The sequence below is a fragment of the Rhinolophus ferrumequinum genome, chromosome 12, assembly GCF_004115265.2.
Source record: "Rhinolophus ferrumequinum isolate MPI-CBG mRhiFer1 chromosome 12, mRhiFer1_v1.p, whole genome shotgun sequence".
Classification (NCBI taxonomy): domain Eukaryota; kingdom Metazoa; phylum Chordata; class Mammalia; order Chiroptera; family Rhinolophidae; genus Rhinolophus; species Rhinolophus ferrumequinum.
Window position 1 is genome coordinate 83,169,968 of NC_046295.1, and position 236,386 is coordinate 83,406,353.

General features: G+C 60.7%; 27 protein-coding genes and 2 long non-coding RNA genes across 52 annotated transcripts; 15 read left to right on the plus strand and 14 right to left on the minus strand.

The window, feature by feature from the left end:
• Positions 1-1,683: 1,683 nt before the first annotated feature.
• On the minus strand, positions 1,684-7,433 carry FUT7 (fucosyltransferase 7). Of its 4 annotated transcripts, none has more exons than XM_033123871.1 (3): positions 4,708-7,433; positions 3,438-3,523; positions 1,684-3,345 (listed from the first exon to the last, which is right to left on the minus strand). In XM_033123871.1, the coding sequence occupies exons 2-3, from the start codon at positions 3,448-3,450 to the stop codon at positions 2,330-2,332; spliced, it is 1,029 nt and encodes a 342-aa protein (XP_032979762.1). In that variant the 5' UTR covers positions 3,451-3,523; positions 4,708-7,433; the 3' UTR covers positions 1,684-2,329. The 4 variants fall into 4 exon arrangements, with proteins under 4 accessions (XP_032979762.1, XP_032979760.1, XP_032979761.1 ...); XM_033123869.1 differs by lacking the exon at positions 4,708-7,433 and adding an exon at positions 3,994-4,121; XM_033123870.1 differs by lacking the exon at positions 4,708-7,433 and adding an exon at positions 3,757-3,935.
• Positions 7,434-8,588: 1,155 nt separating this feature from the next.
• NPDC1 (neural proliferation, differentiation and control 1) lies at positions 8,589-14,253 on the minus strand. 5 transcript variants are annotated; one of them, XM_033123876.1, is made up of 9 exons: positions 13,929-14,252; positions 11,167-11,313; positions 9,905-10,039; positions 9,638-9,808; positions 9,502-9,568; positions 9,343-9,427; positions 9,179-9,261; positions 8,890-8,986; positions 8,589-8,760 (listed from the first exon to the last, which is right to left on the minus strand). In XM_033123876.1, exons 1-9 carry the CDS (start codon positions 14,038-14,040, stop codon positions 8,683-8,685), a joined length of 975 nt encoding a protein of 324 aa, XP_032979767.1. In that variant the 5' UTR covers positions 14,041-14,252; the 3' UTR covers positions 8,589-8,682. The 5 variants fall into 5 exon arrangements, with proteins under 5 accessions (XP_032979767.1, XP_032979768.1, XP_032979765.1 ...); XM_033123877.1 differs by having other exon boundaries at positions 9,179-9,258; positions 13,929-14,251; XM_033123874.1 differs by having other exon boundaries at positions 9,638-9,811; positions 13,929-14,250.
• Positions 14,254-15,409: 1,156 nt separating this feature from the next.
• ENTPD2 (ectonucleoside triphosphate diphosphohydrolase 2) lies at positions 15,410-21,750 on the minus strand. Its single transcript, XM_033121973.1, has 9 exons — positions 21,484-21,750; positions 19,970-20,087; positions 19,138-19,288; positions 18,781-18,940; positions 18,473-18,700; positions 17,784-18,038; positions 17,588-17,707; positions 16,516-16,650; positions 15,410-16,409 (listed from the first exon to the last, which is right to left on the minus strand). Exons 1-9 carry the CDS (start codon positions 21,598-21,600, stop codon positions 16,206-16,208), a joined length of 1,488 nt encoding a protein of 495 aa, XP_032977864.1. The 5' UTR covers positions 21,601-21,750; the 3' UTR covers positions 15,410-16,205.
• Positions 21,751-27,699: 5,949 nt separating this feature from the next.
• Positions 27,700-30,010, plus strand: LOC117032207 (uncharacterized). The gene is made up of 4 exons (XR_004424700.1): positions 27,700-27,744; positions 27,944-28,497; positions 29,261-29,307; positions 29,602-30,010. It is a non-coding gene; the product is annotated as an uncharacterized LOC117032207 (long non-coding RNA).
• Positions 30,011-33,779: 3,769 nt separating this feature from the next.
• Positions 33,780-39,175, minus strand: SAPCD2 (suppressor APC domain containing 2). 2 transcript variants are annotated; one of them, XM_033122189.1, is made up of 7 exons: positions 38,476-39,175; positions 36,089-36,201; positions 35,437-35,580; positions 35,184-35,189; positions 35,082-35,112; positions 34,849-34,953; positions 33,780-34,779 (listed from the first exon to the last, which is right to left on the minus strand). In XM_033122189.1, the coding sequence occupies exons 1-7, from the start codon at positions 39,062-39,064 to the stop codon at positions 34,760-34,762; spliced, it is 1,008 nt and encodes a 335-aa protein (XP_032978080.1). In that variant the 5' UTR covers positions 39,065-39,175; the 3' UTR covers positions 33,780-34,759. The 2 variants fall into 2 exon arrangements, with proteins under 2 accessions (XP_032978080.1, XP_032978079.1); XM_033122188.1 differs by having other exon boundaries at positions 35,082-35,189.
• A 4,387-nt stretch (positions 39,176-43,562) lies between these two features.
• Positions 43,563-50,857, plus strand: UAP1L1 (UDP-N-acetylglucosamine pyrophosphorylase 1 like 1). 2 transcript variants are annotated; one of them, XM_033124029.1, is made up of 10 exons: positions 43,563-43,875; positions 44,559-44,763; positions 44,979-45,154; positions 45,442-45,614; positions 45,709-45,902; positions 46,345-46,485; positions 46,933-47,118; positions 47,635-47,668; positions 48,424-48,490; positions 48,934-50,857. In XM_033124029.1, the coding sequence occupies exons 1-9, from the start codon at positions 43,587-43,589 to the stop codon at positions 48,457-48,459; spliced, it is 1,434 nt and encodes a 477-aa protein (XP_032979920.1). In that variant the 5' UTR covers positions 43,563-43,586; the 3' UTR covers positions 48,460-48,490; positions 48,934-50,857. The 2 variants fall into 2 exon arrangements, with proteins under 2 accessions (XP_032979920.1, XP_032979919.1); XM_033124028.1 differs by lacking the exon at positions 47,635-47,668.
• Positions 50,858-52,004: 1,147 nt separating this feature from the next.
• MAN1B1 (mannosidase alpha class 1B member 1) lies at positions 52,005-63,538 on the plus strand. 2 transcript variants are annotated; one of them, XR_004424682.1, is made up of 13 exons: positions 52,005-52,251; positions 52,860-52,968; positions 53,589-53,704; positions 55,183-55,337; positions 55,587-55,675; positions 56,956-57,141; positions 57,847-57,995; positions 58,313-58,501; positions 60,222-60,412; positions 61,093-61,213; positions 61,680-61,877; positions 61,956-62,083; positions 62,642-62,779. XR_004424682.1 is itself a non-coding variant. In XM_033123332.1 (13 exons), the coding sequence occupies exons 1-13, from the start codon at positions 52,141-52,143 to the stop codon at positions 62,843-62,845; spliced, it is 1,950 nt and encodes a 649-aa protein (XP_032979223.1). In that variant the 5' UTR covers positions 52,005-52,140; the 3' UTR covers positions 62,846-63,538. The 2 variants fall into 2 exon arrangements, 1 of the variants encoding a protein (XP_032979223.1); XM_033123332.1 differs by having other exon boundaries at positions 61,952-62,083; positions 62,642-63,538.
• Positions 63,539-64,608: 1,070 nt separating this feature from the next.
• On the minus strand, positions 64,609-68,343 carry DPP7 (dipeptidyl peptidase 7). 2 transcript variants are annotated; one of them, XM_033124175.1, is made up of 13 exons: positions 68,194-68,343; positions 68,011-68,124; positions 67,793-67,932; positions 67,527-67,690; positions 67,161-67,224; positions 67,001-67,082; positions 66,756-66,922; positions 66,551-66,611; positions 66,102-66,220; positions 65,773-65,929; positions 65,544-65,608; positions 65,135-65,205; positions 64,609-65,005 (listed from the first exon to the last, which is right to left on the minus strand). In XM_033124175.1, exons 1-13 carry the CDS (start codon positions 68,273-68,275, stop codon positions 64,879-64,881), a joined length of 1,413 nt encoding a protein of 470 aa, XP_032980066.1. In that variant the 5' UTR covers positions 68,276-68,343; the 3' UTR covers positions 64,609-64,878. The 2 variants fall into 2 exon arrangements, with proteins under 2 accessions (XP_032980066.1, XP_032980065.1); XM_033124174.1 differs by having other exon boundaries at positions 67,161-67,296.
• A 502-nt stretch (positions 68,344-68,845) lies between these two features.
• On the plus strand, positions 68,846-71,494 carry LOC117031601 (uncharacterized). The gene is made up of 5 exons (XM_033122074.1): positions 68,846-68,851; positions 68,955-69,052; positions 69,172-69,259; positions 69,798-70,151; positions 70,561-71,494. Exons 1-5 carry the CDS (start codon positions 68,846-68,848, stop codon positions 70,681-70,683), a joined length of 669 nt encoding a protein of 222 aa, XP_032977965.1. The 3' UTR covers positions 70,684-71,494.
• An 18,258-nt stretch (positions 71,495-89,752) lies between these two features.
• Positions 89,753-111,915, plus strand: GRIN1 (glutamate ionotropic receptor NMDA type subunit 1). 8 transcript variants are annotated; one of them, XM_033122835.1, is made up of 21 exons: positions 89,878-90,135; positions 92,448-92,582; positions 94,047-94,223; positions 96,140-96,202; positions 96,986-97,086; positions 101,174-101,295; positions 101,368-101,542; positions 102,579-102,723; positions 102,821-102,904; positions 104,713-104,854; positions 104,937-105,064; positions 105,293-105,457; positions 105,532-105,650; positions 105,763-105,875; positions 105,952-106,100; positions 106,201-106,358; positions 106,664-106,825; positions 107,114-107,223; positions 107,333-107,478; positions 108,740-108,850; positions 110,928-111,626. In XM_033122835.1, exons 1-21 carry the CDS (start codon positions 89,878-89,880, stop codon positions 111,042-111,044), a joined length of 2,880 nt encoding a protein of 959 aa, XP_032978726.1. In that variant the 3' UTR covers positions 111,045-111,626. The 8 variants fall into 8 exon arrangements, with proteins under 8 accessions (XP_032978728.1, XP_032978734.1, XP_032978726.1 ...); XM_033122836.1 differs by having other exon boundaries at positions 111,294-111,577; XM_033122837.1 differs by lacking the exon at positions 96,140-96,202 and having other exon boundaries at positions 89,753-90,135; positions 110,928-111,165.
• Positions 111,916-112,165: 250 nt separating this feature from the next.
• LRRC26 (leucine rich repeat containing 26) lies at positions 112,166-113,806 on the minus strand. The gene is made up of 2 exons (XM_033122844.1): positions 112,703-113,806; positions 112,166-112,620 (listed from the first exon to the last, which is right to left on the minus strand). The coding sequence occupies exons 1-2, from the start codon at positions 113,691-113,693 to the stop codon at positions 112,304-112,306; spliced, it is 1,308 nt and encodes a 435-aa protein (XP_032978735.1). The 5' UTR covers positions 113,694-113,806; the 3' UTR covers positions 112,166-112,303.
• A 514-nt stretch (positions 113,807-114,320) lies between these two features.
• TMEM210 (transmembrane protein 210) lies at positions 114,321-115,336 on the minus strand. Its single transcript, XM_033122075.1, has 4 exons — positions 115,249-115,336; positions 114,947-115,082; positions 114,680-114,709; positions 114,321-114,519 (listed from the first exon to the last, which is right to left on the minus strand). The coding sequence occupies exons 1-4, from the start codon at positions 115,334-115,336 to the stop codon at positions 114,321-114,323; spliced, it is 453 nt and encodes a 150-aa protein (XP_032977966.1).
• A 2,155-nt stretch (positions 115,337-117,491) lies between these two features.
• On the minus strand, positions 117,492-128,220 carry ANAPC2 (anaphase promoting complex subunit 2). The gene is made up of 13 exons (XM_033123268.1): positions 127,888-128,220; positions 127,062-127,684; positions 125,898-126,030; positions 124,770-124,944; positions 124,381-124,500; positions 123,895-124,012; positions 123,139-123,320; positions 122,740-122,881; positions 122,352-122,427; positions 122,062-122,265; positions 118,245-118,374; positions 117,892-118,127; positions 117,492-117,819 (listed from the first exon to the last, which is right to left on the minus strand). Exons 1-13 carry the CDS (start codon positions 128,173-128,175, stop codon positions 117,607-117,609), a joined length of 2,640 nt encoding a protein of 879 aa, XP_032979159.1. The 5' UTR covers positions 128,176-128,220; the 3' UTR covers positions 117,492-117,606.
• Positions 128,174-129,319, plus strand: SSNA1 (SS nuclear autoantigen 1). Its single transcript, XM_033122076.1, has 3 exons — positions 128,174-128,225; positions 128,661-128,860; positions 129,212-129,319. The coding sequence occupies exons 1-3, from the start codon at positions 128,174-128,176 to the stop codon at positions 129,317-129,319; spliced, it is 360 nt and encodes a 119-aa protein (XP_032977967.1).
• Positions 129,320-130,884: 1,565 nt separating this feature from the next.
• TPRN (taperin) lies at positions 130,885-138,882 on the minus strand. Its single transcript, XM_033123706.1, has 4 exons — positions 137,047-138,882; positions 131,581-131,830; positions 131,380-131,486; positions 130,885-131,297 (listed from the first exon to the last, which is right to left on the minus strand). Exons 1-4 carry the CDS (start codon positions 138,832-138,834, stop codon positions 131,235-131,237), a joined length of 2,208 nt encoding a protein of 735 aa, XP_032979597.1. The 5' UTR covers positions 138,835-138,882; the 3' UTR covers positions 130,885-131,234.
• Positions 138,883-141,125: 2,243 nt separating this feature from the next.
• Positions 141,126-142,612, minus strand: TMEM203 (transmembrane protein 203). The gene has a single exon (XM_033123000.1). The coding sequence runs from the start codon at positions 142,461-142,463 to the stop codon at positions 142,053-142,055; it is 411 nt and encodes a 136-aa protein (XP_032978891.1). The 5' UTR covers positions 142,464-142,612; the 3' UTR covers positions 141,126-142,052.
• Positions 142,613-142,721: 109 nt separating this feature from the next.
• Positions 142,722-151,665, plus strand: NDOR1 (NADPH dependent diflavin oxidoreductase 1). Of its 3 annotated transcripts, none has more exons than XM_033122997.1 (14): positions 142,722-142,983; positions 143,315-143,392; positions 146,909-147,006; positions 147,983-148,081; positions 148,161-148,262; positions 148,346-148,555; positions 148,813-148,934; positions 149,020-149,240; positions 149,330-149,437; positions 149,575-149,689; positions 149,819-149,968; positions 150,062-150,180; positions 150,245-150,339; positions 150,421-151,665. In XM_033122997.1, the coding sequence occupies exons 1-14, from the start codon at positions 142,849-142,851 to the stop codon at positions 150,563-150,565; spliced, it is 1,797 nt and encodes a 598-aa protein (XP_032978888.1). In that variant the 5' UTR covers positions 142,722-142,848; the 3' UTR covers positions 150,566-151,665. The 3 variants fall into 3 exon arrangements, with proteins under 3 accessions (XP_032978888.1, XP_032978889.1, XP_032978890.1); XM_033122998.1 differs by having other exon boundaries at positions 149,822-149,968; XM_033122999.1 differs by having other exon boundaries at positions 142,850-142,983; positions 143,364-143,392.
• Positions 151,176-153,279, plus strand: LOC117031604 (uncharacterized). The gene is made up of 2 exons (XM_033122077.1): positions 151,176-151,195; positions 151,665-153,279. The coding sequence occupies exons 1-2, from the start codon at positions 151,176-151,178 to the stop codon at positions 152,566-152,568; spliced, it is 924 nt and encodes a 307-aa protein (XP_032977968.1). The 3' UTR covers positions 152,569-153,279.
• A 588-nt stretch (positions 153,280-153,867) lies between these two features.
• Positions 153,868-155,709, minus strand: RNF208 (ring finger protein 208). The gene is made up of 2 exons (XM_033122158.1): positions 155,594-155,709; positions 153,868-155,383 (listed from the first exon to the last, which is right to left on the minus strand). The coding sequence occupies exon 2, from the start codon at positions 154,831-154,833 to the stop codon at positions 154,036-154,038; it is 798 nt and encodes a 265-aa protein (XP_032978049.1). The 5' UTR covers positions 154,834-155,383; positions 155,594-155,709; the 3' UTR covers positions 153,868-154,035.
• Positions 155,710-158,106: 2,397 nt separating this feature from the next.
• CYSRT1 (cysteine rich tail 1) lies at positions 158,107-159,629 on the plus strand. The gene is made up of 2 exons (XM_033123513.1): positions 158,107-158,617; positions 158,936-159,629. The coding sequence occupies exon 2, from the start codon at positions 158,944-158,946 to the stop codon at positions 159,367-159,369; it is 426 nt and encodes a 141-aa protein (XP_032979404.1). The 5' UTR covers positions 158,107-158,617; positions 158,936-158,943; the 3' UTR covers positions 159,370-159,629.
• Positions 159,630-159,757: 128 nt separating this feature from the next.
• On the plus strand, positions 159,758-163,767 carry RNF224 (ring finger protein 224). 2 transcript variants are annotated; one of them, XM_033123512.1, is made up of 2 exons: positions 159,758-161,483; positions 161,785-163,767. In XM_033123512.1, exon 2 carries the CDS (start codon positions 161,786-161,788, stop codon positions 162,254-162,256), a length of 471 nt encoding a protein of 156 aa, XP_032979403.1. In that variant the 5' UTR covers positions 159,758-161,483; position 161,785; the 3' UTR covers positions 162,257-163,767. The 2 variants fall into 2 exon arrangements, with proteins under 2 accessions (XP_032979403.1, XP_032979402.1); XM_033123511.1 differs by having other exon boundaries at positions 159,758-163,767.
• Positions 163,768-163,899: 132 nt separating this feature from the next.
• SLC34A3 (solute carrier family 34 member 3) lies at positions 163,900-169,171 on the plus strand. Of its 2 annotated transcripts, none has more exons than XM_033123505.1 (13): positions 163,900-163,992; positions 164,684-164,807; positions 165,073-165,162; positions 165,534-165,662; positions 165,746-165,889; positions 165,961-166,072; positions 166,169-166,364; positions 166,470-166,559; positions 166,643-166,730; positions 166,819-166,986; positions 167,070-167,186; positions 167,277-167,401; positions 168,597-169,171. In XM_033123505.1, exons 2-13 carry the CDS (start codon positions 164,723-164,725, stop codon positions 169,059-169,061), a joined length of 1,809 nt encoding a protein of 602 aa, XP_032979396.1. In that variant the 5' UTR covers positions 163,900-163,992; positions 164,684-164,722; the 3' UTR covers positions 169,062-169,171. The 2 variants fall into 2 exon arrangements, with proteins under 2 accessions (XP_032979396.1, XP_032979395.1); XM_033123504.1 differs by lacking the exon at positions 163,900-163,992 and adding an exon at positions 164,011-164,522.
• A 4,035-nt stretch (positions 169,172-173,206) lies between these two features.
• TUBB4B (tubulin beta 4B class IVb) lies at positions 173,207-175,684 on the plus strand. Its single transcript, XM_033123507.1, has 4 exons — positions 173,207-173,367; positions 173,650-173,758; positions 173,838-173,948; positions 174,476-175,684. The coding sequence occupies exons 1-4, from the start codon at positions 173,311-173,313 to the stop codon at positions 175,534-175,536; spliced, it is 1,338 nt and encodes a 445-aa protein (XP_032979398.1). The 5' UTR covers positions 173,207-173,310; the 3' UTR covers positions 175,537-175,684.
• Positions 175,653-180,889, minus strand: FAM166A (family with sequence similarity 166 member A). Of its 2 annotated transcripts, XM_033123509.1 has the most exons (7): positions 180,806-180,889; positions 178,499-178,630; positions 177,274-177,488; positions 176,937-177,196; positions 176,726-176,852; positions 176,369-176,463; positions 175,653-175,768 (listed from the first exon to the last, which is right to left on the minus strand). In XM_033123509.1, the coding sequence occupies exons 2-7, from the start codon at positions 178,552-178,554 to the stop codon at positions 175,763-175,765; spliced, it is 759 nt and encodes a 252-aa protein (XP_032979400.1). In that variant the 5' UTR covers positions 178,555-178,630; positions 180,806-180,889; the 3' UTR covers positions 175,653-175,762. The 2 variants fall into 2 exon arrangements, with proteins under 2 accessions (XP_032979400.1, XP_032979401.1); XM_033123510.1 differs by lacking the exons at positions 175,653-175,768; positions 178,499-178,630 and having other exon boundaries at positions 175,792-176,463; positions 180,806-180,881.
• On the plus strand, positions 180,298-184,272 carry STPG3 (sperm-tail PG-rich repeat containing 3). Its single transcript, XM_033123508.1, has 6 exons — positions 180,298-180,419; positions 180,528-180,679; positions 180,774-180,908; positions 181,009-181,097; positions 181,205-181,505; positions 181,608-184,272. The coding sequence occupies exons 1-6, from the start codon at positions 180,313-180,315 to the stop codon at positions 181,739-181,741; spliced, it is 918 nt and encodes a 305-aa protein (XP_032979399.1). The 5' UTR covers positions 180,298-180,312; the 3' UTR covers positions 181,742-184,272.
• A 128-nt stretch (positions 184,273-184,400) lies between these two features.
• NELFB (negative elongation factor complex member B) lies at positions 184,401-193,360 on the plus strand. Its single transcript, XM_033123506.1, has 13 exons — positions 184,401-184,668; positions 185,011-185,174; positions 185,396-185,495; positions 185,861-186,091; positions 188,147-188,332; positions 189,036-189,148; positions 189,630-189,732; positions 189,975-190,070; positions 190,197-190,339; positions 190,426-190,532; positions 192,760-192,901; positions 192,978-193,086; positions 193,214-193,360. Exons 1-13 carry the CDS (start codon positions 184,567-184,569, stop codon positions 193,358-193,360), a joined length of 1,743 nt encoding a protein of 580 aa, XP_032979397.1. The 5' UTR covers positions 184,401-184,566.
• A 3,415-nt stretch (positions 193,361-196,775) lies between these two features.
• TOR4A (torsin family 4 member A) lies at positions 196,776-199,138 on the plus strand. The gene is made up of 2 exons (XM_033121972.1): positions 196,776-197,004; positions 197,752-199,138. The coding sequence occupies exon 2, from the start codon at positions 197,789-197,791 to the stop codon at positions 199,016-199,018; it is 1,230 nt and encodes a 409-aa protein (XP_032977863.1). The 5' UTR covers positions 196,776-197,004; positions 197,752-197,788; the 3' UTR covers positions 199,019-199,138.
• Positions 199,139-217,609: 18,471 nt separating this feature from the next.
• On the minus strand, positions 217,610-218,200 carry NRARP (NOTCH regulated ankyrin repeat protein). Its single transcript, XM_033123319.1, has one exon. It carries the CDS (start codon positions 218,153-218,155, stop codon positions 217,811-217,813), a length of 345 nt encoding a protein of 114 aa, XP_032979210.1. The 5' UTR covers positions 218,156-218,200; the 3' UTR covers positions 217,610-217,810.
• A 6,654-nt stretch (positions 218,201-224,854) lies between these two features.
• LOC117032344 (uncharacterized) lies at positions 224,855-228,307 on the minus strand. The gene is made up of 3 exons (XR_004424718.1): positions 227,908-228,307; positions 226,611-226,704; positions 224,855-224,989 (listed from the first exon to the last, which is right to left on the minus strand). It is a non-coding gene; the product is annotated as an uncharacterized LOC117032344 (long non-coding RNA).
• Between the last annotated feature and the right edge of the window lie 8,079 nt (positions 228,308-236,386).

The window sequence follows — 236,386 nt, forward strand, 5'->3', positions numbered from 1 at the left end:
TCACCAGGCCTGAGCGCAGCCCTCACCCCATTGGAATCCTGCCGTAGAGGCGCCCCAAGGTGGTTACTGGCCCCGAGGGCTCCCTGAGGGAATGCTGCGGGAGGTTCGGCTCCTACCAGGTCACCACCTCCGCCCACCTCTCTCTCAGTAGTGGTGGCAGGAATTTCATCTGGACATAAGAGCCAGGTCCCAGACCCTGTGAGCTGGAAGGGCAGCCGCCACACTTGGCTCTTCTGGGAAGATCTTAGCCCTGGCTGGACATCCCACCTGTGCAGCGCGGCCACTGCCCTCAAGGCTCCGAGTCAACATTCCGCCCACCTGGAAGCTTCCTGCCCTGCGCCCCTTAACGGGGTGGGGCTGGTGAAAGGGGCTGCAGGTGGCCTGTATCACATCTGTAAGAGTTTCCTGTGCCCCTTGTGAATGAGCCGCTTGGTAAACCACATGGCAGGGTGGGACTGGCTGGGCTCTGCCGGGGCTGCGCTCTCTGTGCATCAGGAGGAGGGGAAGGGACCTGCTGGCCGCCCAGCTGCACCCTGGGCAGGCAGGGTGCTTGGGGAGACTGAGGCTGCCTCCTCTGTGTGTGGCTCATTTTTCTCCCCATATCCGAGGGCGAGTCTGGCCCGTGCACAGGGAGTTTGGAGTCGAGTGAATTCCGCAGAGGTGATTTGGTGCCTCCTAGAGCGAGGCTGCTGCTGGCCCCCCGGGAGGCGCGGCCTTAGTGGGATGGGGAGGTTGCAGAGTGGATTCCGAGGTGGCCAACAGAGGGCAGCAGAGGGCTGGCCGGCCCCTTGCACTAACAGGGTGGCTCTCATACCTCCTCCCAGCCTGTTTCCCCACTTGTGAATAGGAGCGGTTGGAAGTATGATGTCCAGTGTCTGGGGTGCACCCTTGAGGGCCGCAGCTCCCCTCCTTTCTTTGAAGTGGGAGGAGGGGTGGCCTGGGCAGGTAAGCAGGGCACAATTGCCCACCCACCCTACCATGCAGCAGCAGTTCATTTCCTTCTCGGTCAGCACCAGTATGTGGGGCTAGGTCAGGGCCGGAAGTCACTGGTAGGCCTTTCCCACAAGCCACTGCCAAGAGGGAAGGCAGCTTCCTGCCTCCACCTGCTGCCCACCCCCACATAGGGCAGGGACAAGTCCCAAGCTCCTGTCACATGTGCTCAGCATTTTGGGGCCCCTGTCAGCAACCCCCAGAGACTCACCACCAGCCTTTCTTCTTGCCCCACAGGCCGCCGACCACAAGGGGTTTCCTGGCAGCAGCACCCTCCTCAGTGCCCCCTCACTACCCACACTGCCACCCGCCACCCGTCAGAAGGAGCCCCACGTCACAAAGCGTTGACCTAGACTGAGAATGAAATCCCAGGGCCTTCAGGATGGGGCACGTTCGACCTCCCAGCCAGGTTTCTGACCTTGCAGCCTGCTGTCCACCCCCTCGGGGAAGGCTCAGGGAAGGCTCTCTGATGCAGTGCGATTTAGTGGAGGGGGGAGTGGGCCGAGCAGTGCGGGGGAGGGCATCTCAGGCAGATGAAGTACAAGGCCCTGAGGTGGAGCAGGCAGGTCCCATCAGAACAAGAAGGCCAGTGTTGCCAGGAAGGCAGGAGAATGAAATGGCAGTGGGCGGGGGAGAGGAAGGGGGCGCGGATATGTGAAGCCCTGTGCCTGGCAGACTTGACACATGCCACTCTTGTCCTTTGTTTTTTTTATTGATTAATGGCCCCTCCCCGAGTGGGCTGCAGGCTGCAAAAAGCCCAGAACCACCTGGCTCGCTCAGGCCAGTGCCCCACCCTACACAGGTCCACATACTGGGGATCCAGAATTGTGAGCGGGGCACACAACGTGCCTGCACATCCTGGGGACCTTGGGTACAGAGGAGGTTCAGGGGATCCAGGTTTCATCCCCACAAACCACAGGGTGACGTGTCTTCAGCCCCAGGGGCCCTGGCTCTAGCCTGTCTCAGCCCACATCATCACATGCCCACGTCAAGGGTTGAGCTTTGACCCACCCAAGATTTGATCTTGGTGGGGAGGGAGGGCCTCAGCAGCCTCTGGTCTTCAATGAGCCTCAGAAACATGCACCTCCACGAACTCCCTCCCTGCTCTCACTTCTGCCCCCGAATGCCTGCTCCAGTGCCCACCAGCCTCTTCCTCTAGGCAGCTTGCCCAGACCTGCCCACTCCTCCCGCATCCTTGCTCACTGGCCTCCCACCCCAGCCTCCACATTAGCATGATGGTTTCCTGGGGGGCCGGATGCCTGGTGGTTTGATTTCAACACCCAGCTGTCCACCCACACTGCCTGCTCCCAGTCGGCCTTGCCTCCTCTGCCCGCAGAGTTCAGGCCTGGAACCAGCCTTGGAGGTCCTGGTAGACCTGGTCCCGGGGGAGGTGGGGGTAGCGGGCACAGATGGCACAGAAGCGCTCCCGCCAGTCACCTAAGAGCCGCACGCGGAGCCGGTGTCGCCAGGCAAGGTAGCGCCGATACTGACTCTCGTTCATGCCAGTGAGGAAGGCAGCCAGCTCTCGCGCCGAGCCGAAGTCATCCACATGCACGAAGGCGTCAGGCGGTGCGAAGGCCTCGTAGGTGGCCCTGGGGGGCCCCAGCACCACGGGCACGGCGCCGGCTGCCAGTGCGTTGCGCCAGAACTTCTCAGTGATGTAGTCTGGGTGCTGAGAGTTCTCAAAGGCCAGGTAGAAGAGGTAGCGGGCCACGGTGGGCAGCAGGCAGTCGCTGCACAGTGGCCGCCTGTTGGCCCGGCCAAACACGTCCACCGGCAGGTGAGGCGCCAGCTGCTGGTACAGCTGCACACGCCGCTGCCGCGTCTGGAAGTTGCTGACCACCCAGGCAGCCACTCCGTTCTTGGCTGGTAGCGGTGGTGCAGGCCCTTCGCGGGGCTCCAGGCAGCCGTAGGGCACGAAGATGTCTGAGTCACGGCGGTAGCTGAGCACCCAGTTGAAGATACCCTGGAGACGGCCAAGGCCGCGAGTGTGGCTGGGCGACTCCATGGAGGCCCACACCCAGGGCTGCCCATGTGGCCGCTCCGCCAGGGGCAGGCGGGCCCCCCGGGCCTGCAGCTCGCGATGGTGGAAAACCACGGCATCCGCGCTGGCCAGCAGGCTGCGGTTGGTGCTCAGGTGGCAGTGGGTCACGCCGTAGCTGCTGCAGGTGTTGCTGGGCAGCTCTGGGGGCCGGTTGGCAAAGGGCCAGTGCCAGATGAGGATGGTGAGTGTGGGCTGGGGTGCCGGGATTGCTCCAGGGGCCCAGCGGAGTAGCCACAGCAGCCAGAGGACTGTGAGCAGGACCACCCCGGCCAGGCCCCCCAGGGCTCGAAGCTTCTGGATGGAGACACGCCCTATGCAGGACACAGTAAGAGAGGCTGTCTCCCCGGGGCTCACCCACAGCCCATCCTCCCAGCCTGAGCCACCCTGAATTCCAGATACTCACCGGCATTATTCATCTACAGCTCCCAGAATCAGTCACCCAAGAAGCCCCACGCTTTCAAATCACGGCAGCCACCAGGCAGAGGTGCCCTGAAATCACAGTTGCGCGTTGTACCCAGCCCCACCTGGAGGCACAGTCCTTTTATCTGCCCACAATGAGGGAAACAGGGGTACCTTCCCGCCCCCGCCCCGCCCCTGCCCCCGCCCTGGAGGCCTTTGGCATGTACCACCACCCTTGCTCCGCCTCCCTCTAGTCCTTTGGCTGCTGGGGGAGGGAGTTACAAGAGGGGCGCCAAGGCTGGGCCCACTTCCATGCCCCCTACCCCTGCTGGCCTCTGGGCAGGCATAGGAGACAGGAGGGCGAGAGGGCCTTCTGGACCTCAGGGAAAGGGACGCCATCCTGGCTGGAGGCAGCCCCTCCCCAGAGGGCTCCCCGACATTCAGGACCCAGACCTAGGGCCCTGGAAAGCAAACATGCTTCCCTTGGACGCCGTACCACACCGAGCTGCAGGCTGGTGCCTCCCCCTGCCCCTGTGGCGTCACCCACTTCCCCTGCTCACCGCCTGTCCGCTCGCCTGTCACCTCCTCCATCGGCTCCCAGCCCTTGGTGCTGCAGATGTGCTGTGCTCAGCTCTTTGCCAGGAGGCTGAGCTTTCTCCCATTGCTTCTAACTGGGCCACCCCACCCCACCCCACCCCTGCCCCTCTAGGACACCATGTCCCAGAACCCAGATTCCCGGGGTCCTAGGAGTGTCTGTCCAGACGAGGCTCCGGCACATGTCCCCAGCGAGCAGCTGCAGGGCCTTCTTTCCCTGTCTCAGGCCACATGTCCATACAAGTCCCAGGCTGGGCGTAGGCCCGGGGTCCTGGCCAGGCTGGGAAGAGCTGTTGATGAGCAGGACCGTGAGGTGGGAGGGCTGCCCTTGGGGGCTCCAGGTCTCTTCCTCCAGGCCCCACAGCCCAGGATGAGGGTGGCGGCAGGGAGGGGGCTTTCCAAGCTGGAAAGGGAAGGAGTCGCTGTGTCCCTGACGCGGGCGGGCAGGGGGCTGGCGCACGCTCCAGGAAAAGGAAGGCTAAAGTCCAGAGTCCCTCTCCTCCCCCACCCTCCGGCCAACCTGCAGGCCAGGGCCTAGAGGTCCAGTTCCTTCCCCTTTTGATCTGGTTTCGCTGAATTGGAGATGTGGCCAACTAGCACTTCCCTTATCTCCGGCCTGCACCCCACTCTCAGCCAAGGTGGTGCTTCCTTCGCTTCCTTCGCCCCAGCCGGACTCTTACTTGGTCCTGGATATGGCAGGGCAATTCCCAGCCTTCCTGCTCAGCGTCAGGGAGGTCTCAGGTCGGTCAGGTTCTTGGAGGCTATGGGCCGGATGTCGTAACAGGAACAGCAACCAGAAACCGTTAGCCAGGTCTGCCACCTGTGCCATCCTGTGGGTCTCCCTGTGGCCTGCCATCCCTACCCTGCTCCCCTCAGGGATGCTGGCCTTCTCCGGCTCCTGCCCCCCAGTGGGAACCAGATTGCCATCAGGGCAGGAACCGGGGAGCTGACAGCAGGCCCCTGGGGGACACAGAGGCAAGTCCAGGAGAGGGGGCAGTTTGGCCCCTCTGAGGCTCCCCACCCCCTGCAAAACCTCCGAGCTGCGGTGGGGCCTTGTGCAATACGGAAGGAGGGGAGGGAGGGCTGTGGGATCTGTTGGAAACCATCTGGCAGACCCAAGGTGTGGAAGCAACAGCCAGGCCTGGATCCCACTGGCCATCATCAGGGCCTGACAAGAGTGGGTGACTGTCACCAGCCCCCAACCCTTCCAGCCCCAATGTTTGGGGAGATGACCACAGTGGCACTGGGTCTTTGGTCCCACCCTGGCATCTCTTTCCTGGCAGGGGGGTCCCAGAGAAGCCACAGCCTGCTTCGGGCCTCACTTCAGCCCACCTCCTCCTCTCTGTCCCTATGGCGGACACCCAGCAGACGGTGGGGGTACGCAGGAAGGAGCTGATCCTGCTGCAGCCTGTTAGCGACCTGGCTTCTGGCTGCCAGCACCTCTGCTCTTCCTGTTTGCACTGCCAGGCTGGCCTGGGCCCCTGCCAGAGGCCTCACCCACACCCACCGCTTGCTCCCTTCCTGGGTGGATTCGAAGGAGTCTCCCCACCTCCGCCCTAGCTCGGTGGCTCCCCCAGCACAGCCCACCAGCTCGTGTTGGCAGCCACAGGGCCCCAGCTGTGAGAACCTGCTGGCTGGGAAATGGGGCTCTGAGGTTTGGCCCAGAAATGGGTCAGAATGAGAGGCTCTTGGAGGAAAGAAGGTGAGAGAACATGAGTCAAAGGAAAAGTCGGGGGCCTTATCCTGCCATCTCCTCCCAGGCCTTGTGACTCAGTGGGACGCAGGCGGGCACCCAAGTCCAGCTCCACAGCCCGTGAGCATCTCAGAATTAGGAACCCTCTGTCACTCCCGTAGCTGAGCCCTTGGGCCTGCTCCAGGCCAGCCTCCCAATGGGCACCAATTAAAACCAAAACCAGGGGCTGTGCAGGGCCAGAGGGCAGGTGGCTAGCCTCCCGACCACTGGCCCCTGCAGATGACAGCACCTTGGGCAGCAGGAGGGAGGCCACCGAGCCCCAGACCAAGGGGCGCCTCAGGGAGAGAGGGCCAGAACCTAGCTGCCCACCTGCCCACTCCAAGGGTTGGCCTAAGCAGGGCAGAGCCCAGACACGAGACCCAAAGGCCGCCTGGTGGTGGTGCTCCAGAGCCACCTGGCTGCCAGGGGGTGAAGGCAGCAGAGGGAGCCAGAGCGCAATTTATTCTCAACGAGAGGGTGGGGATAGCAGTTCAGGGTATTCCTTTGGGAAGATGGGTGCACAGAAGCTGGCAGGTGGCCAGGGGGCCCCCAGGTTGGGACGCAGTCAAGGGAGCAGTAGTAGGGTAGTGTTGGGAGCTAGCTGAAGCAGACAGTAGGAGGGGCGGTGAGTTGGACTGCCTCCAGGGCACAGGCACGCCTGCAGCCAGCGAGCCGCCCTCTCTCACTCCTTTCTCCTCCTGCCCAGGCTGGGGGCACACCCACATCTGGTCCAGGAGGGGCTCCAGAATCTGCTGGCAGCCCCTCCAGGGACCTACACACCATTCCCACATTTAACTCACCCCTTCTGTTCTGCACTGAGACCCAAGACCCACTCCTCTGTGCTGTACACCTGGGAGACTCAGGATCAGACTTGCCCAGGATTGGGGTCTCCAGAGACCCTATGAAGCCAGGGCCTCCCCTGGCCCTAAGCCCCACACTTAGAGAAAGAGGGTTGTAGGAATTCGGACAAAAGCAGGGGCTGGCTCTGTCTGAGCAAGCTTGGGGCCAACAGAAACCCTGAAAGCCAGGTGGGCAGCAGGGTGCTGAGCTGCTCAGGGCACTGTGCCAGGTAAGTGAGCTAAGGGAGGCCCCACTCCCCAGACAATCCCAGTCCCCTGCCCTCCCTTCCTTGACCCAGGCCTGCTGGCTCCCCTCTCACTGCAGCTGCCACTGGAAGGGGGGGCCCTTTTCACTGGGGCCCTGGGGAATAGAAACAGGGCGTCCAGGGACAGGCTAGGGACTCCCGAGAAGGTAGAAAAGAGGGTACACCGGTGATCACTTTCCGCCCCAGTCAGGCCAGCAGGAGGTTGGAAAGGCTATTGTCAGGATCCCAGGGACTGAGCCCAGAGCTCCAGGGGAACCTCCTGGCCCTGGGTCTGCAGGGTCCAGCGAGGTAGACTGGCCTGGACCAGACCCCGCTGGGTGCCAGGCCACCTTTGCCCACGAGCAAGGACTTCGTGTCTTTGCACCTGTTTTCTCCGTGGCTGTCTCCGGAGAATGGCTCGGATGAAATGACAGTGCATGTGTGACGCTCATCAGCCTGCCCTCATCTCACACAGGTTCCCAGCTGCCTGCACCCACCCCCTTCCACCTCATGCACCCGTGTACAAAGGGAGACAGGCTCCCAGCAGACGGCCAGCCCAAGGCCACAGAGCAGGAGTCCAGGCAGGCAGGAGGAGTGACTTTCCAGCCTGGGTAGGCTCTGGCCCCAGAAATGTGCTGCTTTAGGACAAGTCATTAGATGCAAGCAAGGGCCAACCCTGATGCCCAGGCCCGCCCAGCCCCGCCCCGTCTCTCCTCAGGTGACTGTCCCGTTCAGGGCTGCCCCATCATCTGCGAGCCAAAGATCCAGCATTCTCTGGAACCCCACCCTCAGGAACCACTGAGGGGCTTCTGAACCCAGTGCTTCCCCGTCTCCAGCCTTGGCAGGATACATGGGTCTGACCCCTCACCCCCAGAAACCCCTTTCCCAGGCTGTCTCAGCACCTTTGACAGCGAAGCATGACCCCCCCACACCTGGCTTTCAGCTGAATGTCACCTTCTCTAACCCTCTTGCTCCTCAGTGGAGAGGGGGTTGGGGTGGGCCAAGACCCTGCTCCTGACATTTGGGGTCCCCACCACCTCTCTTGCCCCAGCCCACCCTGGTGTACCTGCCTGTGTCCCTCAGGTCCTTCTGTGTGGCAGCCTGCCCCATGTATGTCTGGTCCCTGGAACAGCCACGCCCACGGCCTGCAACCTGTTTCTCCCTGCCTTCCGGCCCAAGTGGATAACAGGAAGGAATAGAGGCGTTGGGTGCCCAATGCCAGGTGTCTGTGGGCACCCCACCCTTTTATCACATATGGGATGGTCTTTCAGGGGGTGGCATTAACTCCAGACCAGCCTGGCCCTGCACTGCACCCCTCCTCTACCCCACTTGGGGCAGTGTGGGTAGGGGTGAGGCATGGAGGAGGAGGGTGGAGGGTGGTCGCTCGATCTGCAGGAGACTAAAGCCTCCCTTGTCCACAAGGCAGGGAGGGTTTTTCCAAACAGTGCAGAGGTGCCCCCTCTCTCTGGGGTTGTGGTTGGGAGCCTCAGGCCCCCACTCATGTTCAAAAACAGGGCTCGGGGGCCAGTCTCCAGCACACCAGGGCCCAGGTTTGAAATATACTTTAATTGGCTTTTCTCCAGCATCCCCCGTCATGCCTGGTCTCTAGGATTCTCCCCCATACCCTCCTTTGGGAGTCAAGACTCAAGAGCACAGGTTCAAGGAGAAACAGAAGGTCCCCTGTACACCACAAAGGGGTTCCCAGCTTCCTGGCTGGCGCCCAGGGCCCAGCCACAAGCACAGCACAGTGTCAGAACACGGTGTCTTTATTGGGAAAAGCCAGTACCTGCCCTCCCACCCGGGGCCGCAGGGTCCTCAAGAGGAGCCTCCGCCTTTGGGTCACTGCGGTGGGGGTGGCAGAGGAGCCGACAGCGAGGAATGGTCGAACAGCGGGTTCCGCACCTCCATCTCTCCGGTCTAAGAAGGCAGGCGTTAGGCAAGCCCAGGCAGAGGGACAGACAGCAGGGCAGCCAGGTGGGGGCAGGGCGCCCACCTGGGGAGAAATCCCCCAGGAGCTGGTAAGCCCCCGCCCCCCACGGCACTCACCGGGGCCAGGCCCGGGCACTCGTACACCGTGAAGTCGCCATCTTCATTCTCTTCATCCGAGGAGGCTGAGTCCACCTCCTTGGGCGGCTCTTTATGCCTGGGGGGAAGGACAGGATCGCTGGGTCCTCCTACACCTTCCAGGTGCCAGGAGTCCAGACTAGAAGTGGGCACTCAGCACACTTCCGCCCGAGCCAGGATGGGTTCGGCGGGGCCCAGGAGTGGGGGTGAAGGGGCCTGGGGTGGGGGCGAAGGAGCCCGAGTGGGTGGGCCGTCCGGTGGGGCAGCTCACCGCTCCAGGCACCGCATCTGCTGTCTCTGGTGCTGGTAGTGGTACATCTCGGCGCTGTGCGCCAGCCGCTGGTCCCCGGGCTGCTGGGGGAGGAGGAGGGAGGGTCAAGGCGTGGCGGGGGACAGCTACGGAGGATGCGCCTGGGCAGGGGCGGGGCCACGCACCGAGATCCCGGGAGTTGCTGGGGAGCCCGGCGCCTGCGGGGCTGCGTAGTCGGCCTTCTGGGTCAGGCGGATGTCTCGCTGCAGCCTGCAGGAGCAGAGCCTGAGACCCGTGGTGGCCACGGGCCTGACCGCCCGCCCTCCTGCCGGCCCCACGCTCACCTGTACCAGCAGAGAGCGGCCACAGCGAGGGCGGCCACGCCAGCCACGGAGCATGCCACGATGAACACTGCGGGGAGGGGCGCGGTGAGGGCGGGCTTCCAGGCAGGACCCTACCACCCCGCCAACTCAGACCTACCGAGGGTGAGGCCGTCACCACGCCCGCCCTGGGCCTTCAGGGGGGACATATGAACGGGGCCAGATGACACCAGGGAGCCCAAGGTGGTGCGGGGCGTGGGCGCAGGGACTCCCTGAGTGGAGTGGAGGCCCAAGTCCGGGCCCTGGCCTCGCTCTGAGAGCCCCAGGGTGGCTGCTGCAGAAAGAAAGCAAGTTATAAGAGCAGGACCAGGCAGGCGTCAGGGAGCTGGGGAGACAGGTCAGGCAGGGGAATGGGGCCAGGTCTCACCAGGCTCCAGGAGCCGATGGGGCGCCTCAGGCTGGGGCAGGGCCGTGACCCCCCAGCGCCCTGCCTCCTGCCCCGCTAGCTCCTGGGCCAGGAAGTCAATCTCATCTTCCAGTCTGGGCTGGGGGGGGCCGTGCCCTGTGGACGATGAGGGGCCATAAGGTGGAGTGGCCCCCCCCAGCCCCTCCCTGGCAACACCAGCTGCAGGTGGCCTCCAGAGACAGAGAGACCCATCCTGGAGCCAGTCCCTGGGCCTGGGCCTCACTCCTCCGTCCAGGCTCCTCCCAGGCACTGGTGGCGTGAGGACCAGGAACCAGCCTGCAGCCCCTGGCCATCCTGGGTTGCGATGGTGACAAATGAGAGACCTCAGTGTGAGCAGCAGCATTCCCAGGAAAAGTGGGGGTGACGCTAGGAGCACATTCAAAGGCCAGGAGAAGGGCAAGCATGCCCCATACCCCACTGTTACCAACAAAGGGATGGGCAGAGCATTGGGACAACACATCACCTCACCCCATCACCTTCTCTGTCAAGAGGGGCAGTGGGGAGAAGCCCCATTCTGTCCCCCCACCTCTACCAGATCATGAGAAGGGCGGGCAGTTGTCCGGGTAGGGCTAGTGGCTGGGTCCCCCCTTGTCCCTGCAGTGAGCTCCGCAGGCCAGCCAGGCTCCAGGAAGACACCTGCACACAGCACGGAAAGAGCTGAGTGCTGCCTCTGCAGCAGGCCTGCACTTCTCTGTGCCCATCCCACTCACTGCCAGGAACACGGTCCTCCAGGAAGCCCCGCCCCCTGGACCAGACTCACAGCAGCCCCACAGCCCTCCGAAATGCTCCACCCATCACACTAAAAGTCACTCAGCATCTGGGCTCTGGTCAGCGGGTGGGACACCCCAGGTGCACATGGAGTGGATGAGTGAGCAATGGAGAGAGGGCATGCTGGACAAAGAGCAAGGGCAGCCCAGGGGGTGGGGAAGTGGGTGCCTGAGGGGTTTGGGGCAGACTTTCTGGGGAACCAGGCCTGGGGAACTCTGACCCTGCCTCTTCCAGGATCACCCCAGCATTTCAGTCCCGACATCCTTTGCCCTGGGACTCAGCCCACCACCAGGCTCTGGGCCAGTGCCATCTGGAAAGGGTCACCAGGCCACCTGGAGAGTGACATAAACTTCCCTGGCATCCTGCAGAGCTCAGAGGACCTGGGAGCTGAGGCTGGGAGTCAAATGTATCAGGGCAGGGAAGAGAGGAAGGCTATCCTGCTCTCTCGTATGTACCCGGAGACTGGCGCATCCTGGGCACACAGAGCCCTTGGTGGTCCTCCTGGAAGGGCTGAAGGCAGGGCCCACAGACATGTGCACCTGGGGGGCACCGTGCCCGTCTCTTCAAGGCACAGTCCAGGCTCCCAGGACAGGCGGCCACATCTGGGAAGGAAGCAGAGGCAGAGCAAGGTCACAGCCCTGCACAGAAGCAGTACTGTCGCAGCCACCCGGCCCCTCCCCGCCAAAGCTGGCCAGGCCTGGCTCTGGCCATTGTTCTGGGCAGGCCCTTCCTCCCAACCGCCAGGAATCAGGACCAGGAAGACAAACAGTCCAAAGACTTATGGGAACGCCCCTGCCCCACCCACTCCCAGGAGTCCACTCTCCAGGCCTGGGCCAGCCCTCCGCACATAAACTGACTCTCCAGAGCTCTCTTGGGCAGGGCTGTGCAGCCCTCCAAGTGCAGCCCCTGGTAGCAGCATGCCCCAAAGAAGCCTCTGTCCAGACTGGGAGCCCCGGAGGGTGGGGCTCAGGTTTCTCTCTCTGGCTCAGGGGCAGCAAAGAATGCTGGCTACCCCCTCACACACACACACACATCATGGCTGTCCTTCCAAACCCCGACATGCCATCCTACCACCCTAGAGAGCAGAGCTGGAAGACATGACAGAGCCAGGGCCCAGCCTGGAAGTCTCTCTCCCTAGGTCTAACCTCTGGCTTGTCGCCCAGGACACAAAGGGGCTGCTGGGGCTGGGGAGACCTGGGATGGAACTGGCCTGTTTCACTTGCTTTGGATACAGAAACCCAGCTGGGGTCACTCCGGCAACCACCATGGCCAGGGCCTGGGGAGCACCTGGGACTCTGGGGAGGCCCAGTTCTTAATTTGGGGCCTATACATATAGGTGTCCTATACATATAGCCAATAGCTCCTATCCTGATGCTGGGGGTGGAGGGCAGTGGCCCTCCCTGCCTCAGTTTCCCCTCAGTTGCGTCTTCCCCCCTTAGCTCAAAGCTAAGGAATGTCTAGAGACCCAGTCAGTGGGCAGCAGATCCAGGGTGGTACCCAGCAGGCTGGTCAATTCTACTTGCGGAGGCTGTGTTAGGGGTGTCTCTGGAGGACCAGGACCCTTCCTGTCAGCCCAGCCCCCTACACACACTGCAGAAGGGCCACTGGGACCCAGCGTGACATGGAGGATCTGAGAATGCCCAGCTCTGTCCTTCTCCAGACCTTGACTGGCCTGGCTTGGTTTCCGTGGTAACCTGACACAGCATCCTTGCTGTAGGCATCCCCTACAGGAAGTACCAGCAGCCCCTGGCAGGTGGGCAGAGGCGCCCATCCTGGGTCAGCAGGTGCCAGTATCAGTGAGCTGGGCCTGGGTAAACATTAAGCCTGTGCCAGCATGTCTGTCTGGACCCCACCCACCAGCTGGGTGCCTGGGGAGCCAGGTACTCCCTGCCCCTGGTGCTGAGAACCCAGAATGCACCCAGGTCACGGGTGGGGGCCTGAGGTCCAAAGCTGGCTCCAGCGTCTGGGTGGCAGGGGCCTCCCTACACTCCCCCCTCGCCTGCGCCACCCCCGGACCAGGAGAATGTGGCTGCTGCCGGTTTAGTCCTGGGAAAGTCCCCACTCCAGCCTCAGGGTGCAGGAGTTTCCAGGAACAGTGGCAGCTGGAGAGTGGCTGGCACCCCAGCCCACATCTGGGTGATCATAAAGCCATTTTACACCTGACCTGGCACCTGCACGCCCCAGGGGCTGAGCACTGCGGCTACAGTCCATTTCCTCAGGAGGCCCCACCCGGCAGGCCCTGGAGCCAGGCTCTCAGGGGGCGGCCTCTGCTGTCCTTGGCAAGCCAGGCTCCGGCCCTCAGGGTTCCTGGGGCACCTCTCCTGGTCATGCCAGCCTCCCATCCAGGGGTGCTATGCCCAGGAGGAAGCCTGCTCTGCTCTGGCCGCACATCCAGAACCACACTGCCCAGGTCAGCATCCCAGTAGCACCACATACCAGTCATTTAACTTCTCTGTGCCACAATTTCCTTGTCTGTAAAAGAGGCTAAGAACAGTACCTCCCTGTGGAGCTGCCAGGAGAACTGAGTAAATGTATGGATACAGTGTCCCAGCTCAACCCCCTGGAAGCCCCGGGTCCCTGCAGACCTTCACTGCCTGGAACCTCGGTGCCCCTCAGCCCCTAGCACAGAAGACAGGAAGGCGGGATCCTCCGGGGAAGAGGGCATGGGAGGAAGCTTGAGACAGGAAGCACCTCCTGCCCCCATGGAAGCCAGAACAAGACCCTAAGCCTGGGACAAGCTGTCAAGTACCCCAGGAACCTTCAGACCTTGCCATGGCAACCAAGCAAGGCATGTGACCAACACCTCTGGGGATATGGGGATAGGCATATCAGCCCTGCGACCCCAACCAACCCCAGGACAGACACGGGTAGGTAGCCAGGCACCCAGGGCCAGGCCCCCACAATAGGAACGCGCACAGGACGGACTGCTGGCGCGGGTCCCCGCAGAGAGCCCTCCAGAGACACGGACACAGATGGGCTCACGGACTGAGACAAAGAGAAGCGCCTGAACTCGGGGTTCGCCGCCAGGAGCCCGGGAGAAACCCCATCTAGCGGAGGCCTTCGGCGGCCCGATGGATGTTTACCGCAGCCCGCGCAAGGCGAACCAGGCCTGCGGGGCCTGCGGGGCCTGCGGGCCCGGGAGAGAGTGACGGCGGCGCCGCGCGGCCCGAACCCCGCCCTGGGCGCCCCGCGGCCTGCGCCCAGCGCTCTCGCTCACCCGGGCGGCCGGCGGCGGCACCGCGCAGGGCCGCGCCGAGGATGAGGCCGGAGAGCAGCAGCCGCAGCAGCCGCAGGTGCCGCGGGGAGGGCGGAGGGACGGGCGTTGCCATCCTTCAGCGCCGCTGCCGAGGCAGCATGGCACCGTGTGGCCCGGGGCTCTGCGCGGGCTCCCGGCGCCGCGTCGGCGGAGGCGGAGGGAGCTAAGGAGGCGGAGGAGAAAGAGAACCTGGAGGAAGAGAGGCGTAGGCGCTGACGCTGCGGCAAAGGATCAGGGATGGAGGCGCCGAGGCGAAAGGGAACGCGCAGGGAGTGCGCCTGCGCGCTCCACCTGCGGGGGCGGGACGGCGCCTCCATTCTGCGCCCCTCCCCCCTGTCCAGTTCTGACCGACCCCCCCAACCCCCTTCTGTGGGCCTCATGCTGCCGCAACCTCTGCAGCCGAGAACCTTCTCTGTTCTCCACAAATCCGGCTAGGGACTGGCAGAGGGTGGGTTTCCCCGGGAGGCCCTTCCCCCGGCCCCTCCCTGCGGGGCTGCCAATGTCCACCTCACCCCCACCCACCCTGCTGGAGCAGAGGATCTGCCCGGGTCTGGAGGAGCGAGCACCGAGGAACGTAGGAACACCAGGCGCACACGGACAGGTGCACAGAAGTGCACAGGTGTGCCCAGAGATGCACTGGGTACTCAGAGACACACGGGTAAAAGCAAACACACTCACAGAACTAAGCCGGTGTTGGTGAGCACTACAGTTGGAATCGGGCGGCCGCTCTCAAGTGATGCCAGCAGGGGGCAAGAGTAGCCTGGAGCTGTGGATGAGAGTCAGTTGGGAGCTGTCCACGGTCCCCGGGTGACAGCCTTTTAGCTCCCTGGGGCCCCACGACAACAAAGCAGCTATGCTGCATCCCCTTACACTCCACCTGTTGCCTCCTGAGAGTACACCCACCCCATCCCACCTGGAAACCTCCCTCCAGCTCAGGTCATTAAAAGAACAAGGATGAGCACCCAGGCAGGTGCTGCCTCTCAGAACTTGGTGTTTTGAACTCAGAAGATAGGCTGGCTACCCTCAGGTTTGTGAAGTGACTCGCAAACCTGCAGAGGTGGTGGGGTACACGGTGGTGGTGAGCTGAACAAGGATCGCCATCCTCCCCAACAGGCCACTGACCAGGCGGAAATAGTGGCTGAGCTCACTTCCCAGAACGGCTGGGGCCAGCGGGAGAAGCAGCCAAGACCACGCCTTCCCATCTTCCCACGCTGCAGAAAACAGTGCATAGGGGAGGGGCTGCAGGAACAGCAGGTGAGGGCCGGCTGATGTTTTTGGGGGATGTAGAAAAGCACCCAGCCAAGAGACGAGCGCTGTCCCTGTGCGCTAGCTAGGCTTGGCTTAGAGCCAGGTTTTGCACAAGGTTCATCTGTCGGAGCAACGGGGCCCCGCATCCCTCCTGGCCCCTGATATCAACACTGCCCACACACCTCCTGTTGAGGGTTTGCCCCTCCACCAGTCTCTTCGAGCACCGACTGGACCCTAGCACCTCCAGAGCCCACGACCTCCGCTCTTCCCGGCCCCAGGCCAACTCCAGGCGAGCAACCAGCATCTAGGCTGGCCTAGGACACTGACGCAGATCTAGGGGTGCTGCAGGGGTTGTGCCAGCTCGAGAAGTCTCAAGCGACTCAGAGACTCTCAGGCCAGCCATCTGGCAGCGACTCCAGGCCACGAAGGTGGGTGGAGCAGGGAAGCGGGGTCCGCACCGCCCCAGGTCTGGACCCGGGCCTGCATGACCAACAGAGTTGTGGGGAGGGAGGACAGGCAACAGTAAAGGTGCCCCACCCCATGAACATTGTCTCCACCGCTCTAGGAAAAACTTTTTATTACAAAATTTTACAAGTAGGCACTGGGCTGGCTCCCAGCCTGTGGGCTCTGGCCCGCTCCCCAACACAGACCCGGATGGTGGTGGGCGTCTCTGAGGGCCCCAATTATCAGAATAAAGGCTTCACTTCCTGGAGACCCAGTCCTGCAGTCACAGGCTAAGGACTGCGGGGTGTCTAAATCGCCCACCCCCAATAGGAAGAGGAGGAGCACGAGGCCTTGAAACGGAGCCCAGGCTGGAGGGGGCTGAAGCGGCTGTTTTCTGTTCCCTTCGCCCACTTCGGGCCCCCTATGGGCATGGGCGCTAAAATCCGGTCTCGGTTTCGGGGCTGCATTCGGGACAGAGATGCTGAGGGTTTGGTGGGGTAAGGGATGGGAGTAGATGGGGCTGGGGCATCTGCCCCAAGCCAGTCCCTAGATGGCGCTCGGCGACTTGGCGGAGCGCGCCTGGCGCAGCAGCAGGACAACCGCGGCCAGGAGCAAGACGGCGAAGAGCACGAGGAGGACGACCCAGGAGCCGAAGTCCGTGCCCTTGCGCAGCTTCGGCGTCTCGGCGGGGATCAGGTTGGTCAGGTTCAGCATGTAGCCGAGCGCCCAGCCGACCGCGGTGTCCCCCGCCTGCAGGTGAGGGGCATGGCCTCAGCCTCCGCGAAACCCTGGAGGCCCCGCCCCATCGCACTGGGCCCCGGCCCTCTCCGCACCGGGCCCACCAACCAGCTCCCACCTTCTTCTGGAAGGTCACCCCGCCAAAGGCGCGCTCGTCGAAGCCGTAGCCCCGACTCAGCAGCTGCTGCACGAACATGGCCCCGGCGCAGTAGTCGGACAGGCGGGCTCCCTCATTCGGCGCCCGAGCCTGCAGCTGGGATGCAGGTGGGAGAAGGTTGGGCCTGCGGCTACCAGGAGGTCTTGGCCCCAGCCGGAGGTGTGGCCAGCGGTGTGCTCCTCCCCCCTCTCCCCGCCCCCCTCAACAAACACTCGGGCAATGTCGGGTAGAAAGACTGGGGCCGAGGGGGCCACCACCAGGCACGGCTGTTCCTCTAGGATGGCAACGAGCACCTGTGCCTGGGAGGTGGACTTGGAGGCCTCGGTCAGCAGGGATGGCCACCCAGGGAGCAGAGGGCTGCAGCAACCTTGGCCCCCGGTCAGGGAATAGGAGAAGCTCCAGGTCTGAGCTTCGGCCGCTGGGCTTGCTTCCTGCCCCCCACCTCCGGGTCTGCCTGCTACTAGACACAGACAGGACAGGGGCCTGCATCACCACCCGAGCCCACAGACACGCGTGTTTCTCCCACAGTCTCTGGTGGGCACCTCACTCTCTACAGGCCATAAGTCCTGCATCTGCCTTTATTTGGCACCAGTGCTTGCTAGTAGCAGAAGCCAGAATTCTGCAACTTCTCGTTAAGTCCTCACTCTCCCACCCCCCCCCCCGCCCTGCCAATTCTACCTGCTAAGTCCTGAGTCCTTCTACTTCTCCACCCTCCCCACCTGTCTGCTACCCGCTCCCCACAGTCACAGAGGTGTTGCACTGGCCGTTCCGCTGCTGTCTAGGTCTTGCTTCTAGGGTCAGGCCTCAGGGAGGCTTCTGCAGCCCTGTCTTGTCAGGCTCCCAGTCTCTGCTGCAGCCCGGCCACTTTTCAAGTCTTGACTCCTGGTGTCTATCCCACCCCCGAATCCGCGCTGCAGTGGGCGCTCTGAGAGGCCCAGGTTCTTTCTCCTTGTAGAATAGATGAGTGACTGGGAGGCGTGAGTGGCTGGCTAAGCCCTCCTGCGAAGCGCTGGAGGAGGGGAGCAGGCCTTACCTCACTCCATGTCTGGTTGCAGAGGGTGAGTGTGGCATCCTCCAGTTGCTTCATGGTTGCCACGGGCAACCCCATCACAGTCCTCAGGAAGTCCACGGTGTAGAAGAAAGCAGAGAAGCCCTGCAAGGGGGGTAGTCACACTGTGTCCAGACCCCCGGTGCTGCAGGGCAGCGGCCCCACCTCGCCCCTGACTCACAATAAAGTTCCCAGCGACAGGGGGCTGGAAGATGCTGTTGAAGGAGCATTGGGAGAAGCGGCAGGAGGAGAAATTGAAGAGCCCCAAGACGAGGCTGCGGCAGAGGGCAGGGTTGCTGCTCCCCGACAGGTGGACCCTGCTGCTGCTGTTGAAGGTCTGGGGCCTCTGGGCCATGGTGCATGGTGACTGATACACGTCTTGGAGCAGCACTTGGGTGGAATAGCCCGTTGGCCAGCAGGGGTGGAAGCTGTGGGCCTGGGGCAATAATGAGGGTATTGGTTGCACCACCCCATCCTAGGATCCTAGGAGGGCCTCCCCAGAGGACCAGTCTGATGAATCTCCCACAAGTCCCACTTGGTGACATCACTTCTGTGCTCAGGAGCAATCCATGGCTCCCCATTACCTGCTGGGCACTCCAGCCTCACTGAGATCTGCCCCTGGTCCCCCTTTCTCCCCAGCTTGGCACTCACCAGGCCCACCCCCAGCCACTGAGCCTTTGCCCATACTGGATCCCTCCCCATCTGTCCTTTCAGCTGATTAAAGCCGACTTTGGTTCCTACTGCCTGGAGAAGCCCTCCTCAGTCTGGTGCCTGCCATCCAGGCTCTGCTCTGTGCCCTTGGCCCCATCCCTTCTTGACCCCTCCCTCCAGGGGCACAGTGGTATGGGTGGGCTGGGGGTGCTGGGGCACCTGCAGTGCACTGGCCAGCAGCCTCTGGAGGACCTGGTCACGGCCATAGCAGAGGAAGCTGTGGGTGTAGACGCGGTACTGCTGACCGTAGAGCCGCAGCTGGACCTCATTGGCTGGATCCTCAGCTGGGCTGGCCGTCTCGAAGGTGATCTGTGTGGAGGCGCCCCCCAGGTCCATGGCCCCCAGCGTCCCCTTCCTTGGCCGGAACCACCGGCCCACCCAGTCGTACTGTGAGGAGTGGAGGTTAGAATGAGCCGGTGGGTGGGTGCCCACGCCCCCTGGTTCACAGGGCTGGCCAGCAGGCCCACCTTGATGAAGTTCTCCAGCAGGTAGTTGGCGGTCACCCAGCCAAATACTCCCTCGTCCTGGCCTGAGAGGATGCGGGCACCACGGAAGTCAAAGGGGTACTGGGTCAGCTTCTGCGTCACAGCTGCGAGCACGCTGGCTGAGGCCTTGGGACTGGTGAGGCTGCGATATAGGGTGGACTCTGAGAGGCTCTTCCCAGGTGGCCATGATCCTGCCGCTGAGGTACATGGTGACTGCCTGGCCAGCCAGGACCGTCCCAGCCCAGGGCTGCTTGCTGCTGAGGGCGTGTGGGCCCCGCCCTGTGCTGAGGCTGCTGTGGGGACCCAGGGCCAGCCAGGTCAGGGCACGGGCACACTCACTTGAGCAGGCGCATGCCCGCGGTGGCTCCCAGGTAGAGGGGCGTGCCCATGTGTCTATCCCTGGGCACGTCCCGGAGCGCCTGGTCCAGGCATTCAGCAAGACTCTGACCAGCCCCAGAAGGGTTGTTGGCATAGCTGGAGATGCCCCCACCTAGAGGGAGGCAGCGAAATGGACCCAATCCTATGGGCAGCACCTAGGCGGGCCATAGACCAGTAGGCCTGGAGCACTTGGGCTCCCAAACCAGGTGGCAGCTTAGACACACCTTCCCAGCTTAAGCCCTCAGAGACACCCAGTTCAGTGACAGACCAAGGGGCCCACCCACATGCCACCCAGAGTCTCTGAGGCTGCTGCCTGCATAGTGGGTGTGTACACAGGTACTAGAACAAAGCACTGGGCATTGTCAACCTGGCCTAGCCTCCCAGGGGGCCTACATGGGTGTGCCTACCAGCTCCTCCGAGTTCTGAGGCTCAGAGAAGGCGAGGGACAGCCAGTGACACAGCTTGGTTGGGGGAGAATGGGGACAGGGGTAGATGGCAGGAGCCTCCTGCCCTGTCTGGGGTGTAGAGGCCAGTCTTGGGCCAAGCAAGACCCAAACCTCCCAATCAATACCTGGGTCTTTCTTTCTAGAATGGAAGCCCCACCGAGGCCCAGGGGCCCAGCCTCTCTTTTGGGGGCTCCTGCAGCTCCTGCTTGGAGCAGGCCCCACCGGGCAGCAAGCAGAGGGGCCTGACTGCTTGGCCTGCAGAGACAAAGGCTGCAGAGGGCCCCTGAGGCCCTACAGTGAGTGTGTATCCAGATCAGGGAGGACCTAGTGCTTGGGGGAACACTCACCGCGCACGTCACAGGAGCTATGCTGGCCCACAATGCCAGTGTCATTCTCCTTGTCCGTCGGCCACTTGTAGATGAACATGGATGTGTGGGAAGAGCCAGCGTCCAGGACAATGCCATACTGGGGGTGGAGGCGGGGGGGGGGCATGAAGGCCATGCCCTTTGCCCCTTCCCCCTCCAGCCCCCATCCCACCTTATGGCAAGGTTGGAAGTTCTGAGGCTCAGAGAAGGCGAGGGACAGCCACAGTGACACACCTTGGTTAGGGGGAGAATGGGGACAGGGGTAGATGGCAGGAGCCTCTCCTCCTCTGAGGGCAGGAGCCTTCCTGGCAAGGACAACTGAGGGCTGTGTCAGGGTCAGAGGGTCCCAGGATCACCCTTGGAACCATGCTCCGGGAGTGGCGCCCAGCTGCAGGCATCCTCTGCGGCTAGCTCTTCCTTCCTACCCCATCCCAGTCTCTCTGACCTCAGCCCAACCTGAGGAAGTGGAGTCAGGACCTTGGGAGTAGGCTGGGAAAGGCTGAGTGTGGACCTCTCTCTGGTCCATGCTGGCCCTGCTCGAAGCCACCCCCTCCCTAGGCCTCAGGGCCAGGGCCAGAGTGAGCTCTGTCCTGCAGAGCTGGGGCGCTGGCCAGGCAGGCCTTCCTTGCAGGTTGGGTGAGATCAGCACCCAGTTTGCAAGTGCTGTTCTCTAGCACCCGCCACCCAGGGCCTGGATTCTAACAGGAAGAGCCATGCTGGAGAACAAGCCCTCCTGAGCCCCTGGAGGGGGGCCACTCCAGTCCTCCCCCTACCAGGGAACTCCAGCCTATCCACCTGCCGGACCCGTGCCAGGTGGTCACCCTTGGCTACAGAGCACCCACCCCTGCAAACTCCCATCCTGGGCTCTTGGGACTTAGAGCACCCAGGCACACACACCAAACCTCCCCCCAACCCCTCAAGTCCAATAAATGGTTAAGGGAGCCAACTGGACTCCTGGAGGCCGCGCCTGGCCTAGCCCACCCCAACCCCTTTAGGACCAGCGGGCTCTGCCCCCCAAGCCCCACCCCCTACCCACCCGGACAGTTCTCCCTCGAGGGCAGCGCCCGTACTGTCTGGACCACGGGGAGGTGGGAAGGGTTCCCTTGGACCCTGGATCCTGTCTGGTCCGAAGCCGAGCCAATGCTCCCCTGGGGACCGCGCGGCTCCAGCCAGAGCCGAGAGACAGCCTCTCGGCCGCACCCATGACAGGCTCCGCGAGCGGAGGAGTTCCCGGGACTTCTGCCTCCAGCTCAGCGTCGCCCCGGAAGCGCCGCCGCCGGGTAGACGGGACGGGAGAGGAACTCCTGTGGCCCGACTCCACCCTGCCGGCCGAGAGCTGAGCACGCGGGCCGGGATTCCACCTTGCCCGGTCCGGAGCGGAGCGCGGCTGCGGGTCTAGGGTAGTCACTCCAGCGCAGCCTGGCCCTGCGCGGGTTCCGAACCTTCCGGCCCGGGCCCGCTCCTCCCCAGACCGCGCTGGGTGCCGGAGCATGCACCTTGAGGGCGGGCGGCTCCCGGATGTCGCGGGTTGGGATACACAGCAGCAGGAGGCCGGTGAGACCCGCCGCAGCCAGCAGCAACGGCGGCAGCAGCGACAGCACCTTCCTGGCCATCGGTGGCGCGCGGACAGACGAGGCGCTGATGGAGGGGTGGCAGGGAGCCGGGCGGCCGAGGTCCCGGGCTGCGGGATAGGCTCCCGGGGCGGGGCACGAACCGGCACCGGCCACGCCCACTGGTGGCCGCCCCGCCCACAGCCCTCCAGGGCCGGCTTCTGGGAGCGCAGGTGAGAGAAGCAGGGGTGACTCACTCTGCCCTCCCAGCTCCCAGGTCGCGCGGCCTGGGCACCCTGAGACAATTGCCTATGTACTCTCCTTCCTGTTCACTCACCCCCAAGAACTCATCCTCTCTGACCTGTTCCTTTGACTCAAAGGGCTGGCCTACTAGCGTCTGGACACTGGGGGTTCCACTAGGGCAGGGCCTAGAGAACCCCCCCGCCCTCTCCAGGAGGGGTCGTGGTGTGGCTCTGGAGGAGGAGGCAGGAGGCCTGGCATGGGTGGGGGCTGAGCTGGGCTGGGTGGGCTCTGGGGCAGGCTTGCTCAGAGGGTCATGTGGCTGGAGAGCCCTTCTTCTCCTGCCCGCTCCTGAGGATAGAAGGCACTGCCAACTACACGAACAACGTGGTTTCTGGGCTGGGTCCCTGTCATACCCTCCCTGCCAGAAAGGGCTAGCCAGCCTGCCGGGCTGACCTGGCCCTGGGCTGCGTGGCAGAGTGCCTTACAGGTCAGTATCTTACAGGCCCCAGACACAGAGCTGGCCCAGGCTGGGCCTGCCATTGAGGTGCTGGGAGTTCAAAGCTGAGCAGCCAAGCAGTATTGAAGCCAGACCTATGTCACACAGCCCCAGTACCAAGGTGACAGGCAGAGAAGCGCAGCATGGCCACAGTCACACCAAGCCCAGAAACCTCCGGGCTCAGGGCCTGCGCCATCCCTGCTGCCTCCTTTGCTGCGGTGGGGGGTCAGAAGCTTCCCAAGGAGGGGAGCAGGAAGAGGGTCCTCTGTGCACAAGATAAGGCCTCATCCTGGAGATAAGGGAGAGGGTCCCCCAGGCCAGGCTTGTCAGCACACTGGTCCCTGAATGCTGGCTGTGGTGGGCAAGTGGTCAGCTGGCTCCAGACCCCAGCTCTGCCCCTCCATCCCACAAAATGTCTGGTTTCTATGCTTCGACTCCTCCCCCCATGTGCCCTGTGTGCCAACTTGGCCAAGCATCACCCCTTTCCCTGACCACTGGCCACGCCCACTTCATGACCTGGCAGAATGAGAATTCCAGCACCAAGAACCCAGCGGGACAGCAGCAGGGAGCCATGTGGCAAGACCACCCGGGAGTGCTAGCGATGGGTAGGGCAAAAAGAGCAGCATTTGATGGGGGGCAGGGTCTGGGCAACACCCTGGCCGGTTGGAACCGGCAGGGACAATGGGGCTGGGATCACTGCCCAGGCTGAGGGTCTGGTGTCACAGGCCCAGCAAAGGAGTCTTTCTTCCAGTTGAGGACCCCGACGGGAAGGGTGGGAACCCTGGGAGGTCACTCAGCCTCTTCAAGGCCCCGTTGGCTGGGCCCCAGCAGAGAGCCTCTGGGTGGGGCCCTGTACTGGGCTCCAGGCACCGGTTTCCCGCCACCACTCCTCCCTTCCCCCCCCCAGGTCCTTTCTTCCACCCCAGAAAGCCCAAAGGAGGGAGAGGCCTGCAGATTAGGCTGAAAAGGAGGAGACAAAGGCAGCCCAGAGGGAGCCCAGTGCATGAAAGGGCATGAAAAGTAGGCGTGCTGCAGGCCTGCCCCCTCATTGACCTGACCTCCCAGAACCCCCACTAGCCCCACTAGGCCCTAGCAGGGCTCCCCAATGTCCTGGACTGTTGTTGGATGGAGCCCCGCCAGGCATGAGGATGGGGCCTGGACCCTGTCCTCGGGAGAGCTGAGCTCCTGGCCGCAGGCCCAGATCAGCCTGGGAAAAGAAGAGGGGAAGGAGGCAGGGAGCAGGGAACAGCCAGGACAAGGCTGGGAGGGACTTCTGTGTGTCCCGAGAACCAGCGCAGGAACGCCCCTTCTTGGCGTGGAGATGTCCTTTGGGAGCTGGAGCCGGGGCTCTGGAAGGCGGCTGGGGGTGTGTGAGATGGGAGGCCAGCCCTGGCAGGAGCCTCCTGGGTGGGGCTGGCCCACTCCCCCACCCCTGCCCTCCCAGAAACTCAGTGGGGGTGGGGCTCCAGATGTGCTTGGCCCTGGCCCCAGGCAGCTGTAGGGGTGTGCGGGGAGAGGAGCTAGGGGAGAGAGGGCCTAGAGCCCCCCTGCCCCTACAGGATCCAGACCTCTCTCCCACCTTGGCTGTCTCTGCCTCAGTCTCCCCACTGGAAGCCACAGTGTCTTGTGTCTGAAACAATGACGGGTAAAAGCCTTTCTTCATGTGCTCATTCAGTCATTCAACAAATGCTTGCTGAGCACCCCTGTGGGCCAGAGGCACCGGCAGGCTCTGTGTGTGCACAGTGAGCAAGGGGTGTGTAAACCCCATATGTGGGCGTGGGGAGGCCCAGCCACCGCCTGTCCTGGGGGGAGCTGTCTTGTCAAAGGCTCCCAGGATGGGGGACCTGTGCTGCCTGTGAGAAGACACAGACCCACAGAAGGGCAGGTAGCGAGTGACAACGCAAGAGTAGGTCAGAGACCACGGTGGCCCTGACAGGTGTCCACACTCTTGGATTCTGTGTTTGTCACTGTCTCGCTTTGCTTTACAGTTTCCCACCAGCCGGGATATCTGTATTGTAGTGTGCTGTTTTCCTGGTTTTCGCACCATATTTTATTCCCTGGACCTGCTATTGTAACCGGCTTCTATCACTCAGAATTCATCTTTGAACTGCATCCTTTGAGTTCACCCTCCAAGCTGTGGCCCGTTCGCTCTGGTTGCGGGATGGTTTTCTGGCGTGAGCATTTGCATGTTTTCCGTGAAGCATCTGTTCAAATCTTCAGTCCGGTTTCTAGGGGGCATCCATCTGTGTCTTACCGACTTGCAGGCATTCTGTAAGTGGACAGCTGACCCTTGAAGAACACGGGCTTGAGCAGCTCGGGGCCACTTACACGTGGGTTTTTTTCCCAATAAATACTGTAAATGTACTTTCCTTATGATTCTTAAAATAACGTTTTCTTTTCTCTAGTGTCATCGAAAGAGCATCTAGTCTAGGAAAAAGCTTATAAGAGTTTATTTGAGCCAAACTGTTGACAATTGCTGGCAAACAAAAGCTCAACAGTTTGAGAAATTGCTTTGGAGAATAAAAGTTTGCAGCTTACTTTATACATTAGGATCGAAAGAGGAGGCATAAGGAGGGTTACATGAAATCCGTGGGTGGCAGGTTAAAGTACAGGAGGAGAAAGGAAAGGGCAGGAGAAAGTAAAGCTGGGAACTTTCTGGGATTGGATAAAAAGCAAAGAGGAAGACACACACTTCTTTTTTTTCATTGGTGGCTACAGGACCATGAATAATTAACATTTTACAGCACATAAAGGTGGTTTTCAGGGAACAAGATAACAGCGAGGGGTTCTGTAGTCTCCTGCTCTAATGGTGGGTGCCCTCAGGCATTCCAAGGGTTCCAAGGGTATATTATCTTAGGTGTAAAAAGACAACAGACAGGCTCACTTCAGGTAAAGACTTACTTTTATCAAGGAATGTACAGGCCAAGGATGTGACTTCCCACCATGGCGCACCTTTACCGTAGTTAGGAATGTTGATGTTCAGACCATCCTCTGTGGTTACTTTTGGTCTCTGAGTTTGTAAGGCCCATTGTGTTGGCCTTCCCTGAGCTTGTCAGGTTTAACACGTGGCCCCTTTTCGTCCACACTAGCTTACTTACTGTAAGAATACAGTACAAATTCACGTAACATACAAAATACGTGTTGACCGACTAAGGTTATCAGAAAGGCTTCTGGTCAATAGCCGGCTATAAGTCTTAAGTCTGGGGTGAGTCAAACATTATTCATGGATTTCCGACTGTGCTGGGGTGCAGGGCCTCAAGCCCGGTGCTGTTCAAGGGTCCACTATACCCTGGACATAGTCCTCTGGCACTGAAATCATGGAAGCTCTCAATGAGTCCAAATGTGTCGCTTCCCTGCCATTGTTTGCTCTTTTGACTCTTGGATGAGGAACCTACCATGAGGTCTTCAAATATTCCCCTGTGTCGTTTTCTAAAGGTTTTACTGCTGATTGCAAGCCTTCAGGCCACCTGGACGAAGGCTTTCTGGAGGATTTGAAGGAAGGATTGATTCTACGTTCCCTTATGGAGAAGGGGCTGGCCAGTGCCGTGTGTCACATGGGCCCCCCCTGCCCCGATGTCACAGCTGGCATCTCTGTTCACCCAGCCACAACATGCATCCAAGAGCGCTGGGGTCTGTCTTCAGCCCAGGGAAGAAAGTCCCCCTCTTCCTGCTTCTTTCCCTGGAGTTCTTTGGTTTTCCACGGAAATTTTGGAACAAGCTTCCCAAATTCCTTGAAAAACTGTTGGGAGTTTAATTATGGTTACATTGAATCTATACACCAATTGGAGAAAGTGAGCATCTTTCAAACATCGAGGCTTTTATTCAAAACCATGGTCTTTCATGGAGGTCTTTCAAAAACTTTTTAGATAATTTTCTCCTTAAAGGTCTTGTGTATTTTTTCTTAGATTTAGTACTTGGTGCATAATATTTGACGGTTTTAAATTACATTTTTTTAAGGAGTTTATTTTTTTTGCTGGCCTATAGAAATTCAATGGATTTTTTTCATATTCTTTTTGTAATCACCACCTTGTTAAACTCTTAATAATTCTAATACTTTGTCAGTAAAATTTTGAATAGCATTGCCCATAACAGGCATTATTGTTTTCGTCTCAATCATAAAAAAGAGTACTTTCAACATTTCATCATTAACCATGTTTGCTGAAGACTTCTTTGTGAATTTTTAGTTAACTAAAATTTCTTAAACATGAGTTAACATTGAGTATTATTGAATGCGTTTCTGCATCTCTTGCAGTCAGTTTCGTTCTTTAATCTGTTAATGTCACGAATTACGCCAAATTTTAAAAATATTAAAGTAATGTTGCCGTGGGATTCACCCAAGTTGGACAAATGTCTCACTTTACACGCTGCTAGAATGGGATTAAGCTGTGTTTTTCCATTCTTGTAAAAATCTCAGTTTGGTTTTGAATTCAAGGTGATAAAGTCAAGGTTATAACATTTTTCTCTGAAAATTTTGCAGAGTATTTGGATTAGTATTTGGATTTGTGTTCCTGGAATCACAGACAATTTGCGTGTGCGAGCAGCTGGGCCTGGCAGGCTTGCGGTAAGGTTCTAACCACTACTTCGATTTCTTTCGCACTTAGAGGGTTAGGTAGGAATTTCTTCTGCCTCTTGAGTTCATTCTGTATTTTTCTAAGAATTTTTCCCTTCCAATGGATGGGCATCATCATGTTTAAAATATCCTGTTAGCAGCTGCTTCACTCCTGCAGCATATGCCATCATTTCCCTTTTTTGTTCCTAAGGTCATTTATTTCGGCCTTTATCACTTTAATTCAATTTAATTAGTGAGGACTAATCCAGCCAGATGTTTATGAGCTTCGTTAGTTTCTCTCCAAGGTTTGGCCGTTATCGGTGATTTCAGTGACGCATGTTTGTTTCCTGGTTCACTGCTTACTCTCTAATCTTTATTGTTCTTTCTCGAACGTAACTCTATGCGAGCAGGACCTTTGTGTCTGTTTTGCTCAGCTGTTCCCTGTGTCAGGTATGTAGTATGTGCTCAGTAAATACATCCTAATGTCCTTTATTATAATTCCTTCCATGTTCTTTGTCTTTATTCTGCTATTTCTTGTCCCACTTCTGAAGTTCAATGCTGACTTAGGTCCTCCTTCAGGGCTTTCTTTGTTCCTCTTGTAAATGTTTGTGTCCCTCTCATCACTGCTGTCAGTGCTTGCTCTTTTTGTTCCCATTTAGGTAATGTTGTTCGTTTTCCTTGTGAATTCTTATTTGTCACATGAGTTGTTTCGATGCGTGGGTTTTAATATCCCAAAGTCTGGGCTTTCTCAGTTCTCTTTTTGACATTGTTTTCTAACTTGCATCGTGGTTGGATCGTTCTGTGAATGACAGTGATCTGCTGACGTTTGTGGTTTGTGGGAGTGGCTTCCTGGCCTAGCGGAGTCAGGAATAGTCACCAATGTGCCATTCGTGCTGGGGAAGGTTGTGTCCTCGAGTGGGTGAGTGCACTGGTCTAAATATGTCCGTTAGCTGATCTTTAGCGATAATGCTCAAATAAGCTTATCACTCATTAAGAGACATGTCAAAATTTCCACTGTGATGGCGGGTCTCTCAGTTTTTCTTTACATATGTATATGTATATAAACTTTGTTTTTTAAAGTATTTGTGCTTTACTTTTTTGCTTTGAAATAATTATAGATTCAAGAGAGGCTGCAAAGAAAGGTGCACAGATGTGCTTGTGTCGTTTTCCCAGTGCCCCCATGCTGAGATCTTCCTCACTGGTAGTGCAGTAGCCGAGGAAGACGCTGACACTGGTCAGCACGGAGAGCTTACTGACTCTTCAGCAGTTCTACACACACTTGTGCATGTGCGTATGCGTGTGCAGCTCTCCACGATTTCCACACGTGTAGCCTCACTCTACCACCATAATCAAGAAACTCGCCTGAACCATCCTGAGACTAGGCCCCCTTCTAGCCACGCCCACACCACTCTCCTCGCTTCCTTATGCTAGTGCACACGTGTTTTGTACATGAATCACGCACCCTTCTGAGACCAGCCTTCGCACTCGGCATAACTTCCTGGAGGTTCATCCATATGGTTGCTGAGTCATGCCCTATGATATGGGGTGGACCACAGTCTGCTCATACAATGACCCACAGAAGGATGCTGGCAGCTTTGAGTTCGGGACTATTTCCTATAAAGTCGCTATGGCATTCGTGTCCATGTTCCTGCGTGTGTGTTCATTTCTCCAGGTAAATGCTCTTGAATGTAACTGCTAGGTTGTGATATGTCAGGCAGGGGGCTCCAGAAAGAGAACTGATAGGAATATATAGAGACAGAGAGATGGGGAGGGGAGGACGAGATGTCTCTGAAGCAATTGACCCGTGCAACTGTGGGGGGGGGGCGAGGCTGAAATCTGCAGAGCAATCGGCAGGCAGGTGACTCAGCTTGTGTCGCAGCCTTGAGTCCAAAGGCAGTCTGCAGGCAGAACTCCTTCCCCTTTGGGAGACCTTAGTCTTGTCTCTTAAGGCCTTCAACTGATTGGACGAGGCCCACCCATGGAATGGCGGTTAATCTGCTTTACTCAAAGTCTACTGATGGAAATGTTAATCTCATCTAAAAAACACCTTCACAGCAACACGCACATCGGTGTTTAGTCAAATGACTGGGTACCATCCTGGCCAGGGGACACATAAAATTAACTATCACACATGGTAAATCAATTTCAGTCTTAAAAGGAACTATCGAACTGTTTTCCAGAGCGGCTGTATCATTTGACAGTCCTGCCAATAACGCATGAGTGATTGTTTCTCCACATCCTCACCAACATAGGGTGTTATCACTATTTTTTATTGTAACCAGTCTAATGGGGGGGTAGCCATATCTCACTGTAGTTTTAATTTGCATTTTTCCAATGGCTAATGCTATTGGACATCTTTCCACATGCTCATCTGCCATCTGTATACCCTCTTCGGTGAAATGTCTGTGTATCTTTTGTGATTTATATATTTTCAGGCTATGTTATTGGGTGATTACAAGTTGTGTGTTGTTCCAGTTTCCCGGTAAGTTAAGTTTTTTATTACTAGGTAGTTACTCTTTTCACCACTAATAGTATCTCTTCTCTCAAAATCTATTTTGTTTTATATGAATACAGCTACTGAAGCTTTTTGTTTGTTTTTTTGGTATCGTTATATTTTAGGTGTGTCTCCTAAAATGGCTTTGGATCAGAATTTCTAAAAATCCGGTCTGACAGCTTTGTCTTTAACTAGTTTAATCTACTCACATACTTGTGATTATTGGTGTATATCTACCATCTTATTATGTGTTTCCTGGGTTTTTTGTCTTTTCTTCTTCAGGTGGAACTTCTTCCTTTTCTCATCCCCACTCCCTGCCCTTCCTTTCTTTGGAACATATACAATGAACGCTCTTATATTGCCTGGTTCTCCTGGCTACTTTAATGTACATACTTGATAAAGTAACATCTTTCTCCTCCTTGTGAACGATAAAGACCCTAAGAATCCCTTATCTCCAACCCCCAGGCCTGCTTACATGGCGTTACTGCTGTTACTCCAGTTCTATCCCAGAGCCCCACACACAGATCAGCATTGTGATTATTATTATAAATATTTGCCTGCTATGTCCGCTTAGAATTCCCTGCACATTTAATGATCTATTTGGGCTGGTTTTAAAATATGTCTACAGATTGGGGCGGCCGGAGGGCTCAGTTGGTTACAGCATGAACTCTGAACAACAGGGTTGCTGGTTCAATTCCCACATGGGCCAGTGAGCTGCACCCTCCACAACTAGATTGAAGGCAATGAGCTGCTGCTGAGCTGCCTGAGGGGCAGCCAGATGGCTCAGTTGGTTAGAGCACGAGCTTTCAACAAGGTTGCCGTTTCGACTCCCACATGGGATGGTGGGCTGCGACCCCTGCAACTAAAGATTGAAAACGGCGACTGGACTTGGAGCTGAGCTGCGCCCTCCACAACTAGACAGAAGGACAACGACTTGACTTGGAGCTGATGGGCCCCGGAAAAACACACTGTTCCCCAATATTCCCCAATAAAAAATTTAAAATAAAAATAAAATGTCTACAGATTATTTGCTTCTCCTCCCTTGAAAAGATACAGCCTAATTCCCCCTACACCCCTAATTCCCCTACGCCCCTTGAGAAAGGACTGGCTCCTGATGCATAGAGTCAGGCAGCGGCAGCGACCCTGTGACTCACTCAGTGACTGGGTCCTAATAGGCAGATGGCTTCCTCCTGCCTGTTTCTTGGATCATTTGCTCCAGGGAGCCGCTGCCACGCCGTGAGGACACTGTGCGGACCGAGAGGCTGTGCAGACAGCCGTGTGAGTGTGCTATCGTGGAAGTGCAAGCAGCTTTGAGACACCTGCATGCAGCCTCCTGAGATGCCCAGTGGCTCCGAAATGCACGGAAACCACAAGAAAGTCATTGCTGCTTTAAGTCACTGAGCTTCAAGTTCATTCGTTTTGCCCCAAGAGAAACTGAACTCGTTCTTATTCTCCCCCCTTTTCCCGCCTCTTCCCTCCCCCTCACTCTGGTTCAAGCTGTTGTTTCTGTCTAGTCGTGTAGGACACAGCTCCCTGGCCCGTGCTGCTGTTATGAGCCTTGTGCTCCCCTCAGCTGAGGCTGTCGGTCACCAGGCGTCGGTCGGCCGTTCACAGCAGCTCATGGCGGCTCTCGCCAGCTGCCGGCCATTCACGTTGGCTACCGGCCACACACAGCAGCCCACAGTAGCCCACAACAGCACACAGCAGCTCACGATGGCTGCCGGCCACTCATGGCAGCACACGACAGCCCACGCTGGCTACTCACAGCGGCACACAGGAGCCCATGACAGCCCATGCCAACCTCCGGCTGTTCACGGCAGCCCAGCTCCAGGGAGAGCCATTGTTCACAATCTTAGCTGTAGAGGGTGCAGCTCACTGGCACATGTGGGAATCGAACCGGTGACCTTGGTGTTAGGAGCATCGCACTCCAACCACCTGAGCCACCGGGCCAGCCAGCCCCAAACTCATCTTTATTTATGGCTCTTTGAACTTTCCCTTCTTTCTGCAGTCCTTCCTCTGGAATTCCTTATAATGAAGTTGCATTGCTGGTAAACTCAGATTTTATTCGAAATGTTTTTATTTTGCCCTCATTGTTGAAAGGTTGTTTCTCTGGGAATGGCCTCTGGGTTGATGGCAGTTCCTCTGGGTGCCTTGGGGTGGAGCAGTCCCTTTGCCGGTAACGGTTTTCCGCCTCTGGACCCTTTTATGACCTTGTAAGAGAAAATGTGCATTTCTTTTTATCCATCCTGGCGGGATTTGTTGGGATTCCTGGATCCAAGAATTGATGTTTTCAGACAGTTCTGGGAAAACATAAGCCTTATATTCAGATATCGCCGTCCCCCCACCCATCTCCTTTGAAGAAATACCACCCGGTGGACGGTCCTCCCTGCCCAACTCACCCTGCTGTTTCCTGTCTTGCAGTTCCCTAAGTCTCTGCAGCTGTGCCGAATATTTCATCTTAAGTTTGGTCCACTTGAGGTTTTAATTTTAACTGTTATATATCTTTATTTCTAGAAGTCCCGTTTTTATACTTTATCGGTCACCTTTATAGAATAAAAGATTGTATTTTTTTATAGCATAAGAAACCACAAAGACTATTTCTTGTTCATGTTTTCAAGGACCTTTTATTTCCTTAGACATATAAAAGTTTATAGTCTCTGACAATTCCATATCTGAAATGTCTAGTCTGCTGGCTCTGGTGGATTCTTTCCTTGAGATTTGTGAAAATTTGTTCACCTGGAGATGTTCATTTTCCTTGAAATTTGATCTACACCAAACCCTGAGGCCTTAAATTGCATTCCTCAGGAGCAGTGGTTCCCAACGGGGGCAACCCCCCCCCCACACACACACAGTCTGGAGACATTTTGGGGCTGTGCGCTGCTGGCATCTAGTGCAGAGGCCAGGGTGCTGGTCAGTGCATTGGACTGAGCTGATTTACCCGGCCTCACAAACATCACAGTGCAAGGCTGAGCCCTGCTCCAGAGATGTTTGCTTCTGCCTTTCACCTGGCCTTGCCAAGCTGGGAACACTTGAAATCCTGCCCTTGAGGCCCCTAGGGCCATACAGGCAGCCAGCTGTCACCCTTCACGGAACACCAGGGCCAAGGGAGGCCATTTTCCCTGAGCCGCCTTTGCGTAGCTGCGCTGTCCTTGTACCTGAAGGGTGAGTTTCCTGTGGAAGGTCTCCTCACAAGTCTGGGAGCGTGGGACATCGCAGAGCCCACAGGTGTGGCTGCACGCCTGCCCAGAGGCTGTGCCCTGGCTGCTTCGGCCCCTGCAGGTCCTTCATTGGATCCGTTTGGAGGGCTGGGCAGGAGCAAGCCAGGTGAAGTTGGGGTGGGGGTTCCAGGCGGAATGGCGCTGCCAAGCCGAGGTGGGAGGCCGACTGCAGGCGCGGCCCCGCACCGTTTGGGATTTGGGTCTGCCCCGAGGGATGGGGTCATAGGAGGATTGGGAGCAGGAGACGATGCCCTTTTCAGTTCTGGACATGTCAAGGGCTGCATTTGGAGGACTTGGGAGCAGAGGGACACCTGGGAGGGTGGGCTCAGAGCCTGGGTTGGTTTGGGGAGTTGGGCATGGCATGGGGGGGAGGGGCAGATTGCCGATGGGGAGGTTCTGGTGGGCAGGCTTCAACCTGATGACCAGGATCCCTCCTTGCCTGGCACTGGTCTAATGACTGCAAGGCAAGTTCACCTGGTTGGGGCTGCATCTTGCCCTTCAGGACTTGCCCCCCTTCCAGGAGAACCCACCCCCATCATCCAAGCAGGGCAGCTTGCACGATGGGATGATTTGAGGCTGGCCTGGGACACTCGCTGCCACCCCCCACCCGCCAGCCCTGAACACGGTGAAGGGGGTGGCTCAGCCCAGGTTGATGCTGGGGGTTAGCACAGAGCTGGGGCTGGGAGGGAGCAGCCAATCTGCACCCAGGACCCCTCCTCTGTGGCTGGGGTGCTCTCCGGGGCCCCAGGAGGCTGTGCACTGAACCTCTCCAGGTGTGGGGGTCCCTGTGCTCCATACATACCCACACCCCACTTTTGGAGCCCTGAACTGCATACCCCACCTATGTCATTGCACTCTCAGCGTGGGAGTCTCCATGGAGTCGGCACCAGGCCCCTCTTGGGGTCAAGGTACCTGTTAGCAGATCTGGCCTGGCGGGGGTCGGGGGGTGACCCCTGATAGGGACCCCCTGCCTCTCACCCTTCTCTTCCTGATTCCTGCAGCTGCCCTTTTCAGAGCAGAAGTGTTCTCTCCCAGCCCAGACCTGGGGCCAAGCTGGGGTAGGGGATGGAGGGAGGGACAGGTCCCCATACCTGGGGACCCTACACAGTGGGCCCTGCTAGGCAAGCTCAGCCCACAAGGCACCGTGGGCACGTGTGGGAGGCCTAGGCCGACACCCACCTGAACCACACCAGTGACCACAGCCTGCCCTGGCCAGGTGGCCTGGTGGGCGCAAGGTCCTGAGCCTGGGTCACAGAGTGCTCTGTGGAGCTCAGTCTGGGTGTCTTGGCTGGGAAGGATGATGGCTAACCCCAGTTGGTCTAGGGTCTGAAGTCTATGCAGGGGGCAAGCAGGCCGTCGTTCCAACCCCACTCCAGGAACCTTCAGCGGCCCAGGTGTGCACCCTGACCACCATCCCCTGGGGCCCCCCTGGAACAAGGCACAGGTAGACACCCCCCTTAGAGCCATCCTCATCCCCTCCATTTTCTCCTGGTGGACAGCCCCCTCGCTCGGCGCCATGGGTTGAGGGAAAATGTCCTTGAGCCCCCAGGCCCAATCACCTACAGGACGCTCAGGTGTCCCAGCACACCCAGGGTCCCCTACTCCCAATTCCCAGGTGAGACACCACAGTGGGGGGGCTCCAGGACCCACGACCAGTGTGCACGCAACACCCTCTGCTGGCCACAACTGGAAGTGCAACCTCGTGTGACCAGCACAGTTTATTGGAGACTCCAGGTGGGAGGGGAGACAGGTCGGTCAGCTGTGCCACAAACCCAGGGATGCCTGAGATCTGGTAAACATGTGCCGTCCTCCACTGTCCACTGACTGTGGCAGTAGCAGCTTCAGGCTGTGCCTGCACAATGGAGCCCTACCCCAGGTTGGCCTCCCACTACCCCTGCCAGAAAGAAGGAACATCCTGGGGGAGCAGCCCACCTGCTGGTTCCACCTGGGGTTGGGGGAGTCTGGGGGAGCCCATATTGAGAGGAGGGAGGGCTATGTCCAGGCCAGCCAGGTGGCCTTCAGCCGGAGAGGTGGGGATCAGGGGGTGCCCAGCCAGGGCCAGCGCCAGGCCAGGCTGAGAGGCCCATGTCCACGCCTGAGGCCAGCTGGCCAGCTAGATGAAGGTGGAGTCCAGAGGCCCGGCATCCTGCTGGCTGAAGGCACGGGCCTCAAACAGCTGCTTGATGAGGGCAGATTTCTCCTGCTCCAGCTGCGTGATCCGTTCACTCTTGTCCGTCACCTCCTGGCAGGCGGGGGGCAGTCAGGGCCTGCCATGCTGCCAGCTACCCCCTACATCCCTCCTGCGCCTCACCTGGGTGAGAAGCCGGTTCTGCTCTTTCAGCATGAGGATGGTCTGCTGCTGCCAGCCAGGGTCCAGGGCAGGGCCTGGGGGCCCCAGGGAGGACGAGGGCAGAGCCTGCAGGAAGGCACCGTCAGGCAGGCCTGGCATTCCCCAGCTGAGCCTCCAGGACAAGCGTGAGGGGTGGGTGGCACCAAGCGGGGCCTGGACCCCAGTGTAGGTGTGGGGTGGCCTGGGGCACTCACCCTGCCGGCACAGGCCGCAGCCAGCAGCTCCCCCAGGCACCGGGCCACCTCCTGTACCTTGGGCAGCAGTCGCCCCAGTGGGGGGGAGCTCCCGTCAGCCCCAAAGTCCTATAAGGAAAGCAGGGGAGGGGTGGTTAGAGGGCAGGGCCAGCCCAGGCTCAGCCACTGTGCCTTGAGGGCGTCCCCACAGGTGGCTCTCCTGCCTCTGGAAGTTAGTGCTCAGTCAAGAGGCAGGGCTGTTGCTGGTGGGTGAGCATCACGGGGGGTGGGGTGGATGGTCCCCACATCCTGGGTGGAGGGACAGCCACTGCCCAGGAACAGAGCGCTGTGGGGGAGGGTCGGGCAGGTCACTCACGGTGCTGGCCCTGCTCTGGCCCAGCCGCTGGCGCTCCCGCACGCGCTGCAGCTGCTGCCGGCACCAATCGCGGCCCCTCGTCATCACCCGCAGGCCCTGTAGCAGCACCTCCTCCTCCTGCTCCAGCTGTGTCACCTGCTCCAGCTGCCACATGCAAGGACCGCGTGTACGTGCAGGTGAGCACGCCCACAGTGTGGGCCAGATGCACCCACCACACGCGCACAGCCATGCACGCAAGCCCTCACGTTCCCGTAGAGGGAGCACAGCCGTTCCCCCTGCGGGGGTCCCGGCCTCCCTCAGCTCCCCACCCCCGGGCTTCCCCAGGGACGCAGGCACTGGGACCTCAGCACCCCTCCTGAGGCCAACTTAGCAGAAGCAAGCCTTCGGAAGTGGGCTGTGGAGGGGCCAAGCACATCGCCAGGGTCCATCCAGGCCACCTTCCACCTGACCTGACCCTGGGCCACTCCTAAGGTAGAATCAAGCCCGGGTGGGGAGACAGGTTTAGAAGTGACCCATGTTCCTGCCGTAGGCCACTCCCAAAACCCAGGCCTGGCTGCTCCCTCCGGTGGTCCAGGAGGCCAAGCGTGAGGGCCGAGTCCAATCCTAGGCAAGATGGAGAGCCCCCTCATGGCCCCCCAGGACCCCCACTCACCAGGTCACAGTCCACGCCATTGGTGATGGTGTGCCTCCGCCGTTCCCCTCGGGCACGGGGGGCCCGCCGGGCATTTCCCATACCTAGTTCCCAGGCCCTGCAGGCCACTGCACCTGCAGCACAGGCGAGGGGCTGGCTCACCTCCAGGCCTGCCCAGTCAAGCTCAACCCCCACAGCCTGGCTTCCAGGCCTATCCCGGACCACCCTCCCACCACCCCTGGCAATGCAAAGCCTTAGTCCAGGCCTGCATGTGACTGTGGCCATCAGTGACTCAGCCTCTCTGGGCCCCTCCCCATGTCAGTCCAGCCCCGGAGTCGGGCAGCGGCCTAGGCTGGCCCACACCTTGCCTCTGTGCGTGGCTGAGATCTGGCTCCACTTGGGTCCCCACCTGCTCCCTCACATCTGCCTTGGGGGAGGGCCATGTGGCTGCATGTCTGCACACACCACACACATGTGCACACACTTGTGCTGGGCGTGAGGTGTGTGAGGCCACGAGCTTATTACCCAGCACGCCTCTGCACCTCCAGTGCCCACCTCGGGCTCAAAGGCTGTAGGGAGTGAGCGAGTAGGGGCCTCTGGTCTTCCCCGCTCTTCTTCTTGTAGCCCGGCCTTTAAGGGTGAGTTCACGCAGGCACAACGTGGGGGTGTGGGTGGTGGAGACCTAACTTTTCCCAGGCAGGTGATCGCAGTATGGTTAGTCCTAGACCTATGTGCAGATGTAGTGCACTCAGCAGGTGACCGAGGAGCTTCTGCAGCTCACACATCCACCTGCAGCGGGACGGCCAGGGCTTCTGTCTGACAGCCTCCTGGAGGGCCAGCCAGCTTCCTTGGGGGGTGGTGGACATTGTAGGACCCCGCCGGGAGGGGAGGAGTGGGGCGCAGGTGTGCAGGGCACCCTCCCCTGGCTTCCTAGCCTTACCCACCACACTAGACTCATCTTCAGAGGCCACGTTCCTGGCACCGGGCAATGGGAGTGGGCGGGTCCTGCAAGCAGGGGTACAGGTGTGCCTGGTAGGGACATGTTCAGAGGGATGGCACAAGGTGCTCTGTGGGCTGCAGAGTTCACATTCCAACCTGTCGTGTGGCCGGCAGAGAAGGTACAGGCAGAGGGAGGTGGCGGGGGAACACACACACCAGAACGGCTGCACAGTCTTCACTACCAAGCCTGCAGAGCAGCTCCCGGGTCCCCGGATGACCGTACACTGGACGTCCAGCTGCACGACCAGCAGGCAGACAGCACTGCCCCCATCAGGGCCTGAGTTAGCAGCCTGTACTTACTGGGCCTGGGCCAGGCTGGGGTACACACTGAGCCCCGACAGGGGACAAAGAAAGGGGGCCTGAATCTCTGGGGGTGAGGGGGACTCTGTGTGTGTGGCTTTCTCTTCCTGGGGAGCTGAGGGGGGTCTCAGAGCTCCAGATTTGACACCCCAAGAGCCTGTCATGCTCTGTGTCTGGGCCTCTGCCGTCATAGGTGATAGTGAGAACCCTGGCCTGAGGCTAACGCTGCCCCAAGATGGGTCACGGGGCTGGGGCATATGACAGAGGCTGGCAGAGTGGAGGCCAGCACAAAAAGGGTTGGAAGCTGCCATGGGTGGAAGCTGGACCCCAGCCATAGGCACCAGCCATAGGCAAGTCCTATTCTCAGGGCAGGAAAAGGGGCCATTCAGCCATCTTCTGTCCCTGCCAAGTGGACCAGAAGCCAGGTGGGCAGCCTGCTGGCCATCGCCAGGGGCTGTGGTCTAGGTTCCTCCCTAGTGTCAGTGGCAGCTTAGCCCCACAGGCCTCGAAGACCCACCCACTCCTCTGCTCTTCCTGGCAACCCACCTGGTTCCTCCTGCCTGCCCTGGCCTCAGTGGGGAACAGTGGGCCCAACCCTCCTAGCCTAGCTGTCAGACTAAGAAGGGCGCAAGAAGCCAGCGAGGGCCCCTCACCAGTCTGGGGGACTCTCTCTCATCTGCACTGAAGGGAAATGCCTCTGCCTAAGCAGTCATCAGCGATGAGACCGATGGGCCGGGTGTCCCCAGGTGTGACGCAAGTATTGGAGGTGGAGAGCCCTCTCACACCAGGCAGGTGTCCCCAGTGCCCAGCTCATGTTTGGTATAGAGTGGGTTCCTGGTGGGGTTTGCGGAGTCACCCTTTGGCTCTGGTGGCCTCACGCTATGGTATGGGAAGGGCTGGCCTGCCTCCTGCCCCCTGAGCACACTGGGACAGGTGTAAGAGGCCTTTTTCCTTCCAGGCCTGAAGGCGCGTCCCAGGCTCATGAGCCGACCAAGAGCTGCCCGCCCCCGGGTACGGTGGGAGATGCACAGGCGGCACTTCTCGGGCTCCGGCCGCAGGCGCAGGAGGATTCGGAATGCTACGAGGCTAGCCGCCCGCCCCGCACTCACCACAGTCCGCGCTCGGGCTCCGCTCCAGCGCCGCTCCCTGCGGCCGCTCGGGCTCTGCGAGGCCGGGCGCCGCCTCCGCGGGGCCGCACAGCTTGTCTAAGCTCCGGGCCGCGCCACTGGGGCCGGCCGCCGGGGGGCGCGCGGCCAGTGGCAGGGACTTTCTCTCCAGAACCGTCCGCAGCTCGTCTGCCGGCGCGAACACCAGGCGCTGTGGCGGCGGCGGCGGCGGCGGCTGGCTCCCTGTCCGCGCTGGAACGCCTACCCGGGTCGGGGCGCGCGCCGGGCCCCGCGGGCCGCCGTCCGCGTTCAGCAACGAGGTGCGCAGGCCGGCCACGAAGCGCTCGAAGGTCAGGTAGCCGCTGGCCGGGGCCACCTGGCGCAGGCCCTCGAGCACGCCGCAGGGCAGCTCGCGCGCGTCGGCGCCCTGCCAGCGGGACTCGATCTCGCGCAGGTGTACGTAGCCGCGCCGTCGGTCGTCCAGGATGTCGAAGAGGGTGCGCAGGCTCTGCAGGAAGGCGCGCGGCAGCCCCTCGGTGCTGGGCGCCGCAGGCAGCCCGCGGCTGGGCTCAGCCATCGCGGCTCCGGCCATGAGCCCACCGGCCGGGCTCCGTCCTGGGCTGGGTCCCCGCGTGCGCCCTGCCTCAGTCCCCTAGCGGCCCGACCGCGGGGCCCGGCCGAAACACGCAACCGATCTCGACAATAGCTGCTACTTTTTGAATGGGCCTCCTCGTGGCGTCAGCGCTCATTAGCATTCGCGGCGGCCATTGGCCAAGGCTGGCCCATCTCCTCTCCGATTGGCTGAGAGGCGGTTTGATTTTTCCGGCCGAGGGGCCAGCGCCCTGGACGCTCCTGCCGCGGTGCGGGGAGGGGCTGGGGGCGAGCGGAGACCCAGGGCTGGCAGGGGCGGGGTCTCTCCACTGAATCTTCCTCCTGGACTTGCAGGGTGGGGTAAGGAGCCCCAAGCGGACCCCCCTCCTGCTTCCCCAGGCCCACCACACCAACCCTCTCACTGCGGCTCAGCCCTTTTCTCGGATGAGCCTTCGGCACACCTCTCCGAGGGGCGGGGCCTGGCGCCCAACACAAAATCTGTCCCCAGGTGGCCTCGTGGGATGGGGAGCACACCCCCTCCGGGGACCCATCGTTCCCCTCTAGTTTCCCTGAACGCTCTTCGCTGAGGGTCCACGGGCACAGAAACCGCCAACCCTGGGCCCCTTTCTCTTGCGCCAGGCAAGCCCCAAGAGGATTGCGGGCTCCAGCCAGCTGGGCGCTTCCCTCATAGAGGCCTCTCTGTCCCTACTGCTGCTAGCTCCTCGCCTGGCCCCTAGAGACAGCCTGGCCTTTTCTGCCTGCTGCAGGACAAAGCTACTTTTTCCTGTGTCCCCAGATCCCCATCTGGTGACCAGTTCTCCTTGGCTCCCAAGGTCCTCTGCTGCAGCCTCTTCCTCTGGCTGGACATCTCCTCCAGCAGCTCTTCTGGCTCTCCCGGCCTCCTCAGGCCAGTCAGGCAGCACTGTTTCCCTCTGGGGTCCCTGCTCCCTTTCCAGCCCCCATCCAGTCACTCTTTCTGGTCAGTCTGGGAGGGCCCCAGCGTATAGCCTACTGTCTGGCTCTGGGAGCCCATCACAGGACTGACTGGTGGGACCCTCCTGAAGCCAAGGAGCTGCCCAGGATACTGTCTGCGTGGAATCCCTGCCTTCACCATTGCCTGTCCTCTAGGCCCTGCCCCGGGTGCCATCTCTCCCCCCACAGTATTCCCACCAGCACCTTGCCATTGAGCACTGACTATGCGTCGTCTGCTGCTTTCTGGGTAGACTGTCCATCTGCAGGGGTAAATGAGCAGAGTTGCCAGACACCTCCTTCAGACAGACCCCCAGTACAGGCTTCACCTTGGCCCTCTGGCTGGCCTCCCTCGAGCCCCTCTTGAGTGGTCTGCGGACCGGGCCTCTGTGTCCTTGGGCCCCAAGGCATTGGTGTCTGTATCTCAGGCAGTAAGGGCAGTTGCCCTGGCCAGAGTGTGTGCTGGGTCCACTTCTCCCCTGGGGTTACCCTTCAAAGTCAGGGCTCCCTTAGTGGTAAGGAATTTTGGGGGACCTAGAAAGCTGTGAGCTTGGAGTCACCATATGACGCCTGGTCTCCCCCTGGCTTCCCCATTTAGTGACAGGGCCAGCCAAAGTCCCAGGACAGCATTCAAGCTATTTGTCCTGTAATTCATCTCCCTCTTCGTCCCACACACTCTACTTCTGGCATCCCCTGCCTGGCCCCCATGCTTGGGCACTCCTGAACTTCGGCCTCTGCATGTGCTGGCCCTCCTGCCAGAAACGCCCTGCCCTGTCTGTTCCTAGCTGATCACTGTGCATCCTTCAAAACGCTGCTCAAGAACCTGATCCACCTCCGGAAGTCTGGGTAGCTGCCCCGTCCATCAAAGCATCAGGCTGCTTTCTCCTAGCTAAGGTGGTTGTCTCCCTACCATTCCCTGTGCTCTTTGGGAGCAGGGCCAGGCCACCCCAAGGCCTGGCATTGGCTTGGCCCACAGTGGGTGCTCAGTGGATGGCCAGCACACAGGATACCTCATCCTAGAGGTCACCACAGGAACACCATCCTTGGGTGGGACACCAAGCCATGGTGAGGCCTGTGGGATGGGGAGGGCTGGGGAGAGCTCTGTGGGGGTTAGTGTGGGTGTGGAGGCCAGTGGCCGGCAGCATGCGACACTACTGCCGCTCAGGACAGCACGGCCAGCAGTGCCCAGGCTGGGCCAGGGCCCCTGTGACCCTGAGCTCACCATGCAGAGGAAACAATGGCTTCTCAGAGTGTGAAGCTGTGGGGGAGGCCGCCCCCCCACCACTGCCCCTTGGTCTGTGGGCTTCCCCATGGCTCCCGGCTAGGTGCTAGAGAAACTGGAATTGGTGCCAGCTCTGGGCATGGGACTAAGGTGTGGCTTTCATGTCCTGAATTCTGATCACTTCCTCCTTCCAGCCTACTTCCCAGTCTGGCTCAACACTTTCCCAACGCTGTAGCTTTCAACTTTGCTGTCACCCCTGAGGGGGCTTCTCAGGGCCCCAGGCCAGGTGAGTCCCCTATGGACCCTGTACTTTTTGAAGCACTCATCACAATTGTAATTACATTCCTACTGTGCCAGCCTGGAGCTCCCTGGAGATGGGCAGGGGGATCGGGCCCTTCTGTCCCCTGCCTAGCACTGGGCATTGAGTGAAGGGTGGGCAACTGCCTCCCAGTCCCTGAGCCTGTCCCAGGGTACTCTGGTCTACACGTCTGCAGTGACAACCAGGAACCCGTGGTGGTCTCTGGGCCCTGCTCCTCTGAACACTTTGGATGAGGTCGTTGGCAAAGGGAAGATGACTCCTTGGCCACAAGCCTGCCCTTGGCAGATGATCCAGGAAGTTGTCACCCATTTCTGCCTCACTGGCACTCACCCGTCTGTACCCGTCTACCCAGGTGGGTCAGCTTCACTCTCTTGGCCCTGCAGTTGCCTCTGGCTATGCAGCCCCGATTGTTCAAACCTTTCTGATGTCAAACCCACCCCCACCTTGAGGCAGAATTCAGGGTTCACCCTGAGTTCATATTCTGACACCTGCCTTCAGGTGTACGTACAGGGGCGATAGGGTTTCCATGGACTTTGTCCTGGGGTGTGGAGCCCACTTTTTCTCCTGATTCCCTACCTCCCACACACATCTGCCCCAAACTGCCCTTCAACTGCCACAAACTATTGGAGCAGACCAACCATTCATTCATTCATTAGCAATACTCCCTGATCACTTGCAATGGCCCAATCACTGTGGCCCAGTTGGGCTTGGGATCCAACACTCATTTATTCAGTCAACAAGCACTAACTGACTGCCTCCTGCATGCTGGGCATTGATCCATGGTGATGGGCAGAGCGGTGAACCAATAACATCTCTCATGGAGTTTGCTTCTCATGGGGTGGGTGGATTCAGGCAGTACAGAATGTAGAAACGGAGCTGATATGACCTGGGAGGATCTCCCCAAGGAGTTGACACATAAGCAGAGGCCTAGCAAAGTGGGGCAGAGAGTGATGTAACTTTCTGGAAAAGAGCAGTTGTCCAGATAGTAGGAATAGCAAGTGCAAAGGCCCTGAGGCAGGTTTAAGACCATCCTTGGAAAGAGAACTATTTTCAGCTCCACAGAACTTACAGTGGGCCCCCAGGGGGCTGTGAAGCTCCCCATCCTAAGCCAGGAAAGGTGTGTGTGGGCGAGGGGGCTCTGTGCAGAGCCTGCCTACAGGGGAACACAATTTCCTTAACAAGAGTTAGCAGGCGCCCACCTACAGGACAGGTTATTTTTCATTTTGGGTTGTAAAGCACCATCTAAATTAGTTTTAGCCATGTGCATGCATTACTTTTAGACTTAATAAAACTGCTTTCTAAGAGAAAGTTTTGTACCAAAATGGCTGGAAGATACTTTCACATTCTTCACAAGGAAGTTCATGAACGGCAACATATTTTAAAACCTGATGGTTAAAACAAGGAAGGGCAAGGGGCCACTCCTGGGGGGTTCTGGTCACAGGGCAACAGGAGGGAGGAGGGTGTGAAGGAGGGAGCCCCCAAGGATGCAGGGTGGCCTTCTTGACCTTGGCGACATCCAGACGCCTGGGTCCACCCTCCCCAGCCCAGCCCAGCTCAGCTCAGCCCAGCCCTGAGTCTGGCCTCTTACGTGACTATGGTGCCTGCCACCAGGCGTCTTGGTAAGCGCAAGTATGACCACGTGCAACCGCAGACCCTAGCCTCCCCCTCGGGGACCCCTACCTCTCCGGGCTGTGGGTAGAAGGGGTGTATTAGAATTGGAGTCAGCCCTCATGCTCCCCGACTAGGGAGATCGCAGAACCTGCTGGGAAGGGCTACCTGTCCTAGGCGCCCCGGACCGTATGTCTCAGGCGCTCCTGACGTAGAGGTTGGGCTACTCCATCCAATGGGGCGGTAGCAACCCCCGAGGTCCGGCTGCGCTGGCCCGCGAGCTCGGGGGTGGGGCCGGGGCGGAGTCGAGGCGGAGCCGGGGCGGGGCCCGCCGGGTCCTGTGACCGGGGTCCGAGCGCGTAGGTCACGAGTGCCAAAGCGGCCGTGAGCGGCGTTGGCGGCGACATGGCTTCGGAGCAGGACGTGCGCGCCCGGCTGCAGCGTGCCGGCCAGGAGCACCTCCTGCGCTTCTGTGCGGAGCTGGCGCCCGGGCCACGCGCCGCGCTGCTGGCCCAGCTGGAGTCGCTGGAGCCCGAGGCGCTGCGCGAGCACTGCCAGCGCGCGGCCGCGGCCTGCGCGCGCCCCCCGGATCCGCCGCCCGACGTGGCCGCGCGCCTGAGGCCCCTGCCGCCGGAGCGCGTGGGCAGCTCGAGGCAAAGCGACCCCAAGACGCGGCGGCTCTGGGAAGAGGAAGGTAGGCGGGGCGGGAGGCCCGGGCGGGGCGAGGGTCCCAGTAGCGGGGCGCTCCTATCCGGCCGGAAGGGGCCCTGCCTATAGACTGCGGACAGAGAAGAGGTTGTCCTTGCAAAACTTTAGTTTGCCTTATTACTTTATGAAGTCTCCTGCCCTCTCACACGCACCATCTAGCGACTGGGGTGGGGATCCCCGCAAACGCTGTGGAGCTGGCAGCCGCCCCCAGGCAGCTCACATTTGGATGGCCAGTGCCCAGCCCACAGGAGTATTGACAGCGGGGGACCCCCTGTACACTTTTATCTGCTCCTTTTCACACCAGCGCTGGCGCAGGTACACGCCGGGCCTCTTGGCGGGAGGTTGGGCAGATGCTCCTGGAGGAGAGCCTGCCAGGCTCTCCCCCACCCCCACCCCCACACAGCTGGAAGGGCCGGGCTAGGGTGGGGGGGCACTCGCAAAGCGGACCAGTCAGACCCGGTGTCCCTCTGAAGGACCCAGGTTGGGAATGAACCCAGAAGGACGTCATCCTTTGAAGTGCCCTGGCCCAGATAAGATCAGAATGTTATCTAGAAATTTCCATTCCCTGGCTGTCAAATCTCAGACCCAACACAGTTTGGCTTGCTCTAAAACGAAGGGGTGGTTGTGTGGCAGTTCCAGGCGTCTCCTGATGGTACCCCATGCCCCCAGGTTTCCATCAGATTGCCCTGAACAAAGTGGCCGTGCTGCTGCTGGCTGGCGGGCAGGGCACTCGCCTGGGTGTGAGCTACCCCAAGGGCATGTATCAGGTGGGGCTGCCCAGCCAGAAGACCCTGTATCAGCTGCAGGCAGAGCGGATTCGGCGGGTGCAACAGCTGGCTGACGAGCGCCACGGGACCCGCTGCACGGTGCCCTGGTGTGCCTTCTCTGCATTATCTTGGCCTCAGAGTGATCCCTGCCCCTGTAGCCCCAGCCCTGCCCCACACCAGGACTTGAACCCCAACCCCAGCACAGCCCTGGACAGAGCCCAGCATCCACCAGACTGGACCCTGATGCCAGCACCTGACAGAGTCCCGTCTGTCAGAAGAGCCACGCCCCCCTGAAGGCTGACAGCCTTGCCGTCCCTCACAGGTACATCATGACAAGTGAGTTCACGCTGGGGCCCACGGCTGAGTTCTTCAAGGAGCATGACTTCTTTCACCTGGACCCGGACAATGTGGTCATGTTTGAGCAGCGCATGCTGCCTGCTGTGACCTTCGATGGCAGGGCCATCCTGGAGCGGAAAGATAAGGTTGCCATGGCCCCAGGTATGCCCCATCCCTGAGACTGCGTGGCCTAGATCCAGGAACCAGCTAGGGGTCAGGAGGCCTGGCACAGAGGCCGGAATGCGCTGCCGGAGGCAGTGTGGTTCCGGGAGAGTGGCCTCCCCATCTGGGCCTTGATTTCCATCTGTCATGTGAAACCACAGGGCTACTTGGATAGTGAGATGGCTGCCTCAGCCCGCAGGGGCCTCCTCTGCCTCCAGCTTGCCTGGACTAGCTGGCTGAGGCTAGCCTGGAGCCCTCACGAGGCCCACCCCTTTCTCCCTCTGCAGACGGCAACGGGGGCCTGTACTGCGCGCTGGCGGACCACCAGATTTTAGAGGACATGGAGCGCCGAGGAGTGGAGTTTGTGCATGTGTACTGTGTGGACAACATCTTGGTGCGGCTGGCAGACCCCGTCTTCATCGGCTTCTGTGTGCTGCGCGGTGCTGACTGTGGTGCCAAGGTGGGCCGTTTGCCTCAGGCCCCGCCCTAGGGGGCACTGTCCACTGCCCTCGACCCCCGCCCCGACCCGTACCACCCATCTGTCCTGGCTGCAGGTGGTGGAAAAGGCTTACCCCGAGGAGCCTGTGGGCCTGGTATGCCAGGTGGACGGGGTCCCGCAGGTGGTGGAGTACAGCGAGATCAGTCCTGAGACCACACGTCTTCGCACGCCCGACGGAGGCCTGCTGTACAACACAGGCAACATGTGCAACCACTTCTTCACTCGAGGCTTCCTCCAGGTAGTCACCAGGTGTGTGCAGCAGGCCGCCAGGTGGTGGCCACAGTGACTGGAGATGACCTGAGCCAGGTGGGGCTGTGGTCAGGAGCTTGCAGGGGGGTTGGGTAGAGAAAGGTTCATGTGTCTAAAGAAGCGAGAGGCACCAGAGAACCCGGCCGCTGGTATAAAGCTCTGTGGCCAGGTTGGCCCGCCCCTCTCGTAGCACCACCTCTGCCCAAGTTGCTATTTCACCTGGGCAGGGTTGTGGCCAATGGTGCTTGGCTCCCGGGCAGTGTGCAGGAGGATATCTATGCCCTCCCAGAGACCAGGCTCAGCTCCTACCACTCGGTGCCCTGCCAGGCCCATCTGCCACCTGCCCCACCTGGCCCCACCAGCCGAGAGGCGGGATGGGGCTCTCTCGGGTGTCCTGTCTGAACTGCGTCTTTCCTCCCCTTGCCCTTCTGTGCCCCTCTAGGGAGTATGAGTCCTTGCTGAAGCCACATGTGGCTGTGAAGAAGGTCCCGTATGTGGACGAGGAGGGAAACCCTGTAAAGCCGCTAAAACCGAACGGGATAAAGATGGAGAAGTTTGTGTTTGATGTGTTCCAGTTTGCTGAGTTAGTGGCACAAGTCATTTATTTTTTTCCTTCTTCTCTCCTGTTTTGGTGGTGGGTTCTGAGGCCCAGTTGGGCAGGGACGTGGAGGCTGAAGTGGGGGGACACAGTGGGAGCTGGGGGCTGCCGGCAGGTCTTGGGGAGGAGGCCAGAGGAAGCAGTCCCTCTGGGGGGAGCACCAGGGGCTGTGGACTTTGGGGGGACACCCAGGTCCCTCCTGAATCCTTTATCTGCTGTTTCCGGGCCATGTTGTGGGGGGGGCTCCCAGGGTGTTGGCCCTGGCTCTGGGGTCCTGGGCCTGGGGGTTTGGCAGGGGGGAATAGGAGGGAGGACTTGAAGCAGTGCCTGCGGGGTCCTTCCAGGCTCATGGAACAGAGGCTGCTCAGGCACTGCCCCTGGCCTGGCATTCCCCAGCCTGGGATGTCGAGCCACCAGTTCTTTCCCCACCAGGAACTTCGTGGCCTTTGAGGTGCAACGGGAGGACGAGTTCTCGCCGCTGAAAAATGCCGACTCGGCGGGCAAGGACAACCCCACCACGGCCCGGCGGGCCCTGCTCTCTCAGCACTACCGCTGGGCCCTGCAGGCAGGGGCCCACTTCCTGGACTCCCAGGGGGCCCGGCTCCCCGAGCTGCCCAGGTGAGTGTGGGCCCTGGAGCGCTGCCAACTCTGCCATGTCTGAGCTGGGCTGGGGGCTTCTGCCATGGCCATGCACTGAATGCAGGTGGCCGTGTCCCCAGCCCGGCCACACAATGACCGCTGCCGCAGCCTTTTGGCCTGACCCCTGGAGGTCTGCTCAGGGCCCTGGGGGAGGTAGGGGGCTGCAGCTTTCACTGGTCATTCACAAACTTTGAAACCAAGACCAGGTAGGATATTCAGAAAATGTCACGTCCAGCACAACACGGGCAGTGAGGGTGCGAGAAGGGGTGTCGTTGGGTTAGGTTTTAAGAAAGAAAGAAACAGAGACTTAATGCAGTTAAATTTCAGAAGGCCGGGGGTCTCGCAGTCACCAGAGACTGGAGCCCCGAATCGGGCCAACTGGTGGCTTTTATTGATTATCACACAAGGAAGTAGCATTATCTTTTCCACGGTCTGTGACTGTCATACATCGTGTCACAAAAGTGAATCGAACCAATTATCTTTGTCCACAAGCAGCCGGAGCAGAAAGTCTTGTGATGACTTAGGTGAGGTATGCACCTCCCTGGGGACAAGTCTCTCGTGTTTTAACAGTTCCGTTGAGATAAGTGGAGAGAGCTGATCTTTATTGCCCTCGTGACTTCTCTCACAATCAGGTGAGAGAGGAAAGCCAGAGTCAGCAATGGCTTTTCCCAGGCAGCGGGAAGGGGAGGCAAGGCTCCTTCCCAGATCTTCCAAGGCAGCTCATTAGGGGTCCCCACTCGGTTCCGCCTGGCTTAGGCTGTATCTCACGTGAGATATCTTACCCGGCTTTGGCTGCAAACCATCTTTTGGGGACCAAACAGAGACATAAGGTGTAAAACATTGAGATAAGCAAAGTCCCAAAAAGGCACAGTCTCCCAGACTTTTCTTTCCTCAAGGAGAGATGGAGGGACTGTCGGCTAGGCTGCTGTGTGACAAGAAAATAGCAAGGCAGGTCACTTTTCAGGGCCGGGAACGAAAGGGACATTAGGTTTTTATCTCTCCGATTGTCCGCAGCCACCACCTAAGTCTGGCAGCCCAGGCTCTGTGCAGGATGCCTGTGGGGGCAGGGGGGGCTTCCAGCCTAAATCAGGACCAGTCACTTGGGCAGGAGCAGTTTGCTCATGGCTCTGGGGTCCAGAGGAAGAGATTACTGAGAAAAGGGCTGTGGGAGCTGGGTGTGTGGTGATGAGCCTGCTGGGCCAGGGAGGGACTGGACCAGCTCCTGTGATGGGTGCTGTGAGGGGACACAGCCCTGAGCACATGCTAATACCTGGGCTTCCTCAGCCTGCCCGGCAGTGGAGAGCCTCCCGCCATCTGTGAGATCTCGCCAGTGGTGTCTTACTCTGGAGAGGTGAGAGCTGCCTGGTTGTCTGGCGCTTTTCTGGGGTTAGGCCTGTATGATCAGAGCAAGACAGTCTGGGGAGAGGTGGGTGGTTGGGTAGAAAGGCACAGCTCTGCCTCATTTTACCAATGGGGTATGTCCTAAGTTGCAGAGGACCTTTCAGGCTGTGGGGTGGGGTGAGGGCTGAGGCCCTTGCAGGTCCTGGGAGGGGCAGGGAGGACGAGCCCGCTCCGGTCTGGCTCAGGCCCGTAGTCTTTTGTGGGAGCCCTGCAGAAGGAGGAATGCTGGCTGGCTCCTGCCCTCTAGGTAAGTGTGAGCTTGCCAGGAGGGCTTATGCTGGCCTGTTGTCTTGAGGTGGTACCCAACCCTTTTTCCCAGAAGCCCCTCCCCAGCTCCAGGCAGAATTGGGATGCTGCCTGGGGCCAAGAGATGGACACTTGGCTTGTTTCCAGGGTCTGGAGGTGTACCTGCGAGGCCGGGAGTTCCGGTCCCCACTCATCCTGGATGAAAACCAGGTCAGGGCGCTGCGGCCCTGACTGGCTCCCAGACCTGCCACCCCTGGAGTCTGCGGGTGAGGACATGGCCCCCACCTGGGACTCCGGGGAGGAAAGCAGGCTGCTGTGTGTTTTCAGACCATGGAACACAGAAGGAAGAGAACTGGTTTACTACTCCACGGGGGTGGACCCTATCCTGTCACCACCAGTTCCCATGGATACAAGTGACCATAGGCCTTCTGTGGGCCAGTGAGGACTCTGTGGCTCCATTCTTGGCTGTGGGGGCCAGCGGGGGAGGTAGAGGGACTCAGGACTTTGGACAGTGGGGCTGAGGGAGGTGTGGCGTCAGCTCAGCCCTGCCTCTGAGCTGACGCAGGACTGGACGGCCGCTTTCCTGTCCCCCACGAAGATCCCAGTGTTGGGGAGGAGTACCAGCCACGCCCAGCTCTTCTGTAGATGTGCAGCTCGGGGCGGCCCCCTTCCCTCACAGGATGACTTGTTTAGAGTGGGCTGCCCCTCCCTCCCTGGCAGATGAACCAGTGACTGGGATCAGGCCGGGGGCTCGGAGCCCAGCCTGCCCAGCTGAGGCCCATACCAGAAAGGGTCCGACTCCCCACCATAAAGGGCTGGCTGGGCTGACGAGAGCTGGCTCTCCGAGGAGCTGGGCCTGCACACCTGAGACTGAATTCTCTGTCTCCCAGGCCTCAGCCCCTCGGTCACCTCGGCGACTGATTCAGGCGGCTGAGTTTTCCTTACGTACTTCCTACAAGGACTAGTGGGACCAGTGTAGATGGCTTCCTGTAATGGTGGTCGGTTAATCTGGAATTTAACCAGATAGGGAGCACCATCTCTCACCCAGCCTGCCAGCAACTTCTGATCTTGGTGCTCACATTCCCCCCCTGCTCCATGGAGGGAGAGGCACAGCCTCCATATTTGGGGTCATGGACTCCTCACTGCACCCCTGCAGCCTGGCCGAGGCTGGAGGAAGCCAGCTGGCCCTGGTCCCTTATCCTGGCTTTGCTGCTCTGGGCACCAGTGCCTCCTTTCCCCTGTGGTTACAACGCAGTAGCATCTACCTGTCCCCGCTGGTGTGATAGAGCAGCATAAAATGCAGCCTGCTGTTAAATTGGGTCACCTGTCCCCCACAGCCCACATCCTGCAGGGAACCCACTGGCTTCCCCAGAGGAAGCACATGATCTGTATGCTGCGTTCAGGTGCAGTGGAGTCCTCCAGCGGCTTGGGGTGGATGGTGGTTATATCCACACCTCCTGACCTGGGCATGAAGGCAGAGTCAGGGCTGTGCCTGCGTCTCCCAGTCCTGTGCAAACCTCAGAATCAAACCATGTGCCTCCGGATGCCCCGCTCGGCTGCTCCACAGGCCAGCAGTGGCCTAAGGCGAGGAGGGCCTGCCCAGAGCTGCTCCTCACTGCTGTGACCGGACCAGCTGTGCATGCTTTTCTGAGTTCACTTAAAAAGCAACAGCTTGCTTTTTTTTTTTAACAGCTTGCTTTTTAAAAAACTTTATTATTCAAATAATTGTCCTTTCACATAAAGTTTCAAACAGCACAGAAAGGCTCTGCGTCCCCTTCACTGTTTCCTGTGATATTTGCAGCTTATGTGATCCCAGGACACAGCACCCCACCAGCACGCTGGTGCTCAGTCACTGTCACAGGTGTGGGTCCCTGGGTCCTCGCTGCACTCAGGAGGCAGGCTGGGCCCATCACCACCAAAACCTCCTCCATGCAATCTTGGTAGCCACCCCCAATCTCCAACTCTGGACAACTGCCAATTAAGGAACAGTTTTGAAAGATTGCCAAAGTCGTTTTGTTCCCCATAAGGTGGGGCATTGCCAATAAACCCCATGTGCTGTGATTGACCCGAGCCTGACAGTGCAGTCTCTGAAGAGCATGGGCGGTGGGAACAGCAACAGGTGTTCACAGCTGTGTCTATCCAAGGGCTGGAGGCCCTTTGCGAAGGAGAGCCCACAAGCTGAGCCAACACCAGGAATCCCCGCACACTTGCTCTGCCAGCTCTACCGGGGCCTAACGAGAGCCTGCCACAACCTGGTGGGTCAGGCTCCCTGGGGCAGGCCCAGAACCTACCCCTTGAACCAGCCCTTCGGGGTGGGCTCCTGCACTCAGCTGTGACAGCTTGTTGATGTCCCTGCACTTGGGTTCTCCCTGCACTTGGGTTCTCGGGACTCCACCCGTTGCCTGGTAACCGGTTGTGCAGTGACGGATGCACGAGGGCGTCGCTGGAACTATCTGCAGAGCAGTGTGTGTGGAGTAAGACCTCAGAGATGGTCCCTAGAAGGGAAAGGGGACAGCAGGGCGGCAGGAGCTTTCTGGGTCTCGGACCAGCCAGGTGCCGAGCAGGAGGCGCGCATAACCGAGAGCCTCCAGACGCCCTGACGTGTTACCGCCGGCGCTGCAGGGAGCAGTGGCTCACCCGGCCTGGAAAGCACCCGGGAGGGTGCTGAGCTGAGCAGGTCCGCGGTAACCCTAGGCTGCTCTGCCGCTGAGAGAAGGCAGGCGCCGGGAAAAGCGCGGTGACCCTCAGTGCGCCCGAAGGCCATCGGGTGGGATGGACGCGAACTTCGCGCGCCGCCCTGCCGCCGACTCCGCCGTGCAGGCGGGGCGGGGTCGCCCTGACGGTGAGGGATCGAGCTGGCCGCCCCGGACCTGCGTCCACTCCCCGTCCACGCATCAGTGCAGAGGGGAGAGCGCGGGGCATCGGTGCCGACGGGGCACAGCGACCCGGCCGGTCCTCAGGAACCACAAGACCTCGGGGCAGCTGGGATCGAAGATAGCGGAACCCGGGGAGACCAGCCAAGGCCCCGCCTACACGCGGGCGAGATGTACGCAGGCGCGGGACGGGGCCAGCGCCGTGGGTGTGCGCTCACTGCGCAGGTGCAGGCGAGCGCAGACGCAGGCGCCGTAGGACGTACACACACGCTCGTAGGAGCGGCACGAGAGAGCGCACGCGCAATGGGGTTAGGAGCGCGCGGCACAGGCGCATTGGCGGCGACCGCGATGGGCGGGGTGTTGCCGGCGCTGCGATGGCTGCCCGCGGGTGCCCGAATAACCGAGCCTCTGGCCCAGCTCAGAGCCCGGCCACTTGACGCCGCCAGTGGGCGGTGTCCACCGGGCAGCTTCCGCCTCTGTCATGTATCCGCCAGCGCCGCCGGCGCCGCATCGGGACTTCATCTCAGTGACGCTGAACTTTGGCCAGAGCTACGATGGCAGCAAAAGCCGGCGGCGCCGCTCGTGTTGGAGGGTGAGGGTCGGGTCCCGTGGGTCCCGTCGTTTCCGTCCCCGCGCGCCGCTCCCAGGCCTGAGACGCAGACGCTCGTCCTGGCGCAGGAGTGGTGGTCCCGGCCTGCACTGCTCGTGGGGCCGGGCCCTGCGGGGTGGGGTCGGGGAGGCGGGGTGGCGGGACCCCAGTGGGTTTCCTGGCGGTCACCGCGCAAAGCGGAATGAGGTTTCCCGGCTGTGAGTTCTCCACGGCTGCCACGAGCTCAGCTCCGCCGGTTTAACCGCCGGTAGGTTCCTGCTGCTCTCGGGCCGCAGACGCCACACCCAGCCGGGGCCTGAGCCCCAACACACGAATGGCGGGCTCTCTCTCCGCCGCCCATGGACTGGACAGAAGTGGTGTCCCTGTCTGTATCCATTCTCCTCTCACGTGTACCGTTGCAATAGCTAGTCACGTGGGGCCTGGGCCCAGCCTGTCACCCCCAGGGACAGGGAACTTGCCCCAGTGCGAAGCAGCAGGCCTCCACACGGGACCTTCTGAATTACGCATCGTCCTCACTGAGTTTGTTACAGTGGAAGCGATTTCCAGGCCTGTTCTTTCCAGTAAACAGAGTCACTCCGTCCCTCCCTCAGAAATGGAAGCAGCTGTCGCGGTTACAGCGGAACGTGATTCTCCTGGTGCTGGCGTTTCTGGGGCTTGGCGGACTCCTGTCCTACATCAGCGTGGCGGACCAGTGGAAAGGTATCAGCTCCGTGAGCGCCTAGACGACTCTGGGCAGAACGGTCTTGCCGTGGACCTCACAGCTCCAGGGGACATGAAGGGCAACGATCTGGCCGGAAATCCAGGGCAGAAGAGGCGTTTTTAGCCACCTTGCTAGACCACGACGTCCGTGTGACGACGTGACGGCCTCCTGAGTGGTGGAGGGCTGGCCTCGCTGTCCTCCATCCCGAGGTGGCGCACTTCCTCTCCGTGCCTCCCGTGAACGTCAACACACGTGGCCGTGTGGGGCCTCGACCGGGCAGAGTCCCAGAGAGGACGCAGAGTCCTCCTGAATTCTTCTCAGGTCGCTCATTTTAGGAGGGAAGCTAACGAGCCGCTGCAGGTCGCCAAGTAATCTGCCTGTCGGCCACCATTTGTACTTCCTGGGTGGGAAATACTTGGGGTTGTGGGTTGGGGATAAGGACAGAAGCTGCCAAGCGCTTCGAGAAAGGGTCGATTCTCTTTGGCTGTTCTTGAACTCAGGTCAGTGGCTTTCCCGAGGTGTCCTGGTGTCCTTTGATGTCTGGCTGTGGTCTGTGAAGCGCTTGGAGTCTCCTGAAAGCCTTGTGGCACAAGTGAGGTGACACGTGTTCTCTGTTCAGCTCCGAACGGCAGGTCGGCGGACGAGCAGAGGATGAGGCCGGCAAACCCACCCGTCCTGCCAGCTCCCCAGAAGGCAGAGGCTAACCCAGAAAACGTCCCGGGAGTGCTACCTCAGGTACCCCCAGTGAGCTGTAGGTGCATTTGTATCCGGGGTCCGTTCCGGAAGCATCGGAACAGGACGTAGTACTCAAACAGGTTGGGGAGACTTCTTTTTCTTACCGGGTGCCTGGTGTGCTAACCTCGCTTGTTCTGGGCTGGGTGGACGGGGCGCAGGGAAGGAGGGAGGGATATTCTTCTCTTCGTTCTTCATTGCACACCTGCTGTTTAGGTGGTAAAGAACGAAACAGATCCGTCCCTTCTTTCGCAGAGCTGCAGGCTGGTGGGAGGGAGAGGCAGGTGAGATGCCAGGAACAAACAGGAGCAGGCAGGTGGCCGCGTGTGTGTCCTACAAGGAGAAGAGCCGACACCCCGAGAGAGACCCTGGGCCCGGCCCTTCGGTCAGGGCGGGACACTGAACTGCAGTCTGAAGGCTGAGGGTGGGGAGCTGGGGTCCCACAAGGGCCTGCACGGGGAAGGGGGCAGGGGGCAGCGCAGGCAGCCCTGGAGGCTCCGTCGGCACTGGCCTCACACCCTGCGGGGCCGCCCCGGGGAGAAGGAAGGCCGCCCCGCTGCCTCTCCAGGGTCTGTGTGCAAGAGAGCGAATTTCCCCTTCGTAAAGCCGACTTGCGTTCCCTTGGCTTCTTTCGGCCGCTCTGACACACGGACTCATAACCGTGGGAAAGCAGAATGCCGCATGTCCCCCGAGAAAGTCGCGGGCCCACGCTCGTGACGTCCACGGTCCCGTCTGGAGTCCAGGGAGGGCCTGCACCGTTAGGGGTGAACGTCCCCATCCCTTTGGTGCAAGAATTGGGGGTGAGGCCCTTCCACTTGTCCCCTGGACACGTCTCCCACTCGGCGCTGGTCCCCAAGATGTTTCTGCGACGGTGCTTTGTTTTGGCCGGACCCGAATTTCTTGACCCCCCCTTGAGTCGTTCAAATCTGTCCAAGGAGCATGTGTTCGCGGCTTAGGTGGATATTGAAAAGCAGAGACTGCACCTCGCGGGTCGGCCTCCTTCCTGTCCTCAGGGGTGGTGTCCCTGGGCACACCCACCGTAGAGGACTAGCTGAGAGGTCGAGGATGAGCGCTGTGTCCGTGTTGTCGCCGAGTGTGGCGCCTTTGCCATAAGTGCTGAGGATGAGCCGGGCGGCCCGGGCCAGACCTGCAGCTGTGTTCTCAGGGCTGTGTTCTCGGGACGTGGTTCTAATCCTTTCGTGCTCCCGTCGGGCCTGTGACAGTCTGAAGTATCCTGGGCCTGGCCTAACCTCCCCGGGCTTAGATGGGGTGGACTCTTTGTCTGCGTCCGGCAGGGCAGGAGGTCGCGTGGAAAGACGGAACTCCTCCAACCTGTGTATGATGTAAAACAAAAATAATCGGTCTGTGCATAGCCATCTCTGGGACTGGGTCTGATTGGAACGAGGGAGTGTTCCAGGTGGGAACGGAATAGGAGCTCGTATGCCGTTGAGTTCTCACAAGTGACTCTTACGTTTGTCTAGGCGACTCGAAGACATTTCCGTCGGGGACCTCCCAACCTGCAGATCAGAGCCCCAAATAAAGACTCGGAGGACAGGAGACTGGATGCCACCCAGAGGCAGGAAGGGACAGAGGACGCCACTCAGCGGGAAGAGCACCCCCAGAGAACCCTCGTCAGGTACTGGGAGCACCAGCGGGCTGGTGTGTGTGGCGTCTCTGAGAAGCAGCAGGGTCCTGTGTGTGTCTAACGTACATTCGCCTCCCGAAGCAGACTGTGCCCTGTCATGTGCGGGGCCGGGGGTGGGGGCGGGGGCTGCTGCCTCCTGGTCCAGCGTGGGGGGCGCGGCCTAGCTGCTGCTGGGCAGCCACATGGGCACCTGCGTTTCTGTCCTGCGCTGGCTGACTGCTCCCCCTTCCCTCCCGGTAGCTGGAGGGGGGCCATGATTGAGCCGGAACAGGGCACTGATGTCCCCGCGAGAAAGGCAGAGGCGCCCACCAGGACTCAGAACCAACCAGGTAAGGCCCCACCCGCGCCCTCCCCACCTGGACTCGCGGATGAGCCCTGCTGTCCTGTGATACTGGTCATCTTTGGACACCCAGGTGGGCCCCAGGTCCTTGGGGTCACATTCGTCAGAGCTCTGGTGACCACTTGCGGCTCCTTGTGGGCCATTGTCCCGAGTCCAGGCCACAGACACAGGAGGCATGTGTGTGCAGCAGGCTCCTTTTCCTGCCTGTGTCTGGTCCATGAAGGACCTGGGGACGTAGAGACAGAGCTGCCCTTCGGTGTCTACCCCGGGCTGGAGGGGCTCAGCGGCTGTGAGGGTCCCTGCGTTCGGCCACCAGTGGTTCGGGGCCTGCTGGGTGCTGGTGCTTTGTAGGCTCCGTGCAGCTTGTCTGCTTCGATCTCGCGGCTCCCTTTGAGGTCATCGGTCAGGCCTAGCTCTGTTCCCTAAACAGGAGAACGGACATTAGGTCAGGAGCCACCAAGGCCATGGGCTTCGTGTGTGGGGACTCGCACCAGGTCAGCTGAGTCCGGCGCCCCGGCTGTGATCCTCCCGTCCTGCTGCTAACACCTCGTGGAAGGAGGACGAGGGAGCCCAGAGCTGGGAACAGCAGCCCAGGCCTGTGTGGACAGAGCAGTGGTGTGGCCTGAAGGAGGGATGGCAGAGCCGTGGGGGTCACACGAGTAGGCCTCAGTCCACACGGAGGGGACACATGCTGTGAGGCTAGACACCTGCCTTCCTGTACACAGTGCCCTTGTGTATGTGCCCTGCCATGTGTGGAGAGAACACACTCCCACGTGCATAGGCTGCAGAGGGGCCTCGGCGTGTGTGTTCCAGGAGTTTCCTCTGTAGACACCCGAACATGGGTCCTGACAGACCCAGAGGTTTGTCCACGTCACCAGCAGCTGTCACAATAGACATTCCCAAACCCCAGTGGCCCAGCGCAGCACTCTGGCTGCTGCTGGTCTGCTGCCTCCAGGTTGTTTGCTGGCTGCGTGCTCCCTGCGGCCCCTGGGGGTGCCTGCCAGGTGCTGCTGGCCGTGGGTGTGATGAGCCAGGCGGGTGTGAGTCCAAGCTCTCACGTGAGGTCCTGGGGTCTTGCCACCTTGGCGGCCGTGTCCAGCTCCAAGGGTCTACCTCTGGCACTGAGCCCCGACCCTCACTGCTGTCCACTGCTGCCCTGTGGCCTGGACAGTGTCCCATGGGTCATCAGTGTCCCTATTTTGGGGCTGCAGCAGGGTCGGTCAGCTCCAACCAGGTCCAGGTCACCATGACCCGCGTCTCTCCTTCTAGCTCCCCCAAACGAGCGCCAAAAGGCCGTGATAGATGCCTTCCGCCATGCCTGGGCTGGGTACCGCAAGTTCGCCTGGGGCCACGACGAGCTGAAGCCGGTGTCCAGGTCCTACAGTGAGTGGTTCGGACTCGGCCTCACACTCATCGATTCCCTGGACACCATGTGGATTTTGGGTCTGAAGAAAGGTACTTGTCACTCTCCAGCACTGTGTGACATGCGGGCGAGTGGGCGAGCCCTGCCCGCCGGGGTCCCTGAGCTGCTCTGGCTGCGGACGTGTTCCCTTCTCCTGGGTGACAGGAGTAGACATGCAGGGTGTGGGCACTTCCTTTGTCACCTTACACCCAGGCTACCGGGGACACTCCAGACAGCTAAACGGGTCCCCTGCCGAGAGCCTAGTGTACATGCTGGCTGACGTCCCAGGGCATTTCCAGCCTGCGTTCCTGTCACAGTCCGGAGAGGGCCCTGTGACAGGAGGTGGCACGTGATCTGATGTAGCTGCCAGCACCCCGGGTCTGTCTCTCATGTCCTCGTGCCACACAGATTGGTGCAGACGGGGGTTACGCGTCGTCAGTTACTTCTAACTGATGGTTTAAACATCTGTTGTAAATTTCATGGGCAGGTTGAAGACGCTCTGCGGTCCTCACGTGGTCCTTTGTGCGGTGGCCTGCAATGGCCGACCCCTTTGCTGCGTGGGCTCTCCCTAGCCGCGCGCTGACGCATTTCATCTGCAGGCTTGAAGAGGCGGGGCTCATGCCCTTGCACTAGGAAATGACGTCGACCCCGTGGGGACAGAGCTGGACAGGACAGAATGCACATAGCCCCAGAGCAACAGGCCATGGGATGCTGGAACCGTGGGCATGTCCTGTACTCTGTCCCGTTTTGTGTCGTAGAGTTTGGGGAGGCCAGGCGGTGGGTGTCCAAGAAGTTACGGTTTGAGAAAGACGTGGACGTCAACCTGTTTGAGAGTACCATCCGGGTCCTGGGGGGCCTCCTGAGTGCTTACCACCTGTCTGGGGACGCGCTCTTCCTGCAGAGAGCCGTGAGTGTCCTGCGCCCCGGGATAGGAGAGTCAGGCACTCTGCGTCTCCCCTTTGCTACAGGGACGGGGTGGGATATCCACTTCTCTCCCCTACCGTTCGTTTGCCTGTTTCGGGGCCTGTGTTGAGCTGAGCACACGGCCTGGCGCCCCGCAGCCGGCAGGGGCCCTGTTCTCAGCTCACTGAACCCAGCTCACTACTGGGTCCGTGAGCGTCCGGCCATGTGAAGCCAGCCCGCTCACATCTGCCTTCGTACTTGGATGGGGGCGGGGGGCGTGCGTCTTTGGCAGCACATGGTGATCTCCCCACACTGTGTCAGGAGGACTTCGGCAATCGGCTGATGCCTGCGTTCCAGACGCCCTCCAAAATCCCGTACTCCGACGTCAACATTGGCACTGGCGTTGCCCACCCGCCCCGGTGGACGTCTGACAGCACAGTGGCCGAGGTGACGAGTATTCAGCTGGAGTTCCGAGAGCTCTCTCGTCTCACAGGAGTTAAGAAATTTCAGGTATGGGGCCGGGGTTTCTGGGGGCTTCTCGTGGGGTCTCTGGCTTATCACAGTAAGTGCCAGTGCGTGGACACTGACCCTGGTCTGGAGACCGCTGCCTTCTTTTTCCTTAGAGAACTCCATTTCCTCACTGATTATTGGCAGGGACTGGAGGCCGAGCCCTCTGCCCTGTGCAGTGACATGTCCTGAGGGCCCTGGCAGAGCTCTGTGCCCTGTGCCCACTGGGCTGTGTGTCGTGGGGCCTCCGGTCATGGCTGTGTGCTGTCGAGATGCTGGCGTTTTGTAGGCAGTTCTGTGCTGGCGACATCATGGTTGTCCTGACTGGTGCACGTGGCTTGGGCCCCGATGCCCGTGTGGGCATCTGTCTTGGGTGGACTGCTGGGGTGGCATCACGGGCATGTCGCCACCCTGCTGTGCGATGGGGTCAGTCCGTGGTACAGGGGACGACAAGGGTGTTCTCATTGTTCGTTCACTAACTTATTGCCCTAGTGTTCAAGTGTCTGTCACGTAGTCCCTGTCCCCTGTTGGCAGTGTCATTCTTCTCTTGGGTGAACTCCTAGGACATGGGGGTACTTCTGGGCTCAGGCTTCCATTCCATTGGGATTTCTGTCTTTTTGCTAAATTGAGAAAATTCACATATCGAGAAATTTTGCCTTTTCTCGTGCATGTTGCCGTGTCCTCACGTTTTTGTCCCCACAGTAAATAAGACAGCGCCGTTAGCGGTCCCCACCGTGTAACTGAAACCGCACAATGTGGGAGGGACACATGTGTCTGGTTTCTGTCACTGAGCACAACGCTTTCAAGGTGCATCCCGGGTGCCGAGTGGGTCAGCATCAGCCCTTTCGTGGCCAGGCCCCTGCTGCCTGTCGTCCGCCAGCGTGCGAACACGGGCTGGGTCCCGGCGTGGGACGCCAGGGCAGCGCCAGGCCAGTTTCCCCAGTCATCGTCCTTGGTTCTGAGCAGGCTCGTGGGTGTGCAGGGGCGTCTCGCTGTGGGTTTGGTGTCTGTGTGTGAAAGACGTGCAGCCTCTTCTCAGGGCTTACGGCCACTGTCTACCTGTGCAGAGGGGTGTCAGGCCCCTCGCCCGGTGGCTGATGAGAGGAGCGGTCTTGGCGTTGTCAAGGTGAAGTGAAAACCCAGCGTTTGGCCAGTTACTCAGGAGGCGCCTGCAGTGTCCCATGCTGCTGGGGCTTTGCAGTCGCTGGGGCTGAAGAGGGAGCAGTACCATGGCGCTCCGAGGGGTGATCAGTCGGTGTGGGGGTGTGTCTAGAGCCCAGAGAGCGCCCCCGTGCAGGGTCCTGAGCGCTCTGATGAAGTGTGCACAGCTGCGGGGCACAGCCGCGGGGCGCTGGCCGGCCAGGCCGGCGAGCCTGGCGCAGCCGAGGCTGCTGGGGTCTTGAAGGGCGATGAGGAGTTGGCAGGTGGCCGTTAGCAGCAACCTGGGCTCAGAGCACACGTGCCTGCCTTTCCTCAGGAAGAGGAGCAGACGGCCAGGTGGGGAGGGGGTCCTGAGGACACAGCCCCCGGAGTGGGGCTGAGAACTGCCAGGACGACAGGGCCGCTGCGTGGTCAGGGCCTGTGGCGTGGGCCGCCATTCTCCAGGGACCTGGAGGGACCAGTGGGCAGAGGAATGCTGCGGCCAGGACGCCCCTGGGCGTGGATCGGTGATGGGCGGTGCACGTGGAGCCCTCACGCAGCGCACTCTCCCCTGTCTGCTCAGGAAGCCGCGGAGGAGGTGACGAGGCGCGTCCACGCCCTGTCCGGGAAGAAGGACGGGCTGGTGCCCATGTTCATCAGCACCCACAGCGGCCTCTTCACCCACCTGGGCGTGTTCACCTTGGGCGCCCGGGCCGACAGCTACTATGAGTACCTGCTGAAGCAGTGGATCCAGGGCGGCAAGCAGGACACGCAGTGAGGCCCGCTTCTGCCGCCTGGGCACGTCCTGGGGGCTCCGCCACCCGGCTCTCGGTCAGGTCCCGCCACAGGGACCTGCTTCTCAGCACAGCCGAGGTGGGGCCTGGCCGGTCGCTGAGCTGCACGCTCCTCAGCACCAGGCGGGGCCCCAGCTCCCCGCCGAGGTGGCTTCTGGGCTCAGGGAGGCAGCTCTGCCCGCCCCCTCATGGGGGACGTGGAGGCGGCCGGATGTCTGGGCCTCGCCCTGCCTTCACTGGGCTGCTTCAGCACGTCCACGGTCCCGGGTGGACTGCAGTGGCCCACACCCTTGGAAGTGCACATAAACCCTTGTGAGGGACCTGGAATGGCCTGAAGTCTCCAGCCCAGGGCTGATTGTAACCCCGGTCCCTGGGTGGGGGGGCGGGTGCAGCTCCAGGCCGACCCCAGGGTGGAGACGAGGGCATCACCACCGGGGAGCCCGCCTTCCTGGGCCTCTGGGGGCTGGTTGAGGGAAATATCCCTGTTCTGGGAGCAGAAGGCAGTACCCTCAGCCCCGTGGGATGACCCACCGCAGCCTCCCCCCAGCGTGGTGTGGTGCCCCCCAGACAAGGCCAGGCCTGGTGCCCACCGTGCGTAAACGACCGCTCAGGGCCATGCGCCTGCCTGGCCGGAGCCTACAAGACTTGCTGGTCTCCTAGGTTACGGGACGACTACCTGGAAGCCGTGGAGGGAATCCGAAAGCACCTGCTGCGCAGATCGGAGCCCAGCAAACTCACTTTCGTTGGGGAGCTCGCCCACGGCCGCTTCAGCGCCAAGATGGTGAGCAGGCGCGTGGTGCAGGCGCGACCGGGCACTGCCTTGATGCCCAGGCTCTGAGTCAGGGCGAGGAGAGAAGGGAGTGCGGCCAAGGAGTGTGAGGTGTCGCGGGCAGACGCGGGCTGGGCTGTCCGCTCCCCTCCCCGCCCCTCCCCTCCCGCCAGGGCCCAGCTCGCCTCTCCACATGCTCCCCTCACCCCAAGAAGGACCCCCCTCCGTGCTCCAGGGTCTGCTCCCCTTCCCCACCTCCTTCCCCCTGCAGCTGGTGCTCCATTGGTGTTTGAGGGGTTGGGGGAGGCTCAGGTCAGTGTTGGCGTCCCCAGGATGTGGGCGACCTTCCACCAGCTTGTCTGCCCCTGTTGAGCCCCTGGTGCTTGGCCTGTAGTGCAGTGGCCGGTCCAGAGGCGGACACGGCTCAGGCCTGTGACTCCCGCGCTGGCTCAGTGGTGAGGAGACCCTCCAATTCCAGGACCACCTGGTGTGCTTCCTGCCAGGGACACTTGCTCTGGGCGCCCACCACGGCCTGCCGGCTGACCACATGGAGCTGGCACGGGCGCTCATGGACACCTGCTACCAGATGAACAGGCAGATGGAGACGGGGCTGAGCCCCGAGATCGTGCACTTCAACCTGCACCCACAGAAAGCCCAGAAGGACGTGCAGGTCAAGGTGAGCGGGCGGGCAGGGCGGGGCGGGGGCGGGGCAGGGGGTGCTGTGGGGCCTCACGGAGCCTGTGCCCCCAGCCAGCCGACAGGCACAACCTGCTGCGGCCTGAGACGGCGGAGAGCCTGTTCTATCTGTACCGCCTGACCGGGGACCCCAAGTACCAGGACTGGGGCTGGGCCCTCCTGCAAAGCTTCAACACCTACACACGGGTGAGGCCCGTCTCCTCGCTGCTCCTCTCCCGCAGTGGCTGCAGCGGCCCTTCCTCGGGGTTCAGGGCCCCTGTGACCCAGGGTCTTGGGCCAGGCATCTGTCTGTCGTGTCTTGAGGGACCATCCAGGTGCGGAGGAGCGGCGGGGGGGGGCGATGTCCACAGAGTGCGTCCCTCCTGAGTCCTAGTGGCCTGGGCAGCTCTGTCCCAGCCGGGACGACCTAGGACCACTGCTCTCCGGCCCGGCCGCTCGGCACAGCTGACAGTTGACCTTTGCCCTGTGGTATGTGAGGCACCGGGTTCTGGAACCGTCAGGCGACCTCAGGGCCTTTGCGAGGACTCTGCAGGCACAGCGCATGGTCACTTGAGGGCAGCTGGCATCGCCCGGGGCCTCTGGAGGAGCTGTGGCAGACCCCCGGGGCAGCCAGTCCCCTTGTGCCCTCCACCCCAGGCCTTGCCCTGGGGCCATGCTGCCCTGTGAGGGGGCGCCTCTGGCCAACAGCCAATCCTGGGTGTGGGGTGGGCTGTGCCTGCAGCCGTGACGCCTCGGCCTTTGCAGGTCCCCTCCGGTGGCTATTCTTCCATCAGCAACGTCCAGGATCCCCACAACCCCCAGCCCAGGGACAAGATGGAGAGCTTCTTCCTGGGGGAGACGCTCAAGTATCTGTACCTGCTCTTCTCCGACGACACGGACCTGCTCAGCCTGGACGCCTATGTGTTCAACACTGAAGCTCATCCACTGCCCATCTGGGCCCCCGCCTAGGAGTGGGCACTGCCCGGGGCCTGTTGGCCACATCTGTCAGCAGGACCCTCGCCCTGGCCAAGTCCGCCCTCCTTGACCTTAGCTGCGCAGTGTCCACCCAGCTGGCTGGACGTGCTCCAGGCCAGGCTGGGGACAGGCCAGCAGGCAGCTGGGCCAGGATGTCATAGGGCCCGTGAGCTGCTGGGGCGGTCGCTGTCCCCGGGCTCCTTGTCTGTGGTTCCCATGGGGACAGCGTTAGGGACGAGGAGGAGGACCCAGTGCTGTGGTTCAGGGAGTCCAGCCTCCCTTTTCCTCCTACCCCCCGAGAAAACTCAAATCGTGACCTACATTCCTGAAACTGGACATCCTCCTGTCAGCCGGTACCAGGGCTTCCTGGGGGCCCCGGGGCCATTGTGTTGTGTTCCGAGACAAGAGCCGAGGAGACATGGGGATGCCACTCGCCTCAGGGTTGTGGCCTGTGAACGTGTGCTGACCCGAGGCCTGGGGGGGCTGTCTGTGGACACCCCTGAGCCGAGGGCATGGGGATCCAGGCTCGTGGCTGGCTGTGGTGTTTACGTGTTGGACTCAGGGACCCTCCCCACCCTGCCAGGGCGGGGAGGGGTGAGGGGTGGGTGGCGAGTTCACCCCGCTCCCAGGCCACCCGGATGGAATGGACTTTTCAGTCGGGATAAAAGATTTGTTCTAATTGGTGTCTCCCGTGTGTGTAGGAGTCTTGTTTCCTGAAATGTCTGGGTTTCGGAATTGGGGGCAGTGGTCTGGGCCCCTCCCTCTGTCCACTGAGGTCTGCGTCCTGCCATCGCCTGCAGGTGGGAGAGTGAGAAGTGTCAGCACGGTGAGGTGGGAGCTGGGCCCTGCGGGGCCTGGCCTGGCGCCGGGGACAGCAGAGTGCCTAGGCGTGAGTGGCACAGTGGGCCTGGCCTGGCACCTGCTCTGCCCTCCTCCCGCATGTGGGGGAGTCCTGTCTCTCTCTCTACAGTGTAGCCTGCAGCGTCCATCCCGTAGGACTGACCTGGGGCAGTTTGTGGAGAGAAGACAAACCTGCGCCCTGGCAGGGGCGTCCCCTGCCTCCTAGGTCTGGTAGGACAGGCCCAGCTCTTCTCTCCTGTTAAGCTAGGATCCTACTACTCTCATCATCTCTAGAAGATTCGTGTCCGTCAGAAGCCAGGGCCTCTCCAAGTGCCGGACAGGCCTCTACAGAGGTCCAGCCTCCATGTCAGGCAGGGCCAGGGTTCTCGGAGGTGTTGCCTGCTGCTCCCCACATGCAGGTGCCCTGGTGGCAGCTCCTCGCTCTCCAACGACCGCCCCAGGCCCGGCTCCCAGCCCCACACATCCTGTGCTTGGACAGATATGCAGGTCCTGTCCCGGATGTGGCCCCTTGTCCCAGCCTCGTGGCTGCTGGCTGCCCGCCTGCAGAGCCCCCACAGCTGGAGAGCATGTCATGCTTCCCGCTGGCCCCTCCTCGCCAGGGGCTGTCGGCAGTTGTGCAGCAGGACTGACTCCACCTCATCTGCTGGGAGGCGGGGCCCAGGTAACCCGAAAGGCAGACTCCCTGCCCCCGGGCTCCCAGCAGGTGGACTGGGGGTGGCCGCGTGCTGAGGCACAGCCACTCTGTGCGGCTCCCCAGGGACACTCGCACGCTGGTGACCTTGCAAAGACGAGAGCAGGGAAGATCGGTGGGGAAGTCTTGGCAGCCTCTCATTTCTTGGTGTCAACAGCTTAGCTGGCCACGTGAAAGGCCACCCCCCCCAAACAGCAAACTTAGAGCTGAGGATTCTGTTTTATTAAACGTGGCTGATTTGGGGAGGTTGGGCAGTGTGTTCACCATGTCACACTCCCTCCTCCCCTGCAGGGACCACAGCTGAGACGAGGGGCTTGGCCGGGCCACCAGATGTTTATTCAGCCCCTAACCTCGGGCAAGGCCCTACTGAGCCTGGTGGCCGAGTGGGTTCAGGAAGATGGGACTGGACGCCTCACTCTGGAGTCCCTTGGAGATGCGCCCCTGTGAGTCCTGGTCCCAGCTGGGGGAGTGCCCCTCAGTCTCTGTGCCATGTGCCCTGCCGCCGCTGCTCATATCTGGCTGCCGCAACCCACTCGCGGATGATGCTGGCCTCCAGCTCACGTGCCTCCCGGACAGACGTGGGGTCTAATGGGTGGGACGCTCTGAGGAGCAGGCACAGGTTGGGTGAGTCACTCAGCACGGGAGGCAGACCTGAGGCTCACCCCCTCCAGCCCATGTCCAGCCATGGGCCCAGGCTGGGTGCAGTGCCCCCTCCCAGGGCAGGACCATACCTGAGGTCCAGGTGATGTGCTCCCCCGCGGATGGTGATGGCGAGGACCGATGCGCTCAGGTTACTCTGGATCTGTGTCAGTCAAGGGACATGCCGTGTGGAGTGCAAGCCCCAGGCCAGTCAGTCCCCCAGCCCTCCTGCGCGCCCCAGTTGTGGAGTGCAGCTAAAGCAGTAACATGGGGCAACTATGTAGCCTGGATTGGCCCCATCATAAGGGATAGGTGAGCCAGAGGCCAGGTCCCATTAAGTCAGGAAAAGAATCAGAAAGGGGAGAGTATGAAATAATGAAGGGGTGTGGACATCGGCAAAGTGGGTTCCTGGAGAAGATTCTGTGACCCCACAAGGACAACTCTGCACAGGACACTGCTACCATTTAACGAGGCTCCAGCGGGTCAGCCTGAGCGACTCACCCCACCCCCTGCCCAGGGGTCCAGGTCACCATTGGAGAAGATGATGTTGCTGGCGGCTCTGAGGTCTGAAAGAGACAGAGCAAGTGGTGTTGGGGGGACCGGGCACAGCCCTCAGATCTGGGAGCCGTGGGGCAGATCAGACCACAGTTTTGCCCTTGGGAGTGGGGAGAGCAGAGCTGGCTCAGTGGAGAGGGAAAGACACTACCCCTGACCCCACCCTGACCCTCACCGGCCCCCCCGAAGCTGGTCTGCAGCCAGTCCCGCCGGGGCCACACGCCCCACGTGTCCAGGCAGTACTGCTGGCGGAGCACCTCGGTGAATGGCAGGTCGGGAAAGATGTCCGTCACGTTGTTACTGGAGAACGTCAAGTTGATCTCAGTGCAGGCCTGCAGGACCCCCCACGCTGGATCAGGCCGGTGGGGTGGGGTACCTCACTCAGCACACAACCTGGGCAGCCCCAGGCCCCCACCCCATTTCAGGCAGTTCCAGGCCCTCCCCTCCATACCTGGTAGTCTCAGCCCCCACCCCATCCCTGGCAGTCCTGGCTCCCCCTTCTACCTGGTAGTCCCAGGCCTTGGCGTCGGGGCCCAAGCCACAGCCTGTGGGGTCCGCACAGGCCTGGTACAGCCGGTAGATGTCATAACAGGGCTCGGTGCCCGAGGAGTTGTACACGAGCCCTGCGGGGACACAGGTGCTAAGGCCAAGCGCCCGGACACCCCCCTGGCCCCCTCAAGGGGCCCTGCAGGCATCAGGGGCTCGGGGGTGTGCCCTGTCAGCTCCTGCCATCCTTGCCTGGACCTCCCAGAGCCCCTTGGAGCAGTGACCCCCAGGCTCGGCCAGGAGGGGGATGGCCATTTCCTACCTAAAAACAATGACAGGGGTGTCCTGGGCCCTGAGGTCCCCGTCGGATCCCCGCCCCCCACAGCCCTTGCCCGCTCCTCAGGTCATCTGCCCCCTGCCTCCTCAGGCCACTTGGCACCCGACCCAGGGCTGAGGGACAGACACACCTGCCAGCGCTCGGAGACCCTGGATCCTCTGGCTCTCGCTCAGCAGGCGGGCGCAGCCGACCTAGGGGAGCAGCACGGCTCCTCAGCACAAGACGCCCCCTCGTGGCCTGCAGCCCGCTCCCCGGCTCGCCCCTGGTCCCAGGCTGCAGAGTGGGAGGTGGCCCTGGGCCTGGCCCTTCCCTGGGCATGGGAAGAGGTGCCTCACCTGGACGGGGTTGGCAGGGAGGCTCCCCATGAAGTCAGTGGGGTATGGGTAGTCCATCATGGCCAACACGGTGAAGGCGTTCCGGGCAAACCCGAACAGCTGGGCCAGGTCCTTCCGGCCCGTGAGTGGTTGGCAGGTGCCAAGCTCCTGGCTGACCACCTTGTAGGCTGCCAGGAGTGGGCAGGATAAGGGCCTTTGGAGGCTGCTGGCACGTGGGGGATGGGGAAGGGGGGCAGCTTCCTCACCTCCCTGGAGGAACAAGTCCTTGATCTGCCGGAACGCATCCCGCACGGCCTGGGCACACTTGGGACTCTGGTCCTCAAAGTCCTGGAGAACAGACCAATTGTGGCGGCGGCCCCCATGCCTGGGTGGGCCACGCCCCACCCCACACCCTCCCTCACTCACCACAGAGACGGCTCGGAAGAACTGGTGGGGGTCGCCGACGCCTGCCACCGACACCACGGGGGCACTGGCCGCTAGCGCCCCCGCCACGAGGTAGGGGTACTTCATCCTCATGTAGGCGCTAAGCATCCCCCCATAGCTGGTCGGGATGCAGGGTCAAGGCTGTGGCCCTCCCGCCACGGCGCCCACCAGCCCCAGGGCCACAGCAACTCAGGCAGCAACCTGTCACCAGCCGTCCCACGCCACCAACCCCCCCTTTCCCCTTGGCTTCCTCAGCCCCCAGCGCCCCCAAGAAGGACCAGAACACCAGTGTTCTGGCCCTGAGGTCAGGTGCACATTTGTTACTCCGAAAGGAACTAGAGGACCCACCTCCCACCGAAGGCAATGACGGGGGAGTCCTGGGCCCCGAGGTCACGCCGCAGCGCTCCGATCAGCCTGGCGAAATCGGCCAGGGCCTGCTCCACGGTCAGCAGCTCTGTGTGCCCACGCCATGTGGACTGCTCCCCGAACGGCAGCGACTTTCCATAGTAGCGCTGTGGGCGGGTGATGGGCAGACACTGACCCCACGCCCCCCCCCCGCACCCACCGGCCGGCCCCTGGCCCACAGCACTGCCGGGTCCCCACGGGGTACCCACATGCTCTGCAAACACGACCAGGGCTGCCTGCTGCGCTGCCAGCTCCAGGAGGAACCCCGAGTTGTTGGCGAAGGACCACACGTCACCTTCATTGCCCGTGTAGAAGAACAGGGGCCCCTCGCCCCTTTTCCAGAACTTGTCTGTCCAGTGAAGAGGAGCGGGGTCAGTGAGATGTGGCACAGAACTCCCCGGGGCCAGGCATCCCTGGGCAACCGCACCTGACACCAGGAACCTCTGGCGGAAGGTCTTGTTGCCAAACCTCTCAAAGTTGAAATGGTCCAGAAACTGCTCAAAGTAGTCTTCCCGGAAGTCAGGGTCTGGGGCTCTGGGGGCTGGAGGGGCGATGCTCAGCGCACGTGGCCCCCGGGGCGGTAGGGGGAGGGCCCCGGGGCAGCACTTACCCCTGGCCTCCAGGCCCAGCAGCCCCAGCGCCAGCAGCAGGGCGAGGGCCCAGGGCAGTGCCAGCCGTGCGTGGGCGCTCATGTCTGCTTTGACCAGCGAGCAGGTCACATGACTACCGGGGATCGCAATCACGTGACAATTTGCGCAGGGCTGTCAGCAGGGCTGGCCCTTCCCTCTCACTGGCAGCTTCTGTTGTCTTTCTGTTCATTGCTCAAGCTTCCTGGCAGCCACTGTGTCACCACGGAGACAGTTGCCATGGGGACACATTACACAGGGCGAGAGCTCAAGGATCTGGCACTGGGGCAGGAAACATGTGCCCAGCCAACCTGTCTTCCAGTGGCCACTGCTGAGGGCCTGGCCTTCCCCACACCTCCCTGCTGGTTGCCCAGGCTAGTCCTCCTCGAGCCGGGTGCCAGGTGGACAAGTCACCAGCACACACCTGGGCGGGAAGTGACCTGCCCCACTGCCCAGGCCCTCCCAGGCTCTCTGCCACGGGGGAGGGGCAGCTCTGAGAGTCAGGTCTGGGAAAGCCTCCAGAGGAGAGAGGGATGGAAGGAGGGAGCCTTGGGAAGACGGGGGTGGTCCGAATGTCCCATGCATAGGGCAGTGGCCCTGAGAAAGGAGCTTGTCCAAGTGACAGCAAGGGTCTGCATGGGGGTAGGTGGGGGGCCTGGAGCCCAGTCAGGGGTTCAGGTGGCCAAGAGTGTCGGCCAAGGCCTCTGCTGGGAGCTTGGCCCCTGCCCCCTCCCCATCTGGCCAGTCCCTTCACTGGCTCCTCAGTGACGCAGGGGCCCCAGGACCTGCCAATGCCGAGTACAGAGGAGCCACCTTGCACCTGGCGTCCAGTCTAGAACCTGGGTGAGGGGACCAGACCTGCAGAGCCACCCCTGCCCCAGGCTGCAGAGGGAGGGGGCGTCACTGGTCCCCACTCCCAAGACTGTCCCTGGCCAGTGTGACCCCCCCCAGTCTCTGCCCAGGCCCAGCCTGTCTGAAGCTGGGACAGCCCTGAGCTGGGCTGGGATGCTGGGCTCTCGCTGCAGCTGGGGGACCAAGGCCCATGGCAAGGTTGGGGCTCAGTGGATGGGCCACTTGAGTCAGCCCTTTGGCTCTGCCTCACATAGTCCCAAGACCGTCACTGAGGCAACCAGTGGTGACAATGACTGTCCATCATGTCACACACCCCATGGGTGTGGTCACCCTATGGTCACTCAGTGCCGCCACAGGCCCTGTCCCCATCCTATGTGATGTTCCCCCATCCCTGTGACCCCATGTCCCGGTGTCCCTGTCCCTGTGTCACTATGTCCCCATGTTCCTCTGTCCCTGTCCCCATGGACCTGTGTCCCCGTCCCTGTGTCTCCTTCCCTGTGTCCCAGTGTCCCCCATGTCCCCGTGTCCCTGTCCCTTTGTACCTACCCTCGTATCCCCTTCCCTGTGTCTCCACGTCCCCATATCCACATCCCTGTGTCCCCATGTCCCTGTGTCCCCGTCCCCGTGTCCCCATCTCCATGTCCCCATTCCTGTGTCCCCGTCCTCATGTCCCCATGTTCCCATGTCCTTGTCCCTGTGTCCCCATGTCCCCATCCTCATGTCTCTGTGTCTCCAGGTTCCAGTGTCCCCGTGTCCCTTTGTCTCTGTTCCTGTGTCCCCGTACCACCCAGGGCTGCCTGTGTTAAGTAGAGAGCTGCCCTCTGAGGGCCCCCATGGCCTCTGCAGGGTGGGGGCCGGGACCAGAGACAGGACTTGCAGCCCCTTTTCCCCGGATGGCAGTCTGATCCCGTCCCTGTCCCCTCAGCTCAGGAGCCTGACCCCAAGCCTCTACCGCAGACCCACCGTGTTACCCCCTCCAGAGACCCTGCAGGCGGCTCCTCCATGCCTGGGTGGCATCAGAAAGGCCCAGAGGTGCATTTTCATCTCCTCTCGGACTGCCCTGCCACACCTGGTGGCCCTAAGTGTGCAGGTACGTTTGGGGGTCCAGAAGTACTCCTCCCAACTGCATGGGGCAAGTAACTTTGGGGACAAGGCTGGGGCCTGGTCCCCCTCCACAGTCCACAGATTTGGGGAGCCAGGCCTGGTCACCACCACCACCTGCTCTGCCCCTTTTGCACCTCAAAGCTGCCAGCAACGGGGGTGAGAATGGGGGCCAGGGAACCCTTAAATAGGCCCAGTGCTCTCAGCTCTGACCCACGCTGCACCTGGGTATGGCCACGCTCGTGTGTGTGTTAAATTATACCCTAGCAGCCAGTTTGAAAATCACTGGCTTTAAGTACATCCGCAGCATTGTGCAATATCATCATCATCCATTTCCCAAACTAGCTCATCATCCCAAAAAGCTTCACCCACTCACAACACCCACTCCCCTTCTGCAGCCGCTGCTAACCTGGTCCGCCCACTCTAGAGACCTCATGGATGTGCCTGTTTTGACAGGCTCGTTTCACTTCGCACAATGTCCTCAGGCCATCCACGTCATGGCAGGTATCTGGACGTCGTAACATCCCATTGCATATAGATACCATGTTTTCCTTATGCATTCACCCATCGGTGGACATTTGGGTAGTTTCTGCCTGTTGTCTGTGGTGAATCACTGCACGAGGACGTGAGTGGGCTGGCTTCACATGGCCCGACGCTCACGTTCGCAGCAGTGAACTGGGCTCAGTGATCTGGGAATGGGTCCCCTGCTGGCTGCGGGGGGCCAGGCCCAGAAACATGCAAACGAACTGCAGGGGAGAGGACTGGAACCCCCACCAAAACACTGCAGCAAAGGGAAAATGCTGGAGTGCCCCACACTCATGTTCAGGGGGCGAGGGTGCGTGTCACAGGCCCGACGGGAGCACGAAAGGGTTAGAACCACATCCCGAGAACACAGCCCTGAGAACACAGCTGCAGGCCTGTCCCCGGCCGCCCGGCTCATCCTCAGCACTTATGGCAAAGGCGCCACACTCGGCGACAACACGGACACAGCGCTCATCCTCGACCTCTCAGCTAGTCCTCTACGGTGGGTGTGCCCAGGGACACCACCCCCGAGGACAGGAAGGAGGGCGACCCGTGAGGTGCAGTCTCTGCTTTTCAACATCCACCTAAGCCGCGAACACATGCTCCTTGGACAGATTTGAACGACTCAAGGGGGTATCAAGAGATTCCAGTCCGGCCAAAACAAAGCACCGTCGCAGAAACATCTTGGGGACCAGCGCCGAGTGGGAGACGTGTCCAGGGGACAAGTGGAAGGGCCTCACCCCCAATTCTTGCACCAAAGGGATGGGGACGTTCACCCCTAACGGTGCAGGCCCTCCCTGGACTCCAGACGGGACCGTGGATGTCACGAGCATGGGCCCGCGACTTTCTCGGGGGACATGCGGCATTCTGCTTTCCCACGGTTATGAGTCCGTGTGTCAGAGCGGCCGAAAGAAGCCAAGGGAACGCAAGTCGGCTTTACGAAGGGGAAATTCACTCTCTTGCACACAGACCCTGGAGAGGCAGCGGGGCGGCCTTCCTTCTCCCCGGGGCGGCCCCGCAGGGTGTGAGGCCAGCACTGGCTCAGCATCCTCTCCAGCAGCGGCGCCCACCCCCACACCTGAGGAGCGACACCGGACGTCCCTAGGCGCAGAGCACCCCGGTCTCAGAGACCATCTCCCGGGAAGCTCTCTGCAGAGGGCATGCTTCCTGGTCCCCTGCGGGCCTCCTAACTGCCCTCTATTCTCCAGGGCCCCTCGCCTCCTTCCCACCCCAACTAGGACTAGGCCTGGCTCCTCCTCCTCCCTCTCCAGAAGACACCCGGTCCCTGGGGGCTCACACACCTGACTCTGACCTTGACACCACCACCCACGTCTCCTGAGGCCCCAGGCACCTCACATAGGTGGGGCAGGTCCAGAAAGGAGCGCCTGATGTTCCCAACCCGGCTCCTCTCAGCCTCCATTGGCCCCTCCCCCAGGGGCGCTCCCTCCCCTCACAGACCCAGTCCTGCCCAGACTTCTCCAAGTGCAGGCTCTCCCAGTCCAGACAGCTGGGCTCTGCCGCCTCCTGCCGTCCACTCCTGACTCTGCCGCCGTGTCCACCCGGCGCCCAGAGCGTCTTCACAGTGAAATTCGGACATCCTGCCCCCGCCGACGGAGCCTCCAGGGCTGCCTGCGCTGCCCCCTGCTCCCTTCCCCGTGCAGGCCCTTGTGGGACCCCAGCTCCCCACCCTCAGCCTTCAGACTGCAGTTCAGTGTCCCGCCCTGACCGAAGGGCCGGGCCCAGGGTCTCTCTCAGGGTGTCGGCTCTTCTCCTTGTAGGACACACACGCGGCCACCTGCCTGCTCCTGTTTGTTCCTGGCGTCTCACCTGCCTCTCCCTCCCGCCAGCCTGCAGCTCTGCGAAAGAAGGGACAGGTCTGTTTCGTTCTTTACCACCTAAACAGCAGGTGTGCAATGAAGAACGAAGAGAAGAATATCCCTCCCTCCTTCCCCACGCCCCGTCCACCCAGCCCAGAACAAGTGAGGTCGAGGTCAGCACACCAGGCACCCGGTAAGAAAAAGAAGTCTCCCCAACCTGTTTGAGTACTACGTCCTGTTCCGATGCTTCCGGAACGGACCCCGGATACAAATGCACCTACAGCTCACTGGGGGTACCTGAGGTAGCACTCCCGGGACGTTTTCTGGGTTAGCCTCTGCCTTCTGGGGAGCTGGCAGGACGGGTGGGTTTGCCGGCCTCATCCTCTGCTCGTCCGCCGACCTGCCGTTCGGAGCTGAACAGAGAACACGTGTCACCTCACTTGTGCCACAAGGCTTTCAGGAGACTCCAAGCGCTTCACAGACCACAGCCAGACATCAAAGGACACCAGGACACCTCGGGAAAGCCACTGACCTGAGTTCAAGAACGGCCAAAGAGAATCGACCCTTTCTCGAAGCGCTTGGCAGCTTCTGTCCTTATCCCCAACCCACAACCCCAAGTATTTCCCACCCAGGAAGTACAAATGGTGGCCGACAGGCAGATTACTTGGCGACCTGCAGCGGCTCGTTAGCTTCCCTCCTAAAATGAGCGACCTGAGAAGAATTCAGGAGGACTCTGCGTCCTCTCTGGGACTCTGCCCGGTCGCGGCCCCACACGGCCACGTGTGTTGACGTTCACGGGAGGCACGGAGAGGAAGTGCGCCACCTCGGGATGGAGGACAGCGAGGCCAGCCCTCCACCACTCAGGAGGCCGTCACGTCGTCACACGGACGTCGTGGTCTAGCAAGGTGGCTAAAAACGCCTCTTCTGCCCTGGATTTCCGGCCAGATCGTTGCCCTTCATGTCCCCTGGAGCTGTGAGGTCCACGGCAAGACCGTTCTGCCCAGTGTCATCTAGGCGCTCACGGAGCTGATACCTTTCCACTGGTCCGCCACGCTGATGTAGGACAGGAGTCCACCAAGCCCCAGAAACGCCAGCACCAGGAGAATCACGTTCCGCTGTAACCGCGACAGCTGCTTCCATTTCTGAGGGAGGGACGGAGTGACTCTGTTTACTGGAAAGAACAGGCCTGGAAATCGCTTCCACTGTAACAAACTCGGTGAGGACGATGCGTAATTCAGAAGGTCCTGTGTGGAGGCCTGCTGCTTCGCACTGGGGCAAGTTCCCTGTCCCTGGGGGTGACAGGCTGGGCCCAGGCCCCACGTGACTAGCTATTGCACCGGTACACGTGAGAGGAGAATGGATACAGACAGGGACACCACTTCTGTCCAGTCCATGGGCGGCGGAGAGAGAGCCCGCCATTCGTGTGTTGGGGCTCAGGCCCCGGCTGGGTGTGGCGTCTGCGGCCCGAGAGCAGCAGGAACCTACCGGCGGTTAAACCGGCGGAGCTGAGATCATGGCAGCCGTGGAGAACTCACAGCCGGGAACCTCTTGTGTCTTAATACAGGGTCTTAGGAAGCAACTTTCTCGCATTTTCTTTCTCAGTCCCCCTTGTGACCAAGGTCAGATGAAGTCAGGCCACAGGACTTGACCTCTTATCAAAATTTCGCCAGTGCTGGGATTTTGTGGGTTAAACTGAAGGTGTGTGCGGTTGAGTCAGGGTGCATCTTCCTTCTTCTTCCTCTGGAGGAGGAGCCAGTGACCTGCTTGTCCCAACAGTGGCCAGGCAGCACTGACAGGCAGGACATCGACTAACTGTAACACAGGCAACGCAGAGAGAAACTGATGGCTGCCCCCTGATGGCAATAGGTCTTGAAGCCCAGAACGTAGATCTGAGATCAGGCCGTGACATTCATTCCCAGGAGCTAGAATTAGGTAGCTTCGTCCTCACTGCACCCCTTTTTGAGCCTGGTCACAGATCGTTATTTTCTCTGTAGCGTTTGCACAGGTTTAACAAGAAATTTCTATGATGGCCAACATGTGTCCTTGGTCAGCGAAGAAGAAATCAAGGACTGTGGAGTTTTCCGTGACAGCTCTGGCTCATGGATTCAGACTGCTTTATCGGGCTTTTAGAGCAGTGGCGCCGTTGGTGACTGCTAGGGTCAGAGACAATTCGGAATCCCGTTCTCCAGTTGCGTTGTTCCCGCTGTGGAACCTGTAGCTCAAAGTGTGGGTGAAGAGGGAACCAGTTGTCCTAGCTGGAAGTTTTCTTAGTAACCTATACTTGTGTGATTTTGGAAATTTCTGACTATTCTTTTTAAGGAAGTGTGATTTCTTGGAGGGATAGGAATTTTAAAACTATGGAAATCTCTAGCAATTATTCTGAATACACGGCCGTCACTCTGCAGCAGGTCTCACCCTGCTGCCCGTGTAAGGAGTAGCCTAGTGGAACACAGAGTGCATTTGAAGAAGTATCACTTACTGTAATAGCAATGAGTACATTTGGTGCCCCTCGATATGTACAAGTTCCTTGAGTGAGATGAACCACTTACTGCAAAACAGTGTGAGAACAAACCGACTATGGTCACTGTCCCCAGGGCACTCCTGACCCACTAGGTCTTGTAACAGGACCACACTGACCTCAGTGGACACATTTTGTTGAAATGAGGTCAAGGTCCAATTTCTGTGTTTGAAATTTGGGACCATCAACAATGTGAAGAAAACTTAAGTAGCAGAAAGGGCCTGTGGGTCAGGGTCTTCAGAGTGGGGTCGGGGAGGGGCGCATCAGATAGTTGGGGTGGCCATCCCCCCCAGCAGGTTCCTGGGAGGCCCTCACTGTTACCAGTCACCCCACCGAGCAGAAATGCCGGAGCTCGTTCCTTGGGAAGGACAGCAGCCGGTGACATTTCCCACAGGACGTCACTCACAGAACCCAGCGTCGGACCAGGTTTCTCAGAGACCATGCTACAAGACAAGGCCATTCCGTGGTCTTGTCTCACACAGACAAGGTCACCCTGCCACCCGGAAGGGACCTCGGTCATGCAGTTACCCCTGTGTCCTGCCAGTGTCCAGTTTGGGGCAGAGTCTTCCCCCACGAAGCTCAAGTCCTATAACAGTTCTTCCTGACACCCCCGTCCTAAGACACCACAGGTCCCCAAGTGCCATGCAGAGTAAGAAACCCACTTGTTAAGGGCAGTTGTGTTTGGCTGAAGGGCTGTGACGGAGCTGGAAGTTCACTGCCTTGGAGTGGGCCCCTCATCTCAGTACTGGGGGGCACCTGAGACCCCTGCTGCCCTGCCCGCCACAGTACCACCTGCCTGTGAGTGGGAAGCAAGTTCACACTGCGTGGAGTTCTGGTGTTTCACTGACACCCTCAGCATTGTGTGTGTGTGTGTGTGTGTGTGTGTGTGTGTGTGTGTGTTCCCAGGAGTAAGATCTCTGGGGCTGTGGTTGCAGGATTAGAGCTGTATTTTAACTTGGTGAAACTATTTTCTGGCTTCGAACATCTGATTCTCTAATGCGTCGTCTGTTTTCTAACGTGTCGGATGTCGCTTGTCAGTCTGTCCTCAAGCTGACCTCCAGAGCTAAGACACTCGCCAGGTTTCTTCTCAGACCCATCCTTTGCCCCAGTCACCATCTCAAAACCTTCCTGGGACTTCTTACTCCATCTTGGGTGTGTGTTCCTGAGAGCTGTTTTCCTTTTAGCTTCTTCTGTGAGAATCAGGTTTTGTCTGACCACTGATAAGTGACCAAAAAACCCCAGAAAATGACCCACTACTATGGTCTACCATTCTGTTATTTCTGACTCCCATGCTCTGCTAACAAGGAAGGAAAAACAAGACTCTCTTCCTTTTCATAAAACCCTGTGGTTCTAACTTCCTGTCTCCCTGCCTTAAATACCCTCCATCTTCACACACAAGCCAGGATGTGCACGTGGCCGGCTGGGTCTGCTCAGGCTGGTGCTGGGTTGCAGCCCTTTTCCTTTCCCCAAATAAATCTTTTTTGGTGATGGAAACCTAGTCGATATTATTGCTCAGTTCACACATCCCACACTCACTGCTCTGCGGGTTGTTCCAAGACGCCCTCGTGCATCCCTCCCTGCATAACCGGTTACCAGGCATCGGGTGGAGTCCCAAGGACCCAAGTGCAGGGACGTCCCCAAGCTGTCACAGCACAGCTGAGTGCAGGAGCCCACCCCGAAGGGCTGGTTCAAGGGGCAGATTCTGGGCCTGCCCCAGGGAGCCTGACCCACCAGGTCGGTGCAGGCTCCTGTCACGCCCTGGTAGAAAGTTGGCCCTCACCTCCTCAGATCTTCCTTATAGACAAGCCATCTTCTGAAAATGCAGATTCTGACTTCCAGGGTCTGGGGGAAGGCCTGAGGTTCTCAAGTTCCTACATAGCCCTGGGGGGTGCTGCTGCTACTGCTGGTCCACAAGGCTGCACTTGGAACCCCAGGGTCAATTAGGAGATCTCAGGCCTTGAGAAAGAGAAAAGGGGTATGGAAGGGAGGAAACCGCCAGCCTAACAAAAGAAATTCTGTAGCAGAGAACCTTGCAGTTCCAAGTCAGGCAGGATGGATGAACAAAACCCACAGCTAGACATATCCTTGTGATGTTTCAGAGTTCCATGAGCCAGTGAAGGTCTCAAAAGAATCCCAAGGGGAAAACAGTTCAGCCAGAGGAGCAATGATCTGTCCGGTTAGCGTCAGGCTGCTCATTGGTCACCCTGATGTCAGAAAACAAAGAAGCACCTTCCAAACCCTGAGAAGGAATCATGGGACGCTCTGTCCCTGCTCACATTTTCAGCCTTTCAGTCGATCTCACTTGATAGGAGCCACTCCAGGTCTCTTATGGCTGCTGTTTGCATGGTATATAGTTTTCCAATATAGCAATTAAAACATATTTGTACCTGTCAACTGAAAAATAATATCGACCAGGTATTTCATTGATATTTCAAAAGGATTTATTTGGGCAAAAGAAAAGGTTGCACCCCAGCACATGCCAACATGGTGAGCCACGCTGGGCTGCATGCCAAGATGGAGAGGTATTTATTTAAGAGAAAAGGAATTTAATGGAAGGCGAACTTAGAATTATAGAGCTTTATGATAAACATACGGGTCTTCCTACGCAGTTATATGGAGCACGAGAACTTCCATAAGCCTAGCTTCTCCCACAGACCCTTCTGACTGGTTATGTTTCCTTAAAGTTTGAGTTCATCTTTATCACACATAACAACAGGGCCCAAAAACACATGAAGCAAAAAATTACAGAAGTGAAGACAGAGACAGACAATTCAAATTCGCAGTGTTGGTTAGACAAGTAGGCAGAATATCAGTAAGGGTTAAGGAAACGTGAACGACGCTAGCAGCCAACCTGACCTAACTGGCATCCACAGAACACTCGACCCAACAGCAGCAGGCTGTATGTTCTGCTCAAGGATATAGAGGGAGTCCTCCAGGATAGACCATATGCTGGGCCATAAAACAAATCCACATAAAGTTAAAATGTTCGAAGTCGGGCCGGCCCCGTGGCTCAGGTGGTTGGAGCTCCATGCTCCTAACTCCGAGAGCTGCCGGTTCGGTTCCCACGTGGGCCAGTGGGCTCTCAACAGCAGGGTTGCCAATTCAATTCCTTGAGTCCCGCAGGGGATGGTGGGCTCTGCCCCCTGCAACTAAGATTGAACACAGCACCTTGAGCTGAGCTGCCGCTGAGCTCCCAGATGGCTCAGTTGGTTGGAGTGCGTCCTCTCAACCACAAGGTTGCTGGTTCGACTCCTGCAGGGAATGGTGGGCTGCGCCCCATACAACTGGCGGCGGCGGCTGCACCTGGAGCTGGGCTGCGCCCTCCACAACTAAGACTGAAAGGACAACAACTTGAAGCTGAACGGCACCTTCCGTGGCTAGGATTGAGGGGACAACAACTTGACTTGGAGGGGAGTCCTGGAAGTGCACACTGTTCCTCAGTGAAGTCCTGTTCCCCTTCCCCAATAAAATCTTTAAAAAAAATTTTTTTTTGAAGTCATGCAACATATTTTAACTACATGGAAGTAATATAGAAATAAAGAGAAATACTTCGGAAATCCATAAATGTTTGAGAAACTAAAACAACACATTTCTAAATGAACCAGAGGTCAAAGAAGAAATCACAAAGGAAATTAGAAAATATCTTGAACTGAATGGGAAAAAATGTCAAAATTTACAGTACACAGCTAAAGCAGAACTTAGAGGAGAATATATAACTGTAGATGTTTATATTAGAAGAGATGAAAGATCTTGAAATTTGAAACCTAAGTTTCTAACTAAAGAAACAGGAAAAAGGTGCAAATGAAATCTAAAGCAAGCAGAAGAAAAGAATAAATGTTAGAGAAGTCAGTAAAGTAGAAAGCAGGAAAATGACAGATAATCAGTGAAATCAGTGAAAGGTGTTTCTTTGGAAGATCAACAAAAGTGACAAATGTTTAGCTAGACTGATCTAGAAAAATAAAGTCTGGAATACAAGAGGGGACATCACTTCTGACCTTACAGAAATCAAAAGGATTATAAGGGAATATTATGAACAACTTAATGTCAATAAATCAAAGTTTAGAGGAAATGCACAAATTATTAAAAAGATACAAATTACTATATACATATACATATATATATACATATATATATGGAAATTGGATTAATAATTTTTAAACTTTCCTTTTCCTCCACCCCCCCCCAAAGGCTTAGGCCCAGGTGGTTTTACTGGTGAATTATACCAGACATTTGAAGAAGGATTAATCCCAATCCTTCACAAACTCTTCAAGAAAACAAAAGAGGAGGAAACACTTCCCAGCTCATTCTGAGGCAAGTATCACCCTTATACCAAAACCATACAAGAGCGTCACAAGGAAACTACAGACCAATGTCCTCCATTAATATTCTCTACAAAATATTAGCAGACAAAATTCAGTAATATGTAAAAAGGATTATATATCAAGACCTAGTGGGATTTAATTCAGAAATAGAAGGTTGGTTTAACATCTAAATATTAATTAACGTTATACATCATATTGATAGTAAAGCACCAAAACTATATGACCATTTCAGTAGATGCAGGAAAAGCATTCAACAAAATCCAGTACTATTTAGGATAAATATTCTCAACAAGAATATTTATCTCAACAAGAATATTAGTGGTAGAGGAGAACTTGGCAAAGGCTCATAGGCACAAAACCCTACAGGTCACATCATACTTAATTGTGAAAGAACAAAGCTTTTCCTCTAAGACTGAGAACAAGTCTAAGACGTCTGTTCTTACCACTTATATCCATCATGGTACGGGCAGTTCTACCTAGTTCAGTAAGGCAAGAAAAGAAAGATAACAGGGTGGCCGGATGGCTCAGGTGGTTAGAGCACGAGCTCTGAACAACAGGGTTGCCAGTTCAATTCCCGCCTGGGATGGTGGGCTGCGCCCCCTGCAACTAAGATTGAAAATGGCAACTGGACTTGGAGCTGAGCTGCACCCGCCACAGCTAGACTGAAGGACAATGATTTGGAGCTGATGGGCCCTGGAGAACCACACTGTTCTCCAATTTTTCCCAATAAGAATTAAAAAAAAAAACAAACGATAAGGTATCCAGACTGGAAAGGAAGAAGGAAAACTGTTTACTTTCAGACAACATGATCAGACAACGTGACCTTCTACGAAATGCTCAGGAGTCAACACAACCACCAACAAAACCCTACTAGAATTAATAAATTCAGAAAGGTCACAGGTACAGGATTCATATTCAAAAGTCAATTTCATTTCTATATATTAGCAATGAACAGGCCGAAAATAAAATTAAGAAAAACAATTCCATTCATAATTGCATCAAATACTTAGGAATAAATATAACAAAACAAGTGTAACACTTGTACACTAAAACCTACAAAACATTGCTTAACATAAAGATTATTTAAATAAATGGATCAAAAACTCAGTATTGTTAACATCACAGTTTTCCACAAATTGATCTATAAATTCAGTGCACTCTCTATCAAATATTAGCATAAATTGACAAATTAATCCTAAAATTTATATGTAAATACAAAGGACCCTGAATAGCCAAAACAATCTTGAAAAACAATGAATTTGGGGGACTACGTATGGCTGATTTCAAAACTTACTACAAAGCTACAGTGATCAAGAGTGTGGTACTGGTATAAGAATGAACATGTACTCATAGATCAGTGGAACAGAACTGAGATTCTAGAAATAAACCCTTACATCTATGGTCCATTAATTCGCTACAAATGTAGCGAGGAAATTCCATCAAAAAGGACGGGTTTTTCAGCTAGTGATGCTGGGTCGATTGGATGTCGACGTACAAGTGGAAGAATTTAAACTTTGTCTCCACCCACCACACACCAAAAATCAACACCAAATGTAAGAAAACTACAAAATTCTTAGAAGACAACATAAAATAAAATCTTCATAACTTTGGGTCAGGCAAAGATGTCTTAGCTATACCAAAAGCACAATCAATAAAAGAAAAAATTTTGATGATTTGACTTCATTAAAATTTAAGACTCTTGCACTTTAAAGACAATATTAAGAAAATGAAAAGACAAATCATAGATTTGGATAAAATATTTGCAAAACATATATCTGATAAAAGATTTTTGTCCAGAATATATAAAGAACCTTTACAACGCAATAGTAAAAAGATAATTAACCCAATTAAAATGGGCAACCGATTTGAATAGACATATCTCAAAAAAAAACAAAAACAAAAACAGGCCAACAAGCACATGAAGAGTCTCAACCTAATTAGTCATCAGGGAAATGCTAATTAAAACCACAATGAGATTCGTCTGCATGTATTATAACGCTCTGCCTAACAACAGAAGAATACACAATTTTCTCTAGTGCATACAGAACGTTTACCAAGAAAAACCATATTGTGGACCATAAAATAAGTCCCAGTGTATTTAAAATCAACAACAGATTTTCTCTGACCATATTGAAATTAAAGTAAAAATCAATAGCAGAAATATATCTGAAAACTCTCCAAATATTTGGAAATTAAACAATTCTAAGTAATACATAAGTCAAAGAAGAAATCACAAGGGAACATAGAAAATATGTTTAACAGAATGAAAATAAAAACACGGCAGGTCAGAGTTTGTGGGATTGACAGCAGTAATGCTTAGTGGAAACTTTATAAGGAAATCAAAATCTTGACTCCTACTTCAAAACACCCATGGTCCCCACATCTCTATTCTCAGTAAATCTGATCACTGTCCTCTGTTGCTCAGGACAAAAACTTGGGAGTTATTCTTGACTCGTCACATTCCTCCTCCCTTGTCTTGTCATCTCTCCTGCCTGGCACATGGATTATCCATCCTGGTTGGTCACTCCCCCATCTCCCTTGGTTACACACATAGCCGCCAGGTGATTAGTCTTCTGGTCAAATCCCTCCAATGGTGTCCCGCCACACTTCAATAAAGCTGAAGCCCTCACCGTGGCCACCTGGCCCCACGGGATCTGGCCCATGACCTCTCTGCCCTCTTCCATCACTGTCTCCCCCACTCACTCTGATCCAGACCTCATCCCTCCACCCCAGGGCCTTTGCACGTGCCACTCACTCTCCAAGAAACACTGTTTCCACAGATATTTGTATAACTTGCTCTCATTTTATTCCATATCTTCTCAAATGTCATTTAGGTGAGGCATTCCCTGGAATGGCACCCTGTATTGACTAGTTAGTTGTCTACTGCTGCATAACAGATTACTCCAAAATGTAGTGCTTACAGCAATAGCATTTATTATCTCTCACGATTTCTGTGGTCAGGAATTCTGGAGCAGCTTAACAGGGTGGTTCAGGCTCAGGGTCTCTCATCAGGTGGCAATCAAGACATCAGCCAGGGCTGCAGTCATTTGAATGTTCAACCAGGGCTGGATGGCTGGAGTTTCCAAGGTGTGACTTGCTCCCATGGCTGGCAAGTTGGTGCCAGCCATTGGCAGGAGGTCACTCCATTGGCAGACATTCCCCTCCAAATGGCCTCTCCCAGGGCTGGTGAACATCCTTGCGACATGGCTCTGGTGGCTTCCCCCAGAGCGGGTGACCCAAGGGGAACAGTGCCAGGGAAGCTGCCATTTCTGGACCTTACCTCAGAAGTCACACACTGTCACTTCTGCCATATTCTGTCCATTAGAAGAGTCACCATGGTCAGGCCACATCCAAAGGCGAGGAACTGGGCCCCCCTTTGAAGGGACGCATGTCAAACTCCACACACAGTCCCATCACTTTCTAGCCTCCTAATCCGCTGTCCTTTTCTTCAGAGTATGTAGTGCTGCATGAAATGGTGTAAGGTACCTATTTGTTTGCCAGATACTTTGGTTCAGGGGTCTGACTTTTGCCCTGCTGCACCCCCAGCCCTTAAGGCAGTGCCTCGCACACAGTAGGTGTAGTAGGTGCTCAGAAATGTCTTTTGAGTGAATTACACATGAATGTTTAGTCTTGCCCATGCGGGCTGTGTGGGGACTTTGGGATATTGGGAATATGGTCCTCCAGGAAAAGCAGAATTTAGACAGTCAGAGAGGACAGGGACAGGGGTAGGAGGAACATGAGCGTCATTGGTGTCTGTGGCTATTTTCTGTGAGGGCCCTTGGGCTTCCCCAGATCAGGGGACAGAGACCCTGACTCAGGCCTGCTGACGGCCAGCCCCATCTCCCAGTCCTGATTTTGAGGTCCTCACAGCAGATGGGCACCAGAAGGAAGCCCAGCCTTCCTCTGCCCACTTGGCCCTCCATGGGCACGGTGGATGGACACAGTCCCTGCACACCGGCTCCTCTGCCTGTCAGCTTCCTCCTCTCAAACAGGCTTCCTCTGGAGAGATCCAAGATGGCAGAGCAGATAAACACTGCCTGCGTCCTTCCATGAACACGTTAAAATTTCAACTAAGTTATAGAACAATCAACCTGGAGAACCATCTGAAATTTAGACAAACAGAAACCCTATAACTAAGGATATAAAGAAACCACATCGAGACTGGTTGGAGGGGTGGGGACACAGAACTGGCTAACACCAAACCTCCCTGTGGTGGTTGAGAACCAGGAGGGATACCTCGGCCGTGGAGGTTCCCCCCAGAAGAGCAAGGGATCCCAGCTCCCCCAATATTAGGCTCCCCAGCCTGGAATACTGGTGCTGGGAAGAGGAGCCCCCACAACTGTCTGTGAAAAACAGTGGGGATTCCGACCATCTGGGTGGGACGGAGGCAGCAGGAAACCCAGGTGTCCTCTTAAAGGGCCCACACACCGACTCAATCACTCGCGGGCACTCACCTTGGGTTCCAGCGCAGGGACGGTGACTCAGGGGTTGTCGGAGGAAGCATACGGGAGGCAGACCGAGGTATGTGGCTTTGAGACAAAGGCTGGAGGACAGTCAGCATTTTCCCTGTGAGGAGTCCTCCTCCTGAGCAGCCAGCAGGCAGGCGCCATCTTTCCTGTGTTGAGCCCGCCCCCTACGCTTACGGCCAAATCTGAATCTGATTGGCCGGGTGAGCTCCGCAGCTCCACGCTGCTGACTTAGCTGGGACCCTGCCTCACCCAACTTGAGCACAGCTGGAGGCACTTTCTCCTTGAGCAGCCAGCCCCATTTTCATCATACTTTTTCTAGGAAAACTATCTGAGTCCACGGGCCCCAAGTGGGCAGAGACTGGCCTCAGTGTGCTCTGAGACTTTTGCTGAGTAGCTCCAGGCTCAGCACTGTTACCAAACCAGAATTTACATTAACTTTGTGACCACAACTCTTCCCCCTCTAGGGATTCCCTGAGACCCTGCCTCACTTAACTCGCATACTGCATGAGGCTTTATCAGTGGCTGAACCTTGAGGGAGCTGGCAGGTGGCAGCAGGTCTCCAGGTGTCCTGGATTTTTGCAGAGTTACCCCAGGCCTAGTATTGGTGGCAAACATCCTCAGTTCTCAGCGTGACCTCTCCCACATACCTCCAGGTCTAGTACAGGCAGCTAACAACTGTGGATCTCTTTGTAGCTCCTACCAGGTAGCCCCCAGCCAGTCACAAGCGGTGGGTGACCTGGGCCTGCACCAGAGCCCCTCCCAAGAGGCCCCAGAACCAACATATTTGGAAGTTGGCTTCAAACCACAGCATAGCACCACCCAATTAGCCCCACAAGTAGCACACCCAAAGGGCGGTCTCAATAGGCACCAGAGCCGACTAGGGTGAATCCCACTCAGTGGGGTAAGACCCCTGCACAGCAGCTTATAAGCTGTGGATGTGTCCAAACCCCGAGTCAGCCTGAGGGTCAATCCCACCCACTGATGTGCCAAGAGCAATCAGGCTCAACTAAAACAGGAGGGGACACACAACCCACACAAGGGACACTCCTGGAACACCTGGTACAGGTGACCAGGGAGACTGTGCCACTGGTCCCCACAGGGCACTAAGTACATAAGGCCACCCGGCCAAGACTGGGAAACAGCAGATCTACTTAATACATAGAAACAAACACAGTGAGGCAGCCAAAATGAGGAAACAAAGAAATATGCCCCAAATGAAAGAACAGGAGAAAATCCAGAAAAAGAACTAAATGAAATGGAGGCAAGCTACCTACCAGATACAGGGTTCAAAACAATGGTTATAAGGATACTCAAGGAACTTAGTGAGAACTTCAACAAAGAGATTGTAAGCATAAAAGGGACATAGAAACCATAAAAAACAACCAGTCACAGGTGAAGAAAACAATAACCAAAATTAAAGAATGCACTAGAAGGAATCACTCACAGACTAGATGAAGCAGAAGATTGATTCAGTGATTTGGAAGACAAGGTAGCAGAAAACACCCAATTAGAACAGCAGAAATAAAAAAGAATTTTTAAAAATGAAGATAATTTAAGAGACCTCTGTGACAACATCAAGTGTAATAATACTCTCATCCTACAGGTACCAGAAGGAGAAGAAAGAAAGCGAGGGATTGAGAACCTATTTGAAGAAATAATGACTAAATACTTTACTAACCTGGCAAAGGAAATAGACACACAAGCCCAGGAAGTGCAGAGAGTCCCAAACAGGATGAACCTTAACAGGTCCACACCTAGACACATTATAATTAGAATAGCAAAGATTAAAGACAAAGAGAGAATCCTTAAAGCAGCAAGAGAAAGGCAACTAGTAACTTATAAGGGAGCTCCCATAAGATTGTCAGCTGATTTCTCAACACAAACTTTGCAGGTCCGAAGGGACTGACACAAAAAATTCAACATGATGAAAAACAAGGACCTACAACCAAGATTACTCTACCCAGCAAGGCTATCATTTAGAATTGAAGGACAGATAAAGAGCTTCCCAGACAAGAAAAAGCTAAAGGAGTTCATCACCACCAAACCAGTATTACAACGAATGTTAGAGGGACTTCTTTAAGATGGAAAAATAATCAAAATTATGAAAAATAAAATGGCAATAGCTACATATCTATCAACAATTACTTTCAATGTAAACAAATTTAACGCTCCAATCAAAACACACATGAGGGCTGAATGGATAAGAAAACAAAACCCTTACGTATGCTGCCTAAAAGAAACTCACTTCAGATTGAAACACACACAGAAGGAGTGGAAAGGGATGGAAAAATATATTTAATGAAAATGGAAATAAAACAAACAAACAAAAATCTGGAGTATCCATACTTATACCATACAAAACAAACTTTAAAACAAAGGCTAAAACAAGAGACAATGAAGGACCCAGTAACCCCAATTCAGGGTATTTATCCGAAGAAACCTAAAACACTACTTCAAGGGGACATGTGCATCCATAAGTTCATTGCAGTATTTACAATGGCCAAGATATGGAGGCATCCCGGGTGTCCGTCGATGGAAGAATGGATAAAGAGGAGGTGGTACATATATACAATGAAATATTGCTCAGCCATGGAAGGGAATGGGTTCTTGCCGTCTGCAGCAGCATGGATGGACCTGGAGGGTATTATGCTGAGTGGACTGTCAGAAAAAGACAGATGCAATGTGATTTCACTTATCTGTGGCATATAAGGCAAAAATTAACAAACAAACTCATAGATACAGAAAACATTTTTTTAAAAAAGATTTTATTGGGAAGGGGAACAGGACTTTATTGGGGAACGGTGTGTTTTTTCCCAGGACCCGTCAGCGCCAAGGCAAGTTGCTGTCCTTTCGATCTTAGTTGTGGAAGGTGCAGTTCAGCTCCAGGTCCATTTGCCTTTTTCAATCTAGTTGCAAGGGGCGCAGCCCACCATCTCATGCGGAAGTCAAACCGGCAACCTTGGGGTTGAGAGCCCGCGCTCCAACCAACTGAGCCATCTGGTCACCCGGGAGCTGAGGGGCAGCTCACTGACTTCATTCTAGTTGCAGAGGGCTCAGTTTGCTGGCCCATGTGGGAATCAAACTGGCAGCCCCATCGCCCAGAGCTTGTGCTCTAACCAACTGAGTCACCTGTCCGCCCCAGTAATTGATAAATTTATAAAGGGGGGAAAGGTGAAGGGGAATAAGAGGTCCAAATTTCCAGGTGTAAAACAATCATGGGGGTGTAATGTGCAGCCTGGGGAACAGAGTCAGTAACACTGTGATGGTGTGGGACGGGGTCAGATGGCGGCTGGACTTATCACGGTGATCACTTCTTTAGGGAGATGAGTGTTGAATGACTATCTGTACACCTGACACTCACATAATGGTGCATGTTAGCTACATTTTAATAAGAATCTTTTTTAAAAAAATTGGTTTGCTCTTGGCAGAAATGTGTCCACAGGTGGCTCTTGAGCCCCAATTCTCCAAGATTCATCTGCAGAAAGGATGTAGAAATGGGTTCTTGTCCCAGGTTCTGATCTGGCCAAAATCCGAGGGAAGAACCTTGAGTAGTCAGCTTGGGTCATGTGACAGCCACTCCACCAATTGACTGAGGCCAAGGAGGGCCTGAATCCCAGGTTGGAGTGAAGGAGGAGCAGTTGCTGCTCCCTCTAGCTGTGGGCAGAATGAGAGAGCACTGAGCACCTTCCCATGGGGAGGTCTGGGACAGAACAAAACCTCCCTCCCCACCTGGGGCGAGAGACAGCTTCCTGGTCCTTTTGGCCCACCCCACAGAATCTGACTCACCAGGATTCAGAGACGTCCAAGTCTCAGGGGTTCATTTATCACAGCAGGGCAAAGCTTGGTCAAGGCCTTCTAGGGCTGCACCCGCCCCCAGGATGGGGGTATGGAAGAAGCCCACAGGTCAAATGGAGAGTGGAGCCCAGTAGAGACTCACTCATGGGGGGAACTGAGGCCTGAGGGCCAGGCACAGTCCCCCACCCCCTATGTCTGGACACTGGGGACATGTGGAAGGGCTCCAAACAAAAGTTTAAGCACCTGCAGTCTGGGGAAGGCAGTAGTATGCTGGTAAAATGGCATTCTGAAGGGAAAGAGGAGCCCTGTTAGCACAGTCTGGCAGTTTCCCTGGTCTAAATACTCCCGCCATGGCCAGTTTCAAGCTCCTAGGTGTGCAACAAGCAGCTCACAAATTTCTGAATATTTAGAAACTGCTCTCCAGGGCCAGTAGAAGCTGCTTCACACCCCATGGGGGAGCAGGAAGGGGGAGGGGCCAGGCCCTCTGGCTGCAGCCCTGTGAAGCTCTTCCTCCCCCAGTGTCCTGAGGCTGTGTGAGCCACAGCAGGGCTGGCTGACCCCGTGTCTACCCAGCCCCACGCACACACGCAGCCTCCAGGCTCTGACCTCCCGGACGCCACAGAAGTTTGAGATGGGGCCGGCTCTGGGCCCTTGAGCACACCCCACGCGCCCTCCTGTGAGCCCACAGGAGGTGTCAGCGTCCCCAGCGCTGGTGTTCCTTGCACTGTGAACCTCAGTTGGGGAACAGAGAGAGGCGGGGCTGCAGCAGGATGTGGCGATTAGCCCCCAACCAGCGATTCCCTTCCTTGACAGAGGAGTGGGGAGCATGCCCAGCGCCACAGGCCCTGCCTCCCCGTGCCAGGGGTCCTGCAGTGCCTGGGTTTGCCGATGTGGGGATCAGCCTCCTGGCGAGAACTAGGGGTGGGAAACAGCATGGCCCCCACTTCGCTGCTCAGAACATTACTTAGGTGTGGGGACAACCCAGCTTTGTCCCCATTGGGGGCTTTTGCTGTTGGGTCTGCAGAATCCTTAGTTGCTATTGGAAACGGTGATGTCACTGGCAGGGGGCGGAGTTTTAGCTCTCCTCTAATTAGGGAGGGGGAAGCACACTCCAGAGGTAGAGGGGACAAAGAATTAGGATCCTGAGGACCAGAGGGACTAGAGAAGCTCTGGAGAGCGGCAGGACGCGAGTGGCGGTGCTGAGAATGGATCAAGAAACGGGCATCAGAGGGGCGAGGAGTGGCAGCAGAGGGCATGGATGTCTATCTCGGCACCTCACTGAGCAATGCTTCCTGATGTCTGCCCTTGGCCGGGTCTGCTGCAGACACCCGACCTCGGCCCTGGTCTCTCCATAGCTGCTTTGGGTCCAGACCACCAGACTCCTGGAGGATCCAGCTCAACACGGGGGCGGCCACTGTAATCCCTTCTATTCTTTTCAACCCTTTGGGGGAAGTCCAAGTCACATGGCCAGGCAAATGGTGTCTTTTCCCCATTTTTAAGCCTCCTGAAGAGGGGGGAGCCCCACACTCCCTCCCCCAGAGGGACGTGGCTTAGGGCCACTCGACACCCCTGGGTCTCCAGCCTAGAGAGTGAGGCCCCAAAATGTCACTGACTATGGATGAGGACTCGTGCACGCTCGTGCACGCCAACACACACACACACTGGCACAAAACATTCGGTCATGTTAAAAGACACACAAGGCTGCACGCGGTGACGCGGACCCCTCTAACCTACCTAAACTCAGCTCCCTGCAGGTCCCAGACAGCACACACGCGCGCGCGTACACGCACACGCGCACATACACTCCCACACAGGCGCTCCCTCCCGCCACGTTCTGACAAATGCTCACAGGAACGCAGGCGCACACTCTGGTGCCCCCCCCTTCAGCTCCGTGTTAAGAAGCGGGGGTGGCGGGAGGGGTAGGAGACGTGGGTCCCGCTCGAGGCTCCGCAGCTGCCGCAGTCGCCGCAGCGTTGGGACCGGGACCAGCGAAGCCCGCGGAGGAGCCGCAGCCGTGGTGTCCTCTCGGCGCGGGGAGACAGGAGCCGCTCCGAGACCCGCTTCAGCACCGCGGACAGCGCCAACCGCTCGGGGCCAGGAACCCACGCGCACCCAGGACATCCCCCGCCGGCCGAAGGCTCGGGTGTCCCCTCCCCTCCTGCAGACGTCCTGAGCTTAAGGCTCCCGAGGACGTGGCGCTCCTCGCTCGCGGGATCGGGGGCGCCCCGCCGGGGATGCGCCGAGGGCCCCGCTTTCGCGCTGCCCGGAGCCCATGAGCACCATGCACCTGCTGACACTCGCCCTGCTTTTCTCCTGTTCCTTCGCCCGTGCCGCCTGCGACCCCAAGATCGTCAACATTGGCGCGGTGCTGAGCACGCGGAAGCACGAGCAGGTGTTCCGCGAGGCCGTGAACCAGGCCAACAAGCGACATGGCTCCTGGAAGATCCAACTCAACGCCACCTCCGTCACCCACAAGCCCAATGCCATCCAGATGGCCCTGTCGGTGTGCGAGGACCTCATCTCCAGCCAGGTGCCGGCCCCCACCCCCAGGCCTCTTGCGGCGCCAGCTCTTTCCCCTCCCCCACCGCCTCCCCACCATCGTCTCTCCCTCACCCTCCAACCCTCCCGCTGTCCCAGTTTCATCCATTTTTCATAGTCCTGTCCGTGCCTTGAAGAGAGGACACCCAAGTCAGCTGGCTCATTCTGGACAGGGCTGGTGTCACTCGTAGCCAATGCCCCATCTTGGGCCCCAGAGCCGTCCCCTGCCAGTGTAGCCAGTTCTCAGAAGGATTCCAGGGCTCGAGGCCCTGACCAGTGTCCGCAGACATGTGGCAGGCATTTGGCGGTGTGTGGGGGTGGGGGCACCCCAGCTTAAGGTCAGAGGTGCCTGTCCCGGTCACAAGCAGGCAGGGCTTTAAACAGAATGGGACGAGGGGCCACCTTTGTTTCCACTTCTAGAGCTCCCACCCTTCCTCTCCCCCTTCCCCCCAGCCACAGGTCTGCCTGAGATGGGACGTGGCCCAGGTGTGGAAGCAGGGTGTGCTGTGGGGTGGATGTGGGGACCGCACGTGTGGGAGGCGGCAGGGCACAGCAGGGGGCCGCTGGCAGCCAGTGTGCTGGCTGTGGGGGAGGACACCACTCCCGGATTTGCCTGTGGAGCTGCCTCTGGGCTGCGTTGCCTGCTGAATTCCAATGAAGACGCAGGATCACTGCACTGCAGCTCTTTATGTAAGAGGCAGGGCTGCGCTGGGAGTAGCTCCCCCTGCTCACCTGGCAGACAGACACGTGCTCCCATGTACATCCCTGGCTGTACACAGAGAGGCACAGGCTGACACTAGCACACACTCATGCACACCAGCAGCACATGATCAGTTGCACACCCTCACTCTCATACACACCTGTCCTCCATGCACATCCGTGGATACACACTCATGTGCTCACACATGCCAGGCTGTCACACATGCAAACACACATACAAATACAGACATGTCGGGGCACACAGTGTGCACATGTGTGTCCCAGCACATGCCACAGACCTCATGTCACATGCACACACATGCTCGTGCAAACACTGACTAGGCACCTTTGGGTGCAGGCTGGAGGGGAGTACAAATCAGTTCAAATGGCCCAAGTGCAAGAGCCAGGCCAGAGCTCTGCTCTGAAACCCCCTCGCCCCACGAGCCACTGCCAGGCCCCAGCCTGCAGTGGGTGATGTTCTGTGGCCAGTGGCTTCAGTCACTTGTTCCAGCTGGGGAGGGACGAACATGAAGTAGAGTCAGGAAGTCCAGGTAGGACTCTTTCTGGGGATCCCTCCTCCAACTCATTCATAGTTTTGCTGTCTGTGGGCACTGTCCCCCCAGAGAACAGCCAGTCCCAGGAGCAAAGATGACAGCAACAGCTGTCACTCACTGAGCACACCCTGTGGGCCAGACCTGTGTTAGCATGGCAGCCATCACCCTACGTGTGCAGCCAGTGCACAATGCCCCCTTGATTTGGAGAAGCAGGTGGGCCACGTGGCCCAGATGCAGGTCCTTCTCATGTAAGAAGGGTATGGAACTGCCCAGCTGTCTGACAGGTCCCGCCCGGCAAGGCAGTGCTGAGCCAATGGCTTCAGGCCTGCCTACAGGGGCTTGGTCCAGGCAGGAGGGCCAGGCTGCCCCAGCGCCTGCCTTCCTTTCCTTGAGGCTGTGGTCAGCACTCATCATCAACACTAGGTCTCGTTCAAACTGAGCCGTGCTCAGCCTGCTCCTGGAAGACTCAGCAAAGGGACCGAGGCCTCTGGGTGGCTCCTTGCCTGGCCTTTCCTGCCACAGCTCGGTCTGTGACATTTGCTGCTGACTTTCTGGAGACCAGTCTGCCCACCTCTGACCCAGGATGAGGGACAGTAGGCGGTCTGGTTATCAGCTTGACTCGGGAGCAACTTCCTCCACCCTCGGGGTGACTTGTATGGCCAGGGGACAGGCCTTGGCCTTCCCTGTCAGGGTTTGACCTCACACCTCCAGCAGCTCCTGCAGTGGGAGAAGGCCTGGGACTAGGGAAGCGGGGTGGGGGTGGGGGGTCCTGTCACCTTCCTGTGTGTCCTCAGCCCCCAGAGTCTTGCTGTGCCTCTGACTCACCCCTATGATTCTTTTATACTCAGAGTCTTATACTTAGAAGGTGGTTATAGGAGGTTGTCCCCCTGCCTTGTGGGTGTGTACCCTGTGACTGTGTGTGCATAAATGGTGCCCCCAAACATCCCCCACCCCCGTCTGCTGAGTTCAGCCTCTGCTGCTTCTGGACGGAGGCTCCTGCACAGTGCCCAGCCAGCCCCCACTCGAGCTGACCCTGTCCCCTTGTCCACAGGTCTACGCCATCCTAGTCAGCCACCCACCCACCCCCAATGACCACTTCACCCCCACCCCCGTCTCCTACACAGCCGGCTTCTACCGCATCCCCGTCCTGGGGCTGACCACCCGCATGTCCATCTACTCAGACAAGGTAAGCCTGAGTGCTCGGTAAGCTCCATCCGTGTTCAGACCGGCTGTCCTGCCGCCCAGGGCCCTGGGCAGCTGCACGGGGGTGGGGGCGCAGACAAGCACTCAGACCACGGGCTCGGCTCGAGGCTCACCGGCTGATGCACAGCACCGAGCTTATGCACGCTCACTCACACCACACACGCATGGTCTCATAGACACACACACTCACCCACACTCATGCACGTACACAATACACACACTCACAGATACAAACAAATCCATACACTCACACCTGCATACACCCACACACGTACACACATCCACACGAACACTCACGTGCTCTCACATGTACACACACGTGCACATTCGCACGCATACTCACACCATCACACACTCTTACATTCACACTCACAGAACACTAACGTGGTCACCTCCCACACACATTCACACACTAATACACATGCCCCCAGACACACACGCACTCGGGCAGATGGCCCACTGAGGTGACAGGTACAATAGCAAGCCCTGCCCTTGATGGTGGAGAAATGGGGGACCCCTTCCTGTGCCCCCCAGCCACTGCCTCCTTCATCGCTCTGGGCACCAGTCTCCTCAGATGCAAAGAGGAGCAAAATGCTTCTGCTGAGGAAAGCAGCCGGGGGAGCACATGCAAGGCTGGGGGGAGGGGCTGTCTCTCAGGGCAGGACCCCAGACCATCACATGTCCCCAGGCCACTTCCAGATGATTACCCAGCTCTCTGGTCCAGCATGAGGGCAAACCTAATGGCCAAACCTCACAGCTCCACCCTGCCCCCACTCATGGTGCCAACCCATTGCCAATTGGTGCCCGACACAGGGACCAGGAAGGCCTCGGTCAGAGACAATCCAAGACCCCAACTACAACCGCCTTGCAGCCATGTAGCCAGCTGGTGACGCACAGTGGCCAAGGGGCATTCTTCCACTCTAGTTCCAAGGCACTGCCCCCAGGCCACGAAGAGGGAGCTGGTGAAAAAATAATCTGGAGGTCTCAGAGGGCCCCAAGATCAGAATGGGTCAGCAGAGACATTGTGGGGAGCCACTGTGCTGCCTGGACACACACCGAGGACCTCAGCTGAGGAGGGAGGGGCCTGCTCCTTTCCCTCTCCCTGCCTGACAGTTAGTGTCAAGGCAGGACCAGCGGGCACAGCCCCTAGACTTGGTGCAGAGATGAGCTCTGCAGGTCCAAGCGTGAGGGTTTCCGGACAAATACTCATCTTTGGGAAGGACCCGTGTGAAGCCTGGCGGGGGGCTGTCTTTGAGGTGCTCCATGTCAGCGAGAACTTTCTCAGCCTAAGTGGTCAGGCAGGAAGTGGCTGCTGGGAGGTGGGAGCCCACCCAGGAAAATCCACAGACCTGCTGGCGGACACGGAGCCTCCATTCCCCAGAGGCGATGATGTGTGTGGGGGGGTCGTGCACCGGCCCCCCCTCACCGGACGCCCCCGCCTCTGCAGAGCATCCACCTCAGTTTCCTGCGCACTGTGCCGCCATACTCCCACCAGTCGAGCGTCTGGTTCGAGATGATGCGCGTCTACAGCTGGAACCACATCATCCTTCTGGTCAGCGACGACCACGAGGGCCGCGCGGCGCAGAAGCGCCTGGAGACGCTGCTGGAGGAGCGCGAGTCCAAGGTGAGACCCGGGCGGCAGAGGGGCGCCTCGCGCAGCAGGAGGCGCGCAGCGGCGGCCTGCGCTGTGTCTGTGGCCGTGTGTGAACACCTTCTCTTTCCATCATGCATGGTCAGCACCACCACGTCTGGCGAGCGCCCGCCCCAGCCTGTCCTCGGCTCATTTCACTTGCTTCTGCCATTAGTCGAAATCTCCTTCGTGTCAGTCAGTTTCTGCGGGGCGAGGGCAGGACCACCTGGAGCTCCGCAAACACCCCGCCCCGCCCACCCCACAGGACCCTGCCGGACCCTCCCCTTTGGCCCCTCGCCCATGCCCAGCGGCCTCCCCAAGAACATCCCTTTCAGGGATGGCGACCACTCACCAAGCCCCCTCCCAAAGCAGCCAGGCCCCTCCCTGCCGTGACCCATTCCATGTCCTCAAGCTGGCCTCACCTCCCCACAGCCCTCCACCTCACAGCAGCCCACCCCCTCCCCAAAGCCCCATCCAGGCCCAGCGGCCCCCAGCATGGGCCCTGCCCCCTCCTCACCTCCCAGCACAGGGATGGGCTCCGCCTGGGGACCAGTTAGATGCCTGACTCTAGGACACACTGACAACCCTGCCCCTGCCCCAGCCCCACCCCCACTTTGTAGGGTTGCTGAGAGACCACAGTGCTGATTTCTGGGGGTCCAGGTGACCCCCTTCCCCTTCCTTGCCTGCCCCCACTGCCAACTTGAGAAGGAGCTGGTGCTCAGCACAGGCCCAGGGTGAGCCTTCACCCAGCCTAGAGCCCGGGCGCTCAGCCCAGGTGGGGTGGAGACACAGCTGGGCAGAGAGGGAGGGAGGCCAGGCTGGGGGGGCGCCTGGGGAGGCCAGGCCAGGGGGGCGGGAAGCATGTTCTCTGTGAAGTCGGAGCCGGCTTCAACCAGCTCGTGCCAGCCCCATGCCCTCAAGGCACCACAGACCCCTGAAGGGAATAGCGGGTACTGCTTGGGGGTGAAGTCAGAGGGTCCTGGGGGCCCTGCTGTGGGGGACTGGCTGAGGCTGGGAGGGAGGGCTGGCTACCAGTGCCTCGGGGCCCCACGCCTCCCGAGATAGCACCCGGCAGGCATGTCGAACTTACACACTCCCTAGTCACACCCCTGCACACCCAACCACAAGCGCCCACTCTCACAGGCACATGCAGTCACTCCCAAGACCATCCCATCCCCACACTCCACACCTCCCACCACAGACTCAGACACACGCCTCCCACAGACCTGCCCGGGCTTTCACACGCAGGCCCGTGGCCCACCAGCTCACACACGTGCACATGCACACACACAAATGAATGCTCAGCCAATACTACCCCTCACTCCTGGCCCGTGGGCTTATGTAGACCACTGCTCCCATGTAGATGGCTGTCTCCTAGGCACATATATGTACACCCACTCGGGTCATACTCACTCCCCAGTGCACATATGGGCCAAGGGGTGTGCATACACCCGTTAGTGAGAACAGAACACACAGACCTCTTAGAAAGGCTGAAGGGAGAACTCAGGGAGGAGGAGGGACAGAGGGGACAAGGCATGGCGAGGGGCTTCTCACCCTCCATTGAAGACTGATGTAGGAGGACCACACAGCAGGTGCATGGCAAGGGTGGGGGCAGCAGGTGGGGCCCCAAAGGGATACATTTGGTGTGGACGCGGACAGGGTCTTCCAAGTGTGACTGTTTCCAAGAGCATAGTCTCATGGCCGGGAGCCTCAGTGGCCCTTTGCCCCCTGGTCCCCCAGCACTGCCCCGGCCCCAGCCCCACCCAGGCCTAGGTGTTTGCGAGCTCCAGGTACGTGCCCACCTGCAGATGTGCCGAGGAGGTGGTGTGATTGCTTTGGCGCCGTCATTTTCAACCGTTTATAATCTTCTTCTGTGTCTGCATATTTTCTCTGTGCACATTATTCATCAGAGTAAAAAAAGGAACTATGAAAACCTCGACCAACTGTCCTATGACAACAAGCGCGGACCCAAGGTATATATGCATGGACGTGCACGCCACCCACCGACTAGGGAGCCGTGGCCTCTGGCACCTCGGCCACCAGGGCTGTTTTCTGGCCCAGCCGAGCCACAGGCCTGAGCAGTGAGGAGAGAGAGATCATGAAGCAGGCAGTCACAGGCAGGACAGGGCAGGCAAGGGCTGCGTGGGTGCCCACTGCCTGCCCACCGCAGCCTCCGCCTTGGCCTGTGCCTGACAGGCAGGCACAGCCGCGGCCGCGGGGGAGCTGCTCTTCGGGAAGTGCATGCGAACCTCTGGGACCCCCAGGGTTTCCTCGTGGAACCCAGGAGGGAGCCCGCCCGTGCAGCCGCCCGCCTGCCTGCTGGGGTCCGGGCCGTTCCTGCAGGGGCCTGTGGAGTCGGGCCTGCGAGGTTCTCCCGTGGTTTTGGAAGAGTCAGCCCCATCTTTGCTCCCAGTTGCATTCCAAAACTCTTCTAGTTCCTGTCCGCTGCACGCTCTTTCTGAGTCTCAGCCCACTTCAGCTTGCATGCTCAGTGCAAAGAGGACAGGAGTGTCAGTGGAGAGAGATGCAGAGAGCAGAAAGCAGTGTAGGAGAGCGAGCAGGCTGAAGAAAGGACGAGCAAGGCCAGGCCAGGCCAGAAGCCAGGAAGGCAGGTGGACAGCACAGGTGGCAGGTGCAGGCCGGGCAGCCCTAGCTGAGCTGCCTCGGTGTTCCTAGCGGCTGCGGCCCAACTCTCGCCCCTGAGGCGCTATGTCCCCTGCCCCGGCCACCTGCTAATGCTCCTGCTCGCACCACAGGCGGAGAAGGTGCTGCAGTTCGATCCAGGGACCAAGAACGTGACGGCCCTGCTGATGGAAGCACGGGAGCTGGAGGCCCGGGTCATCATCCTCTCTGCCAGGTAAGGCCGCATTGGGCCCCTCCAACTCACCCAGGGCTGCTCCTGGCCAGGGCCAGGGGCACCGTTGGGCGAAGTTGAGCTTCAGCTTCCAAAATGCCCTTGCCTAGGAGAGCCCTCACCATGTACACCTGGCGACCTGGCAACCTGGAATATGGAATGCCTACCTGTCCATCCCTCCCTGGCTCCTTCCTCCTTTGCACAGTCACCTGCTGCCATTTGGCCTGAGCTGGGCTTTGGGGGTGGGGTTTGGATAAGCCCCTGCCCTTAGGAGAGCAAACACAGCCCTGGCCATTGATGGGGTGACACAATGCTCTGGAAGCGAGCATCAGGGGAAAGGGGCCCAGAGAAGTGACGTGAGGGTGTGCAAGTGAACCCTGGGTGGAAGGCCCACGGCAGGGAGAGGGCCAGAATCCCAGGACTGGAAGACTCGGGCGGTTGAAGTGGGAACCAATTAGGGACTCATGAAAACCAGGCTACCCTTGGACAGGGATCAGCCAACAGTAACAATCTCCCTATTTGCAAACAGCTAAGTTCTGAGAAGGGAAAGGCCAGGCCACCAGAATAGAATAAGGAAGAGCCCCACCCCCCTGAGACAGACAGAAGGACCTGGGTGGATCCACCCTACTGTCTTCCCTGTTCTAGAAAGTGTGCTGGGCTCGAATAGTGTGGAGAAAAACAGCAGGGGTCACTCCGCTCAGAGACACCCCCCCAAATGCTGCTGTCCTGCAGGCCAGAAAGAGCCAGCAATACTCTGAGTCCCAGAGCGGGTGTCCTCTTCCACATTCAGTCAACAAACCTCTAGCTGACCCAGGTGCACTCCCTCCTCTCAGGGCAGAGCACAGTGTAGGGCCAACGGGATTTCTCCGGTTAGAAGGCAGGAAGCAGCTCCACTCCCCTGCCCACACAGGTGCGACAAGAAGGAGCTAATCCCCCACTGGGGCTCAGAGTCACGAGTTACTTGCCCATGCTGACCATCCAACCGTGGGCAGTGTGGAGACGGCTTAAGCAGAATAGTTTAGGAGGTGCCCAAGCACGGTCAGGGTGCTGCACAACCTCTTCCGGAGCAAGCCGCGACCAGAGAAAAAACTCCACTTAGAGCAAGCCCCGCCCAGAGCTAGCCCCGCCCAGAGAAGGCCCCTCCCAGCGCAAGCCCCGCCCAGAACAAACCCCGCCTAGAGAAAATCTCCTCTTAGAGCAAGCCCAACCCAAATCTAGCCCCACCCAGGAAAAGCCCCGTTCAGAACAAGCCGCGCCCAAAGGAGCTCCACCCAGGGAAAGTCCCTCCAGACCCTCTCTTTTTTTTCCCCCCTTCTTCTCCCTCCCGCCCCCGCCACTCCGGTTGGAGCCTGTTGTTTCTCCGTCTAGTTGTGTAGGACACAGCTCCCTGGCCCATGCTGAGGAAGACTGAAAGGATGTGGTGGGATAAAAGGATGGCTAGGTGGGTGCACCATTGGGCAGACAGATGGGCAAATGCTGACTAGTGATCAGAAGACTCCTTTATCCAGGACAGAGAACTGAAGGAACCCACTACCCCAAAGCATAGGTGTTCAACTGTTGGGCACTTTTACAAAGGATCGGGTCACACCAAACTAGACCTGCCCAATACGTACACTGTAATTAGAGTGGCCCCCAGGACATGGGCCAGAAAGCCACATGTAAAACCCACCTTGGAACCTCGCCACTCCCAGCTCCAGCAGAGTGCTGGGCACTTCTCCACTGTGTTCCCTCGGGTCAGTGAGGCCATGCGCCATTTGCCACAGGCCTGGGGACGCCCCCAGACACGGGCCAAGAGGGTCTTGCCCTGTGTCATTAGCCCCAGGGACAAGGACAGCTTTGCAGATGTGGCTCCAAACAAGAGGTCAGCCCAAAGAAGGGGACATGGTTACAGCAGACAGTTGCACATGCACGACACACACAGAGACATGCTCCAGAACTATGTGCACACCACACGCACCTGAGCACACACCATATACACCACACGCACACACCATATGCACATGCATGCACAACCCTAAACACCCAGGCACCCAGGCACCCAGCATATTCACACCACTCACACATACACAGAACACACAGCGTGCACATGCTTATACATGTGCACACATCATATACACACATACACTCCCATAGACATGCATGCACCATATGTACACCACACACATGCACGAGACATTCTAACACACACAAAAACACACTTATACACAGACGTATCACACCTGCACACAAGTGCATGCACACCACATCCGCACAAGCTGCCTACCAACATCTACAGTGCACACGTGTGCTCATGCGCATGCTCACACCTCACATATGTACACACTACACACTACACACATGCAGACGCCCACACAGGCGCACACACTGCCCACGAGGCACCACACATCGCCAGCACCCCCCTTGACTCCAGGCAAGGCCCTGGCGCAGAGGGGCCTGGCTCCCGCGGCACAGGGCAGGCGAGCCCCACAGCACAGCCAGCTCCAGGGGCCCAGGATGGCAAGGCTATCCTTGCCTGTCCCCTGGGCAGCAGCGGACACTGGTGTTTTTGGCCCTGGCACTCCAACGGGACACATTTTGGCTCCCGCTTCATGTATTTTGCAGGGACCCTGTTAAGCCAATCTTAGTTTTTGACCAATTTCCTATCGACTGCAGAGAATTCATTTCCAAACGTTTCCTTTCTTTCTCCCTGAAATTGTCTTTCTGCGGTCAGCTATTTCCATAAAGCCGTCTGATCAGGCTTTCCTCTACAGCCGTGTTACTGATGACATCAATTTACACAGATACAAGCATAGGTGTGTGTCCTTCTACCGAGTCTAATGTCACACACCTGAACTGCGTCAGGCAGACGGGCTTCTCTGCCAAGTTTTGTGAGCACAGTTGGCAGTGGGCACACTGCGCCCGACACACGTGGTGTTGGTTTTGCTGGGTGATCATGGCTGGATGCCCTCATTTGGGTCACCAGTGTGGTGCTGCCTGGAGCACCTCTATTTGGTGTGGCTTACATCTGACAGTAGCATTGTCATTTAGAGCAAACACTAAAGGTGTTAATTTCTTTGTTGGCTAATCCTTGAGAAAATTAGGGGCAGCCTTAGGCAACCTAGGGCCACCTGGGTTTCCAGGGTCAGCCACTGTGCAAATAACCCAACCAATCTGTCCAACACTTTGCACCCGAGGCCCATGCAAAGTGCGTCTCATGGTCCAGGTCCACCTGGGGCCAGATCCAGCCTGGCAGGAAAGGGAGGGGGAAGTGGGAGGGGACCCCCCTAGTGGCCCCCACAGCCCCACCAGGCCAAGAGTCCTAGTCCTGACCAGGGAGACCCCTACCCTAGGGGACTGGGTCCACAGGGGCTCATCCATGTGGATGAGGACACTCTAAGATGTCAGGACCATGTGTGCCTGAAAGGCGAGGCCTGTGCTGGGTCCTGCTGGGCAGCAGCCCTGCTGTCTCCAGCAGCTTCTGCTGCCATGCTCAGGCCATTCCCAGGCTCTGGGTCCCAACAGCATCTGACAATCTGGAGAACCCCCAGCCCTTCATTTCATCTTTGGACATGGAGAACCAGAGGGAGTGTGGCTTGTCCAGGTTCTGGGGTGCACTGTCCAGGCACAGACCTGACTCTGCCATTTATCACCACTCAAGTGCCTGGGGAGTCTCACTTTCTCCTCCTGACACAGGGTTGGTAATAATGCCTGCCTCACAGGGATATTGTAAGAATTAAATAAGATAGTTCATGTAAAGCGCTTAGAATAGTGCCTGGTACCTGGTGACCAAGTGATCAATCAATAATGATCCATCACCATCCCGGGTCATCCTGACCCTGCCCACGAAGGGCAGGTGGCCATCAAGAGAGGCCTGGGAAGCTCTGGGGGAGTCTGGGCCCCACCCCATGTCACCTCTATGGGGTCTCCTGGCCCAGGTGCGGGCTAGGGGTGGGGCTAGCATGCCTCAGCTTGTGGTGTTCCCAGGCCTCATTCCAGGGGCTGGGGAAGAGGTGGGGTCAGGAGGAAGACCTGGGAACCGGAGCAACCTCCTGCCAGCCTTGGGTGGGGGAGGGCTAGAGTCCTGGGCCCGTCAACCCCCTCTGCCCCACAGCGAGGACGACGCTGCCACCGTGTACCGTGCAGCCGCGATGCTGAACATGACGGGCTCGGGGTACGTGTGGCTGGTGGGGGAGCGCGAGATCTCGGGGAACGCCCTGCGATACGCCCCAGATGGTGAGTGCTGGTCCTCTCCGGGTCCCGGCGGGCGGGGGTCCCCCACGGGCTCTAAGCAAACGCTCGCCCCAGGCATCATCGGGCTGCAGCTCATCAACGGCAAGAACGAGTCGGCCCACATCAGCGACGCGGTGGGCGTGGTGGCCCAGGCCGTGCACGAGCTCCTGGAGAAGGAGAATATCACCGACCCGCCGCGGGGCTGCGTGGGCAACACCAACATCTGGAAGACCGGGCCGCTCTTCAAGAGGTGGGAGGGGCCGCGTTCTAGGAGTGGGCGGGGCCGGTCTGCTGGAAGTGGGCGGGGCTCTTAGGAGGTGGAACTAGTCGCTCTTCAGCGGGTGGTCCAGCTACAGGTACAGTCACGTACCCCACTTCCCTCCTTTCCGCCCACTTCCACTCCACTGTGATAATCATCCGCCCTGCTTCCAACACTCACACCAACGCCTCGAATGTGGCTGCTTCCACTGCTCCTGCCCCAGCTTTTAACACTGCAGCCAACCCTGAAACTCCCCCCCCTTCCCAGGGCGACTGACTGCCCTCCGGACGAGGCTCCTGCTGTAGGTGGGGAATGGGCTCTTCCAGGGACCCAGGAGGTCAGACAAGGAGCTCAGGGATGGCACGCAAGCCTGTAGAGAGCCAGGGTTGGCCAGAGACCCAAGTGTATAGCCGCAGTGGAGCAGGAGTGAGCTGGAAGCGCCCTGGACACCATGCCCCAGGGTGGGCAGGCCCCACCCATCGCCAGATCCCACCCCGGACTGAGGAGCCTGTGCAGGGCCCCCGTCCACCAAGCCCATCACATGAGCACACACACCTGAAGATGCCGGCACAAGCACGTGCACACAGATTGAGAGGCACGAAACACACGCGCCACAGTATATGCATGGGGCTACACGCCACACCAGGATTGCGGGTGCACACAGATATGGCCCAAGGGGTGTGCCACATAAACACACGTGTGTGCACATGCAGTGAAACAGAACCTCAATTCTGTCTCCCCCACTCACTGGCAAACCGGCCACTGTGTCCTTCCTGGGCGTCTGTCTGCCTCCTTGGCTACCCAACCCACAGAAAGCCCTCAGAACAGGGTGTGGCGCCCAGCAGCTGCTCGGTTGTCATAGCTGTGCTGCCTGGTGCAGGCAGACAGGCGCGCCACCCGTCGGACTCACAGTTCAAGGGTCCGATGTCCACTGAAGCTGGGGCTGGGGCAGAAGACCGGGCTCAGGCTGCCGGAAGCCCGGAAGTGGGAGTGTCCCTGAGACGCCAACCAGCACTGCCCTCCCCAGAGTGCTGATGTCTTCTAAGTACGCGGATGGGGTCACCGGTCGTGTGGAGTTTAACGAGGACGGGGACCGGAAGTTCGCCAACTACAGCATCATGAACCTGCAGAACCGCAAGCTGGTGCAAGTGGGCATCTATAATGGCACCCATGTAGGTGGGGGTCATGAGGGGGTGGGGGCTGGGGCCTTAGGGTCCTGGGGCCAAGACCCCTGCGTGGCCACCCTCCATCTCATACTCCCACCCCCAGGTCATCCCCAATGACAGGAAGATCATCTGGCCAGGCGGAGAGACAGAGAAGCCCCGAGGGTACCAGATGTCCACCAGGCTGAAGGTGGGGGCCTGCTGCCCTGCCCCAGCAACCACACCCAGGACACTCCATACACTCCCTCAGACCCAGAGGAGGGCACAGGGAGGCCAGTGAAAGTGACTGAAGGAAGTGGGGACAGGACCAGCACCTGGCTGCCTCCACACGCACCTGGTACCTCAGAGGAAGCAGAGACAGCAGGTGGAGGGAGAAGAAGAAGCTGCCAGCCCCCATCCCACGGATCTCTCCAGTGCCCCTTTGGACCCAACCCCACTTAAATCTGGGAAGCTGAGTGGGACAGGACTCCCCTGGGGATGAGCTGATGGGGGACACAGGGCCAGATGGGTGGTCATTCTGTGGACTTCAGCTTCAGCATTCTGTCCTGAGTCCTGGTCCTAGAGATCCACCTACACACTCCTTAGCACTCCTCCAGGTTGTCCTAGCCACCGCCACTGCAGCCTTCACGGCCTCCTGCCATCACTGGGTCCTGCTGTCCTTTCAGCCCTGGCCTCCCTGTGGCATTCCCTGTGGTGACCCTGGGCCCCCTCTCTCCTCCCAGGGTGCTCTCCCGACAGTCTGTCCCCATGCTGACCCACTCCAGCACCAGGCCCGGACCTCAGGTCACCAGAGACAAGGACCCTAAATGCTGTTGCCCAATCAACCTTCTCCCAGTCAGTGTCCCCAGGGCCTCAAATGTCTCTCGGCTCTGTCTATGTTCTGGGCCCAGCCCATGGCCTGTCACTGGAGCCTTTTGTCACCACACTTCTTGACAGGCAGAGAGAGCTTTCCCTACAACTCAGACAGCACGTGTGGAAAAGTCTAACCCATGCAGGCTACCAGATGCAGATGGATTTTTACTTTTCTTTCACTGACTTCTTAAAAGCACAAACATATATTGCTTGTCTAACAGAAAAACATGATGAAAGTTGAAAAAGCCAGTAAGCTCTTTGCCGGCCTCCCAAGCCTCAGGGGGAAAAAAGCCAAAATGCTGCCCTCCCTCCCACCTGAGGATGGGGCCTGCCCACCGCAAACCCGCCCTCGCCGATACTCCCAGCAGAGGGCGCCTCACACGAATCCCAGGTCACTGCAGGCTGGGCTCCAACATCACCTCCGCCGGGACCCTTCGTCTGCATGCCCTGCAGTTCAGGCCCCTTTGCCCAGATATGTCTTCCACACCCCCAAGCTACGGGCCTCTGAAAGACAGGGAGGAGAGAGAGCCCCAGCATGAGCCACAAGGAACCCCTGGATTGAAGAGGAGGGCATGGAAGAGAGGAAGGCATCAGGAAAGAGAGGAAGGGAGGAAGGGGAGGTGACCAGACAAGGACTCACTGCTGAGGGGCCGGGGCGACCAGACGAGGGCGACCCCCGGGCCCCAGGTCCCCAGCTAGCTCTGCGCGAATGTCAGTGGCACGCCCTTGTCTCGTGAAGCAGGCTCTGGGTTGGGACAGGGAACTGCTCATGCCTGAGAAGTCAGAGAAGGTGCCAGGGGCAGACTGGACATTCCAACAGACTCCTCTGATGGAAGGAGTAATGTGTGAGGCAAGAGCCGAAGGACAAGTGGCCAAGAGAAAGGCAGAGTTTCAGGAAGCCGTGTGCCTTCTGAATGCTGAGGTGGTGTGGCCAGTGGGGCCCCTCCTGAGGGCAGCAGGCAGATGGTGCCGACAGTGGCGGTTGATGGCCAGGGAGGATGAGGCTCCAGAAAGGGGCCCCGGCTGGAGGGGGGAACACCGTGGATTCGGAGGGGCTTCAGGGAATTCTGGGTGCTGAGAAGAGGTCAGCGCCCCCGGCAGCTGAGGGCGGGTGGTCCAGGCTGGGTCTCTGCCTTCCCTCCCCAGATCGTGACAATCCACCAGGAGCCTTTCGTGTACGTCAAGCCCACGCTGAGCGATGGCACGTGCAAGGAGGAGTTCACGGTCAACGGCGACCCCGTCAAGAAAGTGATCTGCACTGGGCCCAACGACACATCGCCGGGCAGCCGTGAGTACGGTGCTGGGGCGCCGGGCGCAGACTTGGGGCGGCGCAGCCGGGAGCCCCGTGGTTACCACCCCTTTCCCCCCAGCACGCCACACGGTGCCTCAGTGCTGCTACGGCTTCTGCATCGACCTGCTCATCAAGCTGGCGCGGACGATGAACTTCACCTATGAGGTGCACCTGGTGGCTGATGGCAAGTTCGGCACGCAGGAGCGGGTACGCAGGGATCTCTGGGAGTTCGCGCAAGACAAGTCCGGGGGGACAGGGTCTTGCTAGAGGGCAAGGCCTTGGGTGGGCGGGGCCAGATGCTGGGCGGAGTCTGGAGTGGGCCTGGCCTTGAGCTAGGGTGGGGTCTGGAGAGGGCGACCCCGGAGGAGGGGCGGGAACCTGTTGCGGGAGTGGCCCAACAGTGTCCGCGTCCCCACTGGCTGTATCGCCCCGCAGGTGAACAACAGCAATAAGAAGGAGTGGAACGGGATGATGGGCGAGCTGCTCAGCGGTCAGGCGGACATGATCGTGGCGCCGCTGACCATCAACAACGAGCGCGCGCAGTACATCGAGTTCTCCAAGCCCTTCAAGTACCAGGGCCTGACCATTCTGGTCAAGAAGGTGGGCATGGGCCCGGCGGGGTGAGTGGGGTCCTGGGAGGGCCAAGGCGACGCTAACGGCCGGTCCACCCGCAGGAGATCCCCCGGAGCACGCTGGACTCGTTTATGCAGCCCTTCCAGAGCACGCTGTGGCTGCTGGTGGGGCTGTCGGTGCACGTGGTGGCCGTGATGTTGTACCTGCTGGACCGTTTCAGGTGAGCGCAGCAGGGAGGCCAGACACCTCCACCTGCGGAGCTGGCAGAGCGGGCGAGGGCGGGGATGGGCTGCCTTGCCCTCCCTCTCCCGCCCGCCCTCTGCACCCTGCAGCCCCTTCGGCCGGTTCAAGGTGAACAGTGAGGAAGAGGAGGAGGACGCGTTGACCCTGTCTTCGGCCATGTGGTTCTCCTGGGGTGTCCTGCTCAACTCAGGCATCGGAGAAGGTGAGGCCACGCCACACCCACACTCACCCCGCCCGCTCCACTCCTCTGCCGGGAGCTGACCGTCCTCTGCCCGCAGGGGCCCCCCGAAGCTTCTCCGCACGCATCCTGGGTATGGTGTGGGCCGGCTTCGCCATGATCATCGTGGCCTCCTACACCGCCAACCTGGCAGCCTTCCTGGTACTGGACCGGCCCGAGGAGCGCATCACCGGCATCAACGACCCGCGGGTGAGGCCCGGCCGGGCTAGCGGAGGGTCTTGACGTCACCGGGAGTCTGCCTCGGGTGGGGCGGGGGAGTAGCTGCGAGCCACGCTCTCTGATCCCGCAGCTGAGGAACCCCTCAGACAAGTTTATCTACGCGACGGTGAAGCAGAGTTCGGTGGACATCTACTTCCGGCGGCAGGTGGAGCTGAGCACCATGTACCGGCATATGGAGAAGCACAACTACGAGAGCGCGGCCGAGGCCATCCAGGCCGTGCGGGACAAGTGAGGGCGGGGCCTGCGGGACGAGTGAGGGAGGGGCCTGCGGGATGAGTGAGGGCGGAGCCTGCGGGACGATGAGGGCGGAGCCTGCGGGACGATGAGGGCGGAGCCTGCGGGACGAGTAACGGGGTAGCCGGACAAGGTGGAGCGTCCCCCTTACAGGAAAAGAGAGTGTCCAGGCTGGATGAGAACCACGGGATGGGGATGGACGTGAGGTTTCCTGGATGGTAGGACCAAGGAGGGCAAGCATGCGGGTCGAGGGCAGCCCGACTGAGTAGGACTCCCGTGACATCTGCCCCTGCCCGCAGCAAACTGCACGCCTTCATCTGGGACTCGGCGGTGCTGGAGTTCGAGGCCTCACAGAAGTGCGACCTGGTAACTACAGGCGAGCTCTTCTTCCGCTCTGGTTTCGGCATCGGCATGCGCAAGGACAGCCCCTGGAAGCAGAACGTCTCCCTGTCTATCCTCAAGTGAGTCTGCCTCACCTGCCATCCCACCGCCCTTCTTCTCTGCTCCCTAAGAGCCTCCCCAGCCGAAGCACATGACCCTAACATCGCAGATGCCACGCCTCCCCGTCCAGGCCCCGCCCCACTTACACGCCCCGTCCAGGACCAGTTCCCACCCAACTCACTCGCCCTGCCTTGGCCAGGCTCCACCAAGGCCCCGCCCCCGCTCACTCGCCCTGCCCAGACCCCACCCCAGCCCTCTCCCAGCCCCTTCCAGGTCCCTCCCGGCTCACTCGCCTGCCTCCTGTCCAGGTCCCATGAGAACGGCTTCATGGAAGACCTGGACAAGACGTGGGTGCGGTACCAGGAGTGTGACTCGCGCAGCAATGCTCCTGCTACTCTCACCTTTGAGAACATGGCAGGTGGGTTCCCCACCTTCTTCCCTTAACGCTCCTACTGACACTGGATGGGTTCTCCACGGTCCCGGCAGCCCCACCAGCCAACAGCTGAGGCTCTGGGTCCTGGACGCAGGGGTCTTCATGCTGGTGGCTGGAGGCATCGTGGCTGGGATCTTCCTGATCTTCATCGAGATTGCCTACAAGCGACACAAGGACGCTCGCCGGAAGCAAATGCAGCTGGCCTTTGCAGCGGTGAACGTGTGGAGAAAGAACCTGCAGGTAGGGCAGGCCACCTTCCGAGACCTGGTGCCCATGGCCCGCCCAGCCCGGGCCCTCCTCCATCCCCACAGGCCGAAGCGCTGGCCCTGACTCCCGGAGCCCATGTGAGCAGGACTGGAGATAGGAGCCATGGCCAGGGGCAGCGTTGGTGGGGGGCCGCCTGCAGGTGGCTGCCCGCTGCAAAGCCAGGCCAAGGGAGGCCACGCACCCTGCTCCAAGCCTTCGCCTGGCCCCTCTGTCTCCAGAGTCGCCCGCCGGCACCCATTCCATAGGAAGGCAAACTGAGGCAGGGTAAGACAGGGACCCACCTGGGTGTAGCACGTGAGTCCAAGACATGTTCTGCCCTCGCCGCCCCACACCCCTCCTCAGCACCCTCTGGGGGGCCAGCCCCCTTCCCTGCTGCCCTGCTGTGTCCTGTGCTCCATGACTCCAGGCTGAAATGGTACAGCTGGCCCTGCCTGGCACCCCAGGCCATGTCTGTGGGAATTTGCTGCCAGCAGGGGACCAGCTGCACGTGGGGCAGCCACTGCTCACCTGGGGCAGGGTGGGCAGTGGGGCCGGTGTAGGCCCGTGGCTCCTGCCCCACGGTCCAAATCCAGTTTGCTCCATCTCTTCTCTTTCTCTGGGTGCCTCCCCAGAGCCTTCCTCCAGGGATGAAGCTGACATTGCAGAGAGGGAGGGGCCGTGGGTGGATGGGTTGCTGGAGCCCCCACCCCTCTCATCTGTCCACTCTTGCTCTTGGGACCTGGTCACTGCTCTCGCTGGTGGGCACAGGGCCATCCTGGCCATCAGACTCAAGGCCAGGGTCCCAGAAGCTGCCTCTGTTTACCGGTCCAGTTCATCTCGACACCGCTTTTGGCCCCCTCTCCCCTTCCGGAATCTTGGTGTGCCCCCTCAGGGGTCAGAATGGCTGGTGGGCCGAGGAGGAACTCCTCCAGTGCTCCGAGAGTGCCTCCTCCTTGGGACACCTGTAAACCAGGGCCACCCAGGAGCCAGGGAGCCAGGCGGACTTCCCAGGAAGAGAGCCAGACGGCATCCCCCAAGCCCAGCCCCAGCTCGAGCAAGGTCAGGCCCGACCCGGGCAGGAGCAGAGGCCATCTGCGCGTGTCTGGCTGTCGGTCCCTCGGTCCAGCACAGGGAGGCAGTCAGGAGCAAGAGCCCGAGTGGCCAGCCAGGCCGGGCAGCGGCCCCCAAGGAGCAGGCGAGGGCAGGTGTGGCCGCCAACCTTAGCTGTCTAATCACTTATACATATTCATTTTAGGATAGAAAGAGTGGTAGAGCAGAGCCCGACCCTAAAAAGAAAGCCACATTTAGGGCTATCACCTCCACCCTGGCTTCCAGCTTCAAGAGACGTAGGTCCTCCAAAGACACGGTAAGGGGAAGAACACCCAGTCCCCCGTCTCCGACTCTTATCTCGCCCTGCCCCTCCGTGTCTGTGTCCCGTGCATCAGGCGTGCCCTCTCCCCATTCCTCGTCATCCCACCCCACCCCCACCTCTGACTGCTGTGGCCTTCTGCCCTCATCTCTATTTGCCCAGCACACCAGGTCTTCTCTCTCTGACTCTCTAGGCCTCTCTCTCTTGGTCCTCTTTCCCGCTGGCCCTCACTGGGTCCTCTTTCCCCATGTGTCTCTGCGTTAGTCTGCCCCCCATGCCATGACGCCATGCGCCATCTTGAAGCTGTGTCATGTTGTTGGTCAGCCAGTCAGCCTCACCACCTCGGGGCCATGCCCGGGGCCCCTGGGAGCCCAAAGCCGCCCTGTCCTGGGCTCCTCACACATGGGAGGCCACACCACCTCTCTGTCATGTCAGTTTTCTCAGCCTGTCCCAGAGGGGCCTGCCGCCCTCTTACCCTCCCGGCGACATCCATGGAGGGGTGGCTGTGATGTCCCATCCGTCCATGTGTCTGGCTGCCGGCCCTGCCACCCAGACACCTGTGTCTCGTGTCTCACCAGAGCCATGCCCGTTGCATCCCCTGCATGTGGTCTCTGTGTGGGCCGGGGCTGGGGGCCGGGCCTGGCTCCATCTGGGTGGGCGGCTGGGGCCTGGAGTTGGAACAGGTCCCCAGGCACAGGGGACCATCAGGTGGGGGAGTGGATGGTATCAGAGCGGGTGGCTCCCACCCTAGGCTGAGCAGGGGCCCTGCAGAAAGTGTGCCAGCAGCCCCCGGGGGTCTGAGAATGGGTGGGGCTGGCCCTGAAAGCTGTGGCCTGCTGAATGTGGGGCACAGAGGCTCCCAGACAAAGGCCCAGGAAGGGAGGCTTTCATGGAGGAGACTAGCACCTCAGCTCCTAAACCCCAATCCCACCCCACAGGACCACGTCAGGGCCAGTCCTTCTGCGTGAGCCCAGAATTCCCTGCCCTCCTGCTTTGGGCAGCTTGTCACCGCACAAGATGTGCACACTCAGATCAAAAGCCCCCAAAACAGACCCAGTCTTGCTAGGGGCACCCCTATTCCAGGTGGGGAGTGGGCCCCCAGAGCCAGTGCAGCCATCGGCTCAGCGGACTCCCTGCAGTTCAGGGGTGGGTATGGCCGAGAGCCCACAGGAGTTATGCTCCAAGGTGGAAGTGGGTTTGCACACAGCCTTCCCCTCCCTCAGTACATGGGAAGAGGGGTGGACCTTCAGGAACAGCAGGCTTGGCACAATTCAAAGTGAAGCCACCAGGGTGCCCCAAGCAGGGCCTGTGAGGCCTGGCCGCTCTGCTGCCCAAGAGGGGCTGGGCACAGGGATGGTGGGTGGACAGTGAGGGTCCGTGGGGCTGAAGCACAGGCTGGACCATCCAAGTCTGGGAAAGTGGTCTGAGTCTGAGCCAGGGGCCCTGCAATAGGTGTAGAAAGAGGTTAAGAGTGAAGGACCAGAGAGTAGTGAGGGTGGGGCAGTCCCCTGCTAGCGGATATTCCCAACAGACAGTATTTTTGAGGAAGGCAGCTGAAAGGAGGAGCACAAAAGTCCCACAGGCAATGGGTCATTTTCCGAGGGTGTCACTGAGTCCTGCTACCCCGGTCCTGCCCAGAGCAGACATGCATGCCCCTTAGCAAGTCCAGGTGCGACCCAGAGACCCTCTCAGAGCCTGCCCAGGGGCACACTCCAGGCAGAGGCTTCATGCGAGCCTCCCTGGGCACCAGGGCCCATCTTCCAGGCCAGCCATGGCCCCCTGTGGCATCTGGGACTAGCCCTTCCCTGCAAGGGTGACTGGGGGCCCTGCAAGCTGGGGATGGGCTGGGCGGGGGAGGGCAGCCAAGCGCCCACCCTGTTTCGGCTGGGCAGCTGCTTGGGAGGGAGGCTTGGGTGGGGGGCTCTGTCGGGATGGGTGGGGTCGGTCCCGCTGCTGAGATCCTCTGCCCCTGTCCTATGGCCGGTCAGGGCCAGGGTGGCACTGGGCGCTCAGGGCTGGGGTCCCTGGCAGCCAGCGGGGCCAGCGGGTATTGATTGTTGGTTCTTATTTATAGAGCACCGGGGGTGGACGCGGCGCTTTGCAAAACCAAAAAGACACAGTGCTGCCGCGACGCGCTATTGAGAGGGAGGAGGGCCAGCTGCAGATGTGTGCCCGTCATAGGGAGAGCTGAGAAGCCCCGCCCGCCCTCCTCTGCCCCCCTCCCCCGCAGACAGACAGACAGACGGACGGGACAGCGGCCCGGCCCACGCAGAGTCCCGGAGCACGACGGGGTCAGGGGGAGGAGCGCCCCCCAGCCTCCCCCAGGCCGCGCCCGCCTGCCCGCCGGTCGGCGGCTGGCCGGCCCACCCGTCCAGGCCCCGCGTGTGCCCCCCGAGCCTCGGGCTAACGGGCACCTTGTCTGTGTATTTCTATTTTGCAGCAGTACCATCCCACTGATATCACGGGCCCGCTCAACCTCTCAGATCCCTCGGTCAGCACCGTGGTGTGAGGCCCCCGGAGGCGCCCACCTGCCCAGTTAGCCCGGCCAAGGACACTGATGGGTCCTGCTGCTCGGGAAGGCCTGAGGGAAGCCCACTCGCCCGAGACTGCCCACCCTGGGCCTCCCGTCCATCCATCCGCCCTGCTGCCTGGCGGGCAGCCCCTGTTGGACCGAGGCGCCGAGCAGAGCGGCTGAGGACGGGCCAGAGCTGAGCTGGCTGGGCAGGGCCGCAGGGTGCTCCGGCAGAGGCAGGGCGCTGGGGTCTCTGAGCAGTGGGGAGAGGGGCTAACCTGGCCCCAGGCAGAGGGGCTTGGAGCAGAGACTGAAGCCCCCATCCTCCCCCAGCCACCACCAGAGCCACGGTCGGGGCCTGTGGCCCCTGCTGGCTGGGTCACCCCCTGCTGCAGCGCCCACTCCGCACAGCCTCGGCTCCACTCCTGCTCCTCTTCTTACCCTCCCCTTTCTCCACTTGACCCCATTCACTGAACTGGCTCTGCCCTTCCCCAAGGGCAGAGCCTGACTCCCCAGCTGGCAGCGGCTTCCTAGGGCCTTGCTCCGCCTCCTTCCCGCTGCCTCCGACCTTCTCCAGACCTTCTCCAGACTCCAAGAGGACTGAGCCTTCTCTTCGCCTCCACCGGCATGCAGCACAACATGCGCTTCCCTAGTCGCTGGCTCGGGACTGTCCTCAGCCCTGCGCGCCACCTTGTACAGGCCCAGCCCTTCCCGTGTCCGAGCCCGTGCCTTCCCCTGCGGCCCTTTTGCAGCCGCACGCTGACCCTCCGCCCCAGGGGCCTGGCGCGCACCGCACCGTTCCCCTGACCCGGTGTGTGCAGTGGTGATGCCTAAAAGAATGTCACGAAATGTTCGGTCTGTGTCGCTTGTTGACGCCTGCAGGGACTGTGAAGGAGGGCAGGGGAGAGGGGAAAGACTGGAGGGCAGCCACGGCCCATTCAGACTTGAGCGGCGGCAGCGGGGCTCCCAGGGTCTGCAGGCGAGGCCCAGCCGACGTCGGAGTTCAGAGGTCGCCTCCGTGGGCGGCTGGCGGCGGCGCGGCGCCTGCGGCGCGCGCGGCAGGCGGTGAACACCGAGCCCAGCGCTAGGCAGGTGGCCAGGCTGGTGAGGAAGGAGACCGGCCCGAGCGCGTAGATCACCGCCAGGTCCCACGGTGCGAGTGGCTGCACGCAGTGGCTGAAGGCGGCGTCGGAGAAGGCAGTCAAGGGGCTGAGCGTCAGGCGCCCCGGCGACACGCAGACCAATGTCTCGGCTTCTGCGGAACATGGGCACGGCGTCAAGCAGCGGCGGGGCAGCTGCAGTGACCTCCCCGGCCCGCCTGCGCCCCGAGGGCTCACCTGGCGCTGGCTGCGGGTGCCGGCGCAGCCAGGCGCAGAGCGGGCGCAGCGCGCAGCCGCAGGCCCAGGGGTTGCCGCGCAGGCGCAGCGCGTTGAGAGACGGCAGGCCGGCCAGCAGATTGGGCGCGAGCTCAGACAGCTCGTTGTCCTGCAAGCTGAGCGCGTGCAGCAGCGGGAGTGCACCCAACGCCGCGGGTTCCAGGAGCGCCAACCGGTTGTTGGCTAGCGAGAGGGCGCGCAGCGCGCGCAGCGACGCGAAGGTACCAGGCGCCAGCGCCTCCAGCTGGTTGGCGCTGAGGTCGAGCTGCTGCAGCACGCCCAGGCCCCAAAAGGCCCGCGCGTGCACCCAGCGCAGCCCATTCTCGCGCAGGTCCAGGTGCCGCAGCGCGTCAGAGCCCACGAAGGCTCGGGACGGCAGCGCGCGCACGTGGTTGTGGTCCAGCAGCAGCGCGCGCACGCGCCGACTCAGGCCCACGGGCACCGCGGACAGCGCTCTTCCCGAGCAGTTGGCCTGGCCGCCCGGCGCGCACGCGCACGCCTCGGGGCAGTCCGGGGAGCCCGGGGTTGCCGTGGGGGTGGCTGCGACGGGCACTTGAGCCCAGACTGACCACAGCGACAGCAGCAGCAGTAACAGCGGCGGCGGGCGCCGCGACAGAGAGGAGGGACTCGGCATGGGAGCAGCCTTGGGACCCGCGGTGGGAGGCCTGCTTCTCGTGTGTCCCTGAGGGCCGTCCGTACCTGCGGCGCTGGTACAAATAACTCTCCGGCCCGAGCGCTGGCAGTTCCTGTCCCGCGGCTGGTCCCGCCTAGGGCGGGGCTGGGCACTTAGCCAGCTCGCAGCACCTGTCCGGAGCTTGGAGCTCGGGGCTTCTCTTGGCTCCACGTCAGAAGCGGTGCTACAAGTCGCCCTCGCCCCCTGCGTAATCCACCATCCGCTGAAGCCTGAACAGCTGGATCTCACACCCACTCCCATACACACACCACCCACCATGGGTGCAGCGCAGAACAGGACGCAGTGGGCCCTGCCCCTCACCCCAGTTTCCAGCTCAGATAATTGAGCCTAGTGCACATACAGTGCCCCCCACATGGGATGGACCCATCCTCTTGGTGCAGGATTGGTGGGGGCATGAGCACGATGGGGGCCTGAGCCCAGGGGATAGGCTGGCAGGCTGTGCCGGGAGGCAGTCACCCGGCTAAGAACTTGCCTGGAATCTCAAGGGGACAGTGTAGGTGGGGCAGGGGCACCAGCCCAAGTCCTCGTGTCAAGCGCTGCTCCCTCTGGAGTGGCACAGTTGCAGGTTGTGTACTGGGGTTTTCTGAGAGTGGGGGCGGGGTGGACGGGCTCAGAATCTCTGCCAGCTTCATGGGACAGAGCAGCAGGAAGATGTGATGTGGGGAGGAGCTGTACTGAGGCCACTGCAGGAGGAAGTGGAAACACCAGGGTGTGGCTCCCACTCTGGAGGGGAGACAGCGGTGCTTGGTGTGGACACTGCACCCCCATTGACGAGAAAGGAGTTGACAGAGCGGCCCACAGACCCCTCTTCACCCCGTGACGCAGCTGCACAGCGCAGAACCACTAAATACTGTTTAATGCCCCTTCCCCCAGCTGCCCGCAGCCCTACTCAGGTGGGGGAGGACAGGATAGCTCCTCTAGAGTGGCAGATGGGACCACTGAGTCCATAGGGATGGCCATTAGGCCCTGCTCCTCCAGGGGCGGCATCCTGGAGACCTCCAGGTCTGGGTCCATGAGGTGGGACTCCACGTGCACCGTCTGCAGGTCCATGCGGTCTTCCTGGACTCCAAAGCGCCCCACCAATCTGCACGACAGGGGCCAGGTCAGGCTGGCTGTGGGCGGCCGTCCACATGGGCTCACGAGGTCTTGGCCACCTGGGGTGGCTGGGCCCTCTGATCAGTGCTCCTGGGGGCAGGGAGCAGGGGCACAGCTCACCCTTGTGGTCCTCCCTTGGGGTCACTCACCTTCTGTCCATGTGTCCGGGGCATGTTTCACTGGGGAGACAAAGGCAGGTGTGAATCCTAGAACAACAGGGCTGGGCTCCAGGAGCCCAGAGTTGCCCCTCACACCTCTCCCCAGCCCACAGTCTGGGAATGCCATGCCTGGGCCCCTGTGCCCCACTGGGTGTGGGGGCAGACGCCCTTTTCCTGGGAAGACTGAGGGCCCAGGGTGGGCAGACCATGCTGCCCTTCAGCCCTCACCCACTCATCCCGGCCCTGGGGCTCACACACCCCTTGGCTCGAATGACACCGACCGCCACGATGACGAGGGCAAAGAAGCAGCTGGCGCTGATCCCAGCCAGCACCACGAGCAAGGCAATGAGGGCCTCACGGCTGAGGCCAAGGCCGCATTCGCAGTAGGTTCCAGCTGCAGAAACAGCACCCGTGTGGCCAAGGGGCTGTGGTCACCTGCTGGTGGAGGACCCCCAGGGCCACCCCCAACCCCGTTTGGCCACCAGGAGACAGTGTGCCCAGCCTGCCTGGACAGGGAGGGACCCTGGCTGGGGGTGGGGTTCAGGGGCTGGAGGAAGCACCTGCAGCAGGGAAGAGCAAAAGGGACAAACATATCAGGCCAAGGGGGCTGCCGACCAGGCCGGGGACAGGCCGGGGACAGGGGGCCATGTCCAGCCCCAGCCTCACCACACACCTCTGGTGGAACTCCTCGGAAGGCGCTGACCTCACAGTGAGGCTGTGAGGCAGGCAGGGTGGGGGCAGGGCCTCTGCTGGAGCTTCACTCGCCCTGGGGTGCACTGGGATTCCAGGAACCCTGGGCAGGCAGTCCCGGGGTGGGGCAGATAGGGTGGATGGGGCCTAGGAGCCACTCCTGTCTCCTGGCCAGGTCTGAGGCAGAGGCAATGGGGTGGGGGCTGCCCTGGTCTTGTGGGGATGGTGCTTCATAGGGAAGGGGGCGAGCGAGGTCGTGAACACAGTGGCCCAGAAACCCAGGGAGGTCTACAGCAGGCAGCCCCTGGCCTCAGTGTCTCTCAGGACAAGGGTGAAGCCTGGGCTCCAGCTGGCTGATGTCACCACCCTTCCCCCAAGGCTGGGACAAGCAGGGGCTGAGACTGGCCAGTGGGGGAGCTGCACCTGCTGCCCCCACACTGGCTGTGTTGAGGAGGGTCCCACCCATACCCCAGCAATGCCCGGGGCTGGACGGCCTCCCAGGGGATCCACCATCCCCCAGGAGGTGTGTGTGCGTTGCTGCTCACAGGTCTTCCCAGAACACTCTGCTCTCGGGGCAGGTGGCTCAGAAATGGCTGCAGGCAGCGTTCGAGGCTCCAGCTTCAATGTCAGAGCCCAGTGCCTCCTCAGCACCTGCCTGCCACCCCTGAGAGAGTCTGTCCCATGAGGCGTCCTGCAGACCAGGCAAGCACTCGCCTGCAGGCCGGTGTGGTCAGCCTCCTCCCTGCTCTTCCGCACCACCCCCTCCAACGACCCGGGCAGCAAGAGGAAGTGCCCCCCCCACGGCTGACCCCACAGGGCTGGGGACGCCTTCTGGTGGGGTCTTCGGGGACCTGCCAACCAGCAGCTCCTGACACTCCACTGTGCCTGCTGAATGATGCTGTGACCCAAGACACGCTGGGTTATACCACACTCGTCCCCAGACCAAGTTCAAAGGGAGAAAGACCAGGTGTGCCTGTGCCCGGGGCTGGCACTGACACCTTGCCAGACCAGTCCAACCGGTTTGCATCCTGGTTAGGAAGACAAAGGAACATCCAGCCTGGTGCCAAGTGGGGGCTGGCCTGGAGGCAACGGTGGGTGTTGGTGTCAGAACTGCCCGGGCCTCCCCCAGAACTCAGGGGACAGTGGGAAGCCCCCCACTTGGGTCCACAGCACAGGAGAGGACGGCGGGTCAGAACCCTCCAACTGCTGAGGCCATGACCTCATTCCCACCGTGTCCTCCTCAGGCCGTGGCAATCAGCATGCTCTGGAGCATGAAGGGGACATCCTGGGGGACAGTGCCACTCAGGGCCCTGTGGAGCCGGACTGTGGGGACTGCGGGCTGTCCAGGCAGCAGGTGCTCCCTCCACAGGGCCTGTCGACTGCCAGGACAGTGCCACCAGGCCAGAGCAGTTGCTGCCTGAGGCTGTGGTGCCTGGTGCAGCTTTGAAGGCCTGGGGCCTGGGCAGGGCCAACGCCCCCACCTTCTGGGACCTCAGGATGAGGGTGGGGCCTGGAAAGGTGCTGCGCTGACCAGCTGGGCTCACAGGCCCTTCGTCCTGACCACACCTCTGGGGAGTGGGGGTAAGTGGCCTTCCCGAAAGCACATGTCACTGTGAGCCCCGAGCACTGCGGCTGCCTGACTCTAGTTTGGGACAGCAAATGCCTGCTCCCTCCCACCACAGGGCGTGTCCCAGGCAGCCCATCCCGCTTAGGGGTGCAAGAAGTTCCTGGCTTAGCAGGAAACAGCCTGCCTGCGCCGCCTCCAATGTTCCAATGGGACCCACATGTCCCAGCGGCAGCCCTGGGGCTCCTGGCCCAGCCCTTGAGGGCTGGACCCTCGGGCCATGCAGAGGGAGGGTGACCCAAGGGGTCCTTTCAAAGGCCAGATGAGTGCGGCTGGAGCTGGCACGCTGTAGGCGGCTAGAGTGCAGCTAAGCCCTGGTGCTCACTCCTGCCTGCATGGTGGGCCTTGGGGGCACCCACATGCAGAACTGTGTTTTGGGGCCCAAACACAGGCGGGCAGGCCAGGGAGCTGAGGTGGAGAGGCTGGTCTGGGGGGAGAACCTGTATATGTGTCCATGAGGGGCCCACAAAGCCACCAAGACAAGGAAAGGATGAAGAACCAACCATTTTACTGTGCACTCTGGGAGCTAGGCAGTGAGTGGGGGACCGGGCAGGGTGTGCGCAGCACCTGGCTATCCGTCCTGCAGGGCAGGGCCGGCAGCCTGTCAGCCGCAGCTCTTGGGCAGGCGGTAGACGCCTCCGGCGTAGACGAGCTGCTGTTCGCGCACCTTCTTCTGCAGGAAGCCTTGCAGCTCCTGCAGGTCGATCTCAGCGAGCGCGGGGCCCGTCACCACAAACATGCGCAGCATGCTGTAGATGCGCTCCAGCGACAGGCTCTCCAGGTTGGTCAGCATGGCCTGGATGTACGTCCAGAAGAGCTGCGGGGACAGCGGCCGTCAGCCCCGCCCGTGGCCCTGCTCGCGGCCCCGCCCCCAGTCCCATGGGCGCACCAGCAGCTCCTCCTCCTTCTGGTCGGCTTGGGAGGCCATGCCCGAGTCACTGTCATCGTCGCTGTCAAGGAGCACCATGCTGTCACGGTCCTGGGGCCGCTCTTCCTCCACGACAGAGAAGGTGCCAGTAGGCTCCTCCCGCAGCACGCCCTGCTGTAGCCACACCGCCATGCGCCGTCGCAGCAGGGCCACCGGCATCTTTACCACCTTGCTCAGCTCCTCCAGGGTCCAGCTGGCTGCAGGGGCGGCCAGGCACGCTGGGCTAGGCCCGGTGGGGAGGGGACGGCAAGGGGTGGCCCACGTCCTGCCCACCCCCACCCCCCGGGTAAGCAGTGCCTGGGCAGTTGGCTCACCTTGGTCCTGGAAATACAGCAAGACCACAGCCTGCACAGGGGTCACGGCCACAGACAGCGTGCGGTCAGCCAGCTCCACATCCATGGTCACCAGGCCCAGGGTGTGCTTCCAGCTGAGGGTCCGCATGGCCTGGGGAGGGCTGGAGTCAGCACAGGCAGCCCTGCGGAACCAAGCTCTGCTCCCTGGCACCAAGTGAGGAAAGGGCTTCCTGACCTGCCCCCACCCCAGCAGCCAGGCATGCAGCAGCACGGTAAGTACAGGGGGGGCTCCAGTCCCCGTCTCCCAACCACCATGATCTGACAGTGAGACTCTAACTCGAGAACCCACCGGTTAGGAGCTAAACTGTCTGAAAAAGTCGTCCACGCCTTCACCCCCAGGCCCTCTGAACGCAACCTGAACCCGACTTGGAAACAGGTCAGTGAAGATGTAATGACAGATGAGGTCCTCGTGGAGTACAGCGGGCCCTGACATAACATGGTCAGTGTCCTCAGAACAGGAAAGGTGGTGTGAAGACACAGGACTGGAGTGACGTGCCACAGTGAAGAAGTGCCAGGGACCACCGGCACCACCAGGAGCTGGGACAGGCAGAGGACTCGCTCCTAAGCCTTCAGAGGGACCAGGTTCTGCTGGCACCGTGATCTGACTCTGGCCCCCAGGACTGAAACAAGTGCCTGTTGTTTTAAGCCACCCGGTCTGTGGTCCTTAGCTATGGCAGCCACAAGAAATAGATTTTGGTCCCAGGAAAGGGGTGCTGCTATAACACCACTTAAAAATGTGGGAGTGGCTATGGGGCTCCAGGCTGGCAGTTTTTGAGCTTCATGCTCATGAAAGCCTGGACTGCTGTGAAGAGATAGGTGCTAGAAACAGACAGCAAAGGCCATCCCGGTGAGGTGTGTCGAAACAAGAGACAGGTCCCTGAACGTGGAGAAAAGGCAATCTTTGTTAGAAGGCAGCAGAGACGTGGTTGAGTTGTGCTCTGCTGGGTGGGAAGCAGAACTGGCAAGTGACGAACTTGGCTATTCAGCTGAGATTTCCAGAGGGTAGGAGGTGCAGCCTGGGTTCTCTGCTGCTTGTAGTAAAATGCAAGAAACTGGCAGGCAAAGGGACCTGGTACTTGCTAATTTGGGCTTTTCTCTGTGTGCTCTGGAAACAGAGCCAAGACTAGAGCTGTGTTGGTGGAGCCAAGCAGCGGCCTCATGGCCAGGACACAGATGGCTTGTCCGGACAGGACGTGTGGACTGCGCCTTGTGGCTTCACGCCCCGCATGGCGTCCTGCACAGAGACCAATGTCTCAGAGTTTTTACCAGGAGAAACGCTGCCAACCTGGACCGTAAGGGAACATGGCCAAGTGAGCAGCTTGCAAGTAAGGCTACTGCAGCAGGGTGGGAAGGTGGCACGGAGCCAGTGGTACAGGCCTCAGAATCGAGGGATTTCCTCCCAGGATCTCAGATCTGCCTGGGGCCTGTGGGCCCTCCTTCTGCTTCTCCCTTTTGAGATGCGGGTGTCTGCCTGACACCCTTCCCATGACCATATGCTTGAAAGACAATTACTGTCTGGTCTCGCAGGCTCACAGCTGAAGGACTTGGGCCCCAGGATGAATCATACCCCAAGTCTCACCCTCACCTGATTTAGATGCTAGTTAGATGCTGAGATGTGGGGCTTTCGAGTTGATATTTAGATGAGACTTTGACTTTGGAGCTGGTGCTGGAATGATTAAGACCTGGGGGTTGGAAGTGACTGAACGTGTTTTGCACGTGGGAACATAAGTTTTGAGGGTCCAAAGGGAGGCCTCTCATGGGCTGAATTGGCCCCCCCAAAAAATGTTAAAGTCCTAACCCCCAGGACCTCAGAATGTGGCCTTACTTGGAAAGCAAGTCATTACAGATGTAGTTAAGATGCGGTCAGACCCAGTAGAGTGGGTCCTTGATGCAGTAGGACTGGTGTCCTCATAAGGGAGTTTAGATGCCGAGTCACAGGGAGAAGCCCTGTGACAACAGAAGCAGAGGTTGGAAGGATGCGGCCACAAGCCCAGGACACCTGGAGCCACAAGAAGCTGGGAGAGGAAGCAAGGACCCTCCCCTAGAACCTTCTGAGGGAGTGCAGCCCTGGGACACCATGATTTGGGACTTCCAGCTACTAGAACTGAGCCGATAAAGTCTGTTGTTCTGAGCCCATTTGTGGTACTTCGTTACGGCCGCCCCCAGGACAGTGACACAGCCACTCCAGGCCAAGCGTGGCTCTGAGTCCTTCCACAACCCCCATGACTCTTAAGGGGGAGGCAATGACGAATCCGATTTGCAGAGAGAAAACGGAAGCCCAGGCTGTCTGGCTTCAAGGCCATGACCTCTACAGCTAGCGCTCCAGCACAGCAGACCAGAGACAAGGCGCAGCAGCAGAGCATGAGGCAAGCACACTATGGCTGAAGGCCACCTGCACGTATCCAGCACAGCCCTGAGGCCAGGGGCCCAGCTGGTGGGGATCAGGCACCATGGCCACAGGCCTAGCCTCTCGGCACAGCCCTGGGGCCTGCCCATGCCCCTGCAGCCCACAAAGTGCACTGGAGCCCCGGCCTGAGCCAGACCAGAGGGCTGGGGAGGGCACCCCACACACACACATCCTCAACCAGGAAGAGGTGGGTGCTGTGCAGACCGGGTAGCAGCAGGAAGCAGGGGGGCCATGCAGGCCGCACGCTCACCTGTGTGACACGGACACTGCCCCTGAGGACGGCCCTCCTTGGCCTCCCCACTCCAGGCCCCTGCCCTCACCTGTCTCTGGGAGGGAGGCCCCTATACGCTGACTGGCCTACCCGGAGCCCGCCGCCCTGAGCAGCTAAGTTCCTGGCCCGTAAGAGCAACGCATGTGGGCCCAGCAAACCGGGAGGAGCTGCCACCCCACCCCCACCCCAGCCCCACCTGGCCCTCCCGGCGCTCCGTCCTGAGGCTCCTGGAACCCTGGCTGCTGCTCCCCATCTCCGGGCTGTCCCAGGTACTCCTGGGGTTTGGGGTTCTCCACTTGTCCGCTGCTTGGGCACCCAGCATCCTCTGGGACCAAGCGCTCACTGGGCTGCACCCTGCGGACTCAGGCCCCACATGCCTTGTCAGCCCCAGAACCTGTTTCTTCACCTGTCCCCAGAAACCTGGGACAGGTGCTAACTCCTTCCTCTGTCCCGCCAAGATTCTAATGAACTGTCACCTGCAAGGAAGGGACCTCTGCCCACCCCCGCTCCACCCACCCACACCTGCCACCTGAACTGCCCGCCCCACCACTCGGCCTGTTGGCTAACTCAGCCCGCCCCCCCCTGCTCCTGGCCCAGCCCTGTGCCCCCCAGGACTGACAGCACACAGTACAGTCCTGGGCCTCAGGCACTGAGACCGGAGAAAACAGCTTCCAGGAAACTAAGAGGGGGCAGGTCACAGAGGTCAGACAGCAATGTGCAGGTGAGACACCTGCAGCGCAATGTGCAGACTCCCGGGCGCAGGCCCACACAACAGACACAGCCTCAGTCGCCCTGGGAAGTGCCGCCCCCGAGCCCGGGCGCGGAGGCCAGAGTACAGACCGTGGAAGACACAGCCCAGAGAGAGGGGCTATGAAGAGGGGACGGTGACGCACATGCAGGCTGCGAAGAGGGAAGGGGCGGGGGGCAGAGCCTGGGCTGCAGCCTCTCGCTCCACCGCAGACACATGGGGGCAGCAGGAGGGGACGACGGAGACAGACCTCGCCAAGCCGGGCATCGCCTGGCCTGGCCCCAGGCCGCACGTTTTTGGGCAGGGTCTCCAGGTCGGGAAGCAGCCCCCACCGCACGGAGGCGGGCAGTACCTTCAGTTTCTCATACTTCTTGCAGTAGACATCCAGGGCCTCCCTGATGTCCTCGGGGACCTCCAGCTTCTCTTCCTTGAAGGGGGGCCAGAACTCACTGGACAGGATGACGGCGTAGACCCCGAATGGCGGCTGCTCCTCTGCGGGCCGCTTCTCGTCCTCCTCACGGATGTTGGCGTTGATGCGGCGGGAGTCCGCCATGTCCTGGGGAGCAGTCACAGTCTCACCAAGGCGCGGGGCGGGGCGGGGCGGGGCCGGGGGGCGGGGCCGGGGCCGGGGCCTCCACCCACCTTCAGCATGACCTCGCAGAAGTGCATCGGGGCCTCGCCAAAGCGCAGCTTCAGCAACTCCACGTTGCGGATCTCCCTAGAAGGATGCGTGTCAGGGGGTGCAGCGCGCCCCTGCCCCACAGGCAGCTCAGCAGAGCGGCTGGTGCAGACACCCCCAGGCCAGGAGGCAGCAGGAAGCACAGCTCCAGCCATCAGGGCCCTGTGCCTGCTCCACCCTGTCCGAGGCCCGGAGTCTGCAGGCCCCACTTCCCCCCAGTTCCTGGGCCGCCCCCAGGCATCCTGGGCGGTGCCTGCCTGGCCGGGGGAACGCAGCTGGGCAGGGACGTGCTCGGGGACTGACAGGGTGGCCTCAGGCAGTGTGGCACAGTGCCTGGGAGACCGGCCTCACCTCTCAGGGCTGAAGCTGAACTGGTGCAGCAGGCGGTCAGCCAGCAGCGAGCGGTACTCGTTGATGAAGAGGTCTTTGCTGCCGTAGATGCTGACCAGCAGGCTGATGATGTCCGAGGAGCGCCGCTTGGAGCTGGACTTCCCTGCACAGCACGGGGATGGATGCCCCTGGCACTTCAGCACCTGTGCCCGGGCCTGAGAGACACAGCCCACCACAGGCCCACAACGGGTCCACCTCAAGCACTCTGGGACCTGCACTGGGTGGGGCCCTGACCTCTGACCTGCTCAAGCCTCAGGGCAGACAGCAACAGCCTGGAGACCAGAGCGCCCACCCGGCGGGACCCTCCCCACAATGCAGAGGCTGGTGGGGCTGGCGGGTGGGTGGTGGGCGGGCGCAGACCTGGGTCGGCGTCCACGGGGTCAGGGACCCAGTCCTCAGGCTCGCCGGAGTCATCCTCGCTGTCCTGGCCAGTTTCCAGGCTCGCTGGGTCTGTCTTGGACAACTCGACAGCCAAGTCCCCTGTCCCGTCTGAGTCCCCCGTCAGCCCGGCCACAATCTGCCGCACCGTGTCCTCCCGAGTCCTACCAGTGTCAGCACCGTTGGCCCTTACGGCACCTCAATGCCACCCACCTGACCACCCGTCAGCTCCTCCCTCCAGCCAGTACCCTGACCCCATGCCAAAAACAGGTCCATCACGCTTTGTCTCAAAAAAAACAAAAACGAAAACCATGACTTTCTGGGAGCAGGAGCTGGAATGACAGGTGGACCCAGAGCCAGGAGTTCACGGCCGGGAAGCAGCAGGTACGAGTCGGGGCAGCCGCAGCCCCAGCCCCTCCACTCCCCAGAGGGGCTTCATGGCGACCGGCGCACCTGCTCTAGCACATTGTGTAATGGACTCCCAAACACAGGGCCCCGCTCCCTGGTCAGCTGGGCACCTCTGCTGGGATGGAAGAGGGGCAGGGGCGTGGTGACACTGAGCAATAGGACAGGAGCCAGCACCAGCAAGAGGAAGTGGCCTGGACCAGGCCATTCAGCCCGCAGGAGGGACAGAGCGTCCCTGGTCCCCCAGGAACTCGGCTGCATGGGTGGGGGGAGGCGCAGGCAGGGCACCAGCAGCCACGTCTGAGTGGTCCTGTGACCACCCACGGCGCTCACCTCAGGTAGCGGCGAATGGGCTCACAAGCCACCTCCAGAATGACCATGGAGGGGTCCAGCACGCGCAGCGCCTTGATGGCAGAGATGTAGAGGGTGATGATGTCGCATGTGTTGACGCCTGCAGCCGGGAGAAGGCTGGTGGTGAAGGCAATGCCAGGATAACACAGGGACACCAAGGCACCACATACTGGCCACGTGGTCTTGAGGTCGCCACTGTGGCCTCACTCCCCAGGATACCAGTGCCACCCATAGGGAGCTGCCCCCTTGCCCCCACCTCCCACTCCCACGTGCTTTCTCCACAGCGTCCCCTCTCCACACCACCCCATCCCCAAGCCAGACCCGTCAGTTCCCACAACTCAGGGCAAAGGAGGCTGAAGTGGAGGCCCCCAGCCCTGTAAGGACTGCACAAAACTGCTTCTTAACCCCTTCCCCAGGGCCGGCTCCTGGCCCTGGGCCCTGAGGGTGGACGGCGGTCGGCTGCAGGACCTGGGTGGAGGAGCCGCGTCTCCAGGGCGGCCTTGAGAGACGCGAGCAGCTGCTGCCGCTGGTCGGTCCTCTCCAGGCAGTACTTGAGGTCCTCAACGGCTGGCCGGGAGTCCGGGAAGTCTGCGGGAAGAGGGCCGGTCTTGCACACGCTCACGCACATGTGGCATGCACCTCATGTCGCCTGCCAGGGAGCCCAGAGGCAGCGGGGCCTGAAGGGTGAGCGCTGTTGCCCTCAGGCCTTCATGTACCCACACATTTGACCACAAGTGCCCTATGGGGCACACAGGCCATCCAGAGTAGGGACGTGAGAGGGCTCGGACCCCCTGACAGCTGCCCTGCTGGGGGCGGGGGGTGGGGTTGGAAGCTCTGCTCCAGGCAGCGGGGCCGACCTCGGATGACACTGAAGAGCTCTTCGATTCGCAGTCCAGCGTACACGCGGTAGAAGAATTTCTGCACGTGGCAACGCCAGCGCCGCAGCGTGCTGCCGGCCTCAGGGGACGCGGGCCTGGCGGGGCCATCCTGCAGGAACACCTTGCCCAGCCAGCCGACCACCCTCTCGATCCACTGTGGGAGAGCACAGGAGTGGCAGGTGGGGCCGAGCCCAGACTGACCCAGAGCGACCCAGAGCAGAGGCTGGGCGAGGCGGCACAGCTACCACCCTGCTGGCCGGGCCCTGGGGAGTCCCCAGGGCCACCTGCTCTAGAAGCCAGAATCACATTAGCAGGATGATGGTCAAAAGGGGCATGTCAGGCCCTCCACCAATGCCCCCCACGCCCTTCCACGTGCGACAGTGGCCCTGACCTAGCGCACGGAGCACATTCTCAGCCCCCCTGAGGACAGACACACCCTGGGGACTGCATACACGACCAGCCCCTACATGCAGACAATGCAGCATCCAGCGAGAACATTTCTGAGCACATCATGTACGTCTACAAGACATACTGCCACGTGCTCTCGGGGATGCACACGTCCCCCCAGCAGACTGTCCAACCACCGAGAAGACCACCCGACACTCTGCAGCCTTGGGGCTACCCCATCACGCTTCCAGGCCCACGCCCACTCCAGACCACTGCTGTGGGACAGCTCTACGCCCCCATGGCAGCTAACCTGTACCCTAAGGAGGCAGACTCCAAGCTGGTCGGCACCCCATGGTTTGGGCCAGGTCCTCCGTGACTCTGAGGAGTTCAGAGCAGAACCCAGACCACGCCCCAATAGCATGGGTGCCCTGAGGCCCCTCACTGCCTCCAGCCACGTGATTCTATACAGGCCTTGCTGCGCACGTCGCAAGCTCTTCCTGGTTGTCGCTGGGGGGGGGGGGTGGGGGGGGGGGGGGGATAAAAAGGCCCACAGGGACCAGCCTCCACCCAGCAGTAAGACAGCTTCAACCACCCGTGAGGTCCTGGCTCACCTGGCCTCCACGTTCGGGCTACTTCTAAAGCCAGGGTGTCAGGTTTGCCAGAAACCTATTCCCCAGTCCTAACGGGACACAAACCAAGAGGGGGCCATGTGGAACTCACCTTGTGGAACTCACGCAGGAAGGAGCGCTCGTACTCGCCCCGGCAGCGGTCCTCCATCCGCTCCCGGGTCACCTGGTGCAGGGTGGTGGTCACGGCCTCAGCACTGACCCGCTCCAGCAGACTGAGCCTGTGTCTGGAGGAGAGCCCTGCCCATGGAACGTGCACAGCGCATGGGCTGCACACACCACCCCCACACCCAGCACACACCTCCCATGGCCCTCCTGGTGGAGGCACATGGTACACAGGGCTTTGAGGAAGAGCTACTGGGAGGAAACAGCACTGGCAAGGCCCTGACCATCCTCCCCAGCTGGCCTTTCTGCATGGGCTGGGACGCTGACCTTGCCCATGTGAGCAGCATGTACGATTCAGGGGCCAGTCTCATCTCCCAGAAATGGCTCGGAAACAACAACTACACACATTGCCACCTGGCCACATGTGTACACATGCCATGGTTGGTGCCGCTCAGGGCCAACCCTGGCTTACAATGGCAAAGGGACTCAAGATAGGAAACGTGAAAGAATGCTTGTGTGTGACTCTCATCTGGGGCGAACCCAGCAGACATCATTTGGGGCCTCCCTGATCCCTACCAGCAACAGGACCACTTCCTAGGTCCAGGAACAAGACCCTCTCCCTAACAGCTGCACTGTTGGCACTTTTCTCAACGTGATAAAACTGTCGTAGTGGCCACAGAAGGTGGAGAGCCAGTACAACAAGGCATGGCTCTAACAACAGAATCCTTTCCTCTTCAAAGGGAGGTGTCTGCTTGCCCAGCATGCCAGCCTTATCTCCAACTTGTTCCCAAAAAGAAGAAATAACAAGCCCACCTTCTGCAATTACAGGACAGGGTGAGCACCACTGCTCCCCCACAGCCTATAAAAGGCACAGTTGAATTCTGCACGGCCCAAGAACCTTGGAATCACACAGGATCTTAGTGAAAAAGTGTGAAACCTTGGGCTAACTTGAGTCACAGACAGACACGCCTGTGTTCAGGACAAAAGGTGTTACAGCGCAAGGCTCTTGTGGACCCTCCCTGTCATGTCCATGGCGACCAGGACAGGTGGCAGAGACCCCAACTAGCTCACCAGCTCTCTGCAGAGGCCAGCAGGGCCCAGGGGTGCAAGCGGGAATCAGAAGAACGGGCCTGGCCCGGGCGCGAGTACTCACAGGACCTGGCTGAGCTGATGGAACTGCTCCAGGGCCTGGCGGCACCAGCACTGCTGCTTGTCACTGCCGCACCCCGCACACACTGGGCTCTGCAGAAGCCGGTAGTACCGGCGGCGGGCATACCTGCTGTCCAAGTCCCCCTCCAGTTCCGGGTCTGTGCCCCCTTCCCCTTTCCTCTTACTCTGCAAGTAGACTCTCAAGAAGCGCCCATAGAGGCGCTGGACCATCTCCTGAAAGCTTCTGGGGGTGGAGAAGAACAGCACGCCCCGCAACGTGGTGTGGACCTTCTCCCGCAGCCCCTGGGCGCCGGCGCCCATCAGCAAGCCCAGGCGAGTCCATTTCTCCAGGAGCTCCAGGCTACGCAGGTAGGGGTCCAGGCGGCTCTCCAGCAGGCCGAAAGCGTCGAGGAGCAGCAGAAGGCACTGGGGCTCGTCGGCACAGTTCTCCCGCTGGGAGACGGCATTCCAGAACTCGAGGGAGATGTTGGCCTGCAAATCGTTCTGCAGCACCTCCACGAACCACTCCTCCAGGACCGAGTGCAGGCCGTGGCCCTTCAGAACCTCCACCGCCGCCCGCAGCTCCTCTTCCTTGGGAGGGACCGCACCGCTGGTCCGGGAGGATGCCTGGAATGCAGAAAACCGTGAGGAACAGGGGACACAGCGTAGAGGTGGCAGAGGTGGGGAAGGGACAGGGCGCAGGGGCCGCTGCGGAAACTCCGCTGCCCCTCCTCGGCGGCGCTCGGATGCTGGGTCGGGGTGCACGCCCTCATGCAGCGCGCCGGTCCGGGGAACGCCGCGCAGGCCCGCCGCCCTCCCCCGGGCCTCACCAGTCCCAGCGCGGCCGGCGGCACCAGCCCGGTGCTCACGGTATTCCAGGCCGCCAGCAGCTGCTGTGTCGGCCCGGGGCGCTCCGCCGCCGCCATCAGCACCCACCAGCATCCAGAGCCGCTCGGCGCCGCGCGCGCTGATGACGCACAGCTAGGCTCGCGCGCGCGCAGCGGTGAGGCGAACGGCAGGCGCGCGGAGATGACGTACTCGATGCGCGCGCTGTTGAGAGGCAGTGCGCAGGCGCGGGCGGCGTTGCAGGAGCGGCGGTTGGAGTGGCCGGCGACCATGACCCAGCAGGGCGCGGCGATGCAGAACTACAACAACGAGCTGGTCAAGTGTGAGCGGCCGCGCGGCGGGGCCTGCCGGGCAGGCGGGGAGGGCGTGGGGTCGCCGGCTTGCAGGCCCCGGCAGTAGGTGGCCCGCAGCACACGGCCAAGTTAGTTGTCCTGTGGCTGCGAGGGTGGCCCGGCCCGGACGGCGCGCAGGCGGTTCGGAGCTGCCCAGCGCACAATACCTAGCTCCTGGTGTGCCACGCACCAGGTGCTAGGTATCTGTGGACTGAGGAATCGCTTGAGCTCGCACTGCCTCCAGGCCCAGCGCCCGGTGGCCTCCAGTGGTGCCGCCTTTAACCTGAGACCCCTGGGAGCCCCGGCCGGCACCTGGTCTCTCTACCACCTTTCTGTCCTACAAAGCACTGGGATTCAGAGTAGATGGGATGGTGCTCTCCTGCCTGCCCTGTGCCCACAGCCCTGCCCCCGTCCGCCCACCCTAGGCATCGAGGAGCTGTGCCAGAAGCGGGAGGAGTTGTGCCGGCAGATCCAGCAGGAAGAAGATGAGAAGCAGCGGCTGCAGAATGAGGTGAGGCAGCTGACTGAGAAACTGGCCCGCGTCAATGAGAACCTGGCACGCAAGATCGCCTCTCGAAATGAATTTGATCAGACCATCGCAGAGACCGAGGCAGCCTATCTCAAGGTGAGGCTCGGGACAGCTTGCGGACCTGTCTGCCATGCCCACAAACAGAAGTGACAGGACTGTGGCACGGCCAGGCCCGTCATGGAGTGACTTGGTGTGTCCCCGGTTGTTCTTTGCACCATACTCAGTACCCACCCTGTGGTTTCTTCCAGACTGAGCAGCCGAGCGGCAGCAGCAGGGGCCAGAGTTAACCTGACTTTCCAGGGAGTGAGGAAGGGGCTTTGGGCTAGACTCAGAGGGAAAAAAGGCCCTGCCGACCCTATCCGCCTGTCCCCTCGGGCTTCCTCTTCGCTGGGCTATGGGTGCTTCTGACAGGAGGGACAGTGACAACCATTTCGTGTCTGTTCCCAGATCTTGGAGAGCTCACAGACTCTACTTAGTGTTCTGAAGAAGGAAGCTGGGAACTTGAGCAAGGCCACAGCCTCAGAGCAGAAGAGCAGTGGAGGAAAGGACAGCTGACGAGGCCCAGGAGGGGAGGCTTGCCTCCACTGCGCCCACCGATGGCTTGGCCCCCAGCAAGTCTGTCTTCAAAGCATCTTTGTCCTTCACGACAGCAACTGCTTTCTCTCACCGTCTTGCGTGCCGAGAGAGGCAGCTGCCAACCTCCACTGCCCTTGGGCGCAGCCCACCAGGTGGGGGTACTAGCCATGCACTCACACGGGCAACAGGGAGGGTGGGCTCTGGGTCAGCTCCGCGTGGGGCCGCTCTCAAGCCCCCACATCTCCCCAGGTTGTGGGAAGGCCCTGCTTCTGGCCTCAGCATCATGGGAATCCCCTTATGTTTTCCCTCTGCCGGCAGGTGCCCAGGCCAGGCAAGTGGCGGAGGGGCTGGGGCCCTCCTTCACCTCAGGGCTCACTCTGGTGGCCTGTGACTGTCAGTAAAAGTTGTCTTTGTAAAGGTACATGCCAGTTTGCTGCCTGTGTCCTGTTGGGAGAGGGCGGCTGCCCGTTACACCCAGAATACAAGCTTCCCCCTAGCTGCGCTGTGGCTCCTGGGGGGGAGGCGGGGTTGTGTGGGTATCTGCTGACCCTCACTGCCCACCTCTCTCCTGGTCCCTGGCCCTGACTCTGGCACATGAAGCCCGTCCTTTGCTGAGGGGCTCTGCCACCCCCTGGTGTCTAGGACAAGGTGTGGCCTTCCTGGGCTCAGGTCCCTCAGCAAAAGCTGTGCCCAGCTCCGTGGTTCCTGGCTCTCCGCCTGGCAGCAGCACCGCCTCCACCCCCTCGCCACACACCAGGCACGCCCATCTGCAGCTCTGCAGGGGGCCTGGGTCCTCTGGGTCCTCCTCTGCTGGTCTGTCAGCCCGTGGGGTCCCTGTGGCTGCTTGCCCCCCCAGGAAAACACCAAAGATCCTCCCTCCCCAGCCTGGGCTCCCCACAAGGGACAAGGTCACGTTCCACATCTGGGCTGTAAACAGCCCCGGCTCCAGGCCAGCAACTGGACAGGTAGAGCCCGGCCATCTGCCCACCACTCCCAGGGCCCGCTGGGCTTCCCTGCCAGCCACCAGCACCGACCCCAAAGGAACTCATGGGCTCTCGTGGTTCAGGGAGTTGTCCAGGCCAAAGAGGACACAAGGTCCCTGAGGCTCTGCCCCCATGCCCCCCGCCTCTGCCTGTGGTCCCCGCCTAGGCTCTTGGCCCTTCAGAAAACAGCGGCAGCACTGACCGTCCCTGGGCAGGGTTCCAGACCCTAGAGCTGGCCCAGTCCCACCTCCTACCACAGCTCCCCCCGTGTCAGCCCTGGGTGGGAGGGGGCTGCACCAGCGGCTGGGAGCACTCATGGGGGTCCCTGTCCTTGGCAAAGAGGTGGCTGGGAGGGTAGCTGGGACTGTGGGGAGTGACAACCTGGACCAGCAATACTGCGAGGTGTGGGGGAGGGCCCACCTCCTGTACCCCGGGCACAGACATCCAAGCTGGGCCCACACCAATCCCACGTGGGCTCCTCTCCACTGCCAGCCCCTCACTGGAGCCCCTGCCTCTGCACCCCCCTCCCGGCTGAGGACCATGAAGGAGGCAGGCTCGTCCAGTGCTGTTTATTGAGTCCACCATCGGAGGCAAAAGATTTCCATTCGTCACAAAGGGGGCAGGCTGAGCTCAGCCGTGGGGGGTGAGGGGGTGGGCTGGGGGGCTTGTAGTCCTGCAGGACAGGCAGCCAAGCCGGTCCTCCACCCAAAGCTGCCAGGCACGGCGTCCAGCAGCACCTGGCCCTCGTCCACAGGCAGTGCCCCCAAACCAGGGCTGGAGAGGGAGACCCAGATGGACCCAGGGGAGGAGCAGCCTCGGGAAGGGAGGGTGGGTTATGGGGGCACAGCCTGGCAGGGCAGAAGGTGGGTACAGAACGAGGGCAGAGCTTGGCCATCCTGGCAGGGCTGGAGTCAGAAATAGAGGGCTGGTTCGCTTCGGAAGTCTGAGAGGTCGCTGTGACTGGCAGGGGTGAGCTGGGAGGCAGGAAGGCAGCCAATGGGGCTTTGACCAGGCATTAAGAGACCCCCTCCTCCCTGCGCCCAGCACCCCACTCACCATGACATCCTTCTGCGTGGGCTCCACCTCGCTGGGGGCCTGCTCCAGCGTCTGCTCCTGCCACTTGCTGAAGGCCACGGAGTGTTTGGGGGTGTAGCTGGACAGGCCTGCAGGCCCAGGGGTACACATGTGGACATGTGGGTGTATGCACAAGTGGCCCAGACTACCCATTGGGCTGCCCACCAGACGGGGGACACTCACCTGAGCTGCCGTCTGGCAGCCGAGGGCTCTCGGGCACCACGCTGTTAACGAACGTGGCTCGGGGCAGGAAGAGCACGAAGGGCTTCTCCACTGTGGCATTCAGGCTGGGCCCCTCCTCTTCTTCCTCCTCCTCGCCCTCCTCCCCCTCCCCCTCGGCCTGGGCCTGGGCCTCGGCCTCCTGCACCAGGGAGCTCTCAGAAGGGTACTCGAACGTGGTGTGCAGGCTCTTGTCATTGAAGGAGATCTTCATCTGCAGACAGAAGGCACATCAGCCAGGCCCCCACTGCCCTGCCACCAGGGTCCTCCAGCTGGACCAAGTGTGGCACGGGGTGGGGGGGAGGACCTTCAGAGGCTCTGAGCAATGGGGTGCCTCTCATCAGAGAAACCGTCCACCTGGACCCTGCAGGCCCAGGCCACGACGACCCGAGGACAGCTGGCTCTGGCTGCCCACAGCACCCTGGGCCCAGGGTCACATCACCCGTGACCCACCATTCCCAGGGACCGGGCCCCAGCCAGCATCTTCGGGGTCTCCATAAGCCTCAGGCAGCTCGCAGGTCAGAGGGCTGCCTGCCTTCTCAGGGAGCAGAGACCAGCCACACCTCCCTCCACTGGGTGGCTCCACGCAGGAGCAGAGTCCATGTAAGACTGCAGTGGGGGCCACATCCTCTGCTCCCAGCAGCTCCTGCTGTCGGCTGGGCCTCTCTCCAGAGCCAAGTTCATGTCCCAGCTTGCTGGGCACCTGGACAGTCCTGTCCACCCAGCTCAGCACGGACCACCACTGCTGGGCAAGGGCCCACAGGAGGAGCCGAAGCCGGGTGGTGGTCGCAGGCCGACACCAGGAAAGTGGCACCAGGTGCTGTCACCCCACACGACAAACAATTAGCCTAAGGCTCACCGAGGGGGGGTGTCAGTGACCCTCCCCTCCCACCTGGGCTGCTCACTCAACAGTCTCCAGAATCTCATGCCCGAGCCGTAAGCCCCAGGCCCACTCAGCAGGGCTCAGCATTGGGTAATGAATACGAGCACAACCTGCCTGCAGCAGATGGAAGCAGCCCTGCTGGGCTCGAAATATTAAACTCCTGTGCACAGGACACCAGCGGCCAGCTCAAGTTCCTCCTCCTCCTCCCCCGGAAGGAGCCGGAGCCGGAGCCGGGGCCGGGCCCAGACAGAGAACCACGGGGCCCAGGAACAGCAGGACAGGGAGGGGCCTCATCCTTGGCCTCAGGGACACAAGCAGGACCCACTAGGAGTGGGAGCCAGCGCCCCACTGGGCCAGTGTCCAGAAACAAGGGTGCACACTCCTGCTGCCCCAGAGCCACATGTGCGTGCACAGCCCTGCACTGCCCTGGGCAGCCCACCTCAGCGCCGCTCACACACCTGCTGGGTGAGGCACAGGTCCGTCCAGGGCCCCCTCCCCCGCTTCCGCCCTAGCCGCCTACACAGACAGGTGGCCAAGGAAGGAGCAGACCTCCTGAGCCAGGCAGAACCAGGAGCGAGACTCAGAGGCACCCGTCCCCTCACCCTGCTCTGCTCCAGGTAGGCCCACCTGGACCTCCAGCTGCCCCCATCATGGGAGGAAGCAGGACAGAGGCCTGGCATGGGGGTGATCATCGGTGCCCATAGGTGCCCACCCACTGCCAGTCAGTTCCTGGCCCTCCAAGACTAGCCCTCTCAGACTCAGGGGCCCTAAGAGGAGCCCAAGGCAGGATGGAGCTGCCAGCCCAGGGGCCTTCCCCGTCCCAAGGCCACACTGAACGGGGCTCCCCTGGATACATGGCATGTTCCCTGATGACCGTCAGCCCCCAGGCCCATCCCCCACCACTGGAGACAAAGGAAACGCTGGCTGCCGGGGGCAGCCGGATTAGTGTGCCCTCATTAGTCCACATGACCAGCTCCTAGTGGAGAGACCGAGGGGGCTGGGTGCATGCGGGTACCGAGCCTGGCACAGCCTGGCCAGGCGGGGCGGGGCAGTGCTCACAGGCTCTGTCTGTACCCGGTTGGGACCCAGGCTCCGGTCCTGTGCCACCTCCCCTCTCCACACTCAACAGCCTCCCCACTTATGGGTGTGTGTCTGCGGTCACAGGCTGCCCTGTGACTCATGCTGCTGGGGAGGCCAGCTCCAGACCCCAGGGAAGGCAGGAGGGGCCTGTGGGGCTGGCACCTGCACACACCTGGTCACCTGGCTCTGGGGACTTTGCCCGCTGCTCAGAGCACAGCCCGCAGGTGGGTCCTGGCTCGGCCCACCTCCTGGTCTAACAGGCCCTTTGTTCCCCTTGCCCCGCCTACCTGTGCATGTCCACCCTGGACTCTGGGCCCAACAGGGTTCAACCAGCTCCAGCTGGGGATGAGCCCCTCGCTCCCCAGCACACGCCCCCCTGCTCACATCTCCCACCCTGCCAGAGCTCAGGACCACACCTCACTGCCCCACCAAAGTCCCCACCGCTGCCCCCATGGGCCGTGCAGTCTAGTGTAGCCCCTCTGCTGGCAGGAAAGCTGAGCGAGCAGGGTCCAGGCCTGCTCCCATGGTCTCTGGGCTCTAGAAAGACCACTTAGGAGGCATCTGCTGGGAGAGTTGGGGGCGTGGGGAGGGCAGATGAGAGGACATACAGCCACATCACCAGGTACCTGGTGTCCTGCCCACACGGCGTGAGGTGGCACGACAGGCCCCAGAGGGCAGCAGAACTGCGGGTCTGAAGGCCAAGGCGGGGCCGGCAAGTTGGGGCGTCGGGGTAGCAGTCACACCAAGGGCGAGGTGAGGGCAGATGGCTGAGTGTTGAGGGTTGAGCCCTGGGGACCTGACATGCTCGGGCTGGGCAGAGGACCAGCGGTAAGCAGGCAAGAAGAGCAAAGGGGAGGGAAAGAAGCCACCAGACAGGCGGGAGCCTGGCAGGGTGGCACCTCACAAAGGGAGGCCCTCAGCGCCAACCCCATGGGAGGCAGGTGTGGAGCGCTGCTGGACAGCCCCACCCACCAGAACAGCCTGGGGGCCGGGCAGGGGTGAGAGGGACAGTGGCCGCACCGCCCTGCAGCAGCCAGCCCCAGCTTGGCCATCAAGGAGGGAGTGATAGAGCATCTGTGATTCTGCAGAGAGATAACTAAGTGGGGACGTGTGCCGCCAGGCAGGCCTCCCGCTGCACAGGCTGGCTGGGCGCCCCCACCACCCAGGGCAGGGCTGCCGCCCTCCGAGGCCACACGAGGGCACTGAGGTGCCAGCCCAGGGGCAGGTTCCTCTGACTTCTGCTGCCCAGAGAGCCCCCTGCAGAGCCCACAGCACTTGTCCCCTGGAAAAGGCACCAACACCTCCCTCCCTCCCCTGGCCTGGGTCAGCCAGCCATGCAGGGAGCAAAGTGAGCAGTCGGGCCCAAGATCCTGCTGCCCTCCAGCCCACCACGTCCCTGGCAGGGGGTGGGGGTTGGGGGACAATGATCAAACCACAGGCTGGCTGAAGTGGTCCACGTGAGGGTGAGGTCCAGTGGCCCAAGGCCTGGAGGGGCAGCAGGAGCGCCCAGGGGTCACGGGCAGAAGGGATAACAGGGGCAGCCCATGGCTGGCAGGCTGCTCTGCAGGGCTAGGCAGCCCCACACCTCCACCCCACCCACATGCGTCCGGCTCTGCCTGGGAGGCCAGCTGGTGTATGCCCAGGCAGGAAGGCACTGCCAGCAAGTCGTGCTGCTCGGGTAGGGCCCTCGCCAGGCCCCTTGGTCCTGCCAGGCATCCATCTGGACCCACAACCCCTCAGGCTGGCACAGAGACCGGGCCCATGCTGGTCTAATCCCCCCACTCTGGGCCGGGTCAGCTCCCTCGCATTACTTCATGCCCTGCTGGCCCTCGGGCCCCTGCCCTTCTCACCTCAACCCAGCCACAACAAGTGACCCCCACAGCTCTGTCCCCAGCTTAGGGTGGGATGGCCAGGCTCTAGGCTGCAGTCCTCCAGGCCCGGGAAGGAGCCAGGCTCCCGGTGGAGGGCAGCCCGGTTAGCACATTGTCTCTAGAAACAGGAACCCCCGCCCCCCGTCATCCCCTGTGAGCTCCAAGACCTCACGGGGCCTCATTTTCTTCACCTGCAGAGCAGGGAACCCTTAGTTATCACTCCACTTCCCCAGCCAGCATGGGAAGGAGCACCTCCCAGTGCAGCTGGGGTCAAGGGTCAGAAAGTGGAAGGAGGGGCAGACAAGGGGGGCTGCACGGATGGAGTGGGGCCAGTGGCCAGGGCTACTGGATGGACTGTGCCTTGGAGGGGAAGGGCCGGGATGAGGGTGGGAGAGTCACAGCCCATGGCACCAAAGAGAAGGTGAGGCAAGGTCAGGCACGAAGTTCGCCCACCGGAAGCACGGTGGGACATGGGCGCGGGTGGCTGGCCCAGCAGTGGGAGCTGGCAGGAATGCAGGTGACCTCACAAAGGGAAGGAGGGAAGGATGATACTGGGAGGAGAGCCCGTGCTAAGGCCAACCCGGCAGCAAGACAATGACAGAAAGGAAGCAAATAAAGGAAGGAGGTGGCATATCCCAGCAGGGCAGGCAAGTCACCACCCCCAACCACCCCAGGGAAACTGACGCAGAGAGGTGGCCTCAGAGGTGAGCCTAGATACCAGTAGCTAAAGGACAGGCCCTCCAGTGCCACCCCACTGCCCTGCCTGCTGATGGGGGCCACTCTGAGATGTCCTTGGAATATGCCCCGCAGCCAGACACAGGTGAATGACCAGGAAGAAGCTGAGGAACGTTTTCTTGTGCCCAGAGGGTTCCAGGTCACCAGGCAGGGCAGGGCTGCCGGGAAGTGACGCTCCTGGCCCTGCCCCTGGTTCTCTCTCTGCCCTAGTCCCCTTCTCCCCAACAAGGGGGATGTCTTCACCTCTCGCCAGCATCACACCCGACCCAGACTAAGCCTGGAACACACGAGCACTGGCACAGGACCAGACCCTTTTGAGTTCTGGGCCAGAGCCTTCTGGCCAGCTGACAGGCCCCTCCGAATGGCCTCGCTAGGTAGGGATCCAACCACACCTGAATCATGGGCCTCCTGCCCTTCCCACTTCCGTCCTGGCACCTGCTGCCTGAAGAGGCCAGGACTCCAGGAGACCATGCCAGGGCTCCCCGCTCCTTCACAGCCAGGCCAGGGTAGAACCAGGCCCCAACTTTCTCTCAGCTGGACCTGTGAAATTGGCCTGCTCAGCCAATTCCAGACAAAGCCTAAGAACCCAGACAGGCACACAGGCACGGCGCTGGCCGCTGGCTGGACTGACCTCCACACCAGTCCTGTGAGGTAGAGCAGGCACTGTCCCCACGGCCCCTGGTAATTAGGGCTCTACTGGCACCCAGGCCACGAGTCCTCCCAGCTCAGCCCCTTCTGAAGCATCCATGGCCACCCAGCCCTGGCTCTCCTCTGGTCCACATAGTAGTCCCCCACCTAGGCCAGGTGTCCTGGCGCATGTTATACCCACAGGTGGCCAGCAACCCTGCCCCTACCACTGACCTTCTTTCTCGAGGAGCCAGCCTTGATGAGGCAGGACTTCTGTAAGGCCAGGTAGCCGCCAATCACCTCGATCTCATGCACAGTGGGGTAGCGCTTCTTCAGTGGGGTCCCCAGAAGAGCAGGGGGCTCCGAGACGCTGCCCGCCTCCACTTCCTCAGCCGCCTGTGACCCAGGCTCCCCATTGGCCTGCAGGACCCCTGGCTTCCTCTTGGGCACCACAGTGAAGGTATTGCTGCCTTGGTGCTGCAGCTCTGATGGGTGGTACCGGGGAGGTGCGCCAGCCCCCATGCAGGGCAGTTTGGCTTCTTGGGGGACCTCGTCCTCAGAGTCCACCTCGTCGATGAAGGTGACAGGCAGCCCTGGCCTCCCAGGCTCCCCGCCATTCTTGGCCAGGCTGGGAACCTCAAAGCCGGGGGCCGGCTCACCTCCAGTGGTGGCCGGCAGGGATGGAGGTGGTGAGAATGGCCTCTGCCACCTAACGGCCTGGTCCACTAGGGCAGTGGCTGGCCTTGAGCAGACCCCCTCCTTGACCCCCAAGGGGCTTCTCCCACTGACAGGCGCGCCATCCACTCCAGGCACCAGCTGGGCTCCATGCTTCGGGTGCTCCGAGGCCCAGACAACCTCTCCCTCTGGCAGCCCCACAGACTGCCTCCCTTGGGGAAGAGGGGCCCCGGAGGCCTTGCGCTTGGGGATGAACAGGAAGGAATTTCTGGAGTTCACACGTAGGCTGGCCAGGGCCCTAGCCTGCAGGTCCCCCGCGGGGATCGTGTCCATGTCTGGCTTGGAGGCCGGCCGTATCTCGAAGGAATCGTTGGCGCTGGTGGCCGCGGAGACCCACTGGCGCTGGCTGGGAGTGGCACTGGCAGAGGTGGGCATGGGCAGGGTCGAGGACGCGGCTGGAGTGGCACTGGGGGTCCCGGGGCTGGGGGACGGGTGGGCGGAGGGCTCCCCAGACTCCACCTTTGGCTTCCACTCGCCCGGCCCCGGCGCGGAGCCCGTGATGCCGTTGGCAGCGCCGACCCGGGACTCCAGGGTCGCGGGCCCGTTGGGGAGCAGTCGAGCGCCCGCACCGCGATGCAGGCCCCGGGGGTGGACGGTGAAGGAGTTGCTGCCGGTCTTCTGCAGGAAGTCGCTGCGCCGGGCCCCGGGGCCTGTGCCGTGGCGCTCCGGCTCGAAGCAAGCGGCGCGCTCGCCTACGCGCTGGGCGGCCCGGCCTGGGGCGGGCGGCGCCGGCGGCGGAGGGCGGCCGCGCTCCGGGCTCCCGCGGCGGCGCGGCGCGACCGGCTGGTCGAACTTCTCCAGCAGACGGCTGACGCGGCCCGGCGGCGGCGACGGCGGCGCCTCGTACACGAGCACCTCGGCGGCGCGGATGCGGGCGGCCGGGCCCACGGCGGGGCCGGGGGCAGCAGGCGGGAAGCCGGGCGCCGACTCGATGATGAGAATGTTGTCGGCTCGGATCGTGCGGACGCCCGGCACGCGGCGGTACAGCTCCAGCAGCTGCTGTACCGGCCGCGCCCCGGCCGCGCCCGCGCCCCCGCCGCGTCGCGCCCCGCGCCGCCGCTCCGACTCGAGCCGCATGAACGGGTTCTCACGCAGTGGGCCCAGGCTGTCGGCCAGCACGAGCCGCTCGGCCGCCGGCTCCGCGGGTCCCGCCGCGCCTGCTCCGGCTCCCGGAGCCGCGCCCCCGCCCAGGGCCGCCAGCTTGGCCCGCTTCCGCTCCAGGATCTCCCGTTTCCAGGCGGGCAGAGCGGCGCGGGGCCCCGGGCCCGGCCGCCCCAGGCCCGCCATGGTGCGGAGGGGCCGCCGGAGCCAGCGCGCGCCGGGAACTGCGGCTGCCGCCCGCCGCTGGCCTTCGCGCCGCGGCCACGCCCCCCGGCCGCTGTCCATTGGGAGAGGCCCGCTCACACCCGCCCCGCGCCCAGCAGCCCCACCTATGGTAGGGGAGGATGACCAGTCGAGCTGATTGGAGAACGCTCTCCTTGACCCCGCCTTCCCGAGGGCTTCATTGGCAGCGCCCGCCACCAGAGCCGGCCTCCATTGGGGAAGGCCCTCCTTGGACACGCCCCCGACACCTCGCATCTCTCATTGGCAGCCCATACTTCCGTCTCTGCGCCTCGCCCGCGGCGCCCGGGAGGCGGAGCCTGGCGGGGCGGGTCCTGGAGGGCCGCCGAAGACAGACCCCTGCGCTGCGCTTCGTGGGTGACCTTGGCCCGGCCAGGTCCTTCCTCTTGGTGCCAGCACCCAGCCCGCCTATTCCCCTCGCTGAGAGCGCAGTGGAGGACGGGCCTGCCCAGGACCGGAAGGCTAACCCCGCTCCGGTAGGAGGTACACAGGCTGCACACCAGCCTCGCGCCTCCCGGTCCAGGTCCCTCCGGGTTCAGGGACTGCATCTGCGGTCCTCGGTCCCCTGGTCCTCTGTCCCTTGCGGGACTCAGCGGAGATGCCAATGCTGGAGCCCCACCAGTGTTGAGGAACTGGTTTCTCAGGAACCCCTAGTTTTTGTCTGCCCCCCGGAACTGACAGTGTTGCTCAGACAAGTGGGAGAAGCTCTACCCCACACTTTGCCATCCAGGGCTCACCCAACATGGACGGGAGTGCAGAAGCTGTGAGGAGGCACAGAGGAAGGGGACTCCCACCCCGCACACAAGCAGGCCCACAGTTCTCTGAGGCGGAGAGCCACCTAAGCCAGGCCACATATCCCCCCTCTCCCCTCCCCACGCTACTGTTGAACTTCCCCCATCCCAAGGCTGGTAGGGGTCTCACTGGCCCTGAGGACACAGCTTACCTGCCCATGTGCCATAAGGAAGCTTACTCCCAATGATGGCATTCCCAGTGCCCACCACATTCTTTCAGGTCCGCTGGAGCCAAGAGAGGAAGGAAATTGGGGAGCAGTGACACAGATAGATTGTCACCTGCCTTTCCATAACCTGCCTTGCATTGGCAGTTGCTCAGCAATGATACTACTGCTTCCCAAACCACTCTCCTTTCAGGAAGGAGCTCCCAGGGCACCTGGGGCTCTGCAAAGTCCCGGGGCAGGTTTCAACCTGGGGCGCCCTTCTCAGCTTCTGGGCGCCGTGGCGGTAAATCACCTTTCCAAAGGAATCTAAACCTTCTTATGCTCATCACTTCTACAGTCACAGAATTACCTAATTCCAAACTACCAGAATAAAATGGGAACGAAACACGCAACCTAAAAATAACATTAAAAGGAAACCCACTGCAAACATTCAGCTTCTATCTGGCTTTGGCACAAGGTAGGCCACTCCTGGGTAGGAGACATTTTTGTAGCTACAAAAATGGTAGGGACAAACCAGACCAGTCTCCAACGCAAAGCACCTCGGTGGCCACGCACATACATCCTAGGCAAATGGTCACAAAGCTGCTTTGCGACCAAGCAAAGGTCCATAAATCTGTTCTAGAAAGAGCCAGACAAGTGCTGCTCATCAGGGATAACTTCCCCCCCGCCCCCAGGAGACATCTCCAGTCTATATTCTCCTGCAACTCCAGACAGCAGGTGCAACGTCTAGAGACACTTGTGGTTGTTGCAAATGAGGGATGCTACTGGGGACACTGCTGAGCCAAGCCCAGGGATGCCACTGAATACTCTACAGTGCTCAGGAGAGCCCCTGCCAACAAAGAGTCATCTTACTAAAGACCAACAGCGCCAAGACTGAGACCCTCTCACTGCAGGCCACATCTGCTTTCTGTAACACATTCTTCTTTGTTTTACAGTCCTTTAAAAATGTAAAACTGTTCTTAGCTGACGAGTACAAAAACAGGCCTCAGGACATAGCTTGGTGACCCATCTTCTACAGAGTGTCATCAAGGCCCACAAAGACCACATACTGGCAAGACACCAAGGCTCTGATGTTACTCAAACTACTCGGTAGGTCCTCAACACAGGATGGCTCCCAAGGCAGGAAGTAGGGAATCGCTGAAGGAAATCCTCCCCACCCACCCAAGAAACTCTTGTAGTGTTCATCCCCCTGCAGCCTCAGCTCTGTAACCAGCTACACCACACAGCATGGAGCATCTCAGCACTCATCTTATTTCGCTCTCAATAGGTCAGGCAACCACTGTGCATTTCAACAAAACATTATTTTATTTTTATCTCAGCAAATGTTCTCATTTGGCACCTGACTGGCATCAAACCAAAGACCTCAGGCCAACAAATGTGGACCAAAACCATTCGCAAACTTCCCACTTGCAGGTCTGAACGCCTATCACCATCAGAGCACCTGTTCCTCTCTCTGGTCCCTTAGGGTGACTTAACTCTGTCTCAGGTGCGCTAAGAGTGCTGACCACAAGGTGGTGCAAAAGTCGTGATAACTGCAGTCTGCTGGGATAGGAAGCCAAGCACCACCTTTAAAGCAAAGTTCTTTCCTCAGGAGACAGGTCTCCAGTATAGGGTCCCAGCCATGCTTATTCAACACACTGCTGTCTGCCTGGGCTGGAATGAAGAAAGGGCCATCTTTTCCCCAGTGGCACAGGGGAGGAGACACAACCTGGTTTACACATTTGAGAGTTCAAACGTCTAAGCAAGTCTTGTCTGGGTGACTGGAACAGTGAGATCTGAGGTCAACAATGCTGGCCAGAGGACATTCCTGAGGCTGGCTTTGCAGCCTTTGCACAAGGGATGCTTTCCCAGGATCCATGAAAATACTCAGAGCCCATCAGGACATTTTACTTATATGCAGTTTCCAACTGTCAGAGGAGTTCAGGACTGTCCGCTCTGGGGCCCTTCTCAAGATCCCAATTCAGGATTAGCTACTTAAAGCATGAAATAACAGGAAGTACGTTTTAAGGATCAAGGCTGCTCTTTTCAGCCCTGCTCAGGGAACAGTTTCAGACATGACTGGTCGAGAAAGAACTGGGCTCTCTGCAGGGCACAAACTGGCGTGGCTTTCAGACCCAGACTTCTCCTCTGGTGCGGTGGAAGTGGAACCTCAGCTTGGAGTCCGGCATTCCAGCTCTCCAGAGCTCCCTCTCCGGCCCCACTGGCCCCGCTAGTTGACCCGGCAGGCGCGGATCATGAGCAGTTGCAGGAGAATAAAGACCGGAGACGTGATGAGACCGAACCAGAGCTCCCGAGTCTGCTCCACCAGCTTCTGGCACAACAACATCTCAAAAACGAACTTGAGGCTAAGAACCGTGAGGACCCAGAAGAGGCGGAGCACGGCCAGCCGCTTCTCTCCGTCCTGGAAGAGGCGCACAGACACGATGGTGGTGAAGTAGGTGCTGAGCCCGTCAGCGGCGAAGAAGGGCACGAACACGTTCCACCAGGAGAGGCCAGGGGCCAGGCCGTCCACACGCAGTGCCAACAGCACGGAGAATACCAACAGGGCCAGCAGGTGCACGAAGATCTCGAATGTGGCGAAGCCCAGCCACTGCACCAGTTCCCGGAGCGAGAAGAGCATCGCGCCGGTTGAGCGCGGGCCGGGTCCGGGGCCCGGCCGAGAGTCCCACCCGCCGGGCTGCGCCTCCTCTCCCCGCGGGCCTCGCCAGCGCCTGCCGACGTCGCCGCCGCGGCGAACGAGAGGCAGCGAGCGGCCCCGCCTGCCCCAGCCCTCGGCCCCGGCGCGCCGCCGATCCTCCGACCCGGGCCCGGGACCCAGCACTAGCCGCCAGCGAACGCCCGCCTCGCTCGGACGCCATGCCCCGCCGGGCGCGGCCCAAGGGCGTCACTTCCGGCCGACGCCGGATGTCGGAAGTCAGAGGCTGTCCTGGCCGCCTGGGCTCGCGGGGGTTGCCTGCTGGTGGGGTGCCGGCGAGCGGGGGCCACGGGGGCGCGCTCACGCCCCAATGCCGAGCCCGCGGCTTCTGGTGCTCTTTGGCAGCCAGACAGGCACGGCCGAGGATGTGTCGGAGAGGCTGGGCCGCGAGGCTCGGCGCCGGCGGCTCGCCTGCCGGGTGCAGGCCCTGGATTCCTACCCGGTGGTGAGGGCTCCCTGGGCCTCGGCGGGGAGACCTGGCAGGCCTGGGGCCCCGGCCCGCAGAGCCCTCGACCCCAAGGCTCCGCATTTTGTCTGAGAACCGGCCCTCCCATTACGGCGGACTTAGGGAATGGGGAAGCTCTAGAACAGCAGCTCACCTTAGCGTATGGAGGAGGGGGCAAAGGGGGAGCCTGAAAGAGAAGGCGGGCCAGCCGCTAGCGGGTGCTCACTGAGTCCCTTTACCCTGTCACCCTGAGTGAAGGAGAGGGACTAGAGTGCGGGAGGACGCCTGGTCATTACAGCCTGAGGTTTTACACGTGTGTCTTTCTGTTGAGGTGAATCTGATTAATGAGCCCCTGGTGATATTTGTTTGTGCAACTACAGGCCAAGGAGACCCCCCTGACAACATGAAGGTAAGGCTGAGCTGAAGTGGCTTTTTGTGCTGGGGAGCTCAGATCCCCGCCCTTGACACTTCCCCCGTTTTCATTGCCTGCAGAAACCGAGAAGCATGATAAATTCTTGCCCTCTGATATCTGCTGCGTGGTAGCCATGGAACTGAGAGGAGATCTCTGGGTGGAGCTGGAGGCTCTGGTTGTCCCCCCTAATAAACTCTTCACAGGCCATCATATTTTCCCAGGGCCACATATTGATCTGGTCTGGGTCTTATGTGAATTTCAAAGCTATTTGACCTGCAGGGAACATCCTTCAATTCTTCGACCATCTTTGGAGCACACATTATATTGCAGGCGTGGTGTAGTGCTGGGAGTCCAGGTGCAAATCCAGTGGCCACATTTCTTCCCTCATGGAGCTGACAGCAGAAGCACCTAGTTTAACAGGCAATTGCAATGCCAAGGAAAGTGCCAGGTGTTATGGGAGCATTAATAAGGGCTTTCCCAACCTGGGGGCTCAGGGAGGGCTTTCTGAAAGAAAGAGTATAGGCTAAATCCTGAGGAATAAGTAGCGGCTAATGGGGCACAAGGACGGGGAGCAGCCTGTGCAAAGGAGAAAGGCAGCACAGCCTGTGGGAAGAGCAAGCAGCAGTTCAGGACGGCCGAGCCAAGGAGGGTATTGGGGTAGGAGGAGAGAAGAGGCAAGAAACCCAGCTCCCACAGTGAGGTAGATGGTTTTGAAGTGAAGGGCCATGGGAGCTACGTGGTGACAGTCACATTCATATTCTAGCAAAACTAGCACTTGTCTGCAGGGATACAGGCTGTAGGAGAGGAAGAACAGAGCCCGGGGAAGAGACTGAAAGTGGACACATTTCCAGAGATGTTAAGAAGATGGAATTGACAGGATATGGAATCAAATGGATCTCAACGATGAGAAAGAAGGCTTGGGTACCGGGATGGTATGCACAGAAATAGACTAGGGAGGGGCCGGTACCTGGAAGTAGTCCAGGTGGAGCTGGGTGGTAGGTCTCCAGCTCTGAGGAGGATGTTGGGGGGAGGTACGTGTTAGACTGGCCAGAATAGGAAACCTGAGAAAGGCAGCTCCTCCCTCCCCCAGGACAGGCTGTGAGGGGGCAGGAAAGTGGCCCCAACAGCAAGAAAAGGGCATGCACCATCTCCGTGGTCGAGGGCAGGGAGGTGACTGTATCAGGAGAAAGGTCTCCAGCACTCAGCTGCGCAGAAGTGAAGATAAGGCCTGGGCTTTATCAGCAAAGGGACTGTTGGTGACTGCGGAAAGCAATTTCAGAGGCTCATAGGGAGAAAAGCTGGATGACAGGGTCACAGGTCATCGACGAGGGAGGGAGTGGAGAGAGTGTTTTAGGAAGGTCTGTGTATTAACGAAAGATTCTGGCTGTGAATGGGGCTAAGGGGCTAAAAGAAAGCACAACATGGGAGAGACAGGCCGGTTTAAATGCTGATGGGGAGAAAGAGGCTGAAGATTGAAGAACAGGGTTGGAGTGGGGACGATGTGGGAGACCCAAGGTAAGACCCCAGCACAGGATCTCCTCAGACAGGAGAGAAGGCAAGTGGGAGGAGATCAAAGGCAAAAGCATGGACAGGGAAGATGCAGGGAACGGGATGGGAGGGGTGAAGACCTGCCTGGGCGGGGCGGGGCAGTCAGGGCACAGGTGCCGACCCTATGACCGTGCAGGGATGAGGGTGGGAAAAGGAAGAGTACAGGGCTGGATTCCCCCCGCCCCCGTGGAGGTGGTCAGGAGGGGGCGTCCCAACCACAGCAGGGACTGGAGGCTCCTTCGAGGGCTGCAGACTGGGGGCCTAGGGACGCAGGTGACATGGCTCCTGCTGAAACCCATGGTCAGTGACCCGCTGTGTCGGAAACAGGAAGACAGAGGCCTCCTTGTCATGGTCCTCTGAGAACGCTGGGGTCAGGTGTGTGTTCCCAGGCAGCAGACAGGAGAAACACTCAGGAGAGCAAGTCACCGCAGGAGGAGACTGGGCAGCCAGTTCCTGCCCCTCTTCCGGCCATGAAACCCATTAGGAGACAGGCCCAACCTCGCGGTTTTCTGTCAGTTTCTAAGGACAGACCACAAAGACCCATCACACACTGCAGGAAAGACCCCCATGCAGGACAGACCAAGAGGAGCGGAGGCAGAGTGGCCAGGATTCTGTCTGCAAGGAAGGGAGGGAATGCGGCAGAGACTGACGAGACGCTCTGAAAGGACACCAGCAAAACTTCAAAAGATCAGAAGATAAAGTTGAGGAATTTTTCCAGAATGTGTAACAAAAATAAGATAGGAAATAGGGAAGAAGATATAAAATTCTAAGATGATTCCAGCAGCCCTGGAATGAGAGAGAAGAGGAAGGAAATTACCGAGGAAAGTGACAAAATCCCAGAACCAAAGGGCAGGCCTTTAGCCTGCAAGAGTTTGCCATGTTCCCGGAAATGCCTGCCTCCCAACCAATGCATGTTGTCATGGGTTTCAGCTGTTGAGGACAGAGCAGGGCACAGAGAAACACCGGCTCTCAGTAGTGACTGCCCAGCTGGACCAACTCAGAGCAAAGCCTCAGGATCTCAGAGGAGGCAATTTCAACCTAAGTGACCTGCCAGTCACCAGTGTAAGGGGACAGTGGCGGCGTGCTCAGACAGACCTTCAGAGTGATCGGCGCTGGGCCCTTTCCCAGGACTCACCTGCAGGAAGTTGCCTATAGGCTTCAGGAAGCAGAGTGGGGATGGTCCCCAACGGTGGCCGATGGAGCAGATTTCAACATAGTGCCAGGGTCCCCCCACCCCAGTGGCCCTGTGTCAAGGCACGAAGCAGAAAGGGCGTGGGGCGTGACGTGAGGTCAGTAGAGTGGGGCCAGGTCACCATGGGCCGAGGGTGACAGAGAGCTGTGTTTTAGAAGCACTTCTGGAAGCCTGTGGTTCCTCGGCCAGCACTCAGCAGCCTGACGGTGGCTCAGGGCCCAGGAGAGGGGTTCCAGAGGAGAAAGTTTTGTCAAGTGGGGTGAGAGTAGGACAAAGGGGCTGCCGGGTCTGACAGCTCCGCCCAGAGCTGCTGCTGTGGGTGCAGAGGTTCCAAGCCCGTGGCAGAGGGTTGAGAACGGAGGGGCCCTGGGGCCTGGGAGTCTTGGCAGGAAGGAGAAACCATCCACAGAAGACCCCAGTGGCAGCAGGCGCTTTCTTCAACCTGGGGAGAGCTGAGGGCCGCGGGCAGCAGTGGCCTCCAGGGCAAGGACGCGGGGGTGGGGGGGCCTCCATCTCCACCAGCCTGCGCCCCACAGTGGAGCCGCAGTCCTGCCGGAGCCCTATGCCTGATGCCATGATGGTGGCTCTGGGACAGCTTGCTTTTTCACGGTTTTCTGCCTTTTCCCAATGTCTTGCCATTGTGATAGAATTAAAAAAGTCTTGTTTTAATTGCGTAGTTCTTAAAAGAGCAGGAGAGCAGAGCCCTGGGAAGGTCCAGGACGCAGCCCCACCCTGCAGGGCTGGTAGCCCCTAACTCGGTTTCTTCTGACTAGAACTTCTGGAGATTCATATTCCGGAAGCACCTGCCGTCGACCTCCCTCTGTCAGATGGACTTCGCCGTCCTGGGCCTCGGGGACTCCTCGTATGCCAAGTGAGTGGGGGCAGGCAGGCTGCTGGCCGGTGGGGACAGGCAGGGCTGAGTGCAAGGTGTCCTGGTGGAGGGTCAGGTGACCCAGCCCCAGGACTCCTGCCAGACTTCAGGACTTGTCCAGGGCCCCATGCCCTCATCCCACAGACGCTCTCCCGTACGTACCACAGGCCCTGGGGCTCAAAGGGTGGGCGGGGCAGCAAAGTGGGGGCCAGGCTTGGTGCCCACGGAGTCCTCAGGACAGGAGGCCACCCAGTGTCACGTTCACGTGTGACTTAGGCCTCTTGCCTCACTTTATACAAGTGTGTTTCCTGGGCTGTTTGGGCTCAGTAAGAGCACACAGGACAGTGCAGTGGGTACCAAAGACCTCCTAGCCCCAGGGAGCCACCCCCAGGCCACCTCTGGCCAGGGCTGTGTAACTGCCTGTGGCTTTTTTTGTTTTCTTCAACGTTTTCACAACATGTCTGTATTCTAAGCAAGAGCAGCGTTGTTTTGGATGCTTTCCCAAGTGAGTGCTAAGGGGTTTGTGTTCAGGTTCCACGTGGCATTAAGTCGCGAGACACTGAAGCCCTAAATGTCTAGCACGGCTGAGGGAGGGTCCTGGGGTTGCCACACCTCCAAAGCCACAGGTGGAAATCCACACCCACTTTGGAGAAAAGGACAGAAAACGATGACAGTGTGACCCTCGTCTACGGGGTTGGTTCTGTGTGTAACGTCAGTGCACACTGGTCGGGGAGGGGAGCCCCTAGTGCTGATGATGTCCCCCTGTCCCCTGGATGTCCCCAGGAGGACTGTTGTTAAAGGAGCTGGCAGTGAGTACATGAGAATGGATGGCCTGGGGAGACGCGGGCCTCGCCCCGCTCCCCACACTCCTGGGGGGGCCATCACACAGCTCTGCTCTCTGCCCTCGGTCCTGCCTAGCCAGCTGGGCTGTTCCCCCTGACCGCCCTCCAGCCCGCCCACCTCACACTCTCCACAGGTTCAATTTTGTGGCCAAGAAGCTGCACCGGAGGCTGCTGCAGCTTGGGGGCACCGCGCTCCTGCCTGTGTGCCTGGGCGACGAGCAGCACGAGCTGGGGTGAGTGTGGAGGGGGCGTCCTCCCGTGGCCCAGCCCCCAGCAGGGTCCCCTGGACCAACATGCATGCCCTCTCTGCAGGCCCGATGCCGCCGTGGACCCCTGGCTGCACGACCTGTGGGAGAAGGTGCTGGGGCTGTATCCCATGCCCCTCGACCTCAGCGTGACCCCCCCTGGGGTGCCGTGAGTGTGGGCCTGCGGGCAGCAGTGTGGGCTCCTCGGGGACCGGCCCTATGCACGGTGACACATGTGTGCTTTCTTCACAGTTTGCCTTCGAAGTTCACCATGCAGTTCCTTCCGGAGACCCCCAGGACCTGCTCTGAGGAGCAGCGTGTGACCAGGACAGACCCTCAGAATCCTCCTTCAGAGCTGCATCCCTTCCTGGCACCCATGGTCACCAACCAGCGGGTCACCGGGCCCTCTCACTTCCAGGATGTCCGTCTGATTGAGTTTGACATCGCAGGCTCCGGGATCAGGTCAGGGCCTGAGACACCAAGCAGGCAGTGTGGTCCGTCCTGGGGACCCATGGAGGGCACGGCCACGCAAAGGGGCCATGGTCGGCGGTTTGAAGGTCCCTAAAGCTGGGAGTGGCACTTGGCAGGGCGGAGCACGGAGACAGCAGCTGGGATGGGAGGACCCCCCCAGCCCTCCTCGACACTCGCTTTGTTCTTCTGCAGTGCCCCCACCATCCCCGTGTCCTTCCCACCCACCCCCCCATGGCTTTCCCATACAGCTTTGCGGCTGGCGATGTGGTGCTGATCCAGCCCCAGAACGCAGCCAGCCACGTCCAGCAGTTCTGCCAGGTGCTGGGCCTGGACCCCGAGCAGTGCTTCACGCTTCAGCCTCGGGAGCCAGGTGAGCTGCGGGGACCCTGGCCGCCACCCTGCCTCCCTGCCCTCCCCTGTGTCCCCAGCTCCCTGAGGTCTCCTGCTCCCTGCAGATGTCCCCTGCCCCACGCGGCTGCCCCAGCCCTGCTCTGTGCGGCACCTCGTGTCCCAGTACCTGGACATTGTTGGTGTGCCGCGACGCTCCTTCTTCGAGCTGCTGGCCTGCCTGTCCCCCAGCGAGCTGGAGCGGGACAAGCTGCTGGAGCTCAGCTCTGCCGCAGGCCAGGAGGAGCTGTCCCAGTACTGCAGCCGGCCCCGCAGGACCGCCCTGGAGGTGCGGCGGGCGGTGGGCGGTGGGCTGGGCTCTGGGCCAGAGCCACACGTGGCCACGCTGGCCCATCCTCCTGAGCTGTCCTTGTGCAGGTGCTGTGTGACTTCCCGTGCACCGCGGCCGCCATCCCCCCAGACTATCTGTTGGACCTCATCCCCCCGATCCGGCCGCGTGCCTTCTCCATCGCCTCCTCTCTGCTGGTGAGGAGGGCAGCACTCCGCTGGGCTGGGAAGCACCCCGCACCCGGGACCGCCCCGGGTGAAGTGGGTGCACCTGCAGCTCGGGTAGCAGGCCGGGTGGCCCTACGGGGCAGGACTCCCACTGTCCCCTCCCCCAGGCTCACCCCTCGAGACTGCAGATCCTCGTGGCTGTGGTGCAGTACCAGACACGCCTCCGGGAGCCCCGCCGGGGCCTCTGCTCCTCCTGGCTGGCATCTCTGCACCCCGGGCAAGGTGACCCTGCGCTCTGGAGGGTGGGCTGAGGCGCTGGGCCCTGGGCGCCGGTTTCCCATCTGTACCACGGCCAGTCCTTGGCTGGGGCCCTGGCTCTCCAAGCCTCCTTATACCACCTCCCTCCTGCAGCAGGACCTGTCCAGGTGCCGTTGTGGGTACGGCCTGGGGGCCTGACCTTCCCAGAGACAGCAGACACGCCTGTGATAATGGTGGGGCCGGGCACTGGCGTGGCCCCCTTCCGAGCGGCCATCCAGGAGAGAGTGGCCCAGAGTCAGGCTGGTGAGCGTCCAGGGTCCAGGGCAGGGTGGGGCCAGGACTGGCGGGCTGGGCCTTGCGGGAGAGTCCAGGCCTGAGGCCATACTGCGTCCCCAGGAAACTTCCTGTTTTTCGGTTGTCGCTGGCGGGACCAGGACTTCTACTGGGAGGCCGAGTGGAAGGAGCTGGAGAAGAGGGGCTGCCTGACCCTCATCACAGCCTTTTCTCGGGAGCAGGTGGGTATGGCAGACGGGGAGGCTGGGGACTGGGGCACAGACTTATCCCTGCCCTGTCCTGCAGAAGCAGAAGGTGTACGTGCAACACCGGCTCCGGGAGCTCGGGCCGCTGGTATGGGAGCTGCTGGACCGCCAGGGCGCCTACTTCTACCTGGCAGGGTGAGCCTGGGCTGCAGGGTGGGGTGGCACCAGCCCTCGGGGGCCCGGCCGTACTGAGCCCTCTCTGGCCTGTCTCTCCAGCAACGCCAAGTACATGCCATCAGATGTATCGGAAGCCCTGACGTCCATCTTCCAGGAGGAGGGAGGGCTCTCCGGCCCTGACGCGGCCGCCTACCTTGCCAGGCTCCAGCGGACTCTGCGTTTCCAGACTGAGACGTGGGCCTGAGGAGCCGTCCTGCAGGCTGCAGCCACTCTGACCACTGCCCTGTGGGGCTGTTGCCATTTCTCGCCCTTTGTGATTGTAGGTGGGAGGATGGCAGCCCCTCTGCACAGCGGCACTCCAGTCGACCCAAGGCCCCCCACTCAGCCCCAACCCCAAGCCCAGTAGGTTCTGGTTCCAGCTGGCCTTTCCCCACTGGCTCCGACTTGGGTCCAGGTCAAGGGGGTGCCCCAGGTTGCACAGGAATGGTGACCTAGGGGTTCACCGCAGCCTGAGGGGTGTCAAGGGGTCTTCCCCAAACACCAGCTTCCAGGCAGCATAGGAACCTGGTGTGCAGGGTCCCTGGGAGGGCCGAGCGTCCTCTCCTCTGCCCTGGGCCACACATCTGCCACGTCTCTGTCCACATCAGCCACCAAGTGCCCAGTGCTGTCTCGGGGCCCCACAGGGCCCAGACTCAGGCCTGAAAGCTGTGAGGCCCCAGCCAGCACACACCGTCCTCGCCCAGTTCCCAGAAGCCTCAGCAATAAATTCCGGGTTCAGGGTGGCTGCTTCTGACCTGCTGTTCCTCGTGCTGTCCTGGTGCGTCAGCTGGTGGGTGGGCCCATGGCTCCTAGGCATGAGGAACAACCGCCCATGGTGGGGACACATGGCCCACTGCCACGGGCACCTTTGCTGCAACACTTTGGTGTCTGATTCTCACATGGTGGGTGGTGGCTATCAGCCCACCTTGTACAAGCTGTGCCCTGGCTCTGTGGCCAAGCTGGGGGCCAGCTGTGTTGACCATCCCTTCCCAGCCCCAGGAGCAGCCTGTGGCCCTGGCTGGGGAGCCCTGAGCGAGGGGTGTGGCCCAGGAGGGCGGGCCTTGTCCCCTCCCTGGGATGGGCCTTCCCGGCTCACAGGGAAATTCCTGTCGAAGCGGTCAGGCAGGCCTGCCTACCCACACTGCCTCGGCCTGGAGCCCATTGGTCTAGGTCAGTCGCTGACACAGGTCAGGTCGCAGTGGCTACATTCAGACCCGGCCGGATCTGGTGGGGACGGCACGTGTGGGCCAGGAGCCACCCGCAACTGGCACTGGTTTCGGGGCCCAAGCGAAGTAAATTTGGAGGGGGCGAGGATCCTGGAGGAGGCGGTGGCTGCTGCAAGGTCAGTGCCAGATCCTGTCCTGGCCCCAGGGGGGCACACTGACCTTCACAGCCCCAACCACCATTGTCGCCACCCTGGGGTCCCAGTCCACCTATCCTGACTCCTGTCCCAGGACCCCTACTCACGACCCCACTGACCTCAGCTCTGGGCTACCCAGTCCACCTTCGGCCTCTCTGAGCCCTGAGCCCCTGGACCCATGGCCCCAAGTGCTGGGAGATAAAGGGGTGGACAACCAGGCCCTTGAGAACCCTCAGGGTGCCAGGGCTCTGGACAGCGAGCCCCTGCTGGGGGCCACAGCTGCAGCCCACCCCTGGGCTGGGCCCACAGGGGAGGAGGAGTGCCCCATCTGCACAGAGCCCTATGGGCCCGGTGAGCACTGCCTGACCTTGCTGAACTGTGGCCACGGTCTGTGCTCAGGCTGCCTGCACCAGCTGCTGGGCACACCCCCCAGCACTGACATGGGCCAGGTGCGCTGCCCCCTGTGTCGCCAGAAGACGCCCATGCTCGAGTGGGAGATCTGCCAGCTGCAGGAGGAGTTGCTGCAGGCTGATGGGCCCCAGCACCCCCCGCCCCCGACACCCCCCTTGCCCCCCCGCCGGGGCCCCGGGGCCTGGGCCTCCCTAGAGCACCGCTACCAGCTGCGCTTCCTGGCGGGGCCCGTGGGTGGCCGGGGCTGCCTGCCCTTCCTGCCCTGCCCACCCTGCCTGGGTGCCCGGCTCTGGGCCCTGCGGGAGCGGGGACCCTGTGCCCGCCGCCTGGCACTGCTGGGCCTCCTGGGCCTTGAGCTGCTGGGCCTCCTGCTGGTCTTCACACCGCTCATGCTACTGGGGCTGCTGTTCATGCTGCTGGACCGCTCAGGCCACTGAGCAGGGCCTGTCACACCTGCTACCGGGCGCCACTGGGCCTGGAGGCCTGATGACCAGGCTGAAAACCCAAGGCTGACCAGGCACTCATCTTCAATCAAGACCCAAGATTGGGACCCAGGGCCCCCCAGAAGCCTGTGCTCAGCCCCTGCCCCCCAGACAGTGACCACCGGGGCCCAAGGACGGCGTTGGAGATCTGTGACCAGGGCCCAAGTGCTGCTCAGTGGACGGGCATCACACTGCCGCTGGGCTGTCTCCCCTCTCCCCCGCAGTGCACCCCAGTCTGTCTATGAGAGGGACACAGCAGACACGGAACTGAACAGAGTCCTGGCAGGGAGTCAGTTCCTCAGAGAAGGCGGGGCTCTGGGCAGGGGCTGCAAGCCCCCCCATCTGCCCATGTCCCAGATAAGGGCCAATGTGAGGGGAGGGCCCTTCCTGTGCACAGAGGGCCTCCTCACTGGCCAGGTCAGGACTCAAGGGGGCGTCCCCGAGTGGCTGGCGGTCTGGCACATGCCCCTGAGCTGCAAGGGACAAGGGCCCAGCCAGGCTTTGGAGCTGAGGCCCCTGCCTGCCTGCAACCTCACATGGCCGAGCCTGGGGCCTTTATCTGAAGGACAGAGACAGTCACAGCACCACCTCATGGGCTTGGGGGTGACATGCTGGGCGCTGTGCCTGGTCCAGAAAATGGCTCTCAGTAAACAGCAGCAGCTACTGTACCCACGGCTCCTGCGCTGTTGTCCTCGTCCTTACCCCTTGTCACCATCCCTGGTGGCTCTCCTCTCCCCACCCTTGTAAAGGTTCCTTCTCCAAATCCAGGTCATCTGAGTGCCAGACGACAGGAGGCTCCCGTGACCTTGTACCCTGCTGCGATCTCGGCCAGCCCTTGTCCCAACCCCAGCTCAGACTGGCCCAGAGGCCGTTCCCACACAACCCCAGAGTGTCAAGTGGGCACGGGGAGCCAGATGAACTGAGCTGTCCCTCAAACAGCTGCCCCCATGTCGAGTGGCCAGTGCACAAGAAACGTCCTCCCTTTGCCCAGCTGGGCCCTTTCTGCACAGCTGCTCCCAGTCCTGCCCAGTGCATGCAGGCAGCCGGCTCTGCATGCACATACACGTGTGTACACACAGCCAAGCCCAGCCGCCCTGAGCAGCGTGCCCAGCCCAGCCTGGCCAGCGAACAGAGTAGGTTGAGCCCAGCAGTGCTGGGCCTTCCTCTGGCAGCCCTTTGTGGTCTGCAGTCCTTGGTGCCCACCCTGGCCAGACCTGGGCACAGGCCACAGGAGCTGGCTTTAGCCCAGGGACAAGGTGCAAACTTTGGCAGAGTTTTAATGGCAAAGTTGGTTGCAGCGACAATGCCACACGGGTAGGGGCCAGGAGCTGTGGTGGGCAAGGGGTCAGAGGGGGACAGGGCAGGGCCGGGTCCCTGAAGCAGCAGCGCACGAAGACCGGTGGGCGGTGGCAGCGGTGGGCGCTACATGATGGAGCAGGCTGACAGCGGGTTCCGCACGTGGCAGGTGCACGCAGCCCCACAGTACTGCCGGAAGGTCTGGTAGCAGCTGCCCTCGGGCTCGCCCCCCCATTGGCCACCCGATGGGGCGGTCAGCGCCTCAGGCGGCAGGCGGCTCAAGATGGACGTGTTGACGGCCAGCGCGGCCAGGCCGTAGTCAGTGAAGAGCACAGTCTCACGGCGGCAGGTGGGGCAGGAGATGAACTTGTACTTGGGGCAGGACTCGTACAGGATTTGCAAGCACTGCTCACACACAGAGTGCAGGCAGGACAGCACACGGGGCCGCCGCTGGGTGACATTGTACGTGTGCCCGCAGGTGGGGCACTCCAGGGGCTCACCCGCAGCCGGTGCGGCCCCCACGGGGGCCCCCGAGGCTGTGGGGCTGGGCCGCATCACGTACTGATTCACGATCACCTCGTCCACTGGCGCCACGCGGGGGAAGCCCAGCTCCGCACTGCCCTTGCGGGGCCGCCGTGGCAGGGGTGGGGTGCGGGGCGCCCCTTCCAAGGCAGGCATGTCCCCCCCACATGCCTGGTTGACAATGATCTCCGTGTCTGAGGGCCAGGCGCGCTTGGGTGCCAGAGCTGGGGTGGGCCGGGGCACAGGTGGGAAGCAGGGGGTGGCCGCCTGCAGCTCGGGGAACTTCTCAGGGTGGACAATCTTCATGGCCTCCATCTTGAGGATGACATGGGGGCCCTTCAGGCAGGACATGAGGAGGCCCGGCCAGCCACTGCCCACCTCGGGCCCAGGGTCAGCCGGCATCCGGCTGTCTCCAGTCAAACTGGGTGTTAGGGTGGGAGGGGGCGTTGGGTGGGGCCGGGGGGGAGGAGTGGGGGCAGCATCCTGGTCCCGCCAGGCCTGGTGGGGACCCCGGCCACCCCGAGGATTCCTGGGGGCGACCGGCGAGAGCTGGGGGGGCAGGGCCCCTCCCAGTGGCCACAGTGGCTTCTCTGGTCCAGTCCGAGGAGGAGGAGGAAGGGGCGGGGGTGGAGGGAGGCCGGAGCAGGGGGGTGTGGGAGGCTGCCCTGGGCTGGAGGTCTGGCCCAGGGGCTCACCCAGGCTCTCTGACTGCTGAAGCTGGCGAGGGGGCGTTGGGGGGGCTGCCCCTGCAGCCGAGGTTAGCAGTACCCGGACTGGGACATCCGGGCAGGCAGGGGCTAGGTGGGCCCCATGGTTCCAAGGCAGGGCGCCCAGGGAAGGCAGCTAGCCTGAGCCCTGGCTGCGGGAGGACCCGGGCCGCGAGCTCCGCGGCGGCGGCGGCGGCGGCGGCGGCGGCGGCGGGAGCGGGGAAGAGGCCTGGACCAGGCCCGAGCTGCAGGTGAGAGACAGCGTGAGGGCAGCGCCCGGGCCCACCCTCACCCTCTCCCTGCACAAAAGACTGGGCGCCCGACCTCTGACCCTGACCCTCGCGGGACTCGGACCCAGCCTCTCCCTAGTCCCCGCCCCCAAGGCCCGACCCCTGCCCGGGTGGGGAGGAGCGGCGAGTCGCGAACCGCGGGCGTCCCGCCCCGCCCGCGCTCACCTGCCCCAGCCTGGCGTCCCCGAGCCGCGCGCCGCCGCCGCAGAGGTTGTCTCAAAGGCAGGCCCGGGTGCGGCGTCCGCGCCTCGGCCCGGCGGCTCCGGCGGCTCCCGGGGCTCCGGTGGCGACCTGGGGCGATGGCTTGGCCGCGGCGGCTCCCGGGGGCGCGGGACGCGGGGCGCGGGCTCGGCGCGGCGGCGGCGGCAGGTGCGTGCGAAGCGTGGCGCGCTCTGCGGCGGAGGCGCGGGGACCGCAGTGCGCGCGGCGCCCGCCCGCGCCCGCAGCGCCACCCCCCGTCTGGGGACCCGCGCGGGGTCCGCGGGGCGGGGCCAGTCTCTTGGCCGCCCCTCGATCCGCAGAGGGCCTGGGGCTCGCTCCCGGGGTAACTCTTCGCCCGTGGACCGCGTACTGGTCAGGACCCCCGTGTCGCTCCTCCTCCAGTTCTCCCCAATCCTGTCCCTGCCTGGCTGACCCTGGGTCCTAGGCAAGCACCACCCCCCAATTCTGGAAGGGAAATCTGCTTTTCGAAGCCCAAGGTTTCACAGTGCCACAGGGGACAAGGGGACGGCGCCAAGAGGTGATTCCAAGAAAGCTGGTTCCCAGGGCCCCACCCTCGGACTGCCTTGTGTCCCCCCCCCCCCCCCCCGAGAGTCAGGGTCTCTGCTTGTCCTTCCGTTCAGCCCCAGTGGGATTGCTTCTGGAGTTTTCCAGCTCACAGGTGCACCCAGGCTCTGCCCAGTGCTGGCAGCTCAAAAAGGGCGATATGACCACTAGAGGGTGAGCAGGTGAGAAAGTAGATACCAGGAGTGGACGGAGGGACAGTAGGTGGGAGGAGAAGGCTCCAAGGACAGGACAGCTAGACAGATGGGTGGGGTGAGGGGTATGCGGAAGGTCAAACCGACAGCTGGACAGACTGCTGTGGGGCAGCCCACAGAGGACACGCACCTACTCAGGGTGGAGTGGCCCTTCCCGGCCTCCCATCAGTTCAGCACGTGCCCTGCTGTCACATAGTTGAGCGCTAACCTGACCCCACCCAGCAGAGAGGCCCCATTCTTTTCTGCTTCCTCCTCAGGCCAGGCTTCCCTGGGATACACCCTTTGCCTGTGGGGAGCCCTCAGGTGACAGGGAGGACAGAGAACATGGTGCCAACTATCGGGCAGGGACTAGGGCTGTGCGAGCCTCCAGAGTACAGTCCTCTGATCTGCCACAGCCACCACGTAGCACACTTGCACTCCTGTGCCCAGCACTGGGCCCTGTCTCTGACCCTGGACAGCCCCCTCTCCTTTGGACAAACCAGCTGCACCTTTAGGCTCAGCCCCAAGTCCTGCAAGGCAAAAATCCGGAAAGGTCGGTGTTCCTGGTAAGGGAGCCCATGTGGGCAAAACAGGCTGGAGGAGAGTCCCTACCCCTTGGGGCCTGACTTTGCTGCCCTGTGTGACCTCGGACTAGTGTCTGGGCCTCAGTTTCCTCTGCCATTCAGCGAGGGCAGGTGTAAGAGGTATGCAAGTGAGCAGGTGCCCGGCGAGATTGGCAGGGAGGGCCTTATAGGCCCTGCTGTGAAGGGGGCAACTGAGGCAGGCCCGGCTAGTGGACATCTCGGAGCCCAACTCCGGCCACGGCTCCGCTCACCTCTCACCTACCCGAAGGGCGCGCACGAAAGAAGGCACCCGCCACCACGCCCCGCCCCTTGCCCCGAGGCCCCGCCCCTAGGGACGAGATCCCGCCTCGAGCCCGCCCAAGTCCGCGCCTAGCGAGCCCCGCGGTTCAAAGCTGGGAGACGGCCCAAGCCGGCTTCTGGACTGTCCGAGGCCAGCAGACGCCGAGCCGGGTCTTCAGGGAAACCCTCGAGCGCGGAGGCTTCTGGGGAATAAAGTTCCCACAGGCCGTCTCAGGCCTGTTATGCGCATGCGCCAGTCCCTGCTTCGGGACGAAGGGTGGAGTCTGAGGGAGCGGTGGGCGGGGTTTCCGGCGTCTGCGCAGTGGGCTTTCGTCGTCAGCCTTCCAAGTTCAGGGCCGTGAGCCCCCTTGCCCCTATATCCGGTGCGGCATCGGTAGAACTTGTGTCCGGACCGGTCCGACCGGCCCCACGCATGCCAGCCCGATCACCCTGGCCTTTGGGCCACGTCTGATTTGATCCTGCCCCTCCTGGGATTCCCCCGGGCGCCAAAGACTGGGGGTACGGGTCCAGCCGCACCCTACTGCCCCAGGTCGCCCCAGGGGGAGCGCACCAGTGCCAGCGTTCACAAGTGTTCACATCCATTGTCACCCCCGTACATAGCGACGCTGTGTGGCAGGTGCTAAGTGCCACCCTACAGATGAAGGTGGGAGAGGGTTCAAGGTTGAAGGATGGGGACGCTTGGGAAGAGACTCGTGGCCCTCTGAGCGCACCAATCAGAGGGAAACTGGTTTCAAAAGGGAGCTAGACATGTCACTTGTGTATGAAGCGCGTGTCGCCGATTGTGAGATAAGTACGTTTTTATTGGCAAAAGTGTGTAAATCAAACATTTTTTTTATCTGTTAATAAAAGGCAAGCGACTGAGGTCGCGCTCTCGAACATTTGGGTCTCTGTCTGCCAGGCAGACCCTGTGGGTTGCAGCCAGGACCTTTGCCCTGTGTCTCAAAGCAGGGCCTCTGAGGCATGTGAGTGATGGCTGAGGTTTCCCAGACCACCTGAGGGCTGGGACCTAAGAACTTGACCCAGGGTACCCTCCTGCCCTCCTTTCTGGTGAGTGGCAGGTCCCTGAAGGGCCCAGCACATGCCTGAGATGCATCGAGACTGAGTCACCCAGGCTGGCAATGCCCCTCAAAGCCCAGGCATGACCACCGCCCACAAGAGCACAAAGGGTGGGTGTCCATGGTGCTGGAGGAGCGGGAGCCTCTTAGGATCTTGAGAACCCCATTTTTGAGTCCCGCCCCTGGCCCCGCCCCTCCCCAGGAGGGAAAAGGCGGTTGTCAGTCGCTTGGCTCACAGGCACTGGGACCTGGCCTAGAGGACGAGAGGACAGACGGCTGCCACTACCACTTCAGGTGGGTCCTGGGCCAAGGGGCTTCTCTGCCCTGGGGGGTCCCCCGAAGGGCCAGCTCAGCTGTGTCTCCAGCCTCCCTCACCCATTCCCAGCTCTGTCACAGGACACTGCCCCTCAGGAAGGGGGAGGACACCTGGGGGATGGCTGGGAGACAGTGTCCCTCACACTCGGCTCTCTCCCACATAAACACACACTGGCACACGGACCTGGCACGCTCTGGCATCTGCACAGCCTGGCTTTCCTGGGGCAGATGCTTTCTTGGGCTACAGCCATTCCCTTCTACTTAGCCAGTGTTGTCTCCTCTGCCCACCCCTGCCAGGCCAGGCCATGGACCCCCATGAGATGGTCGTCAAGAATCCATATGCCCACATCAGCATCCCTCGGGCTCACCTACGGCCTGACCTGGGGCAGCAGCTGGAGGCAGAGCCCTCCTGCTCAGAGTCACAGCCTCTGCCTATGGGTCCCTGCAACCTGGAGCCCAACCGCCTCCTGCAGCCCATGGAGTTTGCTCCAGGGCCTAAGGGTGCCAAGGGGGCCAAGGGGGCCGCCCCTGTCAAGGGCCAGCAGGCCTGGCAGCAGCCAGGCAACCCCTACAGCAGTGGGCAGCGCCCGGCAGGACTGACCTACACCGGCCTGCCACCTATCGGACGCGGTGACGACATTGCCCACCACTGCTGCTGCTGTCCCTGCTGCTCCTGCTGCCACTGCCCTCGCTTCTGCCGCTGCCACAGCTGCTGCTGCGTAGTCTCCTAGCCTGGGCGCACAGCGGGCCCCAGGTCTGCTCAGGCAGCCACGGCAGTGCCTGGATGTTTGGGGCAGCCCGGGGGCCATGGTCAGGGTGTCAGCTGCTTCCCACACTGCACAGGGACACCTACCTGCCAAACAGGCCAACAGCTCAGCTCAGGCCCCTCGCAAAGGAGCTGTGGGTGCTGGCCGTGAGAGCAGCCCTGGGGACAGCCCTGACCCCCTCTCTCAAGGCCCAGGGCCCAAGCAATAAAGCAGAGTGAGCTTTGTTCAGGTGACTCCTCCTTTGCTGCTGACCCTTCAGGAGGGACTCTGGGCTGGACGGTACCACACGCCCCAGCCTCTGTGGGACATTTGGGGGTGAGGAAGCCATTGCCTCCTGATACGCTGACCTGCAGGCCGCGGGTCTGCCCAGAGTCTGGACGGGAGGGGCGGGAGTGGGGCCCCTGCCCTGGCTAGGCCTGGGTCCAAGCTGGGAGACAGGTCAGTCCGTGGGTCAGACAGCAGGATGCCATGCATAGAATGGGGCGTGGAGCTCCTAAAAAGGCCTCCAGGAGGTGGATCAGGTTGGCAGGATGGTGGTGGGTGGGACTGGTGTTGGCAGGTTTCTGGGAGGGGGAGCCCAGGCGGCCAGGAACGAGCCCTGCTCACTGTGAGTCACCGCCCTGCCTCAGTGGGGGCATTTTTCTGGCTTCTCAGGAAACAGCCAATTCCTGAACATTTGTTGGGTGGAGCAGCCCATGCTGCCTCCCTGGCCGTCCTGCCTCCTGGAGGAGCCACCTCCAGGGGGGTGCTGGGCTGGGGGAGGCCGTTGGAGGACCTGACTCCCAGCAGTGGAGCGGCATAGCATGCATGCTCGGGAGAACATGCGGGAAGCTCAGCTGCTAAGCGTGGCATTGTGTCACCACTGGGGTGAGGCCAGGATGCCGGGGCGAGGAGTCAGCGGCGAGGCCAGCACTGGGCACCCTGAGCTTCCGGGGCAGAGACAGCCACCGCGGAGCTGGCCTCGCAGGACGGACGGGTCCTGGTGCCGGCCCTCCCCTGACCCACAGTGACGGGCCACATGGCACGACCGGTCTCCAGGTGTGGGTGGATATGTCATTGGCCTGACTGTGCAGGGACTCAGGTGTGCCAGGCTCCTGGCCCCTGCCCCATGGCTGGCCCCCACCAGAGGATGACCCCACCCAGGCCAGACACAGAAACCTGCCCGACCAGTCCAAGAGGCTTTGGACTGCCAGGGTGTTAGGAGTAGGAGGGGCCCCTCTGGCCTTTGGCATCCTCCCAGCCAGGTGGTGAGGGTCCTGGAGGTCCTGGCCCTGTCCCGACCCTTCTCAATACACCCCACTCTGCTGTGCCTGTGTCCCTTTCACTGGGCTGGCCCCGGCGCTGCAGACGGCAGATGCCAGGAGGAGGTGGCTCTGATGGGAGTGTGCAGGGCTGCCCACAGTGCCCTGTGCCTCACAGAGCATTTGGGTGGTCCTTGTGTGTGAGTGGGGCTCTCCACACCTATGCTTGAGGTCTCCTTGGGGCGTTGTGGGGCTGACCACCGCCCCACGATGGGAACACAACAGAGTCAGCCCAGACAGGGATGAAAGTGCTGGGGCAAATCAACATGGACCGTCACACTGTGACTGAGCTTAGGAGGAACAAGACCCATCAGGGCTGTGAGCTGGTGGGGGTCCTGGCAGGCTTCCTGGAGGAGGTGCTGCTCCAACTGAGAGATCACCCAGGTTAAGATGGGAAAGCTTTCCAGGGTGAGGTGGGGGCCAGTATGTGAGTGGGAGTGGGGGAGGGTCTGGGTGGAGAGCCAGGAAGATGGGCCATGAGGAGCAGCAAAGCCAGGCCTAGGTTGGGGGTTGGTGGAGCGTCGTCTGGGCATGGGTGGGGGCAGGGCGGGTGGGGGGCGCCTTATCTCCTGCCATGTTGGTGGTGCCGGTAGATCCAGTTGCAAGTGCTTTGTGGCTGAAAGGGGAGCCCGCCCGCCTGCAGCCACCACCTGCCTCCCTGCTGACTCGTGCTGGCCAGTAATGTGAGCCCCAGGGAGGGAGCCGCAGGGCGCCCTGGGTCCCCCCACCCCTGGCCACCCTCTGGCTGGGCATAGCCACCCAGCAGAGCGGATGCAGGTAAGAGAGGCCTGGGGCTCAGGCTGGCTGGGATGGGTGGGGACCTGGTGCTGGGCAAGAGGGCCATGGAGAAGGATCAAACAGCTGGACAGGATGCTGCCCAGCCACTGCGCATGGAAACCCAGGCTGTGCCCAAACGCTGGCATCTGCTGGTCCCACTGGCCACCACCCACCCTCCGGGTCTGCAGAGGCCTGGTCTCCTGTCCTCTAGGGTGGGCTCCGGATGCCAGGGCCTGGACCACACAGGACCGTCACAGAGGCAAGCCGGCTGGGCTGGAGCTCTCCTGTGTGCCTCCCGCAGGATGCTGCGGCCACAGGGTCCCCAGGCCTCCGAGGAGGGGACAGCCGCTGGGACCCGGCGGGGCGATTGCATCATCTGCTACTCGGCCTACGATCTCACTGGGCATTTGCCTCGCCGCCTCTACTGCGGCCACACCTTCTGCCAGGCGTGCGTGCGGCGGCTGGACACGCCAGCCCACGAGCAGCGCTGGATCCCCTGCCCGCAGTGCCGCCAGAGCACGCCCACGCCCCGCGGAGGGGTGGCCACGCTGGACCTCGACCTGGCCGCTTTCCTGGCCATCAAGGCCGAGCGGGAGCCATCTCGAGGGGAGCCCCGGCCCCCCGCACCCCCCAAAGGCAGCACAGCCATCACTCAGCAGCCGGCAGGGCTCTGCCCGGCCTTGGGCCCCCAGCCCCACTTCCCCCGACCCAGATGCTGCTGCTGGGGCTGCAGCAACTTCTGCTTGGCCCCCCCGGGCAGCCCCGAGGTCTGAGCTCGCACAGGGCGGCTGCTGTCCGTAGCATGCCTACCTCAGAAGCTCTGACTGAGGCATCACCTGCCCAGGACAGCCGGGGGCCGATTGTCCTGGGTGCCACCCCACATGGACCCCCTAGGCTGCGGCCTAATGTCAGGGACTGTGCCCATAGTACTGTGAGACTCCGCAAGGGGCCGGTGACCTCCTGCCGAATCCGACCGGGATGCCCAGGCCGCAGCTCGCAGGATTGTGCAGGGCGGGGACACTCACTGCTGTTGGAGTTGCCCACAAGCCCAGCCCAGGCCTGACTCAGCTTAGAGCACGGCTCTTACAAGGGTCTGGTGGCCAGTCGCCAGGGCCGGCCTGCAGGCCGGAGGGGCCGGGCCCAGCCAAGGCTGTTCCTGGGGGTACCTGTTCCAGTGAACCATCCCAGAGGTGTGAGCTGGGAGCAGCGAAAGGGCCACTCCCTTCACCCCTGGCCTGCAAGGCAGCCCTGGGGAGTTCTCACTCAATGAAGCTGACCGAGCCCCCACCGTGTTGGCTGCTGTTCCAAGAGGGTCCCCTGCAGATGTAAATTTACTGCTGTGACAAGTGTCCCAGGAGAGGGCCCTGGGCAGGAGAGGGTGGGGACCTGCCTGAGGTTGCACAGCTTAGGAAGGCCACTCCTACCCTGAGCCCTTTCCTGACCCTCGGCTGCCTTCTGCCTCCTAGTGGCCACCACACAGACACTTTGGAAGGGCCACAGCAGGTGCTGGAGGCTATGGGTGCAGATACCCTCAAGTCAGGCTGCAATATTCCCACCCCTACCTGGGAAGGAGCTGTCACTCAGGAGCCCCTGGGAGGGACTGCTGGGCCTGCCCTGGGAGGTGGGTGGCAGGAAGGGGAGGGACAAGAGAATTTGCTGAGAGGACACTCAGAAACCTCCTCCTTCCTTGGGGCAAAGTCCCCCAGGCACACAGCGATTGGTGGGCAGTGGGCAGAGTGCTGGAGCCAACAGGCCCCCTGGGGAGACCAGGCCTGGGGGGCGGGGCTGGCCCCAGCTCTTCCTCCAGCGTTCCAGGAGCAAGAAGGGGACTGACCTCAGGAAGGGGCACCCCATAAGTGATGGGCCCAGTCAGGGCTCAGCTGTGGAGAAAACACCATGGGCCGCGTCTCCTGGTCCAGGAGGGGTTGGGGGTAGGGCTGGGCAGCCATGTGGCCTGGGGGGGACCAGTCCTCCCCCCACTTGCAGATGGAGGTATGACATCCTGGACTGTTGCTGGCCACCACTGGGCCGGGCCCAGCCCTGCCTCAAACCCGATCTAAACTGGATGATCTCAGGGCTGGTGCTGTCCTCACCTAACCAGTACAAGGGGCTTCCCTCCCACCCTCTGACAGGGCAGGGATGAACAGACAGAAGGTGTGCAGAGCTCTAGGCTCCCCTAGCCCTCTAGTCAGAGCACCCCATGCTACCCTGCCCTGGGCGGGCGGCGTGCAGTGTCCACTAGTGTCACACAGGTGCCTGCTCTCACACAAGTCCAGCCCTGCAACACCCTTGGTCTAGCTCGGGGCCTGGAGCACCTGCCCTGGAGTGACAGTGGGACCTGGCAAAGCAGGTGCCTGCGGCTATGACAGGTCCCCCTGGGGGCCTGAGCTCTGGGTAAACATTAATGGGCTCAGTGCACAGCACGTCCTGTGTGCACCCAGTGGATCTTTGACCTGAGGCTGCGCCCGCCCTGTGCCTCCTCCCGCCGGTGCCCCTCACTACCACACAGGTAGGAGCTTCGATCACCAGGAGGGACCCAGGGACACTGGGGCCGGGCTGGGTGGCCGCCAGGCCCAGAGCTTACCGCGCCCCCTCCCAGGGCGAGAGACCAGCCTGTGGGCAAGCTTGACGGAGGGGTGACAGACAGCCTCCCCGGATCTGGGCCCTGGGGGTGGGAGTTCAGGCATAGGGCTATTTGGGGGCTGCCAGTGGGCTGAGGAAAGGAGCCTTGAGGTGGGGTGGCATGCCCAAGCCCCTTGCCCTGCCCTCTTCACTGGGGGTGGGGCCCTTATCAAGCAGAGACGTCACCATTTGGTATCAAATGCCAAAGTCTAAGCCAGGACCATCTGCTGTGACCCCAATGACACCTGATAGGAGAGGTCCCCGGGTTCCCCGCTCCTAGCTACTTCCGGCCCTCGCCTCAGCACTGCCACCCACCAGGCCTTCTTCTAGCCAGGACCAGCGAGGGAGCTAGGCAGCCAGGGTCCCCTCAGCTCTGCCCCTTGAAACTGGACTGGGCTTGCCTGACAGCCGTCTAAGGTCACTGCAGTCAACCGCCTGTGGATGGAGGAACGGGGAGGTCACCAAGGCCAGCAGGGGGTCGGGAGGGAGGAGAGCGTCCAAGGTCTCAGGTTAGGGGACCCCAGGGCCTGGCAGGACAGGGGGAGGAGAGGTGTCTGACCTGCCCTTCCCCCCAGCAGATCCAGGCTTGGGCCTGGGTCTGTCCCTGCCCGAAATCCATGCCGAATTCCCTCACCGGTGGCCAGGTCCCCCCTCCTACTCTGGACACGGTTGGCCTGGTGGACCGGAGTCTTGGAAATGCAGGTACCAGGAGCCCAGGGCCCCAGGCCAGGCCCTGCCTCCCTGCCACTCAGCCCCTGACCCACCACTCTGGGTAGGTGGGGAGGGGGCTCCTGACAACTCTGGTCAGGACCAGGCAAGCTGGAGGCCCCCTTCCCTCCCCACTCCTGCTTCTGCTCCTCACCCCAAGTCCCTCTGCCACCTCTCCCACCTCCTTTTGCTCCCACCTGGGGTTGTCCAGGAAACAGCTGGGTCTCAGGACCTACCTACTTGACCCTGACCTCTGCAGGGACCTCCAGTTCTGCCCTCGTCTTGGAAGAGGGGCCCGTGGACCCCTGGGCCCTTCCTGAGCTGAAGGACACTGGCCAGTCCTGGAAAGGTAGGTGTGGAGGTGCCAGGGAAGTGGCCAAATGGGGCTCTGACTCTCCAGGGTCTGAGCATGGAGAGGGTCCCTGGGGAGACAGAGCAAGAAGGGGGTTGGCCCCCAACAGGCCACATGGAAACCCAGCAGGCAGACCAGCGCCCAGGGGACCCTGGTCCCTCAGCTTGCTGCCTGCCCAGCCTGTCATCCTCCTCCCTGCTGCTGGCAATTAGGCTTCTGGGAGGCTCCAGGAGTGGTCTGCTCAGCCATCCTGCAAAGGGACAGAGGAGAGGATCCCGGGCCCTGGCTGGGGGGACACGGAGGCAGAGCTGGCAGGGCAGGCGGGGCAGGTAGGGCTGGCTGAGGACAGCCCTGCCCTGTGTCCTCAGAGCTCAGCGTGGCCGGCAGGGTGCGCCGCGTGACCATCGGCTTCCTCAAGGCCTGCGGGCTCCTGGGCAACCTCTACCTCTTCATCTGCTCCCTGGACATCCTCAGCTCTGCCTTCCAGCTGCTGGGTAGTGAGTGACCGGCTGGGCGGCCCGGGTGGGCTGGAGGGCAGTCCGGCGTCCGCAGCCTCAGTGCCTCTCTCCCCTGGCCGTAGGCAAAGTGGCCGGAGACATCTTCAAGGACAGTGTGGTGCTCTCCAACCCGGTGGCTGGCCTAGTCATCGGCGTGCTGGTCACAGTTCTCGTGCAGAGCTCCAGCACGTCCTCCTCCATCGTGGTCAGCATGGTGGCCTCCAAGCGTGAGTGGCCCCTCCTCCTGGGACGGGGATGGGTGGGTGGAGCGCGGGAGACTGATGTGGCCCTCCCACAGTGCTGACTGTCCGGGCCTCTGTGCCTATCATCATGGGTGTCAACGTGGGCACGTCCATCACCAGCACCCTGGTCTCTATGGCACAGTCGGGGGACCGGGATGAGTTTCGGAGGTGAGTGGCAGGGTGCGGGGGCGGGGCTGTGTTCAAGGGCCCCAGGGTGTGGGCCCCTGGGCTCCACAACCACTCGGCTGACCCTGCTGGCTGCAGGGCCTTCGCGGGCTCCGCAGTGCATGGCATCTTCAACTGGCTCACGGTGCTGATACTGCTGCCTCTGGAGAGCGCCGTATCCCCGCTGGAGAGGCTCAGTGCCCTGGCCCTGGATGTCACCAGCCTGCAGGCGGGGGTGCACGCACCCGACATCCTCAAGGTGCTGACACAGCCGCTCACACACCTCATTGTGCAGGTGAGGACGGTGCTGCCCTCGGACGCCGCATGCCCAGGCGTGCTGAGGGGCGGGGAGGAGGGTCTACAAGGGTCCCACACAGGTCATGATCGCTCTGTCCCCCAGCTGGACAACGATGTCATTGTTAGCAGCGCCACAGGCAACGCCACCAACAGCAGCCTCATTAAGCGATGGTGCGGCACAAGGGTCCAGACGGTGAGGTGCCTCAGACCCCACCCCACCTGCTGAGTGACCCCCGGCCATGCTGCCCGGTCCTGAGCCTGCCCCTGCCTCCCCAGACCACAGGAAACAGCAGTAATTGTGGAGTGGACGCCCTTGGCCCCTGCCCGGGAAGGAACGGCTCAGCCACCACGGAGCAACTGCCCTGTGAGGCCCAGCGCCCACTCCCAGCCCCACCTGCCCCACCCGCCCGCCCAGCCCTCCACTCACCCAGCCACCCCTGCCTTGCCGCCAGGCCACCACCTGTTCGTGGGCACGGCGCTCACGGACCTGGCTGTGGGCTTCATCCTGCTGGCGGCCTCCTTGCTCGTCCTCTGCACCTGCCTGGTCCTCATCGTCAAGCTGCTCAACTCCGTGCTTCGTGGCCGCATTGCCCAGGCCGTGAGGATGGTCATCAACGCTGGTGCGCAGGGACTCAGGAGTGGGATCGGGGTGAGGGGTGCAGAGGCTACCCAGGAGGTGACCCAGCTTACGCTCCCCCCGCAGACTTCCCCTTCCCGTTTGGCTGGCTCAGCGGCTACCTGGCCATCTTGGTGGGTGCTGGCCTCACCTTTGTGCTCCAAAGCAGCAGCGTCTTCACAGCGGCCATCGTGCCACTCCTGGGTGAGCCTGGCTCCTGGGCAAGCCTGGTGGGCGGGCACTCGGTCACAGAGGTGGGGCTCAGAGCCCCATGCTGACCTCTGACTCCTCCAGGGGTCGGGGTGATCAGCCTGGAGCGGGTGTACCCCCTCTTACTGGGCTCCAACATTGGCACCACCACCACAGCCTTGCTGGCCGCCCTGGCCAGCCCCTCAAACACGCTGCTCAGTGCCATCCAGGTACCGCCCTGCCTCCCCCTGCCTGGTCCCCTTGTGTCCAGCCCTGCAGGCAGGAGGTGCGAATCCTGCCCCAGGCTGGCCATGGCCCAAGCTCTCCCGGGACCCATCTCTGACTGCCCGCTCAGACCTGCAGCCCCACCTCCTTGGCCCCAGGGACCCTGTGGTCATTTCTTTGAACCCCTGTGACCTTGCATGGTCCTAGGGTTCCCTCTCCTCCTTTCCTTGTGGCAGCCCTTCCCTAACCTCCCCCCAGGGGCCACTGCTCTACTTTCCCAACCTGTGCTCCTGGCTGTGTCCCTTCCAGGTCTCCTGGCCCTGGGGTGCGAGCCCCTCTATTCCCTCACCCCCAGCCACCTCAACCCAACAGGTCCCAACCTGGACGATACACCATGCTCCTTGAAGGCCCCGCCCCCCTGTGCTGGGTGCCACTCGGGGTGCCTTTGCCCCATCACAATTCTGCCTCCAGGAAGCCTCCCACTAGCCCCCAGTTCCATGCCCTGAACCCAGTCCCATTTAGTCCTGCTTATTCTTGGGGATCCACTGCTCTGGCTGAGTGTCCCTCCTCCACCGCCTCTGCCTGGGTGCCAACAGGGGCAGCTCCCGAAAGCCCAATCTCGCCAGGCTTCATGCAGGAAAAGGAGCCTGGGCCCTCCCCGCTCCCACCTGCTCTCTTGCTTCTGACCTGCTGTGCACACAGAGCCTCCCCCTGCAGGGCCTGCTCCACTGCCCTCCAGGAAGCCCTTCAGACTGTACCCACCAACACCGGCTCCTCCAGTCCAGCAGCCCCTGGAGGGGGTTGTGTTCCCTCCACATGGAACCCTGCACCTCCTACGCAAAGCCAGGCCAGAGCCCTGGGCTGGGTGGCCAGGCTCACTGAGGGACGAGGGGTCACTAGGTATGAGGCGTGACAAGCTAAGCCACGTGTTGTCAGTGATGCAGTTACCACACAGGACGTCAGACTGGGCTCCTGACCCCAAAGTGGAGGAGGAGGGAAGGCAGGAGCATGTCCACACCTACCTGGCTGGAATCTGCCCTCCCAGGTGGCCTGTCTCAGCCAATGAGCAGGACCCCAGATAAGCTGCGGACTTAGTGTTCTTTCTGCCAGGGAGGGGAGGGGCAAGTAACTTGGTGAGCCCAGGGGACCCTGTGCCATCGGGCGCAGGCTCCTGACCCTGCCTGCCCTCACACCCTCCAGGTTGCCCTCATCCACTTCTTTTTCAACCTGGCTGGCATTCTGCTGTGGTACGTGGTGCCTGTCCTGCGGCTGCCCATCCCGATGGCCAAGCGCTTTGGGGACCTGACCGCCCGCTACCGCTGGGTGGCCATCGCCTATCTACTCCTCAGCTTCCTGCTGCTGCCACTGGCTGCCTTTGGGCTCTCCCTGGCGGGGGACACGGTGCTGGCTGCAGTCGGGGGGCCCCTGGTGGCATTGGTGCTTCTCCTTATCCTGGTCAACGTCCTGCAGAGGCATCGGCCAGCCTGGCTGCCTCGCCCTCTGCGGTCCTGGGCCTGGCTCCCCCTCTGGCTCCACTCTCTGGAGCCCTGGGACCGCCTGCTGAGCCGCTGTTGCCCCTGCAGGGCCTGCAGCACCCCTCAGGCCACCGTCAAGGAGGCCCACTGCTACGAGAACCCCAACATCCTGGCCTCCCAGCAGTTGTGAGGGTGGGTGCCCCCCACTGACCTCTGGGTACCCTGGGAGATCCAGGTTGCAGTGGACTTCTGAGTCACCTGGCTTGCTTTCTTTGCAAATAAATGAGGCTGTGACCCAAATATGGGTGGTCTTCACTCTCGGACAGGACTGCCTGGGGATCCCCCTCCAATGGGTGCTGGGGTGGAGCAGCGCCTTTGCTGCCCCCTAGCGGACACTTGAGTGCCCGTGGGGAGCCCTCATGGGAGCTGGTCGCCCCCGTGGGTGTGGACACACAGATGACCCCGCCCCCAGCCCCAAGCTGGAACTGTTTCTCTTCGTGGCCGCCTGGGGACAGAAGACGCCAAGTTGCAGCCCGTAGCATGGAGACTTCCTGAGCAAGAAGCTGGGGTCCAGGGAGGTTGGATGCGGTCGGGGCTCTTCCCCGTGGGTGCAGGAAGGAGGGGTGGCAGGCTCCCAGTTCCCCACTGCCCTGGCGGATGCCCGTGAGGCTGGCAGGTTCGGGCAGAGGCAGTCCTCCTACTGTCCAGCCCCATTGTCCCCCCCCCAACCCGGTTGCCCTGGAGGCCATCACTGGACTGTGCACAGGCTCCCCCCCCAGCCCCACAGGTGTGTCGGGGAGTGAGCAGGGGACCGTAATGACCGGGTGGCCTCAAGGCTCCCCATCCACTACCCCTTCATTCTGCCTGTTCTTCTTTCTAGGATGGGCCGGGCACAGGGCTGTGGGGCGTGGGGGGGGCATAGGGCTCTGGGGACTGCCAGGAAGCTGGGAGAGCTCCTGGGCACGCTGGGCTGCTCCTTGCCAGCCACCAGGGCCGCTCAGCCCCAAAGACCTCTACCAGGAAGCCGGTCCTGCCCGCTGTCCCACCACCCTGCCTGCACCTGGAGCCCACACAAGAGCCCCCCGCCCCATTCCTTAGCTGCAAGGTGGGCAAAGGCCTCTGGGGGCAGGTGAGGGAGGAGGGTGAGGCTGAGTGCTGTCCCTTCACCTGGGGGTGGCACCTGCGGGGAGAGGGCCGTTTCCCCCCACGGGCCCCCTGCCCTACCCCACAGCTGCGCATTGGGTTTCCACACAGGAAGGCTTGTCTGCTGGCCAGCGGGTAACCAGACACTAGGGAAGTGGCCTGGTCCTCCTGCCCTTCCAGCCCCAGTCCGATCCCCGAGGCCACCAAGGAGAACAAAGCTTGGGTGAATTCTTCTCTCCTCCAGAACTCATACAGAGGGGACAAGAGCCACCTGGGTCAGGGATCTGATGTGTCACATGTTTAGTCTGCTGCTGTAGCCAGTCACCTTCTCCCAGTCCAGGGACTGCCTGGATGGAGCGGGAGGTGTGAACGGTCAGGAATATGGGAGAGGGCAGCCCCAGGGCCCACTGCTACTCATGCTCTTGTCCTTTTACTACCCCCAGCCCCTCTCATGCCCCTCAGGACTCCACCCCATGTCCCCCAGGCCCTTCAGTCCCTCGCCACCCCATGAACCCCAGTCCACCAACAAGCTCCTTGGACTCCTGAGCCTGGGTTCACCCTGTCCACGAAGAAAGGTAGCCTCTGTTCTGGAAGCCACAAGGGGCTTCATGGGAGTGAGACCCCTGGAGCAGGCTCATGCACCCCAGCTTGGGTTCCCCCCACTTCTGTGACCTCAGGACACTCCTGCAGGTCTGACATCAGCCTCACAGTCCCTCTAATGGAAGTCCCAAGGAGGGGTGGAACCTAGCTAGGTCTCTGGGGAGATTGGGGGGGGGCAGTGAGAGGGGAAGAGAGAAAGACCCCATGTACCTCTCCTTCCGGGGCGTGTGAGGCCGCCTCGGGCGGACTGCCAGGTCCTTTGAGGCCACGAACGACTGTCTGCCTGCTGCCCAGCCTAGAGGTAACACACCCTCCCGCTGGGACCATGGCCACCGGTAAACAAAGCCATCCTTGTGGATCCTCCAACAGCTGCAGGCTGGGGCAGGAGGGCCAGGCACCGAGCACTCCCAGGCCCCTGCCTGGGCTTCCCTGTGCCCTCCTGGCCTGCATCCCATCAGGCCACAGGCCCCCACTGGGCCCACCTCTCCACACAGCCACAAGAACACCCTGGGCTGGGAGTGGAGACCGACAGGGCCACACCAACCAGCTCTGTGCAGCAGCGGCAACCATGGCCCTTAGGCTCAGGCCCAATGACCACAGGGAGGCTCCAGCTGTCTTGTTGCCAGCCAGCGTTCACCTTGCTGGGGCAATGGGAGGGGCAAAGCGGACAACCAGGTGCCATTCAGAGCTCTGGGGCTCAGACCTGGGCGGGTGCCACAACCTCTATTTTGTTACCTGTAAAGTGGGGGTGCTGTAGTGAACTGCCATGCCTGTGGGCACTGGTCACAGGAGCCTTTTCCAGGGGTTCTCAGGGAGTGAGGAGCAAACTCAGCAGGGCTTTGAACAGTGTGGGGTGGGGGGGACCTGAGCTGCTCCCTCTCTCACTGATTTGTGACAACTCAGTGCTGAGGCCACATGGCCTGCCTGCTGCAGTTCCAGGGCCTGGCCAACTGCGGCTGGGGTAGCTAAGCTAGCTACTTTTGCAGGGCACTGTGAGGAACCAGGATGCCAAGCAGTGGTCCAGCGTACCCCACATGCCATGGCCTGGCCCACCTTCCTGGCGGGTCTGTGGGGGAGGGGGTGGGTCCCTGAGGACCTGCTGAGCCTGACTTGCATTTTGACTTGGTGACTCACTCTCCAGGCCAGGACCAGTCCCGAGGAGACAACTGCAGACCACTCTCCAAGGGATGGAAAGGGTAATCTGCACCCAGCGTGCTGCTTGTCCCAACAGTTTTACCCACAGACGAACAGTACACAGTCGCACCCGGTAACCTGCTGTAACGCCGGAACGTGCTGTAATGCCGCAGTGTGCCATCACAGCCTGGTACTGTGCATTACAGGAGAAGAGGGCGCGTTCTTGCTAGAAAGACAGCAGCAAGGAGGTACTGCCTCCAAACCCTCACGTTGGGGGCCAAGGAGAGTAAGTTTATTGAGAAAACCAGGATCTTGAGCGGCCCAGTGGCCACCAACAGGGAGACTGTCCACGGGTGTGATTTTTCCTTTTATAAATGTTAAAAATATAACGCAAGTGTACTGTTTTTAAGGCGATTGATTAAAAGTGCGACCACAGTAATTTTTTTTCCTTCATAAGATCCCCCCCAAACACAAACAAACAGTGAAAAGTAAAGGCATTTTGTCAGCCCAGGCATGCTGATCCGTGGTTGGGGTAACAGGGCCCGGAGATCGGAGCCCGCCCGCGCCCAGGGAGGTCTGGGCGCCGCCCTCGTCTCCACGGAGCTCGGTGCGCTGGGGGCGAGGCACCAAGGTGACCGGCACCCGGCCAGCGCCGTCTCCACAACAAGCTCACGGCTGCCGGGCACAGACCCGCCTTCCCCTCCTCTCCCCTCCCCTGCTTCGGGCCCGGCGCAGCAGCCCACGTGCTCCCTCACCTGACCGCCACCGAAGCTGGCGTGCGGACCAAGGTGGGGCGCAGGGAGCCCAAGGCCTCCGCCGTTCTGGGGGAGGGCCCCTACTCCACCGACACGCCAGGCTCCGCGCTGCCGCCCCTTAGCAACCGAGCCTTGTTTGTTTCTGCAGCGAATGGCCTTGCGCCCCTCCTCCGCTCCGAGACCCCCCAGGGTGGCCTCGGCCACGCGCGGCCCCCTTTCACGGATGTCCGAAGCAGCAGCACTCCAGAAGCGCACGCCCGGGCCCGCGCGCTAGCTTATCCGGGCTGCGGGGACGCCTGCACGCGTGCGAGCCGGTCGGCCGCCGCGTCTACTTTTCCCGGGCTCTGGCTCCGGACGGAACCCACCTTCCGCCCGACCAGCGAAGCCGGCGCGCGCGCCCGGCGGCACCGCGGCGGTTACCAGGACGCTGGCCCCGCGCAGCCAATAGCGCCAGCCTATCGGCGTGCTCTTCGGAGCCAGCCAATGAGAGGACAAATCAATCATTTGAAACAGCCAATGGACAGAGCACCGCCGCGCGAAGGGTGTCATTTTGATAGGGAGAGCGAAGACCGCGGCCGACCAATAAACAGCGAACGGCATTGGGGAGGCGGGCGTGAAGGGTCTCGATTGATGGAACTTTAACCAATCAAAAAAGGACGCTTGCCAGCCTCGTTCTGATAGCCCAATACGAAGCTGGCGGAGGCGGGTGCGGTGGGTATATAAGCATTGGCAGAGCGTCGGTTGTAGCATTCTGCGCTCCCGCTTCGTGGCTGTGTCGTCTGTTTTCCAGCCTGCGCTGCCGCCGCCATGAGGGAGATCGTGCACCTGCAGGCCGGCCAGTGCGGCAACCAGATCGGTGCCAAGGTGGGCGGCGGGGCTCCGGGGCCCCAGCGCAGGCGGGCCTACGGGCGGGGCGGGAGGGAAAGATGGCGGAGGGCGGGCGGCGCCCCCGCATTGCGGCTCCGCGCGGGGCCAGGGCCCGGGCTGCGGTCGGAGCCGGGGCGGGGGCTGCGGCGCGGGTCCCCGGGGACTGGACCGGCAGCAGGGGGGAGGGGAGGGGAGAGGAGGGCCGCGCCCGTCCGGGGCGGGGCCGGCTCCGGGCAACGCCGGCGTGACTCAGCCCCGGCCCGCCCGCGTCTCGCGCAGTTCTGGGAGGTGATCAGCGACGAGCATGGCATCGATCCTACCGGCACTTACCACGGGGACAGCGACCTGCAGCTGGAGCGGATCAACGTATACTACAATGAGGCCACTGGTGAGACCCCGCACCCCTTGTCCATCCCCCTCCTGCCACCCGGCGGTCGTCTCCTCGCTGACGCCCTCCCTTCCCCTAGGTGGCAAGTACGTGCCCCGCGCCGTGCTCGTGGACTTGGAGCCAGGCACCATGGACTCCGTGCGCTCGGGGCCGTTTGGGCAGATCTTCAGGCCAGACAACTTCGTTTTCGGTGAGCCTTGGATGGGGGTTGGGTGGTGGGCTGTTAGCCAGGACTACTCAAAGGTCAAGGGGTACCCAAGGTCACGGCCCTGAGAACTGCTGGGCCGAGGTCTCATCCACTCTGCACCAGGAGCAGACGTTAGGTCCCCTGGCCGGACACTCTCCTCCCCCTCACCAGTCACTCAATCCCCTCTGCTAAAGCCGCTTTGGGAGGGAGGCCCAGCTGTCTGCCCGCAGGGAGGCAGCAGGGAGGCAGCGGCAGATGTAATCTCCCCACAGTGAACGCAGTGTCGGCTCATCTGTCCTTGGGAATTGGCAGGGGCTGCGCGCGGGAGGGGCTGGTTTATTGTTAAGCCACCTTAGTTCAACCCTTAACTTTTTAAGTAGGTAGGTTGTTTCTTTATTTGGGGGTCCATCTGCTTTATGGGGATGGTGAGTTCTGTGTGGCACTTCACACCACGTTATTTGGCCTTTTTGGCTTCCTGATCAGTGGTGACCACAAGCCTAACCAGAGTGACCAGCTGCCCTCTCTTGCAGGTCAGAGTGGTGCTGGAAACAACTGGGCCAAGGGGCACTACACGGAAGGCGCAGAGCTGGTCGACTCAGTGCTGGACGTCGTAAGGAAGGAGGCTGAGAGCTGCGACTGCTTGCAGGGCTTCCAGCTGACCCATTCCCTGGGTGGGGGGACTGGGTCTGGGATGGGCACTCTCCTTATCAGCAAGATCAGGGAGGAGTACCCCGACAGGATCATGAACACCTTCAGCGTGGTGCCGTCGCCCAAGGTGTCGGACACCGTGGTGGAGCCCTACAACGCCACCCTCTCCGTCCACCAGCTGGTGGAGAATACAGACGAGACCTACTGCATCGACAATGAGGCCCTCTACGATATCTGCTTCAGAACCCTCAAGCTGACCACACCCACTTACGGTGACCTGAATCACCTGGTGTCGGCCACCATGAGCGGGGTCACCACCTGCCTCCGCTTCCCTGGCCAGCTCAATGCTGACCTGCGCAAGCTGGCTGTCAACATGGTGCCCTTCCCGCGCCTGCACTTCTTCATGCCCGGCTTCGCCCCGCTCACCAGCCGGGGCAGCCAGCAGTACCGCGCCCTGACGGTACCCGAGCTCACCCAGCAGATGTTCGATGCCAAGAACATGATGGCCGCCTGTGACCCCCGCCATGGCCGCTACCTGACTGTAGCCGCCGTGTTCCGGGGCCGCATGTCCATGAAGGAGGTGGACGAGCAGATGCTCAACGTGCAGAACAAGAACAGCAGCTACTTCGTGGAGTGGATCCCCAACAACGTGAAGACAGCCGTGTGCGACATCCCACCGCGTGGCCTGAAGATGTCGGCCACCTTCATTGGCAACAGCACGGCCATCCAGGAGCTGTTCAAGCGCATCTCGGAGCAGTTCACGGCCATGTTCCGGCGCAAGGCCTTTCTGCACTGGTACACAGGCGAGGGCATGGACGAGATGGAGTTCACCGAGGCCGAGAGCAACATGAACGACCTGGTGTCCGAGTACCAGCAGTACCAGGACGCCACGGCCGAGGAGGAGGGCGAGTTTGAGGAGGAGGCAGAGGAGGAGGTAGCCTAGGGCCGCCAGGGATGCGGAAGCGTGGAGGCTGGGAGAACTCTTTATTCACTCACAACCTGTCCTCTGATAGCCGTGTCTCACTGTGTGCACCTGCTCTTCTTCTGTCTTGACATCACGCTGTACAGACACCACCATTAAAGCATTTTCAGTGTCTGCTCTCTCCTCTCCAGTTCCTTCTGATGGGCCTTACGGGTGCCGTTGCCAAACGTCATTGCGAACTCATCCCTCATGGCTGCAAGGGCAGTGCTGCAGCTGAGCTCCTGGCCCTGCCGTGTGCAGTGGCTGCTGGGCACAGGCTTCCAGGAGCTTGGGGCTGCCCTGGGCACCTGCCATCAAAGGCCTGCCTAGCCTGTCCACACTAAACCTCCAGAGGGCTGGCGGAGTTGGAGGCGGCTTTGGTTCAGGGATCCTCGGCCCTTTCCACACTGGGGAAGAGGGTACTGGGGACATAAAGCGCACCCTGTGCCAATGGGGCAGCATGGGTAGGGGCCCCAGCCACCCAACCCCTCTGCACAGTGGCCTGCTAAGCACACTCACATGGCACGAACCCCATGTAGAAAGGTATCAGGCCCTGGCTGTTGTAGATGGTTCTGTTGGGCCAGTGTGTTCTGGGCAGCCTCGCTCCCTGGGTACAGTCGGGGTTTCTAAACAGGAACTGTAGAAATGCGGACATGGGCTGCCTCCACCAGGCAAGCAGCAGCCAGTTGTCCCTCAGGGTGGGGGAGGGGGTGTCTCGTTCTCCCCTCCCCACAGGCTGCACAGCAGGGAGCCTAGCTCAGGGCCCGGGTGGGGTGGGGCCTCTGCCCACTATGCTGGGCACTCAGGTGGGTACCTGGCTCTTGTCAAACTCGTCCATAGCTTGTGTGAGCCCATCACGGTAATTCAGCCCCATCATGCAGGCAAACCGGGGGATGAAGCCAGCGTAACCTGGGGTAGGAAGAGGTCAGGGTGCTGCCCCAGGTCCCCTTCACCACCCACCTGCTCCCTGGGGTGTCGGGAAGCCTGTCCAGGCTCCTTGATGCCCCTGAACATTGGTCAGATGGGAATGAGCGGGCAGGCACTTGAGCCTTGGGGAAGCTGGGCTCCAGGAAGGGAAGGGCCTGTGGCAGCCCTCACTCACCCTCAGCCTGCCTGGGCCCCTAGGGGCTTGGGGGTGGGTGTCCCTGCCCCAGGGGCCCTGGGCAGCCACCTGAGATGGCCTTGCGTTGGATCATGTTGGGATGGTCCAGCTGGGGCAGCCTGTGGAACCTGCCTACATCTAGTGTCTCCTGCTGGTGGGCTGGGGGTGGGTACTCGTTCCTCCTGTAGTGATATAGCTGGGATGGGGAGGGGTCAAGTTCTGAGCCCAGCCCCCACCTGGGGCTGGCTGCGGTGAGGCTAGGTCTCAGTGCATCTGTTACCTGGTACTGCTTGGGGCCCTCGTGGACAGGGGTGGTGCTCTTCCAGCCCTCCCCGTATGCCAGCTGCAGGCCCAGGTGTCCGAAGTCCCTGGAATCCCCCTTCCTACCTGGTGGGCACGGGGGGTAGGGGGGGTAGGGCATGAAGCCCGCAGGCAGTGAGACCTGCCTGGATGCATTCTCTACCCCCCGCAGCCCCTCGGCGTTCACCTCCTGGGGTGAGAACCGGCCCAGGATTTCAAAGTTCTTGTAGTGCTTCAGACCTGTGGACAGAGGCTGTGAGTGACAGCGGGCAGGAGGGAGGGGAGGGGCAGGGCGGGGAGCAGGGGGCGGGGCTTACCCGTGTAGTGGGGGATGTAGGGCTCTGTCAGGTCGCGGCAGGGGATCAGGGGTGGCTTGGACTTGCTAAAGTCCTCGATGAACTTGGGCTTGGATATGGGCGACAGCACAGAGCAGGGGCTCTTCTGCACACTGGGGTCTGTGAGCAGCTGGGCGGTGGTGCGCCCATAGGTGTTCCCCACTTGGTAGCGCAACTGCGGGTAGAAGCCAGCATAGCTGCAGAGGGAAGAGGAGGAAGCAGGGCCAGTGGGCGACAGCAGGACCCCTGTGAGCAGCGTGTGCGTCTAGCCTGCCAGCCCCGCGCTAGGTACCCGACCTCATCTACGGAATGGGGGTTGCAGCAGCACCTGCCTCACTGGGGCGTTGGGGGCTTGAATGGGCAGCACACTGAGAACAGGCTTGGCCCATAGGACACGAGCTCCATTGTCACCAACACCACCATCAGATTGCCATGCCCAGTTAAGGGGCTTAAAGGAAGCATTTACAGGGACGGTGACAGGGTCTGGGCCCAGGCTGAGGCACCAGGGGCCCACTATACACAAGTTGGTACCACTGGGAAGGCTTGGCAGGGCTCTGACTCAGACTTTGGCCACCCAGGAGACTGGTAGCCACCCTAACGGGACCAGATTTGGGAGGCAGGTGGGAGAGCTGCTGGTAGGCAGTGAAGGTTGAGCTGAGCATCACTTAGCTGTCATGGTGAGGCCCCCCGGGGGTGGTTGGGGGTTCCGAACCCTCTTCAGTATCTCCTGTCCCACCTTTCCCCTCAGAACCATTGTGGACTTAGGTCTGGTTCCTTGCCAGTCTTTTTCCGTTTCTGTGTGGCTCTGCGTGTGTGTATGCGTGCGTGCGTGCACACACACTGTGGAGGGTTTGTTTTCTTGTACATGGGGGGCGGCCTCGTGAGGCAGCCTGGTGTCCATGACTATCAGCTTACTCTGGATGCTTATCTTGTCTAAAGTGTAGAACACTCTATGGATAAGCGTCCGGCATTCCTTCCGGCAGCCTCTGTCAGCTGCTGGGCTGTCCCAGGTTGGTTTTCTGCTCTTGACCTGCTGCCCACCTAGAGTGGCTCTCAGCGCTGAGGGTAGGCCTCCGCCCTGTGCAGCCCCACCCCAGGCCCCTCAACCCTTGGGCCTCACTCCCTCCCTGGAGACCAGCTCTGGGGTTTCCTTCACAGCTGACCTTGAGCACAGGCCACAGCCTCCCTGCGGGGGACTGGCGCTTACCCAGGGATATAGTGAGGTTCTGGTGTGAAGAGGGTGTGTTTCTGAGTAGCTGTCATCTAGCCTCAACTCCGTCCTTACTGGCTGCAGCCCCTTCCTTTGGCTGGCTCCCTTCCCTGAGAGGGTCTCTGTTGCCTGGAAACCATTGTGAAGAGTCCCCATTGTTGGGCACCACCTGGCCAGGCCCTCCTTGAGCCTGAGTGGAGTGGTCCCATTTTACAGGTGGGATACCAAGGCTCAGACAGGCAACAGGCTGGGAGGTGTGACGCTGAGGACCTCAGAGTTCATAAAATTGGGACTGTTGGTGCAGCCAAGTCGGCCCTGCAGGGAAGTGGCAGGCCTGAAGTCTTGTTACCCCCAGGAGGCCAGCAGTCCCCCAGGATAAGGGTAAAGGAGCCCCCACCCACCCCAAGTCCTCTCCTCAGACAAGAGGCCCTGGAAGATTTGGAGGCACAAGACTCAGCAGTGAAGTTGGCAGGTCTTTCCCCTGGACCTGGGCACCATTTTCCATTTTAAACTTTTTTTTTTTTTTTTTTTTTTTGTATAGGAAGGTCTTTCTAACCATACAAAATATCATAAAGGAAAAGATTAGAAGGTTCAAGTACATGTCAAAAAACAGCATAAACAATACTAAAAGGCAAACGAAGTGGGGGAAAAAACCTGCAACAAGTGTTACAAAGAGATACGATATCAGTATAAAAAACCTTATATTACAGAAATACGAAAAATTACCACCCCAATAGAAAAATGCATGCATAATGTAACGTCTTAAGGAAAAAAGCCAGAGTCAATAAACATGGACAAAGAGTTGACCCTTAATCAAATAAAGGCTGATGATGTAGTTCTGTTAAGAAAATTATAGCCACTGTCAATTTGGCCCCCAGAGAACACTACAACATGGAAGGCTCCAGAGCACAGGCTGCCCCTTACCCTAATAAAACCTGTGCTTTCTCAAGCAGGGCTCTTCAGTTTGTCCATCTGGAGTACCTCCCAAGGCCAGGCAGGGTCCTTGCTAAATGGGGGGGATTCCGACAGGAAGACACTCGATCAGGGTGGGGAGGGCCCAGAGGCTGAGGCCACATTCTTGACCAGGCCCTGCTAGGTGGATTAGGCCAAGGCCAGGGCTGGGGCTGGGATCAACTCCAGAGGGCACGGCGAGAGCCCTGGTGCCCAGAGGGACTCAAGCTCACTTGGGCTCATAGTTCTTTTGCACTTGGGCCTGGGCAGCCCCATCCATCTGTGACACCTTCTGGCCTCTGTGACCCCAAACAGAGGACTGGCTCCCACACCGCAGCCTTGCCTGGGCCACCAAGTGGCTGTGGGGCCAGGCCTTCCGCTCAGGTCAGCAGGGTCCACTCAGACCTATCCATCGTTGCTTTGCTTTTCCGAGGGCTGAATTTCTAGTGGGGTTCCTGCCCCTCCAGAGAGCCTCCCTGGACGGTCCACTGCACCATGCTTCCTACCAGCTGGGCCTCCCATAGCACCCGCTCCCTTTTCCATTCTCTGCCAGGTGTCAGTCTTCCCTGAAGCTCTTCTTGGAATGGACCCCCAAAGTCGAGGGGAGGTTCAGGATTGGGGCAAGGATGTGGAAGGGGGAAAGGAGGCTAAGCCAGAAGTCAGGCAGGCAACTAGGGGTCCTCCTGGCCGAGGTGACCCAGAGTGACCCACCTGGCAGGTTGGGGGAGGGGCTCCTCCAGGGCAGGACGGCGCTCCTCCCTCCAGTATCCCAGCAACAGGGGTGGGGTGGGGTGGGGGTGGGAGCATGACGGGCCAGTGAGGTCACAGAGCTCCCTGGAAGGCAGCCAGAGACCCTGACAATGAATTTTGACCAGAAGGCTGTGAAATTCCTGGCAAATTTTTACATCAATGGAGGCAAACACTGGAGCCATGGCCCCCTGAGGCCGAAGTCCTCTGTGCCCACCCAGTAACTTCCAAGGGCGGTGGGCCAGTAGGGTGGGGGGTCTGGGGGCGGGCAGCTCCGATGCAGAGGCAGAGTGGCTGGGTGGATGCTGGCTGTCCGTCTCCCTTGCAGGCCCATGGCTGCTGTGCTGTTGTCAGGGCCAAAGGCCACCTGGGACAAGATGCAGCCCCCAGCAACGCAGGAGTTCCCGGCAGGCCTTAGGGAGCAAGTGGGCCACCTCCAGGAACCCCCGCCCATCTGCGCCCGGAACCCAAAGGAGCTGTGTGAGTGGGGGTCCCCAGTCTGGTCTGGGGAGGCAGGGCAGGGTCGGGAGGGGCCTCCTGGGAGGACCCAGGCCCAGAGCTTGCTTCCTGCCAGGGCTAGAGCGACGCCCCCCTGTCGTGACCGACCTGGACATCCCGGGCCCCACCAAGTACCAGGTGCCGGATGCTTCCGTGCGAGAATCCTCCGCGCACCCCAACTTCAGCATCAGCCGCAAGCACCCCGCCCGCGGTGCGTGCCCCTCCCTGCGCGCCCCCCACCGCGGCCCAAGTCCTAGGAGTGGGGCCGCTCCCCCAGCCTTCCGTCCCCAACGACGCTGCCTTCACTGCAGAGGGCGGTGGCCGCAGGGCGTGGCAGACCGTGTGGTTCCAGAGCGAAAGCCCCTTCACACGGAAAACCGACTTTAACAGGGAGCGAAAGGTGGGGCCCTCTCCCAGGAGGTCCTGCGGGGGTGGGGCCTGTGAGGGACGGGGTGGGCGGGGTCTCGAGGGACGGAGCGGGGCCTGCAGCTGCGTCCTCTCTCACAGTGGCCATCGCCCGCCGACTACTACCCACTCAGCGGACCTGCCTTCCCAGCTTTCAGCTTCGGGGGCCGCCGCCCCGCCTCCAAGGCAGTGGAGGCGCGCTCGCGACCCCGGAGGCCGCAGGTCTGGGGTGCTGGTCACTGTGCCCAGCCCCCGCTTCAGGTCCCACCGCAGGTCCCGGGCGGCGAGAAGCGCCCTAGCCCCAACACCTACGACATCCTTCCCGGGAGCTGTCTGCAGACCCCGCGCCCCCCCGCCTTCTCCATGAGCCGCTCGCCCGCGTTCGCGTCCTGGGTCAGCTCCTGTAAGGAGGACTGGGAGAATGGAGGCGTGGGCGGGGCAGGTGGGAGCTGGGCAGCAGCTGGTGCTGTGGCATGCGTGCGACTCCCTCTTTCTCCCTCTGCAGCCCGTAACCCCGGCCCAGCCACCTACTACGTGGAGGATTGCTATAACTCGCGCTTCCCCTCAATACCCGGAGTGGTCATCCAGGGCGAACGCAGACCCAAGCGCCATGACACGGGCCCCTTCTGCACGCTTTAGAGCCTGCTGAACACATCCTGCCCCGCCGGTTATCACATGGAGCCCTGCCTCCCTGGGGGCCTTCCCAGGTCTCCCTCTGGAACTCAGAGACCCCAGTCTGGCCTTCTGACCCTTTGCACACCGCTGAGCCACCCTCCTGCCTGGCTGACCCTTCTGTGAGCTGTGCTTGAGGAGAGGCCAGCTCACAGCCACCACCCCCCCTCCCCGCCATCCCCCTGCTATTAGAGGCGATGTTGGTTCTTCCAAACTCTGTCTGCCATCGTGGGCCTGTCTGCCATTTCTCACCCCGTGAGCTGTCCTGCAGCTGTGGCCTGCCGCTGGTCTGTCATGTCTGACTTTCCCTGACCAGGGGTCTCCCTTTGCTTCCTCTTAGGAGCTCTCTTCTCTAAGATGGGTGGAGTGGCAGCCTGGGACTTCCTGGCTTGGGACAGTATGGGAGGGGTCCCTCTGGGCAGTGCAGGACACAGCCACCTAGCCATGCCACCCAGGGGACCGGGCCAGCTACCAGTCTACCCGAGGGTCAGGCTGCTTGCCGAGCAGAGGAACTGACTTTGGGGTGAAGGGGGGGCCAGATTCCCTGAACTGCCATCTTGAGGAGAAGTCGGCCTGCCCAGCCTCCTGGGAGGGCCCAGAGGACTAGCTTATCAAGGCCTGACCCCATTTTCCCCAGCCCCTGCCCAAAGACCCTGCGAACTGGCCCTGGGCCTTCCCTGGTTATGGCCCTGTCCTGTGGCCTGGCCACTGGGCTATCAGCCTGCTCTCCTACCCAGGAGTGGGCCTCAAGACTGCCTCCCTGCAGCTGCTGGTGGTTCCTGTCATGGCACCAATTCTTTCAGGGGTCCTTCCTGTGGCTCCCATCCTCCCCCATCCAAGCTCTGGGCCAGACCCCTTCCTGTTTCCTCTGCTAGAGCTCAGCCCCTTCAAAAAGGCACTGCAACAACTGCTCCCACAGTGGTGGCATCAACCTTCTGCAGAGAGGACAAGGACCAGGCAGTCTGAGCGCACTCACCTATGACCTCTAGGGCTGAACCAGCTGGGAGTTGAGCCGAAGCTCCCCTGGGAATCAGAGTAGCGGGATTACAAATGGTCATCATTGGGCCCTGGGCTGCCCAGCTCAGCCAGTGGGCAACGGAGAGAGCTGTGGGAGCCCTGGCCTCAGGGGCTTGGCCCACGGTGGGGGGACCAGGAGCCCTGCTCATAGCTGCACCACTAACAACCCCTTGGGCTCAAAGCCAGAAGTGGGACCAGCAGGAAGGATGGAGCCATTCCCTCCAGTTGGGCTGAGAGGGCTTCCTGGAGGAGGCTGTGGGGTAATGGGCTTTCAGGGATGAGCAAGAGTTTCCTGGGCAGCAGAAAAGGAATTTCTAGTAGAGCAAACCTTGGAAACCGAGGCACATGGAAAGGGAGAGGGTGTGACATCTGCTGCGCTACGCTTGGGGACACTGGGCTGGTGGGCTGGAAGGTGATCTGGAGGAGTTGGAGAGGCTGCAGCTCCTGGGTTGCAGGGCTTACACACTTAGCAATAGGGAACCCACTGAGGGTGCAGAGCAGGGAGTGCCCATCGGCCCTGTGAGCTGCTGGCACCGCTAAGGACAAGGGACACCACGAAAGCTAGGCCTCACATTCACAGTCTCAGCCTGAGGGCCTATCGAGTTGGGATAGCCTGGGAGTTCGATGCTCATGGTGACGTGAGGTCAGCCATCCCTTGTCCACTCCCACTGCAAGCCCAGGTCACTGCTGGGTGCCCGCCATTGGGAGCACACGTGGGGGAGAGGATCGTGCACCTGGTGGGGCCCGGGTGCAGGGGGCTGCTAGCGCGGCAGTGCTCCATTTTTTCAAGCAAAAATATTCTGTCAACTGTAAAACAAAATCGACTAGGTATTCTGTCACCAAAAATAATTTATTTGGGGAAAAAGAAAGGGCTGCATTCGGGCAGACGCAGACATGGTGAGCCATTGCACGCACAGAACAGGACAAAGATGAAGTACTTTATACAGAGAAGAGGAAGTTAAGGAGCGGGGCTGGGACGCCAGGGCTCTTACGTAACCCTAGAGCTCTTCCCGTAGAGCTCTCCGATGACGTCAGTGCGAGAGCTCCTCCCACAGGCACTCCCGATACCCTCTAGCTTAAGGTCTGTCATAAATTTGATCATTTTTCAACGTCAAAAGGCTGCTGTGAGGTCAGAAACAGGACTTTTCACGATTATAAAAATCAAATATACTCGGCTAAAATGTCAGTTCTCAAATTCTTCAAGTCGGCCACCCCCCCTTCTGTGCCCGCCCCCTCCCCCGTACTCCTTCCGGTGGGGCCCCACACACCCCGCCCTCTGCCCCCACCGGCCCCGGCGTGGGTTCTTCTGTGTCTACAGAGGATAAGGCCAGAGACGGGGGTGGGCTGCAAACCTGGCTGGGCCCAGACAGCCGCCAGGCGGGAGGGAGGGAGGGAGAGCCGGCCCCGGGCGTGGCCCGCGGATGGAGCGGGACCTGGGGGGCGGAGCCGCGCTGGTGGTTCGCGCTCTATCTGGACGCTTTTATCCTGCGCAGCCGCTCAGCCTGGCGCGGCGCAGCTCCCAGGAGCCACTGCGCGGCGGCAGTGTTTCCGGGTTGGCAGGCTGACCCGGGCGTGCGGGGCGGAAGTGGGCGGCCGCGATCGCTGCGGAGCCTCGCTGCCTGCAGGCCCTGGTCGAACTGGAGGGAGCCGGGGAGAGGAGCGCAGGCGGCCCTCGCGGCCCGGGCGAGCGGACTGCCGGCGGGCCTGCGGCGGCCGCGGCGGCGCCGGCGGAGCGCGGCGGGGATGGGGCGCCGAGCCGGGCCGGGGCCTCGGCCATGTTCGCGGGGCTGCAGGATCTGGGCGTGGCCAACGGCGAGGACCTGAAGGAGACGCTCACCAACTGCACGGAGCCGCTCAAGGCCATCGAGCAGTTCCAGGTGGGGCGGGGTGCGGAGGCCGGGCCGTTGGGGCGTGAGTCAGGCAGGGGGCGGGGTCGCGTGGAAAGTGGGCACGTTTGTCTCCCTCCAAACGGGGCGTCTCTTCCGCGGGATGGAGGAGCCGGGTGTCCTGACTTCGTGCCCCATTGACGGACATCTGGGTGGCTTCCAGTTTTTGCAGTTACAGCCAGCGCTGCTGGGAACAGCCTTGCAGCTGCCTCCGTATGTGTTCAGGGCACCCGGAGTGCCCGGCCAGACATGGCTGCGGCTGAGGGTTCTGTTTTAGCCCCCCCACCCCCAAGTAAGCAAAATTGGCCCCACGCTGACCCTCTGCTTCCTCAGACAGAGAATGGCGTGCTGCTGCCTTCCCTGCAGTCGGCTTTGCCCTTCCTGGACCTGCACGGGACGCCCCGGCTGGAGTTCCACCAGTCCGTGTTTGACGAGCTGCGGGACAAGCTGCTGGAGCGCGTGTCGGCCATTGCATCCGAGGGGAAGGCCGAGGAAAGGTGGGTGGGCAGGTGATACGTGCAGCCCCTTTCTCAGGCTGGGCACTGGCTTAGTGCTCACTGTGCCCTTGGCCACACATCGCTACCCGAAAACGGCGCCTCTTCCCCAAGTGTCCTGCCTGTGGCAACTTGTTTGTTTAGCCATCTCCTGTCTGGGGACAGGCAGGCAGCTGCTTTTGTCTGGGTCCTGTGCAGCTTCCTCAGTCGTGCGCGTCTTTCAGGTACAAGAAACTGGAAGACCTTCTGGAGAAGAGTTTTTCTCTGGTGAAGATGCCGTCCTTACAGCCAGTGGTGATGTGTGTCATGAAACACTTGCCCAAGGTAAGAGTGGTGGCCTGGTGCGCCCAGGGCACTCGTGCCCAGGTTCTCGCTTGGTCCAGGCGTCGGGTGGGATCTGGGGAGGTTTCCTGAGCTGGCTGCCCAAGCAAGGGCAGCTCGGAGGCACGTTGTCTGTCGGCTTCCCCTGATGAGCCCCGTGGAAACCGAAGCTTGGCGTGCGAGGTGGGGTGTGGGCCCTTCTGGACAGGGCTGTGTGTGTTTAGCTTGGCCGCCTGTGCCTCCCAGGGCCTGGCGGCCAGCCACAGGTGCTCCTTTCATCTGGGGTTGGGTTCGAGGTGGTCTTTGGCCAATCTTGAGGTAGACCGTGGGCATAGGCGCCGCTCATGGGTGGCCTGTGGGTCGTGTAGGTTCCCGAGAAGAAGCTGAAGCTGGTCATGGCCGACAAGGAGCTGTACCGGGCCTGCGCTGTGGAGGTGAAGCGGCAGATCTGGCAGGACAACCAGGCGCTCTTCGGTGACGAGGTGTCCCCGCTGCTGAAGCAGTACATCCTGGAGAAGGAGGGCGCGCTCTTCAGCACAGAGCTGTCCGTGCTGCACAACTTCTTCAGCCCGTCCCCCAAAGCCAGGCGCCAGGGCGAGGTGAGGCCGGGCCGCGAGCAGGTGGCCTGACGGAGGGGCCACCTGGCCAGCCCCTTCCCCACCCTGACGTGGGTGGCTCTGCTCCTGGAACAGCAGGCTTGTGCCGTGGCTGGTAAGGGGCTTGCCGCACTGTGCCCGGGTGTGGTTCTTTTGGGTTTCACGTCCTCGGTGCTCTGCTACTTGGCCAGCTTTTCAGTGAAGCTCAGCATGTTTTCTCTCAGTTCTGGGAAGTTTCTTCTGTCTTTACGTTTGACTCGTTAATTGCTTGGACAAACACTTCTTGAGTGCCCGCTCCCTGCCATAGGTGCCAGGACCCTTCAGCGACCCTGGAGTTCAGGGTGCTTGTGTGGGGTACTGAGGTCTCATGGGGACAGACACTACGCAGTGAACGTTACGTGTCAGTCACTGAGCTTGAGGTGTGGACAAGGGCTGTGGAGACTGGAGATCGTATTGGAAGCAAGGCACGGCTGGGTGGGGCAGGGGTGGGAGTGAGGAAGGGGAGCCAGATCAGGGTGTAAGGAGGGGCAGGCCAGGGTGGGTGGGGTGTCCAGGGTGACGAGGCTGGTATGGCCAGAGCCTAGAGCAAGTAGGCAAGTGGGGTAGGGGTGTCGTTGGGAGGCCTGGAGGCCACTGTGCCGACTGGCCTTTCCCAGTCAGGTGGGGGTCACTGGACCTGACCTGGTTTTAGAATAACTGCGCATCCAGGGGAGGGCTGATGGTGACAAGTGGCCAGATACTGGCTGAGTGGTGTTTTGTGTTTTTTGCCGTCTTTCATGTTCAGCTTTCATTTGGAGTTTTGCGTGTTTGGTGTGAGGTAGAATCTAGCCTCACGTTTTCTCCTGAATGTCTGGCGGCTGGTCACAGCCCCGCTTCGATACTGGCCTGAGCAGTGTGTCTCTGCTCTGCTGTCTTTGTCTTCCAGCTCGTCTTGGGGAGCCTGGCCTTAGGCTGTGGTCTGCCCGTGGGCTCCTGTCCCTTCCTCACACTCCAAGCCAAGGTCCTGTTGGGAGCCCAGGTCCTTCCTGCCATGTGGTCTGAATTCCTGCCAGGGGAGAAGATGGCAGCAGGTTAACGCATCACCCTGTGGTCCTCGGCTGTGGTCCAGCTGCTGAGCCATAGTTGTGTGCTGGGCCACCTGTGAGCCGTATCCCTGAGCTGTGCCCTCTTGTTTGTGTGCAAGGCAGGCCTGGGTCATGGTCAGGGCTGGTACATGTTAGCTGTTGTTGGCACAGAGGTGCCCAGTACGTGGGTGCCGAGACTTGGGTCACGTCCCCAGCTCTCCTCTTCGTCGGGGTACCCAAGGCCTGTGTGTCCTCGGCAGGGGCTCTCAAAGTGGCCTATTGGGTCGGTCACTGCTCCTGCTACCCCTGCCATTCTCTCCACTTGTTGCGTCCAGTCTGATGCCTGTTGGGCTGCTGCGACGTCCATCACCCAGGTTGCCGCATGTCCTTCACACCAGTGGGCTGAGGTTCAGCTCCTGTTGATGGCTAGTGAGCAGCGGGCAGAACCTCTCCTGTTGTCTGGGTCCTGAGTGGGGGTAGGTGCAGGGTAGTGACCCTTGCAGAAGAAGGAATGCAGATGCTGGAGATGGGTGCGCAGCTAAGGGCCTCAAGCCGTGGGAGAAGATGGGGAGCCCGGCATCCTGGGCCCAGGAGGATGGCAGCGAAACGTTGACCGTGCACTGAGCACAGTGGTCGCTGCGTGTCCTCGATGGTCCTGAGTCTCCCGATGTCGGCTGGCTGGGCGAGCAGGGTCAGACCTGCTGGGGTCTCTGGTGGAGTCCAGGGTCACAGGCTAGTGGCCTTTCAGGTGAGCTGTGGGCCTCGTGTGGGCTTCACCTCGTTAGGAACTAGAAACGCTGCCACCCGCCACACAGCTGGTGTTGGGTGAGAGGAGACTTTCAGTTCAAAGCAGGAAGGGCGAGCGGCAGGGGAGCTGTGTGATACCATGGCCGTGTGTGTCTGCATGGTTGTGCATGTCTGGGCCCTGTATGACGCGGTGGCTGCCTGTGTCTGCGGCCGTGTGTGACACCGTGGCCGGGACTCCCGCCCACAGGTGGTGCAGAAGCTGACGCAGATGGTGGGGAAGAACGTGAAGCTATACGACATGGTGCTGCAGTTCCTGCGGACCCTCTTCCTGCGAACGCGGAACGTGCACTACTGCACTCTGCGGGCCGAGCTGCTCATGTCCCTGCACGACCTGGATGTTAGCGACATCTGCTCCGTGGACCCCTGCCACAAGGTGACGCCCTGGCCAAGCCCTGTCCCCCTTCCCTGTGGTCTCTCGTTGGCTTCTGTCTCGTCTCCCCGTGGATGGGGTGGTCCTGGTACCTGGTCTCTGACTGCCCACCAACCTGGCTGCCTGGTTTGCGCCTGCTCCTCCACCTCTGTCCTCTCGGCTGGGGACTGGGTCATCCACGGCCACACCCGTTCACCTGCCCGCTCCATTATGCCTCTGCTCCAGCCAGCTAGGCCCCGCAGCCCCTCTGGCTTTTTCTCCATCTTCCTCCATGCTCTCCAGGACCTCTTGACACCCCCACCCTCCACCCTCCACCCCAGATCCCCCAGGGCTGCTCTTGGCGAGCGCCATGCTACAGGACCAGGCTTTCTCACAGCCCTCGTCCCCAGCACGGACGCTGTGCAGCCACGACCGTGTCACCTCCTGGGGGCTGTGTGGTATCACGCTTTGAGACTGCAGCGCCCAGCCCCACGGGGGTGGAGATGGCTGCCAGAGAGGCCCCTTTTAGAACCAAACACAGAGACAGCCTCCTCCCGTCAGGCCCATGGGCCTTTCTGCGTTTGCGCCACCCTGTCCCTGGCGCAGGTCCTGGCACTGAGCCGGGCCTCGGCCATGTGACACGGTGGTCCTGACACCTGCCCAAGCCTTGGGTGGCCCGAGAGGTGAAGCCAAGCAGGAGTGAGCAGGGACACTGTGCTTCCCACAGTTTACCTGGTGCCTGGACGCCTGCATCCGTGAGCGGTTCGTGGACAGCAAGAGGGCCCGGGAGCTGCAGGGCTTTCTGGACGGAGTGAAGAAGGGTCAAGAGCAAGTCCTGGGGTGAGGGTCCTGTCCACAGGTGTCCAGATGAGCACACTGTTCAGGGAGGTGTTCGTATTCCAGCACGTTTTAGAACTGCCTGGCACCCCGTGCCCATGTCTGAGACCTGACTACAGCTGGCCCCTGGGCGGGGTTCTGCTCTGCAGCCTCTGGGGCCTGCCCACCCTCTGAGGAGGGACCCGCTGTGCCCAGTTCTCTCTGTAGTTGTCTCTGTGGGACCCTGGCTGAGTACAGAGTCTGGGTCAGATTTTCAGAACCAAATGGGACCTTAATTAGGAGCTTTCAAACTTCTCAGTATTTTGAGTAAGTTAAGTGCAAGTTTCAAACTGAGCTTTTCTTTGGAAGGGGTCCAGAGTGGAGTGGGCTCTCCCTGTGTGGAGGGGCTATCTCTCTGGGTCCGCGGCTGAGGCAGCCCAGCCTGTGGCCGACGCCACCCGGGCCAGGACCTTCCCGTGTTAATGCTGTGGGCTCATCTCTACAGGGACCTGTCCATGATCCTGTGTGACCCCTTTGCCATCAACACCCTGTCACTGAGCACCGTCAGGCACCTGCAGGAGCTAGTCGGCCAGGAGATGCTGCCCAGGGTGAGTGCCCTCGGCTGGCCACGCTGCCTTCTGGATGGGCACGTGGGTGTGGACCACTGGCAGCGAGGGCTGTGCTGCCCCGGCGAGAGCACACGCGCCCCACGTGCACATGGTGCATGGAGCCTGAGCAAAGCCACGGCACCAGGACCCTGCTGAGCATGGAGCCAGGGAGTAGGGGAGTGGAGGGGTGGGGGGTGAGAGCGGCTCAGGTGAGCCGGCCCTGAGGTCCCGTTCCTCTGCAGGACAGCCCCGACCTCCTCCTGCTGCTTAGGCTGCTGGCTCTGGGCCAGGGCGCCTGGGACATGATCGACAGCCAGGTCTTCAAGGAGCCCAAGATGGTAACGGATGCGGCCGGGAGCCTGTCCACCCCTTTCCTGCAAGGGCTTGGGGCCGGGCATCAGGAAGGTGGCGTGGGGCGGGATCAGCACGGCACAGGTGGAGATGCTCTGGGGCCTCCACCCTAGGAGGTGGAGCTCATCACCAGGTTCCTGCCCATGCTCATGGCCCTGGTGGTGGATGACCACACCTTCAATGTGGACCAGAAGCTGCCTGCCGAGGACAGGGCTCCGGTCACGTACCCCAACATGCTGCCGGAGACATTCACTAAGTACGCATGAGGGGCCAGGGGTCACCCCGCGGGCTCCCTGGGAGGCCGGTGGCCAGCGCTCCTCGCTGAGCGTCCTTGCCGGGCAGGTTCCTGCAGGAGCAGCGCATGGCCTGTGAGGTGGCACTGTACTACGTGCTGCACGTCGCCAAGCAGAGGAACAAGAACGCACTGCTGCGCCTGCTGCCGGGGCTCGGTGAGTGCGCGCCGCCGGGTCCTCTGCGGAGGGTCTTCTGGAGTCGGTTTTGGTACAGAAGTGAGAAGAGGTCAGCTTCGTGCTTTCACACATGCCCTCCACTCTCGTCACTGTTGACGTTCTTTCCACAGCAATGGAAGAGCCACCTTAACTTAATCCTAACTGGCGAGGGGTGTGCAGCCTGTCAAGTCTTCAGACATTGGGAGAGCGCCCCTGAGAGGCGGGAGGATGGGGTCAGGGCGGGTTGCTGCAAGCCAGGAAGAAGAGAGAGCGGTCTGAGTGGACTCCTTCAAGAGTGAGCTGCAGGTTGAGTCGGGGAGAAAGGGCTTCTGGGAGCCTGGCCTTCCCACTGCGCCCAGGGGCCCACAGTCTTCTACTGGCTCAGGTCTTGTCGTGGTGTTGCGGCTTCTTTGTAAAGATCTCATGCATTTCTTGCTAAGTGTATGTCTAGGTCATTGGTGTGTCTGATGGTGAAGCATGTGTTATTTTCCCGACTTGTCTGTGTGGAGGAAGCTGTCTATCTGTGGGTATTAATTTATACCCAGCCACCGTCTAACCCAACGACACCAACTCCTCTTCCCGTCCCGAGGGAAGTGAGTGTCTGACGTGAGTGTGCCAGGGCCAAAGTCGAGGTGTGGGCAGGGCTGGTGCTTCCTGGAGGCTCCACACGATGCGTGTCGCCTCCTACTGTGAGGAGCTGCCTGCGTCCTTGGCTTGTGGCCCTTTCCTGCATCCCCACGGTTCCTCCTTCCAGCACCTCCTGTCCTCGTGTCTGTCTCTGACTCTGGCCTTCCTGCACCTGCCTCCCTCTCAGAAGGACACGTCTGATGCCAGGACCACCATGTCATGCAGGCCATCTCCCATCTCGGGTCCCTTAACACAGAAGGTGGCACGGTCACAGCTCCTGGGTCCAGACGTGGACGTGCCTCTTCTGCCTATTTGGTGCTCTGCTTGTTTGGACACATACAGAAACAGTTACAAGTGACTTGGTTTGCGTCATCCTTTCTATTTCAGTGCCGTTTGTTTCTGTGTGTCTCCTCGTAGTCGGCTGGAGACGGATGTCCTGCTGCGGCGGGCGCCTCAGTGCCCCCGGGCAGGTGTGGGTCTCAGCTCTGCCAGGAGGGACATGTTCGTTTGTCCACATTATCAGTGCTGCTCGTAAGAACAGATGTCGATTTTACAAATTCTCTCGTTTATTTTTTAATTTCTTACTGTGGGGATTTTTTATGAAATCAGAAGAGCACAATATGGCAAAGCCCCCAGGCCGCTGTGTATCTCCGTCTAGCCCCTCGTGATGGTCTGGACGTCAGTTCCACATTCCCGGCACACCAGCTATGAATGATGGTGCAGGTGTCGGTGACAGAAGGAAGTTCTTAAAACTGTGACTGCAGCCTGTGAGCATGTCAGGTCCGTTCCAGTGCAGGGGCTACCTTTCCCCAACTGTCACCTACGTTTTTGTTCAGATCAGGAGTCTAACAAGGGCCTTGCTTCACTGTGCGTTTCCTTGTTGCCTCTCAGGTCTCATGGTCTGTAGGGTTATGAGGGACTCGTTGGGGGGACCGGGGCATTTGTTCCCCATGGAGACTTTGCTGGCATAGTGACTCAGGTCAGACGTGTGAGGGGCGCTCCAGTGCATCCGGTGCTACTGGTCTCCCGGAGACAGACGGTCAAGCTCCCTGGGCTCAGGTAGCGTCAGCTGGACCTGTTGGCATTTCTGGAGCAGCCGCCACAGCCGGCGTGGCTAGTGTGTACCCTCTGGGGCCGGCTACCTTCCACTGGCTGCCAGAGTCATGGGCAGTTACTTTTGCAGTCTCTCTCGAGTTTTGGTTTCCGTGGTGTCAAAGGAGGACCGTTTTGCTCTGCTCTTTTTCCTCTGGACGGTTGAGGAAGCAGTTGGGACTGACTTGCTGCCACTTTCCTGGTTTTCCTCTAGTTGCCGGTCTGTTCAGGTCTCTCTCTCCTGGAGTTTGCTTAACACAAAGCCCCTTAGCCACTGGGCAGAGCCATGTGTGATGGGCTCCCACCCCTTCCCTGGACCCTCATGCTGGCCCAGGCGCGCTCCCCTGCCAGCTCCCATTGTTTGCCTCGCATGTCCAGGCCCCGGTTCTGGCTCTCAGAGAAGCGGGCACCATCCTAAGAAGTACTGCGTTGTGGTCCCCCCATGGCTCCCAGGTCCGGGGGCAGGGGTGTGGGGTGGTGGGCAAGCTGACGCCTGTTGTGCCTGCAGTGGAAACCTTCAGCGACCTGGCCTTTGGCGACATCTTTCTCCACCTGCTCACGGGGAACCTGGCGCTGCTGGCCGACGAGTTTGCCCTGGACGACTTCTGCAGCAGCCTCTTCGAGGGCTTCCTCCTCACTGCCTCCCCGAGGTACTCAGGCTGGGCGTGGGGTGGGTTGGGAGCCTGGCAGCGGGCTGGGTCCTGTAGCAGCTGTGGTCTCTTCCAGGAAGGAGAATGTGCAGCGGCACACACTGCGACTCCTGCTCCACCTGCACCACCGTGTGGCCCCGTCGAGGCTGCAGGCCCTGCAGAAGGCACTGGAGCCCACTGGCCAGGTGGGTGCCACCCTGCTCTCACCTTGGGGCGCGCTGCATGCTGGCTAGTCGTGTGTGTGTGCGTGTGTGTGTGTACGTTCTCCAAGTAGCCACAAGGCCCGCACCCACCTATGTGCCTGCCCCACAGAGCGGAGAGGCAGTGAAGGAGCTTTACTCCCAGCTCGGCGAGAAACTGGAGCAGCTGGACCATCGGAAGCCCAGCCCAGCCCAGGCTGCAGAGACCCCAGCCCTCGAGCTGCCGCTGCCCACCGTGCCCGCCCCGGCTGGGCTCTGATGCCACCCCTGGAGCCACTGGGGAAAGAGCTAGGTCCCTGGTGCAGCCCCGGCCCTGATTAGCCAGGAGAAAAGAGGTTCCCTGCACCTGACTTGGCTGCAGCCCCATGTCTGCTGGTGGCAGATTGACTACTTCTGGGGACAGGTGGTGGGCTGAGCTGAGACCCCAGTTGACCCATGGCAAGGCGCCTTCCTCAGTGCCTCAATCTGCCATGACCATCCGTGTGAACAAGACCTTGTCCCTGCTCCTTGCAGGCCCCTGGCCAGGTCCATGGAGTGCAGCCCCTGCTCGAGGCCCACCATGCCTGGCCTGGCCTTCTCTCCCAAGATGTGGAGAGCTTGCTCTTCCTGTCTGGCAGGATGGGTTTCCACTGCTGTGGGGGAGACAGTCGGGCAGTAGTCGGGATGAGGAAAAGCCCCCTGTTTTCTGAAGGGAGAAGGCAGGGTGCTGAGACCTGTGGGGAAGTGGGTGCACGGGCTGTATTGGCAGCCGTGGTTGGGTCAGCCTGGCTCCTGCCGAGGACGTGAGTGCTGGACAGTAGGCGATGTGTTGCACCAGGGCCCCCAGGCAAGCTGCTGCTCCTACCCGGGCCAGCAGCACCCACCTGCTGCCTCAGTTTACCCTGGGAGTGCTGTGCCCCTGGCTCAGCTGCACTGCCTGGCCAGGTGAGGGCCAGCGGTTGCGTGTAATGAGACTCGCACATGTAAATAAAAGATGTTTTGGCAAATCCAACAGATAGCCACTTCTGTGCCGCCGGGGGTTGGAGCAGCGCAGGCCAGCACCCTTAGGGGCACTTCCGTCTCTGTGGGCCACAGTCTGGATGCCCTGTCCGGGATGGACGGCAGGGATGGGAAGGTCTGAGCATAGCTGCTTGTGCTCAAGGCCGCTGGAGGCCATCAGACGGGATGCAGACGGGTCTGGGCAGGCTGCCGTGCTCATCACCAGCAGGGACATGGCTGAGTGTCAGGCTCCGCAGAGGTCACTGTGACCTTGACAGGTGTAGCCTGCAGGTGTGGGGGAGGAACTGGAGACCCCTGCAGACGGGACAGGCAAGCAAAGATGTGAGGGGTGGTCAGAAGGAACTTTTAAAAAAATAAGATGAAAGAAATCCATGCTTGTGTACTGAAGGGAATGACCCAGTGAGTGAAAAGTGGCCGGGGAATGGGGACGGCTTTTGTCACTAGGTGGGCCAGAGGGGCGGGGCCAGGGCACAGGCACTGCCCTCAGAGCAGGGACTTCTCAGGGAGGCAGGTCTGGGGGTCCAGATGCTGGGGTCTCCCTCTGGCTGCTTCTGTTTTCTCCAGGTAGCAGGGAGTCAGGTCCTCGACTGGGAAGCAAGATGGGGCAGAGGTGGGGCGGAGGAGAGAGGATGAGGAAGGAACTCGGCCATGGGACCCACCTGAGGCTTGTGGTCAAGATGGACAGGTCAGCACACCGGACTCCTCCAGGCCAGACAAGGGCGGGGGACTGGAGGCCCTGGGGGATGACGGTGGAGGGTGTGAGTTGCAAGCACAGGCTGGAGGTGGGGGTGGGGGCTGCAGCTGTTGGCATGATGGGACGGTGGGCGGGGTGGCTAAGCTCAGGGGCACAGTCGTTGGAGGTCCGCAGCCTTAGGGGCTGAGAAACAGGAAGTCCCAGACAGGACAGGAGCAGAGCTGCAGGAGGGATGGTGACCCTGAGCAAGCACTGTTGGGAGGTGAGGTAGGATGGGTGTCCACGGTGGGGGTCAGGAAGGAGTTTGGGGGAGACAGTCCCTGAGGGGCTGGGGGTGGGGAGCAGTAAGTCGAAGGGTCTGCAGAGAAGAGGTTGAAGACACCGGCAGGACTGAATTTGGGGCCGTGGGTGGGAGGGGATGCCCAGAGCCGGGTACGGGGTGTGGTGGGGTTGGTCCTGTGGGATGGGCAGATGGGGTCCTGGGGCCCCTTCATACCTGGACCTGGGGAACGTGCAGGAGGTTGAGGCCTTAGCCCAGTGCTCAGGGTCAGCCTTGACCGTGCTGGGGTTCGGCCCTCTGGAGCATGGGTTTTTTGACTCCTGCTCCCTGTGCAGTAGCCCCCTCCTCACCCCAGTGAAGGGGCGCTGGACCCCAGAGAGTTCGGCGGGTCAGCCTCTATAGAAGCAGCCAGCTAGCCACTGGAGACAGGCCTGCCTGAGTCAGAAGAAGCCTGGGCCCCAGAGGACCCTGCCTCCATGCTGGGGTCACGGCGCAAAGGCAGGGCCTGGACAGACAAGTGTCCTGCCCTAGTCCCAGGAAGGCCTGGGCATGGGCTGAGAGCATTGACAGGCCACATGGATGAGGTGCCAGAGGGTCCCCAAGCACCTGGCTCTGCCCTTCGCAGGAGCTAGGCCTCACTGCTGGGGAGGATTGGTGAGCAGGGCGTTCTCAGTGTGGGGAGCAGGGCTGTGGGACGTGGTGACACGGGCAGAGGGTGCTGGCCAGATGGACAGACAGGGACTCCCACTTGTCACCAGGAGGCCTGTGAGGTCCTTATTCTGGAGAGAATGGGAAGCCCCAAGCCCATGCCGGATACCTCCCTGATGCAGGCCCGGGGCGGTAGAGAGCTAGGAGCAGCCATCCTGGGCAGGGCAGGGCTGGGGAGGGCGGTGCATGAGCAGAACACTCCGGTGGGGCCCTAGAGCCAGAGGACAGGATTGCCAGGCCTGTGGGGTGCAGGTGGGTACGGCGCTGGGACTGGTTTGGGGGCATCACTGTTGACAAGCCCACTGGTCTGGAGGGCTGCGGGTGGGCTTGGGCCTGGGGAGCAGCTCCCTTGGCCAGAACGGGAGGAGTTGGGGCCATCCAGGCAGGCCCATCTGTACAGAGGTGGGAAATGGGATGAGGGCATTCTTAGCACAAATTCTTTCTAAATTTGCTGTCCCACCAGGACCCTGAGCCATGTGGAGGTCTTTCCCGGTGCTAGAACTGACCCTGTGTGTGTGGCCCTGTCCTCAGGGGCTCCAGGCTGGGGCACAGGGGAAGGGGGAGGGAGAGGGAAAAGGAAATGAGCCCTACAATGGGGGCCCCAGATTGGGGTCAGGGGTTGGGGAGAGAGAATAGGAGGGACTGGGGACACCGGCTGGGCAGAGGACCCTGTCTGCTTCTCCACTCTTGCCCTACTTCCCTCCTCCCCCCCCCCCCCCCCCCCCCCGCAGGGGACCCTGCGGGGGTGGTGGTGTCAGGTGCTGAAGATGTCCCTGGGGTGGTGGGCGTCTACGAGGTCCTGGGGTAGGGCACGCTCTCAGCCTCACCAGGTGCCCTGGGCCTGGACCGACCCAGGAGGGCTGCAGGGCTAAGGAGGGTAGGTGACACGCCCCGTTGTCCACAGCCCAGCAGGCCTGCCAGGCCTCCCCATCTAGCGCCTCCGTCCAACTTAAGTCCCGCCCTCGCTGCACCCCTGACTCACTTCCTTTGCATAGGAGCTGGGAACCTCCCCCAGCTTCCTCCGCTCCGGGCACTCCCTGGGGACCCACAGGTGCCGCTGCTGCCCCTCCAGGCCTGAGCAGGCCCAGTGAGGCCCCTGACCCCAGCCCGACTCACCAGGAAACCATTTTCTGCTTCCTGAGTCACAGGTCTCAGGGTCTGACACAGGCAGGGGCCTCCCTGGGGGGCTGGGCAGCAGGAGCCTGATCTCACGCAGCTGCAGGTACGGGGGTGGTTTGGGGGCCAGGGGCATGTCCCCAGCGACTCTCCAGCTCTGTCTCCGCAGTGGCTCTTCCTCCTTTTCCCCGCTCTTTGTTCATCTTTCCGCCCATCCCACCTCTCTTGGGGCTCCTGGCTGCCCCTCCATCAGTGTTCAGTGGAGGATGTTGGGACGATCCCAGTCTTTAGGGGGTGGGGGAATGGGAGGTCTAGGCTCAGCCTGGGGACAGGGCTGGGGCCCATTCTCAAAAGCAGAAGTTCCAGCCAGATCCCTCACCCCCAAAGTGTTTTTAAGTGTGGGGCGGAGCGTCTCTCAACTCCAGGGGTGCTCGGGCCTCTGCTTCCCGTGGCCCCTTCTTGGGACGCCTATGGCCGCTGGCGCCCGGCAGTCGGAGCTGCAGGCGGGGGCAGGATCGGCCTTGACCCTTCTTTACCCCTAATCGGCGCCTGGTCGGCACCGACTCCTCCTCCAGGAAGCCCGGCTGCCGCCCGATAAGGTTCCCCCCCACCAACTTCCTCAGGGCCCGCGGCTGTTTATGGGAGGACCCGAGAGATTTGCATGGGGCCCCGCGGGGAGCCGCTTCCTGGTCAGAAGGGCAACACTCCGGCCCAGCGAAGCCGGGACCAGGCTCTGGCCGTAGGGAAGCCCGGGCCACACTCCGGGGCCTCCCAGGGGGATGCGATCACCCGGGGGAAGGGTCCTAGTCGGCGGTGCGTAAGTCTGGAGACCCTCCCCGTCTTCCTGTTGCAGGGAGGGTGACCTGCATGCCGAACGCCGCCCCTGAGCTATGGACCACGGCCAGCCCAGCCCGGATCCTGTGGCTGCGGCCCCCGGCGCCCCTGGCCCGAGCGTGATCGCGCCGCTGCGTGCCGTGGTCCGCCTGCGCCGTCGCGTGTGCCTCCTGCGTAAGCGGCGCCTCCTGCCGCCTGGCGTGGGGCCGGATTTCCGGGCTCTGGCGCCGCGCGCGGACCGGGACCAGCCTCAGGTCTTCACCTTCGACGGCCCCGCGGAGCTGTCGTCCCGAACGCCGCGCAAGAGGCGCCGACGCAGCCGCGTGGTACTCTACCCCGAGACCTCGCGCAAATACCGACCGCGCGTGGAGCAACGGAGCCGCGCGCAGCATTGCCTGCTGTTGCTGGTGGCCATCGTGGGCTTCCAGGTGCTGAACGCCATCGAGAACCTGGATGATAACGCGCAGCGCTATGACCTTGATGGGCTGGAGAAGGCGCTACAGCGCGCTGTGTTCGGCCAGCCGGCCGCCATAGGGCACATCATGGCGCTGCTGCGGGACTACCTGGCCACGCACGTGCACAGCCGCCCGCTGCTCCTGGCGCTGCACGGACCCAGCGGTGTGGGCAAGAGCCACGTGGGCCGCCTGCTGGCACGTCACTTCCGTGCGGTGTTGGAGGACGGCGCGCTCGTGCTGCACTACGACGCGCGGCACCACTGCCCCGAGCCGCGCGCCGCGCAGGACTGCCGCGAGGAGCTGGCGCGGCGCGTGGCTAACGTGGTGGCACAGGCCGAGGAGGATGAGAAGACCCCGCTCTTGGTGCTGGACGAGGTGGAGCTCCTGCCGCCAGCGCTACTGGACGAGCTGCAAGGCTTCCTGCAGCCACAGCGCTCCCACCACTTCCGCAACGCCATCTACGTGCTACTGAGCGGCGCTGGCGGCGAGGAGATCACGCGCTTCGTGCTTCAGAACGCGTCCCGAGCGCTGCCCCTGCGCCTCGACGGTGCCCACGATGCCCGGGCCGAGGAGGAGCTGCGCGCGGGCCTGCGGGCGCTCCTGGTCCGCGAGCACCCGCTGTGGCAGGCCGCGGCCATCGTTCCCTTTCTGCTGCTGGACAAACGGGACGTGGTCAACTGCTTCCGGGAGGAGATGGCCGGTGAGGGCTTTTTCCCGGACCAGGCCCGCGCCGAGCTCCTGGCTGCGCAGCTCAACTACTACCACGTCGCTGGCCGTGAGTTTGCTGTCACCGGCTGCAAGCAGGTGGTGGCCAGGGTGAACCTCTTGTAGCACAGGTGCAGCTGGACACGATGGGACGTTTGGGGCAGTAGCGGGGAAGGGACCCTATGTATATGCCTCAAGCCCCTGAGGCCCTAAATAAATCTGTCTCTGGCGCCCCAGCTGGTTTGCGATTCCAATTCCAGCCCCACAGCCCCCAGTCTGCCACCTCCCTGTCCTTAATTCGGCCTCATTCCTCAGCGCCTACTGTATGCCCCACGCCTGCAGGCACCCCAGGAGGATGGGTGGTCCCAGTGAGGGTGAACAGCCCCCAGGGTCACACACCTGGTCCCTTGCAGAGCTAAATGTGATCACTGGTCTGGGGTGCCTGCAGCGCACACGCTAACAGCAGCCCACGCCTTGCACACCTGCTCACCCTGGAGGCCCAAAGGCCTGGATGCGTCTCCAGTCCCTTGAATCACCGGTAATGCCTGGATTTGTCAGGCTTCTTAGGCCCAGGAGTGCCTCCACCCCAAGGCAACAGCATGGTGTGTCCACCCAATGAGCAGATCCAGTGGAATCGCCTGAATGTTCTAGAAAGAGGGATTCTCAGGATGACAGTGGTAAGAGGTGGCCCAAGTGAGGGGCCCTGACCTCTCAGATCCCCCTGCCCTGGTCACCGACTTGGCCCAGAGCTCTGAATTGGCGGAAGCCACTGAGTAGGGACCCTTAGACTCAGCTACAGAGATGCAGAGCCCTGCCCAGCACTGCTCCCCAGGCCTGGGGTGGGGCCTGCACCCCTGCCACCCTGGACCCTCCCAGTTGCCCGGCAGACCCCACCCACGCGTCGCTCCGCAGTCGCCTTTGGCGTGGGGGCTCCGCGAGAGCGTCCCCCCGCCGCCCCGCGTACAGGGTGGCCTCAGTGCTGCCCCCTGGTGGCTGCGCGGATCAGCTTGGGCTGCGGTGATCGTCCCGCGTCTCCCTACCACGCGAGAAAGGCGCACGGCCTCCGGTGGAAAACCGGCACAGACGACAAGTACGCCGAAAGCGGCCAGTGCCAAAGGGGGGGCGGTCGGGGTGGAGGCACGGGCAAGGAGGGTAGTGTGCGGAACTCGAAGACCCTGGGAAGGAAGGGCGGCGCGTCCTGCTCCGAGAGGCGGGTTCCTACCCACTGAGAGGGCTCCCTGGGGCGGGGGGGGGGGGGGGGGGGGCGGTGGCCAGGTCTTGGAGCCAAGCGCTGGGTCAGCCCCCCTCTGTGCACCCCAACCCCACTTGTGGGCGGCTGGGGGTAGGAATCCCACTCTCTGAGGCGGAATTCCTAACAGAGGAGCCTGCATGGGAGCGCTGGGTCCAGCCCTGCTGTCCAGTGGCTTTTTCAAGGTGTGTGTCACAGAAATGGCACACAGAGACTTGAACTTCCGTTTGTGACTTTATTTTGTGCCTTTTATTGTCCTACTTTCTCTGTACTTCTTATTTCTTGCTTTTTTTGGGTAGTGGTTCCCCCATTGCGATGTTCCATTTTTCTCCTTAATCTGGTGACAGTTATACCAACAACACCTAACTTAACTCGCCTCATACCCTTCTGTGGGCAGCTCAAGGACTTCCAGTGGCCTGAGCTTCAGGTGGTGTCTTACCAAGTACCCTAACTCTGTCTTTTTACATAACAATGCATACCAGCCCCTGTGGTATTTCATTTTTTATTTTTTTTATTTTTATTGGGGAAGGTGAACAGGACTTTATTGGGGAACAGTGTGTACTTCCAGGCCTTTTTTCCAAGTCAAGTTGTTGTCCTTTCAATCTTAGTTGTGGAGGGCGCAGCTCAGCTCCAGGTGCAGTTGCCATTGCTAGTTGCAGGGGGCGCAGCCCACCATCCCTTGCGGGAGTTGAGGAATCAAACTGGCAACCTTGTGGTTGAGAGCCCACTGGCCCATGTGGGAATCGAACCGACAGCCTTCGGAGTTAGGAGCATGGAGCTCTAACCGCCTGAGCCACTGGGCCGGCCTCATTTTTGGTTTTTGAATTGCACTTTATTAATTTCTTTATGACATAGTTCCTTCTGTTCCAGACTCTCTGACTCCCATTGGGCCATCACTTGGGTGTGCCGTTCCTCTGTACCTGTGGGGCTGGCTCTGGGTTCTGTCCTCGTCCCAGCTCCTGATGTTCTGTTGCCTGATGGCAGGATGTCATTTTTCTTGAAGAGTCACTTGGCTCTTCATTGGGCTTTTTCCCTTATAACTTGATTTTGTCGAAGTCTTGGAAAAACCTTTTAGGGTTCATTGGAATTGCACGGGCTTCCAGATGGATTTGGGGGACAGTGGATCCTTGACCCCACTGCACACTCACTGAGGCCTGATGTCATGTCTTTCATTAGAGCTTTGTAATTTTCTGCAGAGAGGTCTCACTTGTTTTTGTCGGATTTGTTCCTGGGAACCATATCGTTTTTGGTTGGTGTTGTGAAGGGTTACCGTTGTATAATAGGACATACATCCAGAAGAGTATATAAAGCAAAAGATATATTCGAAACTTTATCACACAGCAGGCACCCATGTGCACACCATCCAGGTCAAGGAACAAGACACGGTTCGCGTCTCTGAAGCCCCCACGGTCCCTCCTGCTCCCCGGCTCTCCCGCACCCTGGGTGGTAACTCCCCAACTTTTGAGATAATCACCACCTTGTTTTTTCCTTCATACTTTAACCACCTAGTTTTACAACCCTAAGCCGTCTGGTTTAGTTTGTTTTATTTTATGTTGTAGCTTTCTTGTTGGTTTATTTTTTATAAAAAACAGTTTGATTGAGGTATCATTTACATACCACAGAAATGACTTGTTTGGGTGGACAATTGAATGATTTTTACTAAATCTGCAGTTGTGCAAACTTCACATTCAGGCTGAGGACACTGCTCTTAGCCCAGAAAGCTCAGTCCTGCTCATTCTCAGTGAATGGGTGACGGGGTCAGCTCCATGGTGACGAAGGAAAGGAGACAGGGAGGTGACCACTCGGCAGTGTACAAGCATGGTGGATTATAAAATTGTGCACCTGAAAGTCATACAATCTTGTTGACCAATGTTACCTCAATTAAAAAAAATTTAAAAGACCAGCAAGTTCTGAGGATTATACTAATGAAGAACATGACAAACTCTAACGTTTGGCAAAATGCTGGAACACTCGCTGGGGACGTCCCCCACGCAATGACAGCGGCTCTCCCCCAAAACCTCTTGGTTGGAACAAAACTCAGGCTTGCTCGCAGAAGCCCGACAAATCTGTTCGTGACTGTTAAATGGACCTCAGGTTGTTTGCAAAAAAAATTCTGGTCTTCCTGCAGAGCTCGACCCCACGCGTAGCCTTTACTCTGTGTGTGTCAACGGGCTGACCTGAGACCTTTCCCTTCTGATAAAAGGACCGGGACCCAGTGGGGACTGTGTCCACCACAGATTTTGTTAATTTGGCAAATCAGCTTGCTTGCTCCGTGAATGAGTCACCTGAGAGAAAAACAGCTAAAATGCTTAGTTTTCAAGTCCTGCCAATGAAGGTCGCTTTACAAACCCCAAACCTAGTTTTTGCCATGATTGCAAAGAGCCAGGACAGTGGAAAAGGAAGCTTGCAGACATAAGGCCTTCATACTCCCTCAGCCCTGCAGCCTGCCTCTCCCAATTCTCAGTGACGGGGCTCTGAGAACTACAGGGGATCCCCCGCACCCTCCTGTTCATCGGCTTGGAGCAGCCACTCTGCAGGTTGGGCGTGAATCTCTTTGTCCTTTGTCACTGAGGGCACGTGGTTACCCCACTGCTGTAAAGCAGCCCCTGGCTCGAGGTGAACAGTCTCCTGTCTCTGAACCTGTCCCTTTTGTTCAGGCCCCTTGACAGGCACTCCCCCGCTCGTCTCCCCAGCTCCTCACCCCTCCTCACTGCTAGGCCGAGACTCCCTAGGGAAATATTGTGCCGGAATTGCTCCCAAAAGGGGAAGTGATCGCACAACTTGCTCGGAGCTGTTGAAAGAATCGGTCAGGTGATCTAAGTGGCCCTTCAATGTATTTATTTGCTCCATTTCCAACAGCACTGTAGCCGAATATGGGAGCATGGAGCAATTGTGCCCATTGGGTCAGCTGCCACCTCTCTAGGGGTGAAATCCCCAGATGTTACTGGCAGAATGCACTGTGCACTCATGACTGGCACCCACCCAGCTGGCAGTTCCTCCTGCCACTGACCCTTGCTGCACGTTCTGCCGTTACCACCGGTGACGCCGCGCCTGTGCCTGCATGTGGCAAGGACACATTGCACAGTCCAGCCTCCGGGTTTCCAGGGGGCCCTTGCCATCCCCCAGTCCTGAGGGCTGCCCGATGCCCTGACTTTCCCTCAGGGTCCCCATTGCATCGGTGGTGACTCGCTTCCTCCCAGGACGATGCTGAAGCTTTTAGTCTTCAGGGGAAGTGAGGTCACCAAGGAAAAGACAGGAGCTTGACTAAATCCAGCTTCCACATTTGGGGCGTCTGCTACCGGAACAGGGCTGCACCTGGGCCCACAAGGCTTCCTGGCATCCCCAGCCCCCCAAGGCCCCAAACTAGCCATCAGCTGCGAAGCTTCCTCAGGCTGGTCAGCAGTTGCTGAAATTGGGTCCCAGATCTGTCCTCTGGCTGACCCTGTCTGTACATTTACTAAAGAGTGGCAGGGCTGACCAGCATTATGGAAAGAACTGGATGACATGGTCTTCCAGCCCTAGAGGAGATTTCAATGAAACCACCTGCCCTTGGGCAGCCCAGCTATGACCCCCTGTCCCTTTCGTATGTGAAAAGGGACGGAGTGCCCTTGGGGTATCACCCAAAACATGAGGACCCCATAGGCTCCTAGGGCACTGTAGTCAGCAACTGGGCCCTGTGGCGCGGGGACCTCCCCTTGCCTTAGAGCCATCGCTGCCACTGCCCTCTTGGTCAAGGAGGAGATGGCTGTGGGGTCCCCCTAACCATTTGTGTACCTCGTGTAGTGGAAGCTTCCTGAGCTCTCATCACACCCAGGACCTTCAGTCAGCCGCCTCACCTCCCATGAAGTCCCTTGTTAACTGTTCCTCGCATAACTTACTCAGTGTCATAATCTTCTCTTGCTCCTTTCCTCCTGTCGGTCACTGACTTGGCCCCTCACAACTGCTTGACACTGACAGGTCCCCGTGAGCCCTGGTGAGGATCGCACAAGACTCCTTGGGTAACACTGACTTCCCCTGGCCACAACGGTTCATATTCAGTGATGAAAGCAGCAAGCGCTGTGCTGGGCGAGCTGCCGTAACCCCTTCTGAGGTCGTCAAGGCGGCACTGTCCTCTGTGGCCACCAGCCCAGCGGGCTGGATGATGTGTGCTCCTGTGGGCTCTCTTTTAGCCGAGGAAAGGCTGCCCACAGCCATGCTGACCTTGTGTCTGCCTGCCGTTGGGTACATGACATTGAACGCCGTGGAAGCAACATGGCTTCCTTGCTTTCGGTGGAAATTGAATTAGGGAAGGCCCGTGTGATCAGGAATTATGGCACGCTATACTTTTCTCCGCTGCTTCAGCTACTATTAAGGCCCTAGGACATTCTAAACGTGACTCTGGAAGCTACAGGAGGTCACCTGGTCACAGTGCTGCTAGAAACCAGCAGCAGTGAAATCTGTCATGGGCCAAAACGATGTTTGCCCAGCTGATAACAGAAAAACTGGCCAGAGAGGCCCAACAGTTGGCCTCAGAAAAGGAAAACAAGATTGGAAATCCAACATTGTTGATAAAGGAGAAAGCTAGACCAGCCCAGATAACGCCCCCGTCCTGCGGAATCTAGTTCCCACTCCTGACTCCTGTACCTGCCCGAGACCACTGCTCCGCTCACAGAATGACAGCACTCGAGAATCCACAGTGGTGGGGAGGTATTAGCAAGGCCGTGAAAAGCACCGCCCTCGCTGTCCCGCCCAGGGCACCGGTCCACACTGCCCTGGACAGTTTAAATGCCCGGGAGACCCGGGAAGGTGGTGAGGGGGTCTCACGCAATCCCCATCTCGGGGGTACAGATACGTCTCCGTCACCGTCTGTGTTCTCTCACTGGCCTGCAGCCTCCCTGTGGACAGGCCGCTGCCTCTTCTGGGCTGAAGTCCTGTTAGAGACGTGTGGGACTCCCTCTCAAACTGCACCGGGGTGGGAACCCCGTTTACTGGTCAGGTGCTTCGACAAGTCTGTGCCGTTTGGCCGGTTTTACATTTTCACGCGTTGACCACCCTCAACCTTCAGGTTCAGTCCAACGCACTGACCGCATTAGTAAGACTCAGCTGGCAAAATGTGTAGACAGCCTCCAAGTACCTGGGCCCAGAGCCTTGCCACTGTTCTTCTAAATCCAGACCCACCCCTCTGGGCTCAGAGACGCTCAGCTCTGGACCTAAACACAGGGCACCCTGTACACCTGGCCCACCTCTTGATCTGACCTGATGAAAGGGGACAAATATGCTTCACTCTTAAAGGCCAAATGGCTTCCATGGAACGAGCCTTGTTCAGGAAAAGTGGCCTTGTTGATATGCTTCTGGCCGCATGTGGGGACATGCGGTCTAACGGTGAACTACACGCAAGTCCTGAGACAAAGGAGACAAAGCTGTTTTAGTGACTCTAGCAGACCAGGGACATTTAAAAACTTCTCTTAGCAATGTTCTGTAGTTTTCATTGGAGAGATCTTACAAGTCTTTCATTAAGTTTATCCTTAAGTATTTTATGATGTGTGATGTGATCTGTGGGGACAGAGCCCCAGAAAGCCGTTTCCAGGCTCTCGGCCTCACATGGAAAGGTGCTGGCTCAGGTAGTAAATGGCCATTAACTGTGATTGGATGGCCATCAGCTGTGGCTAGTTGGCCGTCAGCTATAACCAGTGAGCTATTGGCCTCTAATATAACTGCCGTGGCTACGCTAGCAAGAAAATGGGGGCTAGCAAGTAGATGGTGGCTGAGCTAGCAAGAGAAGATTGCAGAGAGGCAGATGCCGTCAGTGAGAATATAGTGGTATGACTCCCCCATCTATGGCTCCGTGGGTGTTCCTTTTTGGCCTCACCATATCCTGTGTTCTTATGTGGGGAGTGGGAGCTGAGACCCCGCAGGCCACCCTGCACGACATGATCGTAATGGTATTTTTAAATTTTTATGTCCTAAGTGTTAATAGGATATAGAAGCACGATTGATTTTTTTTTTTTAAGATTTTATTGGTGAAGGGGAACAGGACTTTATTGGGGAACAGTGTGTACTTCCAGGACTTTTTTCTAAGTCAAGTTGTTGTCCATTCAATCTTAGTTGTGGAGGGTGCCATTCAGCTTCAAGTTATTGTCCTTTCATTCTTAGTTGTGGAGGGCGCAGCTCAGCTCCAAGTCCATTCACCGTGTTCAATCTTAGTTGCAGGGGGCACTGCCCACCATCCCTTGCAGGAGTCGAAACTGGCAACCTTGTGGTTGAGAGCCCGCGCTCCAACCAACTGAGCCATCCAGGAGGCAGCTCAGCTCAAGGTGCCGTGTTCAATCTTAGTTGCAGGGGGTGGAGCCCACCATCCCTGGCGGGAGTCGAGGAATTGAACCGGCAACCTTGTGGTTGAGAGCCCACTGGCCCATGTGGGAATCGAACTGGCAGCCTTCGGAGTTAGGAGCACGGAGTTCTAACTGCCTGAGCCACTGGGCCGGCCCCACGATTGATTTTTTTGTATACCAACTGTATCCGATGACACTGGCAATTCACATATTAATCCTCGCAGAGTGACTGGGTACACAGCTAACTGCTCTCTCGGGCAAAGGAGAGGCCCTGGGTCTCAAGTCCGCAGCCTTCGATGAAGCGAGCCTGGCACAGTGCCCCGGGTGAGGCTGACTGCAGGCATTCTGGGATCAGATTTCCAGTCCTTAGGGCTCCTTGCTGGGAAAAGGGGGTGGACTGTGACAGACCCTGGTGACACTGGGCCGATGTTGGAAATGTAGTGGCGTCCTCCCCAGGGTTCTCTGAGGTGTCCTCATGATGCCAGAACTTTTACTGAGGAAAATATTTCTGGTGACTGGAAAACTATCCTGCGTTTTGTGTGGTTTTAGCTAGATTTTTCTAGTGAAAACAACAGAAAAAAGGATAAAAGACCTATACTCCACCCCCAGAAGTTACTGAAACATGCAGCATCATGGATAACTCTCAAAAATATTACATGTTTTTGATTGTCAGAAGCAGGGCAAAAAAAGTACATAGCACCAAATCCATCCATACACAAGTCTAGAACGGGCACGTTGATCCATGTCAGCAGTGGAAATCATTGGGGACCTGGGGCTCGGATGGGGCTGGGGAGGGCTGAGAGGGCACGTGGGAGGACTGTTCATAGGTTGATGATGGATGGTGTTAGTTACGTGGGCACAAACATCTGTCAATGCTTCCCACACTCTAAATGGCTGCATTTTATTGTATGTGAATTATACCACAATAAATTGATTTTTAGGAATATAAACGATAAACCTAACGATCTTCTTTCAGCCTCAATTAAAATGAAAAGAAGCCACCCACAAAGACACATCCTGGGAAGACCTGAGAAGGAGTGTTTTATTGACCCAACAACCTTGAGATTTCAAAGAGCCGGCTTACTCATTACTTTCCTCTAAGATAAGGGGGAGGCAGGTTGAGGTGGGGAGAAGCAGAAACCAACTGGGTAAAGGGCTAATTTCATCCATGGACATTTCTGCTCTCAAGCGCCCAGGGAGCGGAGGCTTCCCCAATCACGCCCTGGGTTGTTAGAGCAGAAACCACAGCTTTAATTTCCGATGGCCACACACACATTGTGTTGTTCCCTAATCTGTAACAGAATGTTTACTGTGGAAAGCGGGACTGGAACTCGTAGGGCGGACCAGAACAGTGTCCCTTAGACTCATGACTACACAAACCGTGGAAAGCCAGACTCCCGCCTCTCACGGGTCCCTTGGGGGCTGTGCAGGTGCCATCAGTCAAGCCCAGGAGATGTAACCCAGCCCAGTGCGAGGCTGGCGTTCCCTTACGCTCAGGAGTGCTTCTGTCTTTCATTCTGTCTTCTGTCAGAGTTTTCATTCTTGGAAAGTGCTTCATACAAACGTGCAAAGCTGGAGTGCAGCGTGCACCCTCAGCTGGAGGAGCATAAAGCACTGACAGCTGCCTGGCCATGGAGGTCGCCAGGGCAGGCACAGACTGCCACTCACCCCCATCCCACCTCCACAGCCCTTCTCTAATGACCCCATTTGAAGCCAGCACAGCCTTAACTAAAAACATGTGAAGATTCATAAACAGAAACCTCGTGTCGATCGGAGTGGGGACGGCCTGGAGGGGAGCCCTCCCACCCTACCCCTGATGGTGGATTACCAAACAGAAAGACACCTGCTTTCCATCTCCAGCAAGAGAGAGGTTTTGTACTCTATTCACTCTAGCAGGAAGGAGGATCTTCCCCTTGCCCAGCAACCACTCAACCAATGAGAGACGGTTACAACCCAGCCAATGAGAAGCCACGACACTTCCAACTCATTTCCTCCGTTGTACTCTTTGTAACGGCCCCTCCCAACTCCCCCCTTTCCTCCATGAAAGAAGGTTCCCCAGCTTTGTTCTCCCGACTTGCTTGTAGTTTGCCATTAGACTTATATTTGCCATGTCCAGAATTGTAATTCTTTGTTTTTCCTGGATAAATCCATTTTGCTGGAGAAATACCTATTTTTTAAAAGTCAACAGACTACATTTCCCAGCCTCCCACACAGGGAGGTTGGGCATGTGACTAAGTTCTCGCCAGTGGCACGTGAGCAGATGTGGCAAGAGTAACTTGCAGGAACTGCCCTGGAAGGAGAGGACCCAAGCTCTAGTTAGCCTCTTCCTCTTCGCTGTTGGTTGGAATGTAGACTTGATGGTTGGATCTGTGTCGCCATTTTGAGCCATGTGAATGAAAGGTCCACCCAGCAGATCAGTATCTGAGGAGCCTACACCCTAACACCACATACCAGCCCAGGACCATCTAGGGTAACTTCTCTGCTGACAAATACATTCTGTCTTGTTTACAGCACTGCTGTTTTGAACTTTGTCGTATCGCTTTAGAAAGTTGATGGAACGTTTTTGGGCTTGGTTGCCTTGGGGTTTTTTGTCCACAGGGTCCCAATGAGGAGGCCCACAGACCTCCTCATTGGCGGAGGTGGGTTTCCATTGGGGGAATGTGTAGCGGGGCAAACCTGGTCTTCAGGCTCCATCTCTGAGCTGACAAGACTTCGAACAAAGTAAGTTCTTTCTTTGCACATACGCAGCACAGGCACTTCTGTAGGAATGGGGTGGGGTGTGGCGGGTGACAGCCGCAAGAGTCTGAAAATGCCAGCTTCCACCAGACCATCAGAGCTGCCCAAGATCCCTGGCCCCTGCTGCTGAGGCCCTAGGCTCCGTGGGGTGATCTAGTAGCACCCCATGACTGGTCTTGATGGTTCTGAGGGACCCATGTGGTCTGTGTCCTGAAGTGCAGCATGGGGTGGCCGTGTCCTGTGTCCTCCTGACTGTTCACTCATGGCCCCAGGACCCAGGAATGTCCTCCCTTCCCTGTTCGACCAAAAAGGAGAACAGCACAGCATTGCAGTTCCTTGTTGAGGACTATGATGGGTGTATATACCCAGGCCCGGCTTTGGGTCTCCTTCTGGGGACTTATAAGCCAGAAGCCGCTATGAGTCAACACACCTGCCCTTTCCTCAGACATGCTGAAGGGGTGACTGAGCCTGCTCAGGGCCCTCCCTGCTGGGCTGTCCCTGACCACCTGGCTGGCGGCCTCTATGGCAGCCCTTCCTCAGGTGTCCCCATGTTCTGGTCCCTACCCCTTCCAAGTCCCACAAGTTGGCAGGGTTGTAACTTCAGCAACACTGAAGGGCCTGCTGGGCCTTTTCTCCTGAGGTCGTCCAAGTGAGACCTGGGCGATCCTGGACTGTTCTCACCCTCTCAGGCTTTCTCCTCTGGGCATTTTGCACCTTCACCCTGTCCCCACACACAGTAAAGCCAGCTCTGGTGGCTGCAGCCCAAGCTCCCCACTGAGCTGGCCTGGGCCTGGTCACTCCCGTGGGAAATACTTTCGGCTTCCTACCCCGCTCCTAGCGCACCAGGCCCATGCAGAATCCTCCAACTGCTGTCCCGCCTCTGCCTACCACACCAGGGTGAAGGGTCCTCCCCTGGCTAACCCCAACGAACTCTGGGCTCCGAAACCAACCGGAGAGCGTGGTGCGGGGCGCTGGCCGGCTGGACGACTCCGGCCTCGGGCGTCCGCAGCGCAGCGACGTGCAGGCGCGGTGTGGGGACAGAGCCCCAAAAAGCAGTTTCCAGGCTCTCGGCCTCACATAGAAAGGTGCTGGCTCAGGTAGTAAATGGCCATCGACTGTGATCAAATGGCCAGCAGCTGTGGCTAGTTGGCCGTCAGCTGTAACCAGTGAGCCATTGGCCACGAATATAACTGCTGTGGCTACGCTAGCAAAGAAAAAGGGGAGCTAGCAAGAAGATGGTGGCTGAGTCTGCAAGCGGCGCAGTGAGGGTTGAGAATTGTGTTGCTCCTGGTTCCTGTGTCTTCAATCCAGCCGCCAGTGAGAGTATAGTGGTGTGACTCCCCTACCTATGGCTCCGTGGGTGTTCCTGTTTGGCCTAGCCATGTCCTGCGTTCTTGTGTGGGGAGCGGGACCAGAGACCCCACAGACCCAGCCTGACGCCCTGCATGACACTTGGCGTAGTCCGCAGGATCCCCTGCACTACACATGGCGCAGCGAGCAGGGTACGGTGTCGGCCAAAGCTCTCCGAAGGGCAGTGGAGCAGTTTGTGCATATGAACACTCAGTTGCAGGAAGACCAGGAGGAGCAGCTGCCTGAGAGCTGGAACCCCTTGGAGGGGTGGGAAGACGTGGACGATTCCCCAACCAGCAGAGGCCGGAGAAAGCGAAGGTTGTTGTGGCCCCGTGGGCTGGGAAGTGCTTGCTGAGGCAGCCCGGATGCAGGACTTGTAGTCCCAGGAGGAAAGGCTTGCTGAGTCCTCCGTGGGAGCTGAGGGTGAGGTCAAGGTCATCCCTCACCCCCAGGACAGCCCTGGCAATGACTATGGACTATGGGGAATTGCCTTCCATCCCTAATTTAATTGACCACTTGACTGTTTGGGAACATACCACCATGTAATGGAACTGGCGGATGTTTGCTTTTGTGTCTTGACCGGCCGCCATCGAGAATATGTAAGCACCTTGACTGTGAGCCGCTGTTGTTCCAGCACGGTACCCTGAGAGGCCCAGAGAGAGTGGCAGTGCCCTGAGAGCCCTGGCTGTGTCCAGGAAGTCTGGCTGTGTCCAGAGAGAGTGGCAGTGCCCTGAGAGCCCTGGCTGAGTCCAGGAGGTCTGGCTGTGTCCAGAGAGAGTGGCAGTGCCCTGAGAGGCCCTCGGGTGCCCGGGGAGACTAGTGGTACCCTAAGAAGTCCAGGAAGTCTGGCTGTGCCCAGAAGTACTGGTGGTGCCCTGAGAAACCCTGGCTGTGACCAGAGAGCTTGGCTGTGTCTAGGAAATAGCATTCACCTCCAGGCTCCTCACACAGGGCCCCTCGCGGAAGACGCTTGTCGCATAGATTGTGAGGCGAGACCCTGTAGGGGTGGAGTGTGGGGACAGAGCCCCAAAAAGCAGTTTCCAGGCTCTCGGCCTCACATAGAAAGGTGCTGGCTCAGGTAGTAAATGGCCATCGACTGTGATCAAATGGCCAGCAGCTGTGGCTAGTTGGCCGTCAGCTGTAACCAGTGAGCCATTGGCCACGAATATAACTGCTGTGGCTACGCTAGCAAAAAAAAAGGGGGAGCTAGCAAGAAGATGGTGGCTGAGTCTGCAAGTGGCGCAGTGAGGGTTGAGAATTGTGTTGCTCCTGGTTCCTGTGTCTTCAATCCAGCCGCCAGTGAGAGTATAGTGGTGTGACTCCCCTACCTATGGCTCCGTGGGTGTTCCTGTTTGGCCTAGCCATGTCCTGCGTTCTTGTGTGGGGAGCGGGACCAGAGACCCCACAGACCCGGCCTGACGCCCTGCATGACACGCGGGTAGTGCCCGCCTCGGACCGCCGGGCCCCTTGGACGCAGTGCCCGCCATGGCCACCGGGCGGCAGCACAGCCCGCGCCGCGCTGTTCTCGGCGGGCGCCACTACGCGGGTCCCAGTTCCGCCCTGGGGCAGCTACCCCGAGACACACCACCCGAAAACCCTCCACCCACTGCGGACGCTGTCGCCGTCCCCACTCGTGGAACTCCTGCTCAAGGCGGGGGGCGCGAGGTCGGGTCCCCGGGTAGGGGGCGTCCATGTACCCAGGAGCCGGGTTCACGGGGTCTCCCTGCCTCCACCCCTCGTCGCCGCTTGGATGCCGGGTGGGCGGCAGTCAGGGGTCTGGGTCTCCCGCTGGACCTCCTCCACACTCTCCCCTGTCTCGCCGAGGCCTTGGGTCCTGAGGCGCCGCAGCTGGGGGGGCGACCCCACCGTACCAGCCTGTGGCGTCCAACCACCCAGTCCTGGGGGCAGGCAGGGGTGCCCGACAGTCGGTCTCCACTCAGACCCCCACTCGCGCGGGACGCACTTGAGCCCCACACGCAGGAGCGTCTGATGGGCGCGTCGGGGGTGGGTCGAGGTGCGGGACCCAAGCCCTGACCCCAGAACAGAGATGACAGCTGGTCTCTAGCCCTGACACCCCGCGCCGCGCGAGTGGGTGCGAGGGGAGGGCTGGAAGTCGAGGGCGGCGGGAGCGGTCCCCGGCGTCCCCACCCCGCCCGGTGCACTATCCGCGAGCGCAGGCGGCCCCGCCTCCAGCGGCCCTGAAGGGCCCCCGCTGGTTTTGAACACAAAGATCGGGCGCTCTGAGCGCCCGCCCCTACCCCCACCTCTTGCCAGGCTCCCCACGGCCAGCTCCCCTCGCCACTGCCGAGCCCCCAGCCTCGCCACGCTGGTTTCCCCACCCCGACCCCCTAGGTTCTAGGTTCCCCTTGCCTACCCCCCAGCCAGGCTCCCCCACCGCCCCTCCCTCCAGCTTCTGCGCAGCCCTCACTTCCCCGCCCTGCCTGCCTGGGCCCGCCGGTCCCCGCCTCCCGCCCCCCCGCCCTCATTAGCATAGCAGCTGCTCGCCGAGCGGGGACCCGAGGAGGGAAGGGCAGAGGCCTCGGGAATGAATGGGGGCCGCGGCTTTGGAGGGGGCGAGAGAAGAAAGACCGACAGACGGACGCACGGAGGGACGGTCCGACGTACAGCAGAAGAATGCGCCCGGCGAGGGTAGGGGAGGGAGTGTTGGTGGGGGGAGTGGAGTCCAGGCTGCAGAGGGGAGTGTGTGGCAGGCGGTGGGGGAAGGCGGCCTCCCCAGACCCGAAGCCCCTGGAAGGGGCCGAGCTAGAGGCCCCCGGAGGAGCCAGGAGCCATCGGCCTGGTTCCCAGACCTCCCACGGCCTCCTGTGGCCTGCACCCTCACACTCTGACTTCAGGCTTTGTCCCCTAGTTGTCCCAGCGCCGGCCTCCTTTCCTGCCCTTCGAGGTCCGAGGTCTGAGGTCCGCGTGGACAGAGGCCTCTGTGGACTCAGCAGGGACGTCAGGAGGCACTGGGCCTCCCTGAGTTCAGAGCGGCAGGACTGCGACCCTGTGCCTATGTGTGCACCCCAGTCTATGACAACATGCGCTGATATGCAAGGCCTTTGGGGGACAGACCCAGAGGGAGCCCCCTTCCGTCCTCCCCCTAACCCTAACCCGTCTCCGCGGCCCTTGGTCCTGGACTTGGAGGCCAGCCTCCCAGTCCTGCCCTCCCTCCTCTGGCCAGCTCCGTCCTGGCTCCCACGCCTGCTGCCCTTAGACCTCACTCTCTCTGGCTGACCGTTTCCCTGCACTTCCTGGTCTCTCTGGCATTCATTCCAGCAGCAAATGCTTCCTGCGTCTGGCCAGGGTCAGGTCAGACAGACGGACAGTTGGATAGGACCTGTCAACACTCTTGGCTGGGGGAGAGGGGTGGGCCCTGACCTCGTCCATCTGGTCTGTCTCCTTTCTTCATGGCAACCTCTCCGGGGGTTCCCAGTGACCCAGCCCCTGCTTGCCAGACCCCTCCACCCTGGGTCTCCTGGGAGTTAGAGACCCTCATCTGGCCTCCACACACACACTTGCAGGTCCCAGAGCCCAGGCAGAGAAGGTCAGCTGTGCCTTCTTCCTCACCCTGGCCACAAAGAGGCTTGAAAAAATGTTTCCAGCCCTGAAAGCCTGCCTGGGGCGGGGTAATGAGGACTCCCAGGTGACACCATTGGCCCACCTGCTGCAATGAGCGCCAGTTCCTGTTTGCTGAGCACAGAGGTCCTGGAGCAAGAGGATGTTCAGCGCTGACCCATGTGGTAGAGGAACAACTGTGGTTTGAGTCTACTTCCTAGGGTTCTACCCAACTGCAGGGAGGCCAGGGAGTCACAGGAGGCCCTCATGGAGGCCAGGGCCCAGGCCGGAAGGGCTGTCTGTGCACAGAGCAGCCCCTGGGCAAATAGGCAGCAGATCCCACCAGGGCTCCCCCATGGGGCCAAGCAGGGCCTGGCTTCCTTTCTGTCCACACTGGAGAGAAAACTGTCCCTCCTGTGAGAAGCACAAAGCAGGACTCAATCCAAAGTGTCTTTCAGAAGAGGAGTTAGGGAGCCGCAGTCTCGTGTGGTGGCAGCCATGTGCCGGGACGCCCCCAGTGCCCAGGCTCCACGGGCCAGGCAGGAAGTATTCGGGCCGGAATCCCCCATCCCCACCCCGCAGGCCAAGGCCAAGAACAAACACCACCTTCTGCCGGCTTCCTCTGGCTCCTGAGGGCAAGTGTCCTGGGTTGGGAAATGAAGGCCCATAGTGTCCAGGCCTGACTGCACTTTCCAGGTACCCCAACCTCCGAGTTCTTTAGCCACTTTCCCTGGTGTGGCCAGGCACCCCCAGCTCACTGCCCCCAAAGGCTCATGGCAGGTGTTCCCACAAAGGCCTGTGAGCACTGGGCGGACACCACCTCCTGGGAGCTCGTTTGCATCAAATATTCCATTCACCTGTGTAGGTGTATAAGGATAGAGTTGGCCCAGACTAGCAGGCTACCTGGGGGACAGCAAGTGCATGTAAAACCAACAGAAAACGTGCTCGGCGGCAGAACACTCTCCAGGGCAGAACAGGGCAGGAGACCCAAGTGGGAACACAGAAGGCACTGTGGGAAAAGCTTCCAGTTTGAGAAGGGCATCGTGTCCCACCTGCTGCCAGGGAAGCTGACATCCCTGGGCTACTACAAAGGGGCCTGAAAGCCTTGGAGTCCTGAGTCCAGAGTCCCAAGTCGCAGCATGATTACAATGTACTTACTTTGCCGGCCCTCTGTCTCCTCTTGGTGGCTACTCTGGCTGGGGTGGGGTCCTCCCACCCCTCTTTGCATGGGTCCCCGCAGATGGCTCAGGAGTGGGCCCATCTCCCCTCCTCTCTAGGCACCGGAAAGACAGCCTACTCCACATTCACAGAACCAGGATGCTGGCCTTCAGTCCACTCAGGGTTTGTGCTTTTCCGGGAGTGGCTGGCTCTGGCCTGGCTGGCCTGCTCACCTCCCAGACGCCACCGGGAGCCAGAGAGGAGAAATGGGCCTTTCACTGTCAGGAGTGAGCAATATGATGTGCCCCCAAGTTGAAAAGATACCCTCTGTGCAGCAAGTGGTCCAGCAGGAAACCACAGTAGCTGGAACAGGGGCCTAGCCCCTCTGACCACCAGGTCTCAGGCTGGTTGGGCGTCAGGGTGGGCAGAGCTTTGAGCAGAACTTTCCACGCAGAGGCCTCTGCTGCTTTGCCAGGGACCAGAGGAAACGGCTGCTCTCCGCGTGCCCACTCTGTTGGCCCTGGCACCTCACAATCCTGTATACAGCCGACTTGGGTTGGCAGTGGAGCTGCGCTCAGAGCCAGTTTACCAGGCTGTCTTTAGATGAAAACAAGCCAAGCATTGTGTAGACGTCACACACAGACAGCATGTTGCAGCCTGACCCTCGTCCTGGGTGCCAAGCCCAAGAAGAACCAACAAACCTTTTTTTTTTTAATAAAAAAAGATCAATGAAAAATTTATTTATAAATTTTCCACGCTGGGCTACAAGTATATCGTACACTCAGGGATGTGCTGCAGACTTCACCCAGTTAGAAGTGATCATACCGGGCCGTACACAGCTTCCATAAGCCTAGAAAATCTTAACATTAATTAACATAATTAAAAAGGTATTTGCATCTAGAAAAAATATACAGAAAAACTCCTTTTGGAGTAATCTGTGCCTCAGTTTCAATGTCTGCTTGTTTCACTGACATTATCAATATATTCTTCTCACACAGGGTTTTATATAAAGCCACAGATAACTGCCCCAATCTGACCAGCCACGCACAAAGGGCCTCCACCCACCTGTGTCCTCAAGTGCTCCCCATTTTTGCACGAAGGGTCAGCAGCACTTCTACCCAGGAAGCCTCATTTAAATTTGAATAATTCAGCCTCCCTTTTATTTCTCTGGATCAAAACAAAAAGGGGTGTGGGGTTGCATAGAAAATTGGAACCGCGGAGACCGGGAAGGGCGCTTTTCAGGACAGAAAGTGACGCAGAAGCACCGCCTCCCGCCCAGGTCTCCCAGCAGCTCTGCCGGCGGCCCCTCCCCCATGGCAGGATTTTGGGATTCGAATGGAGTTCTTGAAACTCTGGGAGGCTGAAGAGAGGCAAACGGTCCTTCAACTCACTCAGCAATTAGCACAAGAGATTCACAGTCTTATAGGTATTTTATAAAAATATAAATATGGGTAACTGTTGCCTACACAACGCTGGATACAACGCCCTTTAAAATTGGGTTTATAACCAAGATTCAAAAAATACACCTAAAACTTGGCTTAAAATGTTAATATTTTATATTCTGTCATAAATGTTATGACATTTAATTGTGGCAAATCCATTTACTTTTTAAAAAAGTGTGCAACCCACTGTTAACTGTAATAGAACTCACTAGAAAAGGTACGATCCCCGCTACCCCCCCAGTCACCGCCACACCCGAGCGAGCACCCGGCTTCTGCGGCAACTTTGCAAAACCAGTAGCTTTGGGGATGGTGGCCTGGGACTTCCAAAGCTCACACGGAATTGTGTGTGTGTGTGTGTGTGAGAGAGAGAGAGAGAGAGAGAGAGAAAGACGGAGAGGAAGGGAGAAAGGCGGAGACAGGAGAGGGTAGAGAAAGAAGTGGGGAGAGAGGTGAGGAAGAGAAACAGGAGGGAGAGGAAATAGGAAAACCATCAGGCTGGGCGGTGTTTTCAGTGCAACCAAGAAATGACAGACTCAAGTTTTTAGTTTTAAGACTAGGAAAAAAACCGCTTCTTCCCCCCCATAACCACATTGACCACACACAATATTTTCAAAACAAACAAACAAACAAAAAAAATCAGGCGCACAAACTTCACCTACAAATATATAGACGCACGATAAATAGTTTAGAACTCCAGCAACAGCAGAGCGTCTCCTCCGTGGCGAGTCGGCCCCGAGCCCGGCGTCCCCGCCACCCGCCTTTCACCTCCGGAGAAAACATTTTGAGCGGGGCATCCGGTATCTCGGGATTCCGAACTGGCTGGTAGCGAGACTCAAATTTCAAAGGGGCTGGAGCCTGCGCCCCGCCCCCACCCGCGAGGCGGCGGGCGGGGGCCGTGGGAAGCGCTCCGGCCGGGCCCCGGGCAGCCGCGGGGGGGCGCCGACCCCGGGCCGCAGGCGTCGCGCGGGACCCGTGGGCATGGACGCGAATGCTGGACTCGTCGTGGCCGCGGCGCCGAGGGCCGGGCGCACACCGAGGTAGTTGGCGGGAAGGGGCAGCAGAGGCGATACGCTCGGGGCCCGCGTCCGGGTTGGGGTCGGGGTCCGGGCGGGCATCACCGGCCGCTGCCAGCGTACTTGGCCTTGGTAATAAGATAGAGCACGATGTCCTGGTGGCCGCCGAACGCGGCGATGTGCAGCGCACTCCAGCCGTCGCGGTTAGCCAGGCGGATGTCGGCGCCAAACTTGACCAGCAGCTTCACGAGCTCCAGGTTGCCGTCGATGACCGACTGGTGCAGCGCCGTCTGGCCTTCGGGCCCGAACGAGTTCACATTGAACTCGCAGTTGGTCATGTTCTGCAGCAGCGACTGCAGCTCCTGCGTGTTGCCCTTGCGCACGGCCTCCTGGAAGATGCGCTGCGTCTGCGGCGCCGAGCAGGTGGACAGCTCCGCCTGGCTCATGTTGCCGTCCGGCGCGGGCCGCGGGCCGGGCCGGGGCTCAGCGCGGGCGGCGGCTGCGGCGCGGGCCCCCGGCTGTCTCGGGGCGCGCCGGGGTGCATGGAGGGCGCGGCACCCCCGGGCGCCGCACGCCGCCCCTGGGCGCTCCGGGCGCTGGGGGCCGGGGGCCTCCGCCGCGGGGCCCCCGCCTCATCCAGCCGCGCCCGGGCGGGCGGGCGACGGGGGCGGGCGCTGAGCTCGCGGGAGCCGGGCGTTCCGGGGCGGCGACGCCGCGCTCTCAGGTCTGCTCGCTTCGGTTGGCGCTCCCACACGGACCCCACGCGCCTCCCCACGCGCTGCTGCTCTCGCCCGCCCGCCGCGCTGGGGCGTCTTTTACCTCCTTTATATTTGCATAACAATGGAGCGCCCGTGACGCGCTCGCCGGCAGCCTGCCGATTGGGCAGCACCGCGTGGGGGCGTGAGCGTGGGCGGTGCTGGGGCGTGGCGTGTCCGGGGGCGTGTCCGTTTGGCGGCGCGCTTCGCGGCAGGGGGCGCGCTGGTCTCCGACTGTGCTAGAGGGGATCCCGGTGGCGGTGGGGGGTCGTTGCTCTACCTCCGCCAGCACCCGACCCTCCACCCCACCCCGCCCTCCATGTTTGCGCCGTTGTCCCGCCCACTCTCTCTCGGGCCACCCGGGGAATTCCAAGCTCCCTGCGCCAACAGACCCAGGCCCGATCCCCCGGCCGAGGGCGACCCCGAGGTGGACCCGACGTGGCCTCCCCGGGGTAGGATTTCGCGAGCATCTCAGGCCCCGGGTGGCCCAGGCAGAGACTCTGGTCTCGCTCTGAGCTGTCGGAGCCCCAGCCAGGGACCCTCTACGTCCCCAGCAGGACAGACGCGCGCGATTACGCTCGCCCAGCCGGGCCCCTGGGATACACGGTCAACGCGGGTGAAAACTCCACGGACAGCGCGGGCACGTGGCTTTAGCCACGCGGGTCTTTCTCGCGCGAGGGTGGCTCACTGTGTTTGCTCCCCAACCTGACTGGTGTGAGGAGTCCAACCCTGAGGATTTCAGCCCTGTGCTGAGGAAGAGGTGGGTGGGGTCTCTAGATGAGGAAGCCCAGAGGCTCTGCAGTGGGGTCAGTCAGCCAGCGGGACCTCAGGGTCTGACCCCCTCTCCTGGGCCACCCCAGCAGCCATGAATGGGGACAGGTAAGGCCTGGCCAGGTGAGACACCAAGGACTGCTCTAAAAGGGAACTCAAGTGACTCATTTCCAGACTGTAAACCCATTTTTTATTGACACTGTAACACTGCCGCCAAATTTCCTCATTAGGATTTTACAGTTTATAGCTCGGCTGTGGTCGCTGGGAATGAAGGAGAAATGATTCTCAGAGCGGTAGGCCTGGCAGTGAGACCCACAAGGGGGGCAGCAGGCAGGGACTTGCATCCCTTCAGAAGCCACCGGGAATTCCCCACGAAGCAGCTCTGGGCCTCAGCTGGGGAGACCACCCTGGTAGACCTTGTTTGGGGGTGGGCTCCCCCCATGCTTTACAACCCACGTGGGTGTGCCTCCCACCTTGCTCGGTCAGGGAGGGGTCACAGCCAAACCACAAGAAAAACTGGGCAAAGGCCACCCCAGGGCTGGCTGCCTCTGGCCAGCTGCCCTCACACCTGACCTGGCTGACTCCCCTGGGGTCCTCCCGGTATCTAGGGCCACCTGAGGCTGGTGGCCTTGTTCTTCTGCTCAGATCTGCTCCCCTAGGAACGCCTTCTGCTCAGAGACAGGAGCCAAGAGCCCCTGCCCTGCACTTGGCCTGTCTGTGGGCGTGACCTGGGGGTGCCAGTGCTATCGGGAGCCCCTCCCTGATCCTGTTCTTCCTGTGGGGACCTGTCCCTCGACCCAGTAAGGGGACCTGGGGTCAGTTGCTGCTGGAGGGTGGGGCTCTTGATCGCCTCCAGCTCCCTGCTCCCCAGCACCAGGGAGTAGGACATGGGCCACTCAGGAGGCTGAGCAGAGGACAGGGACCCTTAGAGTGGGCAAGCATGTGACCCTACACAGGGCTGTGCCACCTTCTGCTCCCTGGAACGTTGGGGGGCCGGGGGGACCGGGGGTTGCTCTGAGAACATGTTCGGATGGGCTGGAGTTCCCAGGCTTGTGTGTTTTCTGGGGCCCAGCCATGCTCAGGGCTGGCCCTAGAAGCTGGTGCATTCACAGACAGGCCCAGGTGGGCTGAGGCCCCCTGGTCTGGGGAGGGCATCTGGAGACCCTGCTGGGCCCGGGAACAGAGCCTGGGAGAAAAGTCTCATTGACACCATCGGCTGGCGTCAGGGTGGGCAGACAAAGGGGCCCTGTGAGCTCAGTGTGGGAACGTGTGGCCGCCACCATGGGCCATGAAATTGGCAGCTCAGGCGCCCCCCAGCAGGGCCCATGTGGCTGCAGTGGCCGGGGAGCCGAGCCTGAGGTCACGGCTGCCCCACCCAGGGCTCGCTGGGAGTGCGGGTCAGACGGGTGAAGCTGGGCCTGCCACTGCTGTGTGGTCATGGCCTAAGCCCCTCGCCCGGCGCTCCTCTGTGGGATCGGGTGATGGCCGCACTGTCCAGGGGGCCGAGGCACTGCTGTGGCTCAGGCCCCCCCCGCTTGGCCTTGGCTGGGACCATCCTTTCCCTCCTTGTCCCACCGCAGACCTTGTATAGCACCAATTCCCAGTACACGCTTCCTCAGTGTTTGCTGAAGGACACGTCCGAACCTAGGACATTTGTTCCAAATGCCTTGGTGGGGGGGGAGGGGCCCACCAAGTGCCAGGCACCCCCTGGGGCTCTGAGAAGCCCCTCTTTCCATGTTTGTGGAGTGGTTCACCGGCCCTGAAAGGAAAGCTTATAACTGGGACCTGGGTGAATAGACTCACTTCTGACTACCAGGCTGGACCCCATCCTTCTGCTGGGGGGTTGACCTGGGGGGTCAGCGATGGTGGGTGGAGGCCAGGGTTGGAGAGGGCCCCCTTCTTCTTCTAGGGACGTACTTCTTTTGGAGGCTCAGAGCAAAGGGAGAGGAGGTGCAATGTGGGGGTGCAGCTTGGGGAGCATTCTGGGACCTGGGCTGGGAAGGTCTGGCTGGCACGGACAGGGAACGACAGCATGGAAGGGCAGCTGGCCAGAGCTGGGCCGAGGCCTGCGGCCACCTTAAAGGCCCTAGGCAGGGGAGGGGGGCGAGCAGGCCGGCGGGCAGGCGGGCAGTGGGGGCGGGGCTTCCAGCTAATTCATTAAAATGTGTCGGGGAGCGTGGGAAAGAGGAGAGGATTTCTTCCCAGCAGCCGAGACACCTGGTAGAAAGGCCGAGCGAGGATACAGATCAAATAACAAACACTCAGCCCGGCCAGCGGGCCAGAGCGCAGGAAGGACGCCCGGGGCAGGAACTGCGGCAGACAATCGCTGTGGCGGCTCCCGCCTGCCCGCTGGCCACTCAGGCACCGCCTGGCACCGGGGCCACAGCCCACCCTGTCGGCTGCTGACTGACCCCAGCTCAGGAAGGGGCCAAAGCTGGTCTCCAGGCAGAGAGAGGAAGGCTCAGGCCCCAGGTGAATTGGCTCAGAGCAGAGGTGGGCTGGAAGCAAGCATGTGAGCCCAGGGAGGTCCTGGAGAGACACAGCCAGTCTGAGCAGCTGAGGGCTGGGGAGGCGGGAAGGCAGGCTGGAGGGTGTAGGTGTGGCCGTGCGGACCACACTGAGAACCGTCTCCCTGTCAGCTGCCCTCCCCTCTTTCTACAGGTTGCACAGAGTGGAAGAGCACACAGGCTGGGGCCAGAGCTGCCTGGGAGGAGGGAAGGACACACAGCCTCCCATCTCCCCTGGCCTCTCCCCGGCTCCAGCTTCTGTCTGTCAAGAGCCTCAGGTCAGAGCAGCATCTCTAGGAAGTGGCTGTGATGGGCAGTGGGTCAGGCAACCCCCTGCTTCTTGTTGACCCCACCAGGGACGGGGTGCAATCGGTCTTACCCCTCAGGACAGGACGTGGGGCTGGCAGTCCTGCTCCTGGAAAGAGCACTCCAGCCGCCGAAGGTCCCCACCCCCAGTAGGGTCTGGTTTGCCTGCTCACCTTGGCACCCCCACCTGATTCCCAGGCTCAGCAGTGACCGCGGGCACAGGAAGGCCAGGGTTGCCCGCTCGGTCTGGGCCTCTCCTCACCATCTGGGGAGAGGTTCCCTAGCCCATGTGGCCCCAAGGTTGCTGCGGGCTTACTGACCTGGTGCCTGGTACACCATGGGCTCTCCAAAGAAAAGGAAAGGATGTGGAGTGTGGCAGGATGCCTTTGAGGCCCCTGGCACACGCCTCCCACCTTGCGCGCTCCTTAGCCTGACCCCTTCCGCTCGGGCTGCACCCCTGGGGGGCTCGGGAGGTAATTGCCAGCCCTGGTGTGGTCAGGAAGCCAGAGGCAGATGCAGAGGCTGGCCTGGCATTGGTGCCCACCTGACACTTGTGGCCATCTCACCTGGCCTGCAGGTGCACCCTGCCCTGAGCAGAGACAGCAGCCCTGCACAGGCCCCCCAGGCCACAGCCACCCTGACTTCCCTGTGCTCCCCAGCCAAATCTGAGCTGGTTTCCGCTCCAGGCAGGAAGGACAGGAAACGGATGTGAGTGAGGGAGGGCACATTCCTGGGGGGTGAGCAGGAGGCTGTGGGAGGGGGCACGGTGCAGTCTGGGACCTGGCCTCCCACTGGCCAAGCCTCTGCCCGTCCCCTGGCGCCCCCCTCCCCACCAAACCTGGCACTGGCACCCTCAGGCCTTCCGTGGTGTCAGCCATGGGCCTGAGCCTCAGTTTCCCCCAGACCGGGCAAGCGGTTGTGAGGACAAAGGCACAACCCTCTCAAGGAATGTGGTCGCCCTGGCCAGGGGCGAGGGAGACAGCAAGGGGGCCAGGGCCTCCCCTCCAGGCCGCGGCCTTCCTCGGGGGCGGCTGCCCTGCTTCCTGTACCAGGCTGGGCTGGGGCCCGTTCCCCAGAAAGTCCCGGGCCCTGGCCTAGGGGACCTCACCCCCAGGACCTCATCATCCACGCTCCTTGGAGTTGGAGCCTCCGAGGGTCCTGAGCTTGGTCTGCCTGGGGCCCTGGGACCTGCTGGGTGGAGGTGGGCCCTTGACCGGGGGAGGCTAGGGAGGGTAGGATGGAGGGGATGGCATTTACTACCCCCAGCAAAGTGGGTGGGCCCCCAGCGCTGCGGGCCTGTCTGCCCCCCCACCTCTACAGCCCCACTGCGCTCCAGCTGACTTGGGGAGCCACCTCGGTCCAGCCCTTGGGCCCTTGCCCAGGCCACTTCCTCCAACAGGCATGCCCTTCCTACCTCCTGCCTGCCTCATGCCTGAGCACTAGGCCGTTCTCAGCGCTCGGCTCCGGCTCTGAGCATCCTGCCGGGGTAGAAAGCTTCCTCTTCTCCAGCTGTGATGGCTGGGCCCCGCTGGCACGCAGACCCTCAGGTGTGTGCAGTGAGTGGCAGACAGGAATGAGCCCGCGACCACAACCCCTGTGGGGAGGGGCCTTTTCAACTTTTATTGCTTCAGTGCAGGCCAGTGGAGCTGGGGACGCCTCAGGAGAGGCCACTGGTGGGGCTGGGGCATCATTCAGGACCTTGTGGAATCACGACGTGACCGGCCAGGTGGGAGTCCCCCCAGAAGACCTTGCCACAGCCTCTGCTGCCCTGGCCACCACAGGGCACCTGCCAGGACCCCTGCCAGCTGCAGGTGGGTGCCGCTGCCCAGCATGAATGGGACACTGGCCCGCAGGTCTGCCACCTCTAGCAGAGGCAAGGGGTTCATACCATTTCCCCCAAAATAAGACCTAGCCGGACAATCAGCTCTAATGCGTCTTTTGGAGCAAAAATTAATGTAAGACCCGGTCTTATATTACAATAAGTAATTTTCGGCTGTAATATAAGACCTTATTGTAATATAAGACCGGGTCTTTAATATAATATAATGTAATGTAATAATATAATATAATGTAATATAATATAATACAATATCAGGTATATAATATAATATAATATAATATAATACCGGGTATAATATATAAAACCGGGTATAGTATAATGTAATATAATATAATATAGTATCAGTTATATAATATAATATAATATAATATAATACCAGGTATAATGTATAAAACCAGGTATAATATAATATAATACCAGGTATAATATAATATAAGACCGGGTCTTATATTAATTTTTGCTCCAAAAGACGCATTAGAGCTGACTGTCTGACTAGGTCTTATTTTTGGGAAAACAGGGTACACATAGCCCTCAGGCATCTCCTCTGGAGCTGAGCCGAGAAGCAGCCACGTGGAGGCCCCAGCCTTGGGGTGTGTAGCCCTGTATCACTCTCCTTGCAGCTCCTTCTTATTTTTTTAAAAAAGATTTTATTGGGGAAGGGGAACAGGACTTTATTGGGGAACAGTGTGTACTTCCAGGCCTTTTTTCCAAGTCCAGTTGTTGTCCTTTCAGTCTTAGTTGTGGAGGGCGCAGCTCAGCTCCAGGTCCAGTTGCCATTGCTAGTTGCAGGGGGTGCAGCCCACCATCCCTTGTGGGAGTCGAACTGGCAACCTTTGGCGTTAGGAGCACGGAGCTCTAACCGCCTGAGCCACCGGGCCGGCCCTTGCAGCTCCTTCTTACATTTCTCTCCACCGGACCCTCTCTGCCTCACCCTCCCCAGGGACCCCTGGTTCACAGGCCACCACTCTCCTGCACTGCTCCCCACCGCCTAGGGTGCAGGGACCATGCTCTCAAAGCAGTCCCTCGGGGGTCCCCAGTGTCCTCTGAGGGCAGCCCCACGTTCGCCTGGCTCCTGCGCATCCTCACTCTGGGCCTCGTCATCTGTCAATCAAGGACATGAGAAACTCCTAAGGACGAGGCCTGGTAGCCCAGCCCCACAATGCACCTCCAAGTGCCCAGCTTCTTCCCCACCCGCGGCGGAGAGGGCAAAGGGCAGGGGGCCGAGAAGCTTCGGTGCCAGTCCCGTCCCCTCCCATGGGAACTCACACCTTGGAACATTCTTGGGGCTCAAAGGTCCTTGGGAAACATGTTCTGGACAGAAGATCGGCCGATTAGGGCACTTGGGGGCCTGAGAACTGGCGGGCGGTGGCGGGGGCGGCCCCTCTGTGGCGATGAGCAGATAAGCCCATTGCCAAGCAGCGAGTTTCACAACCAGGCTGCACCAGGGCAGGCGGGCGGGGGCCCAGGGGACAGGCTGGAGCTCAGGGTGCTGGGAGAGACCCTGCAAGAGGGCCCCACCCCACCGGGGACACGGAGCCAGCCAGGCTGCCGGCGGCCGGCGGAAGGGTCAGTGCTGGGGTGGAGGCAGCGACAGCTGAAGGGCACTGCAGCAGGTGGGACCAGCGTCCTCCCTGTCCTGTGGACCCTCGTGATTTGCTTGGCAAACATTTCTCTACAGACGGCTGCAGATTAACTGCAATGGGGTCTGAATGGACGAGGCTGCCACCGCAGCCCCACTGCGTCCCTGGAGCCCAGTGAGGCCATGACCTCCAACTGGCCTCTCTCCCTCACCCCAGCCCTTCCCCAGTCACCCCTAAGACACCAGACAGCCTGCAGGGGTGCTGTCACTCCCAGGACAAGTGTGAGCTTCTGGGTGGCGTGCTGGGGGCCACACAGCCCGGTGGCCCCTGTGGAGGGCACTTGAGCACGTCAGGGCCACACTGTGGACAGCTGAGCACCACCCGGGGCTGGACACAGGCCGTCATGACCGCCTGCCTGCTGTGTGGGTGGCCTCAGCACTAGCCCCAAACCTCAGAGGGAGCTGGAAAGGACAGGAGCACCTGGTGCGGACACCAGCATCCCAGACAGGATAGGCAAAGGGACCGCAGAGGCAGCCTGGCCCTGGACTAACCCCATAGAGGGGACTAAGGTGCCCTTGATCCACCACCCTGCCTTCCCAGAGCCTCCCTGCGCTGGGCCCCTCTCCCCGGAGGGTGGGGCAGCCAGAGTGCCAATGGCGGGACACATTCACCACCCCAGGAGCAACTTCAAAGTCTCTGGGTGCCCTGCACCCTCCTCTTCCTCCTCTTACAGAAAAGGGAAACTGAGACTGGTCTCTGGGTAGGAGCTGCCCTGATGAGGGGCACCTGGGGCTCACCCTCCTTCCTGTCTGCCCAGGCCCATCTCGTACGTTCAGCCTGCTGCCTGATGCCAGTGGTGCCTGGGCGTGCAAGCGAGTGCATGGGTGTGCGTGCACCAATGTGCACGGGGGCTCCACGTGTGGGGCAGAGTGTGTGGCGCCCAGCAGGGCCCACTGGAGAGAGGGGCCCTGCGCACCTGAGCTTCCTGGACCCCTGCACAGGCCACCTGTTGGCTCCCACATCACACCCTGGCAGGCCCCCCACTGACCATCCCTGCGTTTGAGCCCAGGAGCAGCCAGCACCTGGGCTGCCATCTGAGCCCCACCAAGCCGACGCTTGGCCCCACTGGGGGACACACTCACCTGTTCTCCTGGGGCCTTCGTGGTGGCCACTGAGCCACACGAGCTGCTGTGTCACGTCCTCAGAGACCTTCAGGTGCTGGTCACAGTTCTAGGCCTGGATGGGAGGGGTTGCTGAGGCTGGGGGGACTCCTTCCACCCCCAGCCTCAGCCTGTGCTCCTTGCAGCTCTGCGTCTGGCCGGGGCATTTCACACAGACAAGTGACATATCCTTTCCTCTCCCCGCAGGGACCATGGGTGCACCGCTCCAAGGAGGTCCTGGGTGGCCCCGTCCAGCTCCTGGGACACAGCAGGACCCTGCCACTGTCCTGGCTGTCTTCCCCAACCCCAGAGAATTCAAGGGGAGAGCCAGGCCTGGGCGCCAACTGGGCCGGATTGGCACCGGTGAGGGTGCAGGGCCCAGGGTCAGGGTGGGTCGGCCATCGCTGCCCCAGCCCCTCAGTCTGTCTCAGGGAATGAGTCACTTCAGAGTCCACGTTTTTGTGTGCTCAGAGGCCAGGCAGCAAGTTCATGCGGGGGTCAGTGAAGCCACTTCTGCTTCTATGCAGGGTCCCTGTCCAGTACGTGCAGGGGGCTCCTGTGAGCTCAGCTCAGCCCCGCTGACCTCATGCTGAGCTGTGGGCAGGGGCTCGGAGGCTGCAGCCTGCCCTCCCAATGCATCCCCAGGGCTGCTCCACGAAGGTCACTGCCTGGTGGGATGGCGGGCCTGGCTCTCAGGACTCCTGGGGGGACACAGGGCGGGGGACACGAGAGCAGTAGGAGCCTGCACCCAGAGACCTGGTTCCCAGGCAGGTACACACAGCTACCCACTGTGTTTCCCCGAAAATAAGACCTAGCCGGACAATCAGCTCTAATGCGTCTTTTGGAGCAAACATTAATATAAGACCCGGTCTTATTTTACTATAAGACCGGGTTTTATCTAATATAATGTAAGACTGGGCCTTATATTAATGTTTGCTCCAAAAGACACATTAGAGCTGATTGTCCGGCTAGGTCTTATTTCGGGGAAACACAGTACAGAGCCACGCACATGGGTCACAGCCCTTCCAGACGTCGGACATTGGACCAGCCTGAGCCAAGGGCAGGGCCTGGCAGGTTCCTGAGCCGCAGGGGAGCAGGGCCAGGATCTATGCTCCTGCGAGCACTCCCGGCCCCTTCCTGGAAGACATGGCTCTCGGGGCAGGTAGGTAGGCGGTGGCCTCAGGCCCTGGGAGCTGCAGGGTGAGCCCACGTCAGGGGCGGTGCCCGCCCTGCCCCCACACGCCCTTTCCCACGGGCCTTCCGACACCTTCAGCTTTACCTGTGGCCTCACTGCTCCACCTTCAGCACTGCAGCCAGCCAGGGGCGCTGGGGCCTGGGGTGCTGCAGCCTCTACTGGGAGGACCCCGTTGGGCTGGGGTAGGGCTGATCCCCAGGCAGAACTCTCCCCCCACCCTCGGGGGGGCCTCCCCACTTAGCCAGACTGGCCTCTGGCACAGGGAGGCTGCTGTGGGCTGTCCTGGTCACAGGTCCAGGGGCCTTCCTGGGGCAGGAGTGCTGGCAGAGCCCTCGCTGCAGGTCTGGCCTGTGGTTACTCGTCCAGCCTGCCACTGCCCTGGGCTGCCTGCCCAGGGGCCCACGCTCTCCCTGTCCAGGCCACCTGAGAGGACAGCACAGTGGAAGGAGGGTGGGGTCCCCTGTGAGGGGTCCATCAGCCTTCCCAGGACCTGGGCCAGGTGTGCATGCCTGGGCTGCCAGCTCACGCTGAGTCATGGCACGCAGACAAACCCTGGTGCCATCTACAAGGACCTGGCCACACCCTCGGGAACCACCAATGCCGGTTTTCCCACGGCCACTGCCCACTGTCGGGTCTTGCTGTCACCCTGATAGGGCCCTGCCAGGCCCTGCCTCCACCCCCACCCCAGCTGGAAAAGCCGGTTCTGAGCCTGCCTGCCCTATGTCCGTATCTGCAGGAGGGCCTGGCACCCAGGGGCCTCCCCGGCTATCTCCTGTCCGCTCTGTGGTCCAGTAGTCTTTACCTAGCGCCTGCTTTGGGCAGGAGATGGCCACCCCTCGGGAGAGGCTGTGTCCTGCCCTCAGGGGGCACCCAGAGGAGCACACTCCTGGTCATAGGATCCGTGCTACCCACCTGAGGACCCTTCCTGACACAGAGAGGGGTGGCACAGCCTCTGCCCTCCCATTCTGAAGAAAGGGGGCTTCTGAGGAGCTGAGTGACTTGCTCAGTCACAGGGCTCTTGGCTGGCCAGGACCCCACACAAGGCCCTTAGGCTGCCCCCCAGCTGAGGGTGTGTGCAGGTGGCATCTGAGCCCACTTCCCAATGGGCCGTGCAGACCCCAGCCTCGGAACCCCAAGGGGTCTCGGCAGAGACCAGTGGGGGGCCTAGAGGAGGCTTTGGACAGAGGCCTGGGGTCCCGCCTGGTCTCCGTGCTCCCCCATCCAGTCTGGGAGCCAGAGGGCAGGGCTGGCCTCCGCCCCCAGAGCCTGGCTCAGAAGGAGGGGCCAGGTGAGTTGGGCAGGAGGGGCTGGGAAGGCTCCTGGCTCCCCGGTCCCAGGGGTCCGCCTGCGTGCCTGGTTCCCACGGCTTGGCTCCCGAGGCTGCTTGGAGCCAACGCCCGCTGTGCCGCCCGACTCAGGGCACACTGGGGACTGCCTTGGGCAGGGGCAGGACCCCATGGGTGCAAGGCTGCCTTGGGGGACTGGGCCACCAGTAGGGACTGGTCCCGGGGACTGGTGGGGCCTGTGGGCCCAAGCTCTGCATTCCGGACCTGGCGGCCACCCTCTGTAGCTCCCTGCTCCCGCAGGCCCAAGGAGGGTGGGAAACGGCTGCTTCAGCCACTTTTCTGGGAGGTGCCCCTCACTGGGTTCTGAGATGTTTGGGGAGGTCCACAGCAGGCCCCTGGGAGACCCGCCTTTCCTCTGACTGAGGCTGAGACTGTGGAGGGGGGCGGGGGGCAAGCAGCTGCAGACCTTAGAGGGGTCGGTTCCCAGGTGCTGGGGGCCACGCCCAAGAGTCAACCTGCTTTCTGCTCTGAGCCCAGGAATCCCAGCCACACCCACCAAGGAAGTGATCCGGCCAGTGAGCCAGGGTTGAGCCAGAGGCAAGGTCACTGCGTCTGTCCTGAACTGTGTGTCCTCAAAAATGTCTGTGTGCCCACCTCTCCTGGGTACCCACTTCTCCTGGGTGCCCATACTTGTCCTGCTCTGCCGAGTGGGCCTGCAGGTGTCTGCTGCGCACATACCAAACGGTGGACAGCTGTGCACAGTGGGGAGCGTGTGCTCAGGGGCAGGCCCGGGCCAGGACCACAGAATCCAGGGAGAGCCAGGAGGTGGCTGTGGGGGCCTTACACGCTCTTCCCCAGAGCCCATGACTGAGCATGCAAACTGCACTAAGGCCCAGCAGCCTCCTGTAAACGGCTGGGGCCTCACCGAGTAGGGGGCTGACGCAGAAGGGAGGGTGGGGCACGGGGCATGAGAACTCATGCTGTCAAGGGTGCAGGGCAGCTGTGGTGGCCTGTCCAGGTGGGAAGCCTAGCAAGGTGCCCAGTCCTGAGCAGTTCCTGGGAGAGGCTCCCTCCCTAAGCAACAGCCAGGTCCATGACCCAGGGGCTCCCACAGCTTTCACGCACCCTGCCTAACTCTCCCCTGCCACAGCTGCTGGGCTCAGGCTCCCGCTTCCAGCTGGGTGATGGTACGAGGCCCTCTGGTGTCCTGGTCCGAGGGGTCTGCACTCCAGGCCCGGCCAGGCACTGACTCCCCAGGGGGCGAGGGACCCCTTTCTTCCAAGCAAAGGACAGGCTGTGGTAGCCTCCGCTCTGGCCTGTGGCAAGTGCCTCTGGGCTCCACACAGTGCCCCCCAGCCTCTGCACACCCCACCCAGTGGGCACTGGGCCCCACCTGGGGGCCCGGAGGTGCAGTCAGTGTGGTGCCCTAGGACACCTGGTACTGGGCAGGCAGGGAGGCGGGGTTGAGATGCACTAGAATAATGGGCCGTTTCTCACCCTTTTAGAGCAAACTGGGAGAACAGCAAAGCATAAAAAAGCAGAAGAAAATAGACACCACCTCCGTGTCACCTTCAAGAAAAGCCAGCGTGGAGTCGCGTGCTTTCTGGCACCTTTCAAGCGCAGTCTCAGATACTCATGTCAGGGCGGGGGTCTGAGCCTCAGGATATCACTGTCACTGTCCTCAGGGTGCTGTTGCCCGTTGGGTCCCTGCCAAGCACCTGCCCCCACACCCCCATCAACTGTCTCCTGAGATGGATGGGTCCTGAGGCCTCCCTGGGCTGGCCTAACCACCATGACCTCCCAGAGCTGTCCCAACAAATGGTGCTGGGTGCGGGGACAAAGGGCCTGGCCTTGTGTTGGCCTGACACCTTGGGGGTGGGACCACCGCCGGGAGGAAGCAATTAGGCGCATCCGAGGCCTGGGTCTGCTCCACACCTAGCTCTCCCACGCTGTCCGGCCCTGAGCCATCTGCCCCCAAAGATGACTTGGCCAGGAAGCCTCCAAGGACAAGCACATCACCTAGCTTTGCCCACTAAGACCCTGCCATCCCTCCCAGTTTGGCCCTGATTTCCCACTGGGGATGGGTTGGGAGTGGGCGGGAGGGAGTACTGCAGCCCCTTTCCTTACAGCCAGCCGACAGCTGAGATCCGCATGGCATCTATGGGTGCCACCCCTACCCGTCGGCCAGGGGCACACACTGTGGGCAAAGAGCCAACCTCCAGCCCCCCAGGGAGGCTCGTGGCAGGGGACGGTGCACAGAGGGTTTTAAAGCCCAACAGTTGTGCTCCTCTGTTCCCAGGAAGCAGGCTTGCTGCCCCTGGCCCACCGCCTCCCTGGCCTGCAGTGCCTAAGACCCAGGATGGCAGCCTTGCAGGGCCCCGCTTCCCTGCTTCCCTGCCCCCAGGCCCAGGAAGGTCAGTTTCCACAGGCCCAGCCCCATCCCCGCCAGGCCACGACCCATCCCCTTTGTGGGGCCAGGACAATGACTTCGCAGACAGAGTGGGGGCAAAGGGCCTCAGGCACTGTCAGCACGGTCTCCTGGGGGGTCAGGGGCCATGGGTGCTGGGGCACGAGATGTGTGAGTCCCCAAGAAAGCCAGGCCTGGCACCGAGTGTGAGAGCCGGCACTCTGCAGGTGTCCCTTACACGCACCCAGGTACGAGGGCTACAGGGGCGCCCAGCATCAGAGCAGCTGAGTGTCTGCGGTGAGTGTGAGTCGGCGTGTGAATACAGGCCCTATGTGACTGGGCGTGTCAGGTGGGAATGTGGGAACTGTATGGTGGCGTGAGTGGATGTAACTTCACGTGTGCCCCTGACCCTGGACAGGAGCCTGTGTGTACCTTACTGGGGAGTGAGGGAGGTGTGTCCCTGGGGGCCTCCATTTTCAGGGTGCAAGGAGTCCTAAATAACTGCCTCTCCCAGCAGCCGAGGGAGGCCACAAGCAGCAGTGACATCCTCAGCAGCCATGGGTGAACATGCTGTTGGCATCCCAGAGCCAGAAGCAGCAGGAGCTGATCCGTGAGGGCAGAGGAGGGAGAAGTAGGGGTGGCATGGAGGAAAGCCATACCTTAGCTGCCCTGGGCAGAAGGGCAGACGGGGTCTAGGACACAGCATGGACAGCTGGGCCTGAACAGGAGGCACTGCCCACCCAGGGTCACCCCTCCCAGGGACCTATGGGAGTGTCCGAGCCCCTTCTGCCTCAGACCCCTCTGGGGCTTGCAGGCCTGAGCACCGGGCAGTGGCTGCAAACAGGCCCTGTCTGCAGACCTACTTGCGCTTAGCCCCCACCCTGGAGCTTTGCCTCCCCCCGCCACCCCGGAAGCCTCACTCTCTCCAACTACACCACACACAGCCCAAGGCCCCCTTAGGACCTGGATGCACATCCCCACTGCGTGGGGTCAGCGAGGCTGACAGCCCAGCCCCAGCTATCCAAGGCCCGTTAGGATGAGACCGCATGATCCAGCTCACTGGGCGGGGCTGGGTCCACCACGGCAGGCTGAGGGGTGAGCCAGGGGCCGGACAGGTCGCTGAGTCCTTCCATCCAGCTTCCTGGACTCAGCCACAGGACAGCCACCGCCCCTCCAGGGAGAACACTGGCCCTGAGTGTGGATTTCGGATAAAATGTGGGACACATTTCAATGGTACTCTGTCTTCTCAAGTTCACCTTCAGTGGGGGTCTGCTAAGTGCCCCCCGCAGGCTCCCAGGAACAGAGTGGCCACAAGAGGGGCCAGCATGGGAGGTGGGGACCTGCCCCAATGTCAGTGACACCTCACGGAGGTGTCAGTGCTCACTCTTCCAGGCACAAGGCAGGCGCGGCTGGGAACCCCATAGGTCTCCATGAGGTGGGGTTGGGGGTGACCACCTGTCCTGAGTTAAAGTAAATAGAATATGGGTCAGAGGATGCCTTCTGACCTCAGACCCCGGGGTGGGGGTGGGGTTTCTGCCCCCCCTCGGCCTCTCACGACGCACCCCCTCCTCCCCACCCCCCACCCCCACCCCGCGGCCCAGAACAAGCCCCGGAGGCGTAACCCCCAACCAATTCTTGAAGAGGCCGAAAGGCGCCCCCAATGCCGGGGCTCCCGAGCACCCCTAGCGGGGCGGGCCGTTCCCAGGCGGGGGAGGGGCGGCGGCCGTGAGAACCCGCCGGCGGCCCGGCGCGTGGGAAAGCGGGGGGAGGGGCGGGAAGGGAGGGCGGGGCGCGCCTGGGAACGGCCCCCGCCCCCCGCCGGCCTTTGAAAGGGCCACTCAGGGCGCCCGGCGGAGATTCAAAAGCAAACGGCCGGCGGCCCGCCCGCCTTCCCGTGTCCGGGCGGGTTGGGGGGACAAGGGGGCGCCGGGGGCCCTGCCCGCCCAGGGCCGCGAGGGAGGGTATGGGGGCGCCAGCCCCGGGGCAGGCTGGGGAAGCTGGGGAGGGGCTGAGGCCCTACAGGGCCAGGGGCTGTCTTGGGTTGTCCCCCTCCCACAGATGAGAGGAGCCAGATGCGCAGACAGCAGGCGTCAGGCCCAGAATCTAAGCCCTGCGTCCTGGGGTCGGAACCCGCCTTAATGCCCCTGGGGCCTGTCACCCACTCATGTCAGGCCTGCACTGGGGCCAGGGGACCATCCCTGACCCCCTCTCCACCAGTTCCCGGTCTAGGGGGAGAGGGGTTCCAAAGAGTAGCGGTGTTCTGAGATTGGGCTGGGGGCCTGGAGGCCTTCCTGGGGGAAGCAACGTGTAAGCTGGGGCTTGGCAGGCTAAGTGGCGCCAGTGGGAGCTCAAGAGCTGAAGGAGTTGGGGTGTGTTGGGGGTTCAGAGAGATTGGGGAGGACTGGTGTGAGAGGGCTGGCAGTGTGGAGGAGCCCAGTGTTTGGGTACGCACAGAGTCGGGGGTCTCCTGGCACTTCCACTTCCTGCCCCCTCCTGCTGCCACCTGCGCCTCATCAGATGGGTTTGCCCAGACGGGGAAGGAGCAGTTGGTGCCTGAGCCTGCCTCTCCCGCTTCTCTGAAGGGCCGCCCCCGCCAGCTCCCCCACCACCAGGGAGGGGTGTAGGGCTTGGCTGAGCAGGCCTGGCCCTTCCCAGGCTTGCTCCTCCTGAAGTCCCTCCCTCGCCCTGGCCCCATGGTGCCCAGGGTATGGCCCCAGGCCCCAGCTGCCAGCCATCCTGCCCTCCCCTGCCCCATCCACACTGCCTCAGGATAGTGGGTGGGCAGTGAGCAGGCTACCTGGGAGGAGGCCCTCCACTCTCCAGCCCCTTTTGTACTCTGCGCAGCTGGGAGGGGAAGGTGCCTAGGCAGGAGTGGAGGACACGTCCACAGGGTGCCTGTCCTCTTGGACATGGACGGAGGAGTCACTGCCTGGCTGGCCCACCTTTGTCACCCTGAATGCCCTCTGGCTCCCAGGCCCCTCCTTTGGGGTTGTTAATTGCTCACAAGAGAAGAAGAGTGCCCATCCCCCCCCCTTAAGATGCCAGCCAGGCCCCTGGGCACCACAGGCCTGGGCAGGGAGCGGGGTGGGGGGACATTCCTGGAAAGGCCGCTGGGTCCGTGTGAAAGCAGCCGTGGCAATGAGCACGGGCGGGCCTGCTGCCGACAGAGCTGGGTTCATGGATGCTGGAATTTGAATTTCATGTGATGTAGCTCGAAGGCTGTGGTGTGCTGATATCAGGGTGTGGTGTGCCTCCCAACCTGCCACCAACCCCAACCTGAGCGTCGGGGTCCCACAGACTGATGGGGTGCCCCCTGCAGCCCTGGCCCTCCCTGTTTCTTCGGAGCCCAGTTCAAAGCAGTAGCCAGAACTCCAATGGGTTTAGGAGCTGGCGTCTGACCCGTCTGGCAGGTGGTTCCTGATGGCTGGGGGCTTCCAATAGCAGGATTGTGACAGCAGCTAGCAGAGGTGCATAGCAGGGGAGGGACGGAGGGATCTGGGTCCTCCCAGACTTGGCAGCACACCCAGACTTTGTGTTTTGGGCATTGAGGGTTCTCTTAACTGGCCTCAGGCCGAGAGGAATGGCGCTGAGGTTGCCCGCGAGGCCAGTGCTTGCTCTTGGAATGTCTCTGCTGCCCCTGTCCCACACTCCCAGTGGCCTGTCCCCAGTACACCAGCTCCACCTCAGGTCGCAGTCACACTGGCCTGGCTCGGAAGCTGTGGGTGTGCCTGTCCAGGCCACCAACTGTCCGCCTACACCCTGCGTGTCTGTGCATGGTGGACAGGCTGCATCCTGACTGGATGGGCACGTGTGCCCTCGGTCCCAGCCCCTCCAGCAGCCTGGCAAGTAGGTCACGCCCGTCTGGGCTGCATGTTTGTCCTGCATTGGGAACATCCTCTGGGTTTTGACTTTAGGCTTGTCAGCCCTTTTGGAAGTGGACAGGACACATGCTTCACTCTCTGGCAACATCCAGGGGTACAGCCAGAAAAGCCGGTCCTGAGGGGACCCCAGATCATGATAGGAGTGCCCATTAGAAGCACACCGACAGGACGGAGGTCCCGCGAGGACGGGCACTGACTGCTGGGTCTGGGGGCCCCCCACGCGGCCAAACAGGGTGGGGGCTCACACACCCCACCTCCCGGGTGCTGGCCCAGAGGAGCCACTGAAGGTCCCTCAGCCTAGGCCAGTCTGAGGGACGACACAGCAAAGGGATGGAGGGGTGGGCTAGGGCAGATGGCCAGTGTCGCCTCCTCGTCTTGGACAGCACGGGCTTCTGGGGCGTGTGGGGGTTTGGACCAGGTGGAGCAGGCAGGGCCGTGGCCAGTGTGAAGGGTGTGGGTGTCATGCTGCTGAAGATCCTTCCTAAAGCAGCCGGGGTTGCATCAGTGCCACCAGGAGCCACCCAAGGCAGTGGGGTGCAGGTCCTCAGTCCTCCAGGGGCCATCTGGTGGGAACTGAGGCTGGGCTCTGGCTGAGACCCAGGGCTTTTCTGGGGGAGGGGCAGACGGGGAGGCCCCACAGGCTGTGGAGAGAGCCTGGGCGTGGCCTCGTGGGATGGGGTGAGTGGCCTGGGCCCACGCTGCTGTCACCCCGGGGGCCGTGCTGAGCCTGGCGCCACCCCAGCTGGCGTCCAGTGTGCTTGAGGCTCTGAGGCAGCGCCCGCATCCCCACACCGGCCCTGTGGCCTGCCCCTCCCGCAGCCTCTAGAGCCGGCAGACCAGGGTCTCTCCCTGCACAGGGTGGTGGCCACCCCTCCCACAGCCTTTGTGCCTGTGTGACCCTGGGGCCACCGAGTGTGGGAACTGGGCTGGGGGCCTCGAAGCACAAAGGCCGGGGAGGGGCGGGGTCAGCGGCCGCTGAGCCTCTTCCT

Coding starts and splice junctions, on each gene's coding strand:
- CYSRT1 (XM_033123513.1), top strand. CDS start 158,944: ATGGACCCCCATGAGATGGTCGTCAAGAATCCATATGCCCACATCAGC.
- SSNA1 (XM_033122076.1), top strand. CDS start 128,174: ATGACCCAGCAGGGCGCGGCGATGCAGAACTACAACAACGAGCTGGTC. Junction 128,226..128,660: donor CAACAACGAGCTGGTCAAGT/GTGAGCGGCCGC, acceptor CGCCCACCCTAG/GCATCGAGGAGCTGTGCCAG. Junction 128,861..129,211: donor CCGAGGCAGCCTATCTCAAG/GTGAGGCTCGGG, acceptor GTCTGTTCCCAG/ATCTTGGAGAGCTCACAGAC.
- RNF224 (XM_033123511.1), top strand. CDS start 161,516: ATGGGTGGGGACCTGGTGCTGGGCAAGAGGGCCATGGAGAAGGATCAA.
- NELFB (XM_033123506.1), top strand. CDS start 184,567: ATGTTCGCGGGGCTGCAGGATCTGGGCGTGGCCAACGGCGAGGACCTG. Junction 188,333..189,035: donor CCGTGGACCCCTGCCACAAG/GTGACGCCCTGG, acceptor TGCTTCCCACAG/TTTACCTGGTGCCTGGACGC. Junction 190,071..190,196: donor TCTTCAAGGAGCCCAAGATG/GTAACGGATGCG, acceptor CCTCCACCCTAG/GAGGTGGAGCTCATCACCAG.
- TPRN (XM_033123706.1), bottom strand. CDS start 138,834: ATGGCGGGCCTGGGGCGGCCGGGCCCGGGGCCCCGCGCCGCTCTGCCC. Junction 131,831..137,046: donor CTGGCTCCTCGAGAAAGAAG/GTCAGTGGTAGG, acceptor TTCTGTCTGCAG/ATGAAGATCTCCTTCAATGA. Junction 131,298..131,379: donor CCACGCAGAAGGATGTCATG/GTGAGTGGGGTG, acceptor CCTGCCTCCCAG/CTCACCCCTGCCAGTCACAG.
- TOR4A (XM_033121972.1), top strand. CDS start 197,789: ATGGACCACGGCCAGCCCAGCCCGGATCCTGTGGCTGCGGCCCCCGGC.
- STPG3 (XM_033123508.1), top strand. CDS start 180,313: ATGAATTTTGACCAGAAGGCTGTGAAATTCCTGGCAAATTTTTACATC. Junction 180,909..181,008: donor CCGCAAGCACCCCGCCCGCG/GTGCGTGCCCCT, acceptor CCTTCACTGCAG/AGGGCGGTGGCCGCAGGGCG. Junction 181,506..181,607: donor CGCGTCCTGGGTCAGCTCCT/GTAAGGAGGACT, acceptor CTCCCTCTGCAG/CCCGTAACCCCGGCCCAGCC.
- UAP1L1 (XM_033124028.1), top strand. CDS start 43,587: ATGGCTTCGGAGCAGGACGTGCGCGCCCGGCTGCAGCGTGCCGGCCAG. Junction 45,155..45,441: donor TAAGGTTGCCATGGCCCCAG/GTATGCCCCATC, acceptor CTCCCTCTGCAG/ACGGCAACGGGGGCCTGTAC. Junction 47,119..48,423: donor CGGCTCCCCGAGCTGCCCAG/GTGAGTGTGGGC, acceptor GGGCTTCCTCAG/CCTGCCCGGCAGTGGAGAGC.
- TMEM210 (XM_033122075.1), bottom strand. CDS start 115,336: ATGGCCCCCTGTCCCCGGCCTGTCCCCGGCCTGGTCGGCAGCCCCCTT. Junction 115,083..115,248: donor TTTGCTCTTCCCTGCTGCAG/GTGCTTCCTCCA, acceptor CTGTTTCTGCAG/CTGGAACCTACTGCGAATGC. Junction 114,520..114,679: donor CCCGGACACATGGACAGAAG/GTGAGTGACCCC, acceptor CCTGTCGTGCAG/ATTGGTGGGGCGCTTTGGAG.
- GRIN1 (XM_033122835.1), top strand. CDS start 89,878: ATGAGCACCATGCACCTGCTGACACTCGCCCTGCTTTTCTCCTGTTCC. Junction 90,136..92,447: donor AGGACCTCATCTCCAGCCAG/GTGCCGGCCCCC, acceptor CCTTGTCCACAG/GTCTACGCCATCCTAGTCAG. Junction 92,583..94,046: donor TGTCCATCTACTCAGACAAG/GTAAGCCTGAGT, acceptor CCGCCTCTGCAG/AGCATCCACCTCAGTTTCCT.
- NPDC1 (XM_033123874.1), bottom strand. CDS start 14,040: ATGGCAACGCCCGTCCCTCCGCCCTCCCCGCGGCACCTGCGGCTGCTG. Junction 9,428..9,501: donor GCCGCTCTCTGCTGGTACAG/GTGAGCGTGGGG, acceptor CTGCTCCTGCAG/GCTGCAGCGAGACATCCGCC. Junction 8,761..8,889: donor AGTGCCCGGGCCTGGCCCCG/GTGAGTGCCGTG, acceptor CTGCCTTCTTAG/ACCGGAGAGATGGAGGTGCG.
- SLC34A3 (XM_033123505.1), top strand. CDS start 164,723: ATGCCGAATTCCCTCACCGGTGGCCAGGTCCCCCCTCCTACTCTGGAC. Junction 165,663..165,745: donor TGCCTTCCAGCTGCTGGGTA/GTGAGTGACCGG, acceptor CCCTGGCCGTAG/GCAAAGTGGCCGGAGACATC. Junction 166,987..167,069: donor GAGGATGGTCATCAACGCTG/GTGCGCAGGGAC, acceptor CTCCCCCCGCAG/ACTTCCCCTTCCCGTTTGGC.
- ANAPC2 (XM_033123268.1), bottom strand. CDS start 128,175: ATGGTCGCCGGCCACTCCAACCGCCGCTCCTGCAACGCCGCCCGCGCC. Junction 124,013..124,380: donor GACGCGGCTCCTCCACCCAG/GTCCTGCAGCCG, acceptor TCCCGGCTGCAG/GCGTCAACACATGCGACATC. Junction 123,321..123,894: donor CCCATTCGCCGCTACCTGAG/GTGAGCGCCGTG, acceptor TGACACTGGTAG/GACTCGGGAGGACACGGTGC.
- DPP7 (XM_033124174.1), bottom strand. CDS start 68,275: ATGAGCGCCCACGCACGGCTGGCACTGCCCTGGGCCCTCGCCCTGCTG. Junction 66,221..66,550: donor GGGTCTCCGAGCGCTGGCAG/GTGTGTCTGTCC, acceptor GTGTCCCCGCAG/GGCTCGTGTACAACTCCTCG. Junction 65,930..66,101: donor CCAAGGCCTGGGACTACCAG/GTAGAAGGGGGA, acceptor GGGGTCCTGCAG/GCCTGCACTGAGATCAACTT.
- SAPCD2 (XM_033122188.1), bottom strand. CDS start 39,064: ATGGCCGGAGCCGCGATGGCTGAGCCCAGCCGCGGGCTGCCTGCGGCG. Junction 35,581..36,088: donor ATGGCGTGGACTGTGACCTG/GTGAGTGGGGGT, acceptor TGCATGTGGCAG/CTGGAGCAGGTGACACAGCT. Junction 34,954..35,081: donor CTGCGGCCTGTGCCGGCAGG/GTGAGTGCCCCA, acceptor GCCTTCCTGCAG/GCTCTGCCCTCGTCCTCCCT.
- FAM166A (XM_033123509.1), bottom strand. CDS start 178,554: ATGACAGCTACTCAGAAACACACCCTCTTCACACCAGAACCTCACTAT. Junction 177,197..177,273: donor CTACATCCCCCACTACACGG/GTAAGCCCCGCC, acceptor CTCTGTCCACAG/GTCTGAAGCACTACAAGAAC. Junction 176,853..176,936: donor AGGGCCCCAAGCAGTACCAG/GTAACAGATGCA, acceptor TCCCCATCCCAG/CTATATCACTACAGGAGGAA.
- NDOR1 (XM_033122997.1), top strand. CDS start 142,849: ATGCCGAGCCCGCGGCTTCTGGTGCTCTTTGGCAGCCAGACAGGCACG. Junction 148,263..148,345: donor GTGACCCCCCCTGGGGTGCC/GTGAGTGTGGGC, acceptor CTTTCTTCACAG/TTTGCCTTCGAAGTTCACCA. Junction 149,438..149,574: donor CCATCGCCTCCTCTCTGCTG/GTGAGGAGGGCA, acceptor CCCCTCCCCCAG/GCTCACCCCTCGAGACTGCA.
- NRARP (XM_033123319.1), bottom strand. CDS start 218,155: ATGAGCCAGGCGGAGCTGTCCACCTGCTCGGCGCCGCAGACGCAGCGC.
- TMEM203 (XM_033123000.1), bottom strand. CDS start 142,463: ATGCTCTTCTCGCTCCGGGAACTGGTGCAGTGGCTGGGCTTCGCCACA.
- LOC117031604 (XM_033122077.1), top strand. CDS start 151,176: ATGAGGAACAACCGCCCATG. Junction 151,196..151,664: donor ATGAGGAACAACCGCCCATG/GTGGGGACACAT, acceptor GTAAATTTGGAG/GGGGCGAGGATCCTGGAGGA.
- LRRC26 (XM_033122844.1), bottom strand. CDS start 113,693: ATGGTGGGTGGTGTGTGTATGGGAGTGGGTGTGAGATCCAGCTGTTCA. Junction 112,621..112,702: donor GCACCCGCAGCCAGCGCCAG/GTGAGCCCTCGG, acceptor CATGTTCCGCAG/AAGCCGAGACATTGGTCTGC.
- LOC117031601 (XM_033122074.1), top strand. Junction 69,053..69,171: donor GCGTCCAGTCTAGAACCTGG/GTGAGGGGACCA, acceptor GTCTCTGCCCAG/GCCCAGCCTGTCTGAAGCTG. Junction 69,260..69,797: donor GGACCAAGGCCCATGGCAAG/GTTGGGGCTCAG, acceptor CTGTGTCTCCAG/GTTCCAGTGTCCCCGTGTCC.
- RNF208 (XM_033122158.1), bottom strand. CDS start 154,833: ATGCCGGCTGACCCTGGGCCCGAGGTGGGCAGTGGCTGGCCGGGCCTC.
- TUBB4B (XM_033123507.1), top strand. CDS start 173,311: ATGAGGGAGATCGTGCACCTGCAGGCCGGCCAGTGCGGCAACCAGATC. Junction 173,368..173,649: donor GCAACCAGATCGGTGCCAAG/GTGGGCGGCGGG, acceptor CGTCTCGCGCAG/TTCTGGGAGGTGATCAGCGA. Junction 173,949..174,475: donor GCCAGACAACTTCGTTTTCG/GTGAGCCTTGGA, acceptor CCTCTCTTGCAG/GTCAGAGTGGTGCTGGAAAC.
- MAN1B1 (XM_033123332.1), top strand. CDS start 52,141: ATGTATCCGCCAGCGCCGCCGGCGCCGCATCGGGACTTCATCTCAGTG. Junction 58,502..60,221: donor CAGGAGTTAAGAAATTTCAG/GTATGGGGCCGG, acceptor CTGTCTGCTCAG/GAAGCCGCGGAGGAGGTGAC. Junction 61,878..61,951: donor AGAAGGACGTGCAGGTCAAG/GTGAGCGGGCGG, acceptor CTGTGCCCCCAG/CCAGCCGACAGGCACAACCT.
- ENTPD2 (XM_033121973.1), bottom strand. CDS start 21,600: ATGGCCAGGAAGGTGCTGTCGCTGCTGCCGCCGTTGCTGCTGGCTGCG. Junction 18,941..19,137: donor GCGGGCATGCGCCTGCTCAA/GTGAGTGTGCCC, acceptor CCTATATCGCAG/CCTCACCAGTCCCAAGGCCT. Junction 18,701..18,780: donor TGCTGGAGAACTTCATCAAG/GTGGGCCTGCTG, acceptor CACTCCTCACAG/TACGACTGGGTGGGCCGGTG.